We start from the raw sequence: 287,748 nt of genomic DNA, 5'->3' as shown, positions 1-287,748 counted from the left end.
CGTTTGCGTCTGCGTTGCCGTGGGGTCCTGTTTTGCATGGCAGCCCATGAAGCTTTGTAGTGAGAATGACCAGTCGTGATGGTGGCGCTTGTGTCTGGGTTCTCCGCACACCCGGCTGGCTGCAGTAATGAATATGATCAGAGGAGGAGACGAGGGGCTATAAAAAGGCGCAGCCTAGCCAATCTGCCGCTCATATTACTGGAGGAAGGTCAGCCTCTGCTTTCTCACCCCCCCCCCCCTCTCTCTCTCTCTCTCTCTCTCTCTCTCTCTCTTTCTTCCTTCCTTCCAAGCTCCCTCCCGCTCGCTCCCTTTCCCATCCTGCCCGTGTCTTTCATTCGCTTACCGGGGCCATCCTTGTCCCCAGGACAGGAAGATGCTGTCCACAGCCCAGCAGATGCTTCAGGACAGCCGGACCAAGATTGAGCTGCTGCGCATGCAGATCGTGAAAGTGACCCAGGCCAGGGAGGGCGAGCGGGAGGCCACGGCCCCGGACGGTACGCACGCCCCAGCCGCGCGCACTCCCGCAGTGCACGTTCAGAAAACGCACCCTCGTGGCACGCCCTCGGCAAGCGCACTCTCACAGGACGCCTTGACCGAAAGCCTAGCTATAGCCAGTGACCGTAGGACAGGAAGAGGTTGAGTCATTCTCAAGATGGTTATTAATAAAGATATGTCTCGTGGGGTGACCTTGCCTCTTGGATGAATTCAAACACATTCTGTGTACTTAACTGCTAAAAAAAAAAAAAAAGTGCTTAGCTGCGTGTTATTCTCAAAGTCAAGACAGACACAGTCTGTGCTGTCCCTCACACGTCGTCCTCTGATTTTAAATAGGAAATGCATAAACGTAGTAAGAAATTGTGCTGTGCAAGCAAAGTGCCATGAGGTGAAACCAATTACTTGTTCGTCAGTTATGTTAGGTTTGTTTTTCCTCTTCTGAAAACGGCGCAACACCTTGGGGGCAGGGGGGCTTTGACACGCCAAGCTGAACCGTGTAGCATGTGCGCATCCGCCCTGCGCGGGCACGGGTTAACGGCAGAGGTGGGGGGTGCTACCGCCCGCAGGCCGACCCTCCGAGACCATCAGTCCCCTGGAGCTCAGGCTGGAGGAGTTGCGGCACCACCTGCGGATCGAGGCCGCCGTGGCAGAAGGGGCGAAGAACGTGGTGAAGCAGCTCGGAGGGCGCAGGGTGCAGGACCGCCGGGCGCTGGCAGAGGTGAGGGCCCCCACCCTTCAGCTTGTGGCAGACTCGCGTAAAGATGTCAAGCACCCCACCCCCTCCCCTGCAGCGTGTCCGTGTGTATCCGTGTCCAGGCCCAAGCCCGTTTGCAGGAGTCCTCTCAGAAGTTGGATCTCCTGCGTCTGTCCCTGGAGCGACGGCTCGCAGAACTCCCCCAGGACCACCCCAAACGCGCCGCCATCAAGGAGGAGCTGACGGTGGGCGCCTCGCCCAGTGCCCAGGGCCTACAGAGGGAGCGCCGCCCTTCCTCACCCTCAGCTTCCACATGCTCGCTCTTCAAACCAGCCAGTCTCACGGGTACTCGCAGTGCCTTTTCGCCCGTGAAAGCAAACTTGTGTGTCTGTGCATGTGCCAGGACTTGGGTTCAGCCTTTCTCACATGTTAGAGTATTGTAATATCAAAGAAAATTCGCTTCTCTGCCATTGACTGCTCCTGCCTGCGCAGGTCACCTGGAGGTCAGGCTCATGGGCTGCCAGGATCTGCTGGAGGCGGTGCCGGGCCGCTGCCGCGTGTCCTGCCCCTCCTCCACACCCGGCAGCCCCTCCGAGGCCAAGTCCCTGAGGATGAGGACCGGCCTGTCCACACGCAGCGCCAACGGCAAGACAGCCAAGGGCGACGAGCTCTCCGGTGAGTCCAGGAAGTCGGCGCCTTTTAGTCTTTGCCCACATGTACGGGGATCATTTGTTTCAGTTAGACAGCATAGGTTTCTCTACAAAGTGTGTGTGCGTGCGTGTGTGTGTGTGCACGTGCGTGCTCCTTCACCGCAGCGGAGATCAGCGCAGTGCTGAAGGTGGATAACCGCATGGTGGGCCGCACACACTGGCGGACCGTGGGCAAGGAGGCCTGGGATCAGAGCTTCACCATCGAGCTGGAGCGGGTCAGTCCCACACACATTGCTCAGTCCTTTCCAAAGATCAGTACTCTCGAAGCTCAGCCTTACCTGTCCTGCTCAGAATGCCCCCAACAGACGATGGGCTGACGAGTCTATTAAGTGATCAGGCTGACTGTATGGAGGGTTGTGCCCTCGCTGCCTTTTACCATAGCCCTGCTAGCACAGCGCAGTCAGCCCCTCCAAAACCTGCGGCTTTCTGCTGCAATCCATAAGTAATCCCCTGCTCGACTCTAATCTTCTGCTCGCCGCTGGCACCGAGCACAGCGCCCGGCGTCCCAGCCCCTCTGAGCCCTGGACCTGCTGCAGCTGCTCTATATGACAACGTGGTTTTGTCTGATGTTCTACAAAAACGAGTCCTTCACTTGATACATGTCCAGTGCATCTGTTTTATCAGAGTTATTACACACACACACACACACGTATACACACAGTAGTGGTCGACTGATATGTTTCTCAGTGGCCAATGCCGATATTTATTTTTATCTTGCAGTCTCGCGAGCTGGAGATCGGCGTGTACTGGCGGGACTGGAGGGCCCTGTGCGCCGTCAAGTTCCTGCGCCTGGAGGACTTCCTGGATAACCAGCGGCACGGCATGTGCCTCTACCTGGAGCCGCAAGGCACGCTCTTCACTGAGGTAGGCCCCGCCCTCGCTAGGCCCCGCCCTCGCCTCTGCACGCCGCAGCACTCTGTAGGCCCCGCCCTCGCCTCTGCACGCCGCAGCACTCTGTAGGCCCCGCCCTCGCCTCCGCACGCCGCAGCACTCTGTAGGCCCCGCCCTCGCCTCCGCACGCCGCAGCACTCTGTAGGCCCCGCCCTCGCCTCCGCACGCCGCAGCACTCTGTAGGCCCTGCCCTCGCCTCTGCACGCCGCAGCACTCTGTAGGCCCCGCCCTCGCCTCCGCACGCCGCAGCACTCTGTAGGCCCCGCCCTCGCCTCTGCATGCCGCAGCACTCTGTAGGCCCCGCCCTCGCCTCCGCACGCCGCAGCACTCTGTAGGCCCCGCCCTCGCCTCCGCACGCCGCAGCACTCTGTAGGCCCCGCCCTCGCCTCACCCTCACAACAGCGTTCCATGTCGGTTAAATGTTGGAAGAGCCGGCTTTATCAGTCAGTATTATTTACTTATAAATCCGTCTGCGGAGTATGCCGTTTGTTTGCCTTAGCCATATGTTGTGATGTTGACAAATGAGTTAAAATGTGCAGGTGGTGTTTTTTGTATAATAATTTGACTGCAGGTCAGGTTCATCAATCCTGTTATTGAGCGGCATCCAAAACTACAGCGGCAGAAGCGTATATTTCCCAAAGAGAAAGGTACTATTGGTTATCTAAGGGTCTCTCTCTCTCTCTCTCTCTTCTTCCATATTGCCAATTCAAGTCTATATATCATTATCGAAGAAACCATTATTGGACCCAGTTCCATCATGAAAGGAGTGACAAATTACTGCGGAGTTACTAAAACTTGAGAGAACGTGTACGCGTGTGCTGCATGTAAACCACCTCAGCTCAACAGACGCTGAGCTTCTAGAGATCTCTCGGTGCTGAGAGTAGCAAACCCAGCACCCACTTATGCGTCTGTGTCTTTGTACCTGCACTACCAACCCTTCAAGGTAAAAACTTCCTGCGGGCGGCGCAGATGAACATGAACTTCGCCACATGGGGGCGCCTGATGATGAGTGTGTTGCCGCCGTGCAGCAGCACCCTAACGGCCATGAGCCCACCGCTGGCCGCCCCCGACATGCCCGCCCCCAGGCCGGACCTTACCCCCCCGCCGTCTGCGGAGAAGACCCCCACCTCCCCGATCCCTCCCCCCAGGTCAGAGCAGACGCCCCAGGCGTCACCGGGTTCTTTAGGGGGGCAAAAAAAAAAACTTGGCGTCCTTATCTGAGAAAAGAAAACATTCTCTCACCAACGCTAAACGTCTCACCAATGTTACGGACGCTGGCCGTCCTGGTCCGTTTGCGTGATGGGCTTCTGTGCTGGCTGCCTGCAGAGACACCGCGGTGGTCAAGCTGAACTTCAGCGAGGAGCGACCTCCCAAGCCCCCGCGCCTCTACCTGAGCCCGTCGGCAGAGAGCCCAGGCCACAAGGTAAGCTCCGCTCCGCGGCCTCCGAGACCACCCGCTTCCGTCCTCCGCCCTGCTTCACTTCCGGATGAACTTCCTCTTGTATTTTTTTTTTGTTTTTTTTGTTCCCGGCTGTCTTGTAGCACTCCAAAGGAAACTCTTCTGAAGCACCCAGAGACCAGGATCTGCGGCCCACTCGGAAGTAAGTCAACGGTCAGAAATCTGTGCAACCGTTGAAATCCTGAGCCGCGAGGATCTCACGGAGCGTTTATGCTACGCCTGTTAGCGCTCCCCCTCCCCCTCGTGGGGTTTGCAGCTAAGGGGAATGGACGTCAGAAATTAGTTAGTTGTGTAGTTATCCACATGTTGGAACCCAAACAAGTTTCTGAATATTTCAGAATATTTTTCAAATTGTGTATATGTACAGGAATGTTGGATCGTCTTCCTTATAGCATAATGGATAACCTAGTAGAGGATGTAACGATTTTAACTGGTAGGCCTTTACCTGCTTTATTAATAAAATGACATACACCTGATCTTCAAACCCACCAGACAGACCAACAATTTCCAAAACGTTCCTGCATGCAGTGCATCTCTGTTTACTGTCTATACGTCTGTAAATCAGGCACGGTGAGTCAGGGAGAAAATGGACAAACCCAACATTTACTTTTCTTTACATTTTACATTTACGGCATTTAGCTGACGCTTTTATCCAAAGCGACATACAGTTATGTTTGAACACAAGTTGAGCAACTGAGGGTTAAGGGTCTTGCTCAGGGGCCCGACAGTGGCAACTTGGCAGTGGTGGGGCTTGAACTGGCAACCTCCCTATTACAGTTGAGTACCTTTTCACATGAAAATATATATGAAAATTTTATATATAAAGTTTGGCCGGGATCAACTTTCTGCTGCGATGTATTGATGCTCCCTTAGAAAGTGAATGGGAGGTTTGGTGAGGCGTAGCCACTGACAGACTGTGTAGCTGCTCTGTCAGCGTCCCACGCGCTCACGTATCCACCCATCCACACATCTTTTCCTCTCCTCTCCCCAAGTATTCACTCTTTCCTGTCGTCCTTCCCCCAGAGTCGTCCTCGGCGTGGACTCACCTCCTGTCTCCTGCTTCCTTTTTAGGAGGAAAGAGGACTTGCAGATGGATGATTTTCGCTGCATCTCTGTCCTTGGCCGAGGTCACTTTGGAAAGGTGTGCTCCCCACCCTAATCCCCTCCACCCTCAGGCTCACCACTCTAGTGCCTCCTCACGCTCTCCGTCTCCATCCTGCTGCAGGTGCTGCTGGCTGAGTACAAGCACACGGGGAAGCTGTACGCCATCAAAGCCCTGAAGAAAGGCGACGTGGTGACGCGCGATGAAGTAGACAGGTGACTTGGCCCAGCGGCCACTGTGCAGTTTAGCTGGGCTAAACAAATGAACGCTGATGCCCGTAGTCATGGTGAACGAGGGCCGATGGCTGCCATGGACGCACCATTGGTGGCCGCCGGCCTTATGAGTCCATCATGGCTTTGCGGTTTACGCTAAAATTCCAAGTAGAGTCCAGAAGAAACGTTGCTCATGTTCAGTAATTAAAAGCCTCACATTCCAACTTGTATACTAGATTATGAATAATATCATAACGTACAAGTGCTTAAAATGAGATGTCAGCTCTTTTAGTTAATGAATAGATTAATCACACAATCTGCCACTGTCATTTTAGACCTGGTGGACCAGTTTTATCCCCTTGCACGTTGTGTTTTTATGTCGTATCGTTTCACCAGCCTGATATGTGAGAAGAGGATCTTTGAAACCATCAACGCTTCTAGTCATCCGTTCCTGGTGAACCTGCACGGCTGTTTCCAGACGTGCGACCATGTGTGCTTTGTTATGGAGTACTCGCCCGGGGGAGACCTGATGACCCACATACACACCAGTATCTTTACTGAGCGACAGACCCGGTACAAGACGCGCACTCGTACACACATGTACTTGCATGCATGTACATTCATAAGTACAGGCACAGTTTCTTTCTATAAGGCTTAAGAACTCACTAATAATGGAAAGAATCTAATTTTGGAAGCATCGTCTCCAGCTTCTGGATCATAAGTCCTGGTTTAAAAATAACCTAGTTACACCTGCAGTGGAATAACTAAGGCCACTTAACACTTCCTATTTGCACTGGCCAGGTTTTATGCTGCCTGTGTACTTCTGGGACTTGAGTTTCTGCATCAGAACAAAATTGTTTACCGGTAAGTATTCTCTTTATGTCCTCTGTTAAAATTACAGCGCCCGGTCACTTTAAAGAATGTACTCCATTCTTAAACAGGGACCTGAAACTGGACAATCTATTGATGGATGCTGATGGTTTTGTGAGGATAGCAGATTTTGGACTTTGCAAAGAGGGTAAAGTAACATTGATGCTGTTATCCTCCTAGACTTCTTTTGAATAGAATTTTTAAACTTTTATATGCTCTCAATGACCCCGCTGGTATTTAAAGGAGATGAAGCTGTAATACTGGGATCTAATGACCCCCCCCCCCAATGATGGGTTTAGGTATGGGGCACGGAGACCGCACATCCACGTTCTGTGGAACCCCAGAGTTCCTGGCCCCTGAGGTTCTGACGGACAGCACCTACACCCGCGCCGTGGACTGGTGGGGCCTCGGCGTGCTCATCTACGAGATGCTGGTGGGAGAGGTGTGTCAAACCAGGCCCCTTCTCACACGCTCTTTCACAAGAAGCTGTGGGCATCTTCATCCCTCTCCGACATCTGAGTGTGAATAACTGCAGGCATGATCCAACAAAATGCATGTTTCTAGTCACAGTAATGGAGGTGTGTCGTGGCAAGTGTTCACTGGAGTGTTTTTAACACACCACTTTGAAGACAGAAATATAAACGCAATATAATATTTGGTCCATGTCCAGCCCTAATCTTTACTACATCAAAGCTGTAAATGAGTAAAGATGAACTAAGATCGGTTAACGATTAGCCATGTTTCCTTTTGGTTGCATTAGCCTGCTAATGGAAAATGTATTTGAGGGGAAATGTAGGACTTTAGAAAAAAACTTCCATGGATAAGTGATGGAATGATAATGACTCCATTTTTCCTGCAAACATCTCTTTTCCCCGCCAGTCTCCGTTCCCAGGCGATGACGAAGAGGAGGTCTTTGACAGCATAGTCAATGATGAAGTGCGCTACCCTAGGTTTCTCTCTCCAGAGTCGGCCTCTATAATGCAGAAGGTACAGCAGCACCTACCTCACCCCCTTGCCCAGCCTAAAGTCAGTCTTGCAGGCCTGCGTGCTGGAGGACATGAGGTGTCTCGTGGGTCTGCTAGTGCATTATGGAGTATATAACACCGCGCCTGCAGGTCAGAAGCAGGCATGTTTTTGTTGTGTAGCCAGAGTATTCTGTTAGAACATCCACCCGCTAGAGCTTTAAAGCACGCGGATCTGCAGGCCGTGTTCAATATTGCAGGTGCGTTGGCAAAGCCCATGCGGGTATCTCTGTCTGTGCCACTGCAGGCACAGTAGGCTACTGCTTTCGGTCTCTGCGTCGCCAGGTTGTCTGGCAGCTGGCCTGTAATGACATTCGCTCCCCCTTTCACCCAGCTGTTGCAGAAAAACCCAGAGAAAAGGCTGGGCGCGGGAGAGCAGGACGCCAACGAAGTGAAGACGCACAGGTTCTTCCAGGTGACTGCCCCTCTGCCTCACCTTTCTTCATCCATCCCTGCTGTCATGGACTCTCCCTAGAGAAGTCTGGCTTCCTTTAATAATGACTTGTGTGACCGCACAGGGGCTGGACTGGGAGGCGCTGTTGGCCAAGCGCCTCAGGCCTCCGTTCCTGCCCAGCATCAAGGCCCCGGCGGACGTCAGCAACTTCGACGAGGAGTTCACGCGCCTCAGACCCGTGCTCACCCCGCCGCACACGCCCTTCTTCCTCACCGCGGCGCAGCAGGAGATCTTCGCTGACTTTGACTTCTCCTCGCTAAGTTGAGCTTCCCGAGACTCGAAAGGGAGGGCCTTGTGACAGAGCGAGGCTTTGTCCCCATGCTGCCTGCTCGCGCTCTCTTTCTCTTTTTTTTAAATTTTTTTTTCTTTCTCAGTGTCTCTACCTCCGTTTTATCTACCTATGCAGTGGAGCCAAGTGAAGCTGGCTCACTGTAACCCTTTAAATCCGCTGCGTGCTTTCATGCGACTGGCTGCGGAGGTGTGCTTGGAGCTACCAGTGAGTTCTTCCAACACCAGTCCCAGCCTGCTCCCAGCAGGGGAATAAATTTGAGCGGTGCTGCTCTGACTCTTTACCCCCCCCCCCCCCCCCCCACGCCACGCCTCGCCGCGCCCCGTTACCACAGCACTGCAGCTCTGCGTGAAGAGAAGAGCAGACCTGTCATCACTGTGAGTAGGCTGTGCTTTTACCTGCCCTGACATGCGCCTGATTGGCTGTTTGTAAGTGTCTGAGTGAGTGTGTGTGTTTTTTGTCTGTGGTGCTGTAGCAAAATAACCATACTGAATGAGTTGTTTGTTTTTTTTTGTTTGTTTTTTTGGGGTTTTTTTGCTTGTTGTCTGGGACGGTATAAACTGCACTTGACGATGTATTCGGTGGTCTTCCAGTGATCTGTGAGGTGTTCTTCCCCTGGGCCTGAATGGATCAGGGTTGTGATGGACATGGTGTTCTTGAGGATTTAAAAACTGAATGCAGCTCTGCACCTTGAAATAATATGCCAAAAATATTGACCAAACTCTTGTTATATGGTGGATAGAGTGGGGGTGGGATTTAGATCATAGAAAATCTTAAGTGGTCTGTTTGTCACAGTTCCATTTGTGTTTAAGTGAAAACATGTGACATGGCAGAAATGTTGGATGACCACATTTAATCTGCATTATTTTCCACCAAGAGGTTTGCTTTAAAATTGGTCTCAAACCAGCAACTCACTTAACCAGCATTGGTTTGAATTACCCATCCTACGTGTCTGTGTATTGTCTGTCTGTTAAAATCCTTACTGTGTACACCTGCTCATTCTGATTGATCACCAAGTTAAAGGTACAGTAAGTAATGTTTATATTCCATTTGTCATTTTAGTTATGTGCCATTGACAGACTACTTTTATATTTTGTCCCTAAACAGCACTCCATACACACTACTGTTATATTTGTTATAAAGTTCGTAAATGTACCTTTTTAAGCCAATTTTGCTTATGTCCTGTCTAGTGTCTCCGCATGGTATGTATAGCGCATTTAAAATGTAGCTACACACTAAAGCAGCTGAAGTGTTTGTGGCCTCAAAGCTGGACAGATGACTAAGTGAAATGAGCACTGTAACATGCTGTACTCCAACCTGTCGAGATTCTATCACATTCTTGTCTCTATTTGCATCATGTTTGGATCATTATTTTCTGACCGCTACAGTGCCGAGTTCCTAAGCGATGGTTTACTGCTGAGTTATACTGTGAGCAAAACTAAATATTTAAATGACACTAGCCCTTTATATATGCCAAATGAAGGAAAAGAATCTTAAATGTACCAGAAGGGGATGAATGTATTTTCACAAATAAAATACAATATGATCATTTTTGTTCGGTTTATTGAATACTGACATTGCAATTCTTTCAGAAAATCAGTACATCATTGCTTATCACAAAAACATTGCATAAACAACTTTGATCCAAGCGGCATAAGTCTATTGGAATTCAGCACAATACTGACACAATAAAATTAAAAAAAAAAGCTGAAGTGCAAATTCAGTGGAAGTGATTCTGAAAAGTAGAATTAAACAATTATTGCTTACGCTCTGAGATTTTTAAATTTATTAATGTTGCACAGAAGACGTCAGAATAATTTTAACTAGAAGGTATCACACAGTACAGACTGCATTGCACTCATTTAACAAATAAATATTCAAGTTTCTTACTGTACGAATGAGAAAACAGTCAATCATACATGCGCGCACACAGAATTATTTCTTTCAAATTGCTTACTGGTATGTAGTATGAAAAAGGCTGGTCAAGTTTCTACAAAAATAATAGATGCTTGGGTTCAGGTTTAAAATTTTCCCTAATGCTCATTAATGCTTGAACCATGTGACTACCTGCAGTATATGGCATCATTAAATACTCTAATTAAAAATGACCTTTTATATTGTAAAATTACTTAATAAATGGAAGTCAACCGCAGATAAAAAGTACTCTAAAAAACAATTAAAATACATTCTATTTTCCTGCCTAAATTAGAGAAATTGAGTCCAAAAGGTTGAGAGGTATTCTAATGCTGTAAAAAGACATTATTTTATATGTCAATAATTTACTAGTTTCTGTGAACCCTGTCATTTTTCTCCAATTTTAAAGTGATTGGTGCTTCTTCATGTCTGCCTTCTATTTCAAACAAGTACCTTTTGAGACGTATTTATGAAATAGTTTAGCAACAAAAATGCAATTTACAGTTTTGCCCTTGTAAGCAATCAGTCAAGAAATGTTCTGTGTCCAAATTTGGCTACGATTCTACACAGGAGCCAGAAGGCTAAAGTAGATGAGGGTAGCTTATGAGTATTGTGCAAACTACATGCCAAAATCATGACACTTGCCTCAAACTACATCATAATAATAGTAATCATAGATGGACTTGTTTATGTAGTTTCTGACACCTTGATACAATGTTATCTATAAAAATGGACAAGTGTTTAATCACCCTATAAAAACTTTGTCCATGTCTAGACTTTGGTGATGAAAAATATTTGTGTCAGATTAATGACAAATTGTTCAACTGGTATTCTCAGTAATGATCCTGAATTGTTGTTCATAAACATTAATAATTTAAAACTTTTTCTTTAAAATAGTATATTGTAAAGTGTGCAAAATAAGCACTGCAATATGATATGAAAGTATTTCACACATCTATTCACAGAACACAATACAAAAAAACAAAAAACTTCAAACCTCTTGGTCAGCCACACTGGCTAAAGTTGATCATACATAATTAAACAACACTGTCCATGCATTTAAGAACTGAATAATAAAAGGAATGTAGTTGTATTTAAGATGCAATTCCACCTGAAATGTAGCATTTTCATTTACGTTGATGTCTTACCATTAAATGTGTAATATTGGATGAGGGTTTCTCCTTTAAGTGGGCTCGCTGCCTTGTCTGAAGTAGACATGCTCCCACACCACTGTTTCCCACATGCAGAAAAAGCCCCAGAGGTTGCGTAAGGTCCCGCGGTCGAAGGGGTTCTCGTCCGCGCCGCAGTGCTTGAGGTAGGAGATGCGGTGTCGGGACATGAACTCCCAGGTGGTGGTGTTCAGGGACACCAGGTACAGGTGTGAGCCCAGGAGAAGCAGCACCGTCAGGGAGAGGACCGCTGCCACCACTGCAGTTGCCAGCAGCACGCCGTTGGCTTTCAGCCACAGCTGCCACGTAGCCGCGTGACTGAAGCCCGACCTGGACATGAAGCGGTTCAAATGTGGTTAAAATAAAATAATATATGCAGATTGGGCATCGGCTACTATTGCATAATAGTGTAGGTAAAATGTGTGAGCAAAAAAATAATGATGCTAGGTAATACGCAGTCAATATACATATGCAGTCCAATTCATCAGATACAATCAAATATAGTTTGAGGAAAAGCTCCAATTAGTGTAGAAAGGGGGGGGGGAATCAGAACATGGGCTGGAGTTTAGGACTGCTTCTGCTTTGAGCTTATGAGGTGAGAGAGGAATCCAGGAGAAGCTGGCAGAAGACGAGGTGGTGGGATGTGAAAACTTGTCACATAAGAGGGGATGCCTGGAGTAAGCTTGGAAAGTTAGCTAGGAGGCTTGAGTTGCACATGTGATGTGTCTTAAGGCTGGTTAATACTTCTGCAAAGATCTGCATCTGCATCTCTGAAAACAAATGTGGGCGTCATACGATCATATCAGCCAACAAACTTCATTGCAATGTAAACATATAAAACAAGCAACAGAGAAAGTCTCATGCTCAGTAGTATCCCTGAACATAATAAATCAAAAGAGAATACTCGAGAAAATGAATAGATTTTTTTTTCAAATGACATTTTAATTGAGGATTCCCTGTAAAAAATCCACACAGCCAAGTCAACATAATGCAACATGCTGGAACTTTCTGGGGGTCTCCACTCTTGGTCTCATTTCTTTTTCAGACATGCAAATTTGTTTCACATTGCTTTCCTTTGCCCAAGGTTTGTTTTCTCTCTCTCCAACAATTAATGCTGATTTCAATATTCTTATAATACTTTTTGCACAGATCATATAAACTTTTTTAACCCCGTACCTCTTCTGACTGTCGATTCTCAAACTTCCATTTTGTTTTCACGCTAGTTTGAGCCGAGTAATGTTTAGGTCACAAGACCAGCGTCCAACATTACTGGACAGCCCATCAGCATTTACATGATGCACCTCTGCAGATCCACAGAACACGTAGTTGAGATTTTGGAGGTGTGCATCTCAGGGCGTCTGAGCCTCTGTGTGCTACATTTACCCACGACTCCCTTCTCTGCAACGCAACGCACAGGCATTTGCGTGGATCTTTGCAGTAGTATTATTGTTAAGTTAAATGATTAACATACAGTGGATGCGAATATGACATTACAACAAACAAAATAAAAACCATAACCTATCTAGCTAGCTAACAGACCTGACCAATTCGATCTAGGAATCTAATATATATTAATGTTTTACTCACAAAACATCAAACTTAGCCCTTACTTGCATTTACATTTATGACATTTAGCAGATGCTCTTATCCAGAGTGACTTACAAAAGTGCTTTGTCATTTACTCATAGAATATATCCTACCCAGTACAGCAGATTAGAGTTCAAGATACCATTGAACATGAATACTGTTGACACAGGGATCAATGCTGATACCTAGAAGTAAAAAATGCCTAAGCTAAATACTTGAAGTATTTAAGTCTGGCACAGTGTACAGAAGGAATGAAAGCCATCTGTCCTACTCATCAAAACTAAAAGATGTGCTGGCCAATGAGAACTTATTGTGTGTGTGTGTGTGTGTGTGTGTGTGTGTATTTTTACTCCATTGTAAACATCATAAATGACTATCACTTAGAGTGCGGACTTGCTACCCTTAGTTAGTAGATGAGGGTCAGTTCCATAAAACTCACCAGGCCATGTGTAGTCCCCACAGCAAGACTATGAGCTGAACAGCCAAGTACAGCACAAACCAGCGGTGGTTCCTCTCCCCAACACAGTTCTCGATCCAGGGGCAGTGGTGGTCGTAGCGACGCACACAATGCTGACAGGTCTGGCAGTGTTTGGATCTCATAGGTTGCTGGAACAGAAACATCGTCACTTGTGAATAGACAATACATACATACACACATACGTAGTAATATATAACTGGTGAACACACCTGCAACAAGCAGTGTCCGCAGCGACGCTGTCGTAGCGACTTGGTCTGAGGAATCATGTCCTGCTGCTCCTCACTGATGCCAAGAATCAGCTGTAATGCGCACAGGTGACGTTTAGCGTCCGCGGAAAGAAAAGACTGTACTGTAGTAGAGGTTTCAGTGTTCGGTGACCTATTAGTGACTCACCTGGAGGTCACAGTCGTCGGACAGGACAAACCCCGGGTCCATAAGCGAGACTGCGAAGTACAGCAGCACGGACACCAGCACCAACAGAACGAACACGACGGGAACTAATAGCTCTCCCGTTTCCTCCTGCTTTCGGAGATCTGCGTTGAAAAGACTAAACGTCTATTTAACAAATTACTGTATTTCCTTTAACGAAAATGACATGAGCAATAAAAAAAAAAAAACAGTATTTACACAAAGAAGCAACTCTCGTCTCGCATAATTATTTTGTGACAGTGTCTCCATTTCATTTTATTTTACTAGCTAACGAGATGCATTTTCAAAACTTCGACTCAGTGCTGCGACACACCTGATCCACAGTTTAGTGCCAACTATAGAATTCGTGCCTGTTAGAGACAACAATCAATATACAGGTGCTTGTCTTCGCATAATGTCTGAGTTAGCCAGATGCAAAGAAATACTTACCGGTGTCGTGCAGGAACAGAATCAACGTTATAACCCATGTCAGGATAACATGAGCGGTTCTTACGAGGAATCCTGAACCGAACACATTTTTGAACATCCTAGCATACTTAGCTAAGGATACGGGTTCACACACCTAATGTAATTTATTTCGTAACTTATGCGACTAACCTGCATGGTAACCGGGAAAATACATATCACCGACTAGAGGCCGTACGTGTAGTACAACTAACTATGAAACGATGTAATTTATAACCATCGATGTTGTTCGCGTTAACTGGTCAACGTTAGCAGCTAGCTAAGACATTCCAGCCTTCAAAACATTGGGCTGTATATTTGCTTTTAGCAAAACGTCGTATATCCACCCTTATGAGCTTTTCGAAACAAAACCCCCAATACCTTAATACATGAATATAATACGATGAAAATGCATTAGTCTATATGTTGTCTGTGAGCTTTGTATTAAACGCTGTTGGGTTTGTTGATGTCATTTTCCTCCTCTGTTCAGCTGTCAAAATCTAGGATTTCTATTGGCCAAAATATGCCACGTGACCTTCCGGTTAATAATCGCGCTACAGTGCCAGCAGGATACGTTATTTTGGACGTAGGCGATGCTTTTAAAAGATGTGCAAAATGCATTTAGAAATAATAAAATATTATATTAGAGATAATACAAAATCAATCATTAAACACTTTAGATCAAAGTGATGTGCATAATTTATTCATGTCACAGGATTCCTTCGTTTTAAAAATGTCTTCTTTCACCGATATGTATCAGCATTAAGCTGTCACTTCATGATTGCCCAACCTTCAAAAGCATGAACTATATCAATAATACAATGTTAATTCAGGCAAAATGTTTTATCGCTTTTAGTTCCCTTATCCCCCAAAATATTAAAAGTCGATACTAGGAATTTAATTATGAGTTTTGAACAAGACTGATGACATTTTTCTCATTCAGAAGAAAGGGGGATTTCAACAACTTCTGTTTTAAGACCTCCAAACCCTGTAAAAACGAGAGAAAAAAAAGACAGATGGAGTCACATCTGTTTTGTGCTCTTTTTGTGTGCCGACGATCAGACATTATTTGCTCGATTCTTTCCTTTATCCAGTGCATTCATAACGTGATTTCAGCTCGGCCTGTTTTGTCTACAGTATATTGAACCATCATCTCAAGAGAAAAAACATACCTTAAAATAAACTGATAAATACCATTAAACAGTGAAATAAATACTGAACACATTAAATTGTAAAGAGCAACTTCAATCATTTCACACCACAGCAACAGAACTATGAGACACTTATTAATATTCATTTTGCCTGATTCTGATTTGTAAGCACATTAAAAATAGGATTTTTAAGAAGATTGAGAGCCCATATAAATCTCACAAAAACTATAATTCCAAAAGACTACTGTGTATTCCCTATGGTACACGTTATTCAGCACATATTCCTTCATAGGCATATCTGACATTACATGAGCAGAAGCTCTCTTACATCTTAGACCCACTTAAAATAATATAAACCAGATGCGTATAGATCTCTTACCTCTCCAGAGTAGGACACAAGTGGAGAGATTTCACAGAGGACTGGCAGTTCGCCATCCTGCACTGCCCTGCAGATTGGACAATAAATGCAACCCCAGTCAGTAATCGCAAACTCTCTGCTGCTGACAGTTCTCTTCAAACAGACTGAACCAGGGAATTGATTATGTGTTCCTCCAGAAACAGCCACTGCTCACAACACATTTGGGTCTATTCAACTTCAAAAAATTCTAAGAGATTACTGGAGGGGTCTGCATAAAGACAAATTTCTTAAAAAGACTGAACTGAAAAAGAATGGAGCCAAGCTGTGGTGTAATCTACAATGTGTGTCAGGGTACTGTCATATATCCAGAAGATCACTTCTTTTTCTTTTTTAAACTTAATTTAATAACTCATTTTTACATTCTGATCAATACTGCATAAGAACTCAATCATAACTCAAAGTTTGATAATCGTTTGGTAGAAGGATACACTACACAACACATGTTATTCATGTTCTTCGCTGTCCACTAACTTTCATCTAAAACACTGCCTGCCAGTCCTTAGATGTCTCAATCCTATACTGGTGAATTAAGGCATTTGTGCTCTTCTGAAATAAGCAGATTCAGATTCACTAATGCCAAGATCCTCAGGGTGTGGGATATATGGCAAAAAGGGAGAAAAAGGAAATTCTTGTCCTTCGGCACCTGTGTTTTGGCTCAATGGGATTCTCGTCCTCATCCAGGAAGCGGGCTCCGGCTTGCACTGCCCAGCGGTAGTGCTGAGCTAACAGAGAGCGTTTCACAGTGGTGGGCGTGTCCACAGGTGCTCCATCCGCGTTCTTCAGGGGAGAGAACTCGTCTTCTCTCACAACCTCAAAAGCAACAAATTTCCTGTAAGAACAGAACACTTATAAATCACATCAAGAATTATTTTTAAACAGATTTTTTAAAATAATAATGTGGATGATGGCTTCAAGACTCACTTTGCAAACTGAAAGACATCAAAGACAAATTTCTCCATTTTGATTCCGTTTGGTTTAGTAGGTTTCACAAGGTTGCCTTCTTCATCCACAAATGGTACCTTCTTAATGGCCACATGCTGCTTTAGTTTTCCCTCAAACTGTCTGAAGGATTAGGAAAACAAGATCCAGAATAGAGAAGGTAACAATTGGCATGAATGTGGCAAAAGTGAGTCAAAACTTTCAAAACTACTTAAACTTTTATATACTAAACTAGAAACGTGCAGAGTGATTGCACAGCTTAAGTAATTCCCACATAGTTGAATAGTCAAAAATCTGGCCAAAAATCAATCAGAAGAAGAAACAGTTGGATAACAATTGCGATTGAATTTCGTAGTGTAGTGAAATTGTCTATAATAAAAGTGTTTGAAAGCAAAGCTAAAGAGACAGGTGGATAGAGTTTCAGTTTGACTGCCAATGATCCCTGGCAAACTGAATCTTTATCTGATGATAGATGTGGTATTGTAGATCAAGCAGGGTGAGTATTATGTCACTCACTGAGCAACATCACGTAGGAAGTCTCTGGTGAAGAAGTGATTGCAAATGTTTCCAGCACTGTACACAAGCTCTCCTCCAGGGTGGCGCTGCTCTGTCAGCTCTGGCTTCAGTTCGCTGTACTCCACCACCTGGTACACCCCTTCTACACGGCACACTACTCCGACAGGCTCAGTAGGATATGCCTTCTCTACCACCTCACCGAGAGAGACAAAGCAAAGTCAGTCATTCAGGCAGTCTATTTTAAGAACAAATGAAAAATTATAATTATATATGCAAGCACACAAACACTTTAAAACACTAATAGGGGGAGAGGATGAAGGCAAAAAGTTCAAACCTATTCAATCCAGGTTGCCCTTGCATTACAAAGTATTTGTCTGTACCTTAGCACCACAGTCTGCTCCATTCTTCACACAGAAACCAATGAAGACAGGATCAGCCATTTTAACCAGGATGTTGTCCACACAGTACACATGAAGATATTGCACTCCTCTCCTCTCCATGTCTTCCAAGATCTTGTTATCTACAAGGGCACGATAGAGGCCTCCATTGCCATCTGGCAAAGCCAGGAAGCACGCACACACACACACACACACACACACACAAAATGGTGCATGAGTCCAGACGAGTTCAAAGGTACTACTGAGACATAAAATCAGTGGATTACCTCATGTCCTTGGTCATTTTGCCACACTGGTTTCATGTAGTCCATGAACAGAAAAGCCTCAAACCTGGAGCCATAGCTAGCTTGTTCTTCTTCTCCAACATAATCTTCCCATTAAAGTCTACAGCTGGGATCATCCGCTGTTCAAACATGACCACGTCAGATGGGTCCAGGCCAAAGTAGTTGCTCTCTTTAAAGAACGTCTCTGTGGGCTCCAGGGTGAACTCACTGGTCATTATATACCTGCATGAAAAGACACCACCAAGGTTTGTCCTATATTACCAAAATCTTTGGGTCTATGACCACCCCAGAATTGTGAGACAAGAGGAGTTAAACAATTGTAGTGTTTGGATTAAAGTAGCAAATACTGGTAGATGACACTCACCAGGGAACCGTGCACTTTAAGTCATATTTCACACTTGCTAGCTCTTGCACTTTCCTGATCCGCTCTGCCTGAATCTGATACAAGGTTTTGCCAGTTGGTAATCCAACGTTATACATTCCTTTGGGATACGGCACTCCAAGTCGAGTTCCTTGACCTCCAGCCAATAACAGGACAGCCACTTTGTTTTGTGCTATCTGCAAAAAACCTGCAAAACATTTTAAAGTTTTTCGCGTAAGCTTTTAGTTCTGAGCTCCATCCTCCGTTTTCCTCCATAACGAGCAAATAAGTGCCAAATTTAGAACAAACACCTACCCTCATCCTCCCATTCTTTCAGTGTCTGCTGACCACTTTTACGCACACTTCCGATGAATTCCGGTGGGACTGGCTCCATACGTGCAACCGGCCGCTCGCCTCCACTCGCCCTCGCAGCCTCGGAAGCAGTCCGGCAGTGCAGGCTCAGCTCATCGGCGTCCAGCTGGGACAGCTCGCCCATAAACGCCTCCCTCTCCTCCGCAGACAGCTCAGACCAAAATCGCAGAACATGGGTCTGCCCAGCGGACTCTAGTCTCGCCCTGGCTTCTTCAAACGACATCGTTGTTCGAGACATATGCGATCAGTCGACAGCAAGCAGACACACACAGTTTCACCTGACTCGGATATCAATTATTTTTCTCCTCCCGCCTAAAACTCGTGACCGAAGGGCATGAAAAACTAATCTAACGTTGTGCAGTGTGAAATGAATGGCTGGGAAACATAACAAACCAAAAAATCGCAGCTGACTCAGATCATCAGGTGACAAGAGTTTCTGAAACGGGTTGTGTTACCTTGGCATCAACACTATTCGCGGGTATTACGCAGAGTAATCGCTAAAGCGTTTGGTAAATTCAGTAAAGTTAGGGACACTCAGCATATTTGAAGTGTTTACTAAAGGCAAGTCACTTCCTCACTCCCGGCCACTGTCATGTGATTATTCTCGTGGATCCTACCCTCATTCTCCGCTCATTTTACCGCAAGGACAGGTTGAAATTTCCCTTTGTTTTAACCTGCACCTAGATTTCATCTTCCAAATCGCCAGATACTCATTAACTATAATACAAAAATCACATATCTGGACCGAGACGTTTATGGCAGCTAGTGATTTGATCTTAACGGATTACTTTAAGTGTAGGCTTTTATTTTGCATTTGCAAACATTTCGTAGCCTACAAGCTACCAGTTATTCTACAGTTATAAAGATACCACAGTACATCAGAAAGTAAAGTTTCATTGTTAGGTGCGATTTGAATCTAAAAGATCTGATTTTATAAGCGTGACATTTTATGCTTTCACAATATTCGAGAAAGCCAACCCTTGAGAATAAAACCATACAGCTATACATGTACTACAAGCAGACGGGTCCGTGTACCTTCTGTTCAGTTAACTTTCTGAAAATTGCAGAGCCAAGCTGAAAGAAATACATATCGACGCATTACCCGAGGCAAATAAAGATTTTAAAAGCTGTTTTTTTCTTCTTAACTTTTATTTGCAGTTTTAATTCCTTGCAAGTTTGCGTTTTAACCCGGAAATACCACGACTATACCACGAGGACAACAATAAAATTTATTTATTTTATTTGAGATACACATTCATACATCAGAGCAAATATAAAATACAACAGAGGGCGTTACATAGAGATCATTACAAATGAATCCAATAAGTTTAGTCTTTTTAGCTTTCTTAGTCGTTGAAAACTTTATGCAGTCCGTATTAAGAAGGGCTGTGATGACAACATTGAAACGGGGATGAAATTACACAATTTTGTTTCATGAATGTGATATTTACCTAGTATCACGAATATATAAATTATATAACTTTCGTATTAGGATATTCTAATTACAATGGATGGCTATACCTCTCACCTTCTTTTTACACACGCCCTCAGGGGACATTCTAAAGCGCATAACGTGGATTAATGACACAGGATCACCAAGACTCGCATGCATTTTAAGTTCACAAAACTTTGCCACGGGCATGACATAATCATGAAAGAACATTAAGCGAGATTGCCCCCCCCCCAAAAAAAACAAGCCCCATCACAAGTTCCTGAGTGCTCGCTAAAACAGATCGGCTGTTGGGATTTTTGACCGGAGCAACAGTGTCTGTGGTCCAGGTGAATTCTTCCGTAATGTGGATTTCCAGGAACTTGAGACTGGAAACCATCTCCACTACATCTCCTTTGATATTTTAAGGGATATATTTCAAGATGTTCCTTTACTTTGTTTTGTTTTTTTCACAATGCATATATTCAAGAGATATAATTGTGAAAATCAATTTTGAATAAGTTGTAATGTGGTGTTCTATTTGTAAATTTTATTTTATGAACAAAATATTTATCAAGAAAAATAAAGATTTGTTGTATAGCTCATGTTCTTATCACAATCTGTGAAATACAATTTAAAAAAGTTCTTATTTTTAAAGCATTGGTCAGTTTTGTACCAGTCTGCATCATTCCAAAAATTCCTAGAATGTATAGAACTACGGAATATGTACTGAACACGTTTACCAGATTCCATATGTCCTCCACTTGTGTTGTATTTTGAAACGGTGCTGTCGCAGGGATAACGTATATGGATAGTGTTGAATGAGATTTCTTTAATTTGGTTATGTATTATGTACTCCTTAGGGAGGGTCCAAACCTCATGCTAGTTGATTAATTTAGAAGCCCAGTGATCTAGTACTGCATGTTCTTGAACGCTAATAAAACTCTTGACTCTAATAAATGTTTTAAACTTTTCAAGACCACTGAGTGACATTGTAGTAAGTTTATTAAAAAGTTTCTTCTGAAGAATCCCACAGGAGAGTGATTATACTACTAGGAATACCTTCTGCTATTGTAATTTAATCTCTTGTGGTTATTTTATCTTTGAGTAAATCGGAGTGTGAGTAGAAACAACCACCATCACTTAGCAGCTGACTTATCAGTAAAATGTTACCTGTGCACCAATTCTCAAAGAATAAACTTTTTTTTTTTCCTGTGACAGATGTGTTATTCCAAACTAATAATGCTTTTAAAAATTTTAATATACTAACACTAGAAGTTGTATTATTACAAGCCCTGGTGAAATTTAGTACATGTGCCCATCCTCCCAGCAAGAATGGACCATTTAACTGAAATAAGATTATTTTATTGACCATTGTTCCAAAACAAACATAAATATATTTACATTCATTCACTTTTGCATTCTATCAGGGTTACCGCATTTTGTCCAGCACATTTTTGCATTGATTATAACGTTTTAGCTTTGACTAAATCTGAGATGTGATTCTGGCTTTATTGTACATCAGGATGTTGTGTTGCAGAATAAGTATTTGTATACAAAAGACTGGCATCTATGAGCATTTCGTATTGCAAGGCATTGTTTACACAGGCAGTCAAATCAGTAATTTCCATCCATATCAGAAGCTGCATCAGATACCGTCTTTGACAAAGACAGGAACCAATAGGAACTTGGCAGATCTTTTTTTCAGTATTTTGCTTTGGACCACAATCATAATCTTTTCAGCAACTAATGATTGTTGATTGTAACTAAGCCCATGAATTCGATCACGTACAAAAGAGAAAAAGGAATCCGACCTGAGCGTCCCACGCTCTGGACGCATCCTCAGGTGGCTCGTGAGCAGCACACACCTGTGTACGTGTGGCAAACGGCACATTTGCGTTAGCAGCTACATACACAGGCTACGGGGACAGGCAATGTCAGGCAATGGGGTAGGGGGTGGGGTCTGAGGATCAGTGTGGGGTTTTGGGCTCATAGGGGCTCCGATCTGATCCCAGATCAGTACTGTTATGCATTCCCAGTTGTTGAGATAATTCAATGAGTGGTTTTAGCCTTAGCTAATTCATAAGGAGAAGAGTGCAAAAATGCATTAAGACAAAATAATGAATAAAGAAGCAGCATTCACTAGGAGGTGAAGTCATCATCTCGTAAAGCCCCATTACATGCGCTCTATGATCATCTACAACACACACACACGCTGCACACAAACATATACAGGCATTAGTACAACAGAGGTGAACTGGGGGGAAGGTCCTGCTCGGATTTAGGCCGTCCACAGAGAGAAGGAAAACTTCCCCTCTTTTGCTGATCTGCAGCCAATTTTGCAGTGTCATTTTTAAGCGTGAAGGCAGAGGCCAAAAGAGCCTATTCCTGGAGACAGGCCTCTCTCAGAACTGGCAGCAGCCCAAATCCGACCAACGTGATCCGGCTGATTAAGGATGTTTGGATTCTGGGTGGATCTGCAGGAGGCTAGAACTTCAGGAGCTGGGTTGGCGACTGCTGGGTGAAGGGTTAGGTGCTGACGAGGAGAAGCGGTGCGTGGATCAGCTAAAGAGGGAAACCCTTTATGCGCAACAGCAAAGGCAAAAGGATCTCCAGACTCCGGTCTGGCATTCTGCTTTACTCATAGGCTATACTGCACTACACACATTCACAGACCTACTCTGAGAAGCCTTTAAGCCAAATGGGTACCATTTTGAATTCAGTTGGTCTTTTCTGGAATGACATAGTCTAGCCAGGTGTTCTCCCTGAGAATCACAATTATTAGAAGGAAAAAAAAATAAATAAAATCAATCACTCTTTCTCTCTTCCATGTAGATGAGCTGACATTCCACTAGCAGCACATAAGGTGATCACATGTACCTGGAGTTGAACATAGAAGGGTAGCACCTTACACCTGCTTGGCCCCAGGCTGTGGCTGTAAATCTGCACCTACTACGGAGACATGAAGAGCTTCTGCAGGCTTGGAGGAAGCTGCCGTCTCTTCCGGGAGATGTTTTGATGCTCTTTGAGTGCAGTTTTGGGGACGTATGGCCCCGGGCGTTTCAAAGCGTCAAATTCAACATCTGGCTGGATGCTGAGTCGAACCAAAAATCTTCATCCACGTGGGTGCTCTCATCCAAAACGGTACATATGTATACATGCATACCTAATCCGTGTGCCTTTTTTTCCCAAGGGCTGCTTCAACAATACAAGCGAAAACTAAAATCTTTGCTGGACAGGAGCTGAATACCACTGACAGAACACTGCAGGACCTCCTCTAGAATACACCTGAGTCAACTGCATAATGAACAAACATGCTGAAATAAGTGCATCAGGGAAAACTAAGCTCTTCCTGCCTGAGGCTCCCAGGGCTGGGGTCTGTGAGCTTTGTGCGTAAACAAGGCAATGGAGCATTCTGGACACAATAACCTTCAGTTTAACTACCCACACACCCACCAAAAACGTTTAGTCAAAAACTATTTTTTACTCATTCTAGTGTCATTCATTCTGACTCAAAACAAAAAGAGGCTGTGTTCCACAGGTTATCAAAGTTCCTGAGTGCATTTTCCCACTTCTTACTGTTCCCATCCGGGAGACGCAATGAGAATCCAGGAAACCAATGCTCGCGATGCGCACACACCAATACTGTGAGGAGGTTCGGTTTAAAGGCGCGGGTTCCTGCCAAAGCAACATACAGGGCAGCAGTTCTAATGCGAACAGCTGAATTAATTTAATGCAAGGCCTTATACCAACCATGGTGATGTTCCTGGCCAAGTCCCAAAGAACTGACTCGTAGTGTCTGAATTTCAGCAGGTACTAATAAATCAGATCTTCATCTGGACTCTGAATTTTGTTGCTCTGAATCCATGCAAGATTCTAATCCCAAAATATGGACTTTGTACAGCCAATATCAACAACTGTTGATACTGAATACTGAACTTTCACTGTATAGATTAGAGTTAAATAAATATAATTGACAACATACTTAAAGTGAACAGAAATAAAAACGGAATTATTCTAATGAGAATGTGCACATGAAATTCAGCTGCAGGCATTGTTATATGATTTAAGGACATGTGGTTTCTGCACTTATAAAACAAACAAAACCTGAACATTTATTATGTTAATAAATATTATATGAACAAAACAGTGATATGAAAGTAGTGTGCAAATATATGTGATAATAGAAAAAACCAACAAAAAAAAAAAACCCAAAACCCAAGAGGAAAAACAAAAAAAAAACAAAAAACAAAACAAAACATATCCAATTGAAAAGGTGGATGTGGTGTGTATGAGTAGGTGTTGGTCTCAAGCCCTTTGTTAACCAACACTACCACCTACTGAAACTGTAAGACAATGACATGTAAGCAGCCTAATCAACACCGAATATCTCTGAGGAGAGAGCTCTTCCGATCTCCTGAAGCACTGAAGCCGTGTTGAACGGTGCACACTTTGTTGGCCCCGGTAAAACTCAGGTGACTGCAGTCGGCCGATCACGTGAGGGCTTCTGATTTTTGAGGGTGATGTTCTGAAAACAGCGTGTCACAATGACATCCTGCTCCGGAATGCTGTCTCGTCCCGACGGCTCCGAGTGTCATCTCAGCTTAGTTCACAACTCCTCCCATTCACAAAACAAAACTCACAGCTCACACCTCAGGACTCGGCACCCACAATTCCCCGGGGCAGGGGCAGAGGGGCCTCCCTGGACCGGCACTTCATCGCATCTCAAAGAAAACAATATAGAAAGGAACAACTAAGGGAAACAAAAGCTGATGTGGATCGTCCCGCCCTCACCGGGACTGCACCCCCAGCGTGGCCTTCAGGTTCTCGTACACCACGTAGCTGATGCTGACGGCAGGGATGACCTTCATGAAGTTGGGCGCCAGGCCCCGGTACAGGCCCGTGGCACCCTCCGTCCGCAAAATATGCCGGAACAGGCCACTCATGGTCATCTGAGGCCCCCCGTCCAGCGTGGCAGCTGAGCGAGAGAGAGAGAGAGAAGGGGAAGGTTCAATTACATACATGAAAGGGCAAACCATTAATGGTTTGGCGTACTGTCCACACTCAAAGAAAGACAGAGGGTGGAGACAAACAAGGCTGAGCAGCACCACAGTGTGGTGGATGGGGGTCAACACAGGGAGTGAAGCAGCACGGGATGCTTACCTTGAGCCTGCATGCGTGTCCTAACCAAGGCCAGTGGGTAGCTGGCTAGCTGGCCGCAGGTGCTGGACATGGTGCCACAGGCCAGCAGCACAAACACGCCCGGGTCCGCGCTGTCTGTGGCGAACCTCTGGAGCCATGAGTTCTTCAACGTCTGCGGGCAGAGGAGAGAGAGAGAGAGAGAGATAACCAACCACTCCCCATCTAATTGTGTTCAGCTTGCTTAACTTCTTTATTCACATTTGTGTAATTATTTAATTATTCAGTTTTTAATTTTGTTTTGTTTTTATTAATCCCATACGTATTATTACAGTACTTTATTATACATTTTACAGCTTTCCCAAAATTGAATTTTGAAGCCAGTGGAGTCTTAAAGAAAATGAAATGAGAGCAGCTCAGTAGCAGAGCAGAGGACGCCCAACGCACCTCGTAGACGGCCAGGTCTATTCCCGCGTAGGGAATGATGCCAAGCATGTTGGGAATGTAGCCCTTGTAGAACGCCGCCAAGCCCTCCTTCTGAAGAATGCGTTTGCCACAGTCCATGATGCCCGAGTACTGACCCGTTTTCCCCAATGCTAGCCGGGTCTTCAGAACCTTCCGAGAAACACGGGGAGCCTTCGTTTAGCTCCAAAGAGCTCAAAGTGCTTCAGGGGAAATGAATTTTTAGCAGAGCATCTGTTCATCTAGACTTCTTCTCAAAGCAATGGCACAGGAAATAAAGGACATCCAAGCACACACTGCTTTACGCAAAGTCGAGGAATCGCTCAGTTTAAAAAGGACCCGGCATTTCGATGGAGCTGGCATTTCAGACCGGGTGGATGTGGCTGTCTCGCTACAACACCTGTGCAGAGGGCGGTCAGTTGCACAGACCCGCACCCGGACCACAGCAGGGTCGCGCACTCTCCTGTCTGTTCTTACCTCCATGGGATAGATGCTGCTCTGTGCGATGACACCAGCCAGAGACCCTGCCACTAGCCTCTCCAGAATGCCCAGCGTCTCCTGGTTACTGCCAATTACACGCTTTATCTGGTGGACACCAGAGTAACCATGCCAGGAAAGAAAAAAAAAAGAAAAAGAAAAAGAAAAGAATCATTAAAGGACTGATTAGAGCAGGGGTGGGCAATTAATTTTCCCATGGGGCCACATGAGAAATTGGAATGGTTTGAGAGGGCCAGACTAATATACTTAACTCAGTTCTACCCAATACCTATATACTGTATACAGTATATATACTATCCCTTCATAAAAAACAGTAAATGAAACATTACAATAACATGAAAATGTGGAGCACAGAATTATAGCACAATTTAACAAACATTTTTTTGAAAATGAGCATTTTCTGCAGCATTTAAAAAAAAAAACTAGCATCACAACTTTACACAAAAAAATCAAGTTTTTCAAAGACCAGCAGCACATTAACTTTATACAAAAATGTTCAATGAGAGAAATATAGCCTGTTTTGGGCTTGAACAAGTGCACTGAAGTCAGGTTGAATATCTGAGGTGGATATGCGAAGGACAGCACACAAGTGATCATCACAGAGAGGATCTGTATCTGGATTTGTTGAACTTCATCACTGATGTGAACTTCATGTTCACGTAGGTCGGTAGAGCCAAAGAGAACTAACATCCTCCAAGCATGCCTGGAGAGGGGCACGTTTGCAAACGCTTTTTTCTCAAGACAAATTAGCGCTGCAGAGTCCACCAAACATTCTTTGACAAACTCCCCATCAGAGAATGGCTTGCTGTTTCTTGCAATTTTGTGTGATATTACAAAGCTGGTCCTGACGGCTGCATCCCTGGATGAGTGGAGCTTTGTAAAAAATCCTTGCTGCCTTTGCAGTTTCGCTAGCAAATCTTCAGATGCCCGTGCCCGCTCTGCCTCCGTCAAGTTCTTCTATTTCTCTGCGTGTTTGGTCTCGTAATGGCGATTCAAATTGTAATCCTCAAACACAGCTATCTGCTCTCCACAAACTACGCACACAGTTTTACCTTCGACGTCAGTAAATAAATAAATAAATAAATATTTAGAAGTCCATTCCTTGCTAAAAACTCTGCATTCTGCGTCAATCTTTCTTTTTTTAACGTTAGCCGACACATTTAAGGGCTAACAGCTAACCTCGGATAAGAGCCAACTCCTAGCGATCCAACTCATTTATTGAGACGTTTGAGTTGAAGGTGCATAAGCGCACTGAGTGGAAAACGCAAATTTAAAAAACAAAAACAAAAAGTTGCCTTCAAAATAAAAGCAGTGTAGTTGTATTTCGTCAAAGTCCTTGATTTCGTGCACCTATCACAGTGTAATAGGTGTCGTAGTTACACATTTACGTTTGACTTCAAATTTTCATCTCACGAGGGCCGGTCAGAGATAATTAGAGGGCCGGATGCGGCCCGCGGGCCGTACAATGCCCAGGGCTGGATTAGAGTAATCAGATGTCACTGTAACCTGCTCATATGATACTATAACCGACTGATGGCTGTAATACTTAATAACCGATTGTCCAACGCTGCGCAGCAAGACCTACCTGCTCGTACGCCATGAACTTGATGGCGGACTCGGGCGCGATCTTCAGAACGTTGATGCCGTTCCCTCGCCATAGCGACCGGACTCCGCCCTCGCGGATCATCTGGGAGAAGCCTCCGGCGATGCACATCGTGTTGCTGCGAGAAGCGAGCACCTGCGAAAAGGCCAGGGTGACGCGTCAGTGCGCCGAACATGCGAAAGGCGTGCTTGCACAGGTCCGAAAGCCCACAGCTTTCTGAAAGACTGAACATGGAGTTGTAATCTGTTTCTTCCTTGGGTTAGTATGCGGTCTCCTCTCCCAGAGGCTTGGCGACGGTCTTTACCTGCATGAGAACTTTGAGCCGGTCCAGGGGCGCCGTGCAGGTACGGGACACGGCGCCGGCCCCGCCTCCCGCCACTAGGTGCCGCCACCACATGCCCGTGTCCTTCTCCTCCGCTGTGAACTCGTCAGGGACCATCAAACTCTCCCCCACATCAAATATCTGCATGGAGCACGTCACACGCGTTACGTAAGAAGGCTGGGCCTGTCTCCTTGACAACACAGCTTTTAGAAAGAATGCTTTACTACAATGTTTGATTTTTATGAAAGACCTTTAAAAGCAAGCTGTCTTAAGCTGAGGGAGGGGCTTAAGTACCAGTTCATATTCATATTCATTACATATTAATATTTTTTTCTGCCACTGACTGAAAACTGGTCTGCTCAAACCAATGAAAAGAATCAATCACATATGGATTATGCCGGATGAAGTCATGTATGATTAACGAATCCACTCTGTGTTCCCTATCTGGTTTGCGGTGATAAGGAATGATGTGCTTTATCTGAACGAGAGGGGGCGAAGCTGGGCGGGGTGGAGATGCCGGGCTGGCCCACACTAGCCAGGACTACTTCCATACCTGATAGAAAAAAAACCCTGATACGCACTCTAAATAAATAAATTAATGAATGAATTGAAAAAAGAAAACGCCCCCAGCTTTCTTCACACAGTGTCACCCAGGGAGGCACACAGAGTGCCTAAACAAGGAGATTAGCGCATCTGATCCTGTGTGGTCCTTAATGGAATTTTCCTGCCTCCAGAAGGATGCAAGAGTTCGACTGAATCTTTACGGCCATGAATGATGAAATGGCCGCATGTCTTTATGTATAGGAGTCTGTTTTCGGGAGTCTGTGTATCGGAGGAAGCACAGTTCCTGTCAGAGTAAATATTTTTTGACCGACTGTGCCAGGACATGAACTAACAGGTACAACTTTTCTTAGCTCTGTTTACATAAAGTATTTGCTTCTTAATCATCTTGTAGACCAAAGAGTAAACAACAAGGCCCAGAAACAAATACAAACAGACAGCACTCCAGTGCTCCTGGAAGTGCAGGGGTGCAGGACTGGGCCCTACCGTGGAATGCTTCCAGTAGAGGATGATTTCCGGGATGTTGTCAGCTGGGTGAAGCAGGTGGTAATCCCTCCACTCGTTCCAGTCGATGGTCATCGTGCCGTTCTTGTCCATGCTGTTGGGGGGTGGGGGTACACAGACAGCTTAGCTATGGAGGAACTGGGGATCTTTTGTGCTCGCCTGTCCTGACTCCTACCAACGATAGTTAAGCGCATTACCCACAGCTCCCGCTCACAGCCCGGTGGATGGGATTTGTGTTATCCTGCATGCAGAGGTTTCAAAGTTCAAGCCCCTTTCGGAGACACGGTCCACATTTGTCGTGGCAAAAATGTATCTTCCCATGTTCTGAGATGTCTCAGTCAAAAAGGGCATAAAAAATGAAGAGCGAAGACCCGCTACTGTTAAATATCCCACAACTTTTTGCTGGATATGCTTTTGTTTCAAAGCAGCACCAAATGGGGGGGGGGGGGGGGGGGGGGGGGGAGTTAGGCTGGAATAAAGAAAAGCGGTAAAGCCAAAAGAGCAGAAAGCAAACGAACGAGGGGAGAGGGTGATGCAGACAAGAGCGATGCAGGAAGAAGAACGCTTACTTACTACATTATGGGGGCCCAGATATGGCCCCTCCTAATTCTGAGGAGACGCAGATAGGAGGGAGAGTGTGATAATGTGAGAAAAAGAGAGAGAGAGAGAGAGAGAGAGAGAGAGAGAGAGGGAGAGGCAGGCAGCATGTGGAGAAACAGCAGAAAGACGCAGTGTTACCCCCCCCCACACACACACACACAATGCCATCTCAAGTATAGTTAAGAAGCTCGTAGTTGCATAGAGATTAAACATGGATCAAATTGGTTATACTTAAATGGCTGATGCAATTTTTAACAGGCATAGCTAATGAATGCAGTTCAGTGTTTAAAAAAGACAAGGTGGTAAACATGAGGGAGAAAATGAAATGAAGGGCGGTGGAAGGCCAAATGATTGATGTCTGCGCAGATCTACAGGCAGGTGAACTAACCTCTTGAGGATTTTCTCGGCCTGCTGCTCAGATATGTGCACCCCAAGGTCTCTCAGTGACTGCATTATCTCCTGTGAATCAATGCGACCTAGAGAGAGGGAGAGGGGAGGGGGGGGTGAGAGAGAGACACTAAGAATTAACATACCAAAACAAGAAAATAAAATGAAACCCCCCCCCCCCCCCAGCATACCAAAGAAATCCCTGTCCTTACCATCGTTCTTCTTGTCCAGACTTTTGAAGACCAGACGCAGCTTCTTCTCATGGTCCCTCAGGTAGTGCACAAACTCTTCAAAGTCCAGCTGCCCATCCAGGTCCTTATCTCCAGCTTTTACGATTTTCTGAACCAACCACACACACACACACACACACACACACACACACCAGATTAGTGGCAAAGGCCAAGGGAACGTCCAGATAGGAGGTTCATGAAGTCATGGAGATGACTGCTTTCTGAGGAGCGCAGACATATGGGCCGTGTTTGGTCAGACATATGGGCCGTGTTTGGTCAGACATATGGGTTTGGTCGGGGCTGCTCTGAAAGGTTGACTGCGCACGTTGCTGCTCCCATTAGGGCTGTTTGCTACTGTCCTGGCAGCAGTCTATTGAGTGCAAGGAACATGAGCTTTCAGGGGCAACTGCCTGAGAGAAACATCCCATCTAGACCCATCTATGGTTCAAGCCATTGAGCTTAATGCGCTTGAGGAACGGATGCTAATGGAGGCGAGGGTTTAATTTTTAACTTCATTTTCCTCTATGAGAATGGCCTCATGAAGCTTTCATATACACTTATTCATATACTTCCCAGAATATGATATTATTCTGAGTACTTGTCATGCACACTCATTATTCACCAGTTACATAATCCTGAATAACACCTTGGGCAGAATGAGCAAATTTTGACTGGAACCGGTGTAATATTCAACTACTCTGTTTAATATTCATGCATGCACTGACCAAAGCATTAGCTGTTCTAATTAACTCTGGTGCCTTGGTCATCTTTACTTTGTGGATGCAGTGTCCCAGGAGGGGGTAGGGGTGGTGGTGGTATGGAGTAATTATTAGGGGTCCTCTGGTCGACCTAGCGGGCCTGAAGACATTTCTCCCCTTACACCCATAAATGGGATCCATGGGCAGTTACAGAGAACTGCTATGAAGCGAACGGCTTAGGTTGCTAAGGGGGTGACTCGTGAAACACTGCAGTAAACAAACTGGCGCTTTAGAAGCCAAAGGCATTTTGTGGGAATATGCCACCCTGGAGGATCTAACATTGAGTTAATAACTACAAGCCACCCAGTGTGAAACGTTAATTAAGAGAAGCCAATCGGAGAATAGCATTGCGTTAAGTTTATATCACGGTGTAACACTTTTAATAAACAAACACTCATCTTTTATTTAACAATGGACGCATGATAACAGTAGGCTACAAATGGTACAAACCAACAACAAAATTATAATACGCAGGGAACGTAGCTAATTATTCTAGGAAACGAAAATAATGTGATCACTACAAAAAGAGACAGAAGTCATCAAGGCACTTTCCAAGTCTGCCTGCTAGACTAATCCTGAAAGCAGTGGTTAAAGCCAGTGGACTTAAAAATCACAGCACTATATGCACACCTTCAAGACTGAAGCTGCACTCCGAGATTCAATGAAAACATGCTGTGCCATAATCTGGTTTAATACAACCCATTTTAAAAAAGCACTGATTTAAATCATGAAATAATTTTGAGGTCACCGTAATCCAAATTTTGTTCCAAAACAGAACTGAACAACAGCCAAACGATGCCATTTATCCCGCTAGTAAAGTTATATGGATAACTAAATGAGGTTATAAATAAAAATGAACAGGGAAGCTCCTAAACGTATCTACTGGAAACACAATGGGTTAAAATATATAACCCCAAAGCCCCTGTAAACTACATGGAAGATTGCAGCTCCGTTATCAAAATAACCGTGTTATTTCACACATTTACAATCAAACCAATATTCCAGAAAGCAACGGCAAACATGTAAAAAGTCTGCAAGCCATATGCAGTATTAGTGGACAGAAGGCGGTAGCATCAATAACATACCTTTCGCCACTTTCTGTACGTAGTGAATTCCTGAGATGTTAGAAATAAACTGAGTTTAAAAAGAGACTTCAACTCAGACGGCAAACTATTTGCTTCGAAATATTCAAATTCAGTCTGATTTGTATTGGGAACAGGCACGTAAATACAGAGGCCCAGCATTTCTTGCAGGAGCAGACATTAAATATTCCTTTAAGCGGTGATTAATAATCACATCCGTGCAAAAGCTCTGCCCAGTCCGTCCGAGCAGACTGCGCTGTTAAAAGACGCGCCGTAATAAAGCGGCTCAACAGTCCCGCCCTCCACGCCTTGGTGGGGAAATTCTCTAACGTGATTGGCTGAGCAACGCCGGCTCCGCCTTCTTTTATTTCTGAATCAAATTTCAAGGGTGTGGATCACGAAGCGCAGCTCACAAAATGTCACGGAAGATTAGCTCGTTCATTATTAATGGGGTAGGGATTATAAACTGCGCTAAGTCTTCTAATCAAAAATAATAAAAAAAACGATGCCGATACTGCTGAAACTGAACGTTTCTATGGACTGCGACCAAAGTTGACTCATGCCCATAGTTAGCTAGATGGCTAGTTACTAGCAAGCTTGATCACAGGTGACAGACTGAATGGAACACAACACACACAAAACAGCCATCCCCTCATGACAATGTTGTAGCAGACTTATAAGCAGTGATGTTTCCCCAAATAATAGAATTTTGCTCCACTGATTTGCTGGTCCAGTCAGACAGACAGCGGGGAAAGGATACAAAGTTTCTTGATTTGAAGCTTGTGAGAAAATATTTGCCCCCCCTCCTGGGGTATGGCAGGAGTCCAAGGATGGCCATTTCAACAACTCTTCCATTAGTTTTGCTGATTTAGCAGTGCTAAATGTTATCATGTTCTGTGTGGTCTGTAACTACACTGCCTGCACTCAATCGTGGAAGATTTAAAAACCTGAAAGAATAATGAGACAAGCAGTGAGCACTATTTATAGTTGCCAGTTCAAGCACTACCACTACCAGGTTGCCACTGTTGGGTCGCTGGGCAAGACCCTTAAACCTTAAACCTGCACCTGCTTTAGAGAAAAGGTCCAGCACTCTTAAGAACCTGTGAAATGGGCCACCCCTGACTCCACATGCAATAGTTTTAAGTGGATACACTGCAACGGCAGAAAAACAGGACAGAAGAGAGGGACATTCAAGCAGGCTGCAGTGAGTGGGGAACATATAGCTTACTGACTGTTTTCATCACGCCGGCAAAGTTACTTTATGGATACAGTTTCCAGCTAAAACGTTTAGACGTTCAGAACCTTCAGGAACAAAGAGCAGCAGGGAAACTGGTCAGCACATTCAAAAGATCACTCTGACATTTGGAAGCCAAGGGCAGACAACATGGTGTCTCTCGTACGGGTTAATGCAGACCTCCGAAGAGCCTGCAGCATTCACCAAATGCAGACGGCGCTGTTAAAAGACGCGCCGTAATAAAGCGGCTCAACAGTCCCGCCCTCCACGCCTTGGTGGGGAAATTCTCTAACATGATTGGCTGAGCAACGCCGGCTCCGCCTTCTTTTATTTCTGAATCAAATTTCAAGGGTGTGGATCACGAAGCGCAGCTCACAAAATGTCACGGAAGATTAGCTCGTTCATTATTAATGGGGTAGGGATTATAAACTGCGCTAAGTCTTCTAATCAAAAATAATAAAAAAAACGATGCCGATACTGCTGAAACTGAACGTTTCTATGGACTGCGACCAAAGTTGACTCATGCCCATAGTTAGCTAGATGGCTAGTTACTAGCAAGCTTGATCACAGGTGACAGACTGAATGGAACACAATACACACAAGACAGCCATCCCCTCATGACAATGTTGTGGCAGACCTATAAGCAGTGATGTTTCCCCAAATAATAGAATTTTGCTCCACTGATTTGCTGGTCCAGTCAGACAGACAGCGGGGAAAGGATACAAAGTTTCTTGATTTGAAGCTTGTGAGAAAATATTTGCCCCCCCTCCTGGGGTATGGCAGGAGTCCAAGGATGGCCATTTCAACAACTCTTCCATTAGTTTTGCTGATTTAGCAGTGCTAAATGTTATCATGTTCTGTGTGGTCTGTAACTACACTGCCTGCACTCAATCGTGGAAGATTAAAAACCTGAAAGAATAATGAGACAAGCAGTGAGCACTATTTATAGTTGCCAGTTCAAGCACTACCACTACCAGGTTGCCGCTGTTGGGTCGCTGGGCAAGACCCTTAAACCTTAAACCTGCACCTGCTTTAGAGAAAAGCTCCAGCACTCTTAAGAACCTGTGAAATGGGCCACCCCTGACTCCACATGCAATAGTTTTAAGTGGATACACTGCAACGGCAGAAAAACAGGACAGAAGAGAGGGACATTCCCACAGGCTGCAGTGAGTGGGGAACATATAGCTTACTGACTGTTTTCATCACGCCGGCAAAGTTACTTTATGGATACAGTTTCCAGCTAAAACGTTTAGACGTTCAGAACGTTCAGGAACAAAGAGCAGCAGGGGAAACTGGTCAGCACATTCAAAAGATCACTCTGACATTTGGAAGCCAAGGGCAGACAACATGGTGTCTCTCGTACGGGTTAATGCAGACCTCCGAAGAGCCTGCAGCATTCACCAAATGTAGCCCAGCTAGAATTAGATGTATGGGCCCAAATATGTAATGCTGTATGTCCCTGTCAGGTGATTCAACTGACATATCGGCTGTCGCAGTGTGTTTAACGCTGTTGCTCAGGGGACCCAAACGGTGCCAAGCGTGACTGGCCACTAATCTTCACATTCCATCCTGGTACATTGTGGCATCATTACTGAGAGTGCACATCTCCCCTGCATTACAAACACATAATTGTTACTCAGTATCTCATTTAAACATTTTCTGCAACAACACTCCTCCCCCCAAACACCTCCCCTCGGGACGCCACAAACGTCTCATCAAAGGGCATTTTTTTATGCATTCGTTTAACAACCAGGTGAAAAAGGAAAAAAAAAAAAAAAAAAGAGAGAGAGAACAAGGGTACGTCTGGCAGCAGTTTGTGCCGTCATCACAGCCTAGGATCAAACCAGCATGTGCATGTGAAGTTCGCTCCATCCAGCCAATCAGGTAACGGCAAGTGCACGTCTCAGGTTTACCCCACAGTTGCAGAGGACGCAGTGCCAGATGGCATTTGCTGGAGCTGGACCCCTTTGGAGCAAGACCACTGGGTCTCTGCAGGTCGCTGTAGACCTGCCTGATGCACACACGGGCCCCTTTATCACCCATGTGTGAAAAGAACTCATTCACTGCAGAGCTGAGTGATAAGGCAGACAGCAGCTATGACATAATTTAACATTACTACCTTGGGGCTGCACTAAGCACCGTTTTTCCCTCTAGCTGCCTCTGTTGTGACATTAAGGTTTTTTTTCAGAACTATGACCACTTAATCTAGTTCACTTTACTACCTTTCCTGTATCAGGCCAGATTACAATACATTACGGTGATGATTTTGAATTAAATAACACTGTCAGCAGACAAGGTATACTGAGAATGTTCTCTATTATAAGACTAGTTGACCTGCACCATGAAAAACCATCCCACATTTGCACAAAGCACTCTTAAAAGCTAATGTGTAAGACAATATGTGCCTTTAGGATACGATAATGTATAAGCGGTAGACACTGAAAGCGAATGACAGCAGACTGTGTCTCTCGGGTTGACCAAATGTTCTAAAGAGAACTGAAACTTGCAGCTTTGAAGCTCGAAGTCCAGGTTAGGCTTTGTAAAGTGACTCATACTGCAGTACCTGCCCGAGGTCCTTAGGGGGCGCCACCAATATCAGCACTGTGGTTTTCTTTGCTGGTGGCAAGTCGTGCTCCGCTGTTTGACCAGCCGTGCGTGTGGCATGCTGCTTGCAGTTGGATGTCGCTGCAGTATTCAAGGCCGGTTCCTCGTTCTTCTCGGCCAGCGGATCTTCACCCTTGCACGCCGATGAGCTCTGGAACCATCTGGACATGCTCGACCACATGTCCTGGAGCATGTTTAGAGAGATGCTTCTGATACGCTGCTGGCTGCTAGTACCTCTCGGTATGCGTGGTTGTGTGTGTGAGAGTGAGAGTGAATAAGAGAACGAGAGATCGAGGAAGAGACCGACACACAAGTGTGTAACTGTCCCTAACTGACTGAAATGGATATTTGTATGGGTGTATGCTTATCCTTAGGTTCTGTGCAATAACACAGAAATTCACAGATGTCTGGAGGGAGAGAGAGAGACAGAGTGTGTGTGTATGTATGTATGTGTGTGGAGGGCACTGAGACAGCAGTGTATTAGGCCAGGAGGATGAGGGCAGCTGGGGACACCAGCACAATGCAGCTTTTGCAGCACTCACCTACACAACACACACACCCCTACACAACACACACACACACACACACAGTCTCCTCAGAAACCTGGAAACACAGTTAGCCAACCAGCCCTCCCAGTCCTCTTGCAAAACAACGCATCAAACTTCAGCTTGTAAAACTTCCCCAGATGCTTGCCTCCAGCAGGTCCCGTAGTCCTACATCATTCGCAGGCCAAAGAACCGGTAAAACTAACAGAGAAATCCCCACACAGCATGTGATCAGCAGTGAGTGCAAGGACACTGCAATTGAAACTCTCTCTCTGAGTCAGCCAGCTGCTTGGATGACCGGGCAGCTCCACAGCAGCAGCCTACGCGCCGGCGAACAGTGCTGCAGTTCAAAGTAGAAGAATGCCGGTAGAAAAAGCTGCAGGCTCACTGCAGCCTCCCCTCAGCCAATCAGAACCGACCACACTATCCAGTCTTTCCCGAGTAGCCTGTCAGAGGCCAGAAGACTGACGATTAATGGCTCCATCGCTTGCCATTCAGCACTGCAGAAAATCTGCTGATTCCACCACCCCCCTCTACCCCATACTGTGCTGTGCCCTTTTCTCCCCGCTCAGTCAATTTGTCACAGAATCACCATGGAAACTATACTCGCATCAGCCACAAACACTCACATACACATTTTTTAGAGCGCTAACCTGAGTCTCTTCCTCCCAGGTATCACCTGTGTCCGCCCAGCTGAACTTTAACCTCACCTCGCAGCTGCACTGCGGAAATAAGTCATGGGCCAACTTTGGGAACTTTGGGTACCACTAAGTAATGATTGATGTGATGTCCTCTACATCGAGAAAGATTCTCGATATCTCTACACAGAAGGCACAGTCATCATCGTCAAACATCAAATTTGGCAGCCTAGCCATTACAAAAACACATAATAATAATAATAATAATAATAATTATTATTATTATTATTAGTATTATTAACAACTTGAAATCGCCTTACCTTCTGTTTTCTAGAAGGTCAATCAAGTTACAGATCAGGCATCACTAACAGTGGCAGGGCCGCTTTAAGAGTTAATAAATGAAGACGGCAGCGGGCGCCCTCTACTGATGAGAAGGGATGGAAGTAACGGATTGAGTCATTCCAAGCCAACTCACTCAGCACTCCCAGTCATGTCATGGATTATGTGAAAGCCTGAAATACATTCAGGACACCTGGCAAAATCCTATAGTCCTACATCATCTATACAAGAACCATTACCAACATGGCTTGGTCAATGCCATGTTTATTCGATCTCAGACATGATCAACGTTGTGCTGTGTAGGAGTATAAATGACACAAATCAACATTTTAATATAACCTATTCTTTCCTGTCTGACGTTGGTTTGTTATAATTTTAGTACGTTAAAGGAGCAAAATGCAAAAGGGTATCATTTCTATTCAAGAGGATAACATGGTCCAAAAACCTGTCAGCTTGGCTGTTGACGTGGCATTACAAAGTTGCTCAATGTCCTTCACTCAGTACTGTATGACAAAATGTAAATTAAAGTGTGTGTGTGTGTACTTTTATGCATGCTTTTTGCTATGATTATAAAATTACAACATGAAAATGGGATGGGATAATTTTTTTTGTGTGTAAATACTATAACTTAAATAGCAATAAGTCCATTAAAGGAGAAATAAGTCATTTTTCATATAATTCTTCTTCACATTAATGAAACAGTCATTATAGTAACACCTACTGGCCTGGATGTTTCAGAGATTCTATAAACCTACTTCAAACATTGCTGACTCCATGTGGAGGACTCGCTCTATGGAGCATAAACAATCATTTGAGAACTACAAAGCAATTTGGTTCTTATCTGATATGAGCAGCACTTTAGAGAAAAAGTGAAAATAATAAATAGATTCATAAATATTGTTTAATACTTCTTGGTGGTAAAAATGACTTTGCTGCTTTAGTGTACATCCTTTCCAACAGTTTGCCCCTTTATCTTCAGGCATATCTGCAAGTAAGATATCTATCCAGAAATCCACCCAAATAGAAAAATTCATTCATTTTCTATTGTCAAAGAACTTGCATTCAAAAATCTTGTCAATGCTGAATCCTCAATAAGGTCATTTCTAGACCTGCTCTTCAAACCAACAAATTAGGAAGCTGCCTCTCAAACGAAGGTCAATTTAATGTCGCATCTCAGTGGAGTCAGCTATGACCGCACATCACAGAAGTTAATGGCGTCACTGGATAGATTAAGAAAAATTGGAAAAAGAATGATGCATACAAAAGGCTATCATCTACATCCTTGCCAAGCAATGTGGAACAAAACAGGTCCTTCATAAATGGGGCATAAATTGTTGCAGAAACTGCTGAAGATGCACGCAATCGCCTGCTCATTCTCCTGCGTTTGCCATACTTTCTTTTTCCTTTTTTAAAATCAGCCTCATTAAAATTAAATCATGGTGGTAATTTTCCAGCCTGTGTCAGTGTCATGAATAAATCACGTGTTTCTAATGGCTTTTTCCTCACTGTACATTCTCATATTAAAGGAATCCTGCAAATCATACATTAACTCTTGCTTTGTGCTGTACAGGCCGAGTCCTGCGTAACAAACTGCCATCTTGAATGAACACTGTGCTGCCACGAAGCATCTGAACATCCTTCAGCCTGAGGCGAGTGCGCACATGGGACGGCTACTCAGAAGAACGGAAGCTTCCTCTAAGATGACTCATCAGCACCCTTAAAGATGGTGTCCGGAAGTACTCAGGCCCTGAGCTAATAGCTGGAGCAATCCTGCTGACAAAGAAAGTTGATATCAAAGTCAGGTTTGTGCATGTTAAGACTAGGCACGCAAGAGTAGGTATCGATATTTTTGCGTTTTTCTGATGATAATTTATATAAATCACGCAAATTTAACATGAAACTCCTCTGGCTGCAGATAAAGAAGATCTTATAGTATTTCTGAGAATATAACAGTGCAGTGTAAACATATTGACTACCTGCATCTGTAAACAATGCTAAGAAACACCATTGCTTTGCTTTACACAATAATTAATGAAAGCTTGTCAGACTACGTAGATGGTTACACTGTGCCATTGTGGCCAGTACAATACACCATAAAAATATATACTGCCATATTTAATACAGAACTGCTGCAAATTTCTAAATTTCAGTCATCATGCTACAAAAGGAACCTGGACTCGGTCCCATCAGGCCACTTCTTCATCCTCTGCGGCCCGATGACGACCTGACTTGCTCCTCGGCTGCTGTAGCCCGTTGGAGACGCCGCTTTCTGGGCTGAACTCCAGGGCAGCAGGTACAGCGCAATGGGCAGTGGCGGCCCCGCTTTTTGCTTGGTCGTTTCCTGCCGTTTTCCTTTGACCCCCTTTGAGCCACGAGCTATTTCAGTCCACAGCATCACTGACCATTGGTACTTTTTTTGCTTTCTGCACCATACTTGATAAACAAAACATTCTTCAAAACATTCTGTGTGACAAAGCCCAGGAAAACAGCCATTAATTTGAGAGATGCCAGAACTGGTACAACCAAATGCCAGTTATCATGCACCAAGATCCCTCGACCTACCTGTTCCAGCACTCAGGTGAGCACTGTGATGATGCAATGCCAGTCTGCCCGATTTATATTATATATCGCGATCATGTGACATTACTTTATAAGACGTAAAAATGCTGTAAATGCAAATGTAAAAACTACAGTGTAAGACAATAAATGCACAAGGACAATCTGGACACATTTCCGTCAGCTGTTCTTTGCTTGCCCAGCTGACGAAGGACCTATGTCCAAAACATCCTGTTTTGTCTGGACACCATGTGTACTACACTGCAATTTTTACTACTATTACTACAGCTCACACACGCACACATCCGGCTTTCTGTCTCCAGCCACATCTGGTTGTCTATTCTTGATCTCTTTCTCAATATAGCCAGGAAGGGAGTGGGCCAGGATGTTTCACCAGAAGGAGCCAAAGTTCCCCCACCTCAAATAACAACCAAGTGACAACTATCATGTTGTTCACCTAACTGTTTGTAGAATATTCTCTGTATCTAACACCTCAATCTCACCTCACGCTGTAAGATTGCGCCAGCTAAGGGCATAAATACAGCTGAACTCATTATGGACCAAAATATTAGCTCAACGGCTCAACGCCATTTTGCATGACTGAATGAAGATGTATTACTTCTTCCTAAAGGTACAGGAAGAAGTAAAATCTTGTGAGAACCAGCCAGCTATGATGCTGCACCAGCTCATGGGGCAGCGGGAGGTGTTGCGTTCTCTCTCATTCATAAACCCCTCACATTGTGAATCTTGTTGGCTGGAGGCTCAGGTTACACTTGAACGGACGCGAGTTAATTGGTGGGACAACTAATGGGTAACTGTTTACAAAAAGCTAGGGGCAAAGGTTAGAGGAACAAAGATAACACACACACACACACAGCACACCTTTTGCATGTCTACATGTGGAACGGAAATATTCGCACATGGAAGAGAGGGAGAGAAGAGGTTAAGAGGACACAAAGGCAGCTGGGATATCCCACACGCTACGTCTCATTCAACAAGCAGCAGGAGACTTGTCACAAAACCAGAACTCCCCACTTCCTCATCTTGAGCCATTTACCAACTGACTTAACAAAAAAAGAAAACGCACCGGTTCACCGGTTTCATTTCATGTCATCAGTAAAGATGGCACTTCAGTGACCCGCCCCTGGCTGTCTCCACTGCTCTCACTGACCCTACCCTGGCTGTCTCCCCTGCCCCGGAAGGTTTCTGTGGTGCCTCAATTTGCAAGCTATTCACGGGTGATTAGAAACATTTCACTTGCAAAGCATTTAGGCAGCCACGGGCCACTCAAGCCTGTGTGTCAGAGCACACGGCCACTCCGGGGTCCTCCCGTGGAGAGACAAACTCCCTGCCAAGGGACCATTTGACCCGGCCTAGTTGCTCAGGCTCAACGGAACCCCGCCGACTAATCGGTTTCTGCCCATTGCAATGGAAATTTGACTCGTCCAAGATGCTTTGGCGAGCTTCTGAACAAATGGGCCTCATGTGCCTAATTTGTGCCGTCGGGCAACGGGCCGGATCTGTCGGGATCTCCCAAAAAAAATGTCTGACGGATAAAGGGTTCCAAAAAATCCTGATAATGAAAAGCGAACTACATAGTTCACATGCTGGGGCGTGTGTTCTGCCTGAACCAATTGGAGAACGTGCCGCAAGAAGACCCAATCAGGTGTCTGTTAAGGACTAGCAGGTTGATAAAGGCTCTCGGATGCCGGGTGAAATGTCTTTAAGAGACTAGGGCAATATTATAGCACTGATTTGTCATTATGGGGTAATTCAATTGACCTGGCTGATTGGTCACAGGCACAACCAGGTAGTCCACAAGCAATATGAGAGTACAATAAAGGTAGATGAATGGATGATATCCAGAATGAATCTAAATGATTGAGAAGAACTAGGATAACATAGCTGGAGGAGGTCCTAAATCCAATGATCACTTATATCAGAGGCATTCTGTGCTTTAGTGCAATCAGATAGCTGGTGCCCCATCTCATCAGCCATCTTAACTGTTTCGTTATCAGGTTAATACCCCATTAACAATATACAGCAATGTTGATCGCATCTGGGCACAGATACTCATGCATGCACAGGCACATGACACATACAGATGGTGCAGGTTTGGGCACCGTAATCTCAGCGCACGCAAGTCTGGCAGAAGTAGGTTGCATACCAAAATATAAAGCATTTCCTCATCTGCATGAACCCACGCACTCTCCTCATATCAGTGACAGTTCAGACCTCTACGGATACAGAAGTATTTACACTGAATCACAAATAATTTCATATAAAAACCAAGATTTAGTAGGATGCAATTTTCAAATTGCAAGTCTTGACAATATCAAATCCTCAACAAGATTCTTTTATTGCTTTCCAAGAACTGGGACATCTATTGCCCCATTATGACATTATAGCAATCAGTCGCAAATACATTTCATTATATTTCTTGTATATGAGAAAGGTTGATGTTTGTGGACCATAAACACAGACCTAGAGCATGGATTACAGAACATAATCTGTCAGAAAAACAACTCAAGATATTTCTCCTGCCAAATCGTAAAAATACAGCACAAAGCTTGTCTCCCACAAGACACCATACAGTATCCCTGATATTTTCTCAGAACAGGGCTGACCAAACGGAAGACCACTGGCATTATTTCATAAGGAGAACGATTGCACCCCTAACTGTCTCAGATTTTCTAACTTTGACTATATTGCTCTGAATAAGGTACTGAATAAGGTACAGCAATGCTTCAGTGCCAATAACCACAGCTGTGTTTCAGCGCCAGTAATTGTGGTTCAAGCCCCCGGGATGTTTAACCTCATTAAACATGGCCTGTGTTATCATACTTCTGGTTCTCCTTAGAGTCTTCTCTTCTGTCTAGTGGTCTCCCTCTGAGCCCAGGTGAACTAGATTCTTATTTGATGAAGATTCATTAATTCCCTTTGAACATTAAACGCAGATGTTTTTTGCTGAGAAGAGAAAGGAACATCTGGCAACTACCGACACACACAAAAGCGCTGTAGCCCTGTTTGGCCACCAAAAATGTTTTTGTGCATTTCCCGAACACATTAAGGTGCCGGCTTTCATGGCCTTAAGTCTCAGAGCTGAACACCAGTGAGTATTTACCAGACTGTTATGTTCCAGCAGAGCCCTGGAACGACGGCCAAAAGACCCCAGCCAAATTAGAAAGTATTGCTTAAAACACCGCTTAAAACACAACTTCCATCACTATCACATTTGAAAATGGGAACTAAGCAGGATGGACGAAAATAAACTCCATGACATAACTGAGTAGTAGATCTATGAGCAAGAAACTATTTATGCAATAATGTGGGAGCATCACCTGCTTTGTTCTTGCTTCCTACGATTACAATGGTCATTTGTTCCCATAAGCAGCCAGGCACACGCACTAAAACATTGAAAACAATACTATCTAGCATAATCCCCACGGTAGGACAAACACCCTGAGAGAAAGCATGCAAAGTTGGGCTTTACACTACTGTTAGAAGGCAAATGGTGAGCTAAGTTCAAAGAAAGTCTCGCTTATTTTGGCTAATTAGAGCTAGTTTCTTAAACGTCTACAACAGAGCACAAGACTTGTGAAAGTACTTAGCTAACTTAATAATGCCAGCTGATTTTAAACCATGACTGTTACTCATCGTTCTAACTATTCTGGAGCATGCTATCTAAAGAAACATTATACCCTGATCTCTCACCCTAAGTTCATGCTGGGTGCGATGGACCCCAAGTTTCCTCAGCCCGATGGTCAAGTCGTTGACGCAGATCCCGCCGTCTCCGTTTACGTCCAGAATCTGAAACAACACCTTCAGGCGATGCTCCTGGTCCGGTCCGCCGCAAGTCTCGCAGCTATGCAGCGAGGCGGACGGCTCGTCCCCATGTTCACTGAAATGTTCGCTGGACAGAGCCGAATGCATGGACGTTGTCCTCATGCCACTAGCGCCGGGATAGGAGCCCTGATATTCCTCCGATCGACACTGACAGAAAACTCCGCTAAGTAACGGAGAAACAAACGACCTTCGCTGCATCGCGCGAATTAAAGTGTCGAATCGTTATCAGTTAACTAGTTAGCTAATGAAATGAGCAATGTGCGAATTCTCTCGGTCAGAAAGATAATTAAATTTAACAGAATATCGTATGTCCCAACAACTTGGCCAAGTTCGTATACAAAAAAGACGACCGTCAATACTTCAGAGGCTGTATCGAAGACGTTTATTTCGAGGCAGCCAGCTAGTCCTTGTGCTAGCCGGCTAACGCTAACCGAGCTAACCCGCCCGTGTTTAATTAGCGCTCAGGTTGCTACTGCTGTGATCAACACAGCAGCAGGGTTTGCCGTTAAATCGATCACATCTGGTTGGTGAATGGTCCTCGCACACGTTCCTCCTTTCTTTGTGTATAAATTCAAATGGAATCAGAAGAATAAGACTTAAAAAAAGACAGGTACCAATCCACTTGAAACAGCGAAGCTGCTACAACAGCTGGCAAGCTGTCGGCAAAAGTGATGAGGTGGATGATTCATGCACTAGCCGATTTTAGCTCGCCGAAGCCGGTGTCGATTTTTTTGTTTGCTTTATATGTCGTATAAGAAAACATAAGAATCCCATAAATGACAAATAAGTTTCCAGTGTCCGTCCCATATAGAATTCGACAACAAATCTCCAACATAGACGAATGCCGTTTAATTATCAACTTTGAATTGGCGGTCCATTTGACAGCATGTACGACGAAAATGCCGGTACAACGGAAGCGACGAGGTGGAGTTTAGCGCGCAGGAAACTGACTTGACGAGAACGGGGGCGGGGCAAGCAGCTAACGTTGATGGATGGCGCTTACTGACCAATTATAATTGTCTTACACATTCCCTTCATTCCCATCCACTGGTTAGAATAGTATTGGTTTACTAACTTCCATTATGAAGGGGCGTAGCTGCTGTATCCCTTATCGTGGGAATTTGTATGCATGCTAACACACGACGAAACAATACGATTAAATTAATTGATTCAGTAGCTGAATCAATTAATTCAGTATCTTAATTAGACAGGTAACACTTTATTGGTAACGGTATATATGTCATCTTATTCTCATTAACAATGGACTGGCTACAATTTTAAACACAATGGTATTTAGTTTTACCAGGAAAAAATGGCATTTAAAACAAATCAGATGATTTTGTTTCCATTTAAGTTCAATGTTTGCTAAACATAATTTATATTATTCATTGTCAGAAGAGGGCGGTATATACACAATATTAAGGTTCGATATATCTATTAATGATCGGGAATTGGGACATGTGAATTACAGTACTTAAATCTAACTCGACATCACTGTAGAATTAAATATGTGATTGCACCATTAAGCGTTAATAAATGTTTTAGAATTAATTGAACTTTGTTACATTTTATAGGTTTACTTTGAATTAGATGTGAGATTTGTTGAAGCTTCTAATTAGTTACAGAACATGGTGTAGGCAGTTCAAGATTTCAGCATAATTTACGATATTCTCCTCGGTTACTGTAAATCTAACGGTGGTTCAGTACAGTACTATGCAAATCATTGATTTTACTTAAGGAAGTCCACGCGTCAACGGGGGTGGCGCCAGTTTGTGAGAGAGAGATTCAACTTTGGTAACGTAGCCTTCTTGCCACACTCCAGGTGCGGAGTCTGACAGTTTGAGTAGGTACGTAACTGCATGTGTTTATGGTGGGCTTGTATCGTATTTTATGTATTGGTTATGGGTTTCGTTCAGTTTTCTTTACCACTGAACGTGAAGTAACGTAACGTAAACTCGGTGCCAATAAGCCAGTAAATTTGATCTGGCGTGTTTATTGTCGTTAGGAAAGACTGTTCTCGCATTGGGGAAGAAGTGTCCACTCACGTGTAATCGACTCTAGGGCATGTAATTTTGGGTTGTAAAAAGGGGTGACATACCAAAAACACAGTTTACGGCGCTTCTGCGCACCCCTGGAACGAAGTTGTAAGACGTTTGGGGCTCAATGTAAAGCCTCGTTCATTTTCATTGCAGGGAGCGCTTTGTAGAACTCACTGTGCTAAACGAAATGATGCAGCGCTGGGTGTTGCTCTGACGTTAAGGTAAATATTAAGACTTAACCTAGGAAGGATTAATGGTTGGTTTTTATTGTCTGATATACGAACTACCTTTCATCTAATAGTCTAAACTGATTTTATATTACAGAGTCTTCAGATTATTCGCCTAAAAAGTAGCCAATCCGGAGATGCTGAACAAAAGCAGAGAAATCAAGGACTTCCAGGCTCCAGATTAACGAAGCAAACTGCCTGCAATCATCTACCTCTGTTTCTCCAGTAGTAGAGGCGGAACAAAGTCCAGTTTACAAACGCGATGGCTTTTTTAATGAAAAAGAAGAAATTCAAGTTCCAAGTCCATTTCACTCTGGAGGAGCTGACGGCCGTGCCCTTTATAAACGGGATGCTGTTCTGTAAAATCCGATTGTTGGAAGGTGGCGACTTCGCCATTTCTTCATCTAGGTAAACCCCCTTTCCATCAGACGTCTGCGTCTTGGGCTTTGCGATGTTTGTCCGCTTGTCCGGTCGCGTTCTACTCTGCGGTTCATGATACGGTCAAGTGTGAGGTACTGCCAAAGAAAGAGTAGTCTGTTTTGCGTACTTAGTTATGAGTTATCGACCTTTTGTTTTAAACCCTCCGTATTTCAGATTGCTTTGGTCGTTTGAGTGATTTATTGGCCAAGGTATTTGACAAGATATTCTCTCAAGTTGAACTGAGTTTCGCGACGTACACGAGCTATTTTGCGAAAGATGGAATTTTGTTTCCCTCTAAACGTAACATAAATACACGTTTTCGGTGCTTTTTGCTGACTCGTTCATTTGTGTTTTAATAGATCTCCAGGTCTCAGGTGTCGTGTACTAGCCGCATCATCATGGGCAGGTACAAGGTTTTGTTCCAGATGTTCTGGTTTTATCTAGGGTTGGGCCAGTATGTAAATACATTAACTATGCTACCACGAGTGTGCCCCCCGTATTTGTCTACCTGTGTTTGGAGCAACAGCTGATAACTGTCACTTGGTAGCATTTGTGGGGTTTTTTTTGTTTTTGTTTTTTTTGGAGAGGAGTTTAAGCTTCTGTAGGTGCGACACACAGGTGCAAAAATTTCTGTATAACATTCTTCTAAAGATAATGGTATTTCTAATGTCTGTTTGTGAGAGAGAGAGAAAGAGAATGAGCAAACCAGCAAGCAAGAGCACATACAATTGAAAGTCACTACAGATCATGCATACATGCGTAATGGTTGATTAGGTTGTTACAATCTGTAAACATATGGGAATATCTTCACACTGCCTCAAAATAGCTCTTTGCAAAATAGACTGAAGTGTGTGTGTGCGTGCGTGTGTGCGTGAACAGATGGTATTTTTGGCCACATGGCACTAGGGGTGGCGTGGCGTGGGTTGCGATGACCCCTGGCAGTGCCAGGCATGTCAGAGTGCCTGCCGACGCTGCACTCCAAGTTTCCCCGGGGCACTGAGGCTGAGCGCACCACGTGCCTGGCGGGTCGAGGCATGGCAGGGCTCTGGCGCGAGTGCCCGACTGCCCCCCCCCCCTTCCTCAGAATGGAGGACGGAAAGATGGAGGGATAGAGGGTACATCTAGCGAGGTCAGCGGAGGATGAGTGGAGGGAATGTGTGCGGGTTTAGAGATAGGGTGGAGGCCAAGAGCAAGATAAGAGGGCAAGCTGAAGACTGGGGGAAAAAGAGATGGAGGGAGCCAGAGCAGAGAAACAGAATGTGTGAGAGAGAGAGAGAGAGAGAGAGAGAGAGAGAGAGAAAAAAACACAGAGGCTCGAGTGATACTGTGTACAGAGGGCTTTTTGTCCTCCTGGGACACCATGTCCCATCTCTCTCCCTCCTCCCTCCCCTTGCTCATTCTTTCTCCCTCGTTCTCTCCTACTTCTCCATCCCTCTCTCTTCATCTGGTCAGGCTGAGCACGTGCAGCGCTCAGCCGGCACCCAGACAGAGTCCGACGGCACTGGTCTGAGACCAGTTTCAGGGGCCGCTTCCAGGACGGCTGCGGCAGGGTGCCGACAAGGGAGGACTGAACCTGGGTCAGATCAGAGCAGGGAAAGGGAAGGGAAGCTTGACGGATGGTGGTGGTTTCAGGCCTGGGGGTGAGGGGTTTGGGGTTCAGTGTAGCACAGGTAGTAGCCACAGCTATAGTGAAGCGCCACCGTAGGCAGGAACGGGGAGACAAAGAGCTGCCATCGCTGTCGCCTGGCCACCATTTTAACACGCGTGTTGTTGTTGGAACGGCGGCTTTGAAATGGCTTTTAATCTTCCTGCCGAGCTGGCCTGGAAGGACACTGGCAAAGGGCTTTATGTTGAGCAATAAGGGACTGGTGCTTGGATTTCTCTGGAGATCAAAGCTTCCCAGTAGATTTATATACACAGCGGGTATGTGTGTGGCCCTGCGGTTGTCATGGAAACCATCCAGCCCTCTCATGCGTGTGCGGTTGCACAAATGTGATGAAATTGGACCGCAACTGTAATCATTTGTAGTCATTAGAGATGTTGCCCTGGGGTCCTTCCTGATCTGCTTCTCATATACACATATACATATATATATACACACACACACACACACACACACACACGAGACCCATACAGGTGACTAATGCTATTGCACTGTTACTGAGGCACGGTTTGACATGTTTCCCGCCCTTTTGATGTGTTTATTTTCGCACCCGTACTGCATGTGCTCATGTTACTGTTTTCCAGCTGGACTTCCATTTGAACCGCTGTTTCAGTCTTTCCATGTTATGGTAGACATACAAATCCAGCAACCCTTTTAGTCTTGAGATTCCCAGCAACACAGGAAAGTGGCAGAATACCATGGAGTATATCGTAGGTTAATGTTATTGGCAAAAAACTATTGACATGGCTGGAATGTTTGTGCTTGGTTGCCTAGTTACATGTGATCAAAGGCAAATCATTCAAGCACTCAATACCAGGAGGGCTATACAGGTTCATTTAAAGGCTTGTGGAATTGTGTACACACCCACCCACACACACACACACACAGTGGAAAGGCATCTTGCATGATAATAGTTCCAAAAGGGCAACAAATAACAACTAATACTTATATCCACACCTTTTGCTAACTTTCCACCCAGGTGTGAGTAAGTGAGTGTGCATTTCTTATCCTTATATGAACGGCTTCTTAGCTCACACTTCTGAATTGGACATTTATCCCAGCAGCCGTTCAAGACTAGAGCCAGCAACATATTGAGATTGATTAAGATTAGCCTGTAATTTAAGGTACCTTAGAAGCCTCTAATTCAGTCAGTGATGACAGTACTGTTAGCGTTGATTAGGCCGCCCTCCATGTTTCTTCATTTTCTCTCTCACTCTCCATCTTTGTGTGTATTCGTCTCTCGAGTTTTGCATTTCTCTCTTCTTTCTGGCAGACAGGTATCTAGTGTCTGGCGTATTTTTATCTTCTGGGTGTATTTTTGTCTTGTGGAATTCCTGTTGTCTAAAACTTGCTGAGAGAGAGAACTGAATTTGCAGAAGAGGGCAAAGAGAATAGTAGAGCATTCATGTAAAAACCAGCAGAACGAAAAGTTGGATTAAAAATATACATCATTTAAAGAAAACACACACACACACACACACACACACACACACCTCTTATGTGTATTTGTACATTTTGCTAGGGTGGATAAGTTGGTCCCTTATCTGTGTGCTCCATTGGGAGCCAGCCCACATCACCAAGGCCACACTGCACACAGGCGTCTCCGCTGGCCCTGCCAGTTCACAGGGGAGAGCGCAGTGGAACATCACACACCTGAATCTGGGTGTGTGCTGTAGAGTCTCACACATTCTTGTTCACTACCTGGTTCTTTGTGCTACCACTGACTTTTCAGTTGTCGAGAACTAATCAGTTAATATAGTGATAAATGAAAGACATGAAGCCAATTGATTAAATGTATTTATAAAATGTGATATATGGGTGAGAATGGAGTAAAGACAAGCGTGTTAAATGTTTGGATGTAGAAATGGACAGTAAACACTGACATGCTTTGTGATTTAAAGGCCCCGCCAGATTTGGGCCACAGCTGGGTTTAGGGAGGAGCGGGTCCGTTACTGGATCACTCGGCTGGGTTTAGGGAGGAGCGGGTCCGTTTCTGGATCGCTCGGCTGGGTTTAGGGAGGAGCGGGTCCGTTTCTGGATCGCTCGGCTGGGTTTAGGGCGGAGCGGGTCCGTTACTGGATCGCTCGGCTGGGTTTAGGGAGGAGCGGGTCCGTTTCTGGATCGCTCGGCTGGGTTTAGGGAGGAGCGGGTCCGTTTCTGGATCGCTCGGCTGGGTTTAGGGAGGAGCGGGTCCGTTTCTGGATCGCTCGGCTGGGTTTAGGGAGGAGCGGGTCCGTTACTGGATCGCTCGGCTGGGTTTAGGGAGGAGCGGGTCCGTTTCTGGCTCGCTCAGCTGGGTTTAGGGAGGAACGGGTCCGTTTCTGGATCGCTCGGCTGGGTTTAGGGAGGAGCGGGTCCGTTTCTGGATCGCTCGGCTGGGTTTAGGGAGGAGCGGGTCCCTTACTGGATCGCTCGGCTGGGTTTAGGGAGGAGCGGGTCTGTTACTGGATCTCTTTGCTGGGTCCCTGCACTGCATTTTGGGTGGTGTGCAAAGCCAACTCTTTTTACCACACTTTTTCACATGCTCACACACACACACACACACACGGATTACTCTCACAATGAGCAGCATGCCCACCAATCTGGTCAAAAACAACAACAAGAACATTTGGTGGCCATGTTTTTGCCAAAGAGCTCGTGGAGCTGTTGCCAGGGCGACGGTGCCTTGCAGCTGAGAACCCTGGGTTGAGTGCTCAGAGTTCTGAACTCGAAAACTCCCAATAAAGAAGAACGACTGAATCGCAGACCTGCACAGACACGCACACATCCATTTCGGGCTGGGAGTCTGACCTCTCTGGGGTAGCAATTAGCCTTGGGATGCTACTGTTTTGTCTCTTTCTGTTTCTCTTTCATGTCTGTCCCTCTGCCTTTGTTCCCCTCTGTCATGCTCTCAGTCCAGAGTGTAAATATTCTTTTGCCATTTGTTTCCTGGAAGGAGCTTGGCTGGAGGGCTCCCTGACTCTCCAAAAATAGCTCCACCTCCTTTTGAGCAGCTGCATGATATGGACAAAGTATTGTATTGCGGTTTTATTGTGCCGTATTGGGATCACCACACTCACAAACCTTTGATGTGACGAGGCTAGTTCGGATTGACTTATTTGAATGATTTCCTCTTCCTTTGTCGCCAATTTATCAAAGGATGTGAAATCTGAACACACACACACACACACACACAAATCTGTGTTCTGCAGTAGCATGCTGACTACAGCTACAGCCTGCACAGTCTTGAAGGGAGCTGACCCGAGTCAATCTGTTTACACCATAGACCACTGTATGTGCTTGTGTGAGTGTGTGTCTGCGTGTTCAGATTTCAGACGCCACTCTGGCCTTACTCAAATGCCCATGTAGAGGGTGGGTGAAGGTGTGGTGAGGTATAGGTGTAGGACCTCCAACCTCAAAGCTTTCCTTCACCCTACTGGCACATGTAGGAGAGCAGACTGAACGGTTTAATAGCCATGTGCCAAGCAAAGGCTGCATACGACACACACACACACACACACACACACACACATGCAAAGGGCTCGAAATGAATGACTGGCATTCGGGCTATTGTGGAGTTTAGTCTGCTCTGAGGGAGCAAAGTACACACATACACACAGCAGCTGACATTCACTTAGAATCATAAGAAACTGTAAAATCTGATCCTTAGTACACTATAATTTAGCAGGCTTGTCTGTCTCTTGCGTCTCCTCTCTTTCTTTTCTCGCTCTCTCTGCCCTGGACTGAGTTAAAGAGTCAACAAGAGAGAGGGAAGGGAAGAGCGATTAAAGGCGGGGGAATTTGAGAACCATCTGGAAGCAGCCTCAAAAGGAAAGCAGGTTAAACGGAGTCCAGGGGGGATAGGAGAGGAGGGGAAAGTCCCTCCTCCTTTCTGTCCTGCTCCGTTCACACACACACACACACGACTCTGGAGCGAGGGAGAAACAGAACTGTTTGCTCTTTAGCTGACATGAGATAGCAGGTTAGAATATAGTCCTCTCTGTGTGTGTGTGTGTGTGTGTGTGTCTGTCTGTCTGCGCACGCATCTGCATTCTCACACTCCTAGTGTACTGGCTCGGTGCGTTTGCTGAGCCATGGGTCATTCGAGGGTCGTGGATCAGAGGTCAGGCATTTCAGGCCCCGGGTGTCATTTTAAGTTGCGGCCGTTAGACTTCTTCTGTCCCTCCTCATCTCTCATCTCCCCTTTGACGGGACTAAGCTTGAGTTGTCTTGCCCTCCCCTCACAGTTCCAAGTGTGCTCGCCGGCCCGCTAGCTAAACTCCACCATCAGCGCATTTCCAAGTGCAGGGAGGGCAGTCAAACGCCCTACAGAGTTGAAGCATCTCCTGAATATACTTGAATTAACGTAAATAAATAAATCATTTTTCCAGTTGACAGATTAGCACTCACAAGCTAATGTGTAATTGATTAAATGACAAGTTCCAGAACTGCATAGTGGAGCGGTGTGATATGGCACGATGTGATAAGGTAGGATTTTGTTAGCTGAGGAGTTTCTCATGAACGGTGTCCTATCTGTGTCCCCTGAGAATGCACACAGGCACAAAATTCTTATTGTTCTTGTAACTCGAGCAGATCGTGCGTGCGTGTGTGTGTGTGTGTGTGAGAGAGAGAGAGAGAGAGAGAGAGAAGGGGGGGGGGAGTGAGAGATCAACAGAGCCAGATTTAAATTGCTATTGAGCCAATTCAGGGGAATTTCAAGAAAGTTGGTACGCCATCCCAAACATGTGCAGCCCAGGCCTCCTGCCTTCATCCTCATCCTCATCCTCACATCCAGGGCTCTCTGCCCAGATCGCAGCCCGCAGCCTTCCAAAGAGAGGCCCAAAGTGCGCATTCCACGCCGGAGGGATAAAGGGTGGGGGCCAGGGGGAGAAAATGAGAACGCCTTCAGCCGGTGACTAATGGATTTAAGCTCACACTGCTGTTTCGCCTTCCCGGATTACAGACGTAGTCGGAGGTGACCGTTTTGGCACGGCTGTTCCGCCTTCCCGGATTACAGACGTAAAGGGAGGTGACTGTTCCACTGATCTTTTCTGCCCACTTTTGAAATTGAGGCTACAGCGTGGAAAAGCATTTAAACTCACAAAATGTAGTTTTATGGCACTTCGTCATGTCATGTAATGTGATGAGTGTCGAACATTTGGAGTTTGGGGATGAGGAGGCGAGTTGTACAAGAGAAGCCAGAATCATCAGGCCAATAGGCTTTATCATCAAAATGTAACAATTTGATATATATTAGTAGTTTTGAGTGTTACAAATATGCCGATCATATAATGGAAACAAGAAAGCTGTTTTGTAAGTCGTTATGGATAAGAGTGCGAAATGCTGTAAATGTAAAATGACAGAAATTACCTTACATTTATTCACACTAGTGCAACAAAAATATAAAATAACAACAAACAGTAATTGAATACATATTTCAGGTCCATGCAGTCAAAATACTTCTCATCTGTGTGTGGGTGCGTGTGGGGTGTGAAAGAAAATAAATGGAAAAAAAATATCCTTCTGGCAGGAGGAAGGTTGAGTGATTTGAGTTCGCTCTCGTGATATCAATATCCTTGTCGGTTCTCTGATGTACAAGCTTGTGGTGTGTGTGTGTGTGTGTGTGTGTGTGTGTGTGTGAGTCACAGTAGAAACACACTTGTGATTTATACTAGTGCCTGCGCATACGTGCACAGGAAACATTTTTTCATGGTGTCGCGCATGCGTGTATGCGCGTGTGCGCACGCCTATGTGACTGTTTGTTTGCGGGCGTATGTTTGCCTGGACTCAACTGTCATTAAGAAAAATGCCTCAATAAACAATGGCTGTGTGTGTGAGTGTGCTAGCGTGACAGAAAGAAGAAAAGATCAGCTCCTGTGGGGAGCACCCAGTTTCTCACAGGTTAACCCTCCTGGGATGACAGTTAATATTCCATTAATTGACGGCTCCGTGTTCTCTAGGTTTCACTTGCTTTCCGCTGCCACAAACGGGATTCTATTCCCAAGCTGTCCAGTGTTCCCAGTAGCAGCGATGCGATCTGTGAGGGGACGTCATGTGAAGGAGAAGCCTCTTCCTGTCCCACCCCTGCTGCAGATGCCCAGGATTACTTGTTGACTTGCGTCTCTGCTGTGGTCTATTGTCTCCTCAGATATGGAGAGAGACACCAGCACCAATATGGGTTGTTGAGGGACAGAGAGGTGCATCAAGACACAGACAGGCCTGCTGAACGCTGGTGCACTAAGGATCCAATTTGACACTTAAAAAAAAAAAAATCATTCTTAGTAAATGTCAGCTTTTCCTGCGTGGTCAGGCATCTAGCGGCCATGCATGCTTGTTCAACAGCGAAGCTGTAAACGGACCATGAAAACGTGGCCCAGAAACCTAGGTGTTTTCCCCAATAAAATTTAGCTGGCTAAGAAGTCAGTCACTTGTGGTCATGCATTGTGCGTGTGATGTTCTGACTCTATAGCTATTCGTGTTTTAAGTTTGTGCGCGTGCGTGCGCACTGGTATTAGCTTGCAATTGTTGCAGCCATTGTTCAGCCATTGTGTCAGCCTGCACAGACCCCCGAGCCAGACCCCCGGCATATTGGAGCGTTGCCATTGACTGGAAGCTCACTGTGTGTGCGGGCCATCGTACAGGAAGGAAGGCCGTTTGAGCCATACCTCATAAAGGCGCAAAAAAGGCCTTTGAGCCCTGTCACAGAGTACAGCTAATCTACAACCGCACACTAGTGATTTCAGGTGTGGTACGGTGATGTAGTACAGCGTGTGTGTGTGTGTGTGTGTTCATGCGTGCATCCTCCCTTAAAGAGGATATAGCTAAAGCTTGGCATTAAGACTGAAACTGGAAGCTTTAGAGATTGAGATCACAAGATCTGCTGACAGGGAGAAGTGAGGAGTGTGTGTAGTGTTTTTTTGTTTTTTTTTGTTGTTGTTTTTTTGCCTGTCTGCTGGGTGTTGGGTGTTTGTGCCTGTCTAGAGCCCACTAGAGCTGTCAAGAGCTCCAGCTCTGGCTTTAGGGCCCCAGCTCTGGCTTTAGGGCCCCAGCTCTTGGGGATCATCGGCTCTGATGATTTCTAAAGGCCCATCAGACGGCGAGCAAGTTTGATCGTCATTACCACATCTGCTTTCAAACACAGTGACACATGTGGTACCTGTTCACACTTGCCCATCTGTGAGCGGACACACACACACACACACACACACACACCCCAGCGTTATGTCCGTGAGGGCCATGTTGTGTTAGTGCCTGTCTCTTTCTCCTGCTTGTTGTCTTTCTCTCTGCCAGAGCAGCTGGTACTTAATACCAGTCAGCAATGTCTTCTATGGCCACTGTTAGGCTTTGGTTCTCTGCGACTGTTATGTAACACTAAAGATTTATTATGTAATAGATATGCACATGGCTGTGCGTGGCTTATTGAGCGCCAACGCACTGTTTTGCCTCTGTATGAGCTGGCATTCGCCAACCCATTGTATATTTGTCTCTTTGTGCCGTCTTCCTCTTTAAATGGAGTTATGGTTGTGTTCTTTTCATCTTTGTGGCAGTAAGCTCTCCAAAAGAGACCTGAATTTCGTGGTGTGCACATCTGAGTCTGTTTGTGTGTGTCTGCGGTCAGGCCGTCTCATGATTCTGATCCATATGTGTTCTATTGGTCCAGGAATAATAAAAGCCAAGGAGTGAGTGAGTGTGTGTGAGTGTGTCTGAGTGAGTGAGTGTGAGTGTGTGTGTGAGCAGATGGGGCTCTAGCCGTGAGATTTTTGACTGTGGAAACAGCATACTGAGGACTGGCCTTGGGACAGATAACTCGAAAAGCACGGCTCTGTCTGGGAAAAGCACGGCTCTTTGTTGCTGCGGGTCACCAGCACTGGAAACACTACTCACTCATCTAAACTGAAAATATCTGTTCACTAGCTCTCATTAAGGTGACCCACCCCCCTCGACCTCTGATCCAGGCTGTGGACGGGCAGCATCTGTGGGGTTGGGTGGTCTGGGGTCCTCCCAACTCCAGGTCCCATTAGCATGAACAGAGCAGCAATAAGCGCGGCAACCCCCCCCCCCCCCACACACACAACTCGCTTCAGGCTTGGAATGTCCGGAATGCTACCTCGGAGCTCATGCCAGTTGGATCTGTGCCGAAAGAGGAAAGACCGATTGGGAGAGGGGCGAAGGTGAAGGGAAAGGTGGAGCTACAGCGGAATGCGTGAAGGACGATGGCTGACGGAGATTGAGGGAGGAAGGGGGGGGGGGTGTGCTTTCTTCGCCCGACACAGGTGGCCTGGATCAAATCTGAAATCTGTTCACCGCCACTCGTTTGATCAACATCACAGAACAGGTCATCGTTCACGACCTTTAACCCTTTCTAGAACGACTCACTTCGGATCTGAGGACGTATGGGTGATTTGCAGTGTGCTGGGTGAGGGAAAACTGCTGCTGTAGACTAAAGCTACACCCTGTTCAGCATCCCCCCGTGAGCCTGTGAACATGATTATAACCTCTCGTACGAGCATAGGCACTAAGGGTAGGGGAACGCCTTGTTAACGTGGCAGGTTGAGATGAGTTTCTGCTAGAATAGTCTTCAATGAGGCCACTCTGCTGAGCGATTCCATATGCATTAAATCCCCTCCAACACATGGTACTGCAGTGCTGGGGTTTCCCCTCTTCCTCTCCCTTTATCCCTCTCTCTCTCTCTCTCTCTCTCTCTCTCTCCCTGTCTCTTAATCTCTCCCTCACCCTCTCGAGTATCCGTCTTGTTGGGCTGCAGCCTCAGCCGTTCACTGCGGTCGTCACAGAGTCGATCACGGAGCGCGTAACTCGCTTCTGCATGCTGCCGTGGGTGGGTGGGAGCATTATGGGACCATCACAGAAGTGTTATGGGAACATTACAGAGCTCTTGATGAGGTGGCTTGTTATAGGCTCTATAAGAGCCAGCAAGGTGCTGTCAGCTCGACTTTTCAGTGATCCACCACAAAACCTTTCCCATCGCTTTCCCGTCTCCCCCGCCCCTAAATGCTTGTTCATGCCAGCGCATGTTTATGGATGGGTCTAGATAGTGACAGCGCTGTAGGGATATACCTTTGCGTGGGGACGGATTTTGTGCATCTCCCCACACGCGTCCTACCGATGATGGCATCCTCCTGATGACATTGACACCAGGGCAGTGCGTACCAGGGGTAGACGTTGTAGCCACAGAGAGACGCACACCTGTACTGGTGCAGTGCTGCTCATGTGTGGGTGTGGGTGTGGGTGTATGCGTGGGTGTGGGTGTGCATGTCGCAGTAGACCATGTTGTTTTAGATGAAGGTATGCTTGTTTTGCCTTGTGCTCACATTTCATCGTTCCACTATTATTAACTCAAGGTTCCACCTCCTAGCTGAAGTCAAAGAGGAAGGGGAGACTGTGTGTGAGTGTGTGTTCAGTCCTTGAGTGTCTCCCCATCCCCCACTTAATCCATACTTCATGAGATCCAGATGAGGAATGTATCTGGAGCTCCTTAGCTTGCCGTTTTTGATTTGACGCTGATGTGTGTGTTTGTGTGTGTCTGTGCATGTAAGTATATGCACGTTCATGCGCGTGTGTCTGACTGAGAGTCTGAGCCTGCACACACCGCACATGTGGGCATGCATTCCTGGCTCGATTTAATTATATAGTCTCTCCGGAAGTAGTGATTCCAGCATTCCTTTTTGTTTGTAGAAGCTAATTGGTGTGTTTGGTAGCTGCAGTTCCCCCAGTGTAGACCAGAGCATTTTTACACCATCACCAATACCCTGTGCTGTCTGCCTGAACACGTGCCAGTGCTTTCTTCCTGCATGCTCCTGCATGTTACCTGCTCCAATACCGCTTGCAAAGGAAAACCGGTGTAGTGAAATGCGTAGCTTTGCAAAACAAATTGCAGCCTTTAGCACAGAGAGCCCAACAGCATAAGCAACGCTGAGGGGTGTGACAAATTAACAAGGCTTCCTGTGATGTCCGGACCGTGGGCCAGGCCACTGAAATCGTGTAGCCTGCGGGCGCAAACATCTGAGAGGTGCAGCGTGCGGGCCGACGGACTAACCTGCGGTGAAGAGAAACGCCGCTCTAGTCGTAGTCAACCCACCTGCATATCGTGGAAGTTTGCTCAAGTGTGTGTGTGTGTGTGTGTGTGTGTGTGTGTGCACCCGACCCTGCAAAAACACCTGCACAGCTCTCCGAACAGTGAGTGGATCACCGCATTTTGCATATAGCTTTTTAGACTGTTATAACATGTCAGAGGCAATACGAGTCCCTCTCATTGGGCCCCGTCACACCTTTGCAGCTACAGGCTGCTCTTGATGCTGTAGGCATTGCAGTCATGTTCAGCAGTAAGATAAGGATGAAACATCACAGCCTTGTTGGTGTGCTGTGATTGCGATATGTATTGCATTAAATAATTAAAAAAAAAAACATTTGGCAAAGCCTTGTTTCCCTTATTTTGTCATGCATAATGATTGTACTGTGCTGCATTGACCAAAAATATTTACTTTTATTGGAACCCGTGAATTGTGTGATTCATCAGAACACCCACAGAGGACTCATCTGGGATGTCTGAGGTTGGGCAGGACATTCACAAGTCACACTGGAAAAACCCTGTTAGTTGAGAGCACATGGACCTTTCATCATAATATGAATGGACTTTTGTGTGTGTGTGTGTGTGTGTATGTGTGTGTGTGTGTGTGTGTGTGTGTGTGAGATGCAAATCAGTGTGGCAAGTTCAGTAAGATTAGTGCTGCCCCGGCAGGATTTCAGGATGAAGCAGCGTTATAAATTATTTTAAATTACTTTGTTAAAGTTTACAATGAACTGAATGCATTGTGAGTACCTCATTTTGCTGCCACACACACCAGCCAACCTTCCAGTCCTCTGAGCACATAGCTGCCGTTGGTCCAGTGTTTCCATTCTCAGTGTACACTCGCGCTCAGAGGTCTGAATCAGACATATCCGCCTGCAACAGATTTCCGCGTCTGCTGTTTAAAATTGGAGCGAGGAAAGGGGAAGGGACACGCGTTGCCTGAGCAACAAGCCCCACACAAACACACGCGCACGCACGCACGCAGCCGTGCCTCCGCAGCGAAGTGGCAGGACTGCTATTTCAAAATGCTCCAAGATTAGCCCTAACGATTCAACAATCATTAAATAAGATTACAGTTGAAATGACCTGCCAGTCAGGAGGGGCACAAGGTCTTGTTTATGAGACTCTAATTGGCTCTACCGGGAGTCGGTCTTTATTGAGCTAACAGACCTACTGTGTTGTGTTTCATACTGTGAGGCCAGGCAACCTCGTCTTTGTAGCACAAACCCAACTCTAGAGCTGGTGTCCTGATATTTGTTTCTTTGTGACAGTCCGCATATTTAGAAGCTTTTGTATTCCATTTGTTTATTTGTTAAGGTCAGTGGATAAGAACATCTTAAATCATATGTGATCATAAAGAGTCATTTTAGTGATGGGATAATAATATTGAGCCCTGGTCAGGTATATTGTCTTGTTACATGCGTATGAATTACATGCTATAAACTATGATAACATGATGGACACCTTTTTTGCCTTGTGTTATGTATTTACTTTCATTCTGTTGGGGTACTTTATATTCTTCTTAAAGCAGTATAATAATTCTATCTTCATGTATGCTACAAAATAGGCTACATTTGTGGTAATTATGATTTTGTCATTAAAAAAAATCTTACTATTTCTACTTTAGACCTGTTAGATGGCCAGTTACCACTTTGTTAAATGCCAGGACACGATTAGTTAGGATTTAAATGTCAATGGACAAATTCCCTTGACACTAGGAATTTAGTCACGGGATTTTACAATAATATTCTGGTTTATCAGTGACTAATCAAATGTATGTGTGCTCTGTTACTATCATATGCACATTTTGAATGTACTGCTTTATGTTTGGCTTTCACTGAGTCAGTGTTCTTATCCTTTGCTTGGTTCAATTTATTGAGACTGTTGCGGCACACTATTCAAATCAGACGTGAATGTGCGTCTTTGTGGGTGGTTAAAGTCCATTTGACTCATCGAGAAACTGCTGTAAATTCTGTAATTGTATTACCAAGGGACTTCCACCGCCCCATAGGCTGGTAAAAGAAAAGTAAGAGAAAGTGTGAATAGCTTTGATATTTTATCACATCGCAGGCTAGTGGTAGGACTCTGTTTGTTATAAAGTAGCACTTTGTGCTCCAACCCAGCGCCGGAAGCTCTTTGGCCGTAGTAGCGAGGACTCTGCCCAAGGACTCTCTCACAATGTAGAGAATCAACGTAGAAAGGGCCAAGATTAAACAGCATTTGGCATTTGCTTGTTTAGAAGGCACAGTAAACCATTTGTATTTGAATTTATGCACTTCTGGTAGTGTAGTTCCACCTACCATAGCCAGACTAGCCCGAAACAGTGGGGAGAAAAGCTCATTATAACATAACAATTTCAGCCATCATTTATGGTCCGCTTTTCTGTATTAAAATACATAACATAAAGGTCATTTTCCATGCCAACGAATCAGCGCTAGCTAAATTTGCGGGATCTCATTAAGAACGCACGGAAAACACGTGCCTTTTCTCCCCTTGCATGCGAACGATCACGTTAGACCGAGAACGGCGCCTGCTTCGAGTGATCGCGGGCGTCGCGTCTTCTCTTTGCTGGCTTCGCCTCGCTTGTCCCCAACATCTCGGCCACGTCCTGTCTGTTCCATGCCGACCTCTCTTCCACGTTTTTCCCCCAAGTCCGTGTTGATTCCGCATGCTGTGAGGATGAAACGACGCGATTCTTATCTGCGAAGCACCCATAAAGCTACTCCGGCTAGCACCCGTTACAGACGTGCGTGTTTTCTGTAGCAGAAAGAAACCAGATGGGTTTCTGCTAGCCCCTGTCAAGAACGGAAGGGAAGCACCAGTGCCTTTGAACTTGAAGTTGGAACTCAGCACACAGGATCTAAATGTTAGTGAGGTCAGTATCCTACTGTAGAAGTGTGACTTACTTCACATGAAGTAACAAGCCACACTGTCGGGTTTGGGTAGGCTTGTGACTGCACGTTACAATCACCTTTATATTTTGAACTACTTCATTTTCAGTTTATTTCACCATAATGTACATTAAATTCTTAAAACCACTCTTAGTTTTATGCTTGTTTGTTCACATCTTTTACATTTCCCATCACCCTAATCACGCATAAACTGTTATTACTTTGACATAATCAGCTTTGGCTGAAATGAGACTGCTTCATTTCATTTAATTATTTCATTTTACTTCATTACATAAATTGTTTTTAAGTTTAGTTATTTATTGACCAAAATAAATATTTTCTTCTTAAAGTATACATTCAAATCTAAATATCTATTGCTTCATGTTGGTTTTGTTGTTAATGTTCTTGTTTTAGTTATTATACTGTTATTTACCCTTCCTTTCTGAGTCTCTGTCTCTGTATTATTTGTAAAGTGGTCAGGTCTTTGAAAAACCCCAAAGACACCACAATTTAGTAACATAAGTTGAAATTTAAGAAACTTTAAAATGAACACCACCATAATATTACCAGAACGTCGCTTTTTCCACATTTGGTTCCACAATTAAAGAAGGAAAACACGTAGCTGACCTAGGTGCCCTCCTAGCTAGTTATAGCACTGACTACAGGAGCATGTTTGTACCTGGTGTCCAGACTAACTTTATGCTGAGGTGTCTAAAAAATGAGCACCTTCCTCTTTGCTTTTGATTGCAATATATCTTAAGCTATCACTTTCTCTCTCTCTCTCTCTCTCTCTCTGTCTCTCTCTCTCTGTCTCGCTCTCCCCCCCCCCCCCCCTCTCTCTCTCTCTCTCTCTGTATGTGAGTGTGTGTGTGCGTACGTGCGCGTGCACATATGCATACATGTGCTGGCTTGAGGCCAGCTTGGTCAGGGTCATGCGTACTAGGTAGATGCAGCGTCATCGGATAAGCTACAAAATGGTCGTCATGACAAACTAGCGGGTGCCTTGGCTCAGTGCCCACCACCCAGTCTGCCAGAGGTCCAGAGAGTGGACTACACATCTGCCTTTAAAACAACAGAAGTCTGAGAGAGGGCAGGGGTCAAAGTTCTGCATCACCCTGAGGGCTTGATACAAGGGAAGGAGATACATTAATGCCTCAGAATGAACAGTGTAAATGCAATTTCTACAGGAGGTCATAGTAATTAAAGTGTCTCATTACAAATCTAGTTTAAATACACTCAGGTTATTAGCCAGATACGCTGGTGGATTTGGGTGAACCTGGAAAATGATTATCGTATAGGAAATATAGGAAGAGAGAATAAATAGAGGGGTATGTGGGTAATGGTGAAGTGTGTGTTTGAGGGGGGGGGGGGCATGAAAGAGTTGAGCGATGGGCAGCATCTGACATGTTTAAAGTCCTACTTAACCGACAGCAGAATCGACAGCTTTAACTGCGGTTGAAGACTCGGGGGAGCAGAGGGCTGAGTTTAGGGTTTCATAGACACATAGTGTTAAAAGTCCATGCTGCAGATCCTAGAACAGTTTTGTGGCATCGTCTTATGATGGTTAAGGTTCTGATTTCAGCAGATGGAACTGGTCCTGGGTTAGAGAGTTAGAACTGGTCCTGGGTTAGAGAGTTAGAACTGGTCCTGGGTTAGAGAGTTAGAACTGGTCCTGGGTTAGAGAGTTAGAACTGGTCCCGGGTTAGAGCAGAAAGACCGCTTCCATCCTCTGCAGGCCAGTCATAAAGATTTAACTGGCATGATCAGAAACCATTTGCATTACTTTTTGATTCGTCGTTTATAAGTCCTTTAGTAAATGTGGTAACCAAAGTTCAGCATCCCTAACTTTGGGAACACTCACCTCTGTTATGGTCTGTATGCCACAGAATGGCTGTTTGAAGTCCAGCACAGCTGTCAGTAAGAGCAGCACTTAGCAGCAAACAGGGTCATGGATTTTAATGAGCATAGTACTGCATGTAGCCTTATGTGTTAGTTAGGGGGAGAGTGAGATTAAAGGAATGCATGCACTTACTTTGATGACTATTGTGATGGTGAAGGTTGTGCCACTCACTCATTTTCTCTCTCTCTCTCTCTCTCTCTCTCTCTCTCGTCTCTCTGTCTCTTTCTCTATCTGTGTTTACAGGCAAGAAGTACAGGAGAACTGTGTCTGCTGGCGGAAGAAGTTCTCCTTCGTGTGCAAGATGAGTGCCAGTCCTACAACAGGGGTCCTTGACCCCTGCATCTGTCGCGTGTCTGTCCGAAAGGTACACACACACACACACACACACACACACACACACACACACATATGACAGGATCAGAATGTTTCAGTGTTGTGTTAATCTTCATTAACCTCATGGGACATGCTAGAATTTTAGAATTTGTTTAGGATCTGTCCTGGGACGTTAACACAACCTCCAAGAAACAGCACTAATATATGGGGTTAAAGTTCTTTAAATATAACATATTGAACATATAATGTCTAAAATGGATTTAAATATATTTTTAGATTGTAATAAAAGAATGAACTATAATATCCTGTGAGTTGAATTAATTGTAATGAGATGTATAACACACATCAGGGTCGAGAGAGGCTTGAAATGCTGCTTTAAATATATAAATAAATACAATTGCTTTGGGTTTTAACTTTATTCCTGCTGAACTGTTGCCATGGCAATGGGGAACAGATTGTATAACCGTTTCTGTCTTCTCTCATTTATCTCTCTCTTTCTCACTTTACAGGAACTCAAGGGTGGAAAGGCTTTTTCAAAGGTACAAGTCTGACCAGAACTTCAGGTCTCTCTCTCACCGTCTATTGTCCGTTTCCTTCTCTCACTCGCCGTCCGTCTGTCCGTCTGTCTGTCCGTCTGTCTGTCTGTCTGTCTGTCTGTCCGTCCGTCTGTCCGTCTGTCTGTCTGTCTGTCTGTCTGTCTGTCCGTCTGTCTGTCTGTCTGTCCGTCCGTCTGTCCGTCTGTCTGTCTGTCTGTCTGTCTGTCTGTCTGTCTGTCCGTCTGTCCGTCTGTCTGTCTGTCCGTCTGTCTGTCTGTCTGTCTGTCCGTCTGTCCGTCTGTCTGTCTGTCTGTCTGTCTGTCTGTCTGTCCGTCTGTCTGTCTGTCCGTCTGTCCGTCTGTCTGTCCGTCTGTCTGTCCGTCTGTCTGTCCGTCTGTCTGTCCGTCTGTCCGTCTGTCTGTCTGCTTCTTCATTGTGTAGGTTTTTTTCCATCTCTTTCTACCCCTTTCTTCCTCTTTATCTTTCTCTGGAAGTAATTCGAGTGTCTATTCTGTTCCGAGCCCTGAGGCTCAGTCCTGCCTTTTCAATCCTGGGTCCGGGTTTTTGTGATGATTAAGCAGTTAATTAAACTGTTTGGCCACAGAGTCATCACACGTGATTGCAAGAGAAAGGCATGGTAAAAGAACTGCGTAAACCAGCCCTCAAGGAACAAGGATTAGGTGTGGAGGCTCAGACTCTATTTGTAAACAGATCTTATGAGAGTCATATGCATGAACGTATGTAAATGGATAGAAAAACAAATCTTGCCGATTTATGGTCTGTTAACATGTATGTACGTCCACCTTGGTGTGCTTCATGTGATGAGACGTTTAGATCCTGTCATTTATAAGAACCCAAAAAGGAAAGGTTATTCATTCAAAGGCAGTGAGAGTGGTAAATAGAGGTCTGGTAAGCAGAGAGAGAGGTTTAGATTTCATATAGACTTCATAACATACTGTGCAGTCAGCCTGTTTCAGGTCTGGACATGTGCTTGGAATGAAGTCGCTTTCTGGAATTCCTGTGTGCATGCGCAATCGCAAACTATTTTACATGTGCATTCTCATGTGTTTGTTTTCCCCATACCAATATTCCAAAAAATTTTAAGTAATGTTGTTCATAAATATGCAGATTATATAGTAATAAATGTCCATGTTCCATTATACAGTTCAACATGAATGAGATGAGTTAGGTCTCACAAGATTCATTACTGCAGTTATTTGACAGCTGCTGTATTTGTAACTAGAAATGTCTCAAAGCCCCAGCATACCGTATGTGAATAGAATTTGGTCAGACTTATTTTGAAAACTTAAACACCGGTCTCTGACTGGCACAACATGGGATATATAGTCTCACAGCTACCACAACCGGTAAGACCACAGCTGAACACATCCCCTCTTGGTCCTTGTAAATGTATTTTTGCCGTAGAAAACGTGACCGTAATACGCGTCAACAACGTGCTACTGAGAAGTCAGAAAATAGGAAGCAAGGCCACGCTTCAAGTCTTTTGTTGCGTCTGTCGTTTGCAACGCTCGTGTAACTTGAACACCAGCCTTTGATAATATTTTAAGCCAAGCAGCAGAGATGGAATAGCCTTTTGGATGGCACTGTAGCTTGAGCTGTTGCCTATGATCCGTGGACAAGTGCCACAGTAAAGGTGCGTGCGTGTGTCGAAGTTGGGGACAGGGCGACGTGGTTTTGGAAGCGCGCCAATGCACTTTGTCTTGTTTCGAGTTTGCTGATGCGGTAGGAGGGCAACGCGGCGGAACGTACCGCTGACTCCGCATGGCGAGAAAACGAGGGCTAACCTTTAACCCCAACGACGTAGACGAGAATTCACATGCGAACTGATCGCGGTTCAAAGCGGGCGACAGGTTAGCGTTACCGCGCTATCCGATATTTGGCCTCTGCAAATGAGACTGACAAGCGCCGAAAGTGTTGTGTAGCCTACCTGGCTGAAACGTCCTTGGCCACATGCTAAATGCAGTTCTTTTATAAGCCACAGAAAGATGCTGGTGCCATTCACTAAAACCAAATAAATGCTGCCTGGCAAGACAGGAAATTTCTGAAAGAAATAGTCTAGTACCCAAATGGTGAAAGAGAATCTGTATGCGGATTTGAAATGAACAAGTTCTCTAGTTCTCTGAACAGACGGGCAACAGTAGACAGATGTACACAGTTGGGGTCAAGCTGCTTGCTCAGTACACTGCGCGTCTAAGTCTCTTCTTTGGTGTCAAGGCTGCTTGCAGTCTCAGAGCTTCTTATCAACATGTCATCTCTCCCATATTGCTAGCAGTTTAGAAACAACTGCTGGCCTTTCATTCAGATCTGGGCTGATTTCTTACCAGAGTTCAAACAAAAGGGTCTCCTCCAGCTTCCCAGTTCTATGCATTTTTTTTCCCCCATTGGTGGCATATGACAGTTCTGTGTACCCTTATCAGTCAATTATTCCACATTCCAAGGTCATTTAAACCTTGTTGAAGTTTTTAAAAGAATCAAAGTCAAAAGGGAATGCTACTTGGGGGGGGGGGGGGGGGGGGGGTTTACTTCAGGCCATCCCTTTTGGAGCTTTGGCTTTACTCTGTGAGAATAAATGTGGAAGGAGGTGGGAGAGAAGGGTCTGGCGTGGTGGCGTGTGTGTGTGTGAGAAACCTGGTTGAAGAGAGTGTGTTTGTAGAAGCTCTTATCAAGAGTGAGGGCTTCTCATAGATGGAGAGCCTTGCTAGCTCCGAATGCCTCTGCTTACATAACAGCCTTCTCATAGGGGTTAACCCTCTCCGCGACATCCGCCGCAGGCTTCACTGCGGACACTTCAGCTGGAGCTGAACAATATGCCGTCTGTTAGCCAGTATTGTGATTTTTGCCCAGAGGAATCATCTGCTCATCTAATGAAACAAACAAAAAAAAACCTGCATTATAGCCGTTTTTTGAGGTTTTTGTAGGATTCTGTAATTTTGTCGTTGATCATTAAAATGTTTTCCTATTGGCCGTTTTGAAGGTGTGGGTGTGGTTTAGTCAGCGTTCCTCCATTACGGCCGGAGCAGTAGCTCCGATTATCACCCAACTACGCCGCTTTTTACCAGCTAGTCCAGTGAACGGCAAAGCTTGTTTGTAGCTCTCTGCTCTCAGCAGTCCACTTACTGGTAGTACCTTTGATCCTTGTGCACTCTTTTTTTTCTCTGGTTATATTGGTAGTCTTGTACAGTTTCACAGTTGAGGTTGAGGATGTTTTGAGAGCTGTATGTTTCTTTTAGTTGGCAGCCACTGGTTTAGTGCTTAGCCTGCTCAAAGCTAACTTAGCTGACTTTTTGCTCTTTGTTTCAGAATTTGCCAAGGCTAATTGCAGACTGCTCCTGTAGTTAATGTCTGGAATCTGGCATCCTAGCTTCCCAAATAAATTAATGCATTGAGCTATATTTTTTATTGTTTTAGCTTTACCAATGTCATCGTACGTTCTATGTGGCGATCAAATCATTTACTTTTCATCATCTTATCAAAACAACATTCAGGAAGTAGCCTATGGGGTTTACATTTCTTTATACAGAATATTTCTTTATACTGTCTCCATTCTAGCTCACTCAATGTTATCTTCTTTTATTAATGTTTACCCTACATTCCTACATTTGATTGCGCTCTCTCTCAACCCCCCCCCCCCCCCCCACAAGCAAAAGAGCAAATATATCAATGAAAAATAAAAAATTGTTGCATTACATCTGCTAGTCATATTGGGCCTAGCCATTGTTCTGTCCTAGGCAAAATCATACAAATTTTCCTACAGGAACTGCTGCCTGATCCTGTGCATTCTGTCCTATTGTAGCCTATTGAGGATGTAAACCAAAATTTGCTCACAAGTTCCTCTCTAAGGTCATCATACAAATATTCATCATAAAATATATAGACTCTAATATTTTTAAATGTTTTATTTTTCATGGGGTAATGTCTCTGGAAACTACCCCCTACCAAAACTGACTGCTGAAATTATATTCACCCCCCCCCCCCCCCCCCCAAGAAAAACTAATTCGGCTCAATTTTTATGCATTTTTTATTTTTCATTATGAAGTAATATAGCAATAATAAGTAATGGCTCCATGTTGTCCAGTCCTGATGTAAGCACAGAACAGAATGTGGAGACCACACGGTCATCTGTAGTGCGGTTAGTAGATAGTCTAGTCACCAGTATCAACTGCTTTAAATGGGGAAGAAAAACACATATTGTCCCATACTGCAGCGTGTCCGAAACCTCAGAACCTGTGGCAACGTTCCATGGGCACGACATCTCACCAGGAAGTACCAAACACTTTGAACACCTACATTGCTGCTTAAAAATTGCACTCGCCAGTTGTAGCAATGCCTGATGGGTCATGTGAATTGATAGTCTGGTATATTTATAAAAAAACAAAACAAAACAAAAACAAAAAAAACCCCCAAACCTTAGAAATGAAGAAATGTCACTTCCTGCCCACAATACGTCAGTCGCGATCCCCCAGCTTTTTACTGAGAGAATCCGAAAGGATTAATAGCGAGTCTTCCACGGTGCCGCTGTACTCGAGTCGTTAAATCCAAACGGCGCGTTTTTCCTTAGAGCAGGGGATGCCGTGCAGGCATGACACTTGCATGTGATGGCGTAACAATGCTGCCTTGTAAACCAAGGCTGCGCCTTCTGCGCTAGTGGTTACTTCTGCGTAAGGGTTGGCGCCAGGCCGAGGCCCTTCCGGCCACCAGAGGGAGGCCTCGAGTCAACCACACCACTAATCAGGCTTAACACCCAACAGTTGGACTAGACCTTATATAAGCCCAGTGAACCAGTCATTCAGTGCTGGGTCTTTGCCAAAGTTCTGAGTCAAGCTCCTAGCCGGTAACTTAAGGTATTGAGGTCTGTGAGCTCTCGTGCTACACCTCACTTCTGTGCTGCGAGGGTGTCCGTGTTTTCACACGTCCCCTCCTCTCTCCAGTTTTCCCTCTTGAGTCTGTCTCTCCGGAGGCTTCCCTTCGCCATTCAAATTCCTCCCCGTTTTCTGGTTTTGTTTGGGAAGTTTTAGTTTGAGTTTTCCCCAGTGCATTAGGGTTGCCATTTCTTCCCCTGGCGTCCTTTCCCCCCCCCTTTTTCCATGCTCGGCATAGTGTTTAGTTTTTCCTTTTGTTTTACCCGACCCAAGCTCTAACTGTTCGGCACATGGGCCCACCATTGTTAGAGTGTGGTTGCTCACCCAGTAGGCTGTAGGTATCATCACCCAGCTGACCCTGGGTTTGAGATTACATTCTGAGCCATTTGCAAAGCTCTCAGTGCTGGGAAAACTCTGAAAGTGAGCAAAGCTATTGAGAGAGGTCACGCGCTGTTTACTTAACTGATGGATTCTCATCGGAAAAATTCCGTATTTCTGTGCAGCCTACATGGTGCAACCATTTATCATGCTTATCCCAGGCATCTCTCTCTTACTGTCTCCCTTTTGCTCTTCCTTTCTACCCTGCCTCTGTTTCTCTCTCTCTCTCTCTCTCTCTTTGCTCACTCACCCCATTTCTCTCTCCCCCCCGCTAGCTGGGCTTTGCTGACCTCAACATGGCGGAGTTTGCGGGTTCAGGCTCCACCGTGCGCTGCTGTATACTGGAGGGCTATGACACCAAGAACACTCGGCAGGACAACTCCATTCTGAAGGTGGGCGGGGGTGTGCACACAAAAAAAACCAAACACTTCACGAGCAAAGCCCAAGGTCCAGTGTTCAGTGCTCCCATGCACTGCTTTGCCATTGGGATCTGAGTAGAGGGCACCATGGCCAGTTGACACGTGTATCTCTTTGACTCCGCCCCTGGGCTCCGGAGCAGCCCTCTGGGTGGAAACAACCACGACTGCTGTTCCTCATGCTTAAGTCCACTCAGCGAGTGTGAGGGAGAGCCCCCTCATGGCTCATTTGGAATCCACACGACTGAATTTTTTTGACTCACTCTCTGCTCAATTCTGCGAAAGGAGCATTTTGCCCTTAGAAAGGGGACTGAAATTGCATTTTTGTTCAGTTTAATTTGACAGTGCTCATTATGAGTAAATGACGGAGCACTTTTGTAAGTCGCTGTGGATAAGAGCGTCTGCCAAATGCCGTAAATGTAAATTATGAAGGATGAAAACGAGTTACATTTGTGATAACCACTGTCAATAGAGATAGCTAGTAAATATAATAAGTAAATACTGCATTTTTTAAATAAGGTGTAATTTAGAAAAATGTCATGGCTGTTTATTTATTTTGTTGTTATTGTCTTTTTTTTTTTTTGAAGGTTACTATCGGTATGACTCTGCTGTCCGGGGACCCTTGCTTTAAAACGTGAGTCATCTTTTTCCTTGACTGAAGTCTGGAGTGGTTTCAAAATATTTCATACACAATGGTGTCTTATTTATGCACGTGAGCCTCGGAAAAAACGTAAAATCTTTGGAACAAATCATCGAAACAAACTAGAAGCCATTGATTCGTAATATCCAATATTCTCATGCACATAGCGCCATCTATTGGTATGTGACCGGTGGCCTTTCAGTCTAAACTCTGGGGTTGTGTGCATCAAACTTCAGATTAACACTACTGATCTGAGATCAGTTTATTCCAAATTACCATGATTATAGTATGTGGGAAACTGCTCATGGTAATGCGTCTGAATGATTTCAGACTACTTAAGTCAGGTCCCAGGCTACTTTGGCTTTCTTGCTACAAGGTTATAGTGGCTTTTATTGATCAGCTCGGGTGGGTCCTATGCTGTCCTGCGACGGTAATGGTAATGACTTGAATGGTAATGACATTTCACGCATACCAGGCCTCCGAGCACAGCCAAGGCCACTGCCCTGGCCGGGCAGGACCCGTCTCTACAGCTGGACTGTAAGGGAGAGGGCACTGGTGACCAGCCATCGCCACGACCGGGCATCAGCCCTGGCATCAGCCCTGGCATCAGCCCTGGCATCAGCCCTGGCATCGCTGTCAGCCGGGCACACAAACCCCGATCCGCCGTCTACTGCTCAGGTAACCCGAAACCTCACACCTATAGTAATTCGGAAATGACAAGGTGACGAGTACGTGCGTGTTCTGTTCGGAACCTGAGAGATGGAGTGTGTGTTTGTGCCTGTATATCTGTGCGTAGGTTTGCCGGAAGTGTTGGATGAGAACCTCTCCAGTCCAGAAGAGGTGTTCCACACCGGCCACTCGAGGAATTCCAGTTATGCCAGCCAGCAGAGCAAAGTGTCAGGTGAGACCACAGCATAGGTCAGGGCATTTCATGCTAGTCTCACATGGTTCCTTTGTGTGTGTGGGGTGTGTTCGGTCATAACTCTGTTACACGTTTTGCTCCTCCTCCGACTCCACTGTAGCCTGCTGCCAGTTTAAGAACATTTTGTGTTCGATGAGGTGAATTCCTTCCATCAGTTTTCTTTCCCATCTCCTTTGAAGTATAAACTATTACTACAGTTGCTAGCTAAAAGAAAACCACCTTCAGTTACCTGTGGTTCCTGCACACAGGCTATAGCACGGAGCACTCGCGCTCGTCCAGCTTGACCGACGTTAGCCAGCACCGGCGGAACACGTCCACTAGCAGCAGTACCTCCACCAGCAGCCCGGCCGAGCCCGAGAAGGAGCCGGCGAAGACGGAGAGGCCCCCACGGCCGCCCCGCCCCACCCTCCTCCCGCGCCGGCCGTCTCGGTAGGGACTAGGCGGGGTCACCCCACCCGAGCCGCATCCTTTGGCTGGGCGGTGGCATTAATCACGCGTCTCTGCTTGTAACGCAGGAGGAAGATGGACTCCGTGGAGAGCCACCCCACCTGGGTGGACGACACACGCATTGACGCCGACGACGTCGTGGAGAAGATCGTCCAGAGCCAGAACTTCGCCGACGCCAGCAACAATGAGGGTGAGTTGGAGAGCGTCTGGACGGTGTCTCTTTGAGCGAATGCTTTGGGATCAGGATCAAATCAACCCTCAGCCAGTCAACAGATACACAGTTCTCACTGTTTTTACAAAAGCGTTCATTCAAAAACATAGTTGATTTTATGATTTTATTGCAATACCATGTCATCTTCCGTATGCCTTTTACCTTCCACACTCACAGATAGCAATTTGAGACTGTTTGTGAGCAAGGATGGTACCACTGCCCTAGGCGGCATCCAGCTGGCTAACAGGTGAGTCAGCTCAGGGGTGCCCCTACTGGCTGTTTTGTAATAGTACATTGTATATTAATTTTATGCCAAATGGGAAGCACCATCACAAAAAACTTCCCAAAACCCATTTCCCTCTTTAGGGTGTCGGCGGGCGTGTTCGAACCCGTTGTGATTGAGAGTCATTAGTTTTCATGGCGGCATCTTGGTCCTGTCTGTCTCCGGCTGGTCTCCTGGTATGAAGACAACCATCGAGTGCGGAACAGCGAGTTGGAGCAGAAGTCCCACGACCCTCTGACGACTTCTTTTTTCTACTATCTCTCTTCCTTACTTTCATAATCAAAAAAGAGAAATTAATTAATGCTTTAATAACAATTTATTACAAATAGACAAACTACTTGAAATGCCTGAATAAAAAGGCATTGTGGGAAGTGTAGTCTGACACTGTGAAAAACTGTCATTAGACCTAAAGACATCATATTTATGCCCTAAATGGCAGCCCTTAGATATTTTCAGTAAAAATTTGGCTCATATACTGTGTTAGCCTTTGACACATTATTTCAGTTTTAGCCTTTATTTTCCTTCTACCAGAATTATTTTTTTTTGTTGTCTTTTGGTGTTCAGTATCTGGTCAAGCACCTTCAGTAGTAGTTGTTTGTTTTGCCTGGGTTATAAACCACTAAGCTTAGTCGTCGGTCTTAAATGTTTCTGCCTTACCTGTATCTCCCCCCATATGACACAGAGGTGAATACATTCAGGATGCTGTGTGGCTGGCCATACAAAACTGACTGAAGTCGACAGGGAAGATTTGTACTGTTATTTCATCGATTAAAGCTTTGTGTGTGCGTTTGTGTGCGCGTGTGTGTGCGTGTGCGCGTGTGTTTTAGTACATGTGAATCTCCTTATAAGCTCTCCAGCTGGCCCCGGAGAGCCCCGCAGCAAGTTGAATTGCTTCACATCCATCTTGGCCCTTACACCCCTCCTGCCCCACCCGTATTAACTGCAGTGCAGTGCACCGTGTGCCTCAGTGCCCGCTGGGGCCCTCCGCCAGGGGCGGCCCGCCCGCCCACTGCCGTGAGCATGTGCGCAGTGGAATGGCATTCATGGCAGTGGATGGTGGAGGACGTGGCTGCGGCCCCTCCCCCACCCAGCTTTGTTTGTAGGCTGTATCCTTCCTGCGGAGCAGATAACTCACAATCACACGACACTACTTGGCAACAGTCGTCACGGCTCCCCCTGCACCTGGTGTGCGTCCAGAAACAAAAGCGCTTTTCCTATCTATCTATCTATCTATCTATCTATCTATCTATCTATCTATCTATCTATCTATCTATCTATCTATCTATCTATCTATCTATCTATCTATCTATCTATCTATCTATCTATCTATCTATCTATCTATCTATCTCAGTGCGTGTGCATGGTGATGCGTTCAAAATATGTAGTTTGGTTTTCAGTTTGAATGAGCTAGCCATGATCTTGATCATGGAGAAATGAAATCTCTCAGTTGACCTGAGGGAGCTAAACAGACTTGGAGACCTTTCAATAAGAGCTTGTGATCTTTGCACATCTAGTTCTGTTCTTCAGTCTACACGTGAACAGCACAACGTGGGCTCAGTGACCTTTCGGTTGGTTTCATGGAAAGATTCTAGCATATGATTCCTAGTTTTACAGATCGGAAGATAGGGAGAAATTTAGGGAAAATAGGGAGAAATTTAACAAGCTGAACTGCTGCAAACTGTTCACATAAGGAATCATATATTAGCCAATGGATGCTATATGAAATTCCTCAGGTTCTGTATTACATATATATTAATGTGTTACTAACTAATAAACATTGCGGTTACCTAGGCCTCATCTTGGCTCACTGTGGACTGGGCTTACACCAGTATAAAGGGAATCTATAGATCTTTTTTAAAATCACACTAATCAGAATGTTTAAGAAAGATTCAACGTGCTTTTTAAAAATCATATTACTCCATTCTTTTTTTTGTGGTTGAAGACTCGCACACAGCCCGCCAGTTTCTCTTTGTACCTCTCTTGCTTGCAGAGGTTGTTAGCCATAAGCTAAAGCTAACATTGTGCTGTCTTTTGTATTTCCAGACCAGCAGGCTGGTTTAATTTGACCTCTTTCAACTTTGTTGGTTATATCCTCAGAACCTACTTTGCATTCTGACAGTATGAAATAATTAATTGATTAATTTACATGCTACTTAAGGGCCTGTGTCTGATTGTTGCTCTTCTCTCTGGTCATGTCTTCTCTCTGCCTTAAAAAAGAGCTTTGTTTTGTGCTGTCATGTTTTGGTCCTAATGAGCTGTAACCTGTAATATATATCTTTCTTTGATTTTCCGCAGAGGTAGATATAAATGTGATGTAAGATGCTGTTGTGTGGAACTAATTACAAAGGTATTCGGATGTATGAGGGAATTATTTTGGGCAACATACAGTATTTATGTAATTTGCTGTTGTGTATTAAAAAAGTAAGTAATTTGTGAATTACTACAGTCTACACCGTCTAATGTTATTTGGCTTACTTTCAAGAATTGGTTTGTGGATAAAAATGTCGTGATATGTGTGGATCATTTGTGATTTATTGTGAGTTTTGGGTAAACTCTTACCTTACACTGTGATCTCTATGTAATCCTTGAGCAATGGTATGTTCATCACAACAGCACTTAAATACTAATTTAGTAAAGTAACAAAATTACAAAATATTCTTCATAACTAATATGTCCCATCTCTGTCATTTTAAGGGTTAAACGCTTTGCACTTGAGTCAGACAGAAAGACTCATTTTGAGTTGTTCATTTTGACCACTATATTGGTTACAATTATCAAACTATCAATATATTGCAAAACTTCAGATTTTTATGGGAAGACAGTACATATATTTAACTTGACCAAAAAGTGATGTTTATTTTTCTGATTATATAGAATTATTGATGAATACTTATATTTTATGATCAGACAAATAATGATTTCCAAAGTTTTCTTGACCTTGTTGGGTGTTTTACTGCCTCATGCAACTAAACTATATTTCCATAGTTAAATGGGGATGTTTCATATTCTGCAATGTAATGTAATGTTCTTTTGGAGGTCTATTGTTATATTTGGGGAAAATAAAGAAAATGTTGGGCATCCTAAAACCAATGTATGACATCTTGTATTATTATCAGTCTGTTAGCTACAAAACCTATGGAACATTATAAAGCAAACATGACAAGTTGTCACCATATACATTGTTCTAAACCTATTGTCCTAAATCTAGGAATTGTAACTAATGTTTCTTACAAAACGATGCAAATACAACACACAAGAAAACATTTTCAAAGTCGGACCTTTCTTTAATTGTGCGTTGTCTCCCCCTTGTGGTTCAGACGAGACTGTTCGTTTGCTCCTCTCATAAACTGCATTTCCCATCATAGTTTCGGTTTACAAACCGGAAATTAAAAACCGGAACAGGAAAAATATTTTATATAGTAACGCGTTTGACATGGTAAGATAAACTATACCGTGTCCTGAGTATTATTTACTCATGGTGTTTTCGTGTTCTGTCAATAATAGGGACTTGTTACATTTTATTAAAGAGTTCGTTAAATTGCTTTTAACATTTTAAAGATATCTTCCAGTTATTGTTAACAGAAAGCTAACATTAGGTAGCTAGCTACCTTAGGTTAGCTTACTCGATTGGCGTGTTTAATAAGAACGTTTAATGGCTTGTTGGTGTAGCTCGTTAGGTTACTAACTCGAAATTCTTTTTGAAAAGGCTACCGGGGCGGATCATGCAGTCGGATTAGGCCTGGTTGGTTTCAGTCTATTGCTGTTTACGTATTACACTATTTGGGTTATAGTGTTGGTAAGTAATATAGATCTATGTAGACGTTGAACACCTTCTGAACAATTATAAAAAAAAAAAAAAAACTGTATTCGACAGTAGTGCTCTTCAAATATACCTAATGTTTAAATCAGCAATAAACCTAATTACAATTTCATGGCCTCTTGTGGGCCATTCAGAAATGAAGTGTTGAACGGACAGCCAAACTGACACACAAACTATTTAGTGTATATTGCTGCATGATCATTTATTAATGGTTGTCGCAGTTTTACTATACAGTAGATACTGCATAGGTGTGTTATACAGGGCAATTTTATCTTATATATATATACATATACACACCTATACAGTGATCCTGCATTTGATGAGCCCACTAGCAGGTTGAAAATTTTTTTTGACTCCTGTATGCTATTGAGTATTCTGACCAATTTTTTATTCTGAAAATCACAGTGTTATATGTTAATCATGTGTGAATTAATTGTTAGAGAGTATGATCTCTTTCTCACTCTACCATGTTACAGGGTTTTTGTGCTTAATTATTGACTTGCCTCCAGTCATAATTGATTGATTGACTTCTGTTACTGCAGAACATTTATGTGTACAGGTTATGATGGACCCCCTTGAAAACGAGATGTCATACCTCAAGGAACTCTTTCCAATGCGTTCAAATTCAGATGGTTTATTCTGTCAGAATAGTTTCTGTGATATGGATGTGTATTGTAGTGCTCTTAGTGCCACAATGACACTGTAGCGCATTTCTCAATTTCTGATGTACCAGATTTGAACTTTAACTTCTACTAAATATAATGCATATAATGCGTATGTATAATAATTTAGTCCCTTTCGCTCCCTACAGCCCTTTGTAGACAGCGATCATGTCGTCCACAGTTATTTTCTTCCTCGGGAGTACTCAGTCATACTTCCTGGAATAGCAGCATTAATTCTCCTACTCTGTGTTGGTAAGTAAAAAGAATTTTTATTTTTCTTAAGGGCAACGTATCTCTTAAAAACTACTACAACAAATTGGATATCTTAAATGTTTCATGTGATCAATTCATTTGTTTAATCAAGCTATTTAAATAGAATTGAAGATGAAATGCTAGTGTTGAAAGGTAATTAAACACATTTTATAGTCAAAATGTCTTAAATTATTTTCTTTCTTTTTAATGTTACCCTCGGGTACAGGTCTGCTATGACATTTTATCCTTTTTTTCATTTATTCTTTCAGGCACTTTCATAGGAATAGTAACTTGGAAGAATCGGAAATCAAAGAAAGTCAACTGAAACTCTCCAGCCACAGCTCATTAACCAGCTGAATAAAGTACATAACGTGAACTCAGCCTTCCAGCTATGCCTACCAGCTTCTCGACTTCAGCTTCACGCCTAGCTTGGTCTTCTGAAGCTAGCGGACCTCTCCTATAGTTGCCACCCTGTCGACTGCTTAGGGCCACTTAGAAAGTTGATGACTTCACTAATGACTTTGTAAAGGAACCATTACAACACTGAATCTTAGGGAAAAAAACCCAATGGCATACCGTATCGGTGAAAACCGATCGCGACCTTGGCCTAGGCACGAAATATTTAGTTAGTGTTTTATGCAAAACAACAACAACAACAACCTTGAACCACTACCGAGGAAATAAAATATCTTGTCAACACAAGTGCTGTCTTAGCCGCAGCGGGATACGTTTTGTCAGACTAGCTTACGTTCAATAACCATTCAAATCACTTGTTGGTATGCATTTGTGCTGCTGTTGTCTTAGAATGTAAATAGATTTCAGTACATGCAGGTAAATTGTCAGGACGCATGACAAGAAATAGACGGAATTCAAATTTAAATTGTTTTATATGCTTCACTGTATGATAATTAAAAAAATGATAAACACACACAATTGCCGTGCCCTCTCCAGTCATTTAGATGATATTGTATGTGAATTAGTAAAGTGCAATAGAACATGACGATTCCTATTGGAAACCTCTCAATATTTTTAACTTCATATTGCGTGTGATTTCGGGCGAAGCTCACAGTCGGACAGCAGAGGCTGCGTAGTGCAGTGTGGCGGCGATACGTGTGGGAGGGCGACACCGGAGCGCGAGCAGCCTCGCCGCTTCGCTCGTGGTCAGTGCAACCACGCGGAGGGGATGGATCGCGCGCTCCCGCTGACAGAAAGTAAAGTCATTTGAGGACAGAATGCGCTGATCCATCGACCTGTACAGTGGTCAAACGAGGACATTAATTACTGATTACATTATGAGTCAAACAGAGGTATGTTTCAAACCTTGTTCATTATAACTGCCGTTTTTTTTAGAGATATTGTACTGATAATATTAATATATCAGCATATTTATACTCAGTGTTCTGCGGATGTTCTGTCGCCCGGCTCCTTGGGGGCTATTAAAGATTTGTAGGCTACATTATGCTCTATTTAGGTATCTATCAGGATAAAATGTTAAACGTACATTCGGATTTTTTATTTTTATTTTTATTTTTAGAAACCATCTAAACGCACTCATTTTAAGAGGTGTTTATACTCAGATAACGCTGCCCATAACAAAGATTCAGTGTAGAAAAAGCACTGATAAACGATAGCGGCAGAACTAACCTATACAAATAACGCCGATTCATGGGATCTGTATAGTTTGTCATAGCGGTCTCTTAATTATTGTCCCTGTGAATGTTGACTCTGCGTTGTAGACTAGCCCAGGTTACATGTTCGAAAAGTTATACTACCAAATACTCCTGATTCCTCTGTCGGGATTACAGAATTTAATCTTCTGCTTCAGACCATCTGATTCACATCACTGCAGGCAACTAACCTTTTACGAGCCATTTTGCTGCACTCGTGGTCCATAGTCTCTTACTTTTAGCGGCATCTCCCAAGCACATATAAAGATACATTTAATAATATACATTATTGCACATCTGCATTATGAATACCACTTTTTTATTGGACTACTGGAAGCGCAGTAGCGTTTGTAATTTGGAGGTAGACTAGTTCTGCAGTAACTTGCAATTACGTGTTAGCCAGGAACTAGCATTGATTCAAGAGCTATAGCATTTGTTACCTTTCCTGTACACAAGCGTGGAACTCAGTTTTAAAGTGGCAGTTAGGCTATTTAGTTGATCATCAGTTAATCTGTGATGAAGGCTATAACACACAACAGGCCGTCTCTTAAAAACTCTTTCTTTCTCACCCATTCTGTTGTCAAGGAGACAGATACCAACCAATGTATCATCGCCTGTTACAATATACATGCTCAACATGAAGTGGAAGGATATTGTAGCTAGACCTCCAGCAAAACTTTAGACTCTGACTATGTCAAGAGTGGGCCACTTACAATAAAACCGAATGAATGTATTTTGGTGTGGCCCATTAGGATATGGGTACTTAACTTGAACTTAAGAGCCTACTGGTTATGTGGGCCAATACAGGTATGTTCCCTTTCACTGCTTTGCATCAAGAATCGTTGTGGTCAGAGTCACTGTTAACACTGGTATTCAACTACCTACACTCTTTCAAAAGTTATCAGGAATGTATTATTAACCCTAAATTTCTCTTACTATTCAAAAACCACATCAGTATTGCAAAGAACCTGTCAAATATGTTAACGCTTACGCTGTAGATGATTAATAACGCATGTTGTTTATTTGTTTTTAACACGTGCATCGAAGCGCGATGCGGCTGCGCATGCTGAACCGCCCCAGATGGAGATGTTGGGGTTGGGCGGGAGCAGGGGGCCCCGCACCTATAGGAGGAGGGTTTGGAGAGGCCTGCGGCAGCAGTGGAAGCTTCTAGGTGTGTTCGAGATTGACCAGAAGCACGAGTTCTACGCCCTCACCTACATGATGAAGGAGGGCCTGTCCGCTGCGGTGCAGAACACAATCGACAACCCAATACCTGTGAGTAGCCCGCCTCAGGAATGCCCGAGGAACTTTGCAGAAGAAGCGACCTTTGGCTGGCCTGAAGAACCATTTGCAGCTGGCTGTCGACAGTGCTGTCTGCCAGAGCCGAATTTTCAGTTAATTCGGTTCATTTGATCGAATGTTCCTAACATGATTTTCAAAATGTTAATTATATAACTTTAAAATGTTAGAATCGAGATTGCAAAAAACGGACCCTAGTTCCTCGAGCTCGCTGCACGGGCAGGTGGAAGTGTCAATTCAGAATCTGTAACGTACAGGAACAGAATGAGACACAGATATTCGGTTTTAGTAGTACAAGGATAATCCAGAGTGAGAGTCGTTAGCCACACAGAGGTCTACAGCCAGATAGAGAACAACCAGAACACAGGGCCCAGGCAAAGGGGCAACTGAAGAGACAATATGAGGGTTCCAGAGCTGGAGATCAGTCATGTCAGATAGGGATCAAACAGAGACGCAAACCAAGTAACAAAGTAGGTTGGTAACCGTAGAGACAAACTGAAATAACGCTTGGTATGCATGCAGTGTTCATGGCAATACTTTGCAAGGTGTACATGGGAACTGACAGGTTTAAATAGAGGGAAGCTAAATGGGAGACAGGTGGAATGAGTCAGGAGAGGCAGATCTGGCGAGCGTGTGATTGTTGAAGGATCTGCTGTGAGCGGTGGGAGAGCTGTCATCGGGTAGAAGCTGGCAAACATGACAAAATTCAGTACGGATTTGGATAGGCAGATCTGGGACAAGTTAATATGAAGTGTAAGGTATGTCGAAAATCAGTTGGAGCCAAAAGTAACTCACAGCACAAATCCAAGCAGTTCTCTAGACAGCCAAAGCTGCAAAATCAGTTCTTTAATAGATATAGCTAAGTTTTGTTCACACAGTTTTGCTGTACTTGCGCAATTTTGAGACCATTAAGGATATTTAAAACAATTTTTTAAAAACTACAACTGCTATATATCGTGCTGTTTATTTATCTTCTTTTTTCCAAAGCCCATTCTAATAAATAAGATGTTTGATTTAAATTGTCCTTTTCCAAAAGCATTATGTAACAACTAAAAATGTAAATCTTATGGAATTAAATTTTTTTTTTACATATTCATGTAATATTGCCCAGCTCTAGTGTCGAACTCTAAAGTTGACACAACCTCTACAGTTCACTGACACCCGTGTAAAATACTCCTAGCATTCAAAGTCATTAGAACAACAGCAGTGTATCTAGTTTTGTATTCATTCCCGTGAAACCTTCCTTTACTACTAATCATACTAATTACTTCATCCAGAACTAGAGAGTGTGTTTATAAAATTAAACAATGTTTCTCCAAGTTCCTCATAGGCCACACAGATAGTTTGTTTCTGGTTGTGCTCCTTTTTCATTGTTTCATCTGGGTAAAGCATGCATGCATCAGCAGAATTTCACCAGAATCAGTATGTCTATAATCACAACACCTGCCATCTCTGCATGTTTCGTATTGCACAATAAATAACATTAAAAGGGGGAAAGAAATCAGTGCAGTGGCATTGTTTATGGGAACTGACCAAAGTTAATAGAGGCACCATGTTAGACTAGATATTCCGCATATAAACACACACCTCCAAAACTGCGGGGGGAAAAATGGTTCTGGGGCAAACCCTATGGGTTGACAACTTTGGAGAATATCTCAGTGGAAAAGAAGTGGAAAAGTCCCTCAAGTAAGGAGTACGGATTGTGAAAGAAAACCTGACTCTTTTGTGGCATAGACTGTCCTTGCCTTGATAATAATATCCTTCATGGATAGTCTGGGCTAGCCACTGTCAGGCCACAGCCGAGTCTCTTTAATCGATGCGTCATTAGCCCGCAACATATCAAAGCAAGCGTGCTTGCCAGTAATTAGCGTGGGGATTAGGCCACACAGAGACACCCATGTTTACCCCTGGTCCCATAGCGACCTTGCCCCTGTGTGAGGTCGCCATGTGCCATAGTCTATTGTTTTTTCTTTCAAAGGGGCCGCAGCCCACAGTGCTTGGGCCCCGCGGGAGAGAAGGGCGCAGTACTGATGACACAAACATGATTGTGATGCCCGTGTGGGAAGGGGGTGGGTGCTCTGACAAAGTACCAGTCGCCACTGCAGAGAGACGCACATGCTGGCAGGAAGCAAAAAGACGCCACTGTGGCCTACACATTAACATTTAGTTCTGGTTCGGTTGTGCTCGTGCATGACGAGACAGGACGCGTGTGAAGGTCATGCACACACGAATTTTGAGGCTACTGAATCTCAGTTTGCTTATTCAGCATTTTGCCTCTGGAATGTGCAACCTATTCTTTTTAACTCAAAGCACCCCACACACACACACACACACACACACACACACACACACACACACATGGGTATTCACAGCCATATCACCTCATTACACAGTTTCAGGGCATTATTGTTAACATTTTAATATCAATAATGAATAGCCCTTTCTATCCACTAAGTGGAAACCAACTACAAAGACTTAATCCAAGGTTCCATACTGGCCAATTTTCAGGGTTGAGAAGAACTCTTGTGAGTAGCTTATGGTAAATTTACAGCATGTGTGATAGATACACAAAAAGCCTGAATCACCTTTATGATGCTTATATAATCACTTGTTACAGAATGAACTCTCCGATGACGATTACAAACTTGAAGTCACCCAAATCCATAAGGTTGGTACAACTGATGGAGAACGTACAAACTAAAGAACAACAACCATTGACCATCAAAATCACTCAGCCAGTGACGCGTGTATACTGCCAGTGTATACTGCTTTTATTAAACTATTTATGCTTCAGTAAGGTGCATCTTAACTATTACACTTACGACGGCAATGTGTAGTAGATGTGTAGTGTAGACTGCAACACCTGAAACCTTCATCTAGAACGGCTGCTTTATTGCTGCTTGTGCACCCTTGTGAAGGATTTCAGGATGGAGACGTTTGCGGGGCCCGTGTTTGCCAGCCTGCGCCGCTCGCTCGGGATGGGGGAGAGAGAGTATCAGCGTTCCCTCTCGGCAGAGGGCTACTACCTGCAGTTCATCAGCAATTCAAAGAGCAAGGCAGACTTCTTCCTAACGTGAGTCAGCATGAAGTGGCACGTGCTGTTGTAGGGATGCACACATGCTTGCACACACACACACACACACACACACACACACACACACAAACACACAGTCATGTGCTTTCTCTGTCCCTCTCTCCCATTTGAACAGATAGCTCTTAATAGTAAGCTTCTAGTCTTATTATTAGTTAGTTGTTGATTTGAACTATAATTACTGAATTGCTCAGTAATTGTATCAGTCAATATAGGCAATATAGGAGCAGGGTCAGTTGTCATTTAAGTGTTCCACAAATAGAAGGGTCTTCAGTCTGCGTTTGAAGACTGCAAGGGACTCTGCTGTCCGGACAGCAAGTGGAAGTTCATTCCACCATCTGGGAGCCAGGACAGAAAATAGTCTCAATGCTTGTCTTTCATGACACCTGAAGCAAGGTATTTCAAGCAGAGCCGTGCTTGAGGTTTGAAGTACTTGAGGTACGGATTGGGCATGGCCATTGACCTCATGTATAAAGGGGCTGGTGCATTTTTGGCTTTCTAGGAAAGCACCAAGGTTTTACATTTGATAAGTGCAGCTACTGGAAGCCATTGATGGGAGCGTAGCAACGGAGTAACGTGTGAACTTCAGAAGATTGAAGACCAGTCGTGCTGCTGCATTCTGGACAAGTTGTAGAGGTTTGATGGCTCTTAGAGGAAGAGCAGCAAGTAGCGAGTTGCAGTAGTCTAGCTTTGAGATCACAAGAGACTGCACAAGCACCTGGGCAGCTTCCTTCAAGAGAAAGGACCGAATCCTTTGTATGTTACAAAGGAGAACTCTGCAAGACCAGGTCAGATTAGAAACATGAGTTGAGAATGACAACTGGTTGTTCAAAGTTATGCTCAGGCTACGGGCAGCTTCAGATGGTGATACCAGGGAGTTCTCTAAGGAAACAGTGAGGTCATGGTAAGGGTTGGGAGTACCTGAGATGAACAGAAGCTCGGTTTTACTGGGGTTGAGCTTCAAGTGGTAGGCTGTCATCCATGATGCGGTCAGTCAAGCATGCTGAGATATGTCTGGTGACCTGCATGTCAGAGGGTGAAAAATAAAGAAATAATTTGGTGTCATTGGCATAGCAGTGGTAGGAGAAACCATGAGAAGATATTATATCACCAAGAGGACGAGTATACAAAGAGAAGAGAAGGGGGCCCAACACTGAACCTTGTGGAACACCAGTGGAGAGTCTGTATGGTTTGGATGTGGATCCTCTCCATGTCACTTGATAGGACCGTCACTCCAAATAGGACTGAAACCATTTCCATGCAGAGAGACTCACACCAAGGCTGAAGAGAACAGAGAGAAGAATGTTGTGGTTTACCGTGTCAGAGGCTGCCGAAAGGTCTAGAAGAATCAATATGGATGACAGTTTAGCAGCTTTAGCAGCATGAAGTTTCTCCGTCACTGCTATGAGGGCTCTTTCTGGAGAATGTGATGGTTTGTAGCCAGACTGATTGGGATCATGCAGCTCATGCAGATCATGCAGTCTGCGAAAAGCCATAAATGTAAATGTAATTGTATTAAAATTAATATGGAAGATGTGTAATTTGAAAAAGTGAGGAATATGAGTCTGGAAACACTGTCAGCAGTGTTTGTTAGAGATATATTATGCAGTACTTGTTGACATAAAACACAATATTACACATGCACATGCATGTGAGAGTGCGTTAGTGTTGTGCTAGTGCTTTTTTTAGCATGTAAGTGTGTGGTAGTGTTGTGTTAGTGCTCGTGTTAATGAGTGCTCTTCTTCTCACACAAAAACTGACATGATTTTTTCTCTCTGACTGTAGGAATGACAAGCGGTTCTTCTTGAAGACCCAGAACAGAAGGGAGATTCGCTTCCTCCTGTCCAACCTGAAGAACTACATGGCCCATCTGGAGAAGTACCCCCACTCTCTCCTGGTGAAGTTTTTAGGTGAGGCTAACTCAACTACGAATGGCATGCTTTGCTCGTGATTCAGCTTGAAATAATGCTCTTGCCCAACCTCATTCCTTTAAGAAGCTGTTTTTCCTAACCATAGGTGTACACAGAATCAAGATTCCCAACCAGAGGAAGGTAGAGAAGCTGTGTGCTCTAGCTACAGTGTTTCTGTGTGAGCAGTGCTAAATGCTGTATAGTGGTAATGCTAGACCATCACTAGCAACTGACAAGTGTTCTCATGTTTCGTTCCATAGAAATACTTTATAGTGATGCAGAGTGTCTTCTATCCTGATGAGAGAATCGTTGCCAGGTAAAGGCCTGTTATCCTCCTTTCCTTATAGTACTTTTATTATTAGAAGTTTCCCTAATCCTTATCCTGTTTGACTTTTGTAGCAATGCAGAAAAAAAGGAAACCCATAGACTATACAAAAAACCATGTCTGATGTCACTCATGTAATTGCAGAAAGAACCCTCGAAAACCTTAATTTTTGTCTTTTTATTCTTTAATTTTTTTTTGTCTATTATACATTTTGAAAACACTAGCTTGATTAAATCAATAGAAATGGTTCCAAATGACTTCAAATAAAATCTTAAAGGTCCACAGGGAGATATTAAGAAAGTTTTTTTAATTCTCCTGTAAAGTTCCAATTTTGAAGATGCAAGGTTTTCTTAGAACAGCAATATACAAGGGTGTATTTTAAATAAGTGCATACATCTTTAAAACCCAAATTGCACTGATCGACATTTTTGTGGTTCTCCAAAATGAAACAAAAAGGAATTGTTCTCAGGTTTTTTCCCCAGAAGACCCATTTATCAGTCTCTGTGTGTTACGTTGCAAGCACTGATCAGTTAAACATGTCTTTGGTGCTCTGTTCTCTGAGCATTCTGAGATTTAACAACTCAAACAGAATCCATCAATTTAAACCTTGACAACAGTTTGTTCAAAATTCCCCTCTCTGTAAATGGGGAAAATAGCAGTGTAGTCACTTTAGGATATAAAGGTAGATGTATTAATTAAGTCAGTAGAGTATTGCGATATCAATTACAACAAGGGTGAATATTTCTCAAACTGAAACAGCACTGCATCAGTGCATGTCGTGGAACTCTGGGATCTGAGATCCTGTACAGTGTGGATGTTTTCATCTGCAGGTATGACATTAAGGGCTGTGAAGTGAGCCGGTGGACCAACCCGGCACCTGAGGGCAGCCAGGTCATCGTCGTCCTCAAGGACCTCAACTTTGAGGGACAGTATATCACCTTAGGTATGCCCTGGTGCACATGCATGGTGTGATTGATGCACACACGCGCACACACGAAAGAGTTGTTCACGATAGAGACCAGGATGTGCACAGAGATCAAAACATGCAGCAGTGAGTCAACCAACTGCAGAGCACATGCATGGTAAACAGATGCCTTTCAGTTCTCAACTAGCATAACAGGCTTTTGCGTATGTTTTTGTACTCTGTATAATATGTGCGTTAGTTTCCACCAATGCTCATAGCTCAGAAATAATGCCAAAAAATGTATAATCTTTATGTGCACATTGCTCATATATATATATATATATATATATATATATATATATATATATATATATATATATATATTTATTTATTTATTTATTTATTTTTGTGTGTGTGTGTGTGTGCCTGTGTGAGGGCATTTGGGTGTGCATCTCTGTGTGTGCATCTGTGTGTGTGTGTGTGTGTGTGTGTGTGTGAGTGAGTGAGTGTGTGTGCACATCTGTGCTTAAATCCATATGTGTGTGTGTGAGCCAGGCCAGCAGCGGCCGTGGCTGCTCTCTCAGGTGCGGATCGACACGGCCTTCCTGCGAGCGCTCAATGTGTTGGACTATAGCCTTCTTCTGGCCCATCAGCCTCTGCACCAGGACGAGCAACACAACAGTCTCTCTTTCGCTACCCTCATCATGCGCACCAAAAAGTGAGGCCTTCGCACATGTAAATGCAGACCTCATGACTGGAGGTAGCAGCAAACTTTCAAATTCACAGGCATAAAGATGGAAGTCCTGGGATACTGAAAAGGGTTTTATTGATTTATTGATTGTAGTGCCATGGATAAATGGCGTCCTCTAGTGGCCAGCTGAGCAGTAGAACATTTACCTAGTGAGATGTATAGAAGTGCAGTATCAACTCATAATCTGAATGAGGAGAAATTTAATATCTGGCAACTCACAAGATTTTTGCCATAATCTTAAATACATTGATCATTTTGATATTTAATGCTCATCAAAAGTTTTAAACTAAGAGGTATCATCTTTAGAATGCATCTTAAGAACCAATATGGGAAACAAAAATCCCACTGACTTGCCAATTATTTGGCTTGCACAAGTTTCCCTGTTTCTGCCAAATAGTTATCTCAATATTTAATGAAAGGTTTTGCCCTGACTTTCAGTGTTCCATGTTCACTTGTTTCCAGATCCTTCCCATTGCTCTCTACAAGGCCAGTGGCAGGCAGGCATGTAGCTAAGACATGTGATCTTTGCTTTCATTCATAAATTAACAGTTAAAGTGATGCATCTGCTTGCTGCTGCTCTATTATTTACTCAGACACATCATTTTTGCATTATTTGAAAGCATGTGCGTTTCTGGTGGGTGGGTGCTTCAGCCATCAAGCTAATTCTCACCAGGGTAGAATTGATATGCTACCTGTGAGTTTTCTGTATGCTTCTCACTTGCTTTGGTTTGCTCCTCTCTAGGTCTGTGAATGCCAGTCCCGCCCCTGGCGTCCCAGGGGCGGTGCCTGAGGAAGACCCCACCCACCTGGCCAAAGAAGCACACAATGGGACCCTGCGGCAGCAGGTCGTGGAGGTCACTGGCGGTGGTGGTGTGGAATCTGTAGACAGGGGCGAGCCGCTGGAATCTTCTGAGCTCCGAGAGTTCCAGGCCCAGAACCGGCGACTGCTGCCCAACTTCAAGAACCCGCTCCACGTGATCGACGGGCCCGAGCAGCGCTACTTTGTCGGCATCATCGACATCTTTACGGTGTATGGTCTGAAGAAGAGGCTGGAACACCTGTGGAAGAGGCTGTGGCATCGAGGGCAGACCTTCTCCACCGTCAGCCCTCCGCTCTACTGTCAGAGGCTATGCCAGTGGGTGGAAGACCACACCAAATAGTCCGGGATCAACCATGACGGGAAGGGCAGCCGACTTGCAGCAGATGCATGCAACGAATGCGTACAGGCATCTGCACATCAACAATGACAGTACATCCAGATACTATACTGGCATGGCAATGTTTCACCATTTAAGATGCCCAGATGAGGCAGATGAGATTTAGCAGTTCCTTTCATTACTATGGAATGAGAGCACTTTTTCGGTAACCTTTAGCACTTAGCCAGAATCCTAACGCAAGAGCATGTTCCTGTCCTAGCACTGGGCTTCCCAACTCAGTCGTTGGGTGTGACCAGATGGTCCACAGTTATGCTCCTATTCTAGATATTCATGGTTTCTTGATTGCTTTGTTCAAAATGTCTGGAGACAGCAGAAATATGGACCTGCCTTATGTACTGGGAGAAACAGCCTTCTAGTGCACCACCTACAAGTGCTTCATAACAACAGGAGTGTAGTCACTGAGAAAAATGTGGTATGGTACTTGTTCTGCATGGTACTTGTTCTATGACAACACTCTGTTGTATCACTTTGGCTCATGCACAGGAGACTATGTTAGTAGCATTTAAGAAAATATAGCAAACAATTCAATGCAAAGTCATAATTTAATATCTTAAAGCACAACAGAGGGTGTGGCTGAACATCCTCTAGGAATCCTTTCTTAACTTACTGACTTTACATATTTCTGCTAACATTATAGCCAAAAGTACCGGCGGAAAAATGCTCTCAAAAAGCCTGAATTTGGTAAAATGAATCACAGGCACGTATCTAGGAGTTTTATCACAGCTACGTAACTCCAGAGACCACTTCAGCCTCAGCATCTGTTGTCTAGAGCCATAAGTGAGCATTTTCTACGTTGCAGAAAAAGCACAAATAAATGTGGTACGCAGCAAAATAAAATAGTATCTTAACCTTACTGTTTCATGGTATTATGTCATTCTGCAAAAATGGTTTGACTTGTGCTTCAAAGTTCAACGCAGCGCTTGTATGTCCTGTTACATCAATGATAAAAATTATGAAAAATTGTGTCCGCTTAGAGAATTTTATATTCCACAATCATTGGCTTTCACTTTCGGTATGACTAAGGTTATCAAACTTCAAACATTAAACTTGCTTTTTTTCTTTAAGAGTCTAAACAAACAAAAGGTAACACATTTCTATGCAACAAACTACGTAATTTAGGCCGCTTGAAATATCTCTCTCAATCTCTGTGTTTTGCTACTTCAGCGTTTTATCACAATTACACATATTTTATATGATTAATGTCATATTTTATATGATTAATATGAAAAGTAAACAGTACTATTAATCAGGTTTATTTAACCACATCTTGTAGTGAAAACTAGCTTCCACAAATAAGATACAGAATTCTACAGCTAGGTCTGTGCGTATCATTTTAGCGATTTTTAGTAATCTCCCCTATTTACGTTCCTGCCCGCATGTGGACGGTCACTTTAACTAGGCCGTGTGGAGGATGTCCGAGCTAATGGATGGAAGGCGGATTAGAGAAGAGGAAGCGCTCTCTAGTCCACTATATTCATTCGTGCGTTTGAGCGGGTCCCACTGCAAGCATATAAACTAGCTGATGTATCTGAAACGCTACAAACGCAGAGGCTGACGCGATGGATTTCAATGTCAAGAAACTAGCGTCGGACGCTGGCGTCTTTTTCACGCGTGCCGTTCAGGTATATAACACTGCTTTTTATATTTGCAACCTTTTTGGGCCGAGCTGTGTCTATTTCAGCTCAACTGGATGATCGAAATAACATAATTGTGAATTGTGGTGCAGTAGGAATAGACAAATATGTGCTTTCATTCTCGTAGTTTATTGATTGTTCCTGGTAAAGTAAACAAAACAAAACAAAAACAACAACAAAAAACGTTCGTTACCGGTTGCAAACTGTTCAAACACACGGCTCTGGGAGTTTCTCGATGTCTGGGTTTTCTGTGCTTTCCCATCACTGTAAGCCGATAACAAGCTAAACCTGCATCCATTATTTATGGCTGTCCGTGAGACTAGAACTTGGGCATGTACCTGTGACCGTCGCCAGGAGAGGAACAGTGTGTGCTGTCCTCGTCCTCCGCTGCTCAAATATATGAAAACATTATTGCGTACAATAACGCGCACCATCACCGCGACGATGCTGAATCCTGCGAGCACACCTGACCCTCGAATGTAATCGGACGCCTGTAGCCTGCTCCGAATAGGCTCTCCTTTTCTGCTGTCAATTACTATTTCCAATGCGTGGTTTATTTTCCAAGTAAAGTATTCTGCTAATTCGACTGGAAAGTATTTTTAAACCTTGGCGCTCCCGCTTCTTAGATTAAATCCTTCGTGTTCATTGTTGTGGGCTGTGCGACATAACGAAAAATCCCTGAGAAAATCAATTGTGTATACAGCGCAATATGCAATAGGGTTTCAGCTTCTTAATCTCGCCTTTATTTAAAAGGCATTGCTTGCGGTGCTTGTAACCTTAACTTTGAAAGATGTACTTACCGCTGGTTTGCTGGTGTGGTGGTGTTTGTGTGGGGTATGTGCACATGCACACACTCATTTTGTGCAAGTAACAACCAGACTTTAGGGAGTCATCTCGTTTGATACAGGCCTTTAAATGCTCTTTTCAGTGAGTAATGGGTCAAGAGGGAGGCTTCATTCATACTGGCCTTGCAGTGTTAACAGAAACATGTGCCGGATGAAAATGGTGAGGAGTCCACCACAAAACAGCATTGTTTAATTGTGGCTCTCAGAATAAGCATCCAAGGCCTAGGGACAGGGGTCTGCAGAAACACACACACACACACATTAGTGGAGTCCCAAAGCAAGTTTCAATTTCTTGCCTTTAAACTCCAATGACCTGCTTTTTCCATTACATAAGCAGGTGTTTGCCCTACTGGGCATGAGCGCAGGGGCCCTGGTCACCAAGGGGCCCTTGACTAGCATTGATTTAAACTGGTCATTTGTACAGATTGCTCACTGTGCTAGATTTATCACACAACACCTAATAATAAATTACGTTACAGTAACACATTAAAACAAAGAGCCAATTAATTTGCAGTCACAGAATTTGAAGTAAATTCAGAAGCAATGATGCATTCGGACTGTCAGTAATTTGAAAAGCAAATCATGGATAACCGTATGTCCACACTAATTGGGCTAATGAAAAGAAAACTTATAAAGGGAAGCAAGAGAATCAGCGTACCTGGGAACAGTGCCTACTGGCTGTCTTTTTCACCTGAAAGCTGAAGCAGTTTATAATGCTAGTGCTCAGGCAAGTAGATCTAATGGATCAGTTTTACCCAACATTTCCCAGTCAGCTTTACGACCACAGGTGGAGTTAACTGCTGGATGCTGCACTTGACAGAAGGCACAGATTTCTCTGTTGCTGTAAGATGATAATAACTGTGGTGACATTTAATGTAATAATTGACATTTTAGCTGTCTGGACCAATGACCTTAAGCCTATAAACAACGGAATAATATCTTTAGTGCATTATTAACGTCTGATTCATAATCAAACAGCAATGCTATCAAAAGGACCAGTATTCTGCCTACCCTTCTGATATGGACGGTATCTTAGTCAAGAAATTGATTCATTTCAAATGATTAATCCTGAGCATTGCTCTTCCCTAATGGCTCAGATTAAAAACAAACTCGGAGCTAAGAAGGTCAAAGATGACTCTGCACGCTCTCACCGATGGCCACTGACTCAGAGCTTGTTAAAGAGCTGGACTTTGATGATTCGGTGGATGGGTCTGCGAGGAGAAAAGCAAGTGAGAAAAGCCTTAAATTAAGATTACCTGCTTCCACATCCGTTAGGAGAATTTGCGTAGTCTCACAGAGCATGCAGAAGGCAATATATGCACCTTTTCATACATACTTTTTAAATTAGTTTTTTGCATCAGATGCATGTGTTGTGCAGGGGAGCAGGGGTGATCAGGAAAGAAAAGGTGGGTTGTGTGTGGAGGGGGGGGCCTTGCGTTGCTCCATGCCCAGGGACCCATGATTTATTAATGTCCCCCTGTTCAGGTATCAGAGGAAATCTATACTACTTAGTATTAGGCAGGGCCACGGTCACGTAGTCAGAGGCAAGGACGGCTACTGATCCGAGCCAAGTTATGCAGGACTCTTGGAAAAGGCGAGTCCAAGGCACGGCAGTCGAAAACTGGCTCTAGATCAGTGTGCTGGCAGTCACCATGGAGGATTCGTGCTTATATCACCCCTTCCATGGGGAGCAGTTTGGATGCTCACGAACTGATCACATGCTGTCAGAGAGGATGAGCCACTAAATCCTTTGGCTTGATTTTAAATGTTCTTTTCACCCGACTCCTGAAAATTCCCAGCTCACAGGCTCACAGGCTCACAGACTCACGGATGCTTTTTAATGTTGTGCTTACATCAGCCAGTTAGTTATTGTAATTTATTTGAACTGAACAATACCGGTACAATGTTATTAGACTTGGACAATATAGTCCAAATTAGTGACTATATTGGTTGGAGAGCAATGCTGTTTCTTTTTGTTCATCGTGAGAGATGCAACAGTAAGATGAACTGCTGCCTTCTTTCTTAGTGTCCAATGTTAAAGAACTTTAGAGTTTCTTGGTTACACAGGGAAAGTATACTAATTGCAGGTTTTATAATAGAACTTATGAATTCACTGAGGCCTGATTTAAGCCTTACAACCCAAAACATCATTGGCCAACTCTTAATTCCCTCTCTCTTCTCAGACTGATTGAATAGAGTTCGGCGTTTAAATATACCGATTAAACAAACAGACACTACACATATGCGAGTGCATATAAGTCATAGTAGCTGAGTTTAGACTAAATTCCTCATAGCTCTTTTATGTGTGACGTCTAGGAGATACCAGCAAACAGATGCTGTGTTATCAGAAACTAAAACGGAACATGTGATCTGAGGATCATTTAAGGAAATACTTGAAGTTATTACTTTCGTTGAGCATATCTCTCAGTCTCACTGAACAGATGGAAGGCAGGTGGGTGGACTCTTGAAGATCTCCCAATAAAGCTGATTGGCTAAGAGGATTTCTAAGTCATTTGCAGACCAATCCTAAAGGCAGAGACAAAAATCACGGACCAGAAACAGGGCTGATCCAATCAGCTTTCAGTAGGAATAAACACTCGGTATTAACTAGGAGTAGTGGCAATACTTCACAGAGATAGGAAAAACCAGGCAGGCTTAAATGGACAGGTGTAATCGAATACAGGTGTAATCAGTAGTCCGGTGATGTGGAACGTGAGAGCGTGTGATGATTGGATTATAGTGCTCTTTGGCTGTGCTCTGGATTCTGGGAGTTGTAGTGTAGCTTGTGAATACTGGTAGTAGGGGCAAAGGGCTTCGTGACACACACTTAAATGGAAAATAGTGTCAATGCCATGTGGGTAAGAGAAATGATGAGGTTGATTTTTGTTGAATAATTTTAGGTCAGTTGAAGTTTTAAAAAGAAAAAAGGCATGTAGGATTTTGTTTTCCCTTAACATTGTCTACAGTGGGTCCGAATGTTGCATCATCACAACCTTGTGTCCACATATCTGCTTGACAGCTTTGGTATGTTTATGAAATTCACCCATAAGTCCAATATGTCCACGATCACAGAAGCCAGTTTATGTAATCAGTAGTTCCCTTTAAACACTCATTGGTCATGCATTCTCTTTTGAGAATGTACTCCTTTGCTGTTTCAATTCTCTCTTTTCTCTGCCTCCTTAATCTTGTCAGTTCGCATTTGGAGAAAGATACTAATGTGTCAGTTGGTGAATGCAGTAATTACACTTGTATGCATTTCATGAAGAACACAGTAGTCTCAGAACCTGTGGGTGTGTGTGGATGCTTTTTCCCTCTGTATGTATTGTCGCACGTTACAGACTGATGAGAGATGGGCTCCACAAAAAAAATCTTGTGATGTTTGTCAACTGAAGCAAGATTGCTAATGGTTGCATTTTGCTTTGTACTAGAAGGCAGCAGAACGTCCCAATGGTTACCTGGGAATTTGCTTGCAAAAGGTTTCGCCTCCCCAGCAGGTGTTTGTCTGTTTTCTGAGGTTGCCAGAACGTGACGTCATCGTAACCCCATGTTTGCCGATTTGCAAGAAGCTGATCCTCTCTGTTTCTCCCTCTGAGCAGTACACGGAGGAGAAGCTCGGCCAGGCAGAGAAGACCGAGCTAGACGCACACCTGGAGAACCTCCTTGCTAGAGGAGACTGCACCAAGAACTGGACAGAAAAGATCTTCAGGCAGACTGAGATTCTCCTGCAACCAAACCCCAGTAAGGCCCAATAAGGCCAGCTCCTTATGGACTGCTGAATCGAGGGCTAATGTGACCCAGAGAATAGCTCCTGTTCACAGTAGGCTCAATAGAACCACTGCAACCTGTGAATGTCTCTGCTCCACAAAATACAACCTGGCTATATTTCAACACACACCTGAAGTGTCACATCCATGTTTGCTTTAGCGGAATGTTTGTGTCTTCAATATCGAGTCTGATCTTTTTATGTCAGTGTTACTGTGTATTATATTACCACATATGGGCTATGGAATTGGAAAAAATGTCTCCATTTTGCTGTCCAGTTCTATCGCCACTGATGAGGAACATTAACCCACTACTGCAGCGTAATGCGATGCACGTAGAGCTGAGTCATAAGCGACTGAGTGCAGCTCCCTGCCGAGCGCTGTTATGTCAGCCAGAGAAATGCAATCCCTGGCAGCCATTTTAAAAGGATTGTCTGTTGTGGTTAAGCATAACAGCCTCTGCTTTCAGGTCTCTCACCCTTCGTTTGTTTCAGGCTGCCACTTTGAAAAATAAATGTGCGTGTGTGTCGTCCCCCCCCCCCTTATAAGGTGAATTATTTCCAAACACAAATTTACCTTGTTTTGTTTCATTTTCAATGTCGGAGGTAAACAAATTCTCTAGATAGAGAGAAGAAGCTTTGAAACGCTCTGTAGTTTTGAAGCTTAGGCACTCTAAGTGCAAATTTATGGATTCCATCTCTTGGTCAGTGCGTAGCGGCCCATAGTTCTTCCATGCTGATATAAGAATAAATGGGTGGACACTGAGGTTCCTTCTAATGGTTGGCTGGACTGCTACAGTCACCACAGTTATGGATCCAAACAAAGTAGAGACCACCAGACCCACAGAGAACTCACTCATCTGGAGGTCTCGGCTGCACCAGGTGCACGCTACAGCGGTGTCAGGTGATAAGATGATTGTTCTCTGGTGGTAAACGACAGGACCTCTAACCTGTGACATTTCTGACCCCATCCCCCATGCTCCAGTTGACCACACTGGTGAGTTTGACTACGTTTGCAGTGCCCTGTGCTTTAAGCCTTTCGCTCCATCAGACTCTTCCTTTCTGAGAGATGGCCCTGGCTTTTCTTGCCGTTTCTGTATAAGAAAGTTTAGTTAAGAAACGAATGGGGGAAAAAGAAATAAAAACAAAAGGAACTGTAATATGGCTTGTCGAAAGACAACCATAGTTATCAGATATGGCTCACCCGCTCTGCTCCATCTGCCTTCTGGACTGCGTCATTAATATAAGAGGTACTGATCAAAAGGTTCAGGAGAGATGAGCAAACCGTTGGCCAATTCTTTCAGGTTCAGCATCCATCATCTTCCCAGTGTCAAAAGTTGGGGTTTTTTTATTATTATTTTTTTTATTATTTTTTTTACTCGAAAAATAGAGCTGTGGCGATCCCATCAATATTTTATTATATTTTTGAAAAAACACCCACGGCTCCGCAGTCCTACATTTTAAACACACTCTGGCTAGACGTCAGGTTGAGCACCTCTCCACAGCGATTCTGTGCAGTCTGTAGTCACTTTCATGCGCTTGCACTGCTGTCACGCCGAGTTGGCCCTTTCGTGTGTTTTCCTTTCATGACCTCTAGGTGTCGCTATCTGCACAGTATTGATCCCGGCCAGCGACTGTTGCCCACAGTGTCTGCAGTTCATGAGCAGAGAAACGCTCTCTCGATAGAGAAGTGTTCTATCGAGAGAATCCTGAACGGGTTTCAGGACAGTGCTGTTATGCCTTGCTTTCCACTCTGTGTGTGTGTGTGTGGTTCTTTGTGAGATGCATTGATTTTTCTGTCTTTATAAGCCATTGTGGTCTGTGTGTTTTTTTTTGTGAATAGTTGTTTTATAGTCTACTAAGAAGTTCTGGCATTCCCCAAGTTCCAATTGGTATAAAAATGTATACCATCCTTTTAGTTTCTTTATAAAACTTCATGGAATAGACTTTTTGACCAACCTAGCTAAAGGATGGTGGTTGGTCCAGCTCATGGACTCAATTTCCAATAGTGTGTTTGTTAGAGAGCGCAAGAATGTGTGGTCTTTTGGCCACTTTAATGCTAGCTATTCCCCCCTAATATGAGCCTTCACTCAGGTGCTCGCATTGAGGAGTTCCTGTATGAGAAACTTGAAAAAAAGATACCACTCAGGATCACCAACGCGGAGGTGCTGGGACAATACATGCAGGACGCCGCCAAGGAGTTCGGACCAAGCACGCCTTATGGTAAGCATCACAGCCTGACCTGGAAGATTTTAGTAAACAGGGGCACTGTTCTGTTGTAAAAACGGCTATCAAAACCTGCCATAACAGGGATATCAATGTATAACACAGTAAAAGAAAACCTGGTGACAATAAGATGCTGTTCAGGGGTGACCACTAGTTGGCGCACCCGATTTTCCATTAGGAAGTATACTTAAACAATTGAATAACTTAACCTTTTACTCTATCCCTAGATCTTCCTCCTGGTTCTGACTTTGTGCATTGCTATGGAGCCACAGTATTGTTTTGTCTATTCAGGTGATTTCCCCCAGAATTTCCCCAAGATTCTTTGGGAAGCAGCAGCTGAGCTTTTGACCTTTTTCTTCTAGAAGAAAATATGACCAACATTATTCCTAGATTATTCATTATTCCCAGGTGACTCATTATTCCTAGATGATGGTGTGAAGTTTGTTCAAAAGAAAATGGTTTTAATATTATGTATGCACATTAGGATTTGTTCCAAGTCAAAAGGAACAAATACAGGAAATTCCTAGTTCGGGTCCACACTTGGAATAGGTGCTGGTCATTTGGCACTACAATATAAGCATTGCACACTCCTGTGCTGCAGGAAATATCGAATTACTTCCATTATTCAGTTAACAAAATGGGAAAAGTGAAAAATCCATTTGTTAGTATGACCTGAGGTAAGATCTCAATCACTTCAGGAATTTCCTCTTAGGAAAGTTTATGAAGAGGCAAATTGGGTTGATTTTCCCTTAGGCTCTTTGTTGAAGACTCTGATATTTACAAAAGGACATATCGCTCTATTGTTGTATTCCACTTTCACAAACGTGACCTCTCATGGAATTTGTTCATAGAGCAAAGTACCTCAATATTCCTTGCAGTGTATGGGGAATATCCCTTTCCTTTGGGCAGCACAGTGGCTTGGTGGTTGGCACAGTTGCCTCTTGGTGTTAAGGTCTCTGATTTGAGTCAATATCTGGCTGGAATTTCTATGTTCTCCCTGTGTCTGCACAGGTTTCCTCTGGGGTCTATGGTTTCCTCCCACAGTCCAAAAATGTGGAGGTTAGGTTGATTTGGCTATCCTAACAAATTGTGGGTGCGTGTGAGGAATGATGTCGCAGTACCCAGTGGTGGATGGTGCTGTCTTGGGTGTTATCCTCTCTCCCCTCCCTACACCCGATTCAGTCCCCTACGGCACTGAGGGTTCCACTTGGCAGAACGCAATGCTCAATTGGCTGCTGCTTCTCACTGGTGCGTGTGACTGGATCTACAAGCTGTGTGGTAATTGTAAAGCGATCTTGGGTTCCTTGAAAGGTGGTATATAAATATAGCTTCATTCATAACTTCATTGATTAACTTCACTCCATTCAAGAATGGACTACACCCTTGGTGTAGAGGTCAGTTAAAGACCTGGGTTTGCTCTGCCCCTGAGACACTAAAGACGGAGCTCACTAAAGGTTTGACCACCAGCCTATGAACTGAATAAGGTGCATTGAGGTAGGGAAGTCATCAATCTGTGCAGTGCAGTGCTTCTGTGGGATGAGGACAGTCAGAAGTACAGTAATCACTTGGGTTTTAATGATGTCAGCAGAATGAGACAGCACTTGATGAGCTAGTGTTTCAATACATTTAAATATGTAATCCCAAATATGAAGTAATTGGCAAGACACAATTCTTATAACACCGATACCTAATGTTTTAATTATTACCTTTTTGTGTGTGGTTGTATGGTTGTGTGTGTGTTTGTCTTATAGGCAGCACTTTGATCACAGTAGGAGAGTATCAGAAGAGGATAGGCGCGGTGGAGAGAGAATTCATACATGCCTCAGCTGTTGGCTTCCTTAACCCACTCCGGAACTTTCTGGAGGGTGACTGGAGAATCATCTCAGTGAGTTGCCATGGAATTTTAGGTTGCCTCATTTTCTGAAAGTTAAACCTTATTTCACACTGAGCGTGAGTTTTAAATGTTATTCATTTCATATGCTCTATCAAGTAATTCTTGTTAAAGTTGCACATTTCTGAAAGCAGATGTGGCCAGTATTTATTTATCTTTTTCACAATATTTATTTCCTCACTGCTAACGTGCCCGAACAAGTCGCTTCTCTGTTTTGTTTTTTTTCAGAAAGAGCGACGTCTGCTGGAGAACTATCGCCTGGACCTGGACGCTTGCAAGGCACGGCTGAAGAAAGCCAAGCTAGCTGAGGCCAAGGCCGCGGTGAGTGTCTCACGCGCTTCCTTCACCGTCTTGGTTTGACCCTCTGCTTCTGGGTCCGCCTCCTCATGCCAACCCCAACGTTGCCTTCCAATTACGCAACATGATGTTTAATCACCACGTGCTTTGTGATGGGCTGACGTTGCAGCAGTGAGCTGCCCTTTTGCTGGCCTGGTGGCTGCACCCCACTGGGCAGGGTGTGGTTAGGCATACGACTGCTTGTGAGCGAGACGCTCTTTTTTTATAATAAAGGAAGTTGACCATCTAGGACTCAGCAAAGAGCTTTAGGTGGCTTCTTATTTAGAATGTCTTCTAGATTTTGGGATGTGATGCGTCTCTTAATAGAGTAGCTTAACCCTTTTGGCATTAGAACTCTGGGGAGCTCCGCCGCCCCCCAAACATTTTTTGGGGGAAATATTAAATCTCTTATCTAGAGATTAAATAGTAAACATGAGAACATGAACACACTGAGAAATCAATGACCCAGCTTGTTGTTTATTCACACACACGTGTGTGTGTGTGTGTGTGATGTGATGTACTCAGTCTTTTATTTTCTTTCCTCTATACGCACTAACGTCTTTTTGGTTTAATTTGCTCAGTGTGAGGGAGATAAGTGCCAGCATGTCTGTGTGTTTCTGTGTCAATAGAGGCTAATCATCCCACTTCCTGTTTTTTTTGTCGTTTCCCTTGTTTTAACCTTTGTATTGACTTTTCTCTCTTTCCCAACCAATCCTGTGTTGTATATACCAAGCAAGAAGAACTACTAGACTGAACATTGTCAAACAGGTCGTCAAGATGGCCCACACATCTTCCTTTTACTTTTTCACACTTGATGCTGAATGCATTCACCAAACTGTATACTGTAGTCAAACACAGATGGGCTTGCATTTCCCTATTTTCTAATCTCAGTTGTCCTTTTTCACTAGAAACCTTGTAAACCATGATTTTTGGATCCAGCAAAGAGTGGGATGTAGAGAGATGTCTTGACTACATTTTCAAAATTTCACTTTGGTTCTTTCCAATAATTTGAGAGTGCCATATCTACACTCTACTATGTTTGAGCCTGTCAGACTTTGGAGACCATGATGTGGTCAAAGTGTCCACCTCACAGTGTACCCAGATAGCACCTTGCGCTCCAACATGAGAACTGCCTTGTGCAACTGCACAGGAATGTGGTGTATACAGACACACCCATGAGCATAATCATCCCAGCTACCAACCAACCATCATACAACCAAACAGTCAGTTAGTACTTGTCTTTTGCTTATACCTCCTTCACGTTGAACTCCCTACTCAATATGGTCTAAAAATTCTGTGTCCCTTCCATTGCATGACTCCTTCTGCGGTGTTGTGATCAAGGGTCATTACTCAGTGGAGTGCTTAGGTCCTTTTTCTCTTAAAAATGCTTGAATAAAACATAGCACTCTTTTGGAGAGGTGGCACTGCAAACTAAAGGAATGTTAGCATGTGGCTGTAGGTCCTTCCCTAATCCAGTTAAACAGGTGACAGATCAAACCTCTACAACTTGTCCAGAATGCAGCAGCACGACTGGTCTTCAATCTTCTGAAGTTTACACGTGTTACTCCACTTCTGCGCTCCCTTCATTGGCTCGCTGTAGCTGCACGCATCACTCTCACTTGCTGTCCAGACAGCAGAGTCCCTTGCAGTCTTCAAACGCAGACTGAAGACCCTTCTATTTGCGGGATATTTAAAGGACAACTGACACTGCTCCCATATTGACTGACTAAATTGGTAGTTATTGTAGGGTATTGTTTATGTTGTTTAACAAACTCTAGCACTTATTGTTTATAGCTCTTATCATTGTTTAAGATGGACCTTATGTAGTTTGCACTTCTAGGTATCAGCATTCATCCCTGTATTCTACAGTATTCTAGTTCACTGGTGTGTTTGATTCTAACCTACTATACTGTACTTGGATATATTCTATGAGTAAATGACAAAGCACTTTTGTAAGTCGCTCTGAATAAGAGCGTCTGCTAAATGCCGTAAATATAACGGAGCTCCTGTTCGAGCTTTCGGGTGCCATAGGTAAATACACGTGGCCCTGTAATGATGAAAATGTGTTGGATGAAGTCGTTCCCTACACTGTACTGGTCAGGAGATGACAAAACCGATGTATGACAGGGCCACAAGTGGGAAAATTAAAAACTTGGGAGCCGCCTCACTGAGCAAATGTCTACCTGACTGTGATGTCTTGCACATGCCCTTACAGTGCCTCTGGAAAGTATTTACAGCACTTCACTTTTCCCATGTTTTGTTCTGTTACGGCCTTATTCCAAAATGGATTAAATTCATTTTTTTCCCCTCCAAATTCTACACACAATACCCCATAATGACAAAGTGAAAAAGGTTTGTTTGGAATTTTCGCTAATTTATTAAAAATAAAAAACTCAAAAAATCACATGTACATAAGTATTCACGGCCTTTGCTCAATACTTTGTTGAAGCACCTTTGGCAACAATTACAGCCTCAAGTCTTTTCGAGTATGATGCTAAAAGCTTGGCACACCTATTTTTGGGCAGTTTCTCCCATTCTTCTTTGCAGAACCTCTCAAGCTCCATCAGGTTGGATGGGGAGCGTCGGGGCAGAGCCATTTTCAGATCTCTCCAGAGATGTTCAATCAGGTTCAAGTTTGGGCTCTGGCTGGGCCACTCAAGAACATTCACAGAGTTGAACCAAAGCCACTGCTTTGTTATCTTAGCTGTGTGTTTAGGGTCGTTGTCCTGTTGGAAGATGAACCTGAGGTCCAGAGTACTCTGGAGCAGGCTTTCTTCAAGGATGTCTCTGTATATTGCTGCATTCATCTTTTCCCTCCACCCTGACTAGTCTCCCAGTTCCTGCTGCTGAAAAACAACCCCACAGCATGATACTGCCACCATCATGCTTCACTGTAGGGATGGTATTGGTCAGGTTTCCTCCAGACATGACCCTTGGCATTCAGGTCGAAGAGTTCAATCTTTGTTTCATCAGATCAGAGAATTTTGTTCTCATGGTCTGAGACTTCTTCAGGTGCCTTTTGGCAAACTCCAAGCATGCTGTCTTGTGCCTTTTACTGAGGAGTGGCTTCCATCTGGCCACTCTACCATACAGGCCTGATTGGTGGAGTGCTGTAGAAATGGGTGTCCTTCTGGAAGGTTCTCTTCTCTCCACAGAGCAATGCTGAAGCTCTGTCAGAGTGACCCTTGGGTTCTTGGTTGCCTCCCTGACTAAGGCGCTTCTACCCCGATCGCTCAGTTTGGCCAGGCGGCCAGCTCTAGGAGGAGTCCTGGTAGTTCCAAACTTCTTCCATTTACCAATGATGGAGGCCACTGTGCTCATTGGGACCTTCAATGCTGCAGAAATTTTTCTGTACCCTTCCCCCGATCGGTGCCTCAATACACTCCTGTCTTGGAGATCTACAGACAATTCCTTGGACTTTATGGCTTGGTTTGTGCTCTGACATGTACTGTCAACTATGGGATCTTATATAGATAGGTGTGTGCCTTTCCAAATCATGTCCAATCAACTGGATTTTTCACTTTGTCATTATGGGGTGTTGTGTGTAGAATTTTGAGGGAAAATCAATTTTGGAATAAGGCTGTAACATGAAAAAATGTGGAAAAAGTGAAGTGCCGTGAATACAGCGCATCCAAAAAGTACATACACATGCAAGCGCCATGCCGACTTCCAACAGATTTTAGCCTGCCTTGCCAAACATGGAGCGGGACGTTAACAATTTCATATCCCTTTTACCTCCTGCTGCTGCCAGCTTTTTGAGAATGATTTACGGATTGTTCAGTTTGTTGCTTGCTTGCTTCAGTCTGAGTTCCCTTTTGTTTTGTGCTGTGTTCTGAGGCAGTGCATATGGATGCATGATTCTGTGTAAAATTCTGTCTCCCCCTTCCTCTTCAGGCAACACCTGATTTTCAGGAGACTAGGCCCCGCAATTATGTTCTCTCTGCCAGTGCATCTGCGGTAAGAAAGCTGCAGAGAATATGATCTTTCTTTCTGTTTTTCATGCTCTCTCTCCCTCTTTCAACTGTTCGTTCACCCTCCCACACTCACTTTTATAGTCTCAAACCCCCGTATACCTTGCCCATGGTTTTCCTGCTCAAAACACACTTTTGCTCCCATGCTAATTTATGCAGGGAATGAAAGAGCATTTGCCCGGAGACAGGAAAACCTATGTTTATAGGTGCCAGGGCATATTTATATTACCATTTGACATTAAGCTGAAGTATTTTTTCTTGATAGCATCGCAAATTTTCAAGGTGAATCATTATTGCAAATAGGAGAGAAAAAGTTTGGAGCATTGAAAGGAGAGGGAAAGAACCAAGAATTCATGGGTTTGTCCATTTGGGTGTATTTGCTTTTGTAAACTCCTGTACCAAAATATTCTGATTATGTACAAAAGAAAAATGGGTAATTTACCTTGAAAGAACCAGCAAAATGGTCTTTTCCCAAAAGCTAGATGTTTCATTCTATAAAAGAGAAAGGGCAATACATTTTCTTTAAGTTTATGGTTAGGTTTAAGAATAGGTTTTAAAAATTATTATTACATATATATTTATATAGTATGTATAAGACGTATGTCTGTTCCATGAGTCAAAGGGTATTAAAACAAGCGTGTGTGTGTGTGTGTGTGTGTGTGTGTGTGTGTGTGTGTGTGTGTGTGTGTGTGTGTGTGTGTGTGTGTGTGTGTGTGTGTGTGTGTGTGTGTGTGTGTGTCATTTCTTTAATGTGGCATGCAGTGAGAGACTCCTCTGACTCTCCAGCCTTCTGTCTGTAGCGTGTTCAGTGGCCTGGTCATTTGGGAGGTTTACTCCACATATTGGAAGGAAAGTGATGGGATCACAGAGAATCGTTAGAGATGGTGTCCTGGTAATACAGGCACCTAAATGTACACTGAAACTCCAGAGAATAAATAATAAAAAAAAAAAAACAACCTTTGACAGCTTTCCATAAGCCAATAATTCCCAAATGATTATGAAATGTGCCAGCATGCCTTAGCCATGGTTTCCTGCTCAAAAAAATATTTTAACACCAGTTATGCAAGATGTATTCATTTGGAGTCAACATTGTTGTTGGCTGTCTGGCTCTTGTTGAGATTTGGGAAACTATGATGCAGACATGAGAAGGGTGTGGGTGGGTGTCTAAGTTTGTGCGTGCATGTTTTTTGCTTTTGTACATGGTCATACAAAAATGGGCAACAACTTCCTTTTTTTACTTCAGATACAAAGTAAGAGAGAGAGAGAATGTGCACACCACTCGGTGACAGACTACGCTTTTCTCATTCTCTCAGTCCACATAACTGTGCTCTGTTCAGTAGTGTGGTCAGAGTGGGAGGTATTTGAATGCTGTAAGCACAGTGATGAGACCCTAACTGCAGAGAATCACGGGAGATATTAAAACAAGCACCTCAAACTGACACACTAATGCTTCAGTGTCTAATAAAAACAAAGTTACATTTATTATTAATAATAATATATGTGTGTGTTGTTTTCTGAGTGCTGAGTATTTAAATTGCACTGAAACCAAATCTAGGGTTAGAGGATCTCTATGCAGCAACTATTTGGCCAATATGACTATTTTTGCGAATGACAATTGCTAAACAAGCATACTGTTGCTGCAGTTTGGTGAAATAAAGTACTATTGCAGTAGCCTTTTTTTGTAGATGAGAGAGAGAGATATTATATTTTCATAGCTTTTGAAGCAGTTTCATTTTGCGTATTGTCTTTGGGCCTTGACTTCAAAGCCATTGTATCAGCACACAGAATGTTGGATTGACCTGTCTGCAAGCGGTGGGCATTTCTCCTAGCTCCACAGCTACACAGGCGTGTAGAGCTCCAACATCGCATGCGTAACCACTGTTGGGCTTTAGACCAGATAGCTTCGGAAAAGGTGACCCTCTAAGCAAATTCATTGTCCCTCCAAACGTCGAATAAAACCCACAAAGGAGTGAAAGGGGGAGCAAGTCGCCCCAGATGAACGGATGCGGATGCCACTTCACAGCGTCCCCGTGCCGCCGAGCTTCCGAAAATGTAGCTTTCCAGTCATGAACCCCTACTGACGGCCTCATCTCCTAATGTGCCCGTACCGCTGTGCCACCAAATAGCTAACATCTCCTCTCTTGTCTGTTCTGCCGCGTGTAATCAGCTGTGGAGCGAAGAGGTGGAAAAAGTGAGTATGCTTGAAACGAGAGAGGATGTAGAATTCACTCGGGTGAAATTTACATTACTGGATTTTTCTTTTTCCCCTTCAAGTGTAATAGAGCATATAGAAGACCACACAGGATGATATTATCATTTTGTTTATATTAAAGAGGAAATTTATATATCAAATATGAAAGGTGGATGCATTTGTTTGTGCGTGCGTGTGCGTGTGTGTGCGCATCAGGCCGAACAAGAGCTGCGTGTGGCTCAGACAGATTTTGACCGACAGTCCGAAGTGACCCGACTCCTCCTGGAAGGCATCAACAGTACCCATGTAAGCTGCAAACATTTCTCCCTTGCATTTCAATATTAAAAAAACACAATGGAAACAATAACAGAATGGCCACGTTGTCTTTTACGTAGTGACGTCTTGTCAATATTGACTTACTGTATCTCACCTGCTTTGGGACTTTCCATTATAACTGGTTGTTTTGTGCAGGTTTGATTTTTGTGTGCATTGGACTTGCATAAAATCCAACTTTCTTGGAATTTTTTTTTTGTGGTTAAAGAAGCAACACAGTCTGTTTTTATGTAGATTGTGGGGTTTTTGTTCTTGAAGCCACATTATTCTATAAGGTGTCTCTTCTCCATGTTAGTTACTGTACCTGCATGACCTTTTATTTCTCCATCCAAATCCCCATCCCTCTCTCTTTTTTCTTTCTCTCTCTCTCTCTCTCTCTCTCTCTCTCTCTCTCTCTCTCTCTCTCTCTCTCTCTCTCTCTCTCTCTCTCTCTCTGGGCAGGTGAATCATTTGCGTTGTCTGCATGAGTTTGTGAAGGCCCAGGCAGCCTACTTTGCTCAGTGCGCCGTGCATATGCAGGATTTGCAGAAGGAGCTCAGCAGGTGAGAGCTGTCCGCTCCCCGCTACACCTCCCTACGAGAGGCAGGGCGTGGCGGTCTGTGCGGAAAAATGACACCCGTCTCTTTTACCGCTCACAGCCGTGCCACTGAATGGTTGAGTTAGGATATGGGTTGGGACCATTTTTTTTGAGTATTTATGAAAATAAAGATTTATGAAAAACTTACGGTGCATTCTGTGCAGACCATGTAGGTCAAAAGGTGTCGTCTGAATGATGCCCATAGACAGTTTAAGAACTGTACTGTAAAGCTCATTATAGTTATTGATAGAAGAGCAGTAGATAGATAGCAGAGCAGTAAAAATGAATTTAACAAACTGGAGGTCTGGATGCACCATTACATAGGCAATGGTGTGACGGCTATACTGACTGGGAGCCCAGGTGGTTCATGACCTCATCTGGTTAATAAATAATTCAAATAATAATTCAAACACACCAGCTTTTGGTTAGCATGGGAGTGCCATTGGTTAGCATGCACATCTTTGGCTGAAGGTTTTCAGTTCATGAATGGGTGCCAGTGGGAATTGCCCATAATTCCTTCTGAATACCATTCATCTTACAATGACATTTTTTTTTTCTTTGCATTCTGGATTTTTAGGAATATTATTTAGTTTGTTTCATTTATTTATTTAGAGGGGGTTTGGAGGTGGCAATTTTTTATTTTAACGGGACAAAACTGCTGAGCAATATCTGGAACTTGGCCAGTGCTCTGGGAATGTGTGCACCGAATTTAACAGCGGCATATTTTTCCTGTGCTACAAATGAAACCACTTCCCTTCACTTCCTGTTCCCCTGGCCTTCAGTGCAAATGATGATACGTGAGTAACTTCCTTCCTCTTGCATACCTATAGAGGAAGCTTCAAATGTAATATCTAATTATATTTATATAACTCAAGCTGCATTCATGAAATGAATGTGTGGTATTTTGCATGCAGTAGGAATTTATAGTCCTGTCTTTTTGCCGCCGTTATGGCTGCATTCAGTATTAGTTTCTTCTAAACTTAATGGATGACATGCACTGACCTGATTTCTGTGTCCTATCGGCTAGGTTCCCCAATGCCTTTGTTGGAAACCCCTCTATGTCGGTGATCGCGCCGGGCCCTTCCCCACTGTCGACCGCCGCTCCGCCCGGGACCTCGCCACCCGGCCGTACCTCGGCCTCTCCCGGCCCACTGGACCCTGTCGTCACCCTGAAGATCGGGGAGGTGAAACCCCCTGCCACGGGCACGCGCAAGGCCAAGGTCCTGTACGATTACGAAGCGGCAGATGTGAGCGAACTTTCGCTGCTAGCCGATGAGGTGGGCTAACTGTGTGTGCGTGCGTACGTCTTACTGCAGCAAACTAAATGTATTTCGCGATGTATTTTAATCAGATTATGACCTCTTTTTCCCCCAACTGCTCAAGGACATGTGGAGTTTTCTTTGATTTTAGGTTCTTTTCTTTTTTGATTTCATGCTTGTCAGTGGGGCTTGATGACCTGAAATCTATGTACTCAGAAAATTAGACACAGCAATGGTGGGAGGCATTAATTTGTCAGGACATGCTCAGCTTTTACCAAATACCAAAACCTGTGGATAATGGACAGCAGTGCAAAGATATTATGTTCACCAGAGAGTGAAAGAATGAAAGTCACATTTGCAGCTGTGGTGAACATGCCACTCAAATACTGCATGAAGCAAGCAACAGCATGCCCACAGTTCATTTCACTGTTGGAATGTGTAGAGAGGGCTGAAAGAACCTCAGCTGTGTATTTTTTCTTTTTTTAGGGGATTTGTTAGTTAGAGTTCAGATAAAGCTGAATCTGCTGCTACGTCTTCCTTCCTCTTCCTTCTCTGCTTGTACTTCTACTTTTTCTGATTCTCCATCTAAAACTAATCGTGCACACCAACCTATAAGGGATCAAGAATGGTACTTGGTCAGTTGGTCTAAACTTATGCAAACCACATAGTCAAGAGTTCAGCCCAGTCAGCCTGAAGGGTTGGTGCAGTGCAACATTAAACATTTTGCGCCATCATTTTTGAACCATAAGTCACAGGCTCAATTTGTTTTTTGCTCATTCTTGACTTCTTAATAATTTTGTAAAGCTCTGACCATTAATTTCTGGTGATTTGGTTTTCATGGTTACCTGGTAGAGCGGATAGGTCAATGTGCTAGTAAGATTTGATGATTATTTTTGATTGATTGATTGCATCTTCATGCCATCGTATCAGAATTGGTCTGCAAATAATCTTCACAGTCTGAAATGAAACAATTATCAAAAAATCATGACTTTGACACTGTATGAATGCAACACATTGGCCAAATCTGCACAGTATGACTTCTGATCAACAAAATTCTGTCATAGTACTTTGCTTTTGAACAAATTCAGCAGATCTATTCAAAATAAAAGACATATGTTTTGACTTTCATGCTTTAACTGGAAATTTACACTAAAATATTCGCGTATGATGATTAACTTGATGATTAACTTTGAATGATTTCCATGCTAGAACTGATTCGGTGGGAAACAACGCTGGAACTGAACTGTCGAGAGTAAAATCTCAATTAGTTGCTACAGATTACGTCGGTGGAATGATTCCCAGCTTCAGATACCTTACAAAAGCATGTCCTTAAAGTACAGTTAAACGAAAGTCGTCTTTACTACTATAAACGGTATTCGTTGTAATGTAGTGTAATTCTCTGGAAGGACAAATGTCTCTGGTTAAATACCCAGGCATGTTTCTCTCTAGCAAAAAAGTAATAAATCATGTCATTGCTCACTGTAATAATGAGGCAGTAAAGGTCATCATTTAATGCATATATTCTTTGAATTTGTAAATGGAATTATATCAAATGCCTGTTCTAAATTATTAGAGGTTAGAGGCAACAGTGAGCTTTGTGTTAGAGGGTTGTAACGGTGCTTGGTCCCCTTGGACTCCACTTGTGGCTAAGCATTTTATTATTTATTTATTTACCTAGCTACTTTTTTTTTTCTTTTTTCTTTTTTTTTTTTTTTTTGGTGGTGGGGTTACACACAGTAGATGAAAAGTCCTGCTATTGGGAATTCATAGAAAACTGAAATTTAAGGGGATGTCGGAGATGTTAGTCTAAACCAACAATCTCATTTATCATCTGTTCTTACTCTGGGGAGACATTGGTTCACAACAAAGGAGTTACTCATAGTTTATACAGCATTTGGAAGTCTGTCTGATTTAATCTGAAAGTAATAAAGCTGTACATGGCTGAAATTTAAGGGGATGTTGGAGATGTTAGTGTAAACCAACAATCTGACTCATCCTCTGTTCTTACTCTGGGGAGACATTGGCTCAAACAAGGAGTTTACTCATAGTTTATACAGCATTTGGTAGTCTGTCTGATTTAATCTGGAAGTACTAAAGCCAGACATAAGAAGATATGATTATGAATGTTTGTGGTTTAAAGTTGAGACATTTATGAGTAAATCAAATGAGATATTTATATATTTTATTAACCAAGACTGTCTATGTATGCTGGATTTATGTATTTGATCCTTTTTTGGCTCTTACTATATATAAAATGAACATGACCAAAACTGTAATATAAATATCCTCATTCAGTATCAGAGCCACACAGTAACAGCAGATTTCCCAACTTGCCATCTGTCAGGTGACCATCAGTTGAATTAAAGGAATCATTCGGAAAAAAAAAATTACAGAAATGTTTGGTGTCTGACACTTGCTACTTTACGTTTGCACTGAAGTTATGAGGGTAATATACCTAACAAGTAATGTAAATGTCACACATTTGATTTTCTACATTTGTGGTAAGTGAAAACTTGTTTATATTTTTTCACCAAACTAATCCTTTAAAAGGATAACAACCTGGATCACAGGCTTGTGTATCAAGGTGCTAAATTAAGATGTTTAAAAATGTTTTTTTTTGGCCAACTTTGAAATAAATTGGAAGTCCTGACGGTGTTTTTTTTTATTTTTTATTTTTTATTTTTTTTTTGTCTCCTACAGCTTATCACAGTGTATACAGTGCCAGGTATGGACCCAGACTGGCTTATTGGAGAGAGGGGGAATCAGAAAGGCAAGGTGCCGGTCACATACCTGGAGCTTCTGAGCTAAACACACACATCACACACAGATATTCACACGAAATCATGTTTATGCCCTTGGAGTTGACCTTGTTTTCCTGCTGTTATCTGGTTCCCAAGTGGTGAAATTAAGTATGATGACACATTGTAGGAAGGTTACGGAAAATGTGCATGAGCAAGTATTCAAACAGACCTCAACACTCTGGGATATTATGAAGATTTTGTTTTGTATTGTTGGTTGATTTTTGTTTTTATTTGAATTAAAATTGGTACATGTAGCTACTCCTTTAGCTTCTTAAGTCAGTGGTACTGGGTACACTAATAAGTCAGTCTCATGGTAATGTTTAAAAAGATGTCTGTGACACCTGCCAATGAACTGTAGAGAGCTGCATGCACCACAAAGACAGGTGGCTGTCATTTCCTTAATTCTGGCCTTTATTTTGATTTTTATTTGTTTTCTTATGCTTTTGTTGATGTCATACATTTCTCTGATGTTGGAAATACCCCCCTGCCAATCTGTTTCATGTAATAGATGGAGTTAAGCATAGGCCTGTGTTTTTGTGGCGTTTGTGTCTTTTGATGAATATCACAGAGACTTTTGGGAAAAGTCAAGAGAAACCTACAAAGGGACAACACAGAGATCTACTAAAAAAATAAGAGCTGGATATATCGTTTTTAAGGCAAAGATAAGCTCAAATGGGAGAATTCCCACTGGTGACAGACTAAGACTAAATACAGTCTGTTTTGTGATCATTTTTAAAGAGTAAATGTTTCTGCCTTGGTATTGAATTTGGACATTCTATCAATGCAACCATTAAATGGATCTGCATGTGGAAGATATTTCAGCACTTGCTAATGTCTGCGATTTTTGAACAAGGCTCTTCTTTCCCTTTACATAACCGTTACGTACAAGTTTGTCTCAAGTTTGAACAGAGGGTGGCCTGATCACATTAGTTGTTATGATGGAGTTGGAGGTGTTTGTGTGATTTGTTTCGTCATTGCTTCAACTTAGAATATGATTTATGGTGGCACAAAAACCTCATATCTTGGCTTCCTGACAATTTATGGCAGGGGTGTCTGAGTTCAGTGTGCATGTAACTTCGGCAAGAGATTGGTCTGTGTGATTTACAAGACAGGTTTGTAAGTATTTCATTAAATGGGTCCAATTATATGTGATATTTTCTCCAGTTATTTGCCTGTAAACACAATTCCTCTCTCCTGCTTTAACCTTTCTTAAATTAATCTGTGTAATCTATGCTTGTTTCAGAAATAAGCACTGCATATTGAATGAACACAACTTGAACACAATAAATACGTCTTTATTCAAATGTCTTATGTGACATTGAAATACCTGTAAGCATGATGAGACATGGTAGTTTCAATTGCGTCACGATTTTCAACTCTTGGATCCACATTTAACTCGTATATGTTACACAAAATTCATTCTTGCGATGCTAAAAAGGGACCTCTATATCTGTGTTGCAGTGTCTGTGGACTGACACTAGAATTAGTTACTCCCTGGTCTCTTTTTTAAATGCAGCCGCTGAACACTTGTTGCCACTTTCTAATGTAGGTTTTCTTTGCGGTCTCAACACACCTATGTCAGGTAATGAGGTCTGCTAGAACAATGCTGGAGCTGGATAAGACACACTGAGAAGTGTGGGCACACTGAGTCTTGTGTTGTGTGACACTGGAGATTGCTACATTGCCCTTGTGTGAGTAAAAGAGGGAACACTGTGACTAATAGCGATGTAATATGTTCATGACACCTCACCCGTTTCAAAATAAATAAATAAATAAATAAGTAAATAGATAAAGCAAATAATTTGAGTCCAGTGAATACACATATATGGTAATTGTACGCTCATGACATTGTGAGGGGGGAATAGTGTATAGCAAGCAATAATCTCTCATATCGGTGTTCATAGTCACTGTATCTCTCCAGTGAATTGTGAAAGAAGTACAGGAATTTTTTACTTGTGTAAAAATTGAAATAACTTGGTGTAATGTTGAGTGGAAGGCATGCATAAAGTACTTTTGCTAAAATATAGCTGAGTTTTACCAAAATTAGGTGAACGAAAATGTCTTGGAGGCCTTTCTTTGGAATTTGTTTTGCTTCTTTCATACAAGGTATTACCCCATCTTGTACCACAGAAGAAAGCCAGGTAGAGCCACTTGGTACCACAATGAGTTCCTCAGGCTGGAGAGCAGTTGCCCATTTTAGAAGACACTTTACTTTCAGAACTCACTTTTTCTCAGAGAGGGAGGGAAACTGATGTCTCTGTCCTGGTTAAATAACAAACTTAAGATATTCAAAAATAACGGCACAAGACTTTCTTTGTGTAGGCAAGAGTTCTGACCAACAATTCCAGTGAACTCTAATGAAATCTAAATAAAAAATAAAAATGCAATAATTTCAAAATATCAAGTAGAATTTGGCTACCTGATTCTCTAGGAAGAATGCAGTTTATTTCTTATTAGTAGCAATATCAGAACTCCATCACCTGTCCCTCAGATATTGAAGGGTATACTTAGTAAGTAAGTAAGAAAAACTTCAGTAAAATAGCCTACGATGTCATTGGCCACTGTGAACTCCTTGTTGAGAGGTGGGAGTCCCAGGTATCAGTCAGAATCAAGATTGTTATTAGCTTTAAAATATATACTGAAAATTGTCATTTTGAATGGTACTACCTATAACTCAAAAGTCCATTCTGTTGACAGCTGCAAAAGAAACCAAAGCTTTTATTTTCATGTAATACTAAAATGTGAGCTTACAAATGGACAAATGAAAAATATATGTTTTTAGTAAAGACAAATACGAGAACAGTTTTTAGGAGGTCTGTGCTAATGTATGTGCCCCTTTTCCTCTGTTGAAAAGTGACTGACTATCTGACAACATCATGAGGTGGTTTTCTTTGTAACTTAAGTGTGTAAACTGGGCTTGCAATCTCATGGAAAGCTGAGTCAGGCTGTCTAATCGGCCACCTCCAACCAACCATCTAAGCATATTTGTGCAAACAATCTTGCCTGATATTTGACGCAAAGTACTGACACATTTTAATAACTTCACAACCGTCAACCATCTACATTTGTGTCATCATGAAGTCATTTTTTTTTTCCTTATTTGTAAAAATCACAAATTTTCACCTTCTTGACTGTAGCCAATAAAATTTGCAGTAGTGAACAACAACAAAAAAAAAACATCACAGATGCAAATCTTATACATTATTAATATAATGCACAATATATTGATGTATATACAATAATTATTGTCAATAAACAGCAAATGTATGTGACTCATCTGCTTCACAAAGGGTTGGAAAACTGAATTATTGCAGTTTGAATCTTGATTGTATCTTCTGGGAATTATGTTTATTTCCTCCAGACTAATGCTAAATAATTGCGTAGGAGCTTGTCAAGTTTTTTCTTCTGAACTGCATATGCTCACTTGAGATTATGTCTGTAAAATGTGCAACCATGTCTGACTGTGCTGAGTCCCTAATATGTAAGCTTGTAAACATAGCTGCTTTGGGCCATTCAGAGACAAAGTCAGACAAGCGTGACACAGAGATGTGAATTCGTTTCAGTTTTTATTATTCTTAAATAGCTTTTGTTTAGTTTCCGCCAAACTGGAAAATCCCCCTGACCCTGCTTGCGTGTGTTATTAGTAAAATATTTGTTTGTGATAAACTCCATATGATCCTTATTTTGACAGTACAACTTTTGCCAAAGATAGATCCGACAGCTAGGGTATCCTGTTGACTTCATGACCAATATAATATAACTATCATTATCACGTTATGCCTTTAGTCACTGGTCAATCTGGATATGAGGTAAGCTTTGTGTCAAAGCCTACTGACATGTTAGTGGAGAAGGGCTGTAACTAATATCCTCTGGCTAAAAATAGTCTGTTATTTGTCATGCTCAATTGCTTGCATGATGCATTTCTTTGTGACATCTTTATTCATTACAATATAAATCAAATTGCCTTGTTTTTAAAAATCATCGTCATTTTTCTACACACACACGTACGTACGTACAGAGAGACATTGTCTGTCTTCAGCCTGTGCTATGAGCTCAAATCTTCCCAGACAGCCAAAGGCAGAAGTGGATCATATTGCATCACACATTACATGTTCCTGACTTGTCATGACTTCTTATCCAATATTACAGTGTGGAATGTCATTACAATAAGCACAAGCAGTTACATTTGAACATTTTAGCTCTTCTGCTTGTGTAGTATTGGATCAGTACAGGACAGCCCCTTTATACACACATACCACTGAGACATCCATACTCATACACTCCACTACCACTAATGGACTATTTAAATAAAATCTTGCCTATAAAAACGTTTTTTTTTTTTTTTGGTCCCTTTAACATTTCTGCACAGCATTTAATGCGTGGTCATTGAATGTGACTGCATAACTACTGACAATTGGCAGCCAAGTTTGAATGCTGAAAAACATAATGTTTTTATTTTTGTTGGAGGCCTATTTAATAAAGGACTCAAAGACTCAAGTCTCTGAAACATCAGATTTTTTGTGGCTGCCGTGGCATTCTGAGCAGTAGAGAATTCAAAAAGCTGACTTATTCTTTAATGCCTAGACCCTGATCCCAAATATAAACAATGATTCAGAGAGTGTCGATCATGCTATCTGAATTGCACCAGAACAACGGTCAGGATGTGTCACTGTATGTTTCCTAATGCTAAATACAGTAATGATTAAGGGTCATACTATAAAGTTTAATCTGTATCGTTGTTTACAAATGTGTATTTTGCAAAGTGATGATGGTATATCCATCCAAGACCAATCTTGATGGTTTGTGAGCAAGATATTTAGTTTTAAAGGGATTTACATAACCTATATAAAATGTATTAGTGATGTTAGGATCCAAGGTCGTACCCATGATCAGAACATGGGAGTGGTGGGGGGATAAATCTTCCCAGGGGACAGGGAATTCATTAACCAAGGTTTAGGAAATTGATTTTTTAAATTTAAGTACACTTGGGTGGGCATCAGGGACATCTGCTCTGCTCTGCTCTGCTCTCATTTTAACCTCTTGACTTCTCCTCTCCTCTCCTCTCCTCTCTCCTCCTCTCCTCTCCTCTCCTTTCTCCTCCTCTCCTCTGGTCCCTCTCTCCTCTCCTCTCTCCTCCTCTCTTCTGGTTCCTCTCTCCTCTCCTCTCTCCTCCTCTCCTCTCCTCTCCTCTCCTCTCCTCTCCTCTGGTCCCTCTCTCCTCTCCTCTCCTCTCCTCTGGTCCCTCTCTTCTCTCCTCTCCTCTCCTCTCCTCTCTCCTCCTCTCCTCTGGTCCCTCTCTCCTCTCCTCTCCTCCTCTCCTCTGGTCCCTCTCTCCTCTCCTCCTCTCCTCTGGTCCCTCTCTCCTCCTCTCCTCTGGTCCTATATTCAATCCCCTATCCAATCAGATCTTGTCTTTCCTCTCTCCTGCTCATATTTCTTCTCTCCTTTCTGTTACCCAGCTCTCCAGTGCTCTTCTCTGTTCTCCATTCATCACTTCTCTGTTATCCATGTCTTTCATTTTCTCTTCTCTTCTCTTCTCTCATTTCTTTTTAATTATGTATTTGTTTTTTTAATTACCACATCCCCTTCTGGGGGGAGTACTTTATTTGTCTTAATGTTTTTTTATTATTTCAAATGATTTTTTATTATTCATTAATTTTCATCTATTTATAATAATAATAATAATAATAATAATAATAATAATAATAATTTGTTATTACCTTCTCCAGCTACACAGGACACTATACAAATATATAATAAATTAAAGCTGCTACTCTCTACATGTTCACATGCATTACTACAATGATTTATTTAGCAGACGCTCCTATCCAGAGTGACGTACAGAAGTGCTTTTCATTTACACATAGAATATATATCCTATGTGCAATGAACAATAAACAATACCCTCCAATAAGAGTTTTAGTCAGTCAACATAGGAGCAGGGTCACTGGTCATTTACATATTCCACAAATAAATGGGTCTGCATTAGAAGACTGCAAAGGGATCTGCAGTCCACACAGCAAGCGAAGTTTGTTCCTCTTACAGGAAGACCAGCAAGTAGAGAGTTGCAGTAGTCTAGTTTTGAGATCACAAGAGATTGCAAAAGCACCTGAGTAGCTTCCTGCAAGAGAAAGGGTCCAATCCTTTGTACGTTACAAAGGAGGAATCTGCAAGACCGTGTTAGATTAGAAACATGAGTTGAGAACGACAACTGGTTGTCCAAAGTTACGCCCAGGCTATGGGCAGCTTCGGATGGTGATACCAGGGAGGAAACAGTGAGGTAATGGTAAGGGTTGGGAGTACCTGGGATGACCAGAAGCTCAGTTTTACTGGGGTTGAGCTTCAAGTGGTGGGCTGTCATCCATGATGCGATGTCAGTCAAGCATGCCAAGATCCGTCTGTAGACCTGCGTGATGGAGGGTGGGAATGAAAGAAATGATTGGGTGCCATCAACATAGCAGTGGTAGGAAAAGCCATGAGAGGATATTACATCACCAAGAGAACGAGTATACAAAGAGAAGAGAAGGGGGTCTAATACTGAGCCGTGTGGAACACCAGTGGAGGGTCTACATTGATTGGATGTGGATCCTCTCCATGTTACCTGATATGACCGTCCCTCCAGATAGGACTGAAACCATTTCCATGCAGAGCCAGTCACACCAAGGCTGGAGAGAACAGAAAAGAGAATTTTGTAGTTTACTGTGTCAAAGGCTGCTGAAAGGTCCAGAAGAATCAAGACAGATGACAGATTGACCGCTTGAGCAGCATGAAGTTTCTCTGTCACTGCTATGAGGGCTGTTTCTGTAGAATGTTCCAGTTTGTAGCCAGACTGATAGGGATCATGCAACTGGATCTGTGTGAAGAAAAGAGATAATTGATTGTAAACTGCTCGTTCAAGGGCTTTTGATAGGAAAGAGAGAAGTGATACCGGTCTGTAGTTGGTTATGTTGGAGCCGTTGAGTGTGGCCTTCTTGAGGACTGGTACCACCCTGGCGGTTTTGAATGCAGTTGGATAAGGAGTTGCAGTTGGTGCAGTTGTTGATGATGACAAAAATGAAAGGAAGCAAATCTCTTGAGATCATGTGGAACAGAGTGGATGGAATGGGATCCAGCAGACATGTAGTCAGATTGCTGGAAGCCAGAAGTTGAAGAATTTTGTCTGAGGAGAGAATCGGATGTAGGAGAATAAACACTGGTTGGAGGAGTGGGAACAGAGGAAAAGGGCTGATGGATTACTGCAACCTTCTCCTCAAAGAAAGGGATGAAATCCTCAAGAGTAAGAGATGAGGACGGAGGGGGAGGGGCAGAGTTAAGTAAAGAAGAAAAAAAAAAACCTGAAGAGCTTGTGTAGATCAGATGCTGATGATTCAAATTTTCCTCTATAGTAGGATTAACTGTACAATACATTTTATTATTAAGCAAAGTGAACTAAATACTGGTGCAATTACATTTGTTACCTGTCTCTGCTAGACTAGACACTGTACCATGAAATATAATCTTCAAAATCTTTTTTGAAGGAATTTTTTATATTGTTGTGTGACTATATCCCATCTAAGCTTTTTATATATTTTTGTCACAAGAAATCCATTATTTTGTCGTTAAAATACGAAGTTTAGTCATGTACCCAGGTTTTCACTCAGTCCTGTTACCCTAACACAATCCCCCTTAAAAGTTTGTATTCCAAAAGTCACATGTTAATCAGGATCTATTCAAGGCCATGGGAAGATCAAAAATGAGATCTCTCATATTTTTCTGCTGTATATTTGATGATATTTTAACTATGATTGAAGATTCATTTCAGCATACCTTCCTGTTACCAAAATTATTTCTTAAATGTTATTTATTTATTGTACAAATATACATTTTTAGTAAATTGTTAGAATGTGCTCTTACCTCATTATTTGCATGGATGCCATGTGGCTTTATTTTTATTTGCTAATTATGTGCTAAAAACTTATTCAGTCCTGTTACTTTTAGTCCAGTTGCTCGTGTAAAGAGTAACAGGACTGAGTAATAGCAACAGGAATGAATCATGTTCTGTCTTATTTATTAGTGAGAATAATAGTATAACACTATTCACCTGATTTTTACATTTTACCAGTTTAAATGACTGAAGTTGTTGAAGTTTAAGAACCGTTTTACAGTGTGAATACAGGGAGCCGATCCAATGCTGCCGAGAAGCAGTTGCACTATAGCACTAAAAATGCCTGAGATTGACCAATACACATTTTGAATAGTTAAATATGTTATTCGATACAGTATTGAAAAAAGATAAAAATTGAAGTTTAAATTCTGAAGAGTTCATCATATAAATGGCACCCGTTTGGTGGAATGGCCCACCTTTTCCTGCAAATCGGAGACGTCAGCTAGTCAGCAGTGGTGGGTGTTACAAATATAAATGTCTCATCTACAACAAATGGGAACACTGATCGATCCTAACATTGCGCAAAGTTAGTGAATAGAATAGTTTTATTTTTTACCTTGGTATATTGGGCGGCATATTTTGAGCATATCTGAATATTGGGGGGGGATTTTATTCATATTACAATGAAGGTGAACATTTGCTTGAAAATCTTTTCCACTTTCTCATGCAAGGTAAAAGATCACATTTTGGTTTTCACAAAGAAATAGGAAGTAAACATAAAGGTGGCCAAAACAGTTTAGGTCAGGAAATTTCCACGGCTTCTGGAGAATACAGCTCAGACAGATCTCCACAGTAGCTTCGCTACTGCCACTTTCTGAGTCGGCTGTGTGAGAAAGTGTGGGCAGGGGCGCAGGGTACCAGTGCCAATTCCGTGGACCGGGCCTCTGGTTGATGAGCGCTCCAAAAGGGACCCAAAATTATTTTATATTTTGGCATTAACCAGCAACATTTCCATGCCATTTTAAGATAATCATTTAAGATCTTTATCAACATAGGTCAAAACTTGTTAAAAATTACAAATGCTCCCTAATATGGATGGTTAACTATTCTCAAATTCTACAAATACACAAATGTATTCCATGGCATGATGCAGGACATGAATAATGGGCATGAATGCTGTTGGGCTTTTTGGGCATTGCTTTTTATTGTTCATTCACTTAAACAATTATGTGGTTTCACAATTGGGATGTTCACAAATTCACAATTACTTTTCACCACAGAACAACAAATCAGCATAGAAATGTGAACTTGAACTGAAATTTGAGTGTAAGAGGAGCACTGTATTAATGCAGGGAGTTTCAAAGCTTTTCAGGTGTACTGTAAATTACCACAAAAGGAAATGCACCTACATAATGAGATGGGTGAACCTGTCTGCCCTGTATGATCTTGTTCCATTGTGATTTATGAGAAGGGTTTAGTCATTATCATGGTATCACATACTGGTCCTTTGTCTTCCCTTTCCTGGAGCGTCACAGTTATTGTGATGTTACTTATTTTTCTAGTCTGCACTGTAATCACCTGTACATTGGAGAAACCGAGAAAAGCCTTGCTGATCATTGAACTCCTAATGACCCTCAGAACTAAGGATTTGTTGTTTCCAGTGGCAAGACATTTTAATGCTATTGGACATTGTATTAATGACACATCTGTTTGCATTATGAGTGGTTTCTATGGCAGCAACAAACCTAGGAAACTTAAGGAAAAAGAATTCCTAAATACTCTTGGAACTGTAGATTCCCATGGAATGAATCAATGGGGAACCATGTGTTTTGGTGTGTTTGTATAGCAGTGGATCAGGATCAGGATATTAAAGTTTATGTCCTCATACCGTGTCTCTTTTTTTTTTTCATTTGTGTTTTTTCTTTTTTGGTAAATAGTCCACCCCAAACTTGTCTTAAGCACTGTCTTAAGTAGGTTTGAACACCACAACACATACTCCCGACACAAGAGATCTAAAAGCTCTCTATAGCAGCCGTCCCGGCCAATGGTCATTTCAACGAAACCCAGACCAGAAGAATCCAATCAGATACAATTTGAAAACTCTTTGCGGAGCTGATATGTTTATTTTGTTAGCCTGAAGTTACATTTGTTTCTAGCAATTGCAACAACTGCTGCTAAAATCAACATAAAAACATTATTCTTGGAAAGATCTTACGAATCTTCTCATACAACCCTCTGAAAAATTCTTTCACACAGTTGGTGTAGGACAATGATAAACAAATGAAAGTAGAAAAAGAAAGGAATTCTGATAATTATTTCAAAAAGCAGTTTAATTATTCCAACACATTTAATTGTAATGGAATGTCAGCATAAAAGTAAGTTTTAACATAAAACATCTTTATAAACCTGCTGGCAACATTGTGAAACCCGTTTAATCTACCACAGTTAAAGGCTCAGAACCCCCCTTCTTTTCTACTTCTTTTTTTAAACTATATTCAACATGTGAATTCCTTATGGATACTTAGTATGCATGCAATTGTGTTATTTAATAACAGTTTGTACAGTGTAGTTCAGAAGAACATCTACCAGAACAAACGAGCAAGAAATAAATGTAAAGTGTCATTCAAATAAATCATAAGGCTAATATTAAATATTACTACTCTGTTTTCACTCTTGGTGATTTGCAGATTATTGCAAAGCTAGCATAATTTGTTAATAAATATTTTATAACAGTTCATTCAATAAATATAAACACTGAAATGCCAGCATAACTGCTTAACCCAACCCGTTAACTAATACCCATTAATACCAATGTGCAGCAAAACTTAAACTAGCTACCATACTACAGACGAGTGACACCAAAGTAGGTTTGTATGCTGATAAGATTATAATTCTCTGAGTCTGTTTTAACTTTAATCTCAGTCTTTGCTTCTAGATCTACCACTCTGTGCAGATCAACAGACTGGTACCAATTGTTTTCACAATGCATTGTCTCTTTGCTTTCTATTACATTCCTCCATTGGGGGTAGTTAGAATGGTACAGCATAATGCTAATACTCAAAAGTAAAAGCTGTTTCCCCTTACAGTGACCATCAGGTATACGATAATACACTCTCAGATTGACAAAGTACTGGCTGTTTTGGGGGATAATAAGTGATGTGTTGTTGTCAGTCAAATAGTTTTTGTTGGAAGAGTCGGGTTTCCACTGGATAATATAAGAATCATTCTGCTTGACAAGTATAGCACCATGCTGTCTGCCTGAGACTTAAACAGAGAAAGACAGAATCAGATATATTGGTCAAACTAAATTTCATTCATTCTCTCTCTCTCTCTCTCTCTCTCTCTCTCTCTCTCTCTCTCTCTCACACACACACACACACACACACACACACACACACACACACACACACACACCACACACACTCTTCATTAAGAAGCAAATCTTATAAAGCATTTAAGGTCATATGCAACATGAAATAAAGAAAATGATTTCCTCGTGTTGGATATGGCTAATGAACTGAATGATGTAATGAGCTGCTTACTCTGCAGATGTACGGAGTCTCCAGGCGGTCGACTGGCAAGCGGCTGTACGCCTGTTAACCAAAATAAACAAAATGTACATACAGTGTGTATAAAATATTCCTTACATAAAAACAGCTTTACTGTATTTATTGTAAATATCCACCGTCACATCGTAATTTTAACGTAAAACTCACCGATGTCTGCCACTTGCTCCTGAATGTGTGCATCCTAGAATAAATAAAAGATAAAAAAGTAATATGAATTTCTATTTAACTGACAAGGAGACAGCTCAAACACAGCATCGGTCCAAAGCAAAAGTAAACTAGTGTCTTCAAATGTAGTTCCTTTCAGTCCACGACTATTACTTTCTGACATCACGAGGGTGGAAATCAACATATGCCCTTGGCAACAAGTTTGTTACCTTGCTTGCGTGAATCGAGAACCCTAGCCAAATGAGAGCAGCAAGGAAAGTTAGCAGCACGACTCCCGTTGCCCATCGGGAGCGGGACTCCTGTCGCTTCATCTCCCGGCAGTGCTGCATCAATAGCAGGAGCATTTCGTCCTGTTCTTTTGCCATCTCGCAATCGCCGCTATTGGTGTTTGCCATCTGACAAGGTGTTGGTAATCTCCGTGTGTCTTTGTATGTTTTTTAACCACGATCTGCACAGGACTACTAAATCTTTATATGCCTTGATATAGCAACATGGACCGCCCCAACATCAGTCCTGCCCTGCCCTTCCGCCAAGGCAATCCATCGAAAGGAAAAATCATGACGCCCAAATAGGAAGCATATAAAATGAAACGTATTACGATAACCACGACCTTTCACGTTCCACAATTTTTGGAATTGTTAGAAATGTTCTCTCGATTGCAACATGTGAATATGAAGGAAAGTCTTATAATCAGTAGACTGCCGTTAATATTTCAAATTATTATGACCACAGAATTGTACACGTTATTATAATCTAGATCTTGAGTGTTCCTTCATATTGTACATATTATACATATAAACTCTAAAGCACGTGTTTATTTGATTATTTAAAGATCCAATTGTCTGCCTAAAGAAACAAGTTTTGAGAATTATTTTATTTATTTACGTCAAATGATAATTAAAGAATAATAACATTTATTTAAGAATATTTCTGTTAAACTGTCTTTATGTCCTAATAGTAACGTCTAAAACAGTTGCAGTGTGAAACAAAGCCGGTGAATGCTTAGCAATAATGCGGTGAATCATTAGTAATACTAAATATAAATACTAGCTAAATACTTCAACGCCATCCAGCAGATATGTATGAGGAACGTTCTATGCAAACAAAGGGATTGTGGAATTTTATAACCCAAATACAAAGGTAAAAGCAAAGGAAAGTTAGTAGTCATATTAGTAGTCCAGTGTCCAGTGTGCTGTAGTATTAACTGTCTACTGAGAACTAATTCTCTGCCTGTCACTTATTGCGTCTGTCTCTCACGTAGCGCAGGCTAAAGCTGATTATATCTCGGAAAGAGGGGCTTCCCAGAAAGATTTGAAGGGACCGGTGGACTCTTTTGATGTTTGGCGTAAAATAGCATTAAATTTGATATCGACTAAAGCATCTTTAATGATTATATCTAATCTGTCTTTCGTAGTTGTGCATACTTAAATAAAACGATGTTAATCTGAAAAACTTTTATCTTCCTTTCTCATCAGCCTCTCAGGCAGGGGCCTTTTATGGGATGGCCGACTGGCCTGTAGATCCGGTGAGGAACTGAGCGTAGTCCTAAGGACACTGGACAGAGAGAGGTAGTATACGCTTCTCATCAAAGTGATTGACAGCTGTCATAAACGTCAAAGGTCACCCCTCCTCACCCCCATCCTCCCTTATATATTATATTATATTATATTATATTATATTATATTATATTATATTAAAACAGGATGAATATAACGGAGGGTCCTCAAAATTGTTTTACTAACTTTTTCAAATTCTTTATTTGAGAAATAATAAGATGATTTTAAAAAATTAACATTTTATATGAGTTTTATATGCATACAAACCACCAAATTGTTAGCTAGTGACGTTCCACTTAAATGAACACGCATACAAGTTAGCTGACTGTACCAGTACATGAGCAACAGTTAAACAAAAGCTGTTACATTAAGCAAAAAAAAAAAAGGTTTACATTAGTCTTGCTGCTGTAGCACACTTTAATAAGTAGTTTTCAGTGAAGCTGACTGCCAATTGAGAATGTTAATGTGTCCTACAGAAATATCATATTTTGCCGTAAAAGAATTCAAAACGGTTAGTTCTTAACTTACTTTATCTTAATCACGGTTAATCACTTTGGCTCAGACAAATCTCCTACACTTTCCCCATTCGCCTATTTTTGCATTTACCGCAATTTACAAACTTGTCAAGAAATCCACTAAAGAAATTGCTGGTGCCGCCTCTGTTCGCTCACACAAAGGCCTGATCTATAGCACATCGTCTCTGTATTGCAATCACACCGACCCGCCTATTTGGAGGTAACCCCCACCCCCCCCACCCAAAAACAAAACAAAACAAGAACGATTCAACAAGAAAACGAAAAATAAAACACAATGATACAAACCTGTCTAAACCTGCATCAAATCAGGGTTGCTTATGAACTGTGACTTTACAATCAGAAATGAACTCGGCAGGGTTTTCATTCGAGTGAAAAGGAAAGTCATTGGGTCGTGGATTTTGGCCAAAATTCTTTGGAACAGCACTACGTTTTTCCTTCCTATTTTCCCTTTCTTTTTCCTTTGTTTTGAACTTTCTGGCATAAACTCATTACATCATTTTGTCCGAAGGGAGAAGTATCCGAAGGGAGAATTAACCAAAGGGAGGGAGGTACACGTGCGAATCTGTCATTTGGATCATTTCAGCGAGAGTAGGGGAGGAGTTGAAAGGAGGTGTGTCTTTCTGAGAGAATCAACCAGTTCGAGGGGTGGGAGGGGTTACGTGTGTGGGTGAGAGAGAGAGAGAGAGAGAGAGAGAGAGAGAGCGAGAGAGAGAGAGACAGAGAGAGACAGAGAGAGACAGGCCTGAGACTACACACGTTTGGACATCAGTACGTTTCAGAGTGACCGAGAGAGCAGAGATTAAAGACTGGGTGGTTTGTATTCATATGAAACTTAAAACTTTTATTTTTATTTAATTATAATATTATTTCTCAATTAAATAATTAAAAAAAGGAATAAAACAATTTTGAAGACCACCTGTTATATTCATCATGTTTTAACATAATACAATATAATATAATATAACATATAAGAGGGGAGGGGGGAATGGGGGATAGAGGGAGGGGGTGGGGGTGACCTTTGACCTTGATGACAGCTGTCAGTTACTTTGATGGGAAGTGTCTGTCTCTCGGAACCTGGAACAAAATACACCACACACACATTTGAATCTTTTATATATTAGAATTTTACTAATGTAGTCAAGTGAAATCTGATCATGATCCAGTTACTGAAAACACATGTTAAGGTAATGTGTAAAGTGGGCCATAATATTCAGATGCAGCTAATATAATATAGAAACCTCCCCACCTTGTTTGCTTTAATTCAAATTCTACTACTTTTCAAATGACCTTGTGAACTCATATGTTTACATACTTATATACTCATGGCAGAACTTGTAAGATGTGTACCGTTTTTAGAAAATATGAGTGATCTAATATTCAAATTCAGGAATATTTGTCAGATGATTCATCATCATCATCATTGGAAGTCTACGTCACTTGTCTGACGTCAGCTCCGGGTGAGAGTATCGCTAGTGTCTGACTGCTGCTTCTCCTCGTGTCTTTTTTGTGTCTTCATTGTGATTTTGTGTTTGTGTAATTTTTGATCATTTCTGTTTTTGTTAATTTATCTAAGGGTTACTATCCAAAGTGGTTTCAGATTAGCATTCACTCTGCTCTGCAAAGTCTGCACACTGTGGCAGCTGTGTTATTGTTACTTCACTACTCCAGCATGCTGATGACATCACTGCTACTCTGCTGTGCATGCACAATGTGTCGATGCTGCTATGTTCATCGGGCCTGAAAACAATTCTGTAATTGGACTGTCCGTTTCTCTGATGGCAAAAATATATGTTCATTATGGACCACATCACGTCCGGCTGTACATTCTGTATGTTGTACTGCTAATCTATGTAATCTGTGCACGCTCTAGCTCCCTTGCTTCCTGCTACCTCTTTTGCACTGTTGAATGTTCATTCCCTTTCTAACAAATCATCTGTACTCCAGGAATTCATACTGGGAAATAATGTTGACATGTTGACACGTGGCAACAAGAGGTTGATTTTTTATGCCCTTCATCAGTCAGCCCCACTCAAATTCAAGTTAATTTGCAAACCTCACTTTTCTGGGTGTGCAGGTGGCGTAGCTGTAAACTTCAACAATAAGATCAGCATCACAGAACTAAGGCCTACTTCCTTTACATCCTTGGAATACCCAGCTATAAAATTACCAAGTTCTACAACTACAGTGCTAGTCCATCGTCCACCAAAACCTAATGCATCATTTCACTCCAAATTATCTGAACTTCTCACACTTGTACATTCGATTTTGCACCGTTTATTGCTAGTTGGTGATTTTAATATTCAAATAAATGATCTACACTTTCACTTCATAAATGATTTTCTCTCACTTCTTGACCGTTTCCAGTTCACACACCATCTACTTGTGATGAAGGTCACACTCTTGACGGAGGTCACACTTGATGAAGGTCACACTCTTTACGGAGGTCACACTCTTGACTTGGTCTTGAGTTGGTTTTTCCTTCTTATTGGTCTGAATCTCTGTCCTCTACTGTTTCCACTCTGTGATCACAGGCTTACTCTGTTCACTGTTCCCCTTGCTATTCCTCATCGCGCTAACCAATGACACATCTTGTGCTTTCTATTGATCCTCTTATTCTTAACCATTCCAGCTGATTCTGCTCTCTGTTCTCCTGAGGAACATGATCCTCTGCTTGATGCTCCTCTCTCTGTGTCCAATGATACATTAGACTTTAAAATCTAAAAAGGTGACTTTTATTTCCTCCTCCCCTTGGTATACGCATGAACTACGCACTGTGAAGCAGACTGGTCATCAGCCAGAAAGACTCTGTAGGACGTCTAAGCGCTCTGTTCATGCGGAAGCTTAGAAGCAGCACCTAACTGCCTACAAAGATGCCTTACACACTGCTAAATCAATCTATTTGTTCAGCCTCATTAACAAGGTTAATACAAACTCCCACCATCTTTTCTAACAGTCACCAAGCTATTAAAACTTCCTGACAGCACTGTGGCTGCTTCTCCTGCTCTCTATGAATCATTCTTTCATTTCTTTGAATCAAAAACTAAAAAAATCAACAGTTCTCTAGGGCCCTCTGCTGCTAATAGCTCTCTCTTCTCCTTTTGGGCTTTCCATTCCCTAGACGGTACCTTATTCTCTTCTTCTCTTTCTACTGTCCATATTGTTGATTCTTTTTTCATTGCTGATGTACTAACAAAGTCTAAAACTACAGTCTACTCACTTGATCCTCTCCCTGTTCCAGTCCGGATTCCGTACCTTCCACAGCACCGAAACTGACTTAATAAAAATCACTAATAATCTCCTCATGTCTTTGGATTCTGGTGCTCTTTTAATTTTTTTTTTTTTACTGCTAGATAGATCTAAGTGCAGCCTTTGACATGGTAAGCCATTCTATCCTTCTGTCTAGGCTGTGTGAATTGGGCATTGAGGGCGAGGCCCTGGACTGGTTCGCATCATATCTAATCAGTAGAAAACAATTTGTTACCCTTTCTGGCTATACTTCTTCCACTTCTCTTGTCTCTTGTCTTGTCTTGGAGGGGTTTCACCAGGATCGGTTCTTGGGCCCCTCCTAGTCATTGTGTACTTGCTTCCCTTAGGACATGTACATCCCTTTAATTTTGACTTCCACTGCTACGTGGATGACGTCCAGATTTGTCTTAGTAATAAATCCATTATAAATCCAGAAACCTGTCTGACAGAAATCAGGAAATGGATGAAGTGCAATTTTCTCATGTTAAATAGTGATAAGACTGAACTTATTCGAATTGGTTCTAAATCCAATCTAAATCCAATCTAAATCCATGCTGGTTCTCATTATCTCTATTGATGACGCGATTGTATCTCCTAGTCCCTGGTTCGAAATCTGGGTGTTGTCATGGAACACTCCTCCCCCCACAAGTCACGTGGTACGGCCCGCCGCGTGCAGGGGGATTCACATGTGTAGTGTTTGTAGCCACGCCCTCCGAGATTGCACACACCTGCACAGGGTTTACTGTTGTATGTTTGTCTGTCTATTGAAACCCCTGTCACTGTGTGCACCAGCATTGATCATTGTCGCTACGTGTGTATTCAATTAGATCTTTGTAGCTGTAACGTTAGTTTGTATAGTCCCATGTTAAAGTGTATGTGTTCTCCGTTTAATGTTAAATGTATAGTCATGTTCATTGTAAATGTTGTATGTGAGTGCCATCTTTGTCTTACATGTTTAATGTTTACATGTTTAAATGTTCTGCACTGTCGAGGAAGTTTGTACATCCTGCCATATGCCCTACGGTACTCGGGCCAGAAACATTACAGCTGTCATCCTTGAATTGACCCTTTCATTCAGTGCCCACATCAACTCTGTAGTTATAACATTTTTTTCCATCTGCATAACATTGCCAAAATTAGGTTATCTTCCTCTCAGACTGCTGCCAAATTTCCGATTTACGCCTTCATCTCTCTTGGACTGGATCATCCCCAGGTCATCCCTTGGACTATTGCAGCTCTCTTCTATTCAGCGTTAGCTCCTCCTCTGTTCACAGACTTCAGATGGTTCAGAGCTATGCTGCCCACCTTCTCACCCAGACTTGCTCTCACCATCGCATTACGCCTGTTCTCCAACATCTTCACTGGCTTCCTGTAAAATACTGTATTCAGTTCAAAATACTCCTACTTATCTACAATGCTATACATAAGCTCGCTCATTTATATCTGTCTGATCTTCTCCTTCCTTACAAACCTACTTGTGCTCTTAGATCTTTCTCCAGCCTTCATGGCTATGCCTTTTTCTCAGTGTGCTCCGAACTCTGGAACTCTCTTTGTCCTCTGGTCCAACAGTGTGCAACTCTCTCTATATTTAAATATAACCTCAAATATATATTTTCCCCCTTGCCTATAATATTTCTCAAACATAAACTGCTCTTTCACCAACTCTTGCCCATGTTCTGTAAGTGTTATATGTTCTGTATACTGTATACATTCTGTTTTGTATGTCTATCAATGTCTTTTTTTATGTACTAATACATGTAATTATTACGTAATGATACATTGGCTCTGCTCTGTTTCTTTGCTGAAAATGGCTGTAAGTGTTCACCTGAAAAGTTGCAACTTTGCCAAAATTCAGTTAAATTTTTAGGTAACATTACTAATAAGTAAAAAATTTCCTCTGTTCTCTTCATGCCTAAACATGTTACTATCGCACAAGTCATGACTCTATTAGGTATATTAGACTGCTGTTTTGAATGGATCATAGATTATGCTGAGATCTCACAACCCATATCTGACACTGCACGCAGACACAAGTCATCAACAAACGAACATGTGACATGGAACTCTGTGGCTGTTGCAGTCTTCATAGGTCTAGAAACTGCCTTGTCATCTTCCCCATGTTTTGGTAATCCTGATTACACAAAAACATTTTCTTTATATGTTAACGAATCTAATGGCTACATGTTTGCGGTTCTGACGCAATTTGTTGGTGAGGAACAACGTCTGGTTTTTTACTACTCCAGACGATTAGACCCTGTCATGAGAGGACATCCGCTGTGTGTGCACTCTGCAGGCGGAGCTCCAGAGGATGTTTTAGCCTGCTCAGATTTTAGTTGCCATGCACCGGCTAAATGTCTATGTGCCACGTTGTACGGTATACTGACCTCTGTGCGGATCACCCATTTGATTAATACTAGGTTGCTGTCATTACAAAATATATTATTCTCATTGGCTTGTGTTATATTGCAGCATTATAATAGTTTAAACCCTGCAAATCTGTTACATAATGGAGGGAGGTAGGGAGGGCGAGAGAGCGAGAGAGACAGACCCTCCTCCTTTCCTTCATACGTCAGCAGGGGCTTCCAGCTACAACCAGACAACGTAGTTAGCAACACATCTGTCACACAGATAGCGAGATGAACCGCACCGGGACTCTCGCTTTTACAGTCGGGAATATATATAGAGTAGCTTGTACATTATACACCTGCCACTCACATACACATACACCTACTTCCGGCTTAGGGTTGTACACCTTGCCCAGAGATGTTCATTATCAGAGGAGTGTTGTAAATATTCTTTGCGGAGGCGGTATCATTGTTTGCACATATGTCTTTGTGTGTAAATGTAGCTTTGAAGAATACATTAGTGCGGACACAGTGTGCGCGTGGTAAATTGATATGTAATAAAAATAAAACCTTTAATTTTTTTTCCTGACACCTAGCTAGCAGCATGCTTGCTAATCCTGTTCGACTAGCTAACTGGTATCATGCTAGCTAACATAGTCGAGGGTGACCAGCATTAGTAATAATACTAGTATACTAGTATATTAGTAATAATAAATTTGACAATTTAATCTAATATAGTTTTGAAGACAATACTAGGATTTGTTTTATTCCCCACAAATCCCAGCCACACTTTACAACGTTTTTTTTTTTTTTTTTTTTTTACATCTCAGTGTAATTAAAGTTTAAACACTGCATTCGTACAATATGTTTGCATTCATACAATATGTTAGCTAATAACCTTTCAGTTAATTGAACATCCATACAAGTTAGCCAGTACAAGAGCAACAGTCAAACAATAGTTACGTTGAGTATAATAATGTATAATAATCTGTGTAGCCAGATTGGGCGGTTTCCCGCCAAATTGGTTGGATTTTGTTTGAAATTGAAGGAGGCTGGGGGTGGGGGGTGGGGGTGGGGTGGGTTGTATAAAATTTTAGCTGGTTTGTAATTATTTTGGTGGTTTAAATATAATGTATATATTTTTTAAAAATTGCTTTATATACCTTCTCCCACATCCAGTCAATCATCAAAAGTCTGATTTAATCACTCCTGTTAAGAACACTCCGTTGCCACGATAATCTATGCAGCAATTCAGCAGATAGACGGCATCACTAGTCCATTAGGTAGGCTAATGGTTTTGGATGTTGTTTGGATCATACAAAGCCAGAGTGAGAAAAATACAAATCAATTTACTGGAAAGAATGGGAAACACATTCTCCAGGCAGTACAGCACAAAGGCACAAATCCACCAGCAAGGAGCAAGTCCTTCCTCCTTCCTACTTCATCGACATTGACAACTTTATGCGGTTATGGATCGTAAAGATTCTTCGGACTTTCCCTGGTCTCTTGCTCCCTCTGTGCCACCACTGTCGTGTTTATACCGATGTTTTGTTTACACTGATTACTTTTAACAGTACATCCTTTCCTCTGCGCATAATTCCCTAGAGGGTGAAGACCTATGACTTATTTTTCTTAAGCAAAGTAGATGTGTAAACCACACACAGAAGCAAAAACCCATCTGTTTAAAAATGATTAAAACAAAAAGCCTTACAGACAGTACCGTATGAGGTGAATCACAAAAAATTGGTGTTTATATAGACTGCTTATGTTTTTTTGATGGCACAATTTCCTCTTGGATGTAAATATGGAAATCTATAAATGCTGTGTGACAAATCGCAAATATTGTAATGGTACTGAAGGTTATAATAGAACTATTGTTCTAAATTATATATATATATATATATATATATATATATATATATATATATATATATATATATATAAAGTAAGGGTGGTCCAAGTCAATATCAAAAAACAGGCAGTAGTATCCAAAGACAATCCAAACAGGCAAACAAACCCAATAGGGCATAAGCAAAAATTATAAATTCAAAAGACAGGCAGGGGTCAGAATAACCAGAAAAAAACATATAAAATAAATCCAAATGCTCAGAAATGTAAGGCAGGCAAGTGAGACTTCTCTAAGACTGACTGAACACATAGGGCTATATATACAGACTGGGAACGAACAGGAGGTTGATGGGTAGTGTGGTCCTTGGTAGACAATGTTCCTGTGGTAGGCATGAAGCAATGGGTTTAATGTATGAATGTTTAATTTAAGTGTCTGATATTTAGTTCTGGCATATCTTTATATACCTTACACAATAGAACATATTATTACTGTACTGTTTATATATATATATATATATATATATATATATATATATATATATATATATATATATATATATATTTTATTATTATTTTTTTTTTCAAAATGGTGCATTATACACACACAAACAGAAAAGCTTTAGGTAGTATTTATCGGAAAGAACCCACTTCCGACACACTTTACCTGATGAGCTGATTCATCAAACCAGTAAAAGTGCAGAAAATGTTAGCAGTTGTTTAACAGTTGCTTCTTTTTACACCTCTTTCACATTCTTCCAAACAGTAATTTCCTCAACACAATCCATCTATGATCCAATTACAGTCATAAGATTTTGCAATAACAAGAAATCAGCAGTCAGCAGACTTTGATGCGTTACTGCTTCCTGAGGCTGCTCCACTTTTTCTTTACTCTTAGTTCTGTCAGTTTGGCATTAATTGCAGAGCCAATAGTGGAAAGAAAGGGACCCACAAGGCCCATAAGTCAGACCAGCATGTACTACAACTGCTCCAGCGTACAGCTTTATAGTTCACTGCTTCTCTGTTGTTACCAGGACTGGAAAAATCTGAAGCAATTGTTCATGGAGAAACTGTATTTTGCATGTCACTGCAGACCATATTCTGGCTTGCCACAACTGCAAAAGTCTGCAAAGCTTGTAAAAATATTATTATTATTATTTTTTTATTTTTTTAAAATAAAAAAAACTATTCTAATACTATTATTACATGTATGTTTGTACATGTCTGTGTGGATGTTACCTACTGTTCCTGACTTCTTTCTATTTAAACAATTCTTGTGATTAAATGCAAATAGATAATTGTGAACTGTAGAGTCTCCTGATATCCTAACTGAGTCACACTTTGCAGGTAACATTTCTCTGCCTCTACCAACCGTATAACTTTGAGAAAGGTCAGTCAGGTAATCTGGTGGGAATAAGTCATAAATGTGTTGGCACATTTTTATTATCTAAACTAATTATCTTCTGTATACAGGTAACATTCAAATCTAAACATGTAGGTAGTTTTCCTATAGTTATCTGTTATGAAGCTTTGTAATTCCTCACGTGTATAGGCTATATATGTCAAACAATGCACAAATTTAATATTTATTATATATGTGGACATATGTGTCTCAGTGCTTTCATTGTACTTTCAGTACTTTGATGATATGTCTCGGTGCATAAATTTCATATGTATTTTGAATGTCATGTATTGAACATATGAGTTGAGTAAAACACATAAGAGTCATGTGTAATTAAAAAAACGGTTTGATATGGGTATGCCACACTATTATAATAAGTACATTGTTGCTATTACCAGTTAAGGTGGAGGTCTCTGGTCAAGACAGCATATGCACATTCTCTTTATTCATTTTAGCCTGAAAAGCATATGATTATCAGTAATGTTATTACTGTCCACTAAATTAAGCAAACAGCACTATCTGTTCTCATTAGCCGTGGCATCACTGTCTCAATGTGGCACTGGATTGCATCCCACTTAGAGGAACATATATATCATGTAATGAGACTGCTCTTTACAGACTCTTCACAGACATCCACCAAAGCCCATTGCTTGGCCTGCTTCTTGTTTTTCTTTATACATGTTTTTATAAGAAGCAATATCCATTTTTTCCCCCAGATTCAGTTTCATTAATGACAATCAACTCATCCTCTCCTTCCCTCCTTAAGATACATTTCAGTTCAAATTTGGCATGTCTAGCTAATATCTAAAAATTGGATGGAAATTCATTATCTCAAGCATAAAGAAATTATTTATAACTAATGTTGTTGTATTTAGTCATGCAGGGAAAACTATGTTACAGAACAAAAAAAAATAAAATGCTGTTTTAGCAGATACCGAAGAGCAACTTGTCAGCAAAAAATAAGAAGCACGCATATGACGTGCTTACCCTTCCCCATCTGACAACTCTTGATGCTCTTGGTTCCATTTGTTGTTCCTTACAGATGGGGCCCATGACGCCACTGCGCCGACGTTGCCTTGCATCAATTTGGCCACTCGCGTAGATTATGTGCCCTAAAATGCTAACAAAGCAGGAACGGTTTTCAGGTTCTGAAAGCATGCCTGCTTTATACTGTCTGCACTTTCAGGAATGACAGCTGGCATTTCTCAATGTTGCACAAGGTTGTGACTTCCAGTACGTCAGAGCAGACTTGACTTAACACGTGTTAGCTGTAGGCTGGAGGGTGGTGCAGACAGGTAGCACTGAATTTAATTGACAATTGAATAACAATTGAATTACATTTACATTTACATTTACGTCATTTACTCATAGAATATATCATAGTACAGTACAGTAGGTTAGAATCAAACATACCAATGAACTAGAATACTGTAGAATACAGGGATGAATGCTGATACCTAGAAGTGCAAAATACATAAGGTCCATCTTAAACAATGATAAGTGCTATAAACAATAAGTGCTAAAGTTTGTTAAACAACATAAACAATACCCTACAATAAGTACTAAATTAGTCAATATAGGAGCAGTGTCAGTTGTCCTTTAAATATCCCGCAAATAGAAGGGTCTTCAGTCTGCGTTTGAAGACTGCAAGGGACTCTGCTGTCCGGACAGCAAGTGGGAGTTCATTCCACCATCTTGGAGCCAGGACAGAAAATAGTCTTGATGCTTGTTGTCCATGAGACCTGAAGCAAGGTATTTCAAGCCGAGCCGTAGTTGAGGTTCGAAGTACTCGAGGTGTGGATCGGGCTTTGACCATTGACCTCATGTATAAAGGGGCTGGTCCATTTTTGGCTTTGTAGGCAAGCATCAAGGTTTTAAATCTGATGCGTGCAGCTACAGGGAGCCAATGAAGGGAGCGCAGCAGTGGAGTAATGTGTGAACTTTGGAAGCTTGAAGACCAGTCGTGCTGCTACATTCTGGATAAACTGTAGAGATTTGATGGCTCTTAGAGGAAGACCAGCAAGTAGTGAGTTGCAGTAGTCTAGTTTTGAGATCACAAGAGATTGCACAAGCACCTGGGTATCTTCCTGCGAAAGAAAGGGTCGAATCCTTTGTATGTTACAAAAGAGGAATCTGCAACACCTGGTTAGATTAGAAACATGAGTTGAGAACCAAAACTGGTTTTTCCAAAGTTACGCCCAGGCTACGGGCAGCTTCGGATGGTGATACCAGGGAGTTCTGAAAGGAAACTGAGGTCATGGTAAGGGTTGGGAGTACCTGGGATGAACAGAAGCTCAGTTTTACTGGGGTTGAGCTTCAAGTGGTTTGCTGTCATCCATGACGCGATGTCAGTCAAGCATGCTGAGACACGTCTGGAGACCTGCGTGAAAAAGAAGGGTGAAAAAGAAAAAAATAATTGGGTGTCATCAGCATAGCAGTGGTAGGAGAAACCATGAGAAGAATTAAAACAAGCCAGAAATTCAGCTGTTATCAATAGCTACATTTTCTGATGTTATCAGCAGGCCCCTTGTCTGTATGATTTAAGATCTGCACTTGTTTCTTGCTGAACTAAGAAAAGCTTAGGGATTTGAGGAAGATGCCCTAGCAAAAGTAGAACAACCCAAAACACACACCTACAAAACTATAAAACTAAAGATTCAGCCAGTGCACTTTAAGAGGTATGAGGAAAGAACCTTTTTGGGGAGTTCCATATAGAGTAACCCTTTTAATGATGTGTAGACCTTTTCAGCTCTACGTTGAGGATAGTTTCTTTCACCATATTTCTGTCTCTATATTGTAAAGGTGTAAATGTACTGCAGTCATTATTCTGTAGTGGAAATTCAGGTAGAGTAGACTCTGTAGGACTCTGTCTTTGTTTTCCTTGATGCATCATGAAAAGACCATTGCAGAACCCTTTGGATATGAAGACGTGAAATCCAGAATACCTGCTATGTTGGCATATATCTTCAGGAGTTTCAGAAAATTATGCACTTTTTCAGAAAATTATCAGTTAAATTATCAATTAAATTTCAGTCACTACTCTGTTATACAAGAATAGTCAGACAAACTGAATCAGAGAATTTATATTAAATTTAGAATAAATTCTGCACGATGTTATATTTCCACAAGTATGATTAGGCACTTTTGCGATAGGCCTACTTAAATAACAAATCTAACAGGATATATAAACATGCACAATATATTGCACATGTATTGTCTGTGTCTTGTTGGGAGACCTCTGACTAATGCAAATTAAGATGCACCTGGGACTTCTTGGGAACGTATGCGAAATACCCTGTGTGTAGTAGCACTATAGGGCCACGAGAAGGCAGTATCACTCGCTTTTCTAAAGGTATAACGACAAAAAAGCTGGCAGCAGCATAAATAGCGACCAATCCCTGTATTTCACATGACTTATTTAGCGAAAAATAAATAAAACATATTTTGCTAATATCAGAAACATATTTTGTAAATATCAGAACAATCTAAATAATAAAGATAGTTTGTATTTTCAAATGTGAAAGTTTATATTTTTGTACTTTATATTTAAGATTTCCTCTTCAAAATAACATTTTATGTAAATAAAACAAACCAAAAGCAACGAAAAAAAAATAAAATAAATAAATAAATATATATTGTAAATATAATATATATTTGATGTAAATATATATAAAATGTAAATATATATATATTTGTATTTTGATTTGATTTGATTTATATATATATATATATATATATATATATATATATATATAATATATATTTATATTATATATATATATATATATATATATATAAATCAAAAAACAAATATATATATATATTTACATTTTTAAAATGTATTTATTTTTTAGACTTAGAGGCACAACATATGTAGGCTGCATAGTGTATAAAATACTGTCTAACATTACTTAGAGAGGCATTAACGTTAGGGAGATAAAGACCCTACATAAACTGCATTATCTATGGGGCACGTAAAGCTCAACTGTTCCCGTTCTGCGAATCTAGTACATTACGAGTACCGTTCATGATAGACAAGACAAGTAACGTTAAATAACGACGTTAGCAGGACTGCAAAACGGAAGAAAGAACGAAGAGTCAGTGACAATGACACAACAGGGCTTGAGCACAAAATCCAAACCAGGTACAGCACGCTGAGGTCAGCGAGGAGCCTGTTGATGTAGAATCAGCAGAAACGGCCGACTTTAGCCCAGCGAACTACAGCGTTAACGATGACTCTGGTACACATGGATGGATCAGTTGTTAGTCAAACACAGTGCACACACAAAGTATCATGCAGATATCGCATTATTCAATATTTTATTTTATTCAACTATTTTATAGCCCATTACATGATAAAATTAATAGTTTAGCAAATGGTTATCAATTTGAATAAATCAATTTATGTTGTGAACATCAGTGATTTCTCCAAGTATCTTTTATTCACTGTATAAATTCGGAATGTAATACTTAATGATTTGCCGATACCGGACAATGTTAAAAATGGTAGTATGCCCGAAGCTGAAATAAAAGGTAGAACTAAAGTAGCAGTTCTTTAATTCAGATGTTTTCATAATAACTACGAAAACCAGAGGCTAATAATCTAGACTTCTGTATAAACACTCTGAACCATAATTGGAATATAGTGCTACACCAAAGTAAGCTTACTATTTCAGGAGCCAGAAGAAAATAAGTCTCAAACCCTCTCATTAAAATGCAGCATTTTCACAATTTATTTGTAATATTGATATTTCTAGACCTGCTAAGTCCTGCCCCCTGGCTAACAGAAACACTTCGCTGCCACAGGAGAGAACTAAAGACTGCAGAAAGGTGGTGGAGGAAATCTCAGCTCATACAAGTCTCTCCTTTCCAAGTTCTCACTGGGAGTAACATCTGCAAAGTCATCCTACTACAGAGAGAAATTCGAATCATCAGCATCTGATCCACGCAAGCTCTTCACTATTTTTTCTTCTCTCCTTAAAACTCCCCCTCCTTCCTCATCTCTTATTCCGGATGGATTTTATCACCTTCTTTGAGGAGAAGGTTGCAGCAATCCGCCAGTCCTTTTCCTCTGTTCCCACTCCTCCAACTAACGTGCATTCCCCAACAGCCAACTCTCTGACTGCTTTTCAGACGAAATTCTCCAACTCCTGACTTCCAGCAATCCGACTGCATGTCTGCTGGATCCAATTCCTTCTGCCCTGTTCCAGACAATCGCAAGAGATCTGCTTCCTTTCATTACTGTCATCATCAACAACTCCTTATCTTGTGGATACGTGCCTACTGCATTCAAAACCGCCAGGGTGGTACCAATCCTCAAGAAGGCCACACTTGACAGCTCCAGCGTTACCAACTACAGACCGGTATCACTTCTCTCTTTCCTCTCAAAACACCTTGAACGAGCAGTTTATTGTCTCTTTTTCTCACCCAGAACCAGCTGCATGATCCCAATCAGTCTGGCTACAAACCGGCACATTCTACAGAAACGGCCCTCGTAGCAATGGCTTAGAAACTTCATGCTGCTAAAGCTACCCAGGTGCTTGTGCAGTCTCTTGTGATCTCAAAGCTAGACTACTGCAACTCGCCACTTGCTGGTCTTCATCTAAGAGCCATCAAATCTCTACAGTTTATCCAGAATGTAGCAGCACGACTGGTTCCAAAGTTCACACGTTACTCCACTGCTGCGCTCCCTTCATTGGCTCCCTGTAGCCGCACGCATCAGATTTAAAACCTTGATGCTTGCCTACAAAGCTAAAAATGGACCAGCCCCTTTATACATTGAGTCAGTGGTCAAAGCCCGATCCACACCTCGAGTACTTCGAACCTCAACTACGGCTTGGCTTGAAATACCTTGCTTCAGGTCTCATGGACGACAAGCATCGAGCCTATTTTCTGTCCTGGCTCCAAGATGGTGGAATGAACTCCCGCTTGCTGTCCGGACAGCAGAGTCCCTTGCAGTCTTCAAACGCAGACTGAAGACCCTTCTATTTGCAGAATATTTAAAGGACAACTGACACTGCTCCCTTATTGACTGACTAATTTAGTACTTATTGTAGGGTATTGTTTATGTTGTTTAACAAACTCTAGCACTTATTGTTTATAGCACTTATCATTGTTTAAGATGGACCTTATGTATTTTGCACTTCTAGGTATCAGCATTCATCCCTGTATTCTACAGTATTCTAGTTCATTGGTATGTTTGATTCTAACCTACTGTACTGTACTATGATATATTCTATGAGTAAATGACTTTTGCAAGTTGCTCTGGATAAGAGCGTCTGCTAAATGCCATAAATGTAATGTAAGTGTAAATTTCACAAATATTGGATATTAAAATAAAAAAAAAATAACATAACCTACACTGGGTGATAACATACACTTCAGTCCTATGTATAACATTTTCTACCTCATGTTCAGTCTTTGCTTTTATTTCATTAGCACTGCTAAACATCTTTAATCAATCTTTAATCAGTCATGTTCGACTATGGTTCAAGCACTGCTAAACATATTTAATGGCTTCTGAATTCTGCTTGAATGAAGGTGTCCTGTTCCATGTGAAAGAGTTCCTGCAGGTCACAAATACTTGATATGATCCATATTTATACAGATTTCACTGTTCAATTGCAACTTAAAAACTTGATTGTTTGACTCAGTTCTCCTCAAACCAGTTTCTGTGAAATTGCAAATGTGACTTCTGTGCGATGTCTTTTAATACTTATTGTTAATAAGGGTCAGGCTTAAACATGGTGTTTTAGCGTAACTAAAACAACTCTATTGAGTGAGTGAGAGAGAGCGAGAGCGCGAGAGAGAGAGAGAATGTTTAAATGTCTATATAGATTTGTGTCAGTTGTTATGCAAAATTTAAGTATCATGTAGCCTCATGAACACCTTCTTTAAGGAAAGTGCTAACTTTATTTCTCATGTATGTCATATACTTTTCAGTCATATATTCAATTATGTATATCTCGCTTCTGTACCAGTTACAGTGTTGTGGTTTGGATTTGATTGTCATTGTGGGTTGCTGTGCTGCTTTGCTTTAACAGCAAACCTGTCATGAACTTTTTGTCCTCTCAGTTACCTCACTGGAAAATTCTTAGAAGCAACTATATGTGTCTCAGTCTTCTTTCCAGGTAGCATTCCTCTGTCCTGCTGCATCTGAGTGTTACATTAAATGTTATATTGGTTTATTCAGTGAGTGCATCAGTTTAGGTTAGTGAATAGGTGGCCTCCCAATCTAAAACCATCTTAGTAAGGTTCACCAAAAAAAAAAAAAAAGCCTCAGTCAACATCTTTTAAAAAATGCAGAGGCCTCTTTTTGGCATATGTATACATTATACAGGGGACAATAAACCAATTTGTGATCATGTATTTACTCACATCGAAATAAAGTGAATCAAATTTAAATCTGTAGGAGGAACTCGACTTCATTATGAGTCAGGTTAAGGCTGGTGATATTACTGCCATTCAGCTATTGATCTACTAACACGTTATGTTTCTCTATTCTGAATGCACATTAACGTGGTTAAATTCTTCAGGTGTTTGGTGTCTACCACAGATAAACTCTTCAGGTGTTTGGTGTGTACCACAGATAAACTCTTCAGGTGTCTGGTGTCTACCGCAGCTAAACTCTTCAGGTGTCTGGTGTCTACTGTGGCTAAACTCTTCAGGTGTCTGAGTATTCTTAAAACCTCTGCGAACATGTAAGGACGCCATATCACTGCAACACTCAAGACACTCAAGTGCATAGTGACAGTAACCAAGACAGTGATGCTACAATTACGCTCAGAGGCAAAGAGTCATTATTTATTTTTAATTAATATTTTAAATAACACATAATTACAATTTACTGAAAACAGCATTTGTTAAATACAATAGGTTAATAAGCTATGAGAACAATGTTAGTAGTCCATTGTAATCACTCAAAATGAGTAATCACATTCAAGCTTCAAAATAAAAAATTATAAAAAAGATATATCACCGTATACAATCAAACAGGTCTGAATGAGGGAGTAGCTGCTCAGGTAACAGTGCTTCAGACTGATCCATTGCATTCCGTGTTTAGCTTTTTCACACTGCAGTCTTCAAAATTCTGTTCAGCAGCCATAAATGTATCTACATAAGGTGGCTCCAGCATAAGAATCATCAAATCTATCTCAAAAGTCACTTTTGTGTGTCACCAAAAATTGTTGTGAAAATAACTTTTAAATTAGTTGAAAAATCTGGAAGGTTAACTATAGTCTATCTGGGGATCTACCAAGCTGTAAGCCCCCATGATTCCAATCATCTCCAACTGACTTTCTTCAACTTAATAAAGTTAAATTAGTGTGACTTTCCTTTTTGAAAATAAAGAGTGTAACTTTGTAACCCATCAATAAGTCAAAGCATTTTTTTTTAAAACCACATGACCAAATATACTTGCTTTCAGTCAACACCTTCACTGGCATAAAATGAAGTGAATCTCTGTGATGTCCAACAGGGTGAATCATGCTATGTTTATCTCCAGTGAGGTCCTAGACGCTTGATAATCAGGTCTCTGTGGTACTGAGAAAATACAATATTTAGTCTGTGGTTCTGGAAACATGATGTTTGATCTTTTGCAACTTTGCATAATAAAGAACTGAGGGGAGTAACAAACTTCTAGGAACATGCCATAACAGAGTGCTTTATATCATGATGGATATAAAGCACTCTGTTATGGCACGTTCCTAGAAGTTTGTTACTTCTCTCAGTTCTTTATTTATATATATATATATATATAACTTGTTTTTTTTGGTTTTCATTTTGGTTTCTAAGATACAAAAAACAAATGAAAAAAGAAAAGAATAGTGACTCGTTCTGTGGAGAATGATAAAAATGAGGCAGACGCTGGTACTGAGGCAGGGTTAAACCCCTCTGCACTACATACTGCAGTCATCCCTTTATGAACTACAAAATCACAGAGCACTGAAAAATTCCCCTCCAGGATGCTGAAACTGATGCAAGATTAAAAACAAACAAACAGATAAACAGAAAGATGACAGGATGCTCCTTTAAGAAATCATTTAAAGTTTGACCTTTAAAACATTACATTCAGTTGCTTAACTTGTGAATGCCACACATTCATATAAATGATGAGAAAATGGGTAAGAAAAAAGAAGAAAAAACGTGTGTAATTGGTGTCCCGAAATAATCAACACCTGTTCCCTGTCTCAATCAAACACTGTTTGCCTTTGAGTCAGGAAGCTTAAGACAGCGATGTTTGACTTTGTGTGCTCGTTTCTTTAAACTGCGTGCTGATAAGTGGAGAGAGAGGCACAATGCTCTTTTTCAACTGACTCATAATGAACCTGAAACAAAGTGAAAATCACTTTTGTCTCTCATGAGAGGAAAATGCGTCATGCTTCTCAGAAAATCATGAGTTGGGAGCATCATGCAACACACACACACACACACACACACACACGTAACATAAAAGTGTTGCAGCACCCTACGCAAACATCCCAATTATTTCAAAAGGGAGTTTCATCACAGCTTGCTCTGCGGTTAAACATCTGGATGCCTCATTTCGTGGCAGTTCTTATACATTCCAGCACTTCTCTGACTATAGACCCCCCCCCCCCCCAGCCGTGATAGAAGAGCAACTGTTTTAACTTCAGTAGCAAGCAGAAAAGCAGGTGATAATAGAAAAAAACCTATTTGCACCATCGTATGGGAGGCCCAGTCGAAGTGGCTGACGGCTGGATCCCCCCAGGGTCCGATGCCTAAAGGTCGGCGTACCTGACCATGGTGAGGTAGCTGGAGATCGGGCGGATGTCACTGTATTTGATTCGCTCCTTGGGCTGCGCGCGCACAGACAGCTGCTCACCCGCTCTCATCCTCAGCAGCAGGAAGTTGTGCAGATGGGCGTCCTGCTCCCTGTCCGTGAGTGGGCGCGTGTCAAAGGCGGCGGCAAACTCCTGCTCCCCCTGCTTGTAGCGGTAGTCCACGATGAGGCTGAGGTCCGCGGAAGACACGCCCTTGTCAAGGTCAGTACCTTTCAGGCCATATGTCACCTGCATGTAGAGCAGGTAAAAGCCCTGCTCCTTCACCGTTAGCCATGCTTGGTCAGAGTCCAGGTAGAACTGGCTGTTTTCCCACTCCTCATTCCAGGTCAGACGGCTGTCTGCTGAGCTGTTTTTCACTAGATGACAACAAAAAATGAGAGAAACATCATCACCGTCTGAAGCTTGGACAAACACTGGGTGATGTGCGCTTCAAGGAACACAGCACTTTGGGTCCCATTACTTTCAGATTGCTATATCTGTACCCATTACATGACTACCATGCAGTTAGAATACATTATAACCTCAATGTTTTGCTCAAAACCACTTAAGTAAGGGGACCATTGCGGACTTTTGTAGAGGACCTTTGCAGCACAAGCTCTATTCCATAGAGCCAGTGTATTAAAACTCACTTCTTTCAAAGGAAGGTTCTCTGTAAGAGTGCAGTGCTTGGTCAAAATCTCTTACCTTTTAGAAGGTAATGTGCTTTGGAAGTACAGAGGCTATCTGGAATGCAACTACCTGTTGGTCAGGAAACAAAGAAACGCTACACCAAATTGATGAATTATTACACACTGTAGAGGAAACCCATGCATCATGCCAAGCAGTGTAGCTGAATCACCAAAGGAGAGTTACGGGAAACAGCACTACAGCTTACCACAAGCATGCATCACAAATAAACCAGACATACACTTGCACCCAAACACATATTAGCAACACATAATAACCACACACACACACACACACACACACACACACACAATAATATGAATAAAGAACAAAGAACTTTTAAAGAACAGTAGGCCTACTTATTTTGCTAGTGGAAATTTTATATAGTTAGACTTTATTACATAATAAGGAAAAAGCTACATTTGATACTATCTTAACACACACACAGACACACACAAAACAAGGCCAGACAACTCAAACCCAACCCTAAGATAAAACACCATGTACACAAGGTGAAACATCCTGTATTACAAATACAGACTGTCACTTTAAATGTGAATGTGTCAATGCGTATAGACCAATATACTTATTTTTATATACATGACGCTTTTTCACTTAAACTCCAGTATTACTTTTACTTTTGTTAGTGGTTTTACAAAATTGCATTAAGACTAGATTTTGTTGAATACGGTTTTATTTTTTACCTCTGCTCCTAGGATTTAAATACTTATTTGATCAGACACAATGTTGTATGAGATTCTAGCTTGAACCACCTAGTCGCTGAAAACAGCTTCGTTGAGTTTTATAAAAACAGAACTAGCTTTTTTAGTAGCTCTGGGGCACATTCTGACAAACGCGGTGAGTAAGAATTCAAAATGTTAACTTTGACGACGGTTTCATTTTTATGAGTATGCCCAAGAAGTCTATCATACTGTAGAAGCTTTGATGTCTAATGCATTTCCGATTAGATATTATTATTTCTCAGACGACGCATTTTTAGAAATTAAATCAGTCGAAACCTACCGTTGTTGATTCCTCGTCCAAAGATTTCGTATCCCTAAAAAAGAGAAATAGTAAACAAATGAATCAGTTATAAAGCCTATATACTAACATCCATCAGAAATTCTTTTAGACAACAGGCAGTTAGCGCTGATCCGGCAGAGAACGACAGTCAGGCGCTTTCCAAAAGTTTGCACATCAGCTCCTCGGCGATTAACACGCCCCCTGCCACTCGCTCCTAATAATTGGGTGTGCTCCAGTAACAAGCAGGTTACATTTTTCACACCAAAAGCGAATCCAAATATGAGCCTTCCCTTTACACTTATATATACACTTGTATATATTGGAGAACCGAGAACAAAGCGCACGGGAATGCGTTTCGAAGCGGTCGTGCTCTTTAACAGATAACATAGCTCGAACGCATCATAATATTAAATAATATAGGCTACTATAAACTTTAAGAACATTGGATTGACAAAAATAATTTGGCATCATGCGAGCCGTCCAGGACATTTTGACATAGCGCAAACTTGGCGCAAGATCACCCTTTCAACATTCATCTTGGAAAGCGTATGAATTTTTAAACGAAAACATCAGCAGGATAAAAAGTCACAGTATTGCCCAGTTTCAAAAACACAGTAGTAAGAAGGGAGGATTTTTGGTTTGTCTGCAAAAAACGGCGTAAAATACTCCCCGAGTTCTTACCCTCGTCACGTAGACCCAAGTCAAAGTCGAAGCAATTACCCCAATGGTGACAGCGACGGACATCCAGCAAGCGTGCGCTCTAACCGTGTGCACCATTCTCACTTCTGCTCCACGAGATGCTCAAATAACCGCAGCCGCTGACTGGAAGCTCAGCGTATCAATAGCTGATGAAATAGTGAACACTACGATGGGTCTCCCACGCATCCCAGCGGACCTCTACTCCCTCCTCAAAGCTGATTCTTTATATGGGGGCGGTAGCCTGTAACATACACAACAACTGCACCTAAAGTGATATTGAGAGAAGAATTCATGACCTTATCCCAGGCGTGCATTTTAAGCGGGGCGAGTGTGTGTGTGTGTGTGTGTGTGTAGGGGGGCGGTGCAGAGTATCCATATGCATAGAACTGTAAATGCAACCCTAGTAAAAAAACTAAACTAAACTAAATAAAAAAAAAATAAAAATATAAACTAAAATACAAGTCAAATACAAACAGGAAATGTCTGAGCAATCCCGCAGTAAAAACCGTCGCTACTTTGTAAAACCCAACAGCAATGAGGATATATGCACATGTTTATTTCATTTTGTTGTTCAACAAAAATGTATTTAATAGAATAACATGTCTGGACATGTTTAATGTATCGGACTGATGTATTCTGACTAACTTGAAATTGCGAGGCATAATTCCATGGAGAGGTTTAGCCAAAGCATTAGACTCGTTGGACGCTCCTCATCAAATAATATAATAAAAAAAAATATTTTCCGCACATCCTTACAACTCTGTTTAAATCCATTCTACACACAATTCATTTTTTTTAGTTTATCGATACTGGTGAGTATAAGATGCTACAGCTCCACCAGCCTCCACTTCCCTTCCTAACACCTTATCCTAGACGTTAAAATATTAGATATACGCTGGTTTAGGGCGGCTTAGGTAGGAGCAGAGCCGGGTATATGCTAACATATACTGCCAGCCCTCAGCTTATTCTGGGTACATTTGAATCAGTTGTTCATTAATCAAGTCTTTTTTAATGCGTTTGGCTGATTCTTTAATATAGCCTATCGGCAAACGTGGCTTTAGTATTTGATTTCAGCATTTGCATTTGATTTAATTTTGATTCATTCAAAAATGAACCAAGTTTATTCTATTATTTTTTTGTGATTTAATAGGTAATGATATGTACATTCCTATAATAGCATTTCTCTTAATTACTGGTATGTGTTTATTCTATTAATCTTTTCTTTGTATCCTTATATTATTCAGTCCTAAAAATACTTTCTCTATGCTGAAGAGACAGCAGGATGTGTCATTTGGTGCGTGCCCTCCTTCCTACTGGTAACAATGTTAATGACAACAACAACAACAAGGAGAATGATGATGATGATGATGATGATGATGATGATGATGATGATGATGATGATGATGATGGACACATACCTAAAGCAATTTTTGTATTTCAAGACATCATAAAAAACATCATGGATGTGCTGATAATTATTTGCAGCAGTTTTTAAGATATAACCAACAATCCTCACTCTAACTCTTCTATGGCTCAAGTAAAGAAAAGATGGCGACTATTTGCTAAATTCACTATAGCATGAAGGTTAACCCCAAAGAGCCCAAAGGTCAGCCATACTGCACTCCTCCTTTTGGACAACAGGTGTCATGAAGAAAATCATCCCCACCTCCACCTCCCAATAATGGAACTCGACAATAACAATAACATCAAACACACAACAAACCACGAAGACTGTTTCAAGGAAAGGGCAGCTATGACAGGGAAGCCTCCATGCTCGAAGTTCCGTGTCATAGCAGTACACAGCAAGGTTTCGAAATGGGCAGCCTACGTTGAGGGCTGGCTCAACCAAAAGGTTTTAGGAGAGCGAGAGAGAGAGAGAGGTTTGAGAACCCTGCTGGAGCTGCTAAGCTACCTTCACAGTTTCACACAGTGGGCCAAGGGTACAGGGTAAGGGACCACCCTGTTTTGTACTTCCCCAGCAGTCTTGGTCTGCCAAGCAAGCCTGAGGCAACCCAGTGATTAATCAACCAAACAAGGTCAGCACATGTAGGCTATAGGTAACCTCACTGGGTGTGGGTGTTAGCAAGAGCCTGCATTTCTTTTGCCATGCATGTTCAGAGTCTGATCACCTCTCAGAGCTTGCATAGCTCATTCCGGCACACGTTTAATTTCCTGTCGTTTTTTTTTTTCTTTAATGTGACTCATGTTTATCAGTTGAATCTGTTTACAGAACAAACGTATTTCCAAATATGATAGGGATGTTTACCATATTATCTCAGAGTAAAATAACTGGTCCAGTACATGTGTTTTTTTTTGGGGGGGGGGGGGGGGGGTTTGCCACCAAATGATCAGTCCCATCCTTCAGAACCTTGATGATGTCAAATGAGCCGCAATTTCCATTTCTCCATCTGCTGACAAATGTTGATTTTCCCTCTGAAATTTGTAAACAAACACAGAATGAGCCACAGGCCCACATGGCAATTGTCTGGAAGTGGAAGAAAGGAGCCATTCTTTTTAGATATTATATAACAACGGATTAGTGGACTGGGACACATTTTGTAGTTTAGACTCAGATTTTGCTAGAAAAAATTACTGAATTAGTAAATCTGTTTCTTGGGAAACTGAAGTTAGACAGAGCGCAATTAGTTCAAGATGTGATGAACTTTCCTACAGGCTCTTCATTAATCCTGAGTGTGTTCACCTGCCACTCGTCCACAATGCGCAATCCGTTCAGAGAGCCTTGAAGTCTTCCCCTGTGTCACATCAGCACAGTTTCACAGGAAGCCGAGAGAGAGAGGAAAGACTCTGTCTACATTATTTCAGTTTCCACTCGGTGCTCTCCACTAACGAAATGGAAAACTGAAGTAGTAAGTGGGGCAGGACATGAGAGATCAATATCAAGTTACTTTTTTTCACTCATTCCACTGACACACAACAAGATACAGCTATTACTTTATATTAAGGGCAAAATAGCACAACTGCACGGTCATAAACTGCCAATATACAATTAGTCAGTGGCAGTTTGTTTTGGAGGCTGCTCTTTGTAACAATAAGCACAAGTTTCCAAGTGGCTGGAGTTCTAGAGACTGCAGGTCTCACCACGCAGCATGAAAATAACTCAACTGGCACAGCAAAACATTGTTGACTCACATTACATAGATTCACAATATTGCTGATTAGCATTACCAGGACCCAGTCATAATGCATCAAAATGTCCCTTTAAGTCCTTTTAAGGGGATTTTGTTGGGTGAGCCACTGCAAACAGGCAACCCACATCTGAATGAAGCGTGAGTGCCAGCATGAGCAGAATTATGACATTCGCTGCCTTGGACTGTGGAATATTTGAAAATCCCACATGATCTAGGACTGAGATACTGGTTGAAAGACTCCATAGCTCACCTGCTTTTCTGTTTTCATGACAAATATGTCTGTCTTTGTGGGACAACTGCTAAAAGAAGGAATAAAAATGCCTTCTATAGATCATGCAAGTTTTTATTATAAAGGACTGGTTAAATTGCCAACAAATGGCATGCACATTTAAATTGCCTTAATATTTGCCTGTGTATCATTTTGTGGTTATCCTAATAATGATTTTAGTACTTTTTCATTTCCCACTAGTCTCAAAAAATTGACCCCTTTAATAAATGAACAAACAGATAGACCTTTAATTCTGGGCTATCCTGCTATACTGCAAGCGATTCCTCAGGTCTGCCTGACCTGGTCTACCCACTATGGGTGTTACTAGAGCTTTCAGTGCTGGAAATTCCTTGTCTACTCTCTAGTTTTTCCAATCTTAACTGAAGACTTATCTTTTCATACATTACTCTATAGAAAATCAAAGTTAGTCCCTTAATTCACCCACATACATACCTCATATGCATGTCTTGTTCCTATATTTTATATGTATTTGTACCTGTGTGTTCTTTTTAAAAATTATTTTAATCGTTAACTTTTACATTGTTATATAATAATAAATGTAATACATTGCTTTTATAAATGGCTTTTTTTTTCAAGCTAATGGACAATATATAAGATAAACAATCTTAAAGTTTAAAAATCACCCAGATTGGGAAAATAATGCTACACAAAGTGTAGCATTGTGTGAATCCTCAAAAGGCAGGACAGGCAAAATACTGCAGATATAACCTGTCCACCCAAGTCACTTTAGGAAAGTCTGCAGCAAAATCAGGAAGCCGACAAGTGAACTTAGACAGTGTGAGGTTAGCAGTTAATTCTGAAGAGATACAGATCTTATCTTACCTGAAGCCTCTGTAGAGTGACATAATCAACAGAAACCCTGATAAATCTTCTCTGTATTGAAAGGTGGCAAAAAACAAACATCAATCAAAAAAAAAAACCAAAAAAAAAACCAAAACCAAACCAAAACAAAACTAATAAGCTTCATGTATCCTGCACTGGTGACCTTCAAGCATTGACTGCATACCTCGAAAACTGCATTTCATAAGCAAATTTCATTTGAATACAGTCATATAGAAGAAATTTGTATTCATTTGAGACATCAATTTGCATGTAAGGGTATTTATATATATATAATTAGGCTTATGGAATGTGTGAAACATTTCCAGTAAGGTACTTTATATTCATCCACTATGAATGTGTGAAATTAAAGTGAAATTAAAGTGTCTTGGGGAAATGCTTTTTACAAAACTTTGTACTTATTTATTTTATATATATATATATATTTGTTGAGAGAGAGAGAGAGACAGAGAGAGAGAGATACAGATACAAAAGAAAAAGTACATTTTGGTTCAATTCTATTTTTATTTATCAGGGTTTAAAGAACAACCGTATTGTCCTCACCAACCTCTATAAACAAATAACCTCAGGTGACAAAAACACAACAAATCTCAGTATGTAGTCATCTTATTTTCCAAAAAGATCCAGAAACTAGGTGAGACAACATAAGTACTTCTACATCCATAATCATTAAGATACTAATTAGCAGCCTGGTGTTACTGCAGAAGATTAGTTCATCATCAAGAACAGAGACTACCCCTGTGAAAGCTGAATGTTTGGCAGGCTAGTGCTCTGGAGCAGTCAGGCATGTGTGGCCATATCAAGCCAAAAAGGTGTGGACACCACCCATGGTTGTGGACATCACCCATGCTCATGGACATCAGCCAGGGTCGTGGACATCACCCCTGGTCATGGACATCAGCCAGGGTCGTGGACAACACTCATGAGTTCAGAGGAGCCGCTGCTGCTCCTCAATAAGGGATGGGTTATTAGACCATCTCCACACAACTTGAAATTCACCATTCCACACTAAGAAGGACTGGTTACAAATGAAGAGCCCAGTGAATTTCAACAGCAAATGCAGGAAATTCACACCAAGGACAGACAGTTTAATGCTCAGAGATAAAGAAAAAACCAGTCTACGCATGATCTACAGGTTTCTATACTCAAATAAAATGTCAATGTTCATAAAAGTACAGTTAGAAAAAGACTGATCAAGTGTGGCTTTCATGGAAGGGTGTCTAGCCTATATGGCAATATGGCAACACAACTTACATTTGCAAAATTACATCTGAACAAAGACAGATGGTCTGGAACAATATTCTGCAGATTAGTTAGACCAAAGATTCTTTGGACTGATAAGGTGGAGATGTTTGGTCAGGATACACAGTGTCACATTTGATGAGAACCAAACACATCACCACAAACACCTCATACCTGCTGTTTATCATAGTTTTGGAGGGGTGATAATGTGAGCTTGTTTTACATCAACAGAACCTGAGAAACTTGCAGTCATTGAGACAGCAATGAACTCCATTTTATACCGAAATATTCTTGAGACAAATGTAAGCAACATCGCTGAAATTGGGTCATGCGACAGGACAATAATACCAAGCACAACAGCAAACTAGGAAAAAAATTGAACGTAAACAAAAAGTCAGGGTGTTAGAATAGCCAGACCTCAACACCACCGAGATGCTGTGGTGGCATCTTAAGAGAGCTGTGCGTAAAAAAATGCCCTCAAACATTAATGAACTGAAGTTGTTAAAACAGTGGAGCACAATTTCTCCAAAATGATGTGAGAGATGGATAAACTCATACAGAAAGCACTTACTTGCTAAAGTTGCTTCTACATGTTACAGAATTATAGGGTGTACTTATTTTCCCCCACATGATTTCTGAATGTTGGTTTACAATTTGGAAAAAAATGACTAAATATTGAAATCAGTTTTCTGCTGTAACATGAAGCTATTTATTTATAGAATTTGGTGATAACTAAAACAGAGAGTTGGAGGATGTAAGATTGGCAGAAACAGAGTACAAATATTACTGTTACATACCTAAATAAAATTGTGCTGAGTTTGTGTCAGCATATTTGTTGTGAAAGGGAATCTCCTTTTTAGTCCTTTACATTTGAATCATTCATATTTAGCTACTAATTTCTTGTTTTTAATATTATTTCTGCAGGATATTTTATATTTTTACCATAAGAACTGCTTTGCTACTGCTCCTACATCTTATTTTAGGACTTTATCTTTTTTTTTATTTTTGACTAAAAGTTATCCCAAACAGTACACAAACTTCAGTTTCCATGCCAACACGTTTATACCAAGAAGCTACATTACAATTCTCCAAGTAACTCAGTAGTACTCGATAAGATAGTTTGTGGAACTGATACCCTTTCACTCCTACTCAGGGTGTCAAGCAGTCTGGTTTTACTTCTATTTGAGTCATTATTTCAATGAAATACCAATACTTTTACTTGAGTGTGGTTTTTAGATTACTCTACCCAACTCTGCGTTCTGAATGGCAGGTACCTGATCAGCGCACACGTCAAAACGCCGTTTGTTGTGTCCAGCTGTGCTCGGGTAAGCTCTGCTTGTGTTAGCTCTGGGGATTTTGCTGTGATAAGGGCCGTGTTGCGGATGCATGAGATGCAGAGGAAGCTGGTACCGTTCAGTATGAGTTTGCAACATGAGTCACTACGTACCGTCAAGACCCTTTGAAGAGGGGTGACAGTGGGAAAGATGGTGGTAGTGGTCTGAACAGGCTTGCAAGTGGTTCTAAATATCAACGGGTTTTGGCGACTTTCTGGTTTGCAGGTTACCATCTACAGTAGGGCCCGTCTTTCGCAAAGTTTGCAAATGGAAGAACATCGACTGGGGTGGGGGGCGGTGTGGGCTTCTGTCACTTCTGCTGAAATGAGTAGACGAAGCCTCGGTTCTGCCTTTTCCACTTCACTTTTTTTGGCATCTGAACAGTGCGTGGTTTCACTCTTCACATCACCGCAAAGAATGTCTTGTTCTCACCAAGTAATCAAAACCTCACCTGCTCCTCGCGTTCCTCCACATGCCACAGCACCTTAGAGCAATAAAACTGAAACAGATGAACAGCACAGATGCATCTGAGTGGATGTTTGGAAAATGCTTAATGTGAGAAACAGTGAAAAAAGGTTTCACCACACAGATAGTCATCAGAACAGATAGTCATCAAAGACCTTCAACAATGGCAAAGTGGACAGTGTACACTCAGGGCGAAAGGTGAATATTTCACTTCACTTGGGGGAGGGGAGACAATAAAGAGAACAATACCAAGAGCAATTCCTGAAGTACATGCATGATAAATGTATACAGAGAAAACCATTAGTACTTATATATATATATATATATATATATATATACATACACACACACACACACACACACACACACACACACACACACACACACAGAGGATAACTGTGACAAGTAAATAACTTAAGGGTGGTACCAGCATGTTCAAATATTTTAAAATAATGATATAATAATAATAATATTATTATTACTTTATTATTAGCATCTTCAAAAGATAAAGTATTTTGGTATGAGAACCAAGTATACTGTATCACAGAAAACAAACCATTTGAAAATCTGTCAAAAATCCAGCTAGTTATGATTTTAACCGGGGGCCTCTGCCTCCATGGACATACACACGTTAGTAGACATTCCTGCACCGTACTGATGTGGTGGTGGTGTTGACACACAAGATTACTGCGAGGTAAGATTGAACAAAAGTAACGCAATTTGGTAACAATTGTAAATGTGGTTTAATCTGTTGAGTGATGGAAGAAAATTGACTGCCACTTTCAGGTATAAAGGGGCAAAAGGTGTGGGGTTAGATGGGCTTCAGGGATGCTAGTCAGTGGACCTTTCACAGTTAACATATGAGACACTTGCCTTCACTATGGCAACCGTGAACACAAGGGCCCGCTACTTAAAAGGAACTTGATTCACAGGAACAACTTCCAATGAAGATGCTTCCCTAAAAACCACATACTGGCACACAGGGATTGCCATAGGATAAACTCCGGGCAAATATTACGATATTGCTGTTGTGATATCTGATGGTGTAGGCATATGTGTCGCAGCTTTACACATGCTCTCGGTTTTGAATGAGTGTGTACTGTGGCTTTCTGAAGCACACCACAGTAACCTTATCACTCCAGCACAGAACACCATACCAGAACACTGTATGCTTAATCTATCGCTAAAGAACCACCCTGCCAAAAGATGGCCCCTCTAATTGAAACAGAAAATATGCAAATGATTTAAATTAGACGGCTAGGTTAATTAAGGAGGACTTCACATCACAGCTGCTTCACGTTAATACACTTTCAGAAACAGACGATTGTAGAAGGCCAACCATGACAAACTTGAGCGTGTGCTGTTTCATTGCAACTATCATAATGCAAATCAAGTCCATGGGCAAAATGTGCAAAGCTTAACAGAACTGGAAGACTGCAGTAGAGGAGGATAGATCTGAATGACAAACACAGATGTTGGTATGTTAATATGGGAAAAGTGAATGCCTCTCCTGCATGTCAGCATGAAATATACAGGAAAGTTGACCTTTTGGGCTTTATGATGTTTGTTTACATCATAGTACTTGTCCTAATACTTCTGTCCGGGTAATGTAGTTCTAACTCATTGATCTTGTATCTGTTGTAAAGTGGGCACTGTACACAGAAAATTAGGTCAAAATGGATTTTTATTGACATCAATCACAGAGTTAGTCACGTTGTTGGGAGTAAGGACCCCAAACTGTAATTTAAGACAAGACATAAGACCATACAAACTCCACAATGCCTTTTTTGGTCACTGAAAGATAACTGTGTGTGCGTGTGTGTGTGTGTGTGTGTGTGTGTGTGTGTGTGAAAGAAAGTGAGAGAGAGAGAGAGAGAGAGAGAGACCATGTTGGCATCTCCCTCTGGTACCTATACAATAGCAGCTTCTCTCTTTACAACTGTTTCTCTGTACATCCATAATTTACAAGTATGAACACTGCATCACATGCGCAGGGGTGGGGGTGGGGCGGGGGGATGACCGGCTGTGATTGGAGAGCTAGTAGGGAAAAATGACGGAGGTATCTGCAGAGCATTCAGGCCAGGCTGTCGGACACATGCTGCTTCCATTACTTGGCAAACCGGACTGACTCTGCCATCTCTCGTCAGTCACTTATCCGCTCGGTAGCTCTGCTGTTGTAGTCCTTCCCTTTGTGCTCGCGTCCTCGGTTATGTTCACCCTGCCAACCATGCTCCCTCGTTTTCCTTCACCTGCACACCGCATCGCTCGCTCCTCGCACATTCCCTAGCTCCCCAGGTGGCAGAGAGTGTAGCCCTGGCCAGGCACAACCAGGTCTGGGTCGGAAGTCCCCCTGGACGTCTTTCCCCCTTGCTCTGCTCAGAGCCCGTCTCCAGATGTGGACGCAGGTTGCGAAAAAGTGCTGCGATGGCCAAGGAGAGGTGCAAACAGCACGTGGGGAGCTCAGCCTCAACCCACCTGCTGGCCAGCCTCCACATTTCACTGAAGCGAACCTGAAAATAAATTAAATAAAATTTTGTACTCTTAAAATCTATGCAGCGTTGGCATGTGATGCTCAGCTGTGCCAAAGAGAAAGTCTTCTCCTTTTTGGGCTCCCTTAAGGACTTTGTGCAATGCATCTCTTATGTGCAGCAGTGAGTTTTCAGTTGCTGTTCAAACACTGCCCCCTACAGGCCGGCATGTAGGCTCACATGCTCTCAAGTAAGTAAGGTTAGGGGTGGGGACTCCAAATCTGTTGGGTTAGGCTGAGAACAGCTGTTCGTATAATTCCATACATTTGTTTTTCTTTCCGTCTTTGCTGAGAATCCATCGGAAGTCCATGGATGGGTGCCAAGCCCCACTTAGCAAAGACACATAATGCAAATCCATCCAAGTCTGAGCATCTCTTGTAAATGTTTAGGCTGCCGTGAGTCCGAGTCATGTTACTCTTTGACGTGCATATGCGGGAATGCCTTTGTTGTGACATTATTGAAATTAGTGAATCTGGTAATGCAGACATGCCTCTTCTGTTCCACAAGTCAGCAGGCCCTGGATACTCGAGCCTGGCCACAGTGTGGAGTTCACCCAGCTGTCTGGACACATATACACGGGTGCTTCTCATCTCTGTGAATTTGTTTTTATCTTTAGGCGTGCGTGCGTGTGTCTGTTTGTGTGTACTTTTCCTGGAAATCCAAAAGCATCGGTCCCCCCCCACAGCTGCTCCCCCTGTCACGCCTTGTACAAGTTCCCCGAGCTGCTGAGGGTCAGCTGGCCACTGGGGGCCACGTCGTTGGCCTCGTCCTCGAGCAGGCCCGAGACGTCTGCGTTGGGGAGGCTGTCATGGTAGCTGCTGAAGCTGATATTATCCTCCTTCAGCTCGATGGTCCAGAAGGGCGCGCTGAGCTTGCGGTTCTGGTACTCGCGGTAGGCGTAGGTGCCCGCCGCCAAGCCCGTGAGCGCCAGCAGCACCACGATGATCGCGGCCAGCACGATGACGTTGAACTGGCTCCAGGTGACGCTGGTGGACATGGGGCCCGGACTGGTCGTGCAGTTGGTCGTGGCCAGGCTGGAGAGGAGCGTGGCAGGCGAGGTGGAGAGCTGCTCCGTGACGTTGGGGCTGGGAGTCATGGTGGAGGAGTGCTCAGGAGTGGGGAGGACTGGGGAGAGAGAGAGAGAGATCCGCGGATAAACATGACGTATGCAGTGCACATTTTCACTGGGCCATTTCTACTGGTAGAAGAAAAAGAAGCATTACTTCTGCTTTCCTTTGGCAGTCAAATCCAGGAACAGGGATTTACAGAGTCAGCTGTCACCATCACCATCATTCATCATTACAAGCACATGAACATGGACATGAACATGCAAGCTATAAAGTTGTGCAGGGGGAGACGGAGAGAATGAGTAGAGTGTGTGTGTGTGTGTGAGAGAGAGAGAGAGAGAGAGAGAGAGAGAGAGAGAGAGAGAGAGAGAGCGAGCGAGAGATGCACGCAATGAATGAACTGTGTGTGATGTAGTGAACAGATGCTCTGGACACAGTTGCACGGTTTGCTGTCACACAGATTTCACCAGATCACACTGCTTTGCTTCTAGCAAGACGTGAGCCCACCACTTCCTCACTTCAAACAGGAACCAATAATGGGTTCAATCTGGAACCTGTTTTTTTATCCTGCTCTGTGTTGAAAGTCTTACAGTGTAAAATTTGCCATACAGGCAATATACGAATATGTTAAAACTGTGGTCATGCCTAACCATGCACAGTGCTGAAAGGGGTATTGAGGACATTTAATGTAATACCTGGCTGGCCTTACCGTGCTAACCGAGTAAAGCCGGCGTACTAACATGCAGGCAATCAACAAACAATCTCGCCATTCCTCGCATTATTCAAATTTTCATCCCCCCCCACCAATCTACCCTGCACTACTTGCTCACGGTTCAATGGTCCCAGTTTGCATACTGGTGAGAATTTGGTGGCGGGCTTCTGTGCTGTATTGTGCTGCAGGGACTAATAGCTGAGAGTTGACTGTGCTAGAAAGGATGGCATGCTCTGTCCTGCTCTGATCTGAAAGCAGCGGACATCAGGGTCACCTCGGTCCACAGATGCAAGCAGCACTGTTCTCTTGCTGGCCGTCAGGGTAGAGGGCAGTGCTCGAACCCTGCTATACGCTGCCTGCCTCGCCTAACTGACCGAAGCAGCCCGGCTCACCTGTGGGAGTGCAGTTGTGAGCGAGGGCGTCCCCGTGGAAGCCCGGCGCACAGCGTTCGCAGCGCGCCCCTGTCGTGCTGTTGCTGCAGCTCAGGCAGAGGCCCGTGTCTGGGCGACAGATGCGGGGTGCGGAGGCCGGAGCTGCGTTGCCGCTGCAGTCGCACGGCACGCAGATGCTGTCGGCGTTGTAGAAGCCATCGCGGCACTGCTCGCAGTTGGCGCCCTGGTACTCTGGCTGGCACTGGTCGCACACCGGCTGGCCGGACGAGTCTGCGGGGCGCAGGGAGAAGGGGGTTACACTTCCTCTCTGGTCTAGTTAATACCTTTTTAATTTGCTTCTGGGCCACTAGGTGGCAGGACCACAATAAAATACGGCAGAAGGGAAGTTCATAAGCGGAAGGCAAAAATATGCCACTACCATCGTTCTATTCACATTCCCGTCAGCTCAGCTTCACATTAGTTGTGATAACCCCTGAACAATTTAGCAAAGTATCATTTGAAAGGAAGGTCTCGGGAGTACTTCACCATAAAAGCGATATCCCATCCCTCCCACGTCCCCTTCCCACGTCCCCCAAAAGGAAAAAAGAATGTTCATCAAAAAGCAGTAAAAATGTAGTTGAACATAAAACACAAGCAATGATTACCTGGGCACAAATTATAAGAAAGAAAATAGCTACCCAGTTTACCAGAGCATACAACTATCATTAGCAGCACAAGACTGTGGAAGAATGCCCAGTCTTTTAGCCTCAACTTATTAACTATCTATTAATAATTTGTATTGACCACATCAGAGCATATCAGAATCCAAAGTCATGGACCCACAAGACCATTTAAGTCCCAAGTCAGTGTTTATAAAGTCCACAAGTATTTCTGATGTGCCAAGTCACAAAAACTGAGTCAGGTTCACTGGAGTCAAACAGCACTCAACTACTCCTCTCTAATTAAGAGCACACGAATAAAGGCCTATTCATTTCCATGACACATGCTTTATGTGGATAAACACAAAACTACCAAAAGATGTACAGGCAAGAAAACAAACGTTCAAATTTCACTGAGTATATTTAATTTTTAACAATAATAATGATGCACTATGTTCTTAACTCTAATTAATTTTTGAGTTGGGGGTACACGGTATGGAGGGGTCAGGACAACTTTTCAGAACATCTGTCTTTGTAAATCCAGTTTCCTAGGTATAATCACTACCATGTGACACGCATACCTATTATCTTTGAGTGACAAGTAATTTTCTTAGCCTTTTGTCAAGTTTCCAAGGAAAATCCTGCGATCTTTAAATGAGATCTTCTCCATACAAAGAAACAGAATAGTGATTTTTGCAGGGAGAGGGAATGAGTGTAACGGCAGTGATTCTAACATCAGGCGAAAACACCTTAACAGACACGGCGCTTGTGAGGCACTCTGGGAAGAACCAAAGATGTGACAGGATGGGATTAACTACAGTACATGAGAGGGATTGTGCATCAGAGGGATTATCAGATTAAGACATGCGGCTGTGCTTGGCTTTATTGGAGACAGAAATTTGGAAAGTTAACAATTGAACATTTATTTTGTAATCCACGACTTAACGCGCCGCACTAGAATTTGGCCGCTTTCATGAGCTCGTGAGGCCTTGAAAAATTAGTTCCTCCTTCTCTTCCTGAAGCACATTAACAGGGAGGAATTTTTCTACACCAGTCTCCAGAGTGACTGATAACTGTGGAAGTTGTAACAGGATTGCCTCTCAATCGATTACGGCCTCGCTTTACTGCCTCCAACTCCCCCCACCCGTTTAGATAAAACACAGATGGTGATTGTTCCAGACGCATTGAGCCAAGCCGAACACAGCAGTGAGCTAGAGGAGGTGGAAAACATTAAAAGGGCATAAACACAGCTCGCGCAAAAGACTTAACGGACACACTGATTTTAGAAAGAGAGATGGAAAGAACAAACAAGAGAAGTAGCTCCAGGGTGAAGGGAAAAAATTAATTTTACAACCTGCCGCACAGACAAAGTAAAGTATAAGAGATGAGCCCAAGAGTGGGGGGTGGTTAATATAACGTTATAAATGTTAATATACATGTTATAACCCCCCCCAACACACACACACACACACTCAGCAAACATGATCTACAGATGATACACTGCTGCTGTTGCACATAACAGTTACCCTGAAACACTCAAGTGGAGGGGAAATCCATCGTTGCCCAGAAGACCGCTGCTCACCTCCCACCACTCAGCCGCAGCGCACATCCACTGCCAGGATTTAAAGCAATGACTTCAACGGGAGACGAGCCGCATGGCGATCAAGTCAACTTTCTGATGCTCAGGTAATCATCAGTCTAACGACCGCCCCCAGATACGCGCTGGGACGACGGGGTCCATTTGTGTCTCACCGTGCCCATGCCAGGAAGGAGGTGCCTGGAGCTGCCGTAACGAAAACGCCGGTGGATGGCGTGTAAACAAGATGACAGCATTTAACTGCGGGTGGTTGCCGGTGGCAATGGAATGGGGCTGATGCCGGTGTAGGGAATTCTGACCGGCAGATGCCATGTGCAGAAACGCAGGAGTATAGAGACGTGTACAGGACTCGGTTGTGGTGGGCATGTCCCGGTTTAGGGATCAGCTATGGAGGAAGATTTTGGTTAGTTAGCCATAAGCGGATGTCACATGGTTGTTGGCACACCTCTATACATGCACATGCACATACACACACACACACAAACACAAACCAACCCAACACTTTAGTTACTAGCTCTTTACCCATGACACACAGTTCTCTGTATGAACATGCACATACATGCAGAGGTATGAAGAGTGGGCGTTGTAACACCTGCTGAGCAAGACTGAAAAAAAAATGTCAAAAACAAAACAAAATGGGAAAACAAATATTTTTCCAAGAAGGGCAAGGTTCAGTGCTCATGATGCTCAATTTGTCTGTCATTAAGAACATTGTTCATCCAGTGTGTGATTTAGGCACCATTAACGCACGCACGCAGAGATGCACAAAAACCAAATCCAAAAAGGTCACCTCCCCATCACAAAAGGTCACGCCGACACAGCCAGCACAGTACACCTCACGATTTCCACCTTCTCTGCTAGTTCCTGTATTCTTGCCCTTTCACTGGCCCCCCCTCGCCCCTGATGCCTCTGCTGGGCTGCGAGAGGACAAGCGAGCGACAGTGAAACGGCTTTGTGGCCGTCAATTACATTATCCAACAGTGTGCCCAGGGCAAATCTGAATATTCAAATCAGGCAGGGAGGAGACTTGCTCAGGTGGGGGATCCCTTGATAAACAGAGTGGGCAGGAACAGAGGCTCTACTCGGCTGGTGCTCTATCAGGGCGTCGGGACGATGGTAAAGGGTGAACAAACCCCCTTCCCTGGAAGGGAACTGCTCCTGGCTGAGGTTTGAGCTAGTCTTTATTTAATGTTCTCTAGAAACGCTCTCCTCTCATTCTTTCATATTTCAGTTTCTGTTACAGATCTGAATACACTGGTGAATCCCCTAGATGCCTCACTGTTTTGTTCTTTCTCACATCTCACCACACCTGAAAGGAAATACCTGCATACCGGCTACATCTATGCTCGGCGCTGTGCAAGACATTTATGCCTCTAGCGCCCCCCACCCCCAAAAAAAATCCACAAACAAAAACAGAAGTACTGGATAATCCCGCAGGCTGGAACACAACGGCTTACATTCCTCAACCTGGTGACCTCTCCATCCAGGGCCGCAACACAACCTCCGGACGACCCCGCTTTAGCACTTCCTCAGGCAGTGAGCTCACTCGAGACAGGCAACATCACCCAAAAAACCCATGCCTTTCTCATCACAAGCCTTACATTTAATTTCAAAACATATTTTTAAAAAGCCATTACACAAACAGAAAAAAAAACTTGCGATGGATTTCCAGAAAGGGCACAGCACTAGAGAAGGATGGAGAACTTGTTGAGAAGCTTTTTTTTTTTTTAACTTTGTATTTATAAAGTTCTTCTCACTCAGCAAACTCAGCTGATAAGTCACATGGTTCGGAACAGCCAAAATCCAAACAGAATAAGTGCCATCAAAGGAAAATTAAAAAGATTTGATTCAGAGAAACGTTCATTGAATATTTAAAAAGCAATAAATAATTCCCAATAACAATTTATAATGATTTAAATAACAAGTCACAAAACCCAGCCTATGTGATTAAAATGTAATTACTAACAGATTCATCCTTGCCTTTCAAATTTGATTAAACAAGTGTCTTTCAGTGTGTGTGTGTGGGAGTGTGTGTGGGGAGGCATATGTGAATGTGAGGGTGTACATGTGTGCCTGTTTTGTCTACCAGAGAGTCCTTTGAATCAGTGACAATGCTGAATATAAGTGCTGCAAATTTTCTGTGAGGCAGGCTGGCATTCAGCAGAATGACACTCACATTAATATGAGGGGAAGAATGGCTTATTATTACTACGGGCAAATTGATTCTGCATAATCAACAAGACAAGCTCATTTACAGACAATACATTATTCAGGCATTAATGAACAAGCAATAATGAATTATTCACTCCAAACAAATAAGATCTATTATGGGGTGTAATTAGCTGTGTATGCCAAATGGACAGCACAGTAACATGGTGTAAAGAAGCTTCAGAAGCAAACATTTGAGCACACGCGCACACACGCACACACGCACTTCCTTAACCAGGCCCAAACACTGCGGGTTAACCTAGAGGGTTAGTTTTGGAACTGCTATGAATGCTAGGAGCTATAGAGGGGTGCAGATGGAGTGTTGGTGTTCAGGGGAAGGGTTTCAGCAATGCTGACCCACATTTGGCTGCTGCCTGTGAGGATCCCCTCTCCTCCCTCTCTCCCCTCTCCTCCCTCCTAACTCTCCTCCCTCTCTCCACTCTCCTCTCCTCATGAGGATGAACAGGGGATCTGGGTGTTTAATGAGCTGGGTAATGTCTTCCTCCTCTTCCCACAATCTAATCTCCTGCCCCAGCCAGGCCGTGCACGGATGTTTCACATTTCAGTGAAAACAACACTACACGTTTGCGAAAATAGAGGCACTTTCACTCTGACTAGACCGCTATAATAAATACATTCTCAGTTTGGAGATTCTATTGTAATGAACACAGTGGAAGGAAATACTGTCCCAACAACTTTTCCAAGGTTTCCTGCTTTCCACTCGTGACAGGAGACGCACACATAAATACCTGGTGGACATCGCATGGGACCCAGACAGTCTGCCACAGTGCTTTGGAGCAAGCCGGAGTCCAAACTGACCATAGTCTCCTAGAAGACTACCTTCCACGGTTTGTATCCTTGGCAATGAGGACTTACAGAAGAAAGAGACTCTAGCAGGCAATTTATGTGCATTGGTACTCTGGTACTCTGTAACTGGGCCCCAGAGGAAGCAAGTATTGAACCTCAAGTACCATTTTTGAGTATTTGTACCTTATTTGGTTATTTACATTTTACAACCTTTTCATTTTTACTCTATTACAATTAAAAGAGACATAACATTATTTTATTTTGGCAAGTTCATAATGTGTGCATTTTTGAAACTTGTCAATTAAGTGAGCCGAAAGAGAAACCAATTAATTCATTTAATTTTGATAAGAATTACATTTTAGTTTATAGACACACATTATTATTTTTTACTGTTAATTTAAATAGTTAATTTAAATTAAAGTTACCGCTCAATTCAATACTTCAAAAACTTGTTTTTCTTAAATAACTGGCTCTCTCATTTACAACAGAAACATTTCCAAAGTAAGTTATTTTTAATTTTACTGAGGAATTAGTGTATATTTCCCAACCCCAGCACACCTTAGCACACAATAACACAACGCTAAAATTACAGCATCCACATCTCTGGTGTAAACAAGGTTGTTCTGAAACACTGAAAACACTGAGCCAGAACCAGAAGCAGACAGTTAGGCAGTTATGCAGTTTATCCCCGGGATACACTAGACTCCGCAGGCGAGAGGTGAGATTTGGTTGAGTCAAGATACCAAAGTGAGAAAAAGTGATAATTCACAAACCTGATCATTAATAATCTATATTATCACAGTCAAACACCCACTTGAACTTTGAGTGTATTTATGAATCTTATAACTTAAACATACAGTATGTGTATAATTTTTGTCAGTTAGCAACCACCAGCGTCAACTCATAAATCCAAATGAAAAAGGTGTGAAGATCATTAAATCAACCCAACACAGTCATATAACCCAGGTGAGAGCACCACTCTCCTAATTGTTGTCACGGTTTCAATTTGACTGGGAACGGATGAACACACTGTACAAGTCTCTGCTCTTTCAGTGGCCTACGTGGTAGATTTCCACCCCCAGACTTGTACCTGAACCCAGCTGTTCCAGAGCCTTGTTGTCAGCAAGCCCCACGCACTCGGAGAGTGAGAGCAAGCGAGCGAGCCAGCGAACACGAGAGGTAGGGACAAAGAGGCAGACAGGCAGAGAGACAGAGAGAAAGCTCAAGATGAGCAAGAAAGCATGATAGCGAGGAAGAAAGAAGAGTGGCGAAAGACAGCGAAAGAGAGAAAGTGAGAGAGAGAGAGAGAGAGAGAGAGAGAGAGAGAGAGAGAACGCACCGTTAATTGAACACCCATGAAAAAACATAGCAAAAACAATAAACACAGACTGAGAAAGAGAGGAAGTGAAAGAGACACTAAGAACAAGGGAGAGAGAGAGTATGCCCAGACTGAGCGAGCCCGCAAACTCCTCCCCGCATTTCCTGTCATCACATTTCATTAGCTTCTCGCTAAAGACACAAATAGCCCTCCGACCTGGTGAAGGCCCTGGAGAGGACCTGTCGAGTACCCACAAAAATATACTCCTTCTCAGACGCAGGCGCTGCCACTCCCAGGTCCGGGTCCGCCAGCCGGTCCTCAGGTCGTTGCTTAATTAGGACCGGACGTGAACTACAGCTCCCCCCACCACCGGCGTTTGTGTGGTAGCAGCCCCCAATACGCTTGGTGAATGCAGCGAAATGTTAAGCTAACTTCCCAGGCTAACGCTAATGAGAGCTGAGATCAGGAGGCTGGGGTGGGCTGGAGGGAGTACTCACCGAGCGTGCAACTTCCCGAGGAAGTGACACTGGAGCAAGGGCAGGGCAGGCAGGTGTCGGTGGGACCAGAGCCCGGCTCCCGGTAGAAGTTGTATTTGCACTGCTCGCAGCTGGGACCTCTGGTATTGCCCTGGCAGTTCAAACATATGCCTGCGATACAAAAGGGGGAGGGAGAGGGAGAGAGAGAGAGAGAGAGAATGAGAATTAAGTAAACAGTAACAAAGTTCTGAATGGCAGCACTTTGGTCCAATGAGTTGGTTAGGAACTGTTGGGGAGTGTTGTGGGAGGTTAGAGCTCATTAGCAGCACAGCTAAATAAAACAAAAGGAACGAGGAAGTTAAACAGAAAGTCGTAGCAAGTGTGTGTGACCGTAGAACATACAAGAGGTAACAGCAGGAACTGGCGAAGGAAGTTCAATCAGAGACATGCGACAGCTTCGGGGCACTGCAGGACGGACGCGAATAATATTTACTGCCATCAAAGGCTGAACACTCAGCCGCACTGACTAAAGGAGAAGACGACGCAAAGTATGTTTGTAAAGTTCCTGAGGACTTCTCTTTGGAATCAAGGCTTCTGCACACGTGATTGCAAGTATGAAATGTTCCCTGAAATGTAGTGAAAAAAATTGGAGCGGTGTAATGAGGAATTGGAAGCCCTGTAATGTGCTGTACAGGGAGAAGTAGACACAGGTACACGCACACAGCATAACCCCCCCCCCCCCCCCCCCCACACACACACACACACACACACACACACCTACACCCCCCCCCACACACACACACTCACACAACCTAAATGGCATTCCTCTAGTTGTTATGCAACTGACCCGACACGCCTGGGCATCAATACAGCCGTTTCTAATTAGGAAAAATGGACCAGTCAGACTACGGCGAGAGGGGATATGGAAGCACTAGCTTCTGAGCAACAGCTAAATTAAAAGAGAGAGAGAAAGAGAAAGAAAGAAAATAAAGAGAATGACAGAGAGGATTGGTCAGGATGGGACGATTCCCTCCATCAAGAAAACAGATTTAAAAAAAACCAAACTGTGGAACGAGATTGTTTGTGCTGAGGGGTGTGTGCTGTTATGAACTGTTTCATGTTTGTGTATTTGTCTCCGGAGTGTGAAGGGAGAAAGTTTGGGATCATAGGAAGGATTTTGGGGAGAGTAATTTATGGGAGAATTGTGTTCAGTGATGGACTGAGATGGTTTTAAAATGCAAAAACTCTTCATAGCCAGCTTTTGGTCTCTATACTATAAGGGCAATCAGATTTATAGAAAGTACTACATTTTCATCCAAATCTAAGACAGACGAATGTCGATAAGAGTAAAGATCCTCAATCTCGTTCATCCATAGACCAATTAACATACTAAATCCAGAATTTAAGCTTCTGTTCAAACTACTTGTCATGCACTTAGAAAGAGTCATCAGTCATTTCCTTTGACCAAACAAGCGTCATTAAAGACAGGCACTCATTCTTCAATCTCAAAAGATTATTTGCCACCATTTAGAAGTCTACCGGTACCAGCACACCAGCTCTGATGTCCCAAGAGGCAGAGAAGCTTTTTAGTCTTTTGGGTTAAACTATTGTACTCATCCACTCACAACATTTGCCTCTTCACTACTCCCCTATCAGGGCTAACCTGAATCCACTTTTATTTTCTATAGCCATTGAGCCCCTGTCCATCGGGCTTTACCGTGACCCCAAAATTCAAGGTATAACCACTAATGGCATGAAACAGAATATACTGCAGAATATACTGGAGGATATACTGGAAGACAAACAGACTGACGTGCCCATATGCATCAACACACACTCAATTTCCACTTCGATATTTTCATGGAAAGCAGTTATTTAACACAATTCCAGGGTGATTTTCACATGTTGAGGGTCTAACCAAGTCTAACCAAAGTCTAAACAACTGATAAAATGTTTCACTTTTCCTTTATAAATAGAAATATACATCCGTAACATGAGTGGAAGCAAATATGTGGAAACGGTTTTCCAGTTTTCTACTGATTATTATCTATGCATTTTTGTCCATCAGGTACCAGGTAGTTTGATCTGAGTGGCTGCTCTGCTGCCCTTGACCCTGGGCTTTCTTAGATCTCGTGGGAAGATGAAACAGACTCCCTTTGCCTCGGCTATTGTTGACACAAAAGCAGGACATCAAAGGATCTTTGGAAATCAAATGAAAAGCATAATTTCATCTGTGCGGGGCAAGGAGAGACCTTGCTGGCAGCCCAGCGATGAAGATCAAAGAGTGCCCTGTGTCTGAGCACAGTTGCACCATCGCGTCCCGCTGCAGCGTGTCCTGAGAAGAAAAAGTGCGGGACTGTTAGCCGCCCTCGCTCCTGTGGGAATAAGGCTGAAGTGCTCGGGACCCGTGGCCCATGAGATGCGGTGGGCAGCAGGGAAGGGTGAGATCTGCACACGCACAGACACACGGTGGACAAGACAGAGCATGCTCATTTGGAAATGGATCTAGGTTGGTGGGTGTGATTGTGTATGTGCATGTGTGCATGTACAGCCAAGCACTAAAGAGACATGAAGCAAGCTTGCATGTGCATGCGTGCACCGTCACCAACACGAAAGACCAACACAAATGGGTATGATGTGCCTGCTGTACTCCAACAGCCTAATGCGGCCTCTGTCTCAGAGTGTAAAGGTATCACACAGTGAGCAGAGTGAGAGAGAGAGAGAGAGAGAGATGGCACTGTTCTCAGACCAGTTGGACTGGTGATGGCTAAGGTCAGACTAGGTTAAAGGGGAAACGCACTGATTAGTAGAAGGGGAAGGCCTCGCCTGCAGCGACCGCTGATTTCCCTGTCACCGTTTTATTAAAACAGTGTGAGGCGTTATGTGGTGTCTGTATAGCTGTGAGTTTAATTATGAGGGGAGGTGTTCGGGTGTAATTACAAACACACAGCCACACGTGCATGCACACACACACAGACGCACACACGAAACACACAGAAAGACTTTTTCTATCCTCAGAAAACCTGAGGTAGGCAGTCATCCTGTGCTTGCCAGCGTGCTGTGAGGTGCAGGCCAGCTCTCAGGTGGGGAGAGAGTCAGAGAGTGTTGAGCGCAGTCGGACTGTGGACTCAGTGTAGCAGGGTCTGGGGGCACAGATGGACTGTGGACTCGGTGTAATGGACTGTGGACTCGGTGTAGCAGGGTCTGGGGGCACAGATGGACTGTGGACTCGGTGTAATGGAATGTGGACTCAGTGTAGCAGGGTCTGGGGGCACAGTCGGACTGTGGACTCGGTGTAGCAGGGTCTGGTGGCACAGTCGGACTGTGGACTCGGTGTAGCAGGGTCTGGTGGCACAGTCGGACTGTGGACTCGGTGTAGCAGGGTCTGGTGGCACAGATGGACTGTGGACTCGGTGTAGCAGGGTCTGGTGGCACAGTCGGACTGTGGACTCGGTGTAGCAGGGTCTGGGGGCACAGATGGACTGTGGACTCGGTGTAGCAGGGTCTGGGGGCACAGATGGACTGTGGACTCGGTGTAATGGACTGTGGACTCAGTGTAGCAGGGTCTGGGGGCACAGATGGACTGTGGACTCGGTGTAATGGACTGTGGACTCGGTGTAGCAGGGTCTGGGGGCACAGTCGGACTGTGGACTCGGTGTAGCAGGGTCTGGTGGCACAGTCGGACTGTGGACTCGGTGTAGCAGGGTCTGGTGGCACAGTCGGACTGTGGACTCGGTGTAGCAGGGTCTGGTGGCACAGATGGACTGTGGACTCGGTGTAGCAGGGTCTGGGGGCACAGATGGACTGTGGACTCGGTGTAATGGACTGTGGACTCGGTGTAGCAGGGTCTGGTGGCACAGTCGGACTGTGGACTCGGTGTAGCAGGGTCTGGGGGCACAGTCGGACTGTGGACTCGGTGTAGCAGGGTCTGGGGGCACAGTCGGACTGTGGACTCGGTGTAGCAGGGTCTGGGGGCACAGTCGGACTGTGGACTCGGTGTAGCAGGGTCTGGGGGCACAGTCGGACTGTGGACTCGGTGTAGCAGGGTCTGGGGGCACAGTCGGACTGTGGACTCGGTGTAGCAGGGTCTGGGGGCACAGTCGGACTGTGGACTCGGTGTAGCAGGGTCTGGGGGCACAGTCGGACTGTGGACTCGGTGTAGCAGGGTCTGACTACAGAGCATAGCAGTACTCCAGTTGCCTCATCAGAAGCCTCATCATAAATTTCAGTAAATGAGCTTGCTGGAACTTGCATGCTGGACATTATTATTATAAAATCTTGCTTGTGAAATCAATGATGTGCAAATTAAAACATAATACGGCAGCTTGGGAGCCCCATAACCTGAGAGTTGGTATTTCTGGCACACTGCCCAGGCCTGGTACTCTCTGTCACTCACTCACTCACTCACACACTCACACACACACTCACAGAGTCCTTCTTTCATTACAGTTCGGATTGTGCTGCACCAGGGTAACAGCACCCGCATGACCTGCACAAGGTCGAGCCGAGGAGCGGCTGGGCAGGCGGACAGAGGGCGGAGCCAGGCTGAGCCAGAGGGATCTGTTCTATCATTCCGGACAATGTGACTCCACGCTGTGTCACTCTGCTCAGGGATGTTGGCAATCACTGCATCCGAACAGCACTTCCAGAAGCCACCGCCACCAAACCACAGAGACAAAATCTGTATTTGCATTTGTTAATTTGCGTCAAATCAAACTCAATATCTCCACAGTATTTCACTGCGAGTTATATTCTATGCTCTAACTGACTGGAACATTACTGGGCAGGAATATATTGTTCAACAGAATTTAAAATATTAAGGATGTGTGGTACACACTTGGGAAAGGAAATGAAGAAAAAAAAGAGCGCAAATCCTGCAGCCCAGAAAGTGGCCAGTTAATCCCTAACCTCCACGATGTCTTTTTCCAAGTACCCCTTCTAGAGGGGCTTGAAATATCTCATCTATATTAATGGGAATGGGACCCTGAAATTTCTTTATTCACACGTTAGCTTTTCAAAGGAGGTTCATTTTAAGAGGTTTTATAGTAAGGGCTCAATAGGAAGAGCAAGAGAGAGGGAGAGGGGGAGAGGGAGAGAGGGCGAGCACAAGATGAGACAGCAAGAAGGAGAAAGACAGTGAAAGAGAAGAAAGTGAGACAGAGAGAAAAGATACAAAGTTAAAGACAGAAAGACAGGCAGAGTGAGAGAGAGAGAGTCAAAGTTTTTCAGCCAGCCACAGAGACAGACAGACAAAGACGGCGAGAAAGCCGGAAAGACTCCGGCTGACTGCGGTGTGTTCAGTAAAACCCAGAGACTGCACTCTCCTTTCGGCCTCTACTACAAACCTGCAGGGCAGGCTGTGCTTCACGAGCAGCTCCAGGTCCACAGGGAAGACGCCGATAGATATGTACGCGAGAGAATGATGGGAAGTGCACAAATGAAAATGTCGGTTTTAGTCGTTTATGTATTGGTGATTGTTTTGGCTCGTGTAAGAGAAAGTGGACAGTGTTCTCTTATCTCATCGTTCTCCATGCTGTGCAGGATCTGCACTGTGCTCAAGCCCTCTGGTTCGCAGCACACGCCTGGACGAACGCAGATGCAGTAATGTGGGTGGGCGCATTTGTTGGCGCTGGTCGTGAGTCCTGCTGAATGGATTAGCGCGCGTGCGCGCGCACGTGTGCGCGCGCGTGTGTGTGTGTGTGTGTGTGTGTGTGAGTGCTCAGAGGGAGCTGCTAGACTGGTAGAGTAAGGGAGACGGGGGTGGGGGTGAGGTGCGAACACGATTCGATTAATCTTCAATATGAGCTCAAATCTCTGTGGAGGACAGTCAAATAGCACGGATTCCCAGAGTGAATGAGGCGCAGACATTGGGCCAGTGGCTGGATGTAACAGACTGGAGGCTGTCAGAGTGCAAACACTGCATTCACCCACAGGTCCAAGCCAAGCTCAGCTCTTGTACAGCACCGCGGAAGGATCAGTGTATCCTTCCAGAGAAGGGTCTCTAGAACTACTGATCAGTCAATGTCCACTGGCAGCCTGGGGCAACGTGCAGAGGGTTAGCGGCACAACCCCCAACCCTGTATGGTTTCCCTCTTCAGGTTTTCTGTAATCAACGTTTGGCAAAGAAAGCATAATGTCCAGTGTGTGTGTGGTGTGTGTGAGTGAGAGAGAGAGAGAGCAAGAGAGTGAAAGAGAGCGAGCGTGTGTGTGCACGCATACACACTCACCTGACTGTGTGTCGCAGTGGCTGGTGTGATTGTTGCACTGGCATAGCTGACACCCTGCGCTGCTGAAGTGGTAGAAGCCTGGATGGCAGTCATCACACCTGTCTCCAAACACTCCCACTTTACACGCACACACCCCCGAGCTGCAGTGCAGGACACGCAGAAAAATACAGACGGGGGACAGGCCAATTAGCGCACACTCCAGTAAACATGTAAACACCAAGACGAACAAGGCACACACACAAACACGTTTCCACACTTCATAAACAAAACAAATCATTTTCCCAGGAGGCAACTCCTGAGACGAGACGAGAGTCTTTTTGTGGTACACTGCTGTACGCATGTGGTACGATAAAGCACTCTGATCTCACCCCTAACTACCCAAAACCGGTACGGCAAGCCAGCGGAGCCGTTTAGGTTCTGACGAGCTGCTAATGGCTCTTAAGGCTATTAAGCAAGCGTACGGCGGCTCTTTAACATCCACTCTCACAGCACATCTGCTCGCACGCCCCAAAAGAGTTTAAGAGAAATAAAATCAGGCAAAAAAATGAATGACGAAAAAAAAACGAGGCTTTCAAACCGATTGCACCATAACGCTTGTATTTTTGTATTTATTTGAACTGATTTGATTTTATGAACCCTTTTGCACTGAGCGGAGATCAGTTCAGCATTTCCCCTGCAGTGGCTAAGGCGTCAGTGCACCAAAGGAAGCCTGGTCCTAGGACAGGGAAGCTTTCAGCAGACTGCGCCGTCCATGAACTCGAGCATTAAACGGCTGTGGCTTCCAACCTGCCCGTCCCCAAATGATTGATTTTTTTTTCTCCCTGCCTCCTAATAAGGAAAGAGAATTCCATCTTGCTTGGAGGGTAGGGAGAAGAATGTCCTATCTGGTTATCCAGCCGGAGCTGTTGTGAGTGACCACGCTCCACACCGAGAACAGCACGAGGACACCCTCCATCAATTTCGTCTTTCATCCTTTAAGAGGAAATGTATTGTTTCAGTAGGAGAAATGCATTTTAATTCTACTTATTAACAAGCTTAAGCCGTGTTGGGCCATCTCTTCGATTGCTGTGGTTCACTTTTTTGCTCTGTTTAACTCTCTGAAAGAGTCTCTCACAGAAGGAAAAAAAACAATCTTTTGAGATTTCTCTGTATTTAAAAATCCATACCTGACTGTGTGCTATGGTTATTCCTTTTAATACACTATATATATATACACATATATATATATATACACACATATACACATATATACATATATATATATATATATATATATATATATATATATAAAAGGATGTACTTGCTTGTACATGTATATGTGTATGTGTGTGTGTGGGTGTGTGTGTGGGGGTGCGTGCGTGCGTGTGTGTATGTGTGTGTGTGTGTGTGCGCATGTATACGTGTAGTGGGGATGTTAAGAGACAGCAAAACCTTGTAGCCTCAGTGGAGACTGTTACAGAGTCCTTGTGTAAAGCAGTGGCTCAAGGCACAGAATCACCCAGCAAAAATGAGCAACCTTTTGATTAAAGCTGAGGCAGTAGTGGCATATTTCCCGTAAGGCCATTGATGCTCACAAAAATATGTGGAATATTTGCAATTATTCTTTACACCCCTCCACAGACACACACCACAAGCAGCCACATACACAGAAACACATCTAACTAACTGTAATTCAGCTAACAGAATGTACCCCCTGCAGCTACCATCATCGCCATCCGCTGGCGGCTTGCTGGAATTGGCCTGCCGACTGCCGTTTCTGTGATAATAACCTTGAAAGGCTTTCATCCTAATGATATATTATTGTGGAAGCAGAGGCTCACTAAAAAAACTAAGGAGATAAACCAAGCAAATCTGAAAGGCCAGTCAGCACACACACACACACACACACACACACACACACACACACACACACACACACACACACCACCCGCTAGACAAATAGTCAGGACCAGGAGCTGGGGAGAGCTGCATTGCAAACACACATGTATGCACATATAAATATATAAATACATGCACGCAGAACCACAAAGGTCCCAGTCACAGCTCATTCTGTACCTGAGGCGGAGACTCATCTTACTGACTCAGTGTATCAGTGTGTATTTTGAACATCATGCTCTGCTCAATGAATAACTCTCTAATATCTGAATTAAAACCTGAAGACAAAACTGATTTCATTGTAAACTTCCATTTACTTATTTAGACTTATCATCTTAACTCAGTTATGTCCATTGGGGAATTCTGCAGAATCCAATGAAAGAGGTGTGAGAAATTAGCAGAATTTCTAACGAGCCGGGGGGGAGGCTGGACGGATGGACTCTCTTCACGGCGAGGCCGAGCGCCGCGGCTCCACTCCAGCGTGTTTGAGAGGGCGGTGCTGACACCATGATCCTCTATATCTCCAGCATCACTTAGTCTCATAGTCAGAGGGCAAAGAGAAGGTAAGGGAGAGAGAGAGAGAGAGAGAAGGAGAGAAGGGGGGGGGGATAGACAAATAGACAGATATGGCTGTGTGCTATCATCCATGTGGACTGTATATAGCTCTGCAGGAGCTGAAGCCACTCTGTACGAACCACTTTAATGCATGTGGACTGTTCAGCAATAGCTTTTCTAGTCATAAGCTTTTACTGAGCTGCCCCCAAAAAACTGTTAAGATTACCACACTACCCTCAAAAAGCCCTGCGGATGAGGAGAGGGGGATCCATGTTTCCATGACAACACCACCTAGGATAACAAGCAGCTGCCCCTAGTATGATTAGAGGGATTCAGCAAGAGTCTGCTATAATCGCCACGGCAACAATTGCTGCACATGAAGATAGGAACGAAAACTAAAAACAGCCTGGCTAGGTCGGAGCTGAAGGCGCCACAGCACATGTGGATGGAGGGAGGCTAACTCCTGTAAAACTAAAAAATTTCACGTCAGGACTGCTTTGTTTACCTGCGAGCGTTTCACCGTCGTGAACATGTCTGCAGGAAAACGTGAAGCTTCTCAGAAAACAATTCGGCTTAAATACTGCGCAGGTTTGCTTCTTGCTCTTATTGCCACAGGAAAAACACATTCTGAAGTTGAACAGGCAACTCTTTTAAAGATGACACCCGATGGAACTGGTCAAAATAGGTCTGCTTGTCACATTTATGGATGCTTCCTACTGTTGATTTCAGTCAAGAAGGACACAGACTCACATCCCCCTTAATCTTGTAGAGCCCAGATTTATAGAGCCCAATCTCGAGACATTCCCTAAGATCCTTCTGTTCAGATCCAGAAGGATGCAGTGTTCAAAACAAACACAGCTCATTTGTGTGGGCTACTTAGGTTAGGATCTACACATAATGCCATTTTGGAAATGTTCTTATGATGAATAAACAGAGATAAACGAGCGAATGCATAAACAGATCATAGCCTTGATAGGGCAACGCCTCAGTGTGTTGTGTTGATGCATTGGCTATTTAACTGATGGAATCACAGGCACAGATTGACAGGTCCAAGTGATTTATATGAAGGACACACTGTCCCAGGCATTTCAAATCGGGTTCAGGTCTTTCCAGGCAAAACCCCTTTTGCCCAGAAGGAAGGGCTGCCAGGGAACGGGCGCCCACGTCAGCCTCCCCCCGATGACTAACCCCCACGGCAGGCTCATCTGCCATGCCCTGGCCCCCGTCTTAGGGACAGGCCACAGGGAGAGAGCAACGGGCCGCAGCATGGCTGTGGATCGCCCGCGCACCGCGCTGCTGCTGGATGGCTCGCGCTTGGCCGTTCATCAGTGAACCGAAGGCCTCAGGAGTTCGCCAGCACGACATCAGTCCAAAAACCGACAGCCGCGTAGTCGCTGCTTCCCAGTGAGACGACAAATTAGTTCTTCAAACGAATGAGTTCTTCAGCCCCGCACATCACAAAGGAAGTCGTGTTGCATTTTCCGATTCTCATGTGCCGGGACATGGTGGTGGGTGGCCAGGGTGACCAGAGCAGTGCTGAGTGCTCTGGATGCTTGAGCACGTCTCAGCTATATTGGCCTTACAAACAGAGGCAGAAAGGGCAGTGTGGCATATCTGTGAAATACATACTGTGAACAAATATTAGCTGTCCGGGTTACTGAAAGCACTGTGGTGAAAACATAGCAATGGAATCTAAAGTATTGAAAAGTATAAAGTATAATATCTAAAGTATAAGAAAAGTGTTAGGCACCCCAAGAAATGAACATTTCTGTATCTGTGTAGTAACAGTTTTTTTGCACATGTAAACCACTCTGTATAACTTATTAATAAAATAAATGTGAAAAAACATTGTTTAAAAGAATTGTTTTGTTTTCCAAATTTAAGAGACAAAAAAACCAAAAACCTATATCTTGTGAGCTGGGGGGAAAGACACAGGTAAGGTGTCCAAACCATGCCTCGAAGATTCACTTGCAAAACTCTTTCGGCACGATAACAGCATGAGATGTGCTGCAACACAGTTAAGACTTACCGATGAACACGTATGCGTCTGGTTGTTTTGTGGGCGGGGCGCTGTCTTTGGGATGGACTGAGAAAAGCAACAGAAGCACTCCAACTCTTAGCTGCTGTGGCCCGAGCTCCACAGCGCTACATTACCTTCTGTGACGAGCACTTCTGAAGGACTCGTGGAAATGCAGCTCGCTGAGCTCATGGCGAATATCAGGCACTGCTTTACATATGCAGCCTACTGGAGGACTGAGAGAGGGTCATATGCACCTGAGGCTTAAGCCACAAAGCCACAGTGATCAATACAAACCAGCCTGTACATTCTCAGCTAACCTGAGGCCAGTTCCCGAAAAGCAGAGACTTTTGAAGGACGGCGCAGAGACCTTATCTGTGCTTTAGCGAAATGAGGCTAGTTTGTATTATGATGCATTATTGCAGGCCATTTTTACTGAGGCTGACTGATGCATATTGTGCTTTTCTATACTGAAAATTACAGCATTATGATAATTAATTAAAGTGCTTGGGCTAGAGGGGATTGCTAAACCAGCATTTCAATCCTGCCTCTATGTTTGTTGGCATTCTCGAGAAGCACCACTCAGTCATTCTGGGAGTAGAAGATGCACACACACACACTCCTTGCCACATTGTGCCACATATTTTTGAAAATCCCAGGCGCCAAGCAGTCACAGCTGAGGACTGTTCTAGAAGTATAACGACACCTCGCTTGACACTGTAGAGAGAAAAAGTGCTGCAGAAATGGTGCTAGGGGGAAATGCTTGCTGGGTGTAGGGACGCAGTGGACACAGTAGACAAAGAGGCTATGTGCTGAGAGCAGAGCTGAAGAGAGTGAACAGCGCCTTCCGCCTACATACCAAAGCTGGCATGAGTGAGGACAGAGAGCGCCGAGAGAGAGAGGGAGAGACACAGAGGGACACGTGGGGGGTGGGGGGAGAAAGATCGCAAGTGAGTGTGTGTGTGTGTGTGTGTGTGTGTGTGTGTGTGTGCAGTGATCTGGGAATGAGCTTCCCCTTTCCAAATCAATAATCAGCCTCCACCACCACCTCCACCCAAACAGAGTCTGCAATGTGTGCCGCAAGGTCCTGAAGTGAAACACCGAGCTATTTGTTTCGCCACAACAAGGAGAAGGATGTGCTGGTCTTTCGGGACAGGGCAGTGAGGTCATCTGAACGGGGGCTGAAGGGTGCAGACTCTCTGGTGATGGATGGCGGCAGTTCTCCTGGTAAGCAATGGAGGCAGGGCAAACACTCTGCTTTTGGTCAGTGTGTCTGGCCCCGTCAGGCTATGGGCATGGGCCATAGCCTATGGAGTGGGGAGAGAGTGTGCTGTCCAGGAGAGGGTCTAGAGTGGGGAGAGAGTGTGCTGTCCAGGAGAGGGTCTGGAGTGGGGAGAGAGTGTGCTGTCCAGGAGAGGGTCTGGAGTGGGGAGAGAGTGTGCTGTCCAGGAGAGGGTCTAGAGTGGGGAGAGAGTGTGCTGTCCAGGAGAGGGTCTGGAGTTGGGAGAGAGTGTGCTGTCCAGGAGAGGGTCTGGAGTGGGGAGAGAGTGTGCTGTCCAGGAGAGGGTCTGGAGTTGGGAGAGAGTGTGCTGTCCAGGAGAGGGTCTAGAGTGGGGAGAGAGTGTGCTGTCCAGGAGAGGGTCTAGAGTGGGGAGAGAGTGTGCTGTCCAGGAGAGGGTCTGGAGTGGGGAGAGAGTGTGCTGTCCAGGAGAGGATCTGGAGTGGGGAGAGAGTGTGCTGTCCAGGAGAGGGTCTGGAGTGGGGTGAAAGTGTCCAGAAGAGGGCCTTGAGGGGAGGGAGACTATCCAGGAGAGGGCCAGGAGCGAGGAAACAGATCTCCGGATGATCGATCAGGCCGCTCATCAGTCTTTCAGGCAGAAGCAAGGGCTGCTTGCCTCCGGGTGTGTAAGCAACCCTCCCTTCTCTGGGAATGCTATTAAGTTTTTCATCTATCTCGGCTTGCAAATATCTAATGATCAATAGGCCACACGAACAGCTAAACCTCATGACACACATTCTGTGAGGCACACTACACACACACACACACACACACACACACACACACACACACACACACACACACACACACACACACACACACAGAACACATCTATATAAATGCCCCTGACCCATCCCCATCCCCTACCTGCACATTGGGCTCGCCTGGAACATGTGTATGTAACATGCTACATTTTTACTAGCACTTACAAAATATTTGTTATATGCACCTGTATGTCTTCAGAGAAGTCAACAGAGCAGTAGACAGACTTGTGTGGAATGAAAGAAAGAGTTAAGTTTAAACTTTGTTTAGTCCATACTATAAAGGATATATTTATTTGACTGTGCATATCCAGCCAGGGCATTGTGGTCATTGCAAGCATATCTCATATGGCGGCAGACTGAGGAGCTCCGCATCGGTGATGCTCCTTTAGTGGCCAAGCCATTTACCATGAATCATATACAGCGAACAATTTCCGATCCACTTGTTAAATTTTCCTGTAAACGCTGGACGGATATCAGGAAGAAATGTAACTGTGCACTTTCTATAGCCCGAATCCACTTTATAACTCCGTCCTTACCGTCAGTGCTTAGAGATGGAATAGCACGGCACCGGTGTACAAAGGGACCTTTAGTCATCTAAACAAGGAAGGTGTACTGATGTCCTCTGAACCGCTATGGGAAAGGTTCCTGCTCCCTGATACACGTTTTCTCAGTACTGGCAGGTGCAAAGTGGCCAGCTACTGCATATCCTCTCTCTCTCCCTACATGGTATAATAAAATGCAAGGCTGTAAAGCTCTTGTCTCCTATGTATACAGCAATCTAAATTCCAAATTGGGAAAATTTCACAAATTTGATCCTATAATTGATGATGATCTGTTTGGTGTATTGCCCCAGATGCAAGGCAGAAATTGGAATTTTGTTAAATATGCTATTGGTATTGGAAAATGGTCTTGGAAATGATCACAGCTGTCTCCAGTGTAAATATACCTCAGTCTCCAAGGTTCACACTGTTAGATGATGTATATATTACAAAAAAAAAAAAAAGGACAACGCTTACATTTATCAATAGCTCACCTTGTGGCCAAAAATGTATTACTATGTTGTGAAAATCACCTGAACCCCCTAACCTTTCTATGTGGATAAAAAAAGAGAATAGTGTTTAATCTAAAAAAGAACAAAAACAAACCAAATACTGGGGTGATTTTCTTACATGCTTAAAATCCATGCAGCTGCTCAGACTCGGGGGAAGACGCTACCTCCCCGACTCCATGAGCTGTGGGCAGAGAGGAAACACCCATACGCGTGATTCATGACACTTTAAGACTTTACACCTTGATGCTTTACATGTATCCTTAACGTGTCCTTAGTGAAATGCAAGAGGCAGAGAGGTCCGAGCCCCGAGGTACAAAACGCAGAGCGACCACAGAACGGTAACAGCAGTCCAGCAGAGCAGCGCTACTGACTCTCTGTGTCACGGGTGGAGCTGGAGAAATGAGGGCCTAGGTGCCCATGTGAGGAGCGGCACGAAGGGCGCAGGGCACAGGGCGGAGGGCGCATGGCAGGTGTGGGTCACTGCGAGGTTGGAGGACCATCTGTTGCTTGGCACAGAGAGACGCTGCAGATGATACCACGGTGGGTCGCCACCGGTGACCCAGACGCCCGGGTGCACGTGCGTTCACTCAAACACACACACACACACACACTCGCAGGCACTCACAGAGACTGGGATCTTATCCCACCCCGCACGAGAGGCCCGTGGGGTTACGAGAGTGTTCACATTAGAGTCTACAACCGAGTAATTAGGCCTAACGGTCCTCCGTTAATGGCACATGTGAAAAGGCCTTAAAGTGTCGTAGTTCACAAAGAGCACATAAGTCTTATGACAAAGTACACTTTTATTTTTTAAGACAGGAAGCTTTTGAGTGGCCCCCCCCTCCCCACCCACCTGTGAAACTCAATACATTTTTTCATTCAGACTTCATTGTAATATTCATTCGTGCCTGAGGTTGAGCTCACTGGAATCTTTGTTTAAATGTTTAATTCACCTGAGATGAAAGTCGGAATATTGCTTTGCATCGCTAATGACACGGTGGCGACAAAATGGCCCACAGCCTGAGATGAACTGTGGGACGGTGGATTCTGCGCCACGGTGGAGCTTCAGGGGGCAAGGAGGCGGGTGAAATCAGAATTAGACGCTCATTCTGTCAGCCTTTAGGCAACTAGCTCGAGTTCTGTCAGGTCCTGCTTCATGTCATAAAAAGGTAGGGAAAAATAAAGCTTCAGTGCTCAAGATAATAGAGTGTCAACAGCTTAAATTCTGCCTCATGAAATGGCTTTTAAAAGTGGAGAGTAATTTGCTGAGGACCTAATAGAAGAGACAATCATAATTTTAACTCAATACCAAAAAAACAAAACAAAACCCAAAACACTTCGCATATAAATATTCACAGTGCATTTGGTAAGCGTCCAGTTGTATTTCGCTTGCATTTCGATTAAAAGCTGTGGCATCCTTCACTAACCCCTCTTGTAGCAAATCGTGCTTACAGACAAGGAAAGAGACCATTTTGAACCCAAGAATGACAAAACCAAACACAGAAGAAAAAGCAGCAGTGATTCTAAACTGGGAAGCTCGAGCTTTAACGTGGTCCTCCAGACGGAGAGTCCCGCTGACTGCTGTGCCTGGCGATAATGAGATCTGCCGTTTCAGCTTCAGCTGGAGCGCGGCCCGCCAGATTCCGAGGCACGCCGCCGGGAACGTGTGCACGAAACCCCCCTGACATCACAGAGTTCCAAAGGAAGTCAGACGGGTCCAAAATAAGCAGAAGCGACTGTTTGCAGGAGTGACGTGGCAGTTGTTATGTCTCCAGGACTCCGCACAGCATTCTCGAGTGGAACAGCGATTTACGTTACCAGCGGCTTGCAGCATCCGCCGTTACTACGACATTTTTCCATTTGGCTACAGATTGCAGCTTGGAGCAGCTTGGCAGCTCTTTCAGTACACAGTCAGAGCTCGGTAGCAATCACAGCTGGTCTATCTGGCCGTACCGAACAGAGGTCCAATACCGACTCAGCTCTCACGGTGATGGCATCTAAGGAGGCATCAAAATCTTAAAAAGTGTGCTAATATTTAATGTTACAGAATAATTCTTCAGCAGAAAAAAATAACCAGTGCAAAAAAAAGGCAACCTGTTCAGAGTTACACCAGTGACTGGTTATCCGTAATGAGTTCATGCGTCGTCTTGGCACCAAAGGTCAAATCAAGGTCAAACCCACTGTCTGTTAATTAATCTGCAGATAGCAATTTTTCCAATAATATAAAAATGGCTCAGGCAGCTTGTGTTTAAACAAAGGATTAACCTCTAGGGATCACTACTTAGAAAGGAAACAATGCAATCAGCAGTAAGATCAACTCTTCTGGGAGCACTACAGAGAGAAAGAGAAATGAAGCTGATTTCTGAACCGCACTAGAGGTCTGCTCTTCCACAGGCGACTCTCCATGCAGAGCTCTTTAATCATGCTGTACGGAGTGAGACTAGGCCCCCGGGATCTTCCCCCTGACAGGCCAACACCTGGCCAAGTGTCTGAATATCATCCGAATAATGAACTAGTCAAATCCCATTTAATGCTGCCATAATATCAACTATTCAAGTATGTAATTAGACAGTGGGGGGGTATATAATGAGACAATGAGGGGTTAGGGGGGGTTGGAAGAGGGTGAAGACTTCAGTAACTCCAAAGTTAATTTAAGTTGCCTTGGTCACAGAAACGCAATAGCATTTCGGTTTTACTTTAATAATACCAAATTCAACCCCTAATATTGACCACCTGCAATGGTACAAAATGTCAGTGGTTAGATCAAAGGGTTATTTGAATTCTCCCAAACAAAAGGAGGCCTGATCTCTAATGGGACTGCAGGCTTGTTTTGGTGCCACCCATACACAGAACAACTGATCCTTTTTCGCCCACGCGGAGGAGAAATGTGAACAAGGCAGCACGATTAAAACATGGCAAGCAAAGAACAAAATCTTTTTAAATTTTAAAATCCAATCCACACTGGGATCTGGCATTATGTTCCACACCGGTTTTGTAAACATTTCAGGAGTTGTGCCATTGCAGAGGAAGGATGAAATGCCAGATGTGCTTTACTTGCAGAAAGGAAATGACTTTCAAAAATGAATGTGAGAACCCAATCAATGATCATAAAAGTCTGTCGATGTCCCACGTAGCCCAGCGTGTCTGTTGGCCTCCTCTCTGTGTGCACTCCCTCTGGCCCAAATGGAATGTCACGGAGTTTGAGAATAAAAAGAGCCCGAGTGTTTCACGAGTGCCGTGCAACGCAGAGAAGAATGGCTACAAAACATCATGACTTATGATTTCATCTGACTGGAACCGGGACATAGCGTGAGCACAATGGAAGCGTCCGGCCGGCCGTCGGTAGTCCAGTGATGACAAAAGTCTTGTCAGCAAGCACAGAGGGTGGCCTGTCGTGCCAGGCCCCTCTGGGAGGATGGACATTAATGGGTCTTCGTCTATGCTCGCCTGGTGTGAATGAGGCCTTTTCAGATGATATCTAAGCAGGGCCTGTTTGTCCAGAGGTCTGGTCGTTCCCAACAGGCCACTGGGGCAGGCGTGGGCCGTGGGCTAAATGTCGGCCTGGAGGACGTGGCCAGGGGTGGGGGGGGGGGGGGGGGGTTGCGGTCACACGGGCAGTCAATAAGGAGAGCGTTTGAAGCTCGGAGGGAATGTATCAGCAAAAGTCGAGGCTGTGAGGCAGGGAGGGAGGGAGAGGCTGGAGAGAGTGAAAATATACACATTAGGGGCTTTGCGGTAGACCTTGATTAAAGGATTAGAGGCAAGGACAGCAAACATCTGGGTTGCGCGACTGCCAAAAATGAAGAGGAAAAAAGAGAGAAAGCAAAGGATATCCTTACCTTGTACACCCCCAAACACTGTGATAGCAGAGACGTTGATAAGTTGGTGTCAAGGCTTCATATCAACACCCCCCCCCCCCCCCCACACACACACACTCACACATATTCACATAGAGAGAGGAGTTTTACAATCGCAGGCCCAACCTGAACCTGAGAGGGAGTGCATGTCCTTAGGAATTCTCTCCACTCCCACAGAAGTGTGGTTTTAGTGTCTATGTTGGGAAGCTGACACTCGCTTGACTAAATTCCCAGAGAAGGCTACTACATCTATCTCAAGTGTGTGTGTGTATTCAGTACAATTGGCACCATACCATACCATGGTATCCAGACTTTAACACGCTACTGGCGTTCACACATTGGGAAAATGCACATGCCAAAAGGTTTATTTTGTCGGATCTAACTATTGTGTGTGTATATGTGCGTGTAAAAGTGTGAACAGTCACAGAAGGAAGAGCTGAGGGAACTCCAGCACAGGCTAGAACCATATCCCTGTGGAATACACTGACTGCTAACCTCATCTACGAGCGAGAGAGAGACAAGCAAACAGTCATAAGAGCAACAGGGATACGAATGAAATGCTATGAGAGTCAGAAGGTTAATAAAGGACAGGGCTTCCCTTGTGGCAACACCTTAGCCTCTTGCCAACTCTTGGCAGAATCGGCAGCAAACGCTACGGTAAAACTTCATCAAAAAACCCCTCCAGAACAGAGCAGAAGGGTCCACCACTCCCTCCCATCCTGGCCTGAATGTGAACCGACATCCCGAGCCGGCTGGCCGACAGGAGAGCAGCCCGGATCTACTGGCAGTAGGTGCGGCGGTGCGTCCGCAGGCAGACAGGCTGAGCCGGAATCAGGCCGAGGTCGGGACAGACGAGCGCGGCCAGCTGCCGACGGCCAAGCCCGTTCTCTCTCCGGCCGCTCTCTGCTCTCCCCCTCGCGCTTCCTGATGCCATCAGGGAGTCTGGGAGAAGCCAGCCGAGCAGCAGGGGGAATGAGGATGGATTGCCGGAGGCGTTTGACGGTAAAAAGATTCATTACGGCACTCCAAAAGGCACTTGCCCCTGACGCACGTGCGGGACCCGGCGAGCAGTCGCGCAACTAGGTATCCTGTCACGCAGCCATGGCGATGCTGCCGCTCGCGGAGACGCAGCCGCCCGTGCGCTTAAAGGAGTGTGTTGACAAGCCTGAGCCACTTGTATGCACGGAGAGCTAGCAGAGATGCATGCCACAACATGCACAAACCATAAAATGAGATACATTCTGGCTAAAAAAAAGGAGGATTAAGGTACTATGATTGAATTCCTCTGCTAGAAATCTAAGATGGATGACTCCTAGATTTATGTATGGAATGAGCCTAATTACTTTGTTTTAGAGAGGTAGTATATAAGCCCACTTTTGGGCCACTGCATTAACCTTGATCAAAGTGGGCTTATGTACACACAGTGTTACTTTCCTCTGAGCTAACCATAGATAAAGGCTGGTGTTCAACAACCAAATGATCAAGCTCTGAACTTTTTATATATATATATATATATATATATATATATATATATATAAAAAGATGCAGAAAAGACTCTTGAAAACCCCTGCCAAAATGATCTATTTCTCCTGCCACAACATAATATGTGGGTGTGACAGATACAGCGTGTCAGAGGCATGGCGAGCTCATCAGCGGGGTTCTCTCTGCCCAGGAGGTCAGCTGACCTCTCTGGGGCAGGACTGGGACTCATGGGTGAGGAGAGGATTGATATGAAAGAGTCTTGGTGCAGCGCGTTTTTCGGGCGGGTCCGGATCGACGGCCACAATGTCCATGTCGCTGCAGGTGAGCACAGTCACGCCCGGGTGAAGACCTGACTGCGGAACACCACTACTGAGCACAACCGCTCTACTGTGGCTGGCGCTGCTGGTCTTAGGTGGCCCAAGGTTAATGGTACAACAAACAAACAAACATTAAAACAGGTCAGAAATTTGCTTGTCAGTTGCTGGTGTGAAGAGTCAAGAAGGTTTGAAATGGTCCTCTTCAGTGAATGAGAGCATTATTTGGCAGAAATAAATCATTCTTTCATGTGGAGGTGCTTTCCACAGCGACGAGCACATCCCTTAAAGGATTCTTTTAATGAAGGTTGAAGGGGTCTTACTGATCCGTGGTGAAGGCAGCCGCGCTGCTTCTAAAGCTTGTCGATTAGCGAGATTTCTCGATAAAAAGGTTCTTCTGCTAAGGCCCCGAGAGGAGTGGATGGTGACATGCCACGCTAAAGTGGGACACAGCCCAGGCCACACCCACTCCATACAACAGGGAAGTACAACAGAGCAACTTGACTTCAGCTACATTTGAGCAGCTTTGTTCCCGTCAGCTCGAGTTACGCGTGGAGAGCACACCACAGCCCCGACACATGAGCTTCCTTTGCGCGTACGCCTGTGTTTTCTAGGTGTCTGTTCGAATGCTTTCTGATGAGATGGACTGTGTGGAGGCTAGTGCCATGTCCGTGGGGCTGCAGCTCGTGAGCCGGGGGCTGACCCAATCTGTGCTGGATTGTTTTGATTTCCAGTCCTCCCAGTGGGGTCGGTAATCAGCGCAGATGAGTGCAGTCAGAGAAATAAACAAAGCAAGCAGGTTTACAACACAGAAGCCCAATTTTGGATTTACACCAGAATGTTCGGTGGAACCTGGAGAAAAAAACACCATTATGACTCAATAAATGTCCGTTTGAACAGAACATGAGGGGCAGAGACGTGAACCAGATGATCACTCTTTTGAGGACAAAGGTTAGACAACATCCCCTCAACAGAAAAACCTAATCCTACAGGGTGGGTTCTGATATTTTCTGGGAAGCATTTTTGCATCTTTAGAACTGCTGCAATAACACATCCTCAACTCTAGTAGGCCTCGCCGGAGAGAGACGATCTCATTCAGGCCTTTCTCTTCATCTGAGAGCCTCCTTGGCTTCTTTTCACACCTATCTGTTAGCATAAAACACAACACATGAAATTTCAGAAGCAGCAAAAGTAAACACTTGATTACCGCCTGTATGACTGCTTATATGACTGTATATTCTTAGAGTTTCTGACTGGTCACTTCCTAAGGAACTGAGAACCGTTATGTGGTTTGTCTTTGTGTTTCAAGGTTGCTAAGCTATCTGCTTCTCGGGAGCTTCCTGCCATTACAACAAACCATATGACAGTTTAGCGGTATCAAATTTTTAAAAAATCTGTCAAATGCCTGCAGTGATGTTGGCAGAAAGCAAAGTCCATAATGCCTTTCAAACGGTCAGGCTGGCATTCACTGTGCTGTGCTGTTGCTGTTGGTTGGTTTCAGCCATGGAAAAATGACCACTGGGCTGGCGGACAGGGGAGGGAGGGCCTATTGCAGGTGTGTTACCACTCACATCACTGCCTTCAGCCTTGAGAAAGGCTCCTGCTGCGCATGGGACACCGACAGAAATGAACACCACCAGGTCCCGCACCTCCCTTTTGCTCACACACACACACACGCACACACACACACACACACACACACACACGCGCGCGCGCACACACGCGCGCACACACGCGCACATACACGCGCACACACGCACGCACACACGCACACACACACGCACACACACACACACATACACACACACATACACACACACATACACACACACACACACACACACACACACACACACGCACACACATACACACGCACACACATACACATACGCGCACACACGCACACACACACGCGTGTGCCCGACATGCGTCTGAGATGCTCCACCGCTTCCTCTTGAAGGCAGAGCAGACACACGACAGACGCATGGCAGACACCTAGCAGATCCGCTGCAGACAAGCGGCAGCATTACGAAACCGAAAGCAAGCGCGTCCCCACCGCTCCGCTGCACCTTCCGAGATGCTGTGGACCAGAAACGATGCGTGTGGCCCAGAATCAGTGCGCGGAACGCAGGTTTAATAAAAACCTTTGGCTTTGTTGCCCATTTATTACATGCAAAACGTTTACACACGCGAAGGAGGACGCCGATGAGGGCGGAAGAAGAGAGATGAGAAGGACGGTGAGTCCAGGAGGAGGAAGGTTCTGGGGAACAGCTCTGTTATTGGGCTCGAGTGGAGGCAGGCCTGCCATATAAACCATGGGCCACTAGTCTTCTGGAATCTATTTCCAATTGAGAGAAAAGCCAGTGAGTACAGCCAGCAAAGAAACAGGAAAACCTCAGAGTCAGCAAAACCTAGGCAAAGCTCGGTGAACGGTGTGCGTGTGAGATGCACTACACACAGAACGAGAGAGAGAGAGAGAGAGAGTGAGTGAGTGTGAGTGATTATGGCAACCCTATTCTAGATAATAAGATTTAGAACTTCATATAATACAGTTGTCAGAGAGAGAGAGAGAGTGAGACTAACAGTAACAAGAGACTTTTTGTGCCTGAGGACAGCAGTGCACTCAGTTACCCTTGACCCTTCACACTAACGCATAAACTCCTGACTTAAAAACCAAATATGTTGAAATATGCAAAATGCAAGTCACTCAGAGTGTTGGCTTTAATGTCATCTGTCCAGCACAAGTAAGACTGTAGGTGTGCACACACACACACACCCCTACCTCATGATTCTATTTTTAAACACAAGCAAAAGCAGCTTATTTGAGCATGGCAGGTATTGTCCCCTGGCGACGCTGATGAATACTGAAAGTAAAAGATATTCTGCACTCTCGTATCACAGCCCCAGAGTGTTAATGAACGGTACTTTTCCACATGACCACATCCGGCCCAGCGAGCCAGCACATGACGCTCTGAATAACCCATCCGCTGCAATCCGAGATAACGGTGCGAGACTAAAAGGCGTCTGATTTAGAGGAAACGGGAGTACCTCAGGTATTCGCACGCACCCATGCACACGCACATGTGCTAAGCAAGTCAGAATGGACCCCCCAACGTGGGCCGGGGGTGTCCCGCTCTCCGGCCGGGGAGGAGCTTAACTTTTTTCAGACCATTTGTATTTTTGTCCCTTGTACACTAAAGTCTCCTGTGCGTTTCAGAGACGGACTGATCTCATCAGAGAAATGGAAAGTGGAATAAGACAAGATAAGGGTAATAAATCAATAAATCAAATCTTGTATAGCATGATGGAGCATGAAACAAGCTCATATTTAAAGCCCTTGGCAACATGCACATCAAACATCAGTGTCCACCGATGAAGGGTGTTGGCAAAGTCTCTTCAGCCAACGGCCGTATATTTTACTCGGCCATGCTGTCGGCTGGGGAGCCGCGAGCATAACTACATGCTAGCGTTTAAATCAAATATATAGTGGCAGGTCATCACATAAGGCTCATGTGTGAAGCACGCACAAGCTGTCCCTTTGCTCGCTGGGAGGCAGGCTGACATCGGGAATGCCTGTAAACAGGATGGGAATACACATGGCAAGCATTTGTGGGGACATCTTGGATCCGTTTAGGCCGGAGTATGAGGTATTAGCCCTGAGCAGCACGAGGCAGCCATTATGGCTCTAAAACTGTCTGTTTCCAAATCTGTCATTCTTCTTTATCGGTTGTTCACTAAAGTGATAAAAGGTTTCATTTTACCTCAGTCGATTTAATCTCAGGTTCCTCTCACTGTTGCTCTTGCTCTACTAAACCCCCCCCCACACACACACACGCACGCACGCACGCACGCACGCGCACGCACACGCACGCGCACGCGCACACGCACACACACACACACACACACGCACGCACGCACACGCACGCGCACACGCACACACGCACACGCACACGCACACGCACACACGGTTCTGTACTCAGTGCGGCAGCTCTAAGGATTTCTCCGGCAGATGGAGGTCTCCCCAATGTGCAGCACCCCCTCTCTCTCCGGCTCCTTTATTCCCTTATTTCCCCTCGGGTGTGGGGGGGGGGGGGGGGGGATGTCCCATAGGCAGTTGCTAAGTATGTACATTTGCACTTTGCACTCTTCACATCTAACCCCAGTTCACCTCTTTCTAACCTTCGTTCAGGAATCTCTCATCAAGAAAACTAGTCTTTCCAAAACAGCCACACACACACACACACACAGACACACACAATCTCTAGCTTATTTCAGTGGGCATTTTTTCCGAGCTGTGTCTAGGATTTGAATGGAAGTTCTGCTATGTCCGTGGTAAGCGCCAAGTGGGTGTTGCTGGCTCGCTTGAGGAGGCCTAGTCATGGCTTCTGGTTTTGCGGTGCGACTCTCCGTGTTATTTATATACAAGCCCAATGGAGCAGGCTCGTTCATATATATTGGCACCTCGGGAATGGCGGTGGATGTGCTGACGTTGCACTGGAGACTGCTGTGCTCGTGCCTGTACACAGCAGTTCATGTGTCTGTGTATGCTGCAATATAAAGTGAGGGAATGGAATGATCCCTAAATGCATTATGGGGAATTACTTTAAATCTCTCAGTGATACATACACCGGCCAAACGGCGAGCAATCAAACCAGTCAAGCAATCGTTCCGAACCAGGCTTTTTGAAGCGGATAGTGGGTGTGGCTTTTATTGGAAGTGGCGATGCGGGGGGTGGGGGGGGGGTGGAGGCTATGCGGCTTGGGTACAAACACCCTGGGCTGGGATCATCCATGGATTAAAAATGGGCACTTAGCTGTCTGAATGGAAAGGCTCAGGAGTCTATAGGACTCCCGGTGCTGTTAATCTATATGTGACAGGCTCTCTGCAGGCTCCCGGTTCTGCAGGGTCCGTCACTGCACTGCCAGCAGTGTAGCAAAAACTGCAGGGAAGACCCACCTGCTGTGGAGACCCGTGCAGCTGGACACTGGGGCTCTGCGCTGCAACGCTGAGGAGCACTAGGGGAAGTTGCGGGTTCGAGACGCCGCTGGCGGGATTTACGCTTATAATCGTAATGTATATCCAATCACAGTCCGGTCAGAGACCGACTTCGACCAAAGGGCGCTAATACGCGCGGACGTTCTAGAAACACTATTGGCCTCTCAGCTGGAGCAGGCCTACGGCCTTCCTCGTTCGTCCTCATTTGTCTGCGTCCAGCCGGCTGGGCTAGTGGCCTGGCAGATCGGACGGCGGTGCGGGTAGAGCTCCTCACCCTTCCCACGTGGCAGAGTCGCTGACGCAGGACGCAGGGAGCTGTTCCTGCAGCCGAGCTTAAAATGCTGGGATGAAGAATGAAGACGTCTCCTTCCGTTCTGTGCAGCGCCGCGTGTCTTTCAGAGTCCCCCCCACCCCCTTAACGAGCTGAACCACGGCAATATTCGTGCAGAGAACACATTAAATTAAAATAGTGCAAAAAGATAAAAATTAAATAAATGCTCAAGTTGGACAGATGCAGAAAAAAGATGCGTAAAAATCTACAATTCTAAAATCTACTGACACATAAAAATGCTAAATCAAGCTCCAACACACACCTTTATCAGAACAGAATGGCTGTGGATCCCTGTGGCGTCCTGCCGGGTTTTACTGTGGAACTGGCCATGAAGGAAGGTTACGTAGTGGAAAGAGAGCAGAAGAGGCCATCAGTCAGGATTATTCATTACCCGCCAGGCATCCAACATCAACTCATGTCTAATGAGGGGAGTGGGAGGGCTGGTTGCTGATCAGCTGGGAAGTTTGGGCCGGCGTTGAAACTGATCTCAGAGCCGCTCTATCCACAGATACTTTATGCAGACAGAGGCCAGTGCCGCACTGTGTAGGTGCCACGGTTTGCTTTTCTTTTTTGGTTCTGCCTGTGGATAATGATGCGCTCTGTGACAGAAGGAGAAAACAGACTTCCTCCACTTTTTATTATATCGTTACGCACACACGCTCGCGCACACGCGTGCGCTCGCGCACGAATGCGGTTCCAGTATGTCTATATATTATGTATTGTTGCCCGAGGGGCACTGATAGCTACCGCTGACGCTCTTCGAATGCGTGTACGTCTAAGGTCCCGGCAACGCAGCACGCAGTTACCATGCAGGGACTGTAAACAGCAGCAGCTGTTGGAAGGCCATCACTGGATCGCTCTCATGCTGAGAGACCCAACCTTATCTATGTCCAGTCTGCTCTTCAGGCTCACTCAGCCCAAAAGTCAGTTTTCTCCACGAGGGAAAGGCAAAACAATATAAAATAGAGGTCCGGTAAACAGCTCCAGGAGCGTGCTGGTTGCAGACGAGCAGCTGGGATGTTTGAAGGCGGTCAGCAGACGGGAGGTCGAGGCAGCTCATGCGCCCGGCTCGCTGGGAGCTGGAAGGGGGGGGTGTTCTGTGGCAGGCGACTCGTGGAGGAGCGCCGCGGCTGCCACGCACAATCGTGGCCGGCCCAAACGGGAGCTCCCGTGACTGCGGTTCCCCCCGTTTCTGTAATTCCTGCCGCAGGGGGACCTCGGACCAGTCTGGGCTGACTCCGACTGCCCGCTCTGCGCATGTGACCGTGAATTGCTAAAGCACCACAGGCCATTACCGGAGCTCGAGCAGAAAATTTAAAGGGTTGCGTTTGCTTTTAAGTTTCAAACAAACACAACAACAAAATCTGCGTGGCTCACGGAGTGCTATCATGTGAGGCCATGGATTTGCCTCATGTCCACAGCCAGGCAAGAAATCTCCGCTAAATCATCACACGAATGTAAGGCTATCGAGTACATCTTCAAGGACTGACCCAGGATGATGACAAACAGGGTTTAAAGTCAATAACGAGATAACTTTTTCATTCTAAACAACATAATAATTGATAATACCTGTTCAAAGCTTGGTGCGATGGAGACTGGAACGCCTTACTGACGTTAGGCAGCAGCAGGGCTCTGATTACCACTCACCTCAGGCTTCTCGAAAGCCAGAGTTTGCACAAATGCGACATGCACTGTATTACACAGACACAATTCTACCTCACCTCCATCAGTACCCACTGGCAGCTTCTGATAATACTGGATGGGAGGGCTCATAAAAATAAAGCACCAGTCAATAACTCTCCCAGTAGAATCACATTTGTGTGATTGACACCAGTCAGTAATCGTAATCCACACAACAGAATTACATTTGTGCCCTGCTCGGTTATAACTGTGAAACGCACACTCACATGGAAACAGATGTGCAAACTCACAAGGAAACAGACGCGTAAAGTTGGCTTGCTGCAAATAACCACATGCTGTAATGTGACGGTATTTTTGGTCAGCACAAAAAAAGATACGCAGCACAATGGACAACATTTAGGCCAAAGAGAGAGGGTACGGCAGTAGACACAAATTAATCATTTAAAAGAAACAGACTACAATTATATAACCCTACAAAGGGATTTCTGTGCAAAATGTTCTATAACTGTGATTTATGTGAGGGACATTTCAGGTCTGTGGCCAGTCAACAAAACTGAGAAAAATGTCAGTTTACCTTACTGATAAAGATCACAGTGAAACAATAATTTAATCACCATCACGAGGCCTATATGCTTCAATATTACTTAACGCGTACAGTGGGAAGGTGGAGCTAGACATTGGGGAAACCCCCCCCCCCCATCTAATCAAGTGGGAATTTGTGATATGTCAAAACACACTTGGCAGAGAGGATGTGCGAATCTAGACTGGGTCTAGATCAAATCAGCCCATCCTCTGGTACATCAACGCTGCAGCAAAGGGGAGACATCACTACGCAAGCAAGCTAATCTGTCTAGGAACACCTACGATTTTTTTTAAACACCTCTGTTTTCCAGCAAAGTCGTGTCGAAAGGTACAATGAAACGCAACACAGCAATGACAGTCCTCTCCTCCATCTTGTCACAACACTGATTTCAGCAGTGACATGACAAGATGCCCCACGTGGTGCTGACTGGCAGCAGTCCAGGGCAGCTCACTTCTCCTTTGACATAAAGTTGACATTTTTCAACAACGTCTTCGCTTGGTTTGCAATGGGCTCGCCGTAATCCTCCCCGCACAGCCGAAGCCTGTCTCCACAGAAATGAATGAGGCGGAGTGAGAATCACCTCGCTTCACTGGAATATTAATGTACCATTAGCCAATTTGCATTTTTTTTAATGACCTTTAGGGGGTGCTACTGTTGTTAGGGCCATGGAAGTCCAAAATTACCTGCTTCGATGTGGACAAAAACATGACCGATTATTCAGAAGATAGGGCGGGTGTAGCCCCATGAGTCCATTTACACCGGTCGCCCCTGTTAGTACCCAACATGCCTCTTCCCTGTCATGCTACTGATTTAAATCTCTGTAATTCCAATTTGCTCCCACTGGACCAAACTGCCGCAGTAATATAGCAGATTCTTCAGTTGCACGCACACGTGCATAAATGCACAGAATGATTAATGCCCACAGCACGTGAGTTCAAAGGTTGAAGACGTGCTGATCTTGGAGGCACAGCTAGAGACAACATAAAGTACTCATGAAGTATCCGAGTATCTCACCAGGGACGACAGGGCATGATGTTCCATATTAACATAAAAAAAAAAAAAAAAGATTGCTTTTTTACTTATGACTCACTTATGGCCCTGAAACTTGTCCAGAGTTCCAGTTGGTTAATGAGGAGCAGTTCCTGATGCTCTAGCTACACTTGTTTAGGCGGGCATGGATTTACAGAAGCAAAGAAGACGTTCCACAGTTTTCCACTCAAGCTACATAATGAAGAGACAAACAATGCCACTATTTACTAGTTTACTGTAACTACCACTGTGGGTGTTGACCATCTGAAATAAGGTAACTCTGACCAGCAGTCTGTTAAACTGAGGAACGTGGCTACATGTTCTGGGTCTCCAAGATGTTTCCTTAATAGAGGCCCCACAGCAAGTGACCTTCACAACACACAGGGTTGGCGCATCTTCTACTGATATCTTCAGAGGGTGTGCACAAACTGTCACAAACTGCAGTGGCTCACATCGTGGTATAAGAATACTGTGTGAAACTTCCGATAGCGATCTCCTGACAGCCACAAATACCTGACACAGCAATACACCTGCTTAGCATTATCTGAAGCATGCATGGACATAAACATATGCACTCACGCACACACACGCGTACACACGTACACTCGCACGCACGCACACACACACACACACACACACACACACACACACACACACACACACAATCGCACACACACAGCCCTAAGGAGAATTTATGGATTAGCATTGTCACAAAACAGGAGTACAGCACCTAACTGGGAACTCTGTGTCCCCAGACGAACTTGACAGATTCCAGATACACAGGAACAAAACAGGTCCACTCATGCACTCTGCACGTAAGATTGACACAATGAGGGTGACATGAATTCTGATACAGGGCGGGGGCGGAACCAGCACAGCAGGGCACAAACGTCTCAGAACAGGGTCTCACGAGGTCTCATGGGCCTCACAGCGATACACTGGCAAAATCTGCCACTGCTCTGATCTAGTCCCGCGCCTGTGACCCGTACAGGCCATACGTCAAAGTGAAGGACGACGCAAGGTTCCCCCATCCATGCTTAAGCCGGACACACACTCAGGGGTTTGGTGGGTGGTTGGGAGGGTGAGCTTCACCCCATCTGATACAATCTTGAAAGTTGCATGAGATTCACAGAACCCGCCCGGCCTGGTCATGTTCTGTCATGCATGACTCCTCCCACGATGCAGATGACAAGAATTGGGCGAAAAAACCCCCAAACAACTCAAACAACAAATGGAAAAGAGGCAGACACACTGCTGCCCCGGGAGAGACAAACCTGTTGCAGGACGGACCCACGGAGCCATACGAGTCGCAGGTGCATGGCACGCAGCCGCTGGTGCCATTGGTGAAGTAGCCATCCTCACAGTCCCGGCACTGGGGGCCCGCGTAGCCTGGCAGGCAGGTGCAGTGGCCGGTGAGAGGGTCGCAGCTGTTCGGGTCCACCGTGCCTTCCACGCTGCAGTTGCATCGAGGCGCTGAGAGAGAGAGAGAGAGAGAGAGAGAGAGAGATATCAAATGGCATACAGAAGATCATCTTTTCTGGTTGAGCAACAGCACAAAAATGACAAAGACTAAGCTTTTTAAGATAAAGGAGCAAACCACAAGAAAAATGGAAGGTTGTAGGAATGTCACAACAGAGCCTGCTGTAAGAACCTGGGGCAAATCACTGACCGCCATGCTACCAGGCCCTGCGCATTAATGAACACAGCGTTGCACAAACAGGAGCCCACCAGGAGCATGGTATCTGGCCCATAAATTCCAGCAACAACAATAATAACAAACAAACACACACACACACACAGACACACACACACACACACACACACACACACACCCAAAAAGATAAGAAAAAGAAAACCAATCAAAACAGTGACCTTGGAAGGAACAGTCCACTCCTTTGGCTCAGAGATAGCATGCCGCAACGTGACTGTATTTGACTCCCAGCAGAAGCTAGAGGGGAGACGTTTTATACCAAGCGGCAGGACGTTGCACTACTGGGGTTTCAAGGAAAGAGAAAAAAAACTGCCATCACGCGCTGATGACTGTGCGTTCGAGGAGAAGGATACTTCACAGACAGGAGGTCGTCTGCCGCATGGTGAGGGGAGAGTGGAATTCAGAGAGGAAGTAATGGGAGCCTGCTTGTCACTCGCAGCCCGCATGGCAAGCGTTGGCTGGGAAGTCAGTGGCAGGCCAGGATTGGCCGCCTGGACTCACGGCTCTCTCATTTGTCCACGCTGGTGACTTCTCTCCATCTGGACTAAAAGCGGCAGCAACAAAGCCTTGCCGCATGGGTCTCACCTGGATGGTGCAGATGGCAATTTATCTATGCCTTGGAGACCCCCCCCCCCACCCCACACACACACACACACACACACACACACACACACACACACACCCAAGACTCCTGAGACTCTGTAGCAGCAGACGAATGATTACCTTATGGCCAACTTAAGCTATTCTAGCCTAGCCTAGCTTGCATTCAGTGTAACAACTGTAACAAATGTGTCAAACCTCCATCAGGATACTGCAACAGCAACCCAGTTTACTAGTAATGTGTTTTCCGTCAGACTGCATATTTCCTAAATGTTAAGAGAGGATTACAGAGTGGCTGTACCGCGGTAATTTAAGAAGCATTATGCTTAGCGGCATTTCAGGAGTCAGCATATCTCCTCTTCCCCACTGAAGCTCTTAGCAGAAACAAAGGGACCTAATTAAGCTACCAGGTTTGCCGGCGTGCGGCTGTACCAGTGGCTCGCCGCTATTCTCCTCCACAGTCCTGTTCTCAGCTGCTCCGTGCCTGTGTGGCCTACCGGCTGCGTACCATTGAGCGCTGGGGGGGCACTAACTGGCTTCCCACCCCACAGATGGAGCAGGTGGTTTCTCCCAGAGGAGAGTGACACGTGCTGAGATAAGGCTCTCCTCGACACAGGCTGGGGAGCGAGCGGCAGGGAGGGAGGCCAGAACGAACTGGGAGGAGGGATGGAGATGCTGACAGATTGGCAACGGAGCTGGGAAGGGCTTTGGAAGCCTCGTAAAGCGAGCAGTTTGGATTGGCTGGGAAGAGGCGAGGACAGGGAGGGTTTCTGATGCCTGGTTCAGACACGGCAACGCTCGCAAAAAAACACAAACAAACAAAAAAACCCACTCAGCAAGCACCCACTCGCCGTCTGCGGCACGGCTAGCTGTGGCAAACCAAGGCCTCAAAGAGCGCCCGGCACATACATCAAATCTGAGTCCGCGATGTTCAGGTATTGTGTGCGGCACCGTTTTACAGTAACCAGTCACTGGAGGAATTTGCGAACATGTAGATTTGTGCACGTGCACACACAGATGCACGCAAGGACACACACACACACACACACACACCTCTCTAACTGCGAAAGGGAGAAATGGAGCACAGTGATATATTTAGCAGAAGCACAGAGTGAGGGGCCAATCTTGCCTGCGAATCTGAGGTGACCTTGCTAAAGATAAGATTACATGGAAGAGCTGCAGCACACACACCAGAAAACCCTCCTGCTCAGTTATTACTTTAACAAAGTCATTCCCTCCCTTTATTCACCTCTGTCCCACCTCCTTTCCAGAAGGGCTGTCCCTCAGAATGTGATTCTCGGAATGTGCAGTCAGTGAACGTGAACCGTGGGCCACGTGTAGAGTGCAGAATCAAGGCGTTTTTTTTCTTCTGCCTTTTCGAAATGTTTTAATATTGTAATCTTGGGTGTATTCATAGACTACAGGAATAACCGGTCAGATTCACAACAGCACTGAAAATACAGCCGATGAACAGGCCAGGATTTGCTTTTCCCACTTCATGTGGCCAGTACATTTCCATGTTATGGCAAAAGGTGAGAGGGGACAACCTCCGAGGGCTTGTTCGGGAGATGACATCTGTCGTTCACCTGGAAGCAGGTCCCTCTGTGAGTATATGTTACCCATCCGTCACAGCACTGGAGGAAATTAAGACACCCGAGCCTCTAAACAACGGTGGATCATCTTTCAGCGCGAGATCTGCAATGGGGGCCTCCTTAAAAGAACATGACACAGATTTTTAATCAGTCTCTCCCTGAAGGATCGCAGTTTATGGCCATCCTGTAAATGAACCCAGTTCAGAAATGCTCTGTAGAGCCATGCGCTCCTCTGATGAGGTCACGCAGCTGGGCAAGAGCTACATTACAGAGGAGTTATACTAGTCGGGCATTCCAGAGACCTGAAGGGTACTTTAGAGCACCAGAAAGGTGACAGCCACAAATAAGCCACAGGGAGATGTCGGCTGCCAGACAGTCTTTTAGTGTCGCGCCTGTCACCTGCCACGCTGCGGGAGTGCCCTGTGCCACGTCAAAACGTCATGAACGGAGTTCAGGATGCATTCTGATTGATGAGAAGGCCGTCAGTGGTCCAGACGGGTGGAATGACGCTAGGTGCAGTAATTATTTGCACATAATTTCCTGCGGCCTTCAAGGTGAAGAGAGCCAGAGTTGGGAGAGCTTGTGAAACACCATGTGGCAATTGTGTTGGGTGTGAAATGTTCATTTGGAATTTTTTGTACATTTTGCATTGGGCACTGTGTTCCAAGCCATTTGGACCTCTCTGCCCTGCCAGAGACTGACCTCGTAACATGGATGCAGACATGTGATCAAGTTGACCGCATCAACCGGCTTGCCATCCACGCACGATTTCTGCAGAACGTGTGCTAGCGGCAGGGGAGACACAAACATCCCCTAAAAAGCATCCTGAAATGCTGGTTTCTTGGTTGGTCGGTTGTGAGGTAGGGTGAGGAAGTCACCTGACTAACTGAAGTCTGAATGGGAGTTTTTAGTCACCAAGCACATAATCACAGAAACAGGCAGGACCAGTGTGGTGTGGGCTCATATACTTACTATACAGCAGTAGTTTTAAAAGGAATGTAGTGCCGTTGGACTGACCTCTGGCTCAAAAAAAAGAAAAGAAAAAAAAAAACGACGCGCTAAAAAGAACGGCTCTTGCCGAAACAGAAGCCTACGCGCGCAGTCAGAGCCATTATTATACTTTGGAGTTTATTTTTGCACCTTGGTTTTGGAGGAGATCACTTTCTCCTCTCTACTGTGAGGTGAGGGACGAGCAGGTTCTGGATAATTCCTGCACACACTTCGGGTTCCCATCCTAGAGCTTGGTTAAAAGCACAGGGGTTCCGAGAGCAGTGAGGAGACTGTTTCTGCTCTTCAGACATTGGAATGCTATCCAGGAGGGAGCACTCAACAGGCTGGGTTTGCCTTGCAGGCATCTCCTCGGAACGTTCTGCTGCGTTCTGCACAAAAAGCAGAATTCTGGTGGTATAGAGAGTGTTGGAGTATCTGCCATACCCTCAGACAGGTCAGATGAATGGAGCACTGACTGGGTCAATATCCAATTTGGAGTTCAATTAGCCAACGAGCAGCACCGTAAGAACCACTCGAATCAAGCAGGTCTTGACTTCATAAAGGCTCTTTAAGCAGTGAGAGCTACGTGCATATGTATGCACCCACAAACACACACCCACAACCTCACACCTTTACACCCTTACCCACACACACCCACATCCACACCCACAAAGAGGGCAAGCTAAATCTAGAAAAGCAATGTATTTATTCTATTTTTTTTCCCTTTTGGGCCTAAGGCTCTTTCAGTGTTAGTACGTGGATGTAACGTTGCACCCATCAAAACTCCCACAGCAAGCACAACAGCCCAGATTAAATGTGAGAGAAAGAAACTAGGTTATGCCTCTACAAACGAATCTGCTTACGAGAGCCTGAGCCACACAGAGAGACTGCAGCACGTTCAAAGCGGCAACATCACCTGTATAATTTAGAAGCTTTGATCATTTGTTTGAGTTGTTTGAACTGTAGAACAATTGGAAGTACAGTAAATAAATGTTGCCCAGTAAATCTTTTCATGGTTGCAGTCATACATGATTCCTGATCCTGATGAATATCATTTTGACTTAAAACCAAAATTATCCAACATAGCATTGATTTATTCCTGGATGATACGGTGGAAGATAGTATTTCTTTTGATGGGAAAGATGAGGCAAAAACAATTTTGTTCAGAAATACTGCACTGAGCCCCACGAATGAACACAAGTAACACATCATCAGAACCTGCTGTCAGACACTTCACCACAAGCAGCAGATACGACTGAGGGTTAAGTTGCGCTGTGTATTAAGGGTGGGTGGAGTCTCCATTTGTTCTCTGCACACCCTTTCCAGAGGTGGGTCCAGAGGTATGGAAGCAATCTCAGCTCTGTTACAAGCCATATCCCCCAAGCTGTTGAAGCAGAGAAGACAGGAGCTTAAACAGAGCAATGCTGTCTGGCCCCACAGCTCCTGCACTGCTTGGAATTAATGAGGTGCTGTCTTCTGCCCTTCTTCTCAGCCCCAGAGCAAACTACATGCATTACATTTAGGACACAGGCCACATTTAGTGCAAGCAAGCTTATTTCTTATAAATGGTAACATATTCGAACTTCATTACTATGTTTTCAGTCTCGTTTACAATAATGATATCTATTATATATTGTATATGTAAATCTCAGTGAAAAATGAAATATACAATAATAAAATTAACTTCAAATCAAACCCAGTGATTCTGTAGGCTGATGTGTTTGTTACAACTGCTATATACAGTAAAATTACACAGTGATGTAATTCCAGAACCAATCATTAAGCTCTCTAAAATTATAGCTGTCAGCTGTCATGTCTTAGCTGAAGTTAATTCAAAACTATAGGGATTCCAGTGTGTAGAGTGTTGTATCGTAAGGCATGCAGTATAATTGGCAATTTGTCAGAAACAATAGAACAGTACATGCACAATAAGACTAAATTATCACCATGAACAGAACATTTATGATACAACAGTACAACAGGCAAAAGCTGATGTAACAAATGAGGTTTTCTTTTACTTCATTTCACCAAAAATTGCTTTGGACAAAGCCGACTGTCTCTCTCTCTAAAACCAACAGACAAAGAGAGAAAGAGAGAGAGAGAGAGAGAGAGAGAGGGTTTTACATTTTACATTTATGGCTTTTGGCAGATGCTCTTATCTGGAGCAATTTACAGAAGGGCTTTGTTTTCCGCTCAGAAATGGTTTATCCTTATTGTTTGTACTTGAGTTTAAAGATTCCAACTAGTGAAGTCACTCATAGAATCAAAAATCAATAAGAAAAGTTACCTATATACAGGGTTAGTTTTCCAGACATTGATTAGGCCTAGTCTTCAAATGTATTGCTGTGTCAATGGTGAATTACCATCGGAACTTCATTTTGGTTTAGGCTTAGTTTTAACATGGCGTAGGAAAATGGCCCATAGAATACTTTTTAAAATGGTTTTAAAAGAAAGGGGGAGAGAGAGAGAGAGAGAGAGGGAGAGAGCGAGATCACCTGCCTGCTGGATTAGCAGTCTTTCTTACTGCTGACTCCTTACTCTTGGCTAGAGACCAGCCCATAGCCACCGTGCCGCAGCCTAATTGGCAGAATACAATTTTCTCCCATCATCCGCTGTCAAAACAAGAGAGGGCAGGAGCCAGCGTGAGACGCCGGCCGCACCCCAGCCGAGGACGCTGAGTGTAACAAACAACCCTGCAACTGACCCGGCCTGAGAAACCACTGAGCAACAACCTACATCCTGAAGTGATCTGCAAAACCGAACAGGACGTCCCTGGTACAGGGCCTTTCCAGTTCAAGAGAAACACCCATTAAGAACCTGCGTGGCTTCCCCTTTCATCTCCATTTACGCAGTCCCTCCCTTTTATCACCACCTTCCAGGCAGAACGGAGCGGGATGGGAGAATGGGCCAAGGGCCAAAGGCCACGCAACAGCGGCGAGACCCTAGAAAGCGACAATTACCACCGTGGCCCTGCCGCATTGGCTGACAAAAAACAAAACAAAACCCAAACAAACAAACAAAAACAAAAAAAGCAGTGACCAACGAAGACAGTGCTGTGAGAGGACACAAAGAAACATAGTGTTTCCAGCGCTGTAGCGGGGGGTTACAGCGAATGAGAAGCAGTCAGATGGAAAATGTTCTTTATGTCTCTTTGTCTAAAGTGTGCTGGCCTACAGTAGCATTATGTACTGTGAAGATGAAAGAGTTTTGGAAGTGGTGCTTTGTTCTGGCTCTCTCCGTCTGAAAGGCTGCACTGCAAAGTATAAAATACACTTGCACCGTAACGCCAAAGGTCTGGTGATTGTCTGAAATATTGCTACTAGGTCAGGTATGCCAGAAGTATACAATACACTTTTAATTCACTTTGAAGTGTGCACAGAAAACACTAAAGTATGTGCAGGCGTTTGCATGACAAAAGTTGACTAACAGCCCTATAATCATTGGCAAGAAGCAGGGAACATTTCCTTAGGATCCGAAAACTTCAGTCAAGCCAGTGTTAAAATAACAGAATTTTGGCCAACAGCACTGGTACATGGGGGAATATGTTACACGAGGTTCTCACCAAACTGACAGTGGAGAACTAACGCTAACTGCAAGCAACTGGTGATCGGTTTTCATCAGCTCACTGTCGTCTCCTGTTGCCCGTGTGTATTTACACTCAAACCCTTCAAACAGACTACAGCTGATGAATGACATACAAGACCATTCTGCGCCTGCGCAAATGAAAATAACCCAAAAGGAATCCACTGCTTCCCAGAGGCGCAGGCTTCTTATAAGAAGTACACTGAGTTTTGAGTGACTCCCGCCTCTTCTTGAAATCCTTACTTCCATAAATTTGCATACGGTAACATCAAGACTCTCTAGATAGTTAGCAGAACAAAATTACTTTTCGTGTAGCAAAAGTGTATAATGTCCGACTAGCAGACTGCTGTTAGTAGATGAATGTGACAAACTGCATAAGTTTTTTTTTTTTTTTTTTTTTTATGTCTACATTATCTCTTTGAAGCCAAATTTAGACTGAACAACCAACCAGAAAATTCCCTCATGGCCAACCACTGATGCCGATTCAAAATCTAAAAATCGACCAAAGCAGAGCTGTTGAGGGCCAACTAGTGCCAACGGTGTGGAACAAACCCCACTGAGTACGAGCGGCACTGGGTCACCGACACCATCCAACAGCCTGATGCCATCCGACAGCCGGTAGTCGGGTCAGTGCGTCCCTAGCCTAACGATAGGCCATGTAGGTCATTGTCTGTAATGTCTGTAACCTATCTAGAGCAAACAGCATCCACTTACGTCACATATAGAAAGGTCATCTAATAATAATTTTAAAAATGACTCTTATGTTTGGGTTGTCCTTGAGAGTTTAATTACTGAGCGGAGACTACATTTAAAATGCACTTAAAACCTTTAAATGTGCTGACTGGCATTTCTCATTCAGCTCTGCTGAGTCAGAGGTATGAAACTGACATTCTTGGTTTTTGTTGATGGTCTCGTACCATGATAAACTATCGAGTGGAGAAGAATCTGTCAGTCTGCGTCTTGTATGGAAAAGGGGGAAAAACGTTTTGCGTACCATGACCTCATACATCCCCAAGCCCTCATGTGGTGGCCATTGTACTTGGGGGCTTTTCTAAACTGCATATGGCATTGTGGAACAGGGCTTTTAAGAAGAGACCTTTATCATCAGACCTTGTGGTTCCGTAAGGCAACCACGGAGAGGAGCAGACCAACGTTCCAGCCATGTGTAGTAGCTGACACTGGCCATTCCCAACTGCATTATCTCCGATTTACTGAGGCCACGTTTAGTCTGACATGGCTTGGCTATGAACTATGACTTTATCCACCAAATCCATCAAATGCTCAGGAGTTCAGAGTGCTCATGTAGAAACAGACGGATGTGGACACTTTCCCGTTTCCCCCTTTTCTTGAGAAAGTGAACTTACATCATATTGTTTGTTTACCTCAGATGACCCTTTGACATGCAAGCACCCTGCGGAGGAAGGACGAGGAGACACCTTAAGAGTAATAACCACTGTCTCTACCTTTGACAGTGATGAATTAATTACAGTAAGGCTATTAAGGAAGGTTGTTTCCAAGTCATTTGCTCAAACCCTACAGCTCTTTAACTGCTGCACCCAGTTCAAGGAATCGGTACTATGAAACCATTGTAATAAGGAACCAATTCTGTTTGGTTGATTATGTTCTCAGTTATGCTTTTGTGTTTAGAGCTCCTTCACTCACATATTTGTCACCGTCACCATCAGAGAAGACAAAGGTGTGTCTCACAACAGCAGTGGTGATGTAGCTTCTGAGTTTAGGATGACCTTTTGCCTTAGGCATTGTTCATTTCCATGCCAACAAAGAACTTTGATTTCTGTTGATATGACATGTTATTACACTGAAAACCAATTTAAGAGGTGACTGACAGAACTAAAAAGTGACATTCTGAGGGAATAACAAGGAAGGAATTTGACATAAAACAGGTCAGAAGATACAAGGTGCTCCACACAAGAAAACTGTTCTAGGGCACAAGTGTAGATGACTACCCTGTGCCCATTTCATTGTGCAGCCTGGAAAGTGCAGAAGCTTCCAAGGACATACCCTGGCATTTAAAAAAAAAAAGAAGACGACTAGCGCCTTTACGTGAATTGAAATGAATCTGTGGTATTTAAAACATATTTTATTGTAAGGCTAAACATTTTAAAGACTTACTCAGTGGTAAAATAGCCTACCTCACCGTGAAGCTACCTTTAATTTTTCGATTGGAAAATTACCTTTCTCGGTGGTGAGGTTAGGCGAGGGGAAGCCTATCACCGTCCAAGAATTGTTGACAGAATCCGCGGTAGCCAGTGTGGTTGAGTTTTTCGAGTAACTCGGCGGTGATGTTAAAGAGGTGTTTGTTAAATTGTGTATTCCGGTGGCGAGTGTTGTAGTTACGCCTGCGTCCCTAAGCTTAACTGCTGGATCCATTGTTTTGGGTAAGGGAGCGACTGTAGTTGTCACCAAAGAAGACAGCAGTTGGCTGGTTTTACTAGTAGTCCTACTGTCCGCTGTTGTGATAATTGGAGCAGGGGTGAAAAGTAACCTGGAGTCCCCGGGCTCCTCTGGTAAGTGGTTTGGAATGGTTGTGGCACTGAATAACTCCAGCTGGTTATCCAAAACAGCACGCGGGTGCCTTGCGACAGGAGATTCATTTTTATCGTGCACGCGGAGGGCACGAGACAAACCAGTTGTGCATAAGAACAAGAGTAACTCAAAAACTGGGTGCACTAACATTCTGGAACGCACACAAGTCATTTTCTTCCTAGAGTTCCCATGTGAGACGTTCTGAAGTAATTCCTTTGTTGGAAAGCTCGGATTCCGGACGAACGTCTCCACCGAGCGCTGCGCTCAAAGCGGTTTCACTCTGCTGACAGTTCTCAGCCTCGGCTTACTACCAACACTCCACAAACCAATCACAAAACACATGACAAAGGTTTTGGAAGACAGACGTTCTGCTACACCAATTACAAAATATAGAGGCGGGGTCTAAAAAAAATCTCATTTAATGAACTGTCTTAGTGCAAAGATTTAAACGAATAGAGAAACGGCAACAGCGAAGTAAATACTTTGTATTCATATTTATAATATTAAATGCGATGAAATAGTTCTTCGGTATACCTTTTAATATGATAACTAATATATTAGATATGTTAAAAAGTATAAAGCGAAAAAACGAAGTTTTTATAAGCAATTTATAGGTGCCACGGTTCGTTTAATAAGCATTTGTTAGTTAGTGATGAGCACTATCTAGTGAAAGAAGGTTAAAAAGAGAATGGAAGGAAACGCTGAATAACCAAAGATTTACACTGTAAAAGCAGAAAAGCAAACGACATTGGTTTAGAAGTATTTTTAGAAGTAAAAAGGAAATAGATTAAAAAGTGTTTCAAAAATTTAAATTCAATTACAATTACAATTTAAATTGCAATGATTTTTGAAGCAAAGTATATACTGTAGCCTTTTATAGTTATTTTTTTACTGAAAAAAAAACTACTTACATTTTCAAGTTTTGTCCAAGTACAATTAAGTGAAAAAGGTTTTTTGTCATTGATGAAGCGCTTGTGCAATCATGTGTCCTTGGCTCCCTCTACTGGTAGAAGACCTTCAGTTCCACTTAATTCTTGTTTTTCTCTGACACGTTCAAGGAAAGAGACATAAGAGGGAATTCAGTGGAAACTGAAGTATACTGAACCTAAAAGCATCTCAGACTCCCAGTGTGACACAGTATTTATAGCAAGTTTTGGCATATTTAGCATAAAATTCACAATGTTCCTTATTCTGACCCAGCATGCTCTTACATAATAAAATAGTCCTAAACTAGTCTTTTACTACTAGTTGGCAATATAATATCACTCAATATCAGGTAGTTTATGTGTGTAAGAAGTCCATTCAATGTTACAACCCTGCTGCAATAGTTAAATGTGATTGTTTCATTACCTTCATTACCTGTTCATTTTTTACACACTCAATTAAATGACAGCAATCTCTATAATTAAGGCTAGAGGACAGTATTTATAAGGGATATTGCATTCAAACTCAAATTGGGGAGTGTGTTCATTTTACAGGTGATAACACAAAGTGTTTGGACTGAGTGAAATAAAAGAAAATGGTGTTAAAGACGAATGTGTAAAAATAAATGCAGCGGAAGCATTTTTAAGAGATGTGATCATAACGATTTGAACTAACTGGAAATGTTGTAAAGGCAGAGATGTTGCCAAAATGGTCACTTTTATTAAGCACTCATGTGGTAGTAATAGCAATATACTATCAGACTTGATATGAAGACACTGTGTTATGTGTGTTCATTGGCCACTATCTATAGCAGCTGTTAAGGAAGGCAATGATGAGTAAGAAGCGTATGAGGGTATGAAACGTACTGATAAGCGGCAAAGAGAGAGAAAGTAAGAGAGATGTGTTTAAAACTAACACAGATGCATTATGGTTATATGGCTCCTAATCATTATAAAAGAATGCATTCCATTTATTAGGACTGTATATAGTTAGAATATTTGATTTTAAACATGAAGGTGTGTTAGAACAGGCAGAAGGAGGGGAAACTGTCTACATGAGAAAGGGGGAAGTGTATGCCAAGAAACAATGTGAGAGAGAGAGAGAGAGAGAGAGAGAGAGAGAGAAAGAGAGAGAGAGAGAAAGTGAAGGAAAGAGAGAGAGAGAGAGAAAGTGAAGGAAAGAGGGAAAGAGAGAGAAAGAGAGAGAGAGAGAGAGAGAGGAAGTGAAGGAAAGAGAAAGGGAAAGAGTGAGAGAGAAAGAGAGAGTTGGAGGGAGAGAGGGAGAGAGAGAGAGGGAGGGAGAGAGGGAGAGGGAGAGAGAGAGAGAGAGGAAGTGAAGGAAAGAGAAAGGGAAAGAGTGAGAGAGAAAGAGAGAGTTGGAGGGAGAGAGGGAGAGAGAGAGAGGGAGGGAGAGAGGGAGAGGGAGAGAGAGAAAGAGAGGAAGTGAAGGAAAGAGAAAGGGAAAGAGTGAGAGAGAAAGAGAGAGTTGGAGGGAGAGAGGGAGAGAGAGAGAGGGAGGGAGAGAGGGAGAGGGAGGGAGAGAGGGAGAGAGAGAGAGAGAGAGAGAGAGAGAGAGAGGGAGGGAGGGGGGAAGGAAGCCAGAGAGCTCAATGTTTCAGCAGCGTCTCCGCTCTAAGTCACAGTGTCTCTGTCTCTGTCTGTCAGGGAAGTGAGGGGAGGGTCTCTGACAGGACGGGCGTGAGGGCACCAGCGCCTCCCAGGATCGAACTGCTCTCTACTCAGTGCCCCCCAAAATGAAGAGCTACATCGTGGAAGCTGTGTCCAGCTTCCTGTTCGAGTACGAGACCCCTCGGCAGGTGCTGGTGAGGAATCGCAGGGTGGGCATTGCCTGCAGGCTCATCCAACTGGGTGTGCTGGGCTACATTATCGGGTAAGAGACTCCCCCCCCCCCCACCGAAAAAACCTACTTCAGGGTGATTTAGAAGAACAAAAAGAAGTGATGTCTTAAAGGAGAAATGGCTGTATGTCTTTGCATGTCTGGAGTAGATAAGGCAGCTCATTGTGATCCATGAGAGCTTTTAGGGGGTTTGTTTGTTTTTTTTTATGTTAAAGCTGTGACTATGTGTGGAAACAAATGAATAACTATTTGCCAGGGAATGTTAACCCTGGCAGATGATTAGCAGTTCTGAGCAATAGGAAGGGAGTGTTTTGTTTCTCACAACCATCTCCATCATTTCTCTGGAGTCAGTGTTGGGATTCCACAGGAGAACAGTCATAAAATGGGTTCAAGGACAGGATGTGTTGCGCTTTGACCACGTCGCGGAAAGAACATAAAAGAACAAAAAGGGGGGGAAAGGTGTTTTTAAACTGCAGCATACTTTGCAATTATTATTAAAGTATTATTATGCTACATAACATCTATCATTTAAGGTAAATAGACCTCATTAGCACCCAAATAATGCGGCACAACAAGGAACCCTATGATAAGAGGAATTGTATTTGTTACCGGACTCATCCAAACCCAGAGATTAATGGCTTAAAAATGATTCGCTGCCTTACAGGTCTAAGAAGCTGATTGTAAATCGACAGAAAAAAGGTCATATCAATGGCGGTTATTGAAAGTTATTATTAGTAATTATTAATTATTATTAATAGTAACAATGCTTAGGCAGAAAAAAACCCCCAGGGAGGGCCATGCTAACCGACCATCATTACACAGGTAAAGGCAGGTTGAACTCAGAAAAGACCACTCTTGCCAGCCAGTATGGTCAGTATGGTCCCTGTACTTTCAGTAGGAACAATGCACCAGTGAGGAAGGAAGTCATTTGTGTATATACTCAGGAAGACACTGTAAATGTCCTTCAGGCGTCACTTAAGCGCACCTATTACCACAAAAGCAATCACCTGCACCTACCAGGACTGAGTGCTCTTTTCCAAGGAATACATTTCTGAAATATAAATTCTTCTATTTTGCAGTATATGTCCTAGTTTTAACATTATTTTGATTATTATTTATTTATTTTTGCTTAAAACTACACATAAAACAACAAGCTATTTTGTCTACTACATTAATTAGTAGCATTTCAACATCAGTCAGGAACTGACACATATACTGACAGTATGTCACAGTTACTTAGTTGTAATGTTTTGGAGACTATTTCAGAAATATTCAACTGCAGAAAAAGCAACCCCAACGCCAGAAATCATATTAGGATATAGACATGACACACTGACATGATGTTATTCGTCAGACTACTAAATCCACTAGAATATCTACTCTCTTCATCAAATTTCCACCACCACGTCTTAGTTCTAATTCTACGGGTCTGCCCTCTGTCTCTTCTCTTGCCCTTTCTGTCACTGGGCTTCAATGTTACACAGATTGTAAAATGAAAGTGATGCATTCCATGAGTTTCGAGTGCAAGATAATGCATGTTCCCTCCTTTACAAGTAAACAAGGAAAGCTTGTCTTCCTGAAAACTCAGGGGAGAGTCTTAGGCTTTAGTTCTCAGAAGAAATGTAATATAATAATACAATATAAAAGGGTATCTATCTATCTATCTATCTATCTATCTATCTATCTATCTATCTATCTATCTATCTATCTATCTATCTATCTATCTATCTATCTATCTATCTATCTATCTATCTATCTATCTATCTATCTATCTATCTATCTATCTATCTATCTGCTAGAGGCCATCATTTGGCCAGATGGCTCTTTGGTCTGGTTGTTGGGGCCTGTGTTTGCCACCTGTAACACCTGGGTTTCAGACTTTGTTAGCTACAAAGATTTTCTTTATTCCCACTCACTGTAGTTGGCATGCTGTACGGTAGGTAGTAGGTAGGTAGTGAATATTTGAGTTTTTGAGTATTTGAGTTTTCCTCCATAAAAATTATATAAATAGTTCATGTTAAAGTTTCCGTTCAATTATAGTAAAGCATTGTATCAAGAGCACACTGATGGGGAAATCACATGCTACTTTGTTTTATGATGACAGTGATGATTATTATTGATGATTATTATTAATAACAATAATTATATTCTGCATCTATGTATCATCTGCACTCCACTTCATTATTGCCTATTCAGCACTGGTCATGCTCCATAATCAGAAACCATAGTACATTTTTGAGTCAAAAAGCCAGAACACCCACACACAAAGATGCAACCAGAAAACATAACAGGACTAGGAACAAAACAAGGGAACCCAGACAGGGAATACAGACATGAGTTTAGCACAAAACACAAGAACTGGATAAACAAAATAACAAGGCAAACAGATTAACAAGGCAGACAGGGACCGAATGAATAAGAATAAAAATCAGTATAATTTCCTTCAAGCTCGGGTCCTCTACCAGAGGTCCTGCATACTATCTTAGCTGTTCCCAGTTCTGCACTCTTCTGGACAGAGATCTCAGATATTGTTTCTGGTATGTAATGGCGCCACTCTGTAATGATGAGCGGTAAGAAGGTGGATGCAAGTGCGGAGAAGTGCGAGATTTATTAGGGGCAAATCCAAAGTCATGGTCGTTAGGGTAGTCCAGGGTCATTGAGCCAATACGTAGAGTACGGGGATACATGATAAACAAACACACACGAAGGCAATCAGGGGAAGCAGACTATAACAGGTGCTAGGAAGAACTCGGAGGCTAACAAACACAAAGACTAGACAAAGACACAAAGACACAAAGGGACGGAGTACAAACTTACATACAGGAAGATACAGGCTTTCAGATAGTCAGAAATTCAAACATTCAAACAAACTATACAGCCAAGACACAGGGAACAAGACAGGGTTTAAATACATGAACTTAACAAGACTAGAAACGAGGAACAGGTGTAAGTAATGACGGGTGTGGAAAACCAAACGAGGGGTGGAGAAATCGAAACCAAGGAATGGAAGCAAAACACATAAGAGAGGGAAATCATGGAACACGGAAGCTGGGAGGGACTAACCGTGACACTTTCTCCCAGTTTGGAGGTTACAACCCAAGGTCTCAGGTCAGCAGCTCTACTATTGAGTTTGGGGCATGGACTCATTGGGTCTTGGTTCCCAAGTTCAGGGTGTGGGGATGATAATGATATCTCCCCTTCAACTTGTCGTCCTGGCTCCCTCTTGCTGTAGCAGATGTGTTGTACTTCAGCAGTCTCAAGTTGTGACAGCAGTTGCCGCTTGTGGATATTGGAACACTGAGCTACTAGTAAATCAGATTGCCCTCGTCCCCCAACATTGTTTACCTGGGTGACGTCTGAGCCGGTATAACTCTCTTATTCTGATCTTTCATTGATAATGAGGTAGGCAGGCAGGCAGTGAGAGAGAGAGAGAGAGAGAGAGAGAGAGAGAGAGAGAGAGAGAGAGAGAGAGAGATTCAAAAATCCTTGTGAAGAGCGTTTCCAGAGAAACAGGACATTTCAGACAGAGTCAAATCAAATCAAATCTAATTTATTTATATAACACTTTTTACAACAGATATCACACAGCAGCTTTACAAATGTCCAAGTCCAAGGCCCCAGTGAGCAAGCCAAGGTTGACAGTAGCAAGCAAAAACTCCCTAGAACATGAGAAAGAAACCTAGAGATGAACCAAGACTCAAAGGGGGGCAGATCCTCCTCTGGCCGACAATGGTCACTACAACAGTAACAATTTTATAAGAAAAAAATAAAATGAAAAAATAAGCAGTTAATGTCTAGTCCAATTTTCCAGAAGTCCTAGTCTTGTCCTAGTCTTGTCCTGTGCATGTGTCCGAAACCCATCCCACAAGGGAACGTCCATCAAGGGCAATGGAAAAGTAGTTGGCTGGGGTGGAGGTGTGGTGGGCTACAGCAGGGGACATCAGGTTTTGGTGGGAGTAGCCATGGCAGCTGAGACAGGGTGAGGCTTAGTAATATCAGGACATCAGGGGTACGTGTACCTTGGCAGAAAGAGACACTATATTATTAGGCATGTCCAGGTACGAGGGTGTTTATGTATGTCTAGGTACGAGGGTGTTTATGTATGTCCAGGTATGAGGGTGTTTATGAATGTCCAGGTATGAGGGTGTTTATGTATGTCCAGGTACGAGGGTATTTATGAATGTCCAGGTACGAGGGTGTTTATGTATGTCCAAGTACGAGGGTGTTTATGTATGTCCAGGTATGAGGGTGTTTATGAATGTCCAGGTACGAGGGTGTTTATGTATAATGTCACGTAGAGGTAGCATATATAAAGAAAAAAGCAAAGGTCCTAGAATAGATCCTTGTGGGACACCGTAGCTAACCTTGTATGCTGAGAAGTCTCCATATATGTTAACAAACTAGTAGTGACAAGCATGATAAGATTTAAACCAGGAAAGGGCTATTCCCCTAATCCCAACATTTTCGACTCTATCTAGTAAAATTTTGTGATCTATAGTTTCAAATGCTGCACTCAGACCAAGCAGTATAAGCAAAGAGACTTAACCCTGGTCAGAAGCCAACAACAGGTCATTAACTACTTAAATTAGTGCTGTCTTTGTACTATGATTAGGCCTAAACACTGACTGAATGACTTCATATCTGGTTCTGATTCAGGCATGAGCTTAACTGCTGAGCTACATCTTTTTCTAGGATCTTGGAAATAAATGGATGGTTTGAGATCGGCCTGTAGTTTGACAGCTGACATGGGTCGAGGTTAGATTTTTTGATAAGTGGTCTGATTACTACTAATTTGAATGATTTAGGAACACAGCCAGTGTTCAAGGAGGAGTTTATTAAATTTAGTAAAGGCTCATTTACTTCACGTAGGATTTGCTGAAAAAGTAGGTGTTTACATTGCCAGTTGTTGCTATGGCAGCAATGAAATTAGGAAACTCAAAGAAAAAGAACTGATCCATACTCCTGAAATTTTAGAACCCCATGGAATGAGTGTTATGATTTTAACATCTACTTTTTCACATATAAACCTGTTCCTCCTACCTACTAATTCAGAAGCACTTTGCTTGCACAGCTGATGAAGAACATCTTTCTGAAACGCATAAAACATCCTGTTTTTTTTTAAACTCTGTGTTCTCCACACACACTCAGAAACATATGTAGGGCAGTGGTAGCTCAGTGGTTAAGGTACTTTTCCGGTTCTAACCCCACCACTATTGGGCCCCTGAGCAAGGCCCTTAACCTTCAATTGCTCAAGTTGTATTCAGTCATAACTGTAAGACACTTTGGAAAAGGCGTCAGCTAAATGCCATAAATGTAGATAAATTTATATTGTGCCGTATTTCTCAGTAATCAATTTTTATTCTGTTTTTATTGTGTTTACCTATCTATTGTTACTCTGTGTTTATCTTGTATGTCTCGGCATGTTTTGTCTTTACTGCTGGAACAGTCTAATTTCCCTTTTAGCATTAAGTGTCATCTTATCATAACTATTACTACTATTACTTCATTGGTAATTATTTAATGTTTTACTGTGAAGAAATTCCTTTACTGGCTTATTGATTTATGGTCTTAAAGACAACCCTAAAGGAGAGAGAGAGGGAGAGAGAGACTCGAGGGGGGGCTTCTGAAAGAAAAGAGGTTAGACAGATGCTGAACCAGATAACAATCAAACTCCTCTTTATCTTTATTTCTCAAGGTGATGATACACTTCCCTTGACAGCATGTTCGGTTGTGGTGGACATCTTGTGAAAAGCTTTTGTGTGATTGTGCAATGTAAAATTAAAAAAAAAATGCAATTTTACATGCGATAAATGTGTTTATTAATATTAATATGTTATTACATATTGATTGTGTGATCATTTTTGTTGCTTTCCTTACTTTAAATGTTTTAAATATTTGGTATGTTATACATATTTGACCACTGCAGAATTCAAAGCAGGGAAACCAAAACTCCAGTGAAGTAAGCAATGGAGATTAGATTCTTACAGCATTGTATAACTGTATGCTGTTGGATATGGTTGATAAACACACATGCACAAACACTTTCTGTTTTTTTATTGCTATTCTCCTATTTAATTCTGCAAAATCTCTCTCTCTCTCCTTCTCTCTCTCTCTCTCTCTCTCTCTCTACACACACACACACCGCATCATACTTGATCAGATATTAATCTCTCTCATTGTAAGAGGCATGGAGGTGGATTTGATTATCCACCTTTAGTTTTATGCCACTAGAAACCATAGTGCATCTGATATCTTACGAGTTGTGAGTCAATGACTAACGCACATGCATACACGCACAGACACACTCATATTTGCTGCAGGATCCCATAGTGTCATCAGGAAATTCAACTTTGGGACACTGATAGGCAAGATGCCAAATGTGAATATTGTCCATTTATGACCCTGTCCTATTGTTAGCTGCACCATCTTGTACATGGCAGGGCATCACATTCCCACACCATATTCATCTACCCACCTGCAGGATGGTGAGTGTTCATGCCATCCCACCATACACTCTTAAAAAAAAAGGTTCTTAAAGGATTCTTTGCTTGAGTGTATGCTTCTTGGAAGAACCCTTAACTGGTAAAGAGCCTTTGCATTATGTGGATGGTTCTTGAACTTTTACAATGATTTTTCACATTGACGTGTCATTGCTGTTAGATTACACAACTACACCCTCCACTTAATATGCATAAAATGTGGCAAGAGCAAATATTGACATAGGCCTACTCTAAAAATCTCCTAGATTTATCTAGCATCTCTATTATTTCTTAGATTCCTTTGGAGGAACCAGTCAGGGATCCATGAACCTTTTGAGCAGACATTCTAAAAAGAAACCTTTTTTTTTTTTTAAGTAGCTCTGAAAAATGTAGAGTTCTTTTAAGAACATTATTCTTGAACCAAAAATAGTTCCATGTGGCACAAACCAAAAATAGTTCTTTAAAGAACCATTCTTTGAAAGATTCATCAAGGAACCAGTTGGTTCTACTATGGCAATGTTCCATAGAACACTTTTTAGTTCTAGTTGGCACCTTTATTTTTTGTAGTGTAGTGCATGCTTCGAGGAGGTGTTTCGAGCGGGCATTGACCAGATGGGTCCATATTGTCTTCTACTTGCCTTCTGTTCACCAATCCATGCAATATTCTAATTTGGGCTACAAGAAAGTATAGACTCAATTGGTGTTAAAAGGGTCAGAGGTTGTAGCTCTGAGTCATGGTTTCACAGCTCGTTGTTATATTGCTCCATATTGTTTTTATCTGCAGCTCACATTAGTGTCACTTTAAGCCTCTTCCAACTCTGGATGCAAGCAAATAAACTGTGAGGACTGTCAAAACCAATGTGTAGTTTGTGGAATAATAATAATAATAAACATTTTTCTACTTTTATATTACATACTTATGCAATATAACAATCTATTTCCATGTTTCATAATGTTATTTGAGAGCTGAACTGATTTATGTATGTGTGTGAGTACAAGCAGCCTTGGGCACCAGGAGTGGGCTGAGCAGTGCCCATCATTATCAGGGAGAAATGAAGTAAATATAGTCCAAGAAAGAGTGAAACTTACTAATAGATCCAGCTCATACTAAACTCACAGTACACATCTAAGAGCAATAATGCTGACAAGGGAGGAAAGCGTAGACATTACTGAGGTCAGTCTGACCAGATTTGCAAGTCCTGTCTGCTGTAGCTACATCATCCAGCTGACCAGCTGGCAGCCAATGGGGAGGAACAGTGATCAGGAAAGAATTCTAGCAAGCCAATCAGATATAGCGAGAAGGTTCCCCTTTTGCAAAACCTTTGGAGTATTTAAAATTAAAACACACAATTATGTTAGCTTTTCCCTCTCGAGACTAAACTGCTCCTTGTTATAAAGAATGGATGCTTTGTAATAAAGTTTATTCTTGATTTTTTTTAAATATTTGTTGCGCTGTGCTCTTCACTTGTCCTGAATCTAATTTGGAAAAGAAAAATCTCTCCATGACAAATTGGCCAGCCAGCGAGGAGGAGGCGAGAACTAAGTACGGGTGGATGGTGGGCTAAAGAGGTAGGACAAGAGAAATCCACAGGCCATCACAGAAAGGGGTAAGCAGAGACTTAAGCAGAAATTCTGCATTAGGAGTAGACATCCCTGTCACTGCAGTTTGCTGGTCCACTCTATATATTGAAGCTTTAAAGCATGGTGACCCCCTCCTGGCCTGAAGACAGGTGTAGTACATGACACAGACAAGGTGAGACATTTTATTGGTTTGGTGAGCAGTCTGTGAACAGCATACTGTGTCAGGAGCGTATGGCCATTAATCTGTCGGTAGTTCAAAAGAGTAAAGGCATCCAGATTCGCTCTGTGCATTTTAAATTTTGTTTTGACTGCTTGTATATTGAGAAAATTCCTGGTATCCAACTCATGGTTTAAAAAAATAGCAGGATAATTATGTGCTTTTCCAGTAAAGGCTTTTAGTGGGTTTGTAAGCTCAGTGGATAGTAATTATATAATTACTGTTACAAAAAAAGAAGAAAAAAGCATCAAGAAAAGTGCGTGGAAGCAGGTGGTTAAAATTCCTAACGTCGGAGAACCCATGGGTAGTTCAATAATTCCTACTCCTTTAGGAGCTTTATTCAAGTTTCAATTGAATTCTTATTATCTGCGTAAAAGGCCTTGTGTTTTTGTGTGTTGTATGTTTGTCATTGTTTGTTTTTGTGTTGTATTAGTTTATAGTTATACTATTTAGGTTGTGAAGTAGCTAAACTCATTTGGTTGTATGAGCATAAGTAAGTGAGTGTATGAGTGCAAAAAAGAAGCCCTAACTACAGTTACTAATTGTCCTAACTAATTGCTAATGGATGTGTTATAAATTATGTTGTGTTGGTCTGTGGGTGTATCATTAATTGAGAGCTTGTGATTATATTGGTTGCGTTTTGGATTATTATTTAAAAAGAAATTTGCATGAATTGCAGTGAATTATTGAAGCTGTTTTTTTTTTTCTGCGCTGGTTGTATCTGTCTGCACGGTGTGCATGTATATGCGTGAAACGGCCAGCTCAATGGTCTGTTTGCATTCTTGGGATGTGTGTGAGAGAGAGTGTGTGTTTACTGACAGTCCAGTTGCATTTCTGGTGTATGTAAGAAAGTGTATGTTTATTTGACTGAAGTTGAGTTTCTAAGTATTTTATTTCTGTCTGGTGTTCATGGTTACAGGTTATGCTTATTTATGTTGTCTTTTTACTGTTTGTTATGTTTATATTGATTGAAGTATTTTACATTACTGGTTTTATGATGTGTTGGCTGATATTTGTAGTACTGCTGATTTGTTAGATTGCTGTCTTGCTGACATTTCACAAAAATATTTTTAGTCTAATGGTTGATTTATGTAGTACCAATATGTCACATTGCCCATGAAACCTTTAATGGTCTGAAAGGGAGAATAACTTAATAAGACACCAGAGTTTAAATAACAATTAATGGCATGTAAACTAGTGGGCTGTGGTAGTGGTTAAGGTGCTTGATTTCTAATTGGAAGGTTCAAGTTCCCACTGTTGGGCCCCTGTGCATGGCGCTTAATCCTCAATTGCTCAAGTTGTACTCAGTCACAATTGTAAGTCACTTTGGATAAAAGTGTCAGCTAAATGTAAAATTTAAAAAAGGAACAGCATAACTAAGTACAGAGATATTTATTTTTGATGCGGTCTTCACAAGGCCTGCTTGTGGCAACTCTGTTTTCTCTTTTTTTTTGCTTTTAAGAGTGCACAGCCAACTCACTTTCTAAGTTAGCATTAGCCTTAGTATTAGCATTTAGTGTTAGCATAAAATTAGGTTTAGCATGTGCGTAGAATTATCATCTGCATTTGAAGGAACGCCTTTCTTGAAGATTTAGCTGAAGGAAGGAGAAAGTCTAAAAGACAAAGAGAAGCTGAACAGAACAGAAAAATCCAATACATGGAAAAGACATCTCCGAAACCAAGCAATTGACCGCCACTTTATCATCTACTCATAAGGGCATAAGGGCTGCTTTTCAGTACTAGATCAAGATGATGAAATAGAGATTAAAAGAAATGACGTTCAGGGGCAGTGTAAGAAGTATCCAAAATGATCCGTCCAAAAGAGGAGATTCCAGTTCTTTATAGCCCCATACTAAAACACTATAGGAAAACATTCTACACACTATAGGTTTAGGAAAACATTTGAATCAAGAGAAGAGTCCCAATGACTACAGAACCACAAGCGAGGCAATTGAGAAAGAGGACTCCATTCGAGATTACACAGACAATGAGACAAATGACGATTGGATGTAAAGTTATGAGATAAATTAAAGTTTGAAGACAAAGTGGGCTTGAGTAGCAGAACAAGCATTAAAACTACTAAAAGAAGAACAGAGCGAAATTCCAAGATAAATACTATGAAATGCCAAAACCCTAGTAGAATTGACCCTAAAACAGAAGAACCTAGACCCTGTATTAATGAAAAAAAATACTGGTCAAAACTTGTGTAGTGGTTAAGTCTACAGGCCACAGGGGGAAGCAATACTCCAAGACAGACCAGAAAGAAGGGAGCTCCAAAACTGGTAAGTCCATATTCAATGGTCACATGAAGAAACAAATAAGAGATGTGCTGATAGAGAAGAATGCAAAATGAACTTGACCAGTCTCGAAGTTGGAGAACATGAACCTCTCCAGTGTCCAATATTGAATGCCAAGATGGACCCTGGATATATACCACTGTTTTGCTGATTTGAAAAGAATGGCAAGTGAATTGCCTAAACCAGAAGCAGAAGGACAAGCCGGGATAACCAAGTTGGAGGGACCAAACAAGACAGCTGGGCAGAGCCTAGCATTAGTTCACATCAAATCTATGATGATACATGCTGCAGTAAAAGACATGATGACAAAGCTCCTAACAGAGGCAGACTTGGCAGCAATGGTATACAAAAATCACCATGATGAAAAATCCTTTAACCCACACATGAATCTGATTTGGGGTGCTGTTAGAGAACAATATCCTACCAATAGAGATCCTACAAGACTGGAGCATTGCCAACTACCTGAAAATGAAGTCGTCACAGATTTCATCATTGACTTCCAGAACAAATGGAAGCAAGACTGTGGTGTCATGGGAAACAAGCAACACAACATAAGCATCGTTTCTATTGCTCATAATAAAGACTCATTCAAGATAAAACCCATTCAAGATAAGATGGAACAAGTCTGAAAAAGAAACCCTGGGTTCAGATAAAAGAGTGTATAATCCACAACGCCAATAGACAAACACGGAAGAAACAAGAAGAGAAAAACAAAGACTCAGAACTGATAACCATTCTGTTAAAGAAACAACTGGCTGAAATGAACAAAAGAATAATGAGAAAGCTGCCAACACGCAAGTAGTCGTAGTATAAGTGACACGCCAAAGTCAAACACACACCAACCTGCCCAACCAGTCAACAAACCCAGCCCAGTGAACATACCAGCTGGAGTACCAATTCCTGCTTATGTACAGACAGGCAGAGGTCAATCAGGGGAAAGAGGCCAAGGCAGACAATTAAACAGTAATGGCAGGGGAGGACCAGGAAGAGGATGTCACTCTTGCTGATGTAAGCAATAAAGACATAAACAGGCAGAAAGCTATGGACCAACACAACCATTACAGCAATCCTATGAACAACAGCCAGCCCAAGATTCCAATGAACAACAACTACAACAACAGCCCTACCCTCAACCCCAACAATGGCAAAGGCAAAACTATTATGATGGGGCATGGTGGAAATAGGGATGCTTAGAGAGCAAGAACCTACTATCTTTGTTGGGGTAGGAGCTCACCTCCTGCTTTTCCTGGTAGACACAGATGTACCTTACTCCTGCATAAACAAGCTTATAAATTCGGTTTCTAAAGTCATACAGACTTTCCGTTTCACTGAACTACAAGTACTGGTAGTCGAAGATCAAACAATAAAGACAGCTTTCTTAAATTTAGCAGCATCAAAAGTTAACATTCATAGAAGAGACATATGTAAAATCAATATCAACACTGAGTGCAAAGAGTCAGGCCTTACAGTGTCATTTAAACAACATGTACCTAATCTGGGGATGTACCTACTTTCACCTGCCTTGAGTCATAATCAACAAATATCCTGGTTTGAAATAACAGAAGACACTAACAAGATATAAGTATGAACAAAATAGATGTACATCAAATACCTGAAATACTGTCTTGAATATCTGACACCAAGTACATCACTTTCGCATTATGCCATGAATTTTGACTCAAATGACTGCCAAGATAAATACAGTGAACATTGGCATGAATACTGCGAGAGTAAGATAATGATGTTAGGAGAAGTTTATCTGGGACCAAAAGGCATAGCAGCTGAAGTCACCCTGAGACATGAATTGGAAACATGGAACAAACTGCCAGAAAACCACCTCAATTCATATAACTCTGATGAGACAAACAGGCGTCCAATCCAAGCACCTAGAACAACGATGTTACATGTTGCAAAAATAAATAAAAAAATGTAAAAATTCCGAATCACAGTGGATCAAAATCTATGGACCTGACAAACTGTATCAGTGCCTAGACAGAATATATCTGAAAATGAAGCATGAAGCAATACTGACAGCACAACCCAAGTAAGCGCCTCTAAGAGCTATTACTATGGCTGTTTTGAAGGACAAAACTGACAATTTGATGACGAGCTGAGAACAGGTCTCATCCAAACTGTGGGTCACTGGTCATGAAGATGTGGGCCTCAACAGATCAGCAGACCAAGTCAAGATCCAAGCCAACCAGATGCACAACTGCAGAGACTGAAACAATACCTGCATACAAGGGAAGCAATAAAAGGCATCAAGACCACCATAATTTTTTGCATTATCAAATACAGGTGTTCTGATTCCCACAGTTATCAACTGCAATACATCTATCCATCCAGTAAAGAATCCTAGAATGAAGCAATGGAGGAGGGTCCCAGACTTGAGAGCTATTAACAAGCTTGTTGATTCAGAATATCCTATTGTACCTAACCAAAACACCATTCTGTCCAGCACCCCTGTGGACACCAAATACTAGAATGGGTTTTTTAATGCTGTCTTGAACCAAAGAGATCTAGACAACCTTTCCTATTGCATACTTTAGCTGCAGGTCCAACCCGGTTGAAAGAGGCTTCCAGCAGCTGCATTTGCCTGCAAGAAAGCATCCACAAACTCCCTGGCAGCCCCATCCTGAAGTGTGATGAAATTTTCTTTGAGGATGGCTCCTCATTCCTGGCATTCAGAGTCATTGGATGTGCAGTAGTTGCAACAAACTACCAAAACAATGACTTTGAGGTCATATTTGTGGCACAACTTCCTCAGCCAAGTGGCGTAGTCATTGCTGTCTGCAAACTGGCTAAGAGACATTCTTGCACTATTTATTCTGACTCAGCATATGCCACATTTATGCTTCCATATGGGCATCAAGAGGCTCCCGTAATGCTAACGACAGGCCTGTTTCTCACTTGAATGAAATTCAAGAACTATGATCAGCCATTCATAAACCTGTGCAATAGTGAAATGTGCAGCTAACAAAACTGGAACTGACTTTACCGTACAGAACAATAATGCTAGCAAAACTAGGACATATTTTAGAAGTGGTTTCAAGTTGTGAAAATCAAACCTCAATGGCTTACCCTAATCTGTCCATCCAAGACTGATCGACCTATAACAAGCAATCAGCCCTGAAGAGAAGTCTATGTGGTTTAAAAGGAGGTGGTCTACAACAGAAAATCAGGCCTGGCTTGAAGTATTTTGATGGGAAAGTGGTAGCACCAGCACAACTATTGCCCTTATTGTGCAGAGCAGCTCATGAGGTAACCCACTCTGCAAGGGGAAATGAGGAGAATCATTGAGGAACACTGATTTTCACCATATTTGCATCCCATGATTGATAATGTTATTAATTGCAATATTTGCAGAAAGCACAATGTGCACAAGACATTTCAGCCACAAATTGACATATTTCATGCCTGTCAGGCCTATTTGAACACATCTACACGGACGCTATTAACATGACAGAAAGAAAGGAAGGGAAAAGATACTGCTTCGTGGTAGTAGACAGAATGATCAGATGTATAGAAAGAACCAGTGAAACCTGACAAAGCTGGATGACTTTGTCTCCATGAAGGTGCACATGAGTAAGAGGAAGGAGCCGAGGGTCCAGTAACCCTGCAAAGTAATTCTAGCTCCAGTTGTTAAAGTAAAGGACCGAACCTATGGATTCACATCAGTCACTGTAGTCCAACCAAAGAGACTAGTAGGTTGGCGAATAAGGTAACTGAAATTCAAAATGCAAAGGAAGCTGAGGGAAGCGTGAAGTGCTAGCAAGCTCTCCTCTGACCTCCAACAAGCCTCTCTATGTGGTGCAAAATCACAAGAGGCAGTAGAAGTCAACAAGAGTCACAGGACACATATCTAAGGACCTTTTGACACCAAACCATTGGGGTCATAGACCCAGTGGATAATAGGTTAGTTAAATGTGATGGGAAACAAGAACCATAGTAAGAGCAGCAATCCAATGACATGGTTCCCAACAAACTGCTGAACACTTCACAACCTAGATGAAGAAACATTTAACAGACAGCAAAAATGATGTAAAGAGGTGAATTTTGGTATTGATATTAATGCTTGTGATGCAATACTTTCATGTCACAGAACGCTCGCCTCCCGCGAGGCACGTGGTTTGAGCAGCCATGTGCAGTAGGAGGGTCATGTTCGTAGCCACACCTGCACACACCTGTATTGTATTTAGTCTTTAAACTCTTGTCGTTGTGTGCAGTGTTGTCGGTTATTTTTGGCGTAATGTGTGAACGTTAAATGTTTTTCTTGCAGTTGTTAAATGTAATCGTGTTTGTTCCGTGTTGCGTTCATTGTTGGTAACACGTGAGTGCCGTCGTCTTTATGTTTCAATTAAATGTTTGTCCATGTCGAAGAGAGTCTGTGCGTCCTGCTCCTCGCCCTGCGGCACTCGGGCCACCACACGTTACAGGTGACAATATCGTTCTACTTACTGAATTAAATGAGACAGGGATCTTGAAATAGAAATGCAAATCATTATATAATTGGTACATTAACAAAAGAGCTGATGATTCTTACTCAAGTATATTGATCTGAGTCAATTTTTTACTAAGACAATTTTTAAATCAGTATATTGAAAATGTAAGTCCTTAGCTGAACGCAGGTGTTGAATACACTGTCACCCACAGAAAAAAAAAATGTAATGAGGAATTTTGACTCCTTAAATTGGCCTTATGAAGAGGGTTTTTCACCCATTTCTGGGGAATAACTGGACATGAAGCATATGTCATTAAGCTGTATATTGATATTTTCTTTTTTGTATGATCTGAAATAATATCAAATTACTTTTTCAAATTCAAATATTTTGATTAATGAGTACTAAGCTGCTATAAGTTACTATGATCAATATATAGATTTTTCTATTTTTTATATTGCATACTTATGCAATATAACAATCTATTTCCATGTTTCATAATGTTATGAGAGGGAGCTCTGAACTGATTTATGTATGTGTGTGAGTACAAGCAGCCTTGGGCACCAGGAGTGTGCTGAGCAGTGCCCATCATTATCAGGGAGAAATGAAGTAAATATAGTCCAAGAAAGAGTGAAACTTACTAATAGATCCAGCTCATACCAAACTCACAGTACACATCTAAGAGCAATAATGCTGACAAGGGAGGAAAGCGTAGACATTACTGAGGTCAGTCTGACCGGATATGCAAGTCCTGTCTGCTGTAGCTACATCATCCAGCTGACCAGCTGGCAGCCAATGGGGAGGAACAGTGATCAGGAAAGAATTCTAGCAAGCCAATCAGATATAGCGAGAAGGTTCCCCTTTTGCAAAACCTTTGGAGTATTTAAAATTAAAACACACAATTACATTAGCTTTTCCCTCTCAAGACTGAACTGCTCCTTGTTATAGATGATGGATTGTAATAAAGTTTATTCTTGATTTTTAAAATGTTTTTTGTGCTGTGCTCTTCATTTGTCTTGAACCTAAATTCAAGAAGAGAAAAATCGCTCCACAATATGTGTCAGTTTCAGGGTCACACCACTCAATTTCTACACAGTTTTTACATTTTGAACTTCAGAAGTATAGAAACAAATAATGTATGTCTTAAAATATATAATATTCTCTAACATGCTGTCACTCGGTTCCTAAGGCTAATGTCATGGATTAGGAATGTAAATTCGGAAAGTAAACATAACCTTTCTTGGAATGGCTCTCACAGCTCTATGTGTCTATGTAAAGTGGCTGGCTAGAAAGCATGTATATATGACACAGGGGCATGTTTTATCAGAATTGTAAAACACCCATGCTTAAATACACTTGCTGCTGTTATTCAGCAACACATATTACCTTAAGGTCTGAAGCGCCCCTGGATGAGTTGATTATTTCATATGGTGGTAGGTTAAACCATGAATCATGGGTGGTAATGTTATCATAGCTTTTCATTCATATTTAAATAAGTTGGAGGCTAGAGAGGGAAGTCCCTAGTTCAACGTTCGTTGCTGTTTCTGGATTATTTTGAAAAATGCAACGTCATTGAATATGACGAACAAGGGAGGTGCATAAATTTGGAATTCTCCAGAGTGGATTGTTTTATCCATGCACATTTGAGTACATGCATATTCCAGTTTAATTATAATTCTTTGTTAGCTAACTAATTTGATATTGCAGTAAAAGTACCAAAAAAAAAAAGTATAATCATGGATGTCACACTGTCATACAATGCCGGAAAGACTTTTGCGAAACGTTTGAAGTGGCCTGCGGTGCTTGTGTGAGGCAGAAGCGCCAGAGGGCCTGCCAGAAAAATGACTCATGTGTGTCCCTCTCTTCTAGATGGGTGTTCATCTATGAGAAAGGATACCAGAACGAAGACACGGCCATATATTCTGTTTTCACCAAGATGAAAGGAGTGGCCTACACACAAATCAGTGGAGTGGAGAAGGTCTGGGACGTGTCTGATTATGCATTCCCCGATCAGGTGCGTTTATATCAGCATGGCCCTACCTTAAGCAACAATCTGCTTTTTTTACGCAAACACGCAAAGAAAAGAAAGGAGAAAACGGTTTATATGGGTAGTTCTATCAAGTGTACATGTACATCTATCATTTCCAAGTGAAATTTGTTGATATTTGTGCAGAATTCTTCTTCTCTTTTAAAACCCCATTGTACACTTCAAGGACGCACTGGTGAATGTAGATTCAGATTCCTCATGTAGCCACAACTTTCATATTAATTGCATTGTAGCTTCTGAATAATTCACTGAAACAAATATGCCTTAAGATTAATAACTAAACAATAATCTGCCATCCAAAGTTTGAGGGCCATGATCTGGTTTATCTAAACACATATGATAAAAAGTGTTCAGATAAGGAAAGTTTGCTTTGAAAGTGTGTCACTATGCCACCGTGGCAAGTCTCGCACACTATGAACAGTAAATTAACCTAAATGGTTGGAAGATAAGTGCAAATAGACAATAGACAAGCGTCCCAGACAAACCCTCTCCTCAATCAAAGGAGTGGTTATGAAACCACTGTCTGTGGACCTGAAAGCCAAAAGGCAAACTACAATAACGTCTATGTTATAGTAGTCCCAAAAGGTATAAATATGTGCGTAGATCACATTATTTAAACTATGCATTATTTTATGTGCATTAGAATCTTAATTAGAAATACTTATTTTGTACCCATACTCACTGGCGATTTTAACAGGTACACCTATTTCTGGTGTACAATTATAATCTGGGGCCAGTCTGCTAGCACAAACAATTTGCCAGCTGCCTCTACCCAACTTGCTTCTCACCAAAGGACCCGCACTGCTCACTAGAGGCCAATTTAAGATGGCAGACCATTTTTGGGCAGCACTAATACATTCATGCCAGTGGTATAGTTGTACCAGGCACTCAGGCAATGAAATCCATCTTTCCTACTCTTCAAAAGGAAAGGTTGTGCTAAACACTGAAAATGACATCACTTTTCTTTTTGGTATTTTCACACCATTGCAAACATCCTAGCTGACTAGCATTTAGAGCATGGATTTTTGGTAGGTGAGGTATGAGATGCTCTGCTAAACTAATTAAACACAAAGCATTTGCTTTGACATGTTTGTGACCCAGTGACACACTAAAATAATATCGATCAGTGGAAAACTCCCGCCAGTTCACTCCAGGATGACACATCGGTGTCTGATCAGGTGCTCTGCTGGAGGACACTGAGCTGGAAAAAGGGCTGTCATGTCTAAAACCGAACATCTGGCCACCCTATTTCGGGGGTGGGGGGGCACAACAGCCGAGTCAGCACAGAACTGGTCAGCGCAGAACACCAACTTGGCATCAGGAGTAGATGTATCAGAAAGAGAGGCTAGATTATTAACTACATGCTGCTGTGCTCCTATAGCTTACCTATAAGAGACGGTAGAACAAGGTCCTGGTAACACCAAGGTCATGGGTTCAATTCCCAGGAAGCACACATACTGCCTTACCCACAAAGGTGCTCTGGATAAGTGTATCAGCGGAATGATGTAAGTTAAGAAGAAGATTATTCCATAGCTTGGGTGCTTTATAAGAAAAGGATCTAACCATTGTAGGTACTAACAAACAGCCTGAACCTTTTGATCTTAGCAGACGTGGTGGATCATAATAGACCAATAGTTTGCTAAGGTATTGTGGGAAAAGACTATTCGGTGCTTTGTAGTGATTAGAAGCATTTTACAATCAATTTTACTGGGAGCCAGTGCAGTGTAGCTATGATAGGACTAATATGATCTTTCTAGTTCTAGTAAGAACTCTGGCTGCTGCATTTTGGATTAACTGGAGCTTGTTTATACACTTATACACTGGTACAACCAGATCCTGCAGGTTTGGCATGTCATGTGTCAATACTGGCTGGAGTTTCACCAGAGTCAGAGCATCCTGCCAGATAAAATTATCATGCAAAGTATGCATAGACAAGTCTCTTTGTTTACACGTGTGTTGCAGCGATGCAGTGAGCTTGCGTGTGAGCAACACACAACTGATTGCCCCTCCCACTCCCTACTAAAACACAAAGGCCTGTGTACTGTCACGATATCGATACAATATCCAGTGCAACACCTAATGATGACAGACTCAGAGGCCCAGGGAATGTTGATGCATTAATGTCTTTTTTTTCTGAGAAAAGATATAAAATCTGCTGATGTCATCAGTTAATGTTATTATTAACTATTGCATCCAATCGCACAATATAATGTAATGTAGCGTAACATCAAATAGCACAATATAATGTAATGTAGCGTAACATCAAATAGTACAGTGTAATGTAATGAAACATAAGTGCCTGTACTTTCTTATCAGTGATATTGAGTATATCTATAAACTGACTGATTCTGAATGTTGCGATATGAAAAATCTATTCAGTTCTTCAATTTTTATCTAATGAATCACCATACTATCAAAAATACAAACAAGGTATGTATTTTGAGTAATATTTATGTTAGAATATTTTACAGAATTTTTTGTTAGTTTTTTCATTTTGTCATTGACAAGACAAAGTGGCCAGCTTTCATAGGTACTTTGCGATCTCAGTACCTGTGCGGTACTTTCAGAGCAACTCGCACACAAGTAGGGCGTCAAAGTGCAGTACTTTCAGAGTAGCCTGCACAGACTTCTGGCCTACAAACAACTCAAACCATTGTCTCTTTTACAGGGTGGTGACTCTTTTGTTGTGATGACAAATTTCATCATCACTTTCGGACAAACCCAGAGCAAGTGTCCAGAGGTAGGATACATAAACTCTCTTTTGCTCACTCTCTCTCTTTTTCTATTTTTGTACAGGTGTAAGTTTAGTTCTGTGATATACTGTTAGTGCATTTCTAATTTCTTTTTGAAAGGGCAGGAAACACACACACATACTGAGTAAAACGTGTAAGGACACACTATGTGCAAAGCCAAAATGTCACATGATCGCACGCTGTCCAGAATTTTAGCAAGAGTAATCCATGAATCAATGATCGAAAAACATTTTTATCTCGTTTCTTTCACTCCTTCCTCCTCGCATTTTTCATGACTTGATTGAAATGCCTAACATGGTCTGATTCTATGGCTATGAGGGACACTGAGCTGTGATGTGTATGGCACATTCTGCTCCTCAGTTCAGTTTCTGTTCTGCCCAAGTGGGAAATGAGCATTTTCCCTGGCAACTTGTTAACTGGCAAAGTCCAAAGTGCCTCATAAACATTTATTTAAAGCTTTAGCGATTTGTACATAATCTAGGGATGTGCTTTTTACATCTGTAGTGGTGCTTCTGCAGTCTTTGCGCTGCACCGGGCCCTGTAGAGGCATTGGCCCCACTGACTCAGTCTGGCAAACAGGTGCGATCATGTCAGTCATGTCAATGCGAACTTCTAGATGTTTCACCAAACATTAGCATATATTTTACCCTTCAGGCATGATAGCCATCTTTGTATTTGCATGGTTCGCTTTTTTTTTTTGCGTAAAATGAACATTTTCTGATGAGAAGATAAGTAGATGCCTCAAGGCACCAAACAGGCAGAAGCTGTAACATGTTTGCACCCCTTTGACTTGAATGGGCATGTACTGTCTTGGATTATCTTTTACACAATGTTTGGTTCGATGCAAGTCTGCTTTTGTTTTCCTCCTGGTTTTCTCCCAGTTGCTGTTTCGGGTCCAAAATTGAACTGAAAATTTCAGTTCACTTGAACTGGGGGGTTGGGGGCTGCTGCATCAGGACACACTTGGCTCAGTAGTATTTTCAAACTCACTTTGTTCCAAATTACACCTAGGTTACAGGTTTCCTGAGAGTTACATCAGCTACCTGGTTATGTCTGCTACTTGTATTTTTTTTTAAATAGAAGTATGATATAGGGCTGCTATTTCCCATGAAGGGGTCAAAACAGAAATAGTCTTGGCTTTCCTCTATACACCCTGCAATTATGTCACTGCATCATTACGGGATACAAGAGGTGATCTGATTGTATATTGGAACAGTGTGCATAACCACACACACTGATAGTATAAGGCCTCATCCCAACCCAACTCCTTTTTATGACTAAGGCACTCTTCATTTTCCTCAATGGCCCTGTCTCATAACCTCATTTGCTCTTAGGTGTTCAAGGATGTAGGGTGTCCTGCTTCTTTAACAGGCTTGCTCACCAGCACTTCTTATGAACATTTGATGCATCCCCTTTTTTAAGTCCACATCAGACCACACCATCATGAAGGCCGTTACCTAGGTTCCACTGTGATCCCATGATGTTCCTCACATAGTCATATAAACCAACTAAGGATGGCTCGAAAAACAGAAAAAAACCCCCTGTTTGTTTAATTTTATGTTGTTGTTGTTTTTTCAAGATAATCAAGAAAAGGATTGAGGGTCATGTGTCTGAAAATTCTGAGGTTAGGGGGGGGGGAAGCAGTATTTAAATTGCTTTAGTGATATTATTGCATATAAACCAGGCAGTAAAGCTTTGTTAGACAGTTTATGATAATGTAAAGCCTGATTTATGTTAATATCATAATACATAACTAAAGACTTTATGATCAATATTACATTGCATTGAAATGACGTTTAAGCAAACTCATGGGTCTTCCTATGAATCTCCGTTTTATAATGCATTATCGTTACATTTATGATCTTTTATATGGCATAAATAATGCTTTATAATGCCTGCCATAAGCTTATATAATTAATCATTAGTAGTTATAGCTACATGCACAATGCCTTATAGAGCAAGAGTATAAGACTTAAAGTCAGTTTTTATGAATCATTATAACATTTGCTCATAAAAACATGATTGTTGTAATGTATTACATGTTCTGATATTTATTTATCAGTTATAATGCATTGTAATTTACAGCTTTAGTATGTCAAATTGTATTATACAAGTCTTTAAGTGCAGTGTATTTTTAAATGGCTTTTAAACATACAGGACATTCCATATCAATACATAAAACTTTATGGAGCATTATAAGTGCACTTTACAGGCTTCAGGTGAAGAGAGACAATCACATATAAGTTGATTCACAAATAGAACATACAACTTAATGTTTTGTGTATCCAATTTTCAAGGTAAAATTTATTGTAAACAATATACAAGCATTTTGTCATATAAGGTGAACAAAAGTCTTTGAAATATTCTTCCTACAAAATAATTTTCCTATAAAATGTACATAGAACATTTGACTCAAACGTGTGTTTTTTCATAGCTGAGAAAGATGTCAGTTAAATGCTTTATATTCATCATAATCACCATATACTGCTATACTAGCTAGCTAGCTAGGTCAACAACATATCATTTGTGTTATATTAGCTAGTGGCACTGCATTTCGTTTACACCATGTCTTGAGTATTCAACGCCTGGCATGAGAAAGAAACAAACTCACTGGCAAAAGTAACCAACCATTACATAGCTGCAAAGCCTAAGATAACATCTTACGTTACCGTAGCTAGCTAACAAAGAGGAATCAAGTTTGGTTTGACTAGGCAGAGAGTTAGCTAGCTAACTAGCTGGTCAAAGAATAGATATTATTGTTGTTTTCGGTGAGTATTTGTGCATGAAAAATACACTGCTCAAAAAAACAAAAACAAAACACTGAGAACACTTAATCATCACAGTTAAACATCAAGGTTATCAATCTGTCCAGATTTGCATCGATTTCACCTGCTTTGATGCAAAGGAAAACAACAACAGGTGCACTGGAGAGGCAACAAGACAACCCCCTAGATGGGAACAGTTTTGCAGGTGGTATCCACAGACAGTTACACTCTCATTATTCGTCCTGAGTGATTCTTGTCTATAAGACTGTTTAGTTTTGTGTCTTGCTAGTGTCCTTGTCAATACTGGTAGCATGAGTCAGTATCTGCAGCCCATTCAGGTTACACAGCTCCTCTAGAATGGCACATCCATACGTGCCATCGTGAAGTTGCCACACCCAGTCAGTTTCCAAACAAAGCCGAAGCCGGCACTCATCTGACCCCTCACAACCCACAACCGTGTTGCGACATATTGCTGGTGACGCTGAGCGTTCTCTTCTGTGTATTCCTACTGTTAACCACCTGCGCTCTCCCTTTAGATTACGCCTCCTGTTTAATCCTCCTGCTTTCCTCGAACTCTGCCTACTCCTGACAACCTCGGAATTAAACAACCATAAACCAGCCCCTGCCGAGCTCACATTGCCATCCTTCTTGTCTGAGTCCTGAAACTCCCTTTCAAATAAACCCATTCCATCTCAAATTAAACACTTCTTGAAACTGGACCCTCTCTCCTTGTGTGTTTACTTGTTACACATTGCAAGAAGGTTTGCTGTGTCTCCCAGCACAGTCTCAAAAGTATGGAGGAGATACCAGGACACAGGCCATTTCACGAGGAGAACTGGACAGGGCCGTATAAGGGTATTAACCCAGCAGTAGGTCCGGTATCTGCTTCATTGTGTGAGAAGGAACAGGAGTAGCACTGCCAAAGCCTTAGCAAATGACCTCCAGCGGGATACTGGTATGCATGTTTCTGACCAAAATGTCAGACAGACTCCATGAGGTTGGCATGAGAGCCTGACATCCTCTATTATGACTTGTGCTCACAGCCCAGCACTGTGCAGCTGGACTGGCATTCGCCAGAGAACACCAGAACTGGCAGTTCCTCCACTGGCACCGCATTCTCTTCATAGACGAGACCAGATTCACACTGACCATGTGTGACAGATGTAAAAAATTCTGGGGACACCATGGTATACGTTATGCTGCTTGCAACATTTTCCAACATGACCAGTTTGGCAGTGGGTCAGTGATGGTGTGGGGAGGCATATCCATGAAGGATCGCACAAACCTCCACATGATAGTGAAAGGTTCCCTGTCTGCTGTTCGGTGCTGGGATAAAATCCTCAGAGCTATTGCCAGACCTTACGCTGGTGCAATGGGCCGTGGGTTCCTCCTGGTGCAGGACAATGCCCAGCCTCATGTGACCAGAATGTGTGAACCGTTCCTGGATGATGAAGGCATTGATGCCATTGACTGGCCCTCACCTTCCCCAGACCTGAACCCTAATAAGACCACTGGGACATTATGTGTCATTGCATCCAACACGGCCAAGTAGCACCACAGTAGTCTATGAGCTCAATGATGTTTTATGGACATAGCATTTATTATTATTATTACTCATTGCTCATGAGTGGTAAAATGGTTCTCATTAATTATTTAACTTACTCATAAAAGTGACTTCCAGCTAAATGTTGGCAATGGCTTGGGAAAACCACAACATTGTTTCTTGAAATGTGCATGCTCAGAAGGTTTGAGATACCCTTGCTTTGTTCACCAAACATCTATACTTTTTTCCAACTTGAAAGATTGACTGAGCACCATTATCCTCAATCACTGAAAACTGAATTTTAAATTGAATGGTAAAAATTACAATGTGATTGATAAAAACATTTTTTTATGATTGAGGCAATTAATTGAATTAATTCCATATCTCATATTGTTGCTAAAGCACCCTGAGATCATCACCAATCCTCCACCAAACTTCACAATGGGTGCAAGACACTGTGGCCTGTAAGCCTCTCCAGGATTCCATTTAACCATTAGATGATAGTGTTGGACCAAGCTTAAACCTGTACTCATCGGAGAAGATGACCTTACACCAGTGCTCTACAGACCAATCCTTACGGCGTTTCCAAACCTCAGCCTGGCTCTACTTTGCTTCTCTCTGATGAAAGGCTTTTTACTAGCTTTCTGCATTCAAAACTTTTCTTTTGCACTATTTTGACAGTCAATAGTGCCTGTGTTGGAATTCAATAAACAGTGGAATGTAATGGTTGCCATACATGTAGAGATGCTGATTTAATGTAGAGAGAGAGAAAGAGAGAGAGAAACAGGACATTCAGACAGAAATCCTTCATCCGCTCTGCATGTAAATGAAAAGCACTTCCTGTACTCTGGAAGCCTGTTGTACTTCACTGCAGTTTTGACTATCTCTACATCTTTTATTACAGTACACAGCACTTACTGTGATGTTCTTTGGAGTGTGTGTGTGTGTGTGTGTGTGTGTGTGTGTGTGTGTGTGTGTGTGTGTGTGTGTGTGTGTGTGTGCACGTGTGTGTGTGTGTATGCATTTATAATGCATAATAATTAAGGATTCATAGTATCACAAAAGTATCTGGAGAATCAATGGTTAACGGTTGCTATCTTTCTAAATTAACCTGATGATTCTTGGAGTTGCACTGGGCTACTGGCTCATGTAAGGTTAAGTTACCTAACGTCTGACAGAAGTGCATATAGCTAATAGCAGAACAGTAACTTCTCCTGGTTAAACTGCTCATGGTGCAGTGGCAGTGGTAGCTCAGTGGTTAAGGTTCTTGACTTGTAATTGGAAGGTTGCTGATTCAAGCCCCACCACCAACTTGTCACTGTTGGGCCCCTGAGCAAGGCCCTTAACCCTCAGTTGATAAAGTTGTATTCAGTCATAATTATAAGTCGCTTTGGATGAAAGTATCCACTAAATGTCAAATGATTCTGATGATAGCAATCTGGATAAACAGATACACTATCAGATTGACCAGCCACTTTCAAATGTGAAAGGAGGTGTAATTAAAATATATATCATTAACAGGTTAATAGGTGATTTTAATATGTAAGTCCTCTTGAAAAAAATATTGGGCAAAGATATTACTATAATACTATACAGAGAGCTATATACTAATTACACCACCAAAGATTAACCCTGGACCCTACTAACCTCTTTCCCTGTAATTCCCTGTAATCTTTCCACTTAATTCGCTACAGGCAAAAGCAGGTCTCAGCAGCATACCAGTATTGTGTTTTTCTTTGACATGTGTTGATGTTCCATAGTTTATTATAACTCATATTTGCATTATTCCCAGCAATATGAAAATTTTTACTTACAGCAGAATTAGATTGTAGTCCGATGAACTGTTAAACAAATAGTATGTCGGACAAACTCATTTAACATGTCCCTCAGCAAGTATTTCCCCCCTATTATAGTACCCTAATATATATGTGTGTGTGTGTGTGTGTGTGTGTGTGTGTGTGTGTGTGTGTGTGTGTGTGTGTGTGTGTGTGTGTGTGTGTGTGAGCTTGCGAATATGCCGCGTGTGTTTTTCAGTTGCCCGACGGAAAGAACAACTGCAATTCGGATGCCGATTGTGAAACAGGCCAGATCAAACGGACAGGAAATGGTAAAGCGCTGAACAACACGTCGACGTCCTCGTAGGACACAGATTTAGATTTGACGCGCTGTCACTAGCTCGAGGATCCGTGCGGCAAAAATAGGTTTATTCTATGCACAAACATAAGTAGGCTATAATTTGCTCAAATGGATCGTAAATGGATGGACGCACAAAGTACATAAACTTTCTGATAGCATTAACCTGAGTGACGTCAGGACTCATCATATTATTTTTACTCGAACGTTTCATTGCACTGTTTACCGCTATTTGCAAAACGTTTATTTTCGCTGCACCCGGGCCAGTGCCTATGTAACCATGCGTTTTGGAGCGCTTAATCTTTGGTCTGGATTCAGCTACAACTCTGCGTGTGAACCTCAGACAGACCTGCCTGCTGCAGAATAAAGAAAAAAAATACGATTGTCCAGCGTTATCGCGCGTGATGTCGAGATAATTACTCGTAGTGTTATAATTCCCTGCTGACTTTGAAGTGAGGATTTCTTGGTAACAATGATCCATGTTTATGGTATGGCGCAGACTCAACTGGGTTACGCCGGTCACACTGTCTCTGTATAGTAAAGGCTCTACGAAAACATCTGTTTTATAGCAATACCTCACAGCATTACATTACCAAAGCCCATTTAAAGCCAGAGACTGCCTTCGCGTTTTCCAGGAATCTCTTTTCAGCTAGAGCTCAATTTATGTAAATACTCGCGGCTTCGGATATCCATCTCATGACACATCCCTTATCGTCCCAAGTGTTTTAGTGTAATATGCTAGCAAGGGAATTATCTGTTTAAAGTAAGCGCCCTTTTAACCGAGTGTGTTCGACTAGCACCTGTAGTTATGGAGGAAAGAGATGGGGACGGTGGCCTTTGTTTCAGAAGTGTAGAAGTCATCACACTTAAGTACTTAATGGACATCACATTACAAAAAACACATCCCATTGATTTAAGACTTACATACTGGACCAAAAAACCACACATCATAAAATCAACAGTTTGTAGGCTTCATAGCAACCAGAAACTATCTGCATGATAATCTTCTTGGTCTTGTCAACACAGAGTAGAGTTCAGGGTAAATATTTATAAAGGCTCCTTGTACAGTGTTCTACTGAGACATCTTTGGTGTTTCAACCCATCCCCCCAGTTAAACTATTAAATCTATCAATTAAATGTATCTGTTCAGGTGACATATCCTACAAATTTGAACAAACTAGAAGTGGTGATCCACAGTTTATTTATTTATTTGCATGTCATTGTCTTTGGAGAATCTAACCTCTCCTCAGCGTACACTTTTGCTGACACATATATAAACTGCCCGTGAGAGTCTGTGTGCATTTCTAATGCTCTCTAAAGTTCTTGCTCTAACAAGCATGAAAGCAGAGTATTTGATGTAGATGTTGAAGCTTCCCTCGGCTGTGTACTAATCCGCTGTCAGGTGCAGCTCTTAAGTCCCTCTCTTCTACTAATAACTCCATTTCTCCCAGGGCACATGACGGGGAAGTGTGTGAACACAACCCACACTTGCGAGATTGTGACATGGTGTCCTGTTGAAGATGATCGCCAGATACCAAAGTAGGCCTCTCAAAGGAACCTGAGACTAAACTGAATTTCATTCTTTCTGTTGTATGTATTTTGCAGTAAGGCCTGAAATGTGTATTACCACATGGTATAGGTCATTGTGTCACAACTATTTGCAATATACAATATAAGAACATATAGCAACACAAATTCCATTGTATGGAAACATACATCAGTGACATCAACTTCTTGTTTCTTTTTCTCGAAGTCCTCCATGTTTGTTGGCAGCTGAGAACTTCACGCTGTTCATCAAAAATTCCATCACCTTTCCCGAGTTTAAGGTAGACAGGTAAAAATATGTTCATCGACTTGTGTGTGAATGTGCACTGGTCTGTCACTATTTCTGTGTTAGTCAAACCGAAATACTCACATAGCTCAAAGAGCTAGTACACAACAGAATTGGGGCTGACATCTGATGAGGTTAATGTGAGCCGACACGGCACAAGGTTAAGGGCGGCCATGGAGGAGGCAGAGTCCTTCCTGGTCACTGTGAATGGCAGGCATCACGTTATCTCTCTTTCCCTGTAACCCTCTACAGGAGTAATTTAGTGGAAAGCGTGGATGCCAGTTACATCAAGAGATGTCTGTACCATCCTGCCACAGATCCACTGTGTCCGATCTTCAAACTGGGTGACATTGTCAGGCTCTCCGGCTTCAATTTCACTGAAGTAGCTCGTGTGGTATGTCTCTACACACACACACACACACACACACACACACACGCACTTACTGCTTTTTGTACCTAATTTCTCTTGGATTTTAAGATAACAGGAGCACATTTGAATAATAATATGACTTCTAAATACATTTCCACTTCTCTTTCTATCATATAGTCTGCCCTCACATGGCTGTCTTCACAGACCTCTGCTATTATGAGTTTTATTTAGTTTAACAATGGAGCCTCTCTTACTTAAATAAAAGCATGCTATACATTTTTTTGTGTGTTTTACTTTTAAATTGTATGGTATTGGCCCAGTAAGATTTCAAATTGCAGCAAATATATTAGCAATTGCATATGAACTTCTTTTCTGAGCAGTTTTTTATTATTTATCTGTACACTGAGTGTATTGGGTTCACCTACTCTATAGCTGAACATACCAATCATTTTTCACTCATTTAAATGTGTGGAGAATTATAACTTACGCCTGACTGCAAAATATACACTAGCCTAACAGGTATAGCTGTAGCATAATAAAGTGATTATCAGTGTATATTCTCTAGAAGAATTCTGACTTGCCAGTCTGGTACCACGGAGTTAAAGTAAATCTTAATCCTGTTGTCTGCTTTTGTATACTTTAAATATGATTTTCTGTTGAGAATGGAGTATGTTTGAATCACACTCTCTGGCAGGGTGGATCTATAGGAGTCCTCATTGACTGGGAATGTGATCTGGACTACAGCATCCAAAACTGCAAACCCAAGTACAAATTCCACGGCCTCTATGGGAGCGGAACTACCGGGCAAGCGTCCGTGGGCTACAATTTCAGGTAGGCAGAACCAATGCGTGGTTTTAGTCTTACAGAAGTTACAAACCTCCCATAGACCTGCACGTGGCACAACTTTCGATTCGATGTTTATAACCATAAACATAAAATCGGCAAATATTTAGATTTTAGATATTTAAGATAAAAAATAAATTCCCCCTTAAATTCCACAATGCAGATTTCCAGGGCATGAACTTTGTGCTTTATAAAACAGTATCCAAACATCCTTCCCCGCTTGGTTTGGTTTAAGACAGACCTATACATGCAGTTTTGATACTAAAATGAGTATCTCATCATCTTGCTCAGCATTAAATCAGATTTAACCACATCTGTTGTGCACATTACAGGAAGGCAAACTATTATGTGGAGGACAAAGTCCAGAAGAGGACTCTAATGAAGGTGTTTGGCCTTCGCATCGAAGTCATCGTTCATGGACTGGTAAGATCCAACTGTAGAGATACTTCTCCCGTGTTGTCCGCTGTGCTCCACTCACATGTTTTCACAAGTCCCAATCTGTTCCTTTTTTTCCCCCAGGCTAGGAAATTTGACATTATTCCAACACTGACAGCCATAGGTTCTGGGGTGGGCATATTCGGAGTGGTAAGTCACCCAGCTCGTCCTCTCAAGCTTCACTGAGGTGAAGCACATCCTCATACATCGACCACTCCAAACAATTCATGTCCACCTCCAAATGTTTATGAAACAGGGGTGAGAGATATTCAAGTAAATCCTTATTAGGTACACCCTGATTATATTGCTCTTCTGAATGAAAAAGCCTAACGTGCATTAAGAATGATTAATGGCCTTTAATACGTCAACTGTGACTGTAAACACATTGGACTGGTTTATAACTTTTGTGTTTTTAACGGATAAATTGATACCGGGATGATCATTTGTATAGGCAAACGGAGCAGACAGTAAGACAGAGATCAGGCACTGGCTTGTTCTAAATGCCATAGCAGTGTGTTGTTACTGGATAAGTGCAGTGTTTTGACATGCTCGGTTCCTTTACAGGCAACCGTTGTGTGTGATTTGATGCTCCTCCATTTACTGCCAAAGAGAAATTTATATAAAAACATGAAATTCAAGTACACGGAAATTCTGGATGGGGTAAGTGTTCCTAGACAAATGTGAAGGAAAATGTGTTATATCCGTGGTTTTGTTCTTGCTCAAAAACACCCTTGTCAAAAATTGTGTTAGATGTTATCTTGATATATCCTAATACGAAGTGAAAGGAAGTTACCACGACCAAAACGTTAGTTAGAATGTGAAGACCAGTAGAGAAAGTTCAACTATTTTTTCTTCATACATCAGATGGCGGCAGAGTGGTGTTAACTGGTAGGAAAACAGCAGATCTCTCTTTTGAGCGAATAAATCGTCAGGGGTGTAACACACATCGGTGTGTTGGTACACCGCTCAAAGAATAAAAACATGTTCGTACCTAAGAAAAAGGCAAGAGCTGTATCCAATTTTTACCATTTGACACACAAGGCATAGTATGAATCCTGCCATTCTGAGCCGGGGTCCTGGACTTGGATCAGGCCTGGTCGCCCGTAGTCTAGGTTTTAGGACCACGACTAGTTAGCCCACTGTGTGCTGCAACCATTTTTATGTTGTAGTAAGGATACAAGGAGGCGTCGAGAATGGCGAGATCGGGAGACACGGGTGAATGACTAGGGGAAGCAGACTAGTACGCTACATAGGTAGGGCTACAGTACGTTCCAGACACGGGAACGATATACAACAACTAAAGATTTATGATCGTATCAAAAATGCTACCACTCCTTAATCAAGATTAGCCTCCTGTTAAAGAACCTAATGGTGAATATTTGCCGTGACATGTGCGTCAACATACCGTTCTCTGTCTAGACCTGTCATTTATACTGATGTAGTGAGGAGACGGAACGGTCGAGTTCACTTAACTATATCTGTATCACTTTGATAAATAAAGTAACCGATGATGGTCAGGTAATATTATATTTTACATCTGTAGCGCTGGCCAATGTACTTGTCAAGCGCGACTTTCAGACGTGCTTTGTATACTCTGTGAGTAATATCGTCATGCTAGCATAATATTTGGGCTTCAGACTGTGTGTACTGTGGCCTGAGGAAATTTATTGATGTGTCATCTTTAGGGGCAGCAATCATTATATTACACAAGCAAGATTGTATGATTGTCTGTTTACTGAGGCACACACACCCATGTTACATGTTTGATGTTGTATGACAGCCCCAAAGAAAAAAAGTTGCCACCCAGTGACAATATTTAATTAGCACTATAATAATAATCCCAATAATAATCCCTCTTCACTCCCCCCCCCCCCCATTCTTGAAAAAGAAAAAAAGACTTGTAAAGTGAAAATACTGGCATAGTAAAATGATGCAACACTAACAATTATGGGTTGTGTCTGGTACCAGAATCTGCCAGTTAAATTCACAAGTAACTGTACATCGATTCATGTTATTTAATGTGCCCCCCCCCCCCGAGTGTGGAAATGAAAGGTTAGTTTTCTGTGATCTGCAGGAGCCCGACGAAACCAGAATGACAGACCACTGCGAAGGTAACGCACCATTATTCACACAGCAGTGTGACGCGTAGTACTAAAACCAACCAACCAACCACTTTTTGCTCTGCGTCATTGTCATGGACATTTTGCTCTTTCTTCGCAAAAGGAGAGCAAACAGGGCAAACATAACCCGGCTTGCTGCCGTGACAACAGACCACTGCACTGATCCACCGAGCACAGGGGGAGGGGGCCACTACATCTGAGCACGAGGCCCAGGACTTGGGCTTCATCACATCCACCTGTATGCACTCCAAGCCCACCTCTAAGACTAGGCTTTCTGACAAACGTTCCATCTGTCACAAGAACATACCAAAAGCACAAAGAAATGCAGTATATCAAGAGAGCTGTTGAGGCAAGTAACGAGCAAGGCAGTAGTAAGTGGATGGATGGATGGATTTGGAGTGGACAGGTTATTCTCAGCCTTTTTAACAGCTGCTTCTGAGATGGCTTTAACTGCTGAGTTCTATGAAGATTGCCAGAGGGACTTGTGGACTCCACAGTTGAGACAACCTACGGTATACACAAAAGCACATTTGTAAATAGAGTCACCGTGGACGTCATATGTCCTCTTTTGGTTTATTGTGATAGACTCATGCTCCATGAAGTCTTATATCTTACCTCAAGATACAGATTTTCTAAGTCATACTTACAGCACTGTATCTATGTATTTTTCGGAGAATTATTTGCAGTCCATCTTGATCACCGAGTGTTCCTGTTACAGTAGTTTGAAATACAATTTAGTTCGTACTTCACTGCTTACTTGGGCATCACGTGAGTGCAACACATCCCCTGCCCCCTTTTTAGTTTTGCATTAACTAATAAACAGCATTGTGATTTGAGGACATTCATGATTTGTTTTGTGTGGAAAGTACTTGATCTCACATCGTCATAAAAAAAGAAACGATTTTGAATCTGAATTGGTTGTGATGTCTTTATTGTCTTTAATTCTAAGTGTACAAAAAGCATGCAAAAAATAGCCTCTTTATATATTTTGGTACATATTTACAATGTAACAAGTTGCATTCAATAGTTTTTGTGTCATGCCTTTTTTTGTAGTTTTCACCTTAACGATTATAAGTACATTCAGGTTAATGCACATGAACACAGACACCCACGTAACAGCAACGACAGTCACTCAAGCACGGGGAAGTTATAGGGACGGTTATACGGGAGAAACGTCCTGTTCAAAATTCACCTCAAAGCCCTTCGAAAAAGGCACATTCTTGCATACTGTCACTAAATGACAGATATCTACAGCCACAAAGGCTTTGGATCTGAAGTTTTGCTAACAAAAAGTGACCAGGCAATAATCTTATTGAGACAGTGCAAACTTTAGACCCACCTCAGCACCCCTCCAAACAGTTGAAAGGACCCCAAAATGACTCCACTTAAGTTTCCTAACCCAGCTTGAGGAGAGCCAATGTATGTAAACACTTTCCCTGACCCAATATCTTATTTGATTCAGCTCTTCTGCAAACTCTAGAGATCTTCATGACCTGGGCCAGATGTATGTAAGCAAGGTGTGTCTGAGCCAGGAAAGTAAGAAGGATTGAGGGGCTCCCATAGACTGTGACTGAGAACCATGCAATTACTTACGGACGGTTATGATAGTTACAGATGGTTATAGGTGGTTCTGGACAGTATAGCACAGTGAGTGGCATAAAAGTACTGAATTGAAGAAAGCCTGGAGATAACGTCAAGTTGCTCCAAAGCAGGACCAGTGCAGGCAGCTATACACACGTTAGCGTGTGTTAGATTAGCATGTGTTATCTTAGGTCACTGTACAATGCAGGAAATGCGTTGAAGGGGTTTTTATAGTTAACTTCATTCATGCCGTGTTTAATAGATACTTGAGTCATAGCACATTAAACTATATACCTGATTTTAAAGTGTATTTCGTAAAATGTTAGGAAAAGCGTTATACTGAGGTTAGGCTCATGCCATAGGACACATATACAACATACAAACGACATTCAAGTGCATAGTCAACATTAACGGGACAAATGTATTACATTGATATAGTACGTATACACACACACACACACACACAAACCTACGATGACCCTCTCCCTTATTAAGCCCTCATACCATCTCTCTCTCTCCCTCACACACACACAGTTGTGATATACAGTATACACTTTTTTTTGTGGTACTTCCACTGGAGTATGTGTATATCTGCATTTGGGGTTATGCCACACCCCCGTCGCATATTTCCAAACGCCCCAATAACCCACTCACATCCTCTCCAAACGCAACAGAGTTACCCGTGTGTGCATGAGCCATTACGTTCCTTACAATGACACACATGCAAACAGATACCAGACCCACATGTTGTACATTCATTTCACTCAAAGCGCAGATCCTTGAGATGGTTCCATCCAATGGGCAAAAAGACATTTTTACAATTTGTCCATGACAATTAAACCCAGAAAGAGAAAACACAGGAGTGTGGGAGTGGGGAAGATGTAAAATCATCACTGGCAGGGGTGTGTTGGAGAGTGCAGGCACACAGACACAGTCAAAGATGGCCTTTCAGTGGGACTGGGATGCTTGAATACAGGCTTGGGGTTAACAACCATTGGGAGATGCCTGGAGGGCATGCAGTAGATATCAATGCCATTACAAAGGCTCTGGGTGGCATCCAACAGGGGTGACTGAGTCCACGTCAAAGTGGTTCCTGGTATACGTTCAGTAGTGTGTCTGCATTGTGAGCCCGCACTCATCGGTCGAGTCAGGATGACAGGACGCGCGAGAAGAGAGGGAGATCATCCTGCTATCACAGTGGAGTAAACCAGGTTCTCAAACTCACCGGCACGTTCACGTCGGCCGATGGAATATGCTGAGGCGGAGCCAAAAGTGCTTCTCTGTTTCTGCAAGAACATGCTCTTTCACTCCTGTGGGTGGTTTTGTTTTTGTGTGTGTGTGTGTGTGTGTGTGTGTGTGTGAGACATGGACAGCGAGAGCAAAACTGTCGAGCCTGTCGGAAATGCTGATTGACAAATAAACCGTTTGGAATGGGGTGGCTTCGTAAATAACACATTCTGCTGTAGACAATGGTGCACTGGGACAATACCGTATCTCTATTACCAGTACAGTCTGAATGGAGGATCTGTGATATTCACCATCACAGGAAGTTGTGTGTGTGTGTAAATGTTTAAAATGAGGAGCACTCTAACAGACTAGATTTTATTGTATAAGCCCTATTCTGTTGCATTTTGCGTACGTGTATGTGTGTGTGTGTGAGAAATACATACGAGAGCCCTATCGTACTGGCTGTCATTTTTCTGTGTGTGTGTGTGTGTGTGTGAGAGAAAAAGATGCAATGTTTCATGATGTCACTAAAAAAACAAAAAAAACAAACAAACCCTGAACATTAAAATATACGGAAGTGGCAAGCATATTAAACAGGCCATTTGAGAATAAATATTACAGTATGAAAAGTGTGACAAGGTAGGACAACATCAACATTCCATTCCATCCATGTACAAAAAACCCTACTGATCTGATCAAGCCATTTTAATGCTCACGTCTACCTTTAGAGGGCACCACAACAGGACTTTTTCTTCTTCTTTTTCTAGAATTGAGAAGGAGCTGTTGAAGCAACGCTTTTTAGAATTAGCTCCAAGTCTTCAGGCGCTTCATCCATAATATCACAAGAACTTTTTTTTTTCTTTTTTCCAATGTCATGCAATGTTTGTCTTTCAAACACGCCTTGTTATCAGACCTAAGGGTGCCGAGGGCTGACGGAAGTAGAAATGCAGGTACGGGTGGAGGGAGTGGCTTCACATGATGGGCGGGGCAAGCACAGGAGCAAACGCCAGCAAGAAGGACAAAATGCAAGGGAGGTTGGGCTAACCTGCTAGGAATTTTGGCACTGAATAATTAAGAAGTACGAGCAGGGAATAAATAACGAGGGACAAGCAGAATTTCACTTCAGTAGGTTGCAGACATAAGTGCGTTAGGAAGTGTTTCCATTTTCAAGGGAACTTTGTGATCGTAATACAGTGTAATAATAAGGTTATGTTTGCCTATACAGTAAGAATGGCTAAAGGGCTGGGCCAAGGGCTGACAAGTGCACAGTTATCAGTGAGCATCAGAAGGGACTTGGCCACTCAAGAGGAAGGCGGTTCATCTTCGTGCAGGTCCTCTAGCTCCGCCTCTCGCCCAGTTTCCCCACTGCTACCTTTTCTGTGAGAGACAGAGACAGACAGACAGACAGAGGTTAAGGTTTAACATAGTTTCCTATATACACACACACACACACACACACACACACACGTGTTTCCTATTTCTACTGTAGTAACTAATCACACACATTTAAAACTCAATGTCCTTCTTTTTAAAGGAATTGTACTATGAAGGAGAATGTTGTTTATAAATGCTTCACAGCTTATCAATGTGCAAATATATGCTTGGATGATATGCCAATGAATTCAAAGTATGGAACATTCTTGGTAATCAGACACTCAGACACACAAACATCTCCAAGTACAAATGTCAATGTTTTTGTGGGCAAATGGTACACAACAGCGAACAAAGTGGCCAATGACCACACTGCTAATTAGAGAGGGACAAGCGTCACAATGACAGGATGGACAGCAATCTACATTTAAAAATCACCAATCGCTGGTGACGAACAGCACAGAAGAGGACACAAGATTGGATGAAACGGTTGGCTAACCATGGCCACACTGCCCACAGAGTTACCTTAAAGAGGGGTGGAGTTTTAGAGAGGGACGGAACGGCCACGAGTCCCTGCGGCGGAGAGAAAGAGAGAAAGAGAGAGAGAGAGAGCGCGAGGGAGAGAAGGGTCAGAGGTCAAGGGACGTTTGAGGTGCAGGTGTACAGGATGACGGGAAGTGAACCTCCGCATGAAAGTGAGATCTGTAAGCAGCATGGACCCTCAGGCACCATTAGGGGGCGCCAAATCCAACCCCTTTCTGTTGCATTGACAGAAACTGAGGGTCCACCAAGCATTCGCATAATATTCTAGAAAAAAAATACATAATGGTGCTCATATCACTATCAGTTTATAAGAATAGTGCTCTTTAAGCACAAAAAATAAAACAGGATTTATGTTAAGAATACAGGCTTAATACTGAAGAGAGGAGGTTGGGCTAATAAATGAGCTTTGAAGCTCATTAAAAAGAAATGCTATCTGTATAAAGCAGACTACGATGCTGTTTAACAGAAATATCTGATAAGCAAACAACTGGCCTCACGCCTATTTTTGAGTATAAATTCCACAGCCAGCTCAGCGCTGGTGTAAATATGAGTGTATTTGTGTGTGTAGTGTGCTTGTGTGTTAATGACAGCAGTTAATGACACTAATAAAGGTTAATAACAAAGGCACAGGATGAGCACAATTAAAGCCGACAGGAATTAATAATGAGATGCAAATGTACAGCACAGAGTCAAGATTTAATTGAGCTGGCAGGCATAAACAAATGTGCTAATGTTTTCAGAGCATTCAAAGTTATTTCTCCAGCAGGGGGAGCGATCGCTTCTTACCGTATCACAAAAATACCTCACAGAAATGACTAGGGTGTAATTATTAACTTAAGCTAGGTTATTAATACTAATGATGGTGATCGAGAGAGAGAGAGAGACCACGCATGCAATTACCAACAGACTACAGACTTAAAAATATGAGTGAGAGACAACGCAATAAAACCTCACTCTAAGATTATCTTCTTAAAATCAACACTGGATAGAGTAATGTCCTAAAACAACACTAGAACAATATCTCAGCCATAAATAAAAGCAAAGCTAAAGAAGAGAATCTATAATCACAGCAGTAAAAAAAACAAAACTGCAGCCCTTAGCAGAAGCAATGCTAGGTGTCCACGCCCCTGATCCAGAGCCAGTGCTTTGCTCTGGTGGGGGTGGGGTGTCCGCGGCTGTGGTTCATGACTAGCAGGGAGACTGATGGTTGTTAAGGCAAACGCTCCCTTCAGACATGAGAAAGTGCTCGTAACGGGGGGAGGCCGGGGCGGCAGAATAGCTCCACGGTCTGGGGGCAAGGGGCGGGGCCGGCAAGCAACGTCAACCCACTGTCCCTGGCTCCAGTTTACTGCAGTCAGGCATTTATTGTGATCGGACGGTGGGGGGTGGGATAGAGAGAGGAAGAGAGAGAGAGAGAGCCAGATGGTATGAAGGCTTAATAAGGGAGAGGGTCAACGCAGGTTCTGCGAGACGTTTCCTTCAGTCCAGGCGGACACGCATCCTCAAACCTGCTTCTTCGGATCCTCATTAACACAAAAAAACGAACAAACAAACAAAAAACCCCCCCAAAAAAAAAACAAAAAAAAAAAACTCCCATGAAAGAAAGGAAAGAAAACCCAGCCAGGAAACGATGAGAAATGACATTAATAATTGATAAACACTGAAGTGGCTCCTCAGGGCACAGCGAAAGCAAAGAGCTCTGCACCGGCGGGAGCGAGGGGGCAGCTTGCTGAGCACTCCGCGGTTCCAGCCATGAAGGATGCCGTGGCGGGCCAGGAAGGCCGTCGGGCACGTGTTAATATGGAAGCACATGGGAGGTCGTTAGTGTGGCCCTCAGTGTTCACCTGTTCAAACAGCGTGACAAGCTGCACTCAGTAACGTGGTTATGATTTCATCCACAGGGCCACAGTATGGGGGGGGGGGTATTAAACAGAGAGGAGGGGCAGTTTAGTGGAAGCAAACGGCTTTGTTCATGTGTGAGTAGCGACTAGCTGGTGATTCCTCTCTCAGCTGACTGTCGTCCTCCCCATCTGACATTCCTGTTGGCCACAGACACTATTGCCAGAGAGTGGGCTGACTTACATGAGCAGGCTTCCTGGAGCAGACATAGACCTCTCCTCTCTCCTGCTGGGACACTCGAAAGGGTTCCCGAACGAACGCTTCCGCAACATGGCCTTCACCAGGATCTACATCACGGCATGCGGTGTGCAGAGAGGGAGGGAGAGCAAGCGAGAGAGAGAGATAAAAGAGTGAGGGCAAAAAACAAAGTGATATGGTACAGTATTACTGATGTGTTCTGATAGGATAGTGTGTTAGTGATGCGTCCTGTTAGGATAGGGTGTTACTAATATGATTTGATAGAGTACAGTGTTACTGATGTGTTCTGATAGGATAGGGTGTTACTGATGTGTTCTGATAGGATAGGGTGTTACTGATGTGTTCTGATAGGATAGGGTGTTACTGATGTCTTCCGATGTGTTGATTCATCATACGATCTTTCAATAAATTCTTCAAGTGTGATTCAATTTCACACATATTCAGGTGAGGAAAATACATGTGCCTGGGCACTGCAGTTTCATAGCTGTCTTCTAACAACACATAGCAGACTTTATTACATTAAATGCGTCCATTTTATTATGTGCTTGTTACATGCACACGCGCAGACGTATGCAAACCTACACTTACCACGGCAGACAGGCTGGGGACAAACTTGACAGAGTTCTGAATCTCCTCTTCTGTCACCTCCACCACAGTGCAGTGCTCTTCCTCTAAAGGCAACGGGTCAGCACCATCCTTTGTGACCCAGGGGTCCAGCTGCGCACACACACACACACACACACACACACACACACACACACACACAAATATGTGGACCTCAGGTGGTGATTAGCAGGACCAAACCAGCAGGAGCGAATAGTTACAAGTCAAGACAGAAAGCATGAACACACACCTATGGCACAGGAAGTCAATTAGACAGTAAGGATGCAACTCTTAGGACCAGATTCCCTGACTCTTGTGCCTTTTCATGAGATAAAGCAGTGGAATAGTGTACTGGAACTCTGTGTTTGTGTTGAGGAGATGACTTTAAAGGTGTTCAAAAAGTGACCTAAAAACACCATCTGACAGAGAGAGGAGACAATTTTCAAAAGTGTCTCCTGTGTGCTCAGGGGAGCTGGGATTTAACACATCATTTCCCATTTAGATAATGACGCATGGCCTGAATTCTTTGAGTTGGTATGTGTGTTAATGATCTACACACACTCTCAAACTGAGACATCACATTTTCCCAGAACAGCATTTTATTTTCTACTCGGAAACCACCATAAGAAAAACAGAACGCATGCACACGCCTGCCGGCGTGTCGGCATGCGAAGCCTCGTGTTTCACGCATGACATTCCCAAGCTCACCTTGATCTCGGGAATAGTGATCCTGGTGTCCGGGTTCTTGTCCAGCATTCTCTGGAGAAGGTTCCCCAGTGCTTCGCTGATGGTAGGCCTGAAGGTCACATGACGCCATCAGTAAAAATTCCACCTCTTCAAACAATTTAAGGATAACCAATGTTTGGTGGTAACCTTTTACGTCACACCAGTACTGTTACGTGGTAACCATACCATTAATTACAGTGAGTACCAATGAGTAACACTGCATTTACAATGTGTAATAATGCACCGACACGTTGAATTTATACAGTATTCACTGATACTCGTTTAGTCTACAAGTACAGTGCACAGTGTTACTCCATATATACTGTGATAAACGGCATAACCTGCACTGCAACAATGTGGATGTAATGTACATCAATACACACTTCTCTTAAAAACCATGTATTTTAAAGGCATAGAGGAATATAACACAACAGGTCCATGACAGCCAGCTCTGAGAGGAAAGCCCAAATACACTGCAGGCACAGACAAATGACGTCTTTTGCCAAGCAAACAATACACTCGCAGAGCTATCATTCCGTTTCCTGTCAGGCAGACGTTCTGTAAAAGTCCTGAAGCACACAGACGGAATTGAACAGACGGTGGCGGCACGGTGTCCGGGTGACGAGCAAAACCCAGGCGAGTACCATGTAAAAGTCTTACACCCTCCAGAAGTAAACAATGCTGAAAAGAATGGCAAGAGTCAGTCGGTTGCATCCAGAAGAGGTGGCTTAACTGCACAGACCCTGCACGCCAGAACAGATGGCACACTTTGGTAAAATACACAGGGCTAAGGCAGGGGATATCAGACACACTGAATTCTAAGCTACGTCTGGACCACTGCGATGAACCATTGGGATTTCTTCCAGTTTATCATAACCAATTGTTGATCCAAGTGTCTTCCCATACTGCACTTGGGCAGGGGCAACAGTCAGCTCAAGCCTTTCAGAGCTGGAAGTCAAACCACAGCAACAATACCTTTACTGTGTGTATTCGCTGTGGACATGTGTAGACTGTGTTTCATCTCATGTGTTTTTAAAACAGCATGAGGTCAAGGTGTACCCTGCAGACTTAAAAGCACATGCAGGAAGAGACTGGTTATCGGTGAGCATGCATGTGTGTGTGAATGTGACTGCAAATGTGTGGATGTGAGCAGGTCAAAATAAATGCTTTCCTTAGTTGATGACAAGCTGTCAAGGCACAGACTAGCTGTCCTGTTCCCTGATTTGTGTCCTGCCTCTCTCTCTCTCTCTCTCTCTCTCACAACTGGACTTAACTGTGTGAATCTGTACACACACTTGCGCGCACGCACACACAGACTCAAAAGGCCAGTTTCGTGAGAGGAGACTAGAGGAAATGGATTTATTGACATTTTTACCTTAATATTCAGAAAGCTTCAAGGCATCAAAGAGCAGGAGGCAGAGCAGCCTGCATGCATGTGCATGGCAACAACCCCCACCACCCCAAGTCCCAATACCACTACAACCCCCACATCACCACCACACCCACGGACCACCACACCCTAAACTACACCCCATGCACCACCACACCCCAATACCACTACAACCCCCACATCCCCACGCTAAGCACCACCACACCCAACTACACACATTACACCCACACTACACCCCACGGACCACCACACCCCAATACCACTACAACCCCCACATCCCCACGCTAAGCACCACCACACCCAACTACACACATTACACCCACACTACACCCCACGGACCACCACACCCCAATACCACTACAACCCCCACATCCCCACGCTAAGCACCACCACACCCAACTACACACATTACACCCACACTACACCCCACAGACCACCACACCCCAATACCATTACAACCCCCACATCCCCACGCTAAGCACCACCACACCCAACTACACACATTACACCCACACTACACCCCACGGACCACCACACCCCACTAAACTACACCCACCGTGCACCACCACACCCCACTACACTACACCCCTTATTTTGTGTGTGCGATGGAGGTGATGGGAGGAGGGCTTACGGCTCGGGGAACTCCACAGGCTTGCTCCTGATCTTGTTATGCAACGCCAATATGTATTCGTCAATAAAAGGACACTGTGAAGGGGGGGAGAGTGAGAGAGAGCGAGAATGTGTATTATAAAAAGTTTTGGCCTCCAGTAAAGAAATATGCAAGAAGTTTTGCTGCTGCCACAAAACAGACGTCATCCTGGTCATTTCCATTCCCCGCCAAAAGGCTTTGACTGTTACGAGGTCTGTATCTAGAATGGGCTGCCATCTTAAGAGTCTTACCTTGCCAAACACGAAGCAGTAGAGCGTTACCCCCATTGCCCACACGTCGAGAGCCTGGAGCACGAGAGAGAGAGAGAGAGAGAGAGAGAGAGAGAGAGAGAGAGAGAGAGAGAGAGACGCAGCCGTTAAGACAGTGGCCGAAAGGAAGGAGGGTAAGCACGAACACACACTCCAGACCCTCTGCCAGGCCTTGCTGCTCTGGGACCAGGAGCTGCAGCTTTCCATCAGGAATGAACAAAAAATCTGTCCGTCTGTCATTTCTCTCTCTCTCTCTCTCGCTCTCTCTACCTTTTCCTCCATTTGTTTCAGCAGTTCAGGGAGTTCAGAACCAAGTCTGTCGGGCTGGTGTCATCTAGCTACCGTGTAACAGAATGCAGTCCAAAGATATTGTGTGTGAGTGTGTGTGCGTGTGTGTGTGTGAGAGAGAGTGTGTGTGTGCAGAAAAATGGAGAAAAATGAATTAACTGTGTCCAGAGACTTGGAGCTGCCTAGTCTTCCACAACAAAGATTCTACGTTGTACCTATGAAATGCACTGACATATTGAGGACACACAAACACACACACACATATAAACATGTACACATACTGCAGGTATGAAGCAAATGCCCCTCTCATTTCCATGCTGTCTCTGTGTGCGACAGTTTGAGACAGGGTGGACGAGAGAGAGTGCGCGAGAGAGCCAGAGAGAAAAGCAAACAGCATATAGGAATTCAACCATTTAAAAAGTGACAGGCTCTACCTGTCCCCGCCTTGCACGATAAGCAGAGGTTCACGGTCCTGGACGTTAAGTGTGTCTTACCACTCACCCGCAGCCTCGAGTTGGTTTTTTGTTTTATTTTTTATATATCAGCACGCACGTGAGGCCATCGTGCTAGCCACTAGCGGCTAACGGCGTGAGTCTAATCCTTTGAGGAAGTGCGCTCACTCGGCAGGCTTCAGTCGGAGCCCTTACTAGACAGCCATTGTCTCTCGGCTGGACGACCTGCAGCGCTATCGCAAGCACGCGCACGTACGAGCCGGTGCGCACAGGACATTCAGAAAGCGTTCAAATCCTAACATTAAAATTCATAGTAAAAATGTACTGTGTATGAATAGAATAAAACAAGTACATCAGGATGCACGTTTAGCAAAGCAGCAGCAGAAAAACAACAACTAAACCCAGTAAAAAAAACAAAACAAAACAAAAAAAAAAACACCCACACACACTTACACCCTTCCCTCCCTCCTCAGGGTGTTTACCTTCCCACTGAAGCTCTTGCGGTTGTCAGACAGGGTCTCTGGGGCCATGAAGGCAGGAGTCCCAGCTGTGCTGGAGAGCAATGCATCGTTCCCCTCAAACTGGTTACTAACACCAAAATCAGCTATCTTCACATGCCCGTCGTCTCCCAGCAACAGATTGGACGGTTTGATGTCCCTGTGGACAATCTTCTGGTAGTGCACTAAGGAAAGGAGCACAGCCAGAGCAGAATAACACATCTTATGCAATGGTTTCTAATGGTTTGCAGAACTCAAAATATTGTGATACAAGCAGGATTACATAAAAAAAAATAAATAATAATAATTAAAAAACCCCCAAAAAAACCAAAACAAAACAGGAAAGCACAGTAAAATGGTGCAAAATGTTACAGTTAAGAAACAGCTCTAGTCATAGCAGGCTGGCTCTTGACGTTCTGGAGAACCATTTGATTTGACAAGAGAAGTCAGCTAACCCATTCACATTAGAACACAAAGATGACTGGATGAGTGACACCCTTCAGTTTCAAGTGGCCAATCAAAGATGAGCTGGTGTCAGACAAGGCTAGCACCTTAAGTAAATGTTGTTGCATTGATATTAAGTGTCTAACTACACAGATATTAAGCGTCGTAATGAAGAACAAAGGATTATGTTGGTAAAGCAAAGCTCAGATCTCAACTACTGCATTTGAGACTTTCAGGCTGCAACGTAAACGCTACATGCCTGCTACTTCTTTAACTCTGACCAAGGCACACTACTTAAGTGCGCGCACACATGCACTCACAGAAATGCATACACCAATTCATTTCTGTGACAATTGGAGAAATGTCTACCTGTGAAAACTGTAGGATATCAGGGAAAAACAAAAAAAAATACAGCAAAAAAATTCATTAAAAATTACAGAATCATTGCCCCCTGGAGGCAGCATCTTTTGAGCGAAAATGAGCACACACACAGACACATCCACCCACTCACACATTTATACACACACACACACACACATTTATACACACACACACACACACACACCCACCCACTCACACATTTATACACACACACACACACACACCCACCCACTCACACATTTATACACACACACACACATCCACCCACTCACACATTTATACACACACACACACATCCACCCACTCACACATTTATACACACACACACACATCCACCCACTCACACATTTATACACACACACACACATCCACCCACTCACACGTTTATACACACACACACATCCACCCACTCACACGTTTATACACACACACACACACATTTACACACACACACACATCCACCCACTCACACATTTATACACACACACAGACACATCCACCCACTCACACATTTATACACACACACAGACACATCCACCCACTCACACATTTATACACACACACAGACACATCCACCCACTCACACATTTATACACACACACAGACACATCCACCCACTCACACATTTATACACACACACAGACACATCCACCCACTCACACATTTATACACACACACAGACACATCCACCCACTCACACATTTATACACACACACAGACACATCCACCCACTCACACATTTATACACACACACAGACACATCCACCCACTCACACATTTATACACACACACAGACACATCCACCCACTCACACATTTATACACACACACAGACACATCCACCCACTCACACATTTATACACACACACAGACACATCCACCCACTCACACATTTATACACACACACAGACACATCCACCCACTCACACATTTATACACACACACAGACACATCCACCCACTCACACATTTATACACACACACAGACACATCCACCCACTCACACATTTATACACACACACAGACACATCCACCCACTCACACATTTATACACACACACAAGAAAAAGCAAACGGAAAAATAGCGAAAGTCAGTCTGAACACCGCACTCGCTCAGGGCACGTCACGTATGCCAGGCAGTTTGGAGGGAGCCGCGTCTTCGAGCCGCGTCTATTGATTGATGGATGGTTGCCGTGGCGCGCCCAGGGAGCCTAGCACTGGGATAGCGAAACATGAGAGTGCCGATCACCCCACAGCAGCTGGGGGCACATCAAAGGCAGAACCCCTCATGACGCCCTCGCCTACCGTTCTGAAACAAGACCCGAGCAATCGCATGCAGAGAGATGGGACGTGAGAGAGGTCAAGTCCTGAAACAGATATCGATCGCTTACATAAGACATAAGCAGACATAAGACAGCACTGTGTTAATACAACGCAGGGGGGCCTGTGTCAGTGGACAATAGGCTTTTGATGGGCGGCGTCTGCACTGTGCCCGACAATTTCAAAATGTCACATGAGCATAAAGGGAGATGGGGATATGGCAACTGTGCACACAGGCTTGGGGAGGAGGACGCTCTCGGACACGACCGCCATTGTGGCGCCGATGACGAGATCACGTCGGCGGAATCTCAGCCGCCTACGAGTGTTACGAAACACGACGAGGCAAGCGTCAGGGACTGGGGGTGATTGTTATTCTCAATGTCATAGGTAGGAGGATGACTATGGATCATAACAAACCTAACACTCTGGAGTGCTAGTATTCACTGCCAGTTCATTAAAAAAAAGGCTGTATGGGTCTTTGTGGCATAGCATTACTAATAAACTCGGCAAACTAAAAAGGTCATATTTTTCCTCTATGTAACTATTACCAAAAGGTGACTTCAGTTTCTTGCCGTTCTCTCCCATCGCAGACACACTCAGGAGGAATGTACCCACCCAGCCGGTATGTGTCAGCATACATGTATAAGCTTCCACCATCGTCCCTCTGCACTGGTTAACTGAAAAGATGCACTAGGACGAAACAAACATGAGACCGAACAAAGCTGTTCCAAGCTGTTTAAAGCTCTTCAGTGTTGTTCAAAGCTGTCTTTTTGGTCCTAGATCAGTTTTTAAACACTTCCCTGAGACCAGTGTGTTAGGACTCAGTAAGACTACTGGATATTAGCTGCAAATACAAATGTGTACAAGAGTGAGCAGAACAAAAACCCTTTTAAAGCAAACAAAACAGAACTGGTTCCTTATTACGGACTTGCACCTACCATCCACTTTGTTAGAAACGTATATGGTTTTAGAAACCTCCTCCAGGTGTACGGTGCAAAGCTAGAGCCCTAGTGCTGTATGTGTTAGCCATCTTCCAACTCTTTATCATGGGTCAGTTTAGGAGTGCAGCACTGCTACAGGACAGCTGTCGCCAGTCCCACATCATTGTCGCTGTGGCGTTTAGAAAATTCGGCCATCCTAAATAACATCCGGCCGTCGGTGACCCTGTACAGTGAATCAGAATCTAACCAGTGATGAGCGGAGATGCCAAACTGGGCATGGCTACAGACGGGTTAGCCTGTAATTGTACTCTTTGATAGATGTTCCTGCCAAAGGGTCCAACAATAGCTGCTGCAGGTAATAAATTAGGTGGCTAGTGCATCTGTATTCTGTCCGGTGCTTTCCACTGGCCGGTCCACCCCCCTTACGGCTTTGTCCCCAGAAGGTCCTGGCTGATAACTCACAGTACTCGATGCCCAGGATGACGTCTCTGAAGTAGGAACGGGCCTGCTCTTCAGCGAAGGGGTTGTCTGTCGGTACCTCCATCACAGGGCTGTATGTCTCGGAAAGATCCGGAGAGAGATGCACATCAGCCATTGAGAGTTCAAGAGAGGCCCAACACTTGAAGAACCTCGTTATGACGAGAGGTTTAAACACACACAGCTCTTTCGAGTTGAACGGTAGCACCGGCCCCGAAGAGGACGGCGCTGGGGCGAGCCTGTAGAACCCTCCGTTCGCCCTCAACACCCTGCAGCACGATTCGCTGAACAGGGGACTTGATAAAAAGCTGCGAGAGAACTCCAACGCCACACGCGTTGCTGCTCCATTCGCAGCCTGCACACTCGCAAGCACTACAGCAAACAAAACCAGGCCGTCGTGATGGAAATGGGGCCTTTTTGTAATTATGCAGAGCAAAAACTCTAGAATCTCCCCCTTTTCACGGGAGGGAAAACACACAATGCAGAGGCAGAACAAATAAGGAGCTCTTCCCTACACGGTGCAGCCAGGCGCTTTAGGTGGGCAAAGCTGGCATTCAATTACTGCAAAATGTCTTCTTTTTTTTTTTTTATATATAAACAGACTCATGTGACAAATGAAGACAGGGTTTGGCCTCTGATTTTGCTTCGCTGAGATCTGCAAAAAAGCTAGATCTCATGGGGAGAGAAAGAGAGAGAATGAGAATGAGAATAATAACAGTAACGAGAAGTAGAAGAATGTAAATTGCCTGGGAATTCCTTTGCATGGCGAGCAAATAAAAAACAATGGTAGTGATTGTCAAGCCATAAGAACATAATGAATCCCGCTGGAACGAGGGAGCAGTGGAGGCAGAGAGACAAAGCAGAGATATGACAGATATGCCCGAGAGGAACGAATGTTGGGATGGAGAGGGAGACAGCAAGAGAAAGGAGTGGAGTCAATGCATCAGTTACAGACGAGAGAAGACTCATGGAACACTCACCCTTTCTGCATGAGCTCAAACACTGCAGGGGGGTAGAGAGAGAGAGAGAGAGAGAGAGAGAGAGAGAGAGAGAATAACTAGAGCTGTATGAGACCAAACACTACAAACAGATTCTGTATTGTATATAAAGCTAAAAAAAGACACGTGCACTATGCTGATTCTGCATTTGACATTGGTGGCGATTCTTTTTTCTACCTACGCTACAGAACAGCAAAAATCCTGTGTCTCTCATCTCTGACAGCCATATTCTCAGCTATGTCATCATGGTAGCACCGTGCCTTCTTTGCTGGTGTAAACATGCGGGTGCATGCACGCCCCTCGGTAAGCCAACCGGGATGGCTCGTCAAAAGGCCACAGCACTTGCTGCGAGTGCCGCTCTCGAGGCTGAACATGCCGCCACGAGACACACTGATTGGGCAATGATGGGTCATGCAATGATTGGCATCAAGAGACCCCATTGTGCTGTCTTCCCCCACTGAGAACGAGCCCCGTTGCGCTCTCGGGAAAACCCATCCCCGATGCTGCATGTGGCACGGCTGTTACTCAAACCCAAATCCCACCTGTAAGCTGTAACCACTCATACCACCTTACAGTGCTATTGGTCTGACATGATGAATAGCAGAATCAACTTTAAAAAGCGACTTTGAGTCTCTCTTTCAGGCCACATAAATCCCTACACTGGTGACAGAATAAAAGGAAACTAGTTCGTTTTTGAGTTATACAGCAATATATTCATTTCAGTGATCATAGTTTTCTGGTTGAACTTTAAGACAGCAGTACTTGTTTCATACCCATGTGTAGATTGTCCTCAGCAGGGTCATCCAGTACCTGAAGCAGAAATGTTATGTGGATCAAAAACTCCCAGAAGCCCTTGCTACACTGGTGACAGTGTTAATATCAAAGTCAGAGAGACACTAAAGTGTGACCCAGAACTCCAAAAACTGGATTTTGTAATGATGTGCAAGTGACATTGCATATTACAAAACAAGGACAGATGCTATAATGAGACAGGACAAATTTGGGACCCATGAGATGAAGCCCCTAAGAGGAGAACTTCCTGTACTATTCCTACAATGAATAGGGAAGTTTTTCAAAGCTCCAAAACTATGTACATGTCTACAGAGCTGCACTACAGATACGCTATTTTACAGTTAGAGAGAACAAAAAATGACAAAAAAGAGTGAACTGCCTGACATCCGTGCAGTTATCCACTTATTTATTTAACCTCCCCCATTCTTTTAGTGTTTATCTGTCCCTTTCCCTCTCTCCTGCTCCTCTGTCATTATGGACTAAAGCTAAATAACCAGGGAGACATTGTGATTGGAGGAGTCCTGGACTCATCCACAGTGTGAAAGGGGAAGAGGCCTTTTCTCTCTTCTCCAACTTTCCATCCATCTCCATTTCTATTTAATCAATTTCTCTTTCTGTCACGCTCCATTTCTCTCTCCATCACCCTCGCTGTGATCTTGAGGGTTCAAAAGAAATCTCTGTTCAATAACTTTTGCCTCCAGCTGATTTCTGCAAGGCTCCCACTTAAAATGTCCCCTCACTCCCCATGTCTCACAGGAAGATGACCAGTTCTGTGACTCAGCCATCAAGCTAGTCATGTTCTTTTAATCTTTTCAGTCAGTCCTGAAAGTGCTGCACTCTAAGAACCAGTGGCCACTTAGTCACCAATGGCGAAAAACCTTTTTGACAAATCACTGTTCTGAAAAGTTCAAACCTTTTTTGAAGGCTAAAAACACAAATCTCTGCCTCAGCACACAAGAATCACTTTCTAATTGTTGGACAACTCTGACCTCCACCAGTTTGACGATGTTGAGGTGGTCAAGCTTTTTCAGGATGGCGATCTCCTGGTAGACCCTCTCCAGAGGGCCCAGCACTTTGGGCTGGTCGCCAAGCACTGCCTTCGGTCCACGGGGTGGCGGACGTCCTGCACCAGTAGGAATAGTAAGCTTTTCATTTCAAATAACCCCCAACTATATGAGAAACACGTATACTGACCACTTTATTAGATACACCTGTTTCATAGTTCCAGTATATTGGTGTACAATTACACCTGTAACCATTCCGTGGCCACGCATGGCTTGACCGCCTCCCACTACTTTGTCTGTCATTTTAGTTGGTTTAGTCCAGTGGCGGACCATTCTCAACAGAGCAGGGATGCTGACGTGAAAACGTCCCGGTTGTGCCGGTGTGATCAGGCACAGTATTGTTGCTGCAAATTTCCCATTCATCAGTGCCAAAGCATAGGTGAGAGTGGACAGACATACCCAGCTGACAGGGCCCTGTGGCCAGAGACTGGACTCTGATCAAGACTTGCTCTCTGCTAGTTGTTTGTAATGATTCTAATGAGTTAGTCAGTGAATATATAACAAACGCTTGGTAGCAAGTCTGTTTTTATTGATCATACAAATGATTACACATGCTGTTGGAAGCCCAATATTATAGCCGTATCTTATATTGTGACCCATGACCAAAACAATTAACTACTCCACAATTCTCACTGCAGTCTTTCTAGACCCATTTGTTCAGCTAGAGCTATTAGTCATTATAAATAATGAAACTTGAAATATTGAGATACTGGGGGGGGGGGGGGGTGTTGAAGTAGAATTAAACACTAGTTAGTCCAAGCCAGACACCTTTCCCCTGGTTACAGGTAATAATTAAGAGAAACATACGTGGAAAGCCATACTGCTTCATCAGTTTCCTCTTAGACACCACTTTCATTGCCTGGAGAAAGAGACAGAGGTAGAAATTATGAGAGAGAGAGAGAGAGAGAGAGAGAGAGAGAGAGAGAGAGAGAGAGAGAGAGAGAGAGAGAGAGAGAGAGAGAGAGGGAGGGAGGGAGAGAGAGATATGGATGGAGGGAGAGAGGGAGATATGGATGGAGGGAGAGAGGGAGATATGGATGGAGGGAGAGAGAGAGAGGGAGGGAGAGAGAGAGCACAGCATGTTTAGCTGAAGTTTACAACTCCTTCGTATTGTCCTTTTGTCCTCGTCCATCGTGTTCAAAACATCCCAAACAATCTCTCACATATGGAGGCGGCTGCCGGAGACATTCAAGTGGGTGACATAATCGGCCGACTTTCCCGCATTTCCATGCTAATCGCACAAAGAATCTTTCTCCAACTGGTTCTAATGGAGCGCTCCTAGTCTGCCACCCAGCACCGTCTCCAGCTAAGTGATTGCAAAAGTGATTATGGAAATCTGTGAGCCAATATGCAAATTCACACATGAATAAATGAGTGGCAAGTTGTCAAGAGCAATCACCTCCAAAAGGGTGGCTGGCTGATCGGCAGGTTTTAGAACTTGGCAAAGAAACATGAGCGCAAAAAAAAAGAATGGGGCGGGATGGGGCAGACGATGGTTTTGATAACACTGAACTGTTCATTAGTGCAATCAAGTGCTAACAACTTTTACAATTTTGTTTTATACAAACAATGCTACAAAATAAATTCAATGCAATTAAATATATATATATATTACAATTCAGTTACATTAAAAATAAACTGATAGCATTTGCATTTGTGCTTTTGAATAGGTCATGTTTTACTGCATCAGAAAAAAGCGACTCCCTTTCTTACAAGCAGGTCGGCCCGCTCGCACCTGATGTCCCGGGCCAGAGCAACGCAGCCAAGATTCTCTTGCCGCTACAATGACTAAATAGCATCTCATCTGAACGGAAAACGTTGATGAGAAAGGCTTAAAAGATAAGCACACCTGTTCTATTCTCCTGCCGTGAGAGGCATTTTGTGTGGCAGCGCACTGTGTGAACCCGGAGCGCCGCCTTTACGTAATGAAGGAAGCGCTTTGAAACACATCTCCGTTCATTACAGAATGCCGAGGTAATGTAGGCACCCGATTTGTGGCACCTGCTGAAGAGATTAGGGGTACGCGACGGCTGAATTGGAAGCCTTTTTGACGGCGCGGGTTTCCGCGCAAAAAAAAAAAAAAAGCCCTCTCTCAAGGGGGCGAAAACGCCTTTTGTGAAGCGACTGAAGATTCTTCAAGGCGGAAAATTCATGAACAAAATTGTTGTCCTTTATTTTGTCTTCCTTTTCTTTCTTTTTTTGCTCAATTTTTTTCCCCGCATGACGCAATGGGTGAAGTGGCATTCAGTGCACCACAGCTTGGATTCACAAGGAACAGGAGATGATTCATCGCTTCCGTTTCAAGGGCAGTTGCACCCATAAGACAAGGCAGACCTTGACGTACCAACTGGCTGCGGTTCGTCAGAGACAAAAGTATTAAACAATGAAGTGCCGTGTGAGGAAGGGAAAGAGGAACGTTGGTGGCTTGGCGAGCAGCATAACCTCAAAGAACGCTCTCGCCGGACCGCTGAACGTTTGGCGCTTGAGCATTGATGCATTTAGGCTAAAAATGGACCCATTTTAATGGGTTATAATGTAACAATTTAATGGTAATGTAACATAATTTGATGAGTACACTTGTGCATATTGTGCAAAAGTATAATTCATACAGAACTTCATTGTGCAAAACTTTTCATCCGTCACTGGAAGAGGCCTTTGCCGGACTCCCTCGACCACATCAGTTAATGAAATCATTAGACTGGTCCTCCACAGTTCACAATGGATCCGTGCCCCCGTAACAGTGCAAGCTTTTACTAACCCTGTGTGTTATGTAAGGGAAATTATTCCATCACTACCATGGCAAGAAAATTATTTCCCTTACAGAAAAAACTGTATCTAGTAAATCAGTGCTGCTCACAGATCAGGCAGTGTAAGACAAGTCGAATGTTTGCTGGAGCTGCCAAAACTAACACCCAGACTGGCAGAAGGCTGCAACTCACAGATGCGGGGCGTTACAGGGTGAGGTGGGCTGATGTGAGGCAATTGGGGGGGGGGGGGGGTGTGATGTGAGACAGTGTGAATCTGGGGAGATGTTGGGTAAGGTGGGGTGCAGTGGGGTGATGCAGGCCAAGGTGGGGCGATGTATGAAGATGTGGGAAGATATGGAGAGTTGTGGGATGATATGTGATGTGGGGTGATGTGGGACAACGTGTGGTGAGGTCAGAATTGGGTAGTACTACATTTACTCCATTACATTTACCTAAATTCCTTTTTGAACAAATTGTACTTTTAAGAGTTGTATTAAAAGAGTGTATACTCTTTTATGTTTTGCCACATCCTGTCAAGTGTGGGAGGGTTAGTGAAATCCACTTGGATGATCACTGAGTGCAATCCCTAAAGATGTTGAATGAGTGCCACCGCTTTGCGTCAGTAGGTTATACAACTGTGTTTTGCGTCAGTAAGTTTTACTACTGGACAGTAGACCGACATAATGAACAATGAACAAGCATTTTCCGGTGTGGGACACAAATGACATTTATGAAACGTAGCTTGCAATATATATTTTTCTTTAAGGATGACATCTCTTGTGTGAAATCTTGTGTGCTCTCTCCTAATGTGCATTATTAATATGAAAATGTCGTCCGATATCAATGATATTCTGAGAAAAATACGGCTAGCTACCAACATAGCTAAATTACAAGTATCAGAAAAAAAGATGAACTGAACTCATAGTGTGTAGCAATGCACACCGCATTTTGAGGCATATTTTCAAGATTATAAAGGTTTCAAGGTTATAAAATTAAGCTTTGGTAATGATTTTATATATTTATATTTCTTTTGACCATATGCAGACGCAGTTGTTAGCTAGGTAACGTAGGATATCGACCTAGGTAGCCGTTTTGTTTAATCGGACACCTAATTGCAAATTAAATATAACGGAACAGTAAAATGTCTTGTAAGAGCTAGTCCAATGTGATACTTGTATCTTATGTATGTTTTATGCACAATATTTAGCCGATATGGAGAAAAAAAACAACAAAAAAAACCCACACAACTTAAACATAACATACAAACTGAGTAGGGCAGACCCAGTTTTTGGCTACTCTACCCACTTCTGTTTGTATTATTATTTTTTTTTTGCACTATTGCTTACATGCATTTCAGGACATTTAATGTCTCGATCTTTAAACTCATGTGGTGCATCCCTGAAAGGGGAATGACTTCTCAGCTCGTATTGTATTGGAAAACTGTAATAAATGTCTATACCTGTACCCATCCATCAGCTTACTCGGCTGCCACTAAAAATATGGATTTTTTTTTTTTAAACTATTGATTTATTTCCGCAGTGACCAAAATGTCAGCGCAGAATTATAGTAAAGTCATAATGAACAATTTCAAAAACAACTGCGTGAATTAAACCTAACCGTAGTTGGCGGATTACTACTGTAGTTTCCAGAACAAGGTATGCTTGAATATAGGCTATAGTCCATCTAATCGTATATGTGTTTTGGCACCGTATGTCTGTCTGTCTAAATGTCCGCTTAGCTTCTATAGCTGCAGCTTTTCTAATTTATGATGAACGGGCTGTCTTATGTAGTTTTATATAGTAATGGAATGCATTGAAGTTCCACCCATTTCCTCCTATGAGGCCTATACGTCGCGCATAAGGGACCGTTTGGGCGCTGTATAGATGCTGCTGTTTTAAACGTACAAGCGACTTTAGCACTGGGTCCAGGGCGACATGTTTTCTCACAAAAACCTAGCGACACTTAGCGAAACAGGTAGCTACTTTGCAAAGAGAGTTCAGAGTAGCGCCCGTCTCTCTGCGTCTACCCTCAGTGGAGAGAATCTGCAGTTTGCTCCTTCTATTTTAATTCTAACAATTTAATGTGATCGTTTTGACCGTTAACACTGCGCTCTGTGAGAGAAAAAAATTAATATATTCTGTGGTTTCTAACTTTCACAGCCGTTGTCGGTTGTGTTGATTTTGCCAGATGCCGTCACGGTTATAATATCATTTTAGCAGCAGCTTGAAGATTTGGAAGTGACTGTTGGTTAACATGTATGCTAGTGTTAACGGGTGCGTTTCAGTCGCCATGTCATACTCGTCCCGTTGTCTGAAATGATCCTCAGACGTCCAAGACGATGATGCATCTAGACCTATAAGTAACATTCCTATAGTTGGAATTTGCAGAGCTGGTGCAAGACATCAATCCCCGCATTAAAGGGAGGACCCAGTTTTTGTGTCGTCAGTGAACAAATCCTGACCTTGAAGGCTTCTCACCCGTGAGCTCTGTGATATGGTCGTCTCCATCTACATAGTCTAGGATGACTTGAAAGCATCACAGGCATCATCAGAGCTATTCAAAGATACTACAAACACCTTCTCCAAAGTCATGGCAAGCCAAGCTATGGAGTTAGAGGTCACACCCTCTGTGAAGAAGGCTGAAGAGTCCCCTGACATACACAATGGCTGGTCTTCCCTGTTCAGTCTCAGTATACATAGCTCACCATCACTACAGTCTGTCTCTCAGATGTCTGTTACTTCATCCACTGAGCCTGATCTGGACAATCAGAGCAAAACCATGAAAGCCCAGAAGGGGAGATTGCATTTTCCCATTCAGTAAGCTCTCAAAGAACTTAAAGGTAAAAAACTTTTGACTTATTTCTTATTTTTGTTACATTATTAATTTTTAAAGTAGTTTTAATTTCATGGCACACTGAATGTGTATATATCACTTTTGCTTAAATTTGGTGTAGTATTTTTCTACCACATCATTGTTTTGTTATTGTTAGAAACCCAAAAAGAAATGCAAGGATGACTCTTTCTCTACTGAGAATCAGCACCCTAACACTGGCTGCTGCTGCAACTACAGGTGAGAGCTTATTGCTACAAACACATATGACAATTTAGTTGTTAGTCAGACTAGCACAGTTATATACGGTTCTAAAAATCAATAACTTTTTGGTCTTACGATAGGTGCTGAAAGTGTTTCTCCTGTATCTTCAAAGAAGTCCTCGTCGCTTTTAATGTTATCGTTCTTAACAAGGTGACGTTTCAAACATCAATAAAGCCATACCAGGCATGTTTAGGTACTAGACTGTGTCTGATCAATTTTCTGTTCAGCAAAATTGCTGATTTTTGATTACTTTATGCCACTGCATGTACAACCAACATTTGAGGAACTTCTTACCTATTAGCTTTCAGCCCTCAAATGTTAATCAAAATGAAGATTTTGAGGAAAATAATTTTAATATGCATCTTTTCTCCCAAGTATACCCACCAGTTTTCTGAATATTATTGTTCCTGACTTGTCACAAATAGTAAATTTAATTTTTTCTTTGTACATTTGCAGCGGATTATTCTATAATTTGTATTTTTTTAAGCCTTTGGCTTGATCTTTTTTTGGGCAGAGCATATTTTGTTTAAAACTGGATATTGAACAAATCACTTTTTTTTTTTTGTTATAAATGAAAGGGTCTCCATACACAACCCCCCCCCCCCCCCCATTAAAAATAAGAATTCTTAGATTGTTTAATACAGGCCATGCATGTCTCCACCCAAGAGTTTGTGCAAGAGCACCATCAAAACATCAGCCTTCCTAAATCACCCACAGCCCCCCCCCCCCCCCCACACACACACTTAATTGACAATTGCATGTCGGTCCACCCACAGACTCAGAAAAAGCACCAAACACCACAAGCCATGTCACACTCACCCAGCAGAGCGTTTCCCCAACTAGTGCACAGATCCCACGGGCCCTTGACCTACAGGCACCCACAGCATTTTGCCACCACTTTCAGAAATGATACTCTTGGTTCCCCCCCCCCCCCCACCCCCACCCCCACCCCCACTACCCATAATCCTTTCCACTCCTCCTCTCAACATAAAGCAACAGGACAGCGGCGCTTTCTCAGAACTCACATAATACTTGTCGTCGTCCTCGTTGTACGCCAGCTTGACCACACCATAAGAGCCCTGCGGGCAAAGCAGGAACACCAGAGTGAGTGAAAACGACAGCCAGGAGCCCAGGGGCCCAAACAAGAGTGTGTCATAAACCCCCCGTCGTAAAAACCGTCCTAAGCAGCGTCATGGTGTTTGCTCCCTGCGTGTGAGAAGCCAGAACTCACCTTCCCAATTTCACTCTTCAGTTTGTACTGGTTAAGCTGGATGCAGTCCTGAGTGGGGCATGGGAGAGGGAAGAAGAGAAAAAGAAAGAAAGAGAGGTGAGAGGGTGATGGGGAAAGAAAAGGCAAAATAAAAAAAAGTGCAAACGTGTGTGCGCGCGCGCGCGTGAGAGACGGAGAGAGCAAAATTGGGGCGAGACGATGTGTACCTACGGCCAGCGGGAGGTCATCTGGCGGCAGCGAAGTTGAATGCTGCACTTGTTATGGTTAGGGACAAGGAACAGCATGTCCTCACCCATAGATGACTTATTACAGCAACGTTCATTGTAATAACAGACCCGGAAAAGGCAGTAAGGTACAAGAAGGCCATGTCACAAAACCATAGCAACCATCGCCTGCCACACTAGAAGAGTTGAGTGAGACAGATCAGAACAAGATGTGTTCCGTAATTGGCACTTACATTTGTAATGTGGAATGTTAAGCACCTGTAATGTTTTTGAGCTCAAATGTGGCTCTACCCCATCATCTAATGCTATGAAAATGTAAACACACACACACACTCTGTCTGAAACACATCATGCTGCACTTGACCGACTCCGCTGTAGGATATTAACTTCATAATGTCTACTGGGCTGGGGGAGTAAGGCTTCCCGAGTGAGAGAGGCTAATTGCACTATAATCATATTACACTCCTAGGCTCACTTGCAAGGAAAGACAAAACAAGAGGCTAAAAAGCAGCGAAAAGCAGAAGGAAATTACAGAAGAGAGTGAGGAAGAGAGATGTAATCCTTCAGAAGTGCCAGGCAGACAGTAAACACACAGCAAAGCATGTCAATAATGCATAATCTCTGTGGACTGCAAGACAGCATGCCAGTCATACAGCCATGCTCCCAGTGCAGTGGAGCAAAGTGGAGGTATTCCACGGTCACCGACTAACGCATACGCTATTGGAGTACCAGCCAGCGTCCGTGGAGCAGACCTTTGGACCAAGACTAACACATGATCAGTTAAACCAGCACCGCAGTAGAGTCTCAGTTTCTCTCTCTCCTTATTTAAAGCACTCACCCCCCACCACTTTACCATCTAGATCTCATTTTAGTCCCACACAGAAGTGAACATATATAAACAGAGACGCACACAGGCACATGCAAGCAACCACACACACACACACACACACACACAATGCATAATGTATTAAGTCTGGTGTGCTGCTCCAGTCAGGTTTTTGTTGTTTTTATGAGACCAGATCATCATGGATAATCCCAGGTTTATCATAAACACGCTATTTGCGATTACCAGCATCACCTGAACCTCATAAGAACATGTGGGGTGTGTGGGAGAGAGCAAGCGATAGAAGGAAGAGAGGGTGAAAGCATGAGAGAGAGAGGAGACCACAGTAGTAAGGGAATACGGTCTCAAAAAAAACAAAAAAAAAACAAAACAAAAAGGTCACAGGCAGGTAGAGAAAGTAACCTATCGTGTGTCAGCCAGTGGAAACAAACAGGTACCCTTACATTCGAGAACAGAAGAGACGTTAAAGGCCAACTACTCCGACCCGACCTGTCACTCAACCACAGACTAATGCCACAGCATTAATGACCGGCTTTTGAAGTCGAAATGAATGGGACGCTCCATCATCTCCCACAATGTCTGGCTTCAACTCTTCAGTCAAAAATAAATAAATAAATAAATCCAGTCAAAAGGAGACAGTAAACCATAATGAAAACAATTAACTCACTAAAGACAATATTTTATTTCTATGACTAATGAATGTAACATCATTAAAACAGCCCTTGTAACTAGCTATACCTTAACTTATGTACCAGCAGTAAAAAAGTCTGTCAAAGGGAGGACATGTTTAAAATGTATCATTTTCCTTTCAGTGATCTTTATTACATTTATGGGTTTTTGCAGAGTTCTTGACAAATGGCACACATAGTATCAGACAATCCTCTTTCCTCTGTACAATTCTTCATTAATACTTAAAACAAGTTGGCTGGTATCACTGACATCTAACATCCTTCACTACGATGACTATAAAATGTAAAGCGATGAACTAAGAACAGAGAGAATTATCCTACGCTCCTCTCAAACTTGACTTGGGAAGGAAATAAATAACATTTATTCAGAACTCTTATTTGTCAAATAAACTATACATATTTGGTCAGTCAAATTCACACAGAGATGGATAAAATCTGTTTTGTCTTCGTTATATAGTCTCTGTGCGAGAATTAATTTGACAAATACAAGTCAACGCACGAGAGGACCGCGCCAAGCAATCTGAGCACAGTGGACCCTGGAGGACACCTGTGGCTTCCAATTCATCTCCTTCAAGGGAATCAAATGAATAATAAAAAAAACAAAACAGCCATTTTATGTCGGTTTGACGTTTAAAACCTGACATGAGGAGGAAGAGACATTAAAGACTGCGGTAACCACAGCAACAAATAAATGAGACACCAATGAGACACCAATGTGGTTGATCAGGGTCATACTGAGTTCAATCTCTCTGGGGGTGAAAGAGAAAGAGAAATGAGGAATCTTTTTTAAACATATGCATTCACTCTCACTTGCTTTCGCAAAGTTTCGCAAGCATATGTATACCAGTAAACTATTTTTAAATTAATAAATGAAAAGGAGAGAGGAGAAAGAGAGAGAGAGAGAGAGAGAGAACAGAAAACTGAATAAAGCCACTGCCTTGTTAAATTTTAAGCAACACCCACCACAGAATTCTGCATGGTAGAGCATGACCCGTGTTAGAATGTGTGTCACGCTCAAACACACTGACACACATTCTAACACTACAGTTAACACAAAGGTACCACATGACAAATGAGCTCTATTCAGCTTTAATGTGCTTGAAGTAAATAAAATGTGTTCAGAGAAAATGTGCCCATTGTCTGGTGGTTGGTTTAAAACTTCCAATTGCTGGCTTCATAATACATAAAGAAATGCATTGGTCAGAAGTGAATACCAAGTCTTTCCTGTACATTTTATCTGTCCTGGTTACCGAACTCTGGCCGCCTCCTGCCTTACCACCAGACACCACCCGGCTTCTACTCCTCATTTTCGATCTTGGACTGGCCTGACCTGCTAACTCCCCCGTACAGGTCTTGCTACATTCAGGATCCAGAAACCTCTCCCTTCAGTCCCAGGCTACTCTATAAACCAAGTAAATCCTTCTGCATTGGGATCCTCTCTTTCTTGAGTGTTTGCCTCCTTCATTACAGCATCATAAAAGTAGAACCATTTTGTGTGTGTGTGTGTGTGTGTGTGTGTGTGTGTGTGTGTGTGTGTGTGTGTGTGTGTGTGTGTGTGTGTGTGTGCGTGCTGGAAGAAATCACCTGTGCGTCTGAGATGGACACGCGCTTGGACTCGACGGTGGGCTGGCGGGCGACCCGTGGTGAAATGTGCAAGAACCGTTCTGCCCCACCCCCGGCTGACAGGTACGTCCCTCTCTCTTGTAGCGACATCTTCCTGCCAGAGAGGTGTGGCCGTCGGGGAGGAGGCTTCTTGAGCCCTGCCCCATTCCTCAGGCCACTGGTGGTTGGATCCGTTATGATGATGGCGGCCATCTTGTCGGCAACCTCATCCTGGGAGGAGTCGGGGTCCAGGTCAGCCTGCGCGCAGCCAGGGTCGCTGCTCATCGCCATGGAGATGGGGCTGTGGGTAGAGCTCAGAGGCAGGGAGGGAGGAGTGTGTGGAATGTTCTCATCAACTGCGAGCCCCGCCCCCCCAGCTTGGGACTACAAACTGGTGAGAAAGAGAACACAGAGAGAGAGAGAGAGAGAGAGAGAGAGAGACAGACAAAGAAAAAAATAAATAATTGACATTTTCAGTATTTGGCAGACACTTTTATCTAGTATATCTATGTGTCATACATGGTTTCAGTGTGAACTGACTATGACCTTGATGTTGCTAGTGTTGCTCCACTTTAGCAGGTGAGTTGTAACAGCACCTTCAACAGGCCAACAGACAATCATCCTCACAAAGATATAACCAGAAAGACCAAAGAGCACCTTCAGCAGACCATCATCCTCACAAAGATATAACCAGAAAGACCAAAGAGCACCTTCAGCAGACCATCATCCTCACAAAGATGTAACCAGAAAGACCAAAGAGCACCTTCAGCAGACCATCATCCTCACAAAGATATAACCAGAAAGACCAAAGAGCACCTTCAGCAGACCATCATCCTCACAAAGATGTAACCAGAAAGACCAAAGAGCACCTTCAGCAGACCATCATCCTCACAAAGATGTAACCAGAAAGACCAAAGAGCACCTTCAGCAGACCATCATCCTCACAAAGATGTAACCAGAAAGACCAAAGAGCACCTTCAGCAGACCATCATCCTCACAAAGATGTAACCAGAAAGACCAAAGAGCACCTTCAGCAGACCATCATCCTCACAAAGATGTAACCAGAAAGACCAAAGAGCACCTTCAGCAGACCATCATCCTCACAAAGATGTAACCAGAAAGACCAAAGAGCACCTTCAGCAGACCATCATCCTCACAAAGATGTAACCAGAAAGACCAAAGAGCACCTTCAGCAGACCATCATCCTCACAAAGATGTAACCAGAAAGACCAAAGAGCACCTTCAGCAGACCATCATCCTCACAAAGATGTAACCAGAAAGACCAAAGAGCACCTTCAGCAGACCATCATCCTCACAAAGATGTAACCAGAAAGACCAAAGAGCACCTTCAGCAGACCATCATCCTCACAAAGATGTAACCAGAAAGACCAAAGAGCACCTTCAGCAGACCATCATCCTCACAAAGATGTAACCAGAAAGACCAAAGAGCACCTTCAGCAGACCATCATCCTCACAAAGATGTAACCAGAAAGACCAAAGAGCACCTTCAGCAGACCATCATCCTCACAAAGATGTAACCAGAAAGACCAAAGAGCACCTTCAGCAGACCATCATCCTCACAAAGATGTAACCAGAAAGACCAAAGAGCACCTTCAGCAGACCATCATCCTCACAAAGATGTAACCAGAAAGACCAAAGAGCACCTTCAGCAGACCATCATCCTCACAAAGATGTAACCAGAAAGACCAAAGAGCACCTTCAGCAGACCATCATCCTCACAAAGATGTAACCAGAAAGACCAAAGAGCACCTTCAGCAGACCATCATCCTCACAAAGATGTAACCAGAAAGACCAAAGAGCACCTTCAGCAGACCATCATCCTCACAAAGATGTAACCAGAAAGACCAAAGAGCACCTTCAGCAGACCATCATCCTCACAAAGATGTAACCAGAAAGACCAAAGAGCACCTTCAGCAGACCATCATCCTCACAAAGATGTAACCAGAAAGACCAAAGAGCACCTTCAGCAGACCATCATCCTCACAAAGATGTAACCAGAAAGACCAAAGAGCACCTTCAGCAGACCATCATCCTCACAAAGATGTAACCAGAAAGACCAAAGAGCACCTTCAGCAGACCATCATCCTCACAAAGATGTAACCAGAAAGACCAAAGAGCACCTTCAGCAGACCATCATCCTCACAAAGATGTAACCAGAAAGACCAAAGAGCACCTTCAGCAGACCATCATCCTCACAAAGATGTAACCAGAAAGACCAAAGAGCACCTTCAGCAGACCATCATCCTCACAAAGATGTAACCAGAAAGACCAAAGAGCACCTTCAGCAGACCATCATCCTCACAAAGATGTAACCAGAAAGACCAAAGAGCACCTTCAGCAGACCATCATCCTCACAAAGATGTAACCAGAAAGACCAAAGAGCACCTTCAGCAGACCATCATCCTCACAAAGATGTAACCAGAAAGACCAAAGAGCACCTTCAGCAGACCATCATCCTCACAAAGATGTAACCAGAAAGACCAAAGAGCACCTTCAGCAGACCATCATCCTCACAAAGATGTAACCAGAAAGACCAAAGAGCACCTTCAGCAGACCATCATCCTCACAAAGATGTAACCAGAAAGACCAAAGAGCACCTTCAGCAGACCATCATCCTCACAAAGATGTAACCAGAAAGACCAAAGAGCACCTTCAGCAGACCATCATCCTCACAAAGATGTAACCAGAAAGACCAAAGAGCACCTTCAGCAGACCATCATCCTCACAAAGATGTAACCAGAAAGACCAAAGAGCACCTTCAGCAGACCATCATCCTCACAAAGATGTAACCAGAAAGACCAAAGAGCACCTTCAGCAGACCATCATCCTCACAAAGATGTAACCCATAAAACCAAGAATGTAACTCCAAAACAGCCTGCAGTGCTGACTGGGCAGCTAACAGCAACACGCGTCCATCGGTGTGGAAGGCGAGGTCTTGGTCAGTCTAGCTGCCAATGGCGCACAACACGATGCGCAGATGGACGGGACGTGTTCTTCCACACTCGGATGTGCAATTGTGTGTGTGTGTGTCTCTTTCGACACAGTGGTCAGTTTGCCACAAGCTTCAGACCGATAAGTCCTGAATGAATGTTGTTGTGCAGATTACGTTACACAGCCTGCAGAATAAACCCAGGCTTGTTGTGTAAGCAGTCACAGTGGTTATTGTGGGACAGCCCACCACAGTGATGGACCAATGAGGTCACCCACCCATAATGGGCTAATTGGGAAAAAGGAAGGAAAGCAAATGACCTGTACCACCATCTGAACATGAACAGATGCATACGACTGACCCACCCACCCACCCAAACACACACACACACACACACACACGCCTGTACAAATTCACTTTCATCTCCCTTTTTTCATAGGAATCCTGAATGCAACTTTGCTCACTTTCAAAGTTTCGAAGCATGTACATGGTTCAACCTGTTGCTAACGGTAACTAGTACCATCAGGTTCTCTTACTAGGGCTTCTCCTAAAATCAAGCGTCGTTCTCGCTCTCTCAGTTCTGCGGTGGTCACAGACGTTATACGCGGCAAAATGGACGCAGAGCCTGGCAGTGCCGTTGTCTTTTTATCTGGGAAACAATAGCTCAAGCTCACAAAAAGAAAATTGCTCTTCAAACTCAGAGGGGGGTGAGTGGGAATGAGATGGGGTATTGCATAATCTCGTTAGCCCACCTTCAAGCACTTCAAACACCCCTCATCGAAAATTATTACTAATCAATTTGAAATGTGATGAGGACAAACCCAGTCGTTGCCAAGGAATACTTTGGCGAATGAGGCAAATCAAATGACTCACATGTAACTAAAATAAAAAGATGAAAAACCTCCCAGTTCCCTGTCTCATGGCAGAGAAGATTTCCTCCTGGTTTCCTACAGACAGAAAATAAAAAGCAGATGGACTGAATGACTAAGCTAGGAGGCCGGTTTCAAAAACACAATGTTCAAGCTTCTAACATGAAATGACAGGAGACCCACACTCAATTAGACAGATTCAGGGCATATCATGTCAGTCTCTCTCCATCTCTCGACAAGAACTCAAGGTTACCCAAAATGCATAGGATGCTTAGGGCTCCTCTCGTTTTCCGTGGTCCCCCGGGACAATTTCCCAGCAAGCGTAGGACGCCTCAGGTCACACGCCAATGCGTCCCGATTGCACGCACATCAGCAGGAAACAGGACCATTACTCCGTCTCGATGTCGCATCAGAGCTCGGTTTGGGCCTTAGGCAGTAAAGTCCCTGAGCAAATATTTCACGAAGGAACCTCAGGAAAAGGTCCAGCCATGGCCAAACTGCAGCTTTGTGAAGAAGCATTAGGCATGTGATTAGAAGCCATAGGATGGCCACTGGTTTATGCGCATATATGCAGAAGATGGGTATACGTGTACGCACACACATAAAAAAAGGAATGAAATCAGCCTCGATTAAACTTATGTTCTCCTCTAGACTTGGTAAGTCTGTAAACACTCACAGAAGACAGCTTTCTCCTGTTTTCGCAGAGACTAAAAAACAGAGACCAAAAAAAACCCAAAAACCACGACATTTATAGAGGACAGTTAAAAAAAAAACAACCAAAAACCAAAAACAACCCTCTCTCTTTTCATACGTTCTCTTACACCACCGCAGGTTGCATAACACAAACGCCTCTGACGGCCGATCGGTCGGAGAGAATATTGTGACCTGCCCACCGCACTTCATTCACGCCGGGTGGTCTTTCCGTTGCCCAGACAACCAGCCATGCCAAGGCAACCTTGACGTTCACACAAATTGCAGGCTGTACTTTTCACCTGAGCACCTTAAATGACATCTGCAGGTTTGAACCTGCTATAATACTGGGTATAAATAGTAATTAAAAAGCATCAAAGGCAACCAAGGAATAGATTCGGTTTGGGTCCGAAGAGATGCAGCTTTATAAACATACAAGCTCCGATCACACGAGCCACTTGGAACTGCTCAGAATTACACACGCAGTGCTACTACCACTATTCAGATGCAAAACCATGTGTACGTAGGTGTACGTATTTGGTATTCCTTGCAATCTTAGGAGACTGTTGTAACCTTGCCTGTTGCAAGCTACAGACATTTCAGGTACAGGTTTAGGTTTTAGCCAAAAATGTGGTCTAACTTAAGTCCTGCATGCATCAGACATGAACAGAAGAATGTTTCTTCTTATGTTACTTGGTTCAACAGGCTTAGTGACATTAGTGAGAACTCCGTAAGACACCGAGCATCAGAGCAGAGGAAAGACGTGCTGTAGACGTCCTTTCACACAAAGAGGAATAAGACAAAGGACAAAAGGTGACATGACACAAACGAGGACGCTATTGAAGGCGCTCTCAACGCACACGGGCAGCAGGTCATTAGATGTCATTCGGTTCATTTGTAAGCACGCTTGTTTAACCAGACATTACAACTTGGCTCAGGCACCTCTGACCTATGGTGACATCACCCACGAGAGGAAACTGAAGGGGAACAAGTGATCACCCGGGCGACATATGGTACTACGTGACCTAGAAAGTCCCCTGATAGTATGTGCCCACCCCCTCATGCATATCCCAGCATCCTCTGCTCTGTGTCACTCCGGGTAGGAGAGCTTTTTTTGGTGGGATATAAATCCAATAAACACAGCTTAGCATCTCATACTGCATGACCTACCTGCAGGGAAAAGAGGCGCATATCCAAACAGCACATCTAGAGTCCATGCCAAGCCAGGCCTACAGGCACCGCACCGATACTAGTAGAATTTACTGAGGTGGAGAACTGAGTGGGTGGTGGGAATACGGGGGTGGCACCTTCGATTCTGCAATTCTGGAGTAAGATAGAAGTAGCAGGACCCCACATTCGGAGATGGACCAAAATAGGGTGCCTAACCTGTGGCTTTAAGGAAATATTAGCATTGCTTATTTTGGTGTATTCTGCTTCTATTCAGCTATCCAGCACTGGATTGTAAATACAAGGTGCCATAAATAATTACCATTTTACAACCAGTTTCTTAGAAATCTTGCAGTTACAGCCAATAATGTATATTTGCAGATCTGATCAAATCAAAGCACAAAAATAAAACAAAACCAAAAAAACCCAAAAGCCTACTTTGGACAAAGCATGTGCACATAAATTTATCCACTAGGCTCTTAAGAGCTTGGTAGGACCCTTAACAGTGCAAAGTCTACAGTCTCCCTGCAGCCCTATCACGTCACTACAAGCCTCCTAATTGGCCAGGATCAGGGAAGAGAGGCACTCTGACAGGCTGAATGGGTGCTGAGTGGAATGTGACGGATAGCCCGGTCACGAGTGGCTGCAGAGCGAATGCGACCCGACGGCGGAAAGCAAGGGGTCGGCTGCGCGTCCAGCCCAGCTGGGAGTGGAGCGAGACCGTGCTGATCAGCTGGTGTGCCTGTCTGTGTGGAGATCAGTGGAGCTGAAAGTAAATCTACACTGTGGAGATACCTCCAAAAGGGTGGAATGAAAAGAGACTACTGAAAGCACACTTTATCTAAACAAGCCTGTGGCACAGAAGGTAGACAGCCACAGTGTGTTGCTATTCGTTCCCCTTTTGTATACATGGTTATGAGATATTTTACACTCAAATATTATATATAAATGTTAAAGTGAAGGTATTGGCGAACACATGTTTTAGAAGACTGATAGTATGATAAAAATGGGAGTTTAGCATGCAGGTAGTCTGACAGTATGAAGTAAACATGTGATGATGTGGCGGAAGATCTCACCTCACGCCAAAGGCATCAGGCTGTAACTCCTCTCTCTGGAGCAGATGAACCCCTGCAAAAAGAACACAGCATAGGCCATTATAATCGGGGGATCAACGCTGCCATTGACTAGGACAAGGAAGGGCGACTCGGTCGAGCTCCAAAAGACAAAGAAAAGGGACTACATCCTGATTCTTTCTTCGCTCCGAGAGGTGTTATCACATGATCATACAAGAACGTGCATTCCAATACTACTACGATAACAGATTCTGATAAGCTGAACTCTTCAGGCAGTCTCATCTACCAGTGTGTGGACAATTCCATATTAAGATCATGCAGAAAGCACAAGCCCTGTGCTGAGAAACATGTGCATTCGCTGCAGCGAGTGAAAAGATCCAAAAAGCAGTCAGTGAAGTGTCAGAGGCTTTGGTGCGTCAGGCAGAAATTAACGTCGTCGTTATTAACGTTATTATTATTAACGTCTCCGTTTGTCAGTGACCTTGCCTCTAAGACACAGGAGCCAGTTAGGAGAATGTCAAGCAATCCACGCACAAGCGTGGGCATCGAGAAGGACTCGACAGGCCTGCGGCAGACAGCGGACTTTCAGCATTGATGATTTAAGGAGCATGTCTCAGACAGTAAAATCAGAACAGATCGGTCTACAAGCATTACACGCCTGCCATCAGAGAGCAGTGAATACTCCAGAGTGACATGAAGGCAGGTTTTAGTGTTTTTACACACAATGGGTTTTGGCTACTGGGCTAAATGCCAAGCCTCCGAACGGGGGCCGGTCCGGGATTCTCAAATATTTGATACGTCACGGCACAAAAGTGCGCCGTCTGCTGTCCACAGACTTGAGCCCTGAGCCTGAAACAATTCGGGAAAGAAGGAAAGAAGAACGGTAGAGCTTCACTCCAAAAGAAACATAAGTCAGCAGTATTAGTGCGAAGAGTGAACAATATTAGTGCCAAAGATTCAACGGTATCAGTGTGAAGCTTTTACGCAACGGTGGCTTGGACGAACCCGTTGAGAAGGGAGACAAGAAAGTGCTTTATGTCTTTTTTGTGTCAGACCGAAGCTGAATTCTGAATGGATGAAAGGGAGGAGGAGAGTCCTAGCTACAGGTATTTCAATATCCCCCTCTTGCTGCAGCTAGTCCTGGAGATAACCAGCAGGGCAGATGCTGGGTAAGCTGCTGCTTCTGTCTGTCTGGAATGGAGGAATGAGAGAAGGGAAGAGTGCCAGTGAGAAGCCAAAAAGAGAGGGATCAGGAGAGAGAGAGAGAGAGGGGGGAGAGGGTGAAAAGTTGTAACAATGGCAGGCCCAAGTACTTGGTCCCATGATGGACACCTGCATTAAAAGATGGCAGCAAAGTCAGAGAGTGAGTATGTGTGTGTGTGTGTAAAAGGATTTCACAAACATGCCCCAGTCACACAACCCTATAAACTCTATCAACAGTGCTGATTGGGCAGTGGTGGACAGCATAAGGGACTCCGAGCACAAAGTCACTATTCTAGAGATGGTAGGGCAGGCAGTAAAAACAATTTAAGCTAAAAATATGAATATGAATATGAATATGAATGCAGTGGAATGCTGAATCTGTTCTACAATTGGTGGCTCACTGGAGCAATTAAAAAATTAAGGATTCATTCAACCATCCACTTCAACAATTAAGCATGCTATAACTCTCTCTGTCTAGCACGCACACACACGCTGTGTTTCACACCAACTAAGCAGCCAAGGAATGGTTATCCTCAAGTCTGCACGGTCCTTAATAAATGCATAATCCTCCCCTACATTCTTTATTACTTCCTGTCCTGACCTCACATCCTCTCTCCCCCTCTCTCTCTCCCCCTCTACACAGACCACCCCCCCCACGCACGCATGCACACACACGCACACACACACACACACACACACACACAGTATAATGCTGAGGAAAGCCAGGAGTGGATTAGCTCAGGTAATGACCACACCAATGACACAGAGCCCACTTATCCCCCAACACACACAGACACACACACACACACACACACACCCACCCACACCCACACCCACACACCCACCCATAGTCTATTGCAACACTGATGATCGTTTTGTTGAACCTGTTTTAAGAGCCGTCATCAGTGGTGAAGACTCTCAGCAAATACGGCCTCACGTGTGAGAACGAGGCATGACATAAGTCTGGGTCAGGGGTCACACTGGAGGTTTGGCTGCACTGAGGCTAACTGTTCCGAAAGAGTCTAATCAATTCGATCTGTCTAGTGATGAGACATTCAACGCTACCAGAGTTAACGTCCTGTTCCAGTTAAAATGATTACACTGTTTCAGTTCAGTAACCCCACCCCCCCAAAATCCACCAAAGCCCTAGAGGTGCGGAGCCTGGTTTTCCCTTCATTTTAATAGTGTGGGGAAGTGTAATGAACTAATCCGCACGTTTTCTGTGGTGTGATTTCGAGTTCCTAATCCCTGGGCCTGTTTAATTGAATCACACAGATTCTCTCTCCTTATCAGAGGCTAGCCACAGCAGCTAGCGCCAAAACAGGGGTGCCCGCTACTAGCGGTGGAGCGGAAACATGGATTCAAGACTACAGCCTTCCCCTCTCGGCGGCTCGTGAAACGACCAGAAGCCCGACCGGTAAGCTGTCTGGACAAAAACAGGCACGGGGTTGATCAAAGCCAAATCCCAAGATAACCTTCAATCGCCTTCAGGTTGGATACCCAAGGATTAGAAAAGAAAGAAAGAGAGAGCGGGAGCCAGAGGAATGTCACTGCTGTTTGTTTACTCACACACACACACACACACACACGTCAGTCCATGGCTGCTCTTTAATGCACGGAGACATAATCCAGTCCTGGGGACGGTAATGTGAGAAGTGGCGGCGAGGAGTCCATCGGTCAGGGGCTGAGGTGTCCAGGGCTTCCCCCTTCCTTCGCCGGCTTTGGCACCAAGACCTCCAGCCCACCGCTCCACCGCTCACCACATGGCCCATGCGACAAGGGTGGAGCCTTGGGAGAGATCTGCTCTCTCTCTCTCTCTCTCTCTCGACCGTCACGCCTATGCCACCAGTCAGTGAATATGTATTTATAGCTTGAGTTACCCTCAAGCCCTGTTGTCAGAGACTAAGCTGAAGCAAGCCAGAGGAACGGGGAGAAATACGAGAGGTCTTCCAGACGGCCATGGGCTCATGGGGGTATCCTCTCTGTAACGTTCTTGAGAGCAGGCGGTCCTATGTATCTATCTACTCCTCACACACACAGATAATCACTGAGTGTGTTTATGTTATTAAACCTCTATTATCTGCTTACGATCAAGTCTTCAAAAGAACCAGATGAAATTTTGCATCTTCCTGTCAATTACTATGGTCTTGCCTAGCATTTCACATCTCTACCTGTCAGGTTCGGAAGGTACAGAGTCGCCGTCACTAAGCAACAAAAACAGAAGAAATAAAAGCCCCACAAATAACCAAAAGCCACTATATTAATCTTGCATTAAACTCATTTTTTGTGCTCCCCAAACACTTTCTTCATGTTTATTCAGTGCCCATAACCGGCTAATCCAGCCATGTCATTTCAAGTCAGTCTCCAGGTACATTCTGATCTAAGCCCAAATTATGGGTGAATGCTCAGTCTCCCAGGGCTGTCCAGGAGAAGTGCCTGATGGAAAAGGAGATTTTAATGAGCTCAGCCCCCACCTGTCCAGAGGCAGGGATCACAGAGGATTTAGGTGTCGGTCTGATTGCCTGACAGTGTGGGCAAGGACCCTTGAGATCAACCAGGGTTTGGGTCATCTGTGCTCCTGGGCAAAGTAAAGGAAACTTACTTTAAAGCTACTGGAGAAAACCATGGAATCAAATACGGTATATTAATGAACACAACACTGGCAGTTTTTTTTTTATTATAAAGGTTAATTATTGAACATGCCATCTGCTAACCATCATTTATCTACTTCAGTAATTAATAATCAGTTCAAATCTCAACTGATGTTCAAACATATCTTGATTAGTCAGAGGTGGATTCTATTTGCATAACAAGAAATTGATTCTTTTGATAATAGGAGTTTTAAAAGCCTCTAAAATGCTTTTGAAAATATGCCTTTTAGTGCAGTAGGGCACACACAGAGAGTGATTAAATTCAGACAGGCAAAATAATAATTAACGCTCGCAATGTCCATGAGTGAAGTTGAATGTGTATTCATGTTTTGCCATTCTGGTTCGTGTCCAAATTCTCCATGGCCTGGCAAGCTCCATCCATGGAAATCCAATTAAGAGAAGAAACTGGTAGGGTAGGGTAGGGTAGTGTGTGTGTGTGTGTGTGTGTGTGTGTGTGTGTGTGTGAGTGTGAGAGAGAGAGAGAGAGTGTGTGTAAGTGTGTGTGTCTGTGTTTAGATTCAACAAAGAGTTTCAAACCCTCTTTGCATGTCTTGGTATTCATTGCTGAGTAGAACATGCTTTGTCTGAAAAAGCAATACTTAATGTATAATTTACTGCCCCCCCGCCATGCAGTAGCTCTTGAAATCCATTTGAAAATAAATAAATAAATGCATACTTTAGGAAGATAATGACTGTGCAAAAACACAGTATGTGTATTGAGTTAGCTCAGACTACTACAAAAGGACCGTCGACTTCTAAACCACACAATAAGAACTGAACCAGACAAAAGATTACAGTTTCTATAAATTACTTATTTATTTGTTGGGCTGCACTATATGTACACAAAATTTGTTGGATATCCCAATATCTATATGAAATTTAATCAATTACGATCAAAATGAGAGAATTCTCATGCATATATGAACAGCAGCTGTCAACTGAACAGGGCCGATGAGTTAAGGTCAGCTAGGGTTAGGGTTATTGGTGTGGCTAAAATTGCAATTTTATAAAGTTAGTAACTATATATGAGACTAAGGTATAGAACTCAACTACAGGCGTGCCTGTAAAAATAATTATTTCTAGGAAAAATGACGCAAAATTGCATCAGATTCAAACCAGTGCAGCATAATTCTGGCAGTCCCCAGCCACTGTGCTAAACAGCCAAAACAGGCCAGTTCCAGTAGTGGAGCCAAGCTTCACTTCAACAGCATATCCCTAATCACCTAATTAAATCAGCTTGACGATTCCCCTCTTCCCACACGGCAGACATCTGGCATGCTCTCTACACAGGGCAGAGACCCATGCTTGGCTCTATAATTACCGAACCGCCCAAGTATGCCAAGGACCTTCTGGCTAAGAAGATGGCGTGGGAAATGAACTGATAAGAAATACGCCTCGTGAGCAAACGCATGAGACTGACTGCTCAGGTGGACCTTGAACATCCACCAGACCCAATGGACGGTTCATTATCATTCAGCACAGTGTTGCGTGATGAAACACTGGGCTTCACAGCCAAAACCACCCCCCCCCAAAAAACAACTCATCGTTCATTTGGTAATGACGAGTCAACAGCTGGATACGACTACATTTGTCACGATACAAGCGCAACATGCTTCGGGAATGTCAAGCGGAAGCACAAGGTTTCAAATTCTGCATTTTATTAGTGAAACAGATGTCCCCAAATAAAAGCGCATAAAAACGCAAGTGAAAGTAGACCTACAACCAACCACCTCCGATCTCACTTCAGCAGACGAAGGCTAACTTCACAGATGCCTGGACGATAAGGTTATGGACTTTAGTGGCACTGCAGGTCCCCTCTGCAGTGTCATAAAAACCACCGATTCATGCGACTTTATCGCTGGCGGTGGAGCCGATTGCTCATCCTAACAGCTCCCTGCTCCGGCCACCGATGCCGGATGGAGCTCGGTAAGAAATGAGCAAGCGATTGCTAGCCTAACGCTCCATCGTGGTTACGCATCAGTCTGCCTCGCTTGAGGCTACAGAGGGCCGGCTAAGCGTGCCTGAGCCCTGCGATTTGTCACTCCTGCTGTGAAAGGCTCACAGGCACCCGCTTAGTTTTCCCCATCCGGCCATTTCGGAGCTCAGACAGGCTCTCGGAGACGATCAGCCTGGCGTCGTCGAGCTCCGCGGGCACACTTAACCAGTCGCCAGTCTCTAAACGCCAGCCAGCGTCAGGGAGGGAAAATAAATGCTGCCTATTATTTATGAAAGGAGTCGTTGCCTCCTCCAAAACACTTCTCCTGCACGGTGAGCGCCGGCCTTCTGTGGGCGGACGGAAAGAAAAAAAGCTCAGCCAAGACCCCCGTGGAAAAACAACACCACCATCTGTGGCCTGAGCGCAGACAGCCTGCCGCCACATCTGTATGCCCGTGTGCAGGCTTAGAGCCGTGGGCCCAGCAGAAGTCGCCCGCGGTTCCTGCTTAAGGAGGGTGTTTGCTCAATTACGATCCAAATCGACAGCTTTAAGGGGGTTTATCTCCAAACCCCACATTCTCAAGGTAGGTAGGTAGGTTGCCCTAATTATAAGCCAAAAAAAAAAGAAAAAGAAAACTTGCACTCTCCAGCACTCTGCCAAAACATTCCAGTCAGGCAAGTTTTAAACCCTCAGAACTGTAAGTTCATAATCAGTCTAAGATGAAAGTCTGTGAACGTGAAGTTCTGTGATACAGCAATAATATGATTATGTAATGAACGTAATATTGTTTCACATTTCAATTCTGCAAGCACATTTAGAGGAACAGAGAGTGTGTGGGTATAACCGTGGGCTCCCAAAGATAGTTTCTCAGTACGACTGTGTGTGTGTGTGTGTTTAAGAAACTGAAAACTGAGTCAGCCCATTAAAATTGCAGGAAGATAAAAGAAGACAGTGGACAGCAACTTTACCAAAAATAGTGGCGGTGTCTTTACTCTGACGTCACTCTCAGGCTTGATTTAAGTAGCCAATACTCGGAGGTCAAATTGGGCCAAATCAGTGTGTGTCAGGCAGGAAGCGAAAAAGGAGCAAAAGCGACTCACTTGGGGATCTCTTTTGGCCGGCTACTCTCCAGCGACAGGTTTGCGGAGTGGGCAGTCAAGCCTGGGACTCATGCAAGAGCCATCTGTCACTTCAGGCCACTCACCTTACCAAAACCGACAGCTATCTGAAAATCAGCAGCGACGTCCTCGCCGAACAGTCCCAGAGCGGCGTTTTCTCCGTTGAGTCCCAGACCAGTGTCCGCCTCCCACTACTGCCAGAAGCATGCGGCCAACTCGTGTCGCTGCCGAATCACAATCGTCTGTGGACATAAATCTGGATCACAACCTGGACTCTGCAGGCAGCGCCATTTATTTACCAGGCCTGTCCTCTTCCAACATGCCTCCCGCTAGTTGCCAGCCCCACACGTGTGAAGCCCCCCAAGGGGAGGGTAGCCAATGGCGGCAGCGCACACGCGTGCATTTCCTCGCTCTACACCCGGACCACGGCAGCGGTAAATAACATGCATACAAAGCGCACCCGTGTGCTGCCATCCGGAAAAATTAAGAACAAATATGAACAAATCAGAAAGGTGTCTCGGCCTCGTTCTCGAGCCAAGTTGGCATGTCATGTGCGGACACGTCAGTGTGACGAGAGTCCCACCGATCAGTTCGGACATTTGCGGCTACAGAAGCTGCGTTGAAAAGACACCGCGCTGCCTCAGGCGGAGAAGAGAGGGCTCCAGTAAGTACCTGCTGGCCATTTAAAGTCTTTGACCGTTTAACCAGATTTTTCCTACTGGGGCATTTCTCTACAAACTGTTACAGCAAGCCTGAGTCTACTTCCTGAAATGAAATCTCTTCAGTGCTATCAGAATAGCTTTTCTCGAGCAAGCGTGCTCATGTTTCACTGTTCAGGGCCATTGCACAGGCGACGATAGCCTGCTTTGTCATTCCAGCATGGTTGGTTTCTCTGGATGCAGCAAACACATAATGGACACAGTGCAGGAGTATGGGTGTTTGTGTTTTTAGTCTTAAGCTATTAGAGGCCTGCATTAGGGAGTTCAGTGGAGGGGGGAACTTAACACAAAAAAACAAAAACCAAAAGAGTCCAAAATGAGCAAATTACAAACAATAACAAACAAAATATATACTCAACGATCAGAAAAGTAGAATATATTCTTAGAGCACTACTGGAGTCTTTCTAGCTCTGTGTCCCTCCCCCCTCCCCAAACCACACACACACACACACACACACACACACACACACAGGAGCCCACGATTGCACTGTGGTATTAAGTTTCACACTGCAGCCTGGTGATTCATTGCTGTGGCTTCCGACTTTTCCTGCATACGCAAACGTTTCCGATGTGTTGTGCGCCATCCTCCAAGGCCGCCACCTTTGAAAAGCCCGGCACCTACACTCATGGCTATGCGCCTTCTTCAAAGCCAGATCATGTTTTAACGCCGCTGGCCGTAATCTGTTTATGAGAGGAGCGAGTGTGGAAATGGAGCTGCTGTCAGCTCCATGCGCCCGTTGCTCATGTAGTGACACTCAATAAAAATGACATGGGACAGAACACTTCTGCAGAGAAAGTGTGTGTATAGCGTTTCGGTTCAGAACAAAACACCCCCCTGCCCCGGGCCTTTCATATTACTCCCTAATTACTACTTCTGATTTATTATGGATTTATTACAATATGGAAACAATTTCTGATATGTTTAACTACAAGTGCATGCTGACAATATTTAAATTAAGCTACTATGCAAAATCACCTATTTGGTGAACAAACATCTTCAGCTCTTTCAGAAGAGGGTGGTTGTTTATGGACAAACAAAAACTTTTTTTTTTTTTAAAGTAAAAAATGACTAAACAAGAAAAAAAAAATTTTTTATTAGAGCGAGCAAAAACAAACACCATGCCCCCCAAAATCCAAACAGGACAGGCTAGCCAGAGAGATGTTCTCAGCAGAAAAGCCTTGCTCTTAATCTTTCCTCATGGTTGCCATGGCAGGACATCTTAACGTAAGAATTACTGCCACATAATAAAGGTGGTTTTATACAGGCAGAACGGGATTGTTGCAAAACAGAACTTCAATTTCAGTGAATCTCCACACCTTTCCCTTTCCCACCTTTTCCACATCATGTTATTCCATTTTTAGTATTTATTCCCCCATGCCTTCCCAAACCAATCCAACCTGAGCTTCTCGCAGGCTACTGGATCCGTTCAGTGAAACTCACTGAGGGCGCGCACCAAACCTCATTATCAATCCGAGTCTGTTCCATTTCCCAGTTTTCCTAAGCCGCCTTCCAGATATCCTTCGCACAACTGTCCTTTGCTTATACTTTACCTCTGTTTGTGTAATAATGAATAATAATAATGAATTCTGAAGGCCGACCCTCGTGCCGAAGGGCTTTGCATTCGCATTAATAGCGCATTAATTCCAGAGTGCTTCCACGAACCTCCTCTAGGCCCGTGAACACAGACTGATAACTCTGCATGCAGCCTTGATGTTAAAGCCTGCGTCTGGACCCGAGGCAAGCCGGTTTTGGATGAGCTCATTTCGAAAGAGGAACCGATGAAACCAATCCGTTCCAACCGAGCCGCATGTCTAAAATGGAGAAACGGAGAAAGAGAGAAGAGAAGAGAGATTCTGACAGAAAACGCAAGCCAGGTCATAACAGCAAGAAAGACAAAGAGAGAAGGCAGGAAAGAGCAGGGGGCGGAGCTAAAGAGAGACAGGGCTCAACAGAGGGAGAGGCAGAGTGAGACTGATGGATTCTGCCTTCTGACACAGAGAGAATTATTTATGGACGGACTCGGAGCAGAGGACGCTGGGAAGCAGAAGCGTCTCAGCAGGGGGCAGGTGCACAGACTTCACTCCGTCCTGTTGCGAGGAGTTTAGGACAGAGGGGCGGAGCTCGCCACCAACTGCCACCGTCCAGACGGGGCACCAGTGCACAGCCGCGAGCACCACACGGCAGGCTACATTGTTCCTTACCGTTTACCGCGACACTGGTCACGCTGGGTTGTCAATAACTGCGATACCCAATCACTACAGTAACCTTTACATCCTGGCCTGTCGATTGCTGTTCCAATGAATCGAGACGTGCACATGACCTAATCAATGTAAAGATTTTTACTTTGTGAAAATAACGCAGCCACATGACGTTGTTCGCCACTGTAACCTTTCACCAGTTTAGTATAATCCAGACTCACAGAAGGCCCTGATATAATCTCATTCTAGTCTCGTATCTTTAATACATGCAGAGCCTGCATTCAACACAGTGATCTGTTGCCATGGGTTATTTTTTGTGCCGCGGCCTGTACGTCGGGTTCTGTCTGTCAAAGAGAGTGGGAGAGACAGGCATTATTATGTGGGAGTTGGAGGTACGAGGCTGATAAGAGGCAGGGTGAGCGTGTGAGGTGTCTCCAACTAACCCACAAATAGAATGAGAGAAGGTCTGAACAGCAGAGGGGTCACACACAGAGTGAAGTTAATAAGATCAACAAGGCTGACTGGACTAATTACCTGCATTTTGTGTGTGTGTGTGTGTGTGTGTGTGTGTGTGTTGTTGCATGGTTGTGAAACAAGACAAATACCAGGAGAAAGAAACAGAATGAGGGGGAGGGAGAGAGAGAGAGACAGAGAAAGCAGAAGAGTTAAAAGACAGGAAGACAGTCAAGCAAACAGAAGTGCTACTGCAGCGTAAACAGACATGAATTCACCAAGAATTCCTGTGTAAATGCAAGGAAAGGAGCCGAGTGTGTTTGCAACATTATAGCGTGACAACGAACTGAACTTCACAGAGAAGCAACGAAGCAGAGAAATTAAAATGTAAGCTGCCTCAAATGCTTATATTAATGAACAAACACACTGAGTCTCTACAGGAGTCTCAATAGGACATTTAAGAAAAATTAATTCACTGCAGCATCGTCAGTCCTGTAGACCAGGGAATTACAATATATTCTTAGAAAAAAAAGTTTTTTAATACAAGGAAAGTATTTCTTAATACAAAGAAATGTCAATGACTGCAGTGTCTGTCTTAGTATTAGTCTGTATGTAAATGTCATGATTGATATTCAACAATACATGAAGAGCTGGACCCACAATAAAAAATGCCCTGAATCGCATGACAGAACCGTGTAAAGACTAAAGATCATAAACCCATTATAACTATGCAAAAAAAGACTTACTGAAGCATGTCTGATTAACAAAACATCCAAACATTCATAAAACATCACCTTGTAAAAAAAATGACAGCGCGCACACACACACACCCTGCATGAAAACGTACGCACACACACCTTCACGTGGGTGCGTGCACAGACTTCCAGTACTTTCCCAAACACAGCCAGCGTGACGGTGATAATAACAAGCTCCATTGCCGCACGCCACTCTATACCACCTATTCTACCATGTAATTAGCGCAACGTTGTACATGTTCTGACGAAGAGGCAGCCCTCATCTGCAAGGCTAAAGTGAAAATGTAAGCTGTATGTGAAAGCCATGTGCTCACACTACAGAGAGAGGACATGGCATCGGGGAACGTTATGTGTAATTCCAGATCCCGGAGGAGGAGGAAAACGAAGCATATGGGCTCCCACGTCCCCCCTGTAGTGCTTTCTAAGGTTGCTTTTCTCCGCATGGCTCGATGGGTGGGAAGTGCTCATTTAGTTCTTGGCCTGCTGCGACCTCCTCTCACTTCATCCTTCATCACCCCATCACATTTGAAGATGACAGGGTGTACTCCTTTTGTCAATAACTGTTATATACTCCCCACACATCTTTCTCAGTCTGACAGAGGTAGTGAATTTCTGCTCATTCAGGCCACTCTGTTCAGGCATGGGGAAACAGTTGTGACAACAGAGTGAGGCTACAGGAACCGGCGAAAGCGAGGAAAAGCTGGGGTGCGTAATGGGGGCTCATTACTAGAGACGTCTAGAGCAACCACTCTTGCTGAGTCAGAAGGAGAGCAGAACCCAACGTGACGGTGCTGCAGTTTACCCCTTGCTCTACACCGGAATATTCTGGAATATTCCCAAGGTCAGCAAGGCTTTGAAACGAACAGGAAACAGGACAGGAAGAAACGATGAGCAAAACATCAGACGAAAAATTACTGTCGGTGTAGTGCTACTGATGAAGATGTGGTTATTCTGATGAGATAGGCCTGGAGTAAAAGCCAGAGAAACAGAGCAGGGACAAACCAATCAGGCTGCACACTCATCAACAGAAGAACAAATTTTACCTGCCTTTTAATTTCATTGCCTCGCCCCCCCTTCTCCCTGTAGTAAGCTTGACCTCATGCACTAACATAAGGGGGAGGGGAGCAGTCTTCCTTCTCTAACAAAACAGGTAGACAAAACCTTCTTATGGATTTCTCTGCAGTAGTTCTGTGGACATACAGCACGCCTCTGTGAAGGGTTTTAACAGAACCCTTGCACATGTGCCAGGCTTACTGGCAGCCTCAGAATGAGCACAAACACATTTTCTCTGCATCAGTGACCAGCAAATAGCATTCTGCACAGTTCCTTCTTGGCTAATAGATTCCTGTCCGACAACCAGCCAGAAACGGCCGTGCAGTCTTGACTATGCACACACACTCGTGCACGGGCACGTGCACGTGCACGCGCACACACACACACACACGTGCGTATTGAGAAAGCCCTCAGCATATTCAGTCACACCCACCAGGAGTGGGCAAGAATAGTCACCAAGAGCCACTAACGCAGCCGAATTACGGAATGCCGTAGAGGGCTGGGCAGAAGCCAGGCCCAGGGTGCCCATGGCTCCGCTCACTCTCCACGCTGGGGTTTCGCTGCTTGGAGCGGTTATGCCAGTCTCGTGTATGTCGCCACAGGGATTTGGACTCTGGGCTACAAGGCAAGTTGAAGAATCAAAAGAAGTGTGTTTGAAGGTAACTGGATGAGCTTTTGATGACCAGGACAGCAGTGTGCTCTTGATGAATGCTTCCTCCAAAACATGCTGGCGTATTTTCCCCATTTGAACATTTTCATTACACAGGTACAAACATTTCCAGACTGTTCAGAAGTTTAAAATGAATACCAATGGCTAACATAGATAAATGCATAATACCAAAACATGGTTTTGTTGCAATTGCTGTAAAAAACAAAAGTAATTTCTAAGTGCTAGACACTGAGGTGTGTATTAAATGTTTCACTATTTTTTGTGAGAAAACTACAGCAGTTTTGTCAGGCTGTATGATACAGACACATCTTTCAAGCACAACACACTCAATACACTCAAGACATTCGATTAAATAAGAATGGAAAGACATCATGACTGTCCACGTGTGAATGTGTGATGTAACCAACAGGTGCAATGAATGTTAATTATCACAATATTGCTATTGCACCCAGATCCATCTATATAATCCCTGAGACAAACGAAATATGTTACATTTAACCAGTATAACAAGCCGTTCTTTGGCACAGAAGTCACTGACACAAGCGGTCGTCAGGCTCGCTTGGGAACTATCAGCCTACCTGTGAAAGGTGAACTTGCACGGATAGCCAACTCGGTGCATTTGCCACTGACACATATTTGAAGAGAAGGTTTGGGTGAATTATTTGCAAAGAGGTCAGGCTGAATATGGGCCTACTGTTCCGATTTCGCTGCGATATTAAAAAAAAAAAGAAAAAAAAAAGTTTTACTCACCAATTTCAGGCTGCCCTGGATCGTTTGTAATCGAGTCCACAAAGCCGTAACGAGTCGGGAGGCTTGTTGAGCCAGATCCGTGATTTGCTTTGAACGTTTGTTATAAAAACGTTGCCCGTGAATGGATTGTGAACGGCTAGCGGCAGTTAGAAGGATTCCATCAGATGTTCTGGTTTAATATTGATGTGAACCTCCCCCGCACCAATTTTGTCTCTTCCACTCCGGGTCCCTTGTGATTCGGTTTAAATGCAGAAATTTGTCCCCCTTACACTCCCTTTCTTCCGCACTGCCTACCGACCATCGACCAGGCGCGTTCGCGTACTGTATCGTTTCTGACACGGGCATCTGCTTGCGTTAGCAGCTCTTACTACGTGGAAAGTTAGCCTGCATAACCCACATTACACAACGTTATGAAACAGCCCTGCCGATCAAGGGATGGCGCGCGATTTTAGAGGCACTATGGAACTTCCATGCTTCGTAAAACATTTCCCTTTCTTTTCTCGCGGTGGGTCCTAAAGCCCGTCCCGTTTTCATATCCGTCAATAGTATCTCTAAAATGAAACCTTGCAGCCTGCCTTACTTTTCATGCAAGGCTTCGTTCATTCATCGATCGCTAATCGTTATTCTGTCAGTTGAGTATTCAGATTTTAACGTTCGTACAAATTTTGAGAAGGGAGGAAAGCAAAGCGTGTGTTCGTGTGTGCTCGTTCACCTGAAAGGTCGCCAAATTGCGATTACATAACTAGTTGTGTAATGACCTATAATCTAAAACCGTGAGCTTGTGAACTTGTGATTAAGTAGGCTAAGTCACGGATAAGGTTAAAAGGTGGAGATAATGATGATCTGAAGCTTTAAAGTGCCAGCTCCTCTGGGGTATAGCTTTCAGTCATGGTAATCCACAATAGTTGCTTGGCAATGACTCCTGTCTGATATATGATCTTGTGTGGGCAGGTGCATTCACATGTATACACACAAACACAACAGGTTTATAACAAATCACCTTTTAATACTTTTGCTCTGTGTTCTAGCAGGCAGGGGGTGAGACAAAGATAAAAAGAATGAAAGAGTGGGAAATAGAGAAAAGAGAGAGAGAGAGAGAGAGAGAGAGAGAGAGAGAGAGAGAGAGAGAGAGAAAGAAACCATAGAAAGTCTACCTCTAGCTGCACGGCACACTTTGGAGAAGCCTGGCAGCTTTAGGTCTCGATACTGGGCATTAAGAACAGTAGAGGAGCCAGATGCTTGGTGCTGTGGCGACGTTAAGCTTCCTCCCGCCACACTGACCATGGAATCAAAGCAAAACTTCATAAGCCGGTCCTGCAGTCATCATGTGCACCTATACAACAGATTTCTGCAGGCCGACAAGACACTATTACTTTATAAGAAGTAGACGATTGTTTGTGTAGAATTGTATATTGCGCGGATTGGACACAATTTGCATATGTCCCCGTGATCTGCTGCACTTGAAATATATCATCTCTGACATGTAGGTAAATTGAGCACTTGGTCTTAGGAAAAGGATGTTTTGATGTCCTTCAGGATTTGTGGATGG

The 287,748-nt window shown here is 43.4% G+C and overlaps 12 protein-coding genes and 2 long non-coding RNA genes across 43 annotated transcripts in view; 7 read left to right on the top strand and 7 right to left on the bottom strand.

Annotated features, from left to right (window-relative positions):
• pkn3 (protein kinase N3) overlaps positions 1-9,747 on the top strand; it is a 14,870-nt gene extending 5,123 nt beyond the window's left edge. For 2 of the 9 annotated variants that reach the window (XM_081718638.1, XM_081718640.1), the window contains 19 exons: positions 365-494; positions 1,062-1,213; positions 1,312-1,534; positions 1,682-1,864; positions 2,005-2,114; positions 2,620-2,763; positions 3,362-3,437; positions 3,734-3,938; positions 4,117-4,213; positions 4,333-4,391; positions 5,273-5,390; positions 5,475-5,566; positions 5,960-6,136; positions 6,365-6,427; positions 6,505-6,581; positions 6,733-6,875; positions 7,313-7,420; positions 7,790-7,870; positions 7,974-9,747. In XM_081718638.1, the coding sequence (XP_081574764.1) occupies positions 365-494; positions 1,062-1,213; positions 1,312-1,534; positions 1,682-1,864; positions 2,005-2,114; positions 2,620-2,763; positions 3,362-3,437; positions 3,734-3,938; positions 4,117-4,213; positions 4,333-4,391; positions 5,273-5,390; positions 5,475-5,566; positions 5,960-6,136; positions 6,365-6,427; positions 6,505-6,581; positions 6,733-6,875; positions 7,313-7,420; positions 7,790-7,870; positions 7,974-8,174 (2,439 nt within the window). In that variant the 3' untranslated portion in view covers positions 8,175-9,747. Of the gene's footprint in view, positions 209-364; positions 495-1,061; positions 1,214-1,311; positions 1,535-1,681; positions 1,865-2,004; positions 2,115-2,619; positions 2,764-3,361; positions 3,438-3,733; positions 3,939-4,116; positions 4,214-4,332; positions 4,392-5,272; positions 5,391-5,474; positions 5,567-5,959; positions 6,137-6,364; positions 6,428-6,504; positions 6,582-6,732; positions 6,969-7,312; positions 7,421-7,789; positions 7,871-7,973 lie in introns of those variants that run through there. The other 7 variants (XM_081718643.1, XM_081718642.1, XM_081718641.1 and 4 more) reach the window with 6 other exon arrangements.
• A 2-nt stretch (positions 9,748-9,749) lies between these two features.
• Positions 9,750-14,723, bottom strand: zdhhc12b (zDHHC palmitoyltransferase 12b). The gene is made up of 5 exons (XM_027010269.3): positions 14,205-14,723; positions 13,740-13,879; positions 13,556-13,645; positions 13,308-13,474; positions 9,750-11,611 (listed from the first exon to the last, which is right to left on the bottom strand). The coding sequence occupies exons 1-5, from the start codon at positions 14,299-14,301 to the stop codon at positions 11,296-11,298; spliced, it is 810 nt and encodes a 269-aa protein (XP_026866070.2). The 5' UTR covers positions 14,302-14,723; the 3' UTR covers positions 9,750-11,295.
• A 177-nt stretch (positions 14,724-14,900) lies between these two features.
• On the bottom strand, positions 14,901-19,240 carry uap1l1 (UDP-N-acetylglucosamine pyrophosphorylase 1 like 1). The gene is made up of 9 exons (XM_027010272.3): positions 18,602-19,240; positions 18,290-18,494; positions 17,972-18,147; positions 17,624-17,796; positions 17,244-17,437; positions 16,710-16,850; positions 16,432-16,617; positions 15,750-15,816; positions 14,901-15,207 (listed from the first exon to the last, which is right to left on the bottom strand). The coding sequence occupies exons 1-9, from the start codon at positions 18,894-18,896 to the stop codon at positions 15,121-15,123; spliced, it is 1,524 nt and encodes a 507-aa protein (XP_026866073.2). The 5' UTR covers positions 18,897-19,240; the 3' UTR covers positions 14,901-15,120.
• A 2,190-nt stretch (positions 19,241-21,430) lies between these two features.
• slc25a25b (solute carrier family 25 member 25b) lies at positions 21,431-44,893 on the bottom strand. 4 transcript variants are annotated; one of them, XM_027010253.3, is made up of 11 exons: positions 43,864-44,893; positions 30,376-30,502; positions 30,165-30,252; positions 29,750-29,785; positions 29,159-29,270; positions 28,094-28,252; positions 27,772-27,924; positions 26,166-26,273; positions 25,674-25,841; positions 25,251-25,401; positions 21,431-25,065 (listed from the first exon to the last, which is right to left on the bottom strand). In XM_027010253.3, the coding sequence occupies exons 1-11, from the start codon at positions 44,191-44,193 to the stop codon at positions 24,878-24,880; spliced, it is 1,620 nt and encodes a 539-aa protein (XP_026866054.1). In that variant the 5' UTR covers positions 44,194-44,893; the 3' UTR covers positions 21,431-24,877. The 4 variants fall into 4 exon arrangements, with proteins under 4 accessions (XP_026866054.1, XP_081574763.1, XP_026866055.1 ...); XM_081718637.1 differs by lacking the exon at positions 43,864-44,893 and adding an exon at positions 32,237-33,069; XM_027010254.3 differs by lacking the exon at positions 29,750-29,785.
• An 864-nt stretch (positions 44,894-45,757) lies between these two features.
• On the top strand, positions 45,758-75,333 carry eeig1b (estrogen-induced osteoclastogenesis regulator 1b). 2 transcript variants are annotated; one of them, XM_027010274.3, is made up of 13 exons: positions 45,758-45,842; positions 46,188-46,255; positions 46,359-46,669; positions 63,445-63,565; positions 64,044-64,073; positions 69,604-69,720; positions 70,332-70,378; positions 70,860-71,062; positions 71,181-71,285; positions 71,555-71,735; positions 71,822-71,943; positions 72,142-72,211; positions 72,331-75,333. In XM_027010274.3, exons 3-13 carry the CDS (start codon positions 46,524-46,526, stop codon positions 72,374-72,376), a joined length of 1,188 nt encoding a protein of 395 aa, XP_026866075.2. In that variant the 5' UTR covers positions 45,758-45,842; positions 46,188-46,255; positions 46,359-46,523; the 3' UTR covers positions 72,377-75,333. The 2 variants fall into 2 exon arrangements, with proteins under 2 accessions (XP_026866075.2, XP_081575433.1); XM_081719307.1 differs by lacking the exons at positions 45,758-45,842; positions 46,188-46,255; positions 46,359-46,669 and adding an exon at positions 58,992-61,285.
• A 300-nt stretch (positions 75,334-75,633) lies between these two features.
• dpm2 (dolichyl-phosphate mannosyltransferase subunit 2, regulatory) lies at positions 75,634-77,914 on the top strand. The gene is made up of 4 exons (XM_027010320.3): positions 75,634-75,683; positions 75,954-76,043; positions 76,879-76,981; positions 77,251-77,914. Exons 1-4 carry the CDS (start codon positions 75,681-75,683, stop codon positions 77,304-77,306), a joined length of 252 nt encoding a protein of 83 aa, XP_026866121.1. The 5' UTR covers positions 75,634-75,680; the 3' UTR covers positions 77,307-77,914.
• A 252-nt stretch (positions 77,915-78,166) lies between these two features.
• Positions 78,167-89,076, top strand: pip5kl1 (phosphatidylinositol-4-phosphate 5-kinase-like 1). Of its 3 annotated transcripts, XM_081720023.1 has the most exons (11): positions 78,167-78,288; positions 79,696-79,923; positions 82,565-82,615; positions 82,866-83,020; positions 84,824-84,948; positions 85,055-85,089; positions 85,209-85,264; positions 86,104-86,216; positions 86,733-86,895; positions 87,391-87,429; positions 87,671-89,076. In XM_081720023.1, exons 1-11 carry the CDS (start codon positions 78,274-78,276, stop codon positions 88,086-88,088), a joined length of 1,398 nt encoding a protein of 465 aa, XP_081576149.1. In that variant the 5' UTR covers positions 78,167-78,273; the 3' UTR covers positions 88,089-89,076. The 3 variants fall into 3 exon arrangements, with proteins under 3 accessions (XP_081576149.1, XP_026866120.2, XP_081576150.1); XM_027010319.3 differs by lacking the exon at positions 87,391-87,429; XM_081720024.1 differs by lacking the exons at positions 78,167-78,288; positions 79,696-79,923 and adding an exon at positions 79,987-80,705.
• Positions 89,077-89,548: 472 nt separating this feature from the next.
• sh3glb2b (SH3-domain GRB2-like endophilin B2b) lies at positions 89,549-113,269 on the top strand. Of its 8 annotated transcripts, none has more exons than XM_081720289.1 (12): positions 89,549-89,767; positions 94,221-94,362; positions 96,479-96,607; positions 98,362-98,495; positions 98,730-98,822; positions 102,732-102,794; positions 104,976-104,999; positions 105,216-105,305; positions 105,774-105,874; positions 106,692-106,706; positions 106,937-107,186; positions 108,378-109,859. In XM_081720289.1, the coding sequence occupies exons 1-12, from the start codon at positions 89,705-89,707 to the stop codon at positions 108,381-108,383; spliced, it is 1,110 nt and encodes a 369-aa protein (XP_081576415.1). In that variant the 5' UTR covers positions 89,549-89,704; the 3' UTR covers positions 108,384-109,859. The 8 variants fall into 8 exon arrangements, with proteins under 8 accessions (XP_081576415.1, XP_081576413.1, XP_026866077.1 ...); XM_027010276.3 differs by lacking the exon at positions 108,378-109,859 and adding an exon at positions 109,869-113,269 and having other exon boundaries at positions 89,551-89,767; XM_081720287.1 differs by lacking the exons at positions 104,976-104,999; positions 108,378-109,859 and adding an exon at positions 109,869-113,269 and having other exon boundaries at positions 89,550-89,767.
• A 6,875-nt stretch (positions 113,270-120,144) lies between these two features.
• LOC145659124 (uncharacterized) lies at positions 120,145-122,095 on the bottom strand. Its single transcript, XR_014125172.1, has 4 exons — positions 121,777-122,095; positions 121,550-121,583; positions 121,376-121,426; positions 120,145-121,097 (listed from the first exon to the last, which is right to left on the bottom strand). It is a non-coding gene; the product is annotated as an uncharacterized LOC145659124 (long non-coding RNA).
• Positions 122,096-133,783: 11,688 nt separating this feature from the next.
• Positions 133,784-144,953, bottom strand: si:dkey-220k22.3 (uncharacterized). 2 transcript variants are annotated; one of them, XR_014125154.1, is made up of 6 exons: positions 144,671-144,953; positions 143,990-144,023; positions 142,985-143,038; positions 142,254-142,656; positions 134,775-134,877; positions 133,784-134,584 (listed from the first exon to the last, which is right to left on the bottom strand). XR_014125154.1 is itself a non-coding variant. In XM_035526818.2 (5 exons), exons 1-5 carry the CDS (start codon positions 144,764-144,766, stop codon positions 134,850-134,852), a joined length of 615 nt encoding a protein of 204 aa, XP_035382711.1. In that variant the 5' UTR covers positions 144,767-144,953; the 3' UTR covers positions 134,647-134,849. The 2 variants fall into 2 exon arrangements, 1 of the variants encoding a protein (XP_035382711.1); XM_035526818.2 differs by lacking the exon at positions 133,784-134,584 and having other exon boundaries at positions 134,647-134,877.
• An 8,720-nt stretch (positions 144,954-153,673) lies between these two features.
• LOC113590935 (multiple epidermal growth factor-like domains protein 9) lies at positions 153,674-203,050 on the bottom strand. Its single transcript, XM_035527369.2, has 6 exons — positions 202,421-203,050; positions 193,025-193,223; positions 169,978-170,117; positions 163,772-163,921; positions 156,707-156,976; positions 153,674-155,660 (listed from the first exon to the last, which is right to left on the bottom strand). Exons 1-6 carry the CDS (start codon positions 202,941-202,943, stop codon positions 155,233-155,235), a joined length of 1,710 nt encoding a protein of 569 aa, XP_035383262.1. The 5' UTR covers positions 202,944-203,050; the 3' UTR covers positions 153,674-155,232.
• On the top strand, positions 163,809-168,600 carry LOC113590936 (uncharacterized). Of its 3 annotated transcripts, none has more exons than XR_014125180.1 (3): positions 163,809-164,460; positions 165,819-166,380; positions 168,200-168,600. It is a non-coding gene; the product is annotated as an uncharacterized LOC113590936 (long non-coding RNA). The 3 variants fall into 3 exon arrangements; XR_014125181.1 differs by having other exon boundaries at positions 163,816-164,460; positions 165,819-166,259; XR_003412147.3 differs by having other exon boundaries at positions 163,835-164,460; positions 165,819-166,191.
• A 2,247-nt stretch (positions 203,051-205,297) lies between the features above and the next one.
• On the top strand, positions 205,298-238,320 carry p2rx1 (purinergic receptor P2X, ligand-gated ion channel, 1). 2 transcript variants are annotated; one of them, XM_035527147.2, is made up of 13 exons: positions 205,299-205,586; positions 222,436-222,580; positions 225,282-225,353; positions 231,709-231,781; positions 233,259-233,346; positions 233,561-233,641; positions 233,891-234,032; positions 234,703-234,839; positions 235,184-235,274; positions 235,371-235,436; positions 235,851-235,946; positions 237,361-237,397; positions 237,510-238,320. In XM_035527147.2, the coding sequence occupies exons 1-13, from the start codon at positions 205,450-205,452 to the stop codon at positions 237,530-237,532; spliced, it is 1,188 nt and encodes a 395-aa protein (XP_035383040.1). In that variant the 5' UTR covers positions 205,299-205,449; the 3' UTR covers positions 237,533-238,320. The 2 variants fall into 2 exon arrangements, with proteins under 2 accessions (XP_035383039.1, XP_035383040.1); XM_035527146.2 differs by having other exon boundaries at positions 205,298-205,586; positions 237,361-238,320.
• A 1,987-nt stretch (positions 238,321-240,307) lies between these two features.
• camkk1a (calcium/calmodulin-dependent protein kinase kinase 1, alpha a) lies at positions 240,308-286,694 on the bottom strand. 5 transcript variants are annotated; one of them, XM_027020578.3, is made up of 19 exons: positions 286,200-286,694; positions 279,687-279,842; positions 272,696-272,747; positions 265,926-266,334; positions 262,585-262,632; positions 262,379-262,432; positions 256,321-256,372; positions 255,439-255,572; positions 254,431-254,467; positions 253,640-253,661; positions 252,645-252,733; positions 249,085-249,284; positions 247,845-247,898; positions 247,576-247,649; positions 245,537-245,624; positions 244,814-244,942; positions 244,211-244,314; positions 242,111-242,158; positions 240,308-241,591 (listed from the first exon to the last, which is right to left on the bottom strand). In XM_027020578.3, the coding sequence occupies exons 4-19, from the start codon at positions 266,232-266,234 to the stop codon at positions 241,516-241,518; spliced, it is 1,518 nt and encodes a 505-aa protein (XP_026876379.2). In that variant the 5' UTR covers positions 266,235-266,334; positions 272,696-272,747; positions 279,687-279,842; positions 286,200-286,694; the 3' UTR covers positions 240,308-241,515. The 5 variants fall into 5 exon arrangements, with proteins under 5 accessions (XP_026876379.2, XP_081575067.1, XP_026876378.2 ...); XM_081718941.1 differs by lacking the exon at positions 272,696-272,747; XM_027020577.3 differs by lacking the exon at positions 279,687-279,842.
• Between the last annotated feature and the right edge of the window lie 1,054 nt (positions 286,695-287,748).

This window comes from Electrophorus electricus, chromosome 8 (genome assembly GCF_041902795.1).
Source record: "Electrophorus electricus isolate QZ-2024a chromosome 8, ASM4190279v1, whole genome shotgun sequence".
In the NCBI taxonomy this organism is placed as follows: Eukaryota; Metazoa; Chordata; class Actinopteri; order Gymnotiformes; family Gymnotidae; genus Electrophorus; species Electrophorus electricus.
Note: the sequence above shows the minus strand (reverse complement) of the source record. Positions and strands in the feature narration are given on the sequence as shown.

Excerpts from the sequence above, each read along its gene's own strand:
- zdhhc12b (XM_027010269.3), bottom strand. The coding sequence starts at position 14,301 with ATGTTCAAAAATGTGTTCGGTTCAGGATTCCTCGTAAGAACCGCTCAT. Across the intron at positions 13,475-13,555 it reads GCGGACACTGCTTGTTGCAG|CAACCTATGAGATCCAAACA; the intron begins GTGTGTTCACCA and ends TTTCTGTTCCAG. Across the intron at positions 11,612-13,307 it reads TGGGGACTACACATGGCCTG|GTCGGGCTTCAGTCACGCGG; the intron begins GTGAGTTTTATG and ends CTTCATGTCCAG.
- uap1l1 (XM_027010272.3), bottom strand. The coding sequence starts at position 18,896 with ATGTCTCGAACAACGATGTCGTTTGAAGAAGCCAGGGCGAGACTAGAG. Across the intron at positions 16,851-17,243 it reads TTCCTACGTGATGTTGCTCA|ACAGTTTGAGGGAAAACTAA; the intron begins GTGAGTGACATA and ends CTAATCCTTCAG. Across the intron at positions 15,817-16,431 it reads CCCATTGAGCCAAAACACAG|GGCAGTGCAGGATGGCGAAC; the intron begins GTGCCGAAGGAC and ends TCCAATCTGCAG.
- slc25a25b (XM_027010253.3), bottom strand. The coding sequence starts at position 44,193 with ATGCAGCGAAGGTCGTTTGTTTCTCCGTTACTTAGCGGAGTTTTCTGT. Across the intron at positions 30,503-43,863 it reads GCACCCAGCATGAACTTAGG|AAAATCGTAAAAGCTGGAGA; the intron begins GTGAGAGATCAG and ends TGGTTGGTTCAG. Across the intron at positions 26,274-27,771 it reads AGTTCATGGCGTACGAGCAG|ATAAAGCGTGTAATTGGCAG; the intron begins GTAGGTCTTGCT and ends GGTGTCCACCAG.
- eeig1b (XM_027010274.3), top strand. The coding sequence starts at position 46,524 with ATGGCTTTTTTAATGAAAAAGAAGAAATTCAAGTTCCAAGTCCATTTC. Across the intron at positions 71,063-71,180 it reads ATCCGCCGTCTACTGCTCAG|GTTTGCCGGAAGTGTTGGAT; the intron begins GTAACCCGAAAC and ends ATCTGTGCGTAG. Across the intron at positions 71,736-71,821 it reads CTCCCGCGCCGGCCGTCTCG|GAGGAAGATGGACTCCGTGG; the intron begins GTAGGGACTAGG and ends CTTGTAACGCAG.
- dpm2 (XM_027010320.3), top strand. Across the intron at positions 76,044-76,878 it reads CTATTTGGGTTATAGTGTTG|CCCTTTGTAGACAGCGATCA; the intron begins GTAAGTAATATA and ends CGCTCCCTACAG. Across the intron at positions 76,982-77,250 it reads AATTCTCCTACTCTGTGTTG|GCACTTTCATAGGAATAGTA; the intron begins GTAAGTAAAAAG and ends TTATTCTTTCAG.
- pip5kl1 (XM_081720023.1), top strand. Across the intron at positions 84,949-85,054 it reads TCTCCTGGTGAAGTTTTTAG|GTGTACACAGAATCAAGATT; the intron begins GTGAGGCTAACT and ends TCCTAACCATAG. Across the intron at positions 85,265-86,103 it reads GATGAGAGAATCGTTGCCAG|GTATGACATTAAGGGCTGTG; the intron begins GTAAAGGCCTGT and ends TTTCATCTGCAG.
- sh3glb2b (XM_027010276.3), top strand. The coding sequence starts at position 89,705 with ATGGATTTCAATGTCAAGAAACTAGCGTCGGACGCTGGCGTCTTTTTC. Across the intron at positions 96,608-98,361 it reads CGGACCAAGCACGCCTTATG|GCAGCACTTTGATCACAGTA; the intron begins GTAAGCATCACA and ends TTTGTCTTATAG. Across the intron at positions 105,000-105,215 it reads GGAGCGAAGAGGTGGAAAAA|GCCGAACAAGAGCTGCGTGT; the intron begins GTGAGTATGCTT and ends TGTGCGCATCAG.
- si:dkey-220k22.3 (XM_035526818.2), bottom strand. The coding sequence starts at position 144,766 with ATGGTGCACACGGTTAGAGCGCACGCTTGCTGGATGTCCGTCGCTGTC. Across the intron at positions 144,024-144,670 it reads CTTGGGTCTACGTGACGAGG|GGATACGAAATCTTTGGACG; the intron begins GTAAGAACTCGG and ends TCTCTTTTTTAG. Across the intron at positions 142,657-142,984 it reads AGCACATTACCTTCTAAAAG|TGAAAAACAGCTCAGCAGAC; the intron begins GTAAGAGATTTT and ends GTTGTCATCTAG.
- LOC113590935 (XM_035527369.2), bottom strand. The coding sequence starts at position 202,943 with ATGACTTGTGTGCGTTCCAGAATGTTAGTGCACCCAGTTTTTGAGTTA. Across the intron at positions 170,118-193,024 it reads GTGGGTCCGTCCTGCAACAG|CTCGGGGGTGTGTGCGTGTA; the intron begins GTTTGTCTCTCC and ends CCTGCACTGCAG. Across the intron at positions 163,922-169,977 it reads CCACTGCGACACACAGTCAG|GCATATGTTTGAACTGCCAG; the intron begins GTGAGTGTGTAT and ends TTTGTATCGCAG.
- p2rx1 (XM_035527146.2), top strand. The coding sequence starts at position 205,450 with ATGAAGAGCTACATCGTGGAAGCTGTGTCCAGCTTCCTGTTCGAGTAC. Across the intron at positions 231,782-233,258 it reads GATCAAACGGACAGGAAATG|GGCACATGACGGGGAAGTGT; the intron begins GTAAAGCGCTGA and ends CATTTCTCCCAG. Across the intron at positions 234,033-234,702 it reads TCACTGAAGTAGCTCGTGTG|GGTGGATCTATAGGAGTCCT; the intron begins GTATGTCTCTAC and ends ACTCTCTGGCAG.
- camkk1a (XM_027020578.3), bottom strand. The coding sequence starts at position 266,234 with ATGGCGATGAGCAGCGACCCTGGCTGCGCGCAGGCTGACCTGGACCCC. Across the intron at positions 254,468-255,438 it reads ACATCGTCAAACTGGTGGAG|GTACTGGATGACCCTGCTGA; the intron begins GTCAGAGTTGTC and ends TTTCTGCTTCAG. Across the intron at positions 245,625-247,575 it reads CCTGTGGAGTTCCCCGAGCC|GCCTACCATCAGCGAAGCAC; the intron begins GTAAGCCCTCCT and ends TGTGACCTTCAG.